The sequence below is a fragment of the Hyperolius riggenbachi genome, chromosome 4 (assembly GCF_040937935.1).
Source record: "Hyperolius riggenbachi isolate aHypRig1 chromosome 4, aHypRig1.pri, whole genome shotgun sequence".
NCBI lineage: Eukaryota > Metazoa > Chordata > Amphibia > Anura > Hyperoliidae > Hyperolius > Hyperolius riggenbachi.
The window spans coordinates 122,883,461-123,101,986 of NC_090649.1; the positions used below are offsets into that span (position 1 = coordinate 122,883,461).

The 218,526-nt window shown below is 46.8% G+C and overlaps 2 protein-coding genes and 1 non-coding gene across 4 annotated transcripts; 2 read left to right on the forward strand and 1 right to left on the reverse strand.

The window, feature by feature from the left end:
- The first annotated feature begins 32,023 nt into the window (after nucleotides 1–32,023).
- On the forward strand, nucleotides 32,024–32,095 carry TRNAI-UAU (transfer RNA isoleucine (anticodon UAU)). Its single transcript has one exon. It is a non-coding gene; the product is annotated as a tRNA-Ile (tRNA).
- Nucleotides 32,096–69,633: 37,538 nt separating this feature from the next.
- SLC19A3 (solute carrier family 19 member 3) lies at nucleotides 69,634–113,624 on the reverse strand. Of its 2 annotated transcripts, XM_068280526.1 has the most exons (6): nucleotides 113,364–113,624; nucleotides 100,291–100,509; nucleotides 95,050–95,845; nucleotides 78,667–78,859; nucleotides 73,740–73,881; nucleotides 69,634–70,840 (listed from the first exon to the last, which is right to left on the reverse strand). In XM_068280526.1, the coding sequence occupies exons 2-6, from the start codon at nucleotides 100,438–100,440 to the stop codon at nucleotides 70,703–70,705; spliced, it is 1,419 nt and encodes a 472-aa protein (XP_068136627.1). In that variant the 5' UTR covers nucleotides 100,441–100,509; nucleotides 113,364–113,624; the 3' UTR covers nucleotides 69,634–70,702. The 2 variants fall into 2 exon arrangements, with proteins under 2 accessions (XP_068136627.1, XP_068136628.1); XM_068280527.1 differs by lacking the exons at nucleotides 100,291–100,509; nucleotides 113,364–113,624 and adding an exon at nucleotides 105,576–105,662.
- Nucleotides 113,625–113,673: 49 nt separating this feature from the next.
- Nucleotides 113,674–217,311, forward strand: DAW1 (dynein assembly factor with WD repeats 1). The gene is made up of 13 exons (XM_068280528.1): nucleotides 113,674–113,770; nucleotides 121,699–121,771; nucleotides 124,912–125,056; nucleotides 141,597–141,655; nucleotides 146,344–146,466; nucleotides 148,200–148,299; nucleotides 158,820–158,927; nucleotides 164,332–164,438; nucleotides 165,489–165,591; nucleotides 198,155–198,269; nucleotides 202,017–202,093; nucleotides 216,276–216,438; nucleotides 217,024–217,311. The coding sequence occupies exons 1-13, from the start codon at nucleotides 113,731–113,733 to the stop codon at nucleotides 217,056–217,058; spliced, it is 1,248 nt and encodes a 415-aa protein (XP_068136629.1). The 5' UTR covers nucleotides 113,674–113,730; the 3' UTR covers nucleotides 217,059–217,311.
- Nucleotides 217,312–218,526: the final 1,215 nt, after the last annotated feature.

Here is a 218,526-nt window from a genome sequence, read left to right on the forward strand (position 1 = left end):
ACCCAACCGACCACTGGGTCCAACCCAGACGGGACTGAGCACCCTACACACAGGCAACCTCCATCACACTTACGACCCAACCGACCACTGGGTCCAACCCAGACGGGACTGAGCACCCTACACACAGGCAACCTCCATCACACTTACGACCCAACCGACCACTGGGTCCAACCCAGACGGGACTGAGCACCCTACACACAGGCAACCTCCATCACACTTACGACCCAACCGACCACTGGGTCCAACCCAGACGGGACTGAGCACCCTACACACAGGCAACCTCCATCACACTTACGACCCAACCGACCACTGGGTCCAACCCAGACGGGACTGAGCACCCTACACACAGGCAACCTCCATCACACTTACGACCCAACCGACCACTGGGTCCAACCCAGACGGGACTGAGCACCCTACACACAGGCAACCTCCATCACACTTACGACCCAACCGACCACTGGGTCCAACCCAGACGGGACTGAGCACCCTACACACAGGCAACCTCCATCACACTTACGACCCAACCGACCACTGGGTCCAACCCAGACGGGACTGAGCACCCTACACACAGGCAACCTCCATCACACTTACGACCCAACCGACCACTGGGTCCAACCCAGACGGGACTGAGCACCCTACACACAGGCAACCTCCATCACACTTACGACCCAACCGACCACTGGGTCCAACCCAGACGGGACTGAGCACCCTACACACAGGCAACCTCCATCACACTTACGACCCAACCGACCACTGGGTCCAACCCAGACGGGACTGAGCACCCTACACACAGGCAACCTCCATCACACTTACGACCCAACCGACCACTGGGTCCAACCCAGACGGGACTGAGCACCCTACACACAGGCAACCTCCATCACACTTACGACCCAACCGACCACTGGGTCCAACCCAGACGGGACTGAGCACCCTACACACAGGCAACCTCCATCACACTTACGACCCAACCGACCACTGGGTCCAACCCAGACGGGACTGAGCACCCTACACACAGGCAACCTCCATCACACTTACGACCCAACCGACCACTGGGTCCAACCCAGACGGGACTGAGCACCCTACACACAGGCAACCTCCATCACACTTACGACCCAACCGACCACTGGGTCCAACCCAGACGGGACTGAGCACCCTACACACAGGCAACCTCCATCACACTTACGACCCAACCGACCACTGGGTCCAACCCAGACGGGACTGAGCACCCTACACACAGGCAACCTCCATCACACTTACGACCCAACCGACCACTGGGTCCAACCCAGACGGGACTGAGCACCCTACACACAGGCAACCTCCATCACACTTACGACCCAACCGACCACTGGGTCCAACCCAGACGGGACTGAGCACCCTACACACAGGCAACCTCCATCACACTTACGACCCAACCGACCACTGGGTCCAACCCAGACGGGACTGAGCACCCTACACACAGGCAACCTCCATCACACTTACGACCCAACCGACCACTGGGTCCAACCCAGACGGGACTGAGCACCCTACACACAGGCAACCTCCATCACACTTACGACCCAACCGACCACTGGGTCCAACCCAGACGGGACTGAGCACCCTACACACAGGCAACCTCCATCACACTTACGACCCAACCGACCACTGGGTCCAACCCAGACGGGACTGAGCACCCTACACACAGGCAACCTCCATCACACTTACGACCCAACCGACCACTGGGTCCAACCCAGACGGGACTGAGCACCCTACACACAGGCAACCTCCATCACACTTACGACCCAACCGACCACTGGGTCCAACCCAGACGGGACTGAGCACCCTACACACAGGCAACCTCCATCACACTTACGACCCAACCGACCACTGGGTCCAACCCAGACGGGACTGAGCACCCTACACACAGGCAACCTCCATCACACTTACGACCCAACCGACCACTGGGTCCAACCCAGACGGGACTGAGCACCCTACACACAGGCAACCTCCATCACACTTACGACCCAACCGACCACTGGGTCCAACCCAGACGGGACTGAGCACCCTACACACAGGCAACCTCCATCACACTTACGACCCAACCGACCACTGGGTCCAACCCAGACGGGACTGAGCACCCTACACACAGGCAACCTCCATCACACTTACGACCCAACCGACCACTGGGTCCAACCCAGACGGGACTGAGCACCCTACACACAGGCAACCTCCATCACACTTACGACCCAACCGACCACTGGGTCCAACCCAGACGGGACTGAGCACCCTACACACAGGCAACCTCCATCACACTTACGACCCAACCGACCACTGGGTCCAACCCAGACGGGACTGAGCACCCTACACACAGGCAACCTCCATCACACTTACGACCCAACCGACCACTGGGTCCAACCCAGACGGGACTGAGCACCCTACACACAGGCAACCTCCATCACACTTACGACCCAACCGACCACTGGGTCCAACCCAGACGGGACTGAGCACCCTACACACAGGCAACCTCCATCACACTTACGACCCAACCGACCACTGGGTCCAACCCAGACGGGACTGAGCACCCTACACACAGGCAACCTCCATCACACTTACGACCCAACCGACCACTGGGTCCAACCCAGACGGGACTGAGCACCCTACACACAGGCAACCTCCATCACACTTACGACCCAACCGACCACTGGGTCCAACCCAGACGGGACTGAGCACCCTACACACAGGCAACCTCCATCACACTTACGACCCAACCGACCACTGGGTCCAACCCAGACGGGACTGAGCACCCTACACACAGGCAACCTCCATCACACTTACGACCCAACCGACCACTGGGTCCAACCCAGACGGGACTGAGCACCCTACACACAGGCAACCTCCATCACACTTACGACCCAACCGACCACTGGGTCCAACCCAGACGGGACTGAGCACCCTACACACAGGCAACCTCCATCACACTTACGACCCAACCGACCACTGGGTCCAACCCAGACGGGACTGAGCACCCTACACACAGGCAACCTCCATCACACTTACGACCCAACCGACCACTGGGTCCAACCCAGACGGGACTGAGCACCCTACACACAGGCAACCTCCATCACACTTACGACCCAACCGACCACTGGGTCCAACCCAGACGGGACTGAGCACCCTACACACAGGCAACCTCCATCACACTTACGACCCAACCGACCACTGGGTCCAACCCAGACGGGACTGAGCACCCTACACACAGGCAACCTCCATCACACTTACGACCCAACCGACCACTGGGTCCAACCCAGACGGGACTGAGCACCCTACACACAGGCAACCTCCATCACACTTACGACCCAACCGACCACTGGGTCCAACCCAGACGGGACTGAGCACCCTACACACAGGCAACCTCCATCACACTTACGACCCAACCGACCACTGGGTCCAACCCAGACGGGACTGAGCACCCTACACACAGGCAACCTCCATCACACTTACGACCCAACCGACCACTGGGTCCAACCCAGACGGGACTGAGCACCCTACACACAGGCAACCTCCATCACACTTACGACCCAACCGACCACTGGGTCCAACCCAGACGGGACTGAGCACCCTACACACAGGCAACCTCCATCACACTTACGACCCAACCGACCACTGGGTCCAACCCAGACGGGACTGAGCACCCTACACACAGGCAACCTCCATCACACTTACGACCCAACCGACCACTGGGTCCAACCCAGACGGGACTGAGCACCCTACACACAGGCAACCTCCATCACACTTACGACCCAACCGACCACTGGGTCCAACCCAGACGGGACTGAGCACCCTACACACAGGCAACCTCCATCACACTTACGACCCAACCGACCACTGGGTCCAACCCAGACGGGACTGAGCACCCTACACACAGGCAACCTCCATCACACTTACGACCCAACCGACCACTGGGTCCAACCCAGACGGGACTGAGCACCCTACACACAGGCAACCTCCATCACACTTACGACCCAACCGACCACTGGGTCCAACCCAGACGGGACTGAGCACCCTACACACAGGCAACCTCCATCACACTTACGACCCAACCGACCACTGGGTCCAACCCAGACGGGACTGAGCACCCTACACACAGGCAACCTCCATCACACTTACGACCCAACCGACCACTGGGTCCAACCCAGACGGGACTGAGCACCCTACACACAGGCAACCTCCATCACACTTACGACCCAACCGACCACTGGGTCCAACCCAGACGGGACTGAGCACCCTACACACAGGCAACCTCCATCACACTTACGACCCAACCGACCACTGGGTCCAACCCAGACGGGACTGAGCACCCTACACACAGGCAACCTCCATCACACTTACGACCCAACCGACCACTGGGTCCAACCCAGACGGGACTGAGCACCCTACACACAGGCAACCTCCATCACACTTACGACCCAACCGACCACTGGGTCCAACCCAGACGGGACTGAGCACCCTACACACAGGCAACCTCCATCACACTTACGACCCAACCGACCACTGGGTCCAACCCAGACGGGACTGAGCACCCTACACACAGGCAACCTCCATCACACTTACGACCCAACCGACCACTGGGTCCAACCCAGACGGGACTGAGCACCCTACACACAGGCAACCTCCATCACACTTACGACCCAACCGACCACTGGGTCCAACCCAGACGGGACTGAGCACCCTACACACAGGCAACCTCCATCACACTTACGACCCAACCGACCACTGGGTCCAACCCAGACGGGACTGAGCACCCTACACACAGGCAACCTCCATCACACTTACGACCCAACCGACCACTGGGTCCAACCCAGACGGGACTGAGCACCCTACACACAGGCAACCTCCATCACACTTACGACCCAACCGACCACTGGGTCCAACCCAGACGGGACTGAGCACCCTACACACAGGCAACCTCCATCACACTTACGACCCAACCGACCACTGGGTCCAACCCAGACGGGACTGAGCACCCTACACACAGGCAACCTCCATCACACTTACGACCCAACCGACCACTGGGTCCAACCCAGACGGGACTGAGCACCCTACACACAGGCAACCTCCATCACACTTACGACCCAACCGACCACTGGGTCCAACCCAGACGGGACTGAGCACCCTACACACAGGCAACCTCCATCACACTTACGACCCAACCGACCACTGGGTCCAACCCAGACGGGACTGAGCACCCTACACACAGGCAACCTCCATCACACTTACGACCCAACCGACCACTGGGTCCAACCCAGACGGGACTGAGCACCCTACACACAGGCAACCTCCATCACACTTACGACCCAACCGACCACTGGGTCCAACCCAGACGGGACTGAGCACCCTACACACAGGCAACCTCCATCACACTTACGACCCAACCGACCACTGGGTCCAACCCAGACGGGACTGAGCACCCTACACACAGGCAACCTCCATCACACTTACGACCCAACCGACCACTGGGTCCAACCCAGACGGGACTGAGCACCCTACACACAGGCAACCTCCATCACACTTACGACCCAACCGACCACTGGGTCCAACCCAGACGGGACTGAGCACCCTACACACAGGCAACCTCCATCACACTTACGACCCAACCGACCACTGGGTCCAACCCAGACGGGACTGAGCACCCTACACACAGGCAACCTCCATCACACTTACGACCCAACCGACCACTGGGTCCAACCCAGACGGGACTGAGCACCCTACACACAGGCAACCTCCATCACACTTACGACCCAACCGACCACTGGGTCCAACCCAGACGGGACTGAGCACCCTACACACAGGCAACCTCCATCACACTTACGACCCAACCGACCACTGGGTCCAACCCAGACGGGACTGAGCACCCTACACACAGGCAACCTCCATCACACTTACGACCCAACCGACCACTGGGTCCAACCCAGACGGGACTGAGCACCCTACACACAGGCAACCTCCATCACACTTACGACCCAACCGACCACTGGGTCCAACCCAGACGGGACTGAGCACCCTACACACAGGCAACCTCCATCACACTTACGACCCAACCGACCACTGGGTCCAACCCAGACGGGACTGAGCACCCTACACACAGGCAACCTCCATCACACTTACGACCCAACCGACCACTGGGTCCAACCCAGACGGGACTGAGCACCCTACACACAGGCAACCTCCATCACACTTACGACCCAACCGACCACTGGGTCCAACCCAGACGGGACTGAGCACCCTACACACAGGCAACCTCCATCACACTTACGACCCAACCGACCACTGGGTCCAACCCAGACGGGACTGAGCACCCTACACACAGGCAACCTCCATCACACTTACGACCCAACCGACCACTGGGTCCAACCCAGACGGGACTGAGCACCCTACACACAGGCAACCTCCATCACACTTACGACCCAACCGACCACTGGGTCCAACCCAGACGGGACTGAGCACCCTACACACAGGCAACCTCCATCACACTTACGACCCAACCGACCACTGGGTCCAACCCAGACGGGACTGAGCACCCTACACACAGGCAACCTCCATCACACTTACGACCCAACCGACCACTGGGTCCAACCCAGACGGGACTGAGCACCCTACACACAGGCAACCTCCATCACACTTACGACCCAACCGACCACTGGGTCCAACCCAGACGGGACTGAGCACCCTACACACAGGCAACCTCCATCACACTTACGACCCAACCGACCACTGGGTCCAACCCAGACGGGACTGAGCACCCTACACACAGGCAACCTCCATCACACTTACGACCCAACCGACCACTGGGTCCAACCCAGACGGGACTGAGCACCCTACACACAGGCAACCTCCATCACACTTACGACCCAACCGACCACTGGGTCCAACCCAGACGGGACTGAGCACCCTACACACAGGCAACCTCCATCACACTTACGACCCAACCGACCACTGGGTCCAACCCAGACGGGACTGAGCACCCTACACACAGGCAACCTCCATCACACTTACGACCCAACCGACCACTGGGTCCAACCCAGACGGGACTGAGCACCCTACACACAGGCAACCTCCATCACACTTACGACCCAACCGACCACTGGGTCCAACCCAGACGGGACTGAGCACCCTACACACAGGCAACCTCCATCACACTTACGACCCAACCGACCACTGGGTCCAACCCAGACGGGACTGAGCACCCTACACACAGGCAACCTCCATCACACTTACGACCCAACCGACCACTGGGTCCAACCCAGACGGGACTGAGCACCCTACACACAGGCAACCTCCATCACACTTACGACCCAACCGACCACTGGGTCCAACCCAGACGGGACTGAGCACCCTACACACAGGCAACCTCCATCACACTTACGACCCAACCGACCACTGGGTCCAACCCAGACGGGACTGAGCACCCTACACACAGGCAACCTCCATCACACTTACGACCCAACCGACCACTGGGTCCAACCCAGACGGGACTGAGCACCCTACACACAGGCAACCTCCATCACACTTACGACCCAACCGACCACTGGGTCCAACCCAGACGGGACTGAGCACCCTACACACAGGCAACCTCCATCACACTTACGACCCAACCGACCACTGGGTCCAACCCAGACGGGACTGAGCACCCTACACACAGGCAACCTCCATCACACTTACGACCCAACCGACCACTGGGTCCAACCCAGACGGGACTGAGCACCCTACACACAGGCAACCTCCATCACACTTACGACCCAACCGACCACTGGGTCCAACCCAGACGGGACTGAGCACCCTACACACAGGCAACCTCCATCACACTTACGACCCAACCGACCACTGGGTCCAACCCAGACGGGACTGAGCACCCTACACACAGGCAACCTCCATCACACTTACGACCCAACCGACCACTGGGTCCAACCCAGACGGGACTGAGCACCCTACACACAGGCAACCTCCATCACACTTACGACCCAACCGACCACTGGGTCCAACCCAGACGGGACTGAGCACCCTACACACAGGCAACCTCCATCACACTTACGACCCAACCGACCACTGGGTCCAACCCAGACGGGACTGAGCACCCTACACACAGGCAACCTCCATCACACTTACGACCCAACCGACCACTGGGTCCAACCCAGACGGGACTGAGCACCCTACACACAGGCAACCTCCATCACACTTACGACCCAACCGACCACTGGGTCCAACCCAGACGGGACTGAGCACCCTACACACAGGCAACCTCCATCACACTTACGACCCAACCGACCACTGGGTCCAACCCAGACGGGACTGAGCACCCTACACACAGGCAACCTCCATCACACTTACGACCCAACCGACCACTGGGTCCAACCCAGACGGGACTGAGCACCCTACACACAGGCAACCTCCATCACACTTACGACCCAACCGACCACTGGGTCCAACCCAGACGGGACTGAGCACCCTACACACAGGCAACCTCCATCACACTTACGACCCAACCGACCACTGGGTCCAACCCAGACGGGACTGAGCACCCTACACACAGGCAACCTCCATCACACTTACGACCCAACCGACCACTGGGTCCAACCCAGACGGGACTGAGCACCCTACACACAGGCAACCTCCATCACACTTACGACCCAACCGACCACTGGGTCCAACCCAGACGGGACTGAGCACCCTACACACAGGCAACCTCCATCACACTTACGACCCAACCGACCACTGGGTCCAACCCAGACGGGACTGAGCACCCTACACACAGGCAACCTCCATCACACTTACGACCCAACCGACCACTGGGTCCAACCCAGACGGGACTGAGCACCCTACACACAGGCAACCTCCATCACACTTACGACCCAACCGACCACTGGGTCCAACCCAGACGGGACTGAGCACCCTACACACAGGCAACCTCCATCACACTTACGACCCAACCGACCACTGGGTCCAACCCAGACGGGACTGAGCACCCTACACACAGGCAACCTCCATCACACTTACGACCCAACCGACCACTGGGTCCAACCCAGACGGGACTGAGCACCCTACACACAGGCAACCTCCATCACACTTACGACCCAACCGACCACTGGGTCCAACCCAGACGGGACTGAGCACCCTACACACAGGCAACCTCCATCACACTTACGACCCAACCGACCACTGGGTCCAACCCAGACGGGACTGAGCACCCTACACACAGGCAACCTCCATCACACTTACGACCCAACCGACCACTGGGTCCAACCCAGACGGGACTGAGCACCCTACACACAGGCAACCTCCATCACACTTACGACCCAACCGACCACTGGGTCCAACCCAGACGGGACTGAGCACCCTACACACAGGCAACCTCCATCACACTTACGACCCAACCGACCACTGGGTCCAACCCAGACGGGACTGAGCACCCTACACACAGGCAACCTCCATCACACTTACGACCCAACCGACCACTGGGTCCAACCCAGACGGGACTGAGCACCCTACACACAGGCAACCTCCATCACACTTACGACCCAACCGACCACTGGGTCCAACCCAGACGGGACTGAGCACCCTACACACAGGCAACCTCCATCACACTTACGACCCAACCGACCACTGGGTCCAACCCAGACGGGACTGAGCACCCTACACACAGGCAACCTCCATCACACTTACGACCCAACCGACCACTGGGTCCAACCCAGACGGGACTGAGCACCCTACACACAGGCAACCTCCATCACACTTACGACCCAACCGACCACTGGGTCCAACCCAGACGGGACTGAGCACCCTACACACAGGCAACCTCCATCACACTTACGACCCAACCGACCACTGGGTCCAACCCAGACGGGACTGAGCACCCTACACACAGGCAACCTCCATCACACTTACGACCCAACCGACCACTGGGTCCAACCCAGACGGGACTGAGCACCCTACACACAGGCAACCTCCATCACACTTACGACCCAACCGACCACTGGGTCCAACCCAGACGGGACTGAGCACCCTACACACAGGCAACCTCCATCACACTTACGACCCAACCGACCACTGGGTCCAACCCAGACGGGACTGAGCACCCTACACACAGGCAACCTCCATCACACTTACGACCCAACCGACCACTGGGTCCAACCCAGACGGGACTGAGCACCCTACACACAGGCAACCTCCATCACACTTACGACCCAACCGACCACTGGGTCCAACCCAGACGGGACTGAGCACCCTACACACAGGCAACCTCCATCACACTTACGACCCAACCGACCACTGGGTCCAACCCAGACGGGACTGAGCACCCTACACACAGGCAACCTCCATCACACTTACGACCCAACCGACCACTGGGTCCAACCCAGACGGGACTGAGCACCCTACACACAGGCAACCTCCATCACACTTACGACCCAACCGACCACTGGGTCCAACCCAGACGGGACTGAGCACCCTACACACAGGCAACCTCCATCACACTTACGACCCAACCGACCACTGGGTCCAACCCAGACGGGACTGAGCACCCTACACACAGGCAACCTCCATCACACTTACGACCCAACCGACCACTGGGTCCAACCCAGACGGGACTGAGCACCCTACACACAGGCAACCTCCATCACACTTACGACCCAACCGACCACTGGGTCCAACCCAGACGGGACTGAGCACCCTACACACAGGCAACCTCCATCACACTTACGACCCAACCGACCACTGGGTCCAACCCAGACGGGACTGAGCACCCTACACACAGGCAACCTCCATCACACTTACGACCCAACCGACCACTGGGTCCAACCCAGACGGGACTGAGCACCCTACACACAGGCAACCTCCATCACACTTACGACCCAACCGACCACTGGGTCCAACCCAGACGGGACTGAGCACCCTACACACAGGCAACCTCCATCACACTTACGACCCAACCGACCACTGGGTCCAACCCAGACGGGACTGAGCACCCTACACACAGGCAACCTCCATCACACTTACGACCCAACCGACCACTGGGTCCAACCCAGACGGGACTGAGCACCCTACACACAGGCAACCTCCATCACACTTACGACCCAACCGACCACTGGGTCCAACCCAGACGGGACTGAGCACCCTACACACAGGCAACCTCCATCACACTTACGACCCAACCGACCACTGGGTCCAACCCAGACGGGACTGAGCACCCTACACACAGGCAACCTCCATCACACTTACGACCCAACCGACCACTGGGTCCAACCCAGACGGGACTGAGCACCCTACACACAGGCAACCTCCATCACACTTACGACCCAACCGACCACTGGGTCCAACCCAGACGGGACTGAGCACCCTACACACAGGCAACCTCCATCACACTTACGACCCAACCGACCACTGGGTCCAACCCAGACGGGACTGAGCACCCTACACACAGGCAACCTCCATCACACTTACGACCCAACCGACCACTGGGTCCAACCCAGACGGGACTGAGCACCCTACACACAGGCAACCTCCATCACACTTACGACCCAACCGACCACTGGGTCCAACCCAGACGGGACTGAGCACCCTACACACAGGCAACCTCCATCACACTTACGACCCAACCGACCACTGGGTCCAACCCAGACGGGACTGAGCACCCTACACACAGGCAACCTCCATCACACTTACGACCCAACCGACCACTGGGTCCAACCCAGACGGGACTGAGCACCCTACACACAGGCAACCTCCATCACACTTACGACCCAACCGACCACTGGGTCCAACCCAGACGGGACTGAGCACCCTACACACAGGCAACCTCCATCACACTTACGACCCAACCGACCACTGGGTCCAACCCAGACGGGACTGAGCACCCTACACACAGGCAACCTCCATCACACTTACGACCCAACCGACCACTGGGTCCAACCCAGACGGGACTGAGCACCCTACACACAGGCAACCTCCATCACACTTACGACCCAACCGACCACTGGGTCCAACCCAGACGGGACTGAGCACCCTACACACAGGCAACCTCCATCACACTTACGACCCAACCGACCACTGGGTCCAACCCAGACGGGACTGAGCACCCTACACACAGGCAACCTCCATCACACTTACGACCCAACCGACCACTGGGTCCAACCCAGACGGGACTGAGCACCCTACACACAGGCAACCTCCATCACACTTACGACCCAACCGACCACTGGGTCCAACCCAGACGGGACTGAGCACCCTACACACAGGCAACCTCCATCACACTTACGACCCAACCGACCACTGGGTCCAACCCAGACGGGACTGAGCACCCTACACACAGGCAACCTCCATCACACTTACGACCCAACCGACCACTGGGTCCAACCCAGACGGGACTGAGCACCCTACACACAGGCAACCTCCATCACACTTACGACCCAACCGACCACTGGGTCCAACCCAGACGGGACTGAGCACCCTACACACAGGCAACCTCCATCACACTTACGACCCAACCGACCACTGGGTCCAACCCAGACGGGACTGAGCACCCTACACACAGGCAACCTCCATCACACTTACGACCCAACCGACCACTGGGTCCAACCCAGACGGGACTGAGCACCCTACACACAGGCAACCTCCATCACACTTACGACCCAACCGACCACTGGGTCCAACCCAGACGGGACTGAGCACCCTACACACAGGCAACCTCCATCACACTTACGACCCAACCGACCACTGGGTCCAACCCAGACGGGACTGAGCACCCTACACACAGGCAACCTCCATCACACTTACGACCCAACCGACCACTGGGTCCAACCCAGACGGGACTGAGCACCCTACACACAGGCAACCTCCATCACACTTACGACCCAACCGACCACTGGGTCCAACCCAGACGGGACTGAGCACCCTACACACAGGCAACCTCCATCACACTTACGACCCAACCGACCACTGGGTCCAACCCAGACGGGACTGAGCACCCTACACACAGGCAACCTCCATCACACTTACGACCCAACCGACCACTGGGTCCAACCCAGACGGGACTGAGCACCCTACACACAGGCAACCTCCATCACACTTACGACCCAACCGACCACTGGGTCCAACCCAGACGGGACTGAGCACCCTACACACAGGCAACCTCCATCACACTTACGACCCAACCGACCACTGGGTCCAACCCAGACGGGACTGAGCACCCTACACACAGGCAACCTCCATCACACTTACGACCCAACCGACCACTGGGTCCAACCCAGACGGGACTGAGCACCCTACACACAGGCAACCTCCATCACACTTACGACCCAACCGACCACTGGGTCCAACCCAGACGGGACTGAGCACCCTACACACAGGCAACCTCCATCACACTTACGACCCAACCGACCACTGGGTCCAACCCAGACGGGACTGAGCACCCTACACACAGGCAACCTCCATCACACTTACGACCCACAACCGACCACTGGGTCCAACCCAGACGGGACTGAGCACCCTACACACAGGCAACCTCCATCACACTTACGACCCAACCGACCACTGGGTCCAACCCAGACGGGACTGAGCACCCTACACACAGGCAACCTCCATCACACTTACGACCCAACCGACCACTGGGTCCAACCCAGACGGGACTGAGCACCCTACACACAGGCAACCTCCATCACACTTACGACCCAACCGACCACTGGGTCCAACCCAGACGGGACTGAGCACCCTACACACAGGCAACCTCCATCACACTTACGACCCAACCGACCACTGGGTCCAACCCAGACGGGACTGAGCACCCTACACACAGGCAACCTCCATCACACTTACGACCCAACCGACCACTGGGTCCAACCCAGACGGGACTGAGCACCCTACACACAGGCAACCTCCATCACACTTACGACCCAACCGACCACTGGGTCCAACCCAGACGGGACTGAGCACCCTACACACAGGCAACCTCCATCACACTTACGACCCAACCGACCACTGGGTCCAACCCAGACGGGACTGAGCACCCTACACACAGGCAACCTCCATCACACTTACGACCCAACCGACCACTGGGTCCAACCCAGACGGGACTGAGCACCCTACACACAGGCAACCTCCATCACACTTACGACCCAACCGACCACTGGGTCCAACCCAGACGGGACTGAGCACCCTACACACAGGCAACCTCCATCACACTTACGACCCAACCGACCACTGGGTCCAACCCAGACGGGACTGAGCACCCTACACACAGGCAACCTCCATCACACTTACGACCCAACCGACCACTGGGTCCAACCCAGACGGGACTGAGCACCCTACACACAGGCAACCTCCATCACACTTACGACCCAACCGACCACTGGGTCCAACCCAGACGGGACTGAGCACCCTACACACAGGCAACCTCCATCACACTTACGACCCAACCGACCACTGGGTCCAACCCAGACGGGACTGAGCACCCTACACACAGGCAACCTCCATCACACTTACGACCCAACCGACCACTGGGTCCAACCCAGACGGGACTGAGCACCCTACACACAGGCAACCTCCATCACACTTACGACCCAACCGACCACTGGGTCCAACCCAGACGGGACTGAGCACCCTACACACAGGCAACCTCCATCACACTTACGACCCAACCGACCACTGGGTCCAACCCAGACGGGACTGAGCACCCTACACACAGGCAACCTCCATCACACTTACGACCCAACCGACCACTGGGTCCAACCCAGACGGGACTGAGCACCCTACACACAGGCAACCTCCATCACACTTACGACCCAACCGACCACTGGGTCCAACCCAGACGGGACTGAGCACCCTACACACAGGCAACCTCCATCACACTTACGACCCAACCGACCACTGGGTCCAACCCAGACGGGACTGAGCACCCTACACACAGGCAACCTCCATCACACTTACGACCCAACCGACCACTGGGTCCAACCCAGACGGGACTGAGCACCCTACACACAGGCAACCTCCATCACACTTACGACCCAACCGACCACTGGGTCCAACCCAGACGGGACTGAGCACCCTACACACAGGCAACCTCCATCACACTTACGACCCAACCGACCACTGGGTCCAACCCAGACGGGACTGAGCACCCTACACACAGGCAACCTCCATCACACTTACGACCCAACCGACCACTGGGTCCAACCCAGACGGGACTGAGCACCCTACACACAGGCAACCTCCATCACACTTACGACCCAACCGACCACTGGGTCCAACCCAGACGGGACTGAGCACCCTACACACAGGCAACCTCCATCACACTTACGACCCAACCGACCACTGGGTCCAACCCAGACGGGACTGAGCACCCTACACACAGGCAACCTCCATCACACTTACGACCCAACCGACCACTGGGTCCAACCCAGACGGGACTGAGCACCCTACACACAGGCAACCTCCATCACACTTACGACCCAACCGACCACTGGGTCCAACCCAGACGGGACTGAGCACCCTACACACAGGCAACCTCCATCACACTTACGACCCAACCGACCACTGGGTCCAACCCAGACGGGACTGAGCACCCTACACACAGGCAACCTCCATCACACTTACGACCCAACCGACCACTGGGTCCAACCCAGACGGGACTGAGCACCCTACACACAGGCAACCTCCATCACACTTACGACCCAACCGACCACTGGGTCCAACCCAGACGGGACTGAGCACCCTACACACAGGCAACCTCCATCACACTTACGACCCAAGGACTGAGCACCCTACACACAGGCAACCTCCATCACACTTACGACCCAACCGACCACTGGGTCCAACCCAGACGGGACTGAGCACCCTACACACAGGCAACCTCCATCACACTTACGACCCAACCGACCACTGGGTCCAACCCAGACGGGACTGAGCACCCTACACACAGGCAACCTCCATCACACTTACGACCCAACCGACCACTGGGTCCAACCCAGACGGGACTGAGCACCCTACACACAGGCAACCTCCATCACACTTACGACCCAACCGACCACTGGGTCCAACCCAGACGGGACTGAGCACCCTACACACAGGCAACCTCCATCACACTTACGACCCAACCGACCACTGGGTCCAACCCAGACGGGACTGAGCACCCTACACACAGGCAACCTCCATCACACTTACGACCCAACCGACCACTGGGTCCAACCCAGACGGGACTGAGCACCCTACACACAGGCAACCTCCATCACACTTACGACCCAACCGACCACTGGGTCCAACCCAGACGGGACTGAGCACCCTACACACAGGCAACCTCCATCACACTTACGACCCAACCGACCACTGGGTCCAACCCAGACGGGACTGAGCACCCTACACACAGGCAACCTCCATCACACTTACGACCCAACCGACCACTGGGTCCAACCCAGACGGGACTGAGCACCCTACACACAGGCAACCTCCATCACACTTACGACCCAACCGACCACTGGGCGGGACTGAGCACCCTACACACAGGCAACCTCCATCACACTTACGACCCAACCGACCACTGGGTCCAACCCAGACGGGACTGAGCACCCTACACACAGGCAACCTCCATCACACTTACGACCCAACCGACCACTGGGTCCAACCCAGACGGGACTGAGCACCCTACACACAGGCAACCTCCATCACACTTACGACCCAACCGACCACTGGGTCCAACCCAGACGGGACTGAGCACCCTACACACAGGCAACCTCCATCACACTTACGACCCAACCGACCACTGGGTCCAACCCAGACGGGACTGAGCACCCTACACACAGGCAACCTCCATCACACTTACGACCCAACCGACCACTGGGTCCAACCCAGACGGGACTGAGCACCCTACACACAGGCAACCTCCATCACACTTACGACCCAACCGACCACTGGGTCCAACCCAGACGGGACTGAGCACCCTACACACAGGCAACCTCCATCACACTTACGACCCAACCGACCACTGGGTCCAACCCAGACGGGACTGAGCACCCTACACACAGGCAACCTCCATCACACTTACGACCCAACCGACCACTGGGTCCAACCCAGACGGGACTGAGCACCCTACACACAGGCAACCTCCATCACACTTACGACCCAACCGACCACTGGGTCCAACCCAGACGGGACTGAGCACCCTACACACAGGCAACCTCCATCACACTTACGACCCAACCGACCACTGGGTCCAACCCAGACGGGACTGAGCACCCTACACACAGGCAACCTCCATCACACTTACGACCCAACCGACCACTGGGTCCAACCCAGACGGGACTGAGCACCCTACACACAGGCAACCTCCATCACACTTACGACCCAACCGACCACTGGGTCCAACCCAGACGGGACTGAGCACCCTACACACAGGCAACCTCCATCACACTTACGACCCAACCGACCACTGGGTCCAACCCAGACGGGACTGAGCACCCTACACACAGGCAACCTCCATCACACTTACGACCCAACCGACCACTGGGTCCAACCCAGACGGGACTGAGCACCCTACACACAGGCAACCTCCATCACACTTACGACCCAACCGACCACTGGGTCCAACCCAGACGGGACTGAGCACCCTACACACAGGCAACCTCCATCACACTTACGACCCAACCGACCACTGGGTCCAACCCAGACGGGACTGAGCACCCTACACACAGGCAACCTCCATCACACTTACGACCCAACCGACCACTGGGTCCAACCCAGACGGGACTGAGCACCCTACACACAGGCAACCTCCATCACACTTACGACCCAACCGACCACTGGGTCCAACCCAGACGGGACTGAGCACCCTACACACAGGCAACCTCCATCACACTTACGACCCAACCGACCACTGGGTCCAACCCAGACGGGACTGAGCACCCTACACACAGGCAACCTCCATCACACTTACGACCCAACCGACCACTGGGTCCAACCCAGACGGGACTGAGCACCCTACACACAGGCAACCTCCATCACACTTACGACCCAACCGACCACTGGGTCCAACCCAGACGGGACTGAGCACCCTACACACAGGCAACCTCCATCACACTTACGACCCAACCGACCACTGGGTCCAACCCAGACGGGACTGAGCACCCTACACACAGGCAACCTCCATCACACTTACGACCCAACCGACCACTGGGTCCAACCCAGACGGGACTGAGCACCCTACACACAGGCAACCTCCATCACACTTACGACCCAACCGACCACTGGGTCCAACCCAGACGGGACTGAGCACCCTACACACAGGCAACCTCCATCACACTTACGACCCAACCGACCACTGGGTCCAACCCAGACGGGACTGAGCACCCTACACACAGGCAACCTCCATCACACTTACGACCCAACCGACCACTGGGTCCAACCCAGACGGGACTGAGCACCCTACACACAGGCAACCTCCATCACACTTACGACCCAACCGACCACTGGGTCCAACCCAGACGGGACTGAGCACCCTACACACAGGCAACCTCCATCACACTTACGACCCAACCGACCACTGGGTCCAACCCAGACGGGACTGAGCACCCTACACACAGGCAACCTCCATCACACTTACGACCCAACCGACCACTGGGTCCAACCCAGACGGGACTGAGCACCCTACACACAGGCAACCTCCATCACACTTACGACCCAACCGACCACTGGGTCCAACCCAGACGGGACTGAGCACCCTACACACAGGCAACCTCCATCACACTTACGACCCAACCGACCACTGGGTCCAACCCAGACGGGACTGAGCACCCTACACACAGGCAACCTCCATCACACTTACGACCCAACCGACCACTGGGTCCAACCCAGACGGGACTGAGCACCCTACACACAGGCAACCTCCATCACACTTACGACCCAACCGACCACTGGGTCCAACCCAGACGGGACTGAGCACCCTACACACAGGCAACCTCCATCACACTTACGACCCAACCGACCACTGGGTCCAACCCAGACGGGACTGAGCACCCTACACACAGGCAACCTCCATCACACTTACGACCCAACCGACCACTGGGTCCAACCCAGACGGGACTGAGCACCCTACACACAGGCAACCTCCATCACACTTACGACCCAACCGACCACTGGGTCCAACCCAGACGGGACTGAGCACCCTACACACAGGCAACCTCCATCACACTTACGACCCAACCGACCACTGGGTCCAACCCAGACGGGACTGAGCACCCTACACACAGGCAACCTCCATCACACTTACGACCCAACCGACCACTGGGTCCAACCCAGACGGGACTGAGCACCCTACACACAGGCAACCTCCATCACACTTACGACCCAACCGACCACTGGGTCCAACCCAGACGGGACTGAGCACCCTACACACAGGCAACCTCCATCACACTTACGACCCAACCGACCACTGGGTCCAACCCAGACGGGACTGAGCACCCTACACACAGGCAACCTCCATCACACTTACGACCCAACCGACCACTGGGTCCAACCCAGACGGGACTGAGCACCCTACACACAGGCAACCTCCATCACACTTACGACCCAACCGACCACTGGGTCCAACCCAGACGGGACTGAGCACCCTACACACAGGCAACCTCCATCACACTTACGACCCAACCGACCACTGGGTCCAACCCAGACGGGACTGAGCACCCTACACACAGGCAACCTCCATCACACTTACGACCCAACCGACCACTGGGTCCAACCCAGACGGGACTGAGCACCCTACACACAGGCAACCTCCATCACACTTACGACCCAACCGACCACTGGGTCCAACCCAGACGGGACTGAGCACCCTACACACAGGCAACCTCCATCACACTTACGACCCAACCGACCACTGGGTCCAACCCAGACGGGACTGAGCACCCTACACACAGGCAACCTCCATCACACTTACGACCCAACCGACCACTGGGTCCAACCCAGACGGGACTGAGCACCCTACACACAGGCAACCTCCATCACACTTACGACCCAACCGACCACTGGGTCCAACCCAGACGGGACTGAGCACCCTACACACAGGCAACCTCCATCACACTTACGACCCAACCGACCACTGGGTCCAACCCAGACGGGACTGAGCACCCTACACACAGGCAACCTCCATCACACTTACGACCCAACCGACCACTGGGTCCAACCCAGACGGGACTGAGCACCCTACACACAGGCAACCTCCATCACACTTACGACCCAACCGACCACTGGGTCCAACCCAGACGGGACTGAGCACCCTACACACAGGCAACCTCCATCACACTTACGACCCAACCGACCACTGGGTCCAACCCAGACGGGACTGAGCACCCTACACACAGGCAACCTCCATCACACTTACGACCCAACCGACCACTGGGTCCAACCCAGACGGGACTGAGCACCCTACACACAGGCAACCTCCATCACACTTACGACCCAACCGACCACTGGGTCCAACCCAGACGGGACTGAGCACCCTACACACAGGCAACCTCCATCACACTTACGACCCAACCGACCACTGGGTCCAACCCAGACGGGACTGAGCACCCTACACACAGGCAACCTCCATCACACTTACGACCCAACCGACCACTGGGTCCAACCCAGACGGGACTGAGCACCCTACACACAGGCAACCTCCATCACACTTACGACCCAACCGACCACTGGGTCCAACCCAGACGGGACTGAGCACCCTACACACAGGCAACCTCCATCACACTTACGACCCAACCGACCACTGGGTCCAACCCAGACGGGACTGAGCACCCTACACACAGGCAACCTCCATCACACTTACGACCCAACCGACCACTGGGTCCAACCCAGACGGGACTGAGCACCCTACACACAGGCAACCTCCATCACACTTACGACCCAACCGACCACTGGGTCCAACCCAGACGGGACTGAGCACCCTACACACAGGCAACCTCCATCACACTTACGACCCAACCGACCACTGGGTCCAACCCAGACGGGACTGAGCACCCTACACACAGGCAACCTCCATCACACTTACGACCCAACCGACCACTGGGTCCAACCCAGACGGGACTGAGCACCCTACACACAGGCAACCTCCATCACACTTACGACCCAACCGACCACTGGGTCCAACCCAGACGGGACTGAGCACCCTACACACAGGCAACCTCCATCACACTTACGACCCAACCGACCACTGGGTCCAACCCAGACGGGACTGAGCACCCTACACACAGGCAACCTCCATCACACTTACGACCCAACCGACCACTGGGTCCAACCCAGACGGGACTGAGCACCCTACACACAGGCAACCTCCATCACACTTACGACCCAACCGACCACTGGGTCCAACCCAGACGGGACTGAGCACCCTACACACAGGCAACCTCCATCACACTTACGACCCAACCGACCACTGGGTCCAACCCAGACGGGACTGAGCACCCTACACACAGGCAACCTCCATCACACTTACGACCCAACCGACCACTGGGTCCAACCCAGACGGGACTGAGCACCCTACACACAGGCAACCTCCATCACACTTACGACCCAACCGACCACTGGGTCCAACCCAGACGGGACTGAGCACCCTACACACAGGCAACCTCCATCACACTTACGACCCAACCGACCACTGGGTCCAACCCAGACGGGACTGAGCACCCTACACACAGGCAACCTCCATCACACTTACGACCCAACCGACCACTGGGTCCAACCCAGACGGGACTGAGCACCCTACACACAGGCAACCTCCATCACACTTACGACCCAACCGACCACTGGGTCCAACCCAGACGGGACTGAGCACCCTACACACAGGCAACCTCCATCACACTTACGACCCAACCGACCACTGGGTCCAACCCAGACGGGACTGAGCACCCTACACACAGGCAACCTCCATCACACTTACGACCCAACCGACCACTGGGTCCAACCCAGACGGGACTGAGCACCCTACACACAGGCAACCTCCATCACACTTACGACCCAACCGACCACTGGGTCCAACCCAGACGGGACTGAGCACCCTACACACAGGCAACCTCCATCACACTTACGACCCAACCGACCACTGGGTCCAACCCAGACGGGACTGAGCACCCTACACACAGGCAACCTCCATCACACTTACGACCCAACCGACCACTGGGTCCAACCCAGACGGGACTGAGCACCCTACACACAGGCAACCTCCATCACACTTACGACCCAACCGACCACTGGGTCCAACCCAGACGGGACTGAGCACCCTACACACAGGCAACCTCCATCACACTTACGACCCAACCGACCACTGGGTCCAACCCAGACGGGACTGAGCACCCTACACACAGGCAACCTCCATCACACTTACGACCCAACCGACCACTGGGTCCAACCCAGACGGGACTGAGCACCCTACACACAGGCAACCTCCATCACACTTACGACCCAACCGACCACTGGGTCCAACCCAGACGGGACTGAGCACCCTACACACAGGCAACCTCCATCACACTTACGACCCAACCGACCACTGGGTCCAACCCAGACGGGACTGAGCACCCTACACACAGGCAACCTCCATCACACTTACGACCCAACCGACCACTGGGTCCAACCCAGACGGGACTGAGCACCCTACACACAGGCAACCTCCATCACACTTACGACCCAACCGACCACTGGGTCCAACCCAGACGGGACTGAGCACCCTACACACAGGCAACCTCCATCACACTTACGACCCAACCGACCACTGGGTCCAACCCAGACGGGACTGAGCACCCTACACACAGGCAACCTCCATCACACTTACGACCCAACCGACCACTGGGTCCAACCCAGACGGGACTGAGCACCCTACACACAGGCAACCTCCATCACACTTACGACCCAACCGACCACTGGGTCCAACCCAGACGGGACTGAGCACCCTACACACAGGCAACCTCCATCACACTTACGACCCAACCGACCACTGGGTCCAACCCAGACGGGACTGAGCACCCTACACACAGGCAACCTCCATCACACTTACGACCCAACCGACCACTGGGTCCAACCCAGACGGGACTGAGCACCCTACACACAGGCAACCTCCATCACACTTACGACCCAACCGACCACTGGGTCCAACCCAGACGGGACTGAGCACCCTACACACAGGCAACCTCCATCACACTTACGACCCAACCGACCACTGGGTCCAACCCAGACGGGACTGAGCACCCTACACACAGGCAACCTCCATCACACTTACGACCCAACCGACCACTGGGTCCAACCCAGACGGGACTGAGCACCCTACACACAGGCAACCTCCATCACACTTACGACCCAACCGACCACTGGGTCCAACCCAGACGGGACTGAGCACCCTACACACAGGCAACCTCCATCACACTTACGACCCAACCGACCACTGGGTCCAACCCAGACGGGACTGAGCACCCTACACACAGGCAACCTCCATCACACTTACGACCCAACCGACCACTGGGTCCAACCCAGACGGGACTGAGCACCCTACACACAGGCAACCTCCATCACACTTACGACCCAACCGACCACTGGGTCCAACCCAGACGGGACTGAGCACCCTACACACAGGCAACCTCCATCACACTTACGACCCAACCGACCACTGGGTCCAACCCAGACGGGACTGAGCACCCTACACACAGGCAACCTCCATCACACTTACGACCCAACCGACCACTGGGTCCAACCCAGACGGGACTGAGCACCCTACACACAGGCAACCTCCATCACACTTACGACCCAACCGACCACTGGGTCCAACCCAGACGGGACTGAGCACCCTACACACAGGCAACCTCCATCACACTTACGACCCAACCGACCACTGGGTCCAACCCAGACGGGACTGAGCACCCTACACACAGGCAACCTCCATCACACTTACGACCCAACCGACCACTGGGTCCAACCCAGACGGGACTGAGCACCCTACACACAGGCAACCTCCATCACACTTACGACCCAACCGACCACTGGGTCCAACCCAGACGGGACTGAGCACCCTACACACAGGCAACCTCCATCACACTTACGACCCAACCGACCACTGGGTCCAACCCAGACGGGACTGAGCACCCTACACACAGGCAACCTCCATCACACTTACGACCCAACCGACCACTGGGTCCAACCCAGACGGGACTGAGCACCCTACACACAGGCAACCTCCATCACACTTACGACCCAACCGACCACTGGGTCCAACCCAGACGGGACTGAGCACCCTACACACAGGCAACCTCCATCACACTTACGACCCAACCGACCACTGGGTCCAACCCAGACGGGACTGAGCACCCTACACACAGGCAACCTCCATCACACTTACGACCCAACCGACCACTGGGTCCAACCCAGACGGGACTGAGCACCCTACACACAGGCAACCTCCATCACACTTACGACCCAACCGACCACTGGGTCCAACCCAGACGGGACTGAGCACCCTACACACAGGCAACCTCCATCACACTTACGACCCAACCGACCACTGGGTCCAACCCAGACGGGACTGAGCACCCTACACACAGGCAACCTCCATCACACTTACGACCCAACCGACCACTGGGTCCAACCCAGACGGGACTGAGCACCCTACACACAGGCAACCTCCATCACACTTACGACCCAACCGACCACTGGGTCCAACCCAGACGGGACTGAGCACCCTACACACAGGCAACCTCCATCACACTTACGACCCAACCGACCACTGGGTCCAACCCAGACGGGACTGAGCACCCTACACACAGGCAACCTCCATCACACTTACGACCCAACCGACCACTGGGTCCAACCCAGACGGGACTGAGCACCCTACACACAGGCAACCTCCATCACACTTACGACCCAACCGACCACTGGGTCCAACCCAGACGGGACTGAGCACCCTACACACAGGCAACCTCCATCACACTTACGACCCAACCGACCACTGGGTCCAACCCAGACGGGACTGAGCACCCTACACACAGGCAACCTCCATCACACTTACGACCCAACCGACCACTGGGTCCAACCCAGACGGGACTGAGCACCCTACACACAGGCAACCTCCATCACACTTACGACCCAACCGACCACTGGGTCCAACCCAGACGGGACTGAGCACCCTACACACAGGCAACCTCCATCACACTTACGACCCAACCGACCACTGGGTCCAACCCAGACGGGACTGAGCACCCTACACACAGGCAACCTCCATCACACTTACGACCCAACCGACCACTGGGTCCAACCCAGACGGGACTGAGCACCCTACACACAGGCAACCTCCATCACACTTACGACCCAACCGACCACTGGGTCCAACCCAGACGGGACTGAGCACCCTACACACAGGCAACCTCCATCACACTTACGACCCAACCGACCACTGGGTCCAACCCAGACGGGACTGAGCACCCTACACACAGGCAACCTCCATCACACTTACGACCCAACCGACCACTGGGTCCAACCCAGACGGGACTGAGCACCCTACACACAGGCAACCTCCATCACACTTACGACCCAACCGACCACTGGGTCCAACCCAGACGGGACTGAGCACCCTACACACAGGCAACCTCCATCACACTTACGACCCAACCGACCACTGGGTCCAACCCAGACGGGACTGAGCACCCTACACACAGGCAACCTCCATCACACTTACGACCCAACCGACCACTGGGTCCAACCCAGACGGGACTGAGCACCCTACACACAGGCAACCTCCATCACACTTACGACCCAACCGACCACTGGGTCCAACCCAGACGGGACTGAGCACCCTACACACAGGCAACCTCCATCACACTTACGACCCAACCGACCACTGGGTCCAACCCAGACGGGACTGAGCACCCTACACACAGGCAACCTCCATCACACTTACGACCCAACCGACCACTGGGTCCAACCCAGACGGGACTGAGCACCCTACACACAGGCAACCTCCATCACACTTACGACCCAACCGACCACTGGGTCCAACCCAGACGGGACTGAGCACCCTACACACAGGCAACCTCCATCACACTTACGACCCAACCGACCACTGGGTCCAACCCAGACGGGACTGAGCACCCTACACACAGGCAACCTCCATCACACTTACGACCCAACCGACCACTGGGTCCAACCCAGACGGGACTGAGCACCCTACACACAGGCAACCTCCATCACACTTACGACCCAACCGACCACTGGGTCCAACCCAGACGGGACTGAGCACCCTACACACAGGCAACCTCCATCACACTTACGACCCAACCGACCACTGGGTCCAACCCAGACGGGACTGAGCACCCTACACACAGGCAACCTCCATCACACTTACGACCCAACCGACCACTGGGTCCAACCCAGACGGGACTGAGCACCCTACACACAGGCAACCTCCATCACACTTACGACCCAACCGACCACTGGGTCCAACCCAGACGGGACTGAGCACCCTACACACAGGCAACCTCCATCACACTTACGACCCAACCGACCACTGGGTCCAACCCAGACGGGACTGAGCACCCTACACACAGGCAACCTCCATCACACTTACGACCCAACCGACCACTGGGTCCAACCCAGACGGGACTGAGCACCCTACACACAGGCAACCTCCATCACACTTACGACCCAACCGACCACTGGGTCCAACCCAGACGGGACTGAGCACCCTACACACAGGCAACCTCCATCACACTTACGACCCAACCGACCACTGGGTCCAACCCAGACGGGACTGAGCACCCTACACACAGGCAACCTCCATCACACTTACGACCCAACCGACCACTGGGTCCAACCCAGACGGGACTGAGCACCCTACACACAGGCAACCTCCATCACACTTACGACCCAACCGACCACTGGGTCCAACCCAGACGGGACTGAGCACCCTACACACAGGCAACCTCCATCACACTTACGACCCAACCGACCACTGGGTCCAACCCAGACGGGACTGAGCACCCTACACACAGGCAACCTCCATCACACTTACGACCCAACCGACCACTGGGTCCAACCCAGACGGGACTGAGCACCCTACACACAGGCAACCTCCATCACACTTACGACCCAACCGACCACTGGGTCCAACCCAGACGGGACTGAGCACCCTACACACAGGCAACCTCCATCACACTTACGACCCAACCGACCACTGGGTCCAACCCAGACGGGACTGAGCACCCTACACACAGGCAACCTCCATCACACTTACGACCCAACCGACCACTGGGTCCAACCCAGACGGGACTGAGCACCCTACACACAGGCAACCTCCATCACACTTACGACCCAACCGACCACTGGGTCCAACCCAGACGGGACTGAGCACCCTACACACAGGCAACCTCCATCACACTTACGACCCAACCGACCACTGGGTCCAACCCAGACGGGACTGAGCACCCTACACACAGGCAACCTCCATCACACTTACGACCCAACCGACCACTGGGTCCAACCCAGACGGGACTGAGCACCCTACACACAGGCAACCTCCATCACACTTACGACCCAACCGACCACTGGGTCCAACCCAGACGGGACTGAGCACCCTACACACAGGCAACCTCCATCACACTTACGACCCAACCGACCACTGGGTCCAACCCAGACGGGACTGAGCACCCTACACACAGGCAACCTCCATCACACTTACGACCCAACCGACCACTGGGTCCAACCCAGACGGGACTGAGCACCCTACACACAGGCAACCTCCATCACACTTACGACCCAACCGACCACTGGGTCCAACCCAGACGGGACTGAGCACCCTACACACAGGCAACCTCCATCACACTTACACTTACACTTACACTTACACTTACACTTACACTTACACTTACACTTACACTTACACTTACACTTACACTTACACTTACACTTACACTTACACTTACACTTACACTTACACTTACACTTACACTTACACTTACACTTACACTTACACTTACACTTACACTTACACTTACACTTACACTTACACTTACACTTACACTTACACTTACACTTACACTTACACTTACACTTACACTTACACTTACACTTACACTTACACTTACACTTACACTTACACTTACACTTACACTTACACTTACACTTACACTTACACTTACACTTACACTTACACTTACACTTACACTTACACTTACACTTACACTTACACTTACACTTACACTTACACTTACACTTACACTTACACTTACACTTACACTTACACTTACACTTACACTTACACTTACACTTACACTTACACTTACACTTACACTTACACTTACACTTACACTTACACTTACACTTACACTTACACTTACACTTACACTTACACTTACACTTACACTTACACTTACACTTACACTTACACTTACACTTACACTTACACTTACACTTACACTTACACTTACACTTACACTTACACTTACACTTACACTTACACTTACACTTACACTTACACTTACACTTACACTTACACTTACACTTACACTTACACTTACACTTACACTTACACTTACACTTACACTTACACTTACACTTACACTTACACTTACACTTACACTTACACTTACACTTACACTTACACTTACACTTACACTTACACTTACACTTACACTTACACTTACACTTACACTTACACTTACACTTACACTTACACTTACACTTACACTTACACTTACACTTACACTTACACTTACACTTACACTTACACTTACACTTACACTTACACTTACACTTACACTTACACTTACACTTACACTTACACTTACACTTACACTTACACTTACACTTACACTTACACTTACACTTACACTTACACTTACACTTACACTTACACTTACACTTACACTTACACTTACACTTACACTTACACTTACACTTACACTTACACTTACACTTACACTTACACTTACACTTACACTTACACTTACACTTACACTTACACTTACACTTACACTTACACTTACACTTACACTTACACTTACACTTACACTTACACTTACACTTACACTTACACTTACACTTACACTTACACTTACACTTACACTTACACTTACACTTTTTATATATGTGTATTTCTCAATTTATTATCTTTGAATTTCAGCTTAGAGGCTTGAGAATGGCACCCATGGCCTTGTGGGAACAAGGCCTACACATTGCACTATTTTAGAATTTTATCTTGCAGTCTTGGGATTCGAACCCATGGCCTTGTCATAACAAGACTTGCTCATTATCCCTTTGAGCCACAGACTGCTATGCAAACTGCAACAGAAAAAATAAAGAAGAATCATAGTCTATAGCTTGACCATGTCTTCTAAGTTTATCTACTTTGACATACTTTTTGGGGCAGTTGAAGTTAGGCTTGAGATTGGTTTAGCATGTAAGATCACAGATTCTCAAGCATAAGGTTCTGAGTTTGAACCCATTGCACATCAGCTATTAGGAATTAGGTAGGGAGTGTTAGAAATAGAGGGTAGGTAGCATGAAAACACATGGTTAACAATGGTTGGATTGGCAGGTTGCCCATAGACCATTCAAAATTAATCTATCATTACCAGCAATGGGCCATGCAAATGTCAAGATGACTCAGGAAGGCAGCATTACCTGGAAGGAGAGATATAAACCCAGGGCTCCATCTTCAAGCTACTTCATTACACCATTACCACCCTGTGGGTGACAACTCACAACTCTTTTATTTTAACACCAACAACAGTGGTGCTTAGATACCACTTTTCACTATCTGGAACTAAAGCTCAACACACACCATACAATCTTGGTTTTACAGATTTAACAAATCTATGTAGTACAAGGGCCAACAGATTGGAAATACCTTGAATGATTGATTGGATAAGCTCCTATACCACATGAAAGTGGTAAGATTGAACAACCACAATTGTATGGTGTGTGTTGAGCCTTCAGATCCAGATACCACCCTATCCAATCCAGGTCGGATATCTGGATCAACAATTTTTCAATCCAAAACTAGGTCAGATATCCAACCCTAGTATCCACCACTCTACTGCCACACAGTGAATGCTTCGTTGTAGGAAAATAAAGCAATAAAGCAAGGTGCAAAAATGAAATCATAACTAGAAGAGTGTTACCCGTGTGGCAGCACTGTGGTGCAGTGGAAGCGGACTGGGCCCATAACCCAGAGGTTGATGGTTCAAAACCATCCTCTGCTAGTTATGATTTCATTTTTGCACCTCGCTTTATCCCTTTATTTCCCTACAACGAAGCATTCCCTGTGTGGCAGCAGAGTGGTGCAGTGGAAGCAGGCTGGGCCCATAACCCAGAGGTTGATGGTTCAAAACCATCCTCTGCTAGTTATGATTTCATTTTTGAACCTCACTTTATCACTTTATTTCCCTACAACAAACCATTCCCTGTGTGGCAGCAGAGTGGTGCAGTGAAAGCGTGCTGGACCCATAACCCAGAGGTTGACAGTTCAAAACCATCCTCTGCTAGCTATGATTTCATTTTTGTACCCCGCTTTATCCCTTTATTTTCCTACAACAAAGCTTTCCCTGTGTGGCAGCAGAGTGGTGCAGTGGAAGCAGGCTGAGCCCATAACCCAGAGGTTGAGGGTTCAAAACCATCCTCTGCTAGTTATGATTTCATTTTTGCACCCCGCTTTATCACTTTATTTTCCTACAACAAAGCTACAACGAAGCATTCCCTATGTGGCATCAGAGTGGTGCAGTAAAAGCGTGCTGGGCCCATAACCCAGAGGTTGATGGTTCAAAACCATCCTCTGCTAGTTATGATTTCATTTTTGCACCTCGCTTTATCGCTTTATTTTCCTACAACAAAGCATTCCCTGTGTGGCAGCAGAGTGGTGCAGTGGAATCAGGCTGGGCCCATAACCCCGAGGTTGAGAGTTCAAAACCATCCTCTGCTAGTTATAATTTCATTTTTGCACCCCGCTTTATCACTTTATTTTCCTACAACAAAGCTACAACGAAGCATTCCCTATGTGGCATCAGAGTGGTGCAGTGAAAGCGTGCTGGGCCCATAACCCAGAGGTTGATGGTTCAAAACCATCCTCTGCTAGTTATGATTTCATTTTTGCACCTCGCTTTATCCCTTTATTTCCCTACAATGAAGCATTCTCTGTGTGGCAGCAGAGTGGTGCAGTGGAAGCAGGCTGGGCCCATAACCCAGAGGTTGATGGTTCAAAACCATCCTCTGCTAGTTATGATTTCATTTTTGAACCTCACTTTATCACTTTATTTCCCTACAACAAACCACTCCCTGTGTGGCAGCAGAGTGGTGCAGTGAAAGCGTGCTGGGCCCATAACACAGAGGTTGACGGTTCAAAACCATCCTCTGCTAGTTATGATTTCATTTTTGCACCCCGCTTTATCACTTTATTTTCCTAAAACGAAGCATTCCCTATGTGGCAGCAGAGTGGTGCAGTGGAACTGGGCCAGGCCCATAACCCAGAGGTTGAGGGTTTGAAACCATCCTCTGCTAGTTATGATTTCATTGTTGCACCCCGCTTTATCACTTTATTTTCCTACAACGAAGTTACAACAAAGCATTCCCTATGTGGCATCAGAGTGGTGCAGTGGAAGCGGACTGGGACCATAACCCAGTGGTTGATGGTTCAAAACCATCCTCTGCTAGTTATGATTTCATTTTTGTACCCCGCTTTATCCCTTTATTTCCCTACAACTAAGCATTCCCTATGTGGCAGCACAGTGGTGCAGTGGAAGCGTGCTGGGCCCATAACCCAGAGGTTGATGGTTCAAAACCATCCTCTGCTAGTTATGATTTCATTTTTTTATCCCTTTATTCCCCTACAATGAAGCATTCCATGTGTGGCAGCAGAGTGGTGCAGTGGAAGAGCGCTAGGCCCGTAATCCAGAGGTTGAGGGTTCAAAACCATCCTCTGCTAGTTATGATTTCATTTTTTCACCTCACGTTATCACTTTATTTTCCTACAACGAAGCATTCCCTATGTGGCAGCAGAGTGGTGCAGTGGAAGCGTGCTGGGCCTATAACCCAGAGGTTGATGGTTCAAAACCATCCTCTGCTAGTTATGATTTCATTTTTGCACCTCCCTTTATCGCTTTATTTTCCTATAACGAAGCATACCCTTTGCAGCAGCAGAGTTGTGCAGTGGAAGCGGGCTGGGCCTATAACCCAGACGTTGATGGATCGAAACCATCCTCTGCTAGTTATCATTTTTTTGCACCTCACTTTATCACATGGCCAAAATGGTTTCCATAGCCCTGTAAGAGAAAGTGTAATAAGGGCCCTGCCGTAACATAGATATTACGGTAGCTAACACTACTCCTGGGCCTTTCTTGTAGTTGAAGAGATGAGTGAACTGTGACACCACACTTACAAAAAAAACACTAGCAGCTAAGCTTCCCCATATTAAAGCATTACATTTGGTAAAGTCTTACACCAATGTGTTGTAACACACAAGTATGATTTAGGTTAGCAGGAATGGTTGCATGGCCTCCTAGCTTTTCATCCTTCCCACCCTTACCCTGGAATCTTCCAGACTTCAAATTGCTGTCCTTTGCTGTGTGTGTTACACCAGCATCATCCATAGGGGCACATGATCTTTCTGAAGTCATTTTTCTCTTGAGTATATCACAATAGTACATGCTAGGCCTCATGCTAGGCTTCATACTAGGCTTCATATTAGGCTGCATACTAGGTAGGCTTTGGTGGTATAATGGTGAGCACAGCTGCCTTCCAAACAGGTGACCTGGGTTCAATTCCTGGCTAATGTATGTGAGCTGGCAATTGATATCCTACAAATTCTAACAAGGGAGAGAGGGGGTTCCTTTTTGCCACTGAACTAGTAATCGGATTCAGATAATCCGCAGATATCCGGATCAGGGGTGAAAATGTCTGCAGATAGCTTTCCGGATTTAAAAAAAAAAAAAAAAAATCCCAGTCGGATAGCTGAAAAAAGTTCGGATATCCGGGTTACCCGGATATCCGAAATCCAAATGAGCATCCCTGCCCAACAGTTTTACCCTATGAGGCACTAAAGGCTGCAAGGCAACTTGTATAGTTTAAAAGGAAAAAATCACTGCCTCCATATACTTCACACTTCAGGTGTCCTGGCAGGAAGAATACTTGTCCCTATTTTGAAGCACATTTTCAGTACTCTACACTCACTTTACATTTGCATTCACACAGTCCACATATGAATTTCTGCATTTATTTGCACCTCAACAGATTGAAGCAAAACACATAGAAATCCCCAAAACACACTGTCATTTGGGGAAAAGCAGAAAGCTGTCCAATTTAACATCATCTCACAATAAACAACAAGATGCCATGTCCACCGCTGTGGCTGAATAGTGTAATGTTTAAGGGCTCTGCCTCTGACGTTGGAGAGCTGAGTTCAAATCTCAGCCCTTCCAAATTCAGTAAGCCAGCACCTATTCTGTAAGGTGAGTCTCCCTATCACTGCTATTTCCTACTGAGTAGATTTGAGTTCACCAGAACAAAAGCACTATGCAAACACTGGAATTCTTCTTACCTTTACAGTTATCTTTGGATACACAAGGCTTTAACTATGCAGTTTGGTAGCTCCAAATTAGAGTGGTGGAGTGGTGGATTGTGCTCCTTCATTGTGGTGCAAGCATGCCAAGCTTTAACCAGCTCTGAAACAAAATCCACAAATAATTTGACTTTTCTTCCTATGTTTCCAATATTTGACTCCCATATCTCACAAACATGCTAAATCATTTGTGGAAACAACCTGCTCACTTATGCTCTGAGCCGAACAATGATATAGAACCAAAGCTCGACTAAAAATAAAGATGCTTTTAAAGCCACACCAACATTTTCACTGACTCATGACTCCATACACTTTATACATGTGCCACCATTACATCAGTATCAAGCATGCTGTAGCACATCATATTAAGTAGTCAGCAGGATGTTGCAACGTGGGTTTCTGCTTTAAACCCTGCTCATGTCAACTACAGTGGTACCTTCATTTACAAGCATAATTCATTCCAGAAACATGCTTGCCATCCAAAGCACTCTTACATTAAAATTATTCTCATCTTCATACATGGACCACCAATTCATCAGTTATAAGCTGTATGAGCTTAGTGGTGCATTACACTGAAGCATCATGACATTGTCTTAGACATCACCAGTTCAAACCCTATTGTAGGTAAAACAATACTTTTTCTCATTTCACCTACTTTGGGTTTGATTTTGTGGCTGTGCATTTAATCAACACTTTAGTTCAGACTCTCAAGTATTATATCTTGAGTTTGCTGTACAGCGCTGCGTAATATGTCGGCGCTATATAAATACTAAATAATAATAATAATAATAATATTCAAAGTGTAATGTACAATAGTTTACATCATGCACTAAACCAACATTGAGAATTGACTATGATTTTCACACATTCAGTAATAATTCAGTATTTTAACCAAAACCTGGATGACAATTGAATAAAATTGTTACCTCATGTGCTATTTCATTTGGAATATAAAAGCACCATCTAGTATTTCATTTGCTATGTTATGGATTAGAGCACTGCATGCTAAACAGAACAAAAGAAGTGAGGCAGATAGCATTTTATTTATTATACTGGCAAATAAAATACCAGGAACAAGGTGGACAAATTAACATACAATTATCTGTTAGCACTCAGGAGCCACACATTATGGGTGCATCTGATGGGTTTTGAACCCATGACCTTACGGTAACAAGACCAGAGCTCTTGTCCTTCAGGCCAACTTTGCCTATGTAAAACACTGCTTGAAAAAAATCAAGAAGAATCAATGCTGCATTTACCTATGCATTTACTTGTGATGTCATACATGGACTACCAACACATCAACTAGAAGCTGTATGAGGCTTGTGGTGTATTAGATTGGGCCATGGGGATATTGCCCTGTGCATCACGGGTTCAAACCCTGCCATGGGCAAAGGAATACATTTCAAAATGTTTTCATGTTCTTTCATCTGCTTTAGAGTTTGCTTCAGAGGTGATGGCAACTAGTCTCCACATTGGTATAGTGTATAAGGTATCAGACTAGCCACCTTCACATTATGAGTTTGAATCCATAGCACATCAAGACTATTTTCAGAATTAGGGATAGCAAATTAAATGCTAATGATTTTGAGTTGATGCAACATTATCCAAATTTTGTATACAAATGTATGCATCTTGAACATGATCCAATCAAATCCTGCTGAGGAAAAATGTCATTAGTCCATTTTGAAGCTGTATAAAATTCCATACAAAATTTGCAGACTTCTTGCATCAACACAAAATTATTGCAATCGCATTGACTATTCAAAATTAAATAACTCATTGCATGCAGGCTTTGGCCTTCATTCACTAACCAGTGCTAACTCAGTTAACACATGTTAAGGCTTTGCATGTGCAAGCTAGGGTGCTAAGTAGTTTGCACAGGCAAAGCTGTTGCTATTCACGTGCTATTTTAGCGCACTACACTCCATTCACATGATAAGCCATGACTTTGCGTGCTAAGTTTCCTTAGCATATGAAGTCATTGCTATCATGCTACTTAGCACGCGAAGCAGCTGATTTTGCACACAAATCGCTGCGTGCATAGGGCTTGATTCACAAAGCGGTGCTAACCTAGTTAGCACGTCTAAAGACTTTTGGGCGTGATAAGCATTGCACTAAGTAGGTTAGCACCGTTTTGAGGGAAAAACTTTTGCACGCACAAAGTCCGGTGCGCGCAAAACTTCACATAGGGTTTAATGGCGTTGCACGTGAATTTATTTTATCACGCCTAAACTGAGTTTAGCCGTGATAATGGGCTTTTCACCAGCGTGCTAACAGTTAGCACGGCTTTGTGAATCAAGCCCATAAACTCTTACGCGCATATTAGCGCATCAAGAGCCAGTTTGTACGTGCTAAGCGGTTTTTCACTGGCATGCTAACACTTAGCACGCTTTTGTGAATCAAGCCCTTTCTATGAAAATATATGTGCAGTTCACACACATAGGGCTTGATTCAGTAAATGGTGCTAACCTACTTAGCACGCCTAAAGACTTTAGGCGTGTTAACCAGGGTGCTAAGTAGGTTAGCACTGTTTCTAAAATCAGATCGCTCGCAAAGACCCGTGCGCAAAACTTTGCGCGCGCACAGCGCGGTGCGCGCGGAACGTCGCATAGATGTGAATGGGCACTTTGCGTGCACTGAGCTGTGCACGTGCAAAACTTTGCGCGCGGGTCTTTGCGCCCGATCTGATTTTAACACGCCCAAACTGAGTTAAGGTGTGATAATGGCCTTTTCAGAAGCGTGCTAACAGTTAGCACTGCTTACTGAATCGAGCCCATAGGTCCACGGCTGTTTTCACAGCTGTATCTCGCAGTTTCACGTTTGCACGCGATCGCAAATTTGCATGCACAATTGCACATTTTTGTGCACAAAATTTCACATGCAAACAATATTGCTTTCGTGTGAAAAGTTGCTTTTGTGCACAAAACCACTATCGTTTGCGTGAAAAAGTTCTGCCCGCAAAAACGGCCTTGATATGAGTTATCACAGTTTAGTGAATCAAGCCCATTAGGCTTTCTTCACAAAACTTCTCATAAATAACTTGATAAATTGATAATTGATGACTAATTGATACAAATAACCTTTCAGCTCATTTACAAACAGAATCATCACTCAAAGTAAGTTGATCCTGATTAACTTTCCATATTACTTTTCTTACCTTAGTTATGTTATATTTTTGAACTTTGGAAGCTTACAAATGTAACATAGATCCGGTGAAAAAACTTTGCAAATCATGCCTATTATAATGCATTCAATATTCAACAAATCACTGTGAACTAAATCTTTCTGCATTGCGGGTGAGAACTCATGATTTTCCGCTCTCAAGAACTTCTGCTTTCAACACCTGCACTTTTGTCCAGTGAGCCACTGAAAAAACAGATCAGCAATCTTTCAAATAGCTCTAAAGAGCCACAAAAAGGGGCAATTAACCTCATTTGGTGAGGAAAGCTAGAAGTTCTACATGCAGTGGTAGTCTAGTGGATTGCCCTTTTACCTTGCAGTGCTAGCACTTCAAGTTCAAATCTAGTCTACAGCCTGGTACATGATACATCCAATTTTGATTGGCCAATTTTATCACTTCCGCTTACCAATACAATCAGTTCGTACTATTCTCAGTCATTTGGGCCTTCAGGCTGGGTTCACATATGACATAGCGCAAAAAAGTAGCATGTTTTATGTCAATGTCATTAAGGATTTTTATTGCATTTTTCGGTACTTATCCGTTAGCCGGGCGCATCCGGCAGGTGGCGCTAATTACTATTCCCCCTCCAGGCCGACATGGATAATAGGGAAAGATGCAACTCTGGTGGAGTTTTGTCACCACCTAGAGGATGCGCACAGCTAACGGATAAGTACCCATTTTTCATGCGTTTTTGCTGCATTTGCGTTTCTGTAACGCAGATGCCTTTTGTATGCATTTTTTATATTTAAATTTATGCAAATCACTAGGAAGACCACAGGAAGCATAAATACTTCAGAAATCTTTATTTTTTTTAAAACACATAAAAAAAAAAAAACACACAAAAAAAAAACAATCCAAACCAAGCATTTCCATTGACTTTCATTTTGTGCATTTTTCATGCGTTTTTGCTGCATTTGCGTTTTTGTAATGCAGATGCGTTTTCTAGGCATTTTTATATTTAAATTTATGCAAATCACTAGGAAGACCACAGGAAGCATAAATACTTCAGAAATCTTTATTTTTTTATTTTTAACACATAAAAAATAACCACAAAAAAAACAAAAAAAACCAAAAAAAAACAATCCAAACCAAGCATTCCCATTGAATTTCATTATGTGCATTTTGGCAGAGTTCCTGCATATTAGGCAACAAAAACAGCGTTTTCGGAACTCATACTCTAAATCACAGGTCTCTGCGTTTTTCTCTGCCTCCCATTGACTAACATTGCGCTTTTCTCCTGGCAAAATTAATGACTAACATTGCGCTTTTCTCCTGGCAGACTCAAAGCACCAGAGCTGCAGCCACTAGGACGTGCTCTATAGGCAGTAGCAGTATTAGGGAGACTTGCCTAAGGTGCTGCCTTACTGAACAGGCAGAGCTGAGATTCAAACCCTGGTCTCCTGTGTCAGAGGCAGAGCCCTTAACCATTACACCATCCAGCCACTTCATTTTTTAGCGCAACACTAGCATTTCAGCTATGTATACAACATCGAGATGGTAAAATTGGTCAGTGATTGGCCAATCAAAATGGGATGTGTGTTTGTACTCTTACACAACATCTGCAAGAATTATACACGTTTGTGTGTTCTCCCTATGTTTACATTGGTTTACTCATTCCCCCCCAAAAAAAACATTAGGATAAATTCACTTTGCCCAAAACCAAAAAAAATGACAAATTACAATGTAGTCAAGATTAAAGCCTGCTACACACTTTCAATTATGATTGCTCAATCACTTACCAATAATACTACTTCTATGTAGTATGAGGGTTCACCTACACAATCTGCTCATAGTATTCAATATGTGTTCACCCTCATACTACATGGAGGTGTTAAAATTGGTCAGTGCTTGGCCAATCATAATTGAAAGTGTGTACTAGGCTTTAACCACTTGCCGACCAGTGGATTTTACACTGATCGGTGCTGCGTGGGCTCTACAGCCCGCAGCACCGATCAGGAGTCCAGCAGGGCGATCAGACTACCCCCCTTTTTTCCCCACTAGGGGGATGTCCTGCTCTGCTAGGGGGGTCTGATCGCCGCCGGCCATCTGCGTTATGCGGGGGGGCTTCTCAAAGCCCCCCTCCGCAGCCATTTCTGCCCTCACGCTCCTTACCTCCCTCCCTCCCTCTCTCCGTAATGCGCAGGACGGAGTTCCGTCCTGCGCATTGAAGGATAGGCTTCAGCCTATCATATGCCGGCGATCCCCGGCCAATCAGAGGCCGGGGATCGCCGATCTGCCTTACGGCGCTGCTGCGCAGCAGCGCCGTATGATGTAAACAGCGGGGATTTCTTCCCCGCCTGTTTACATTTTGCCGGAGAGCTGCGATCGGCGGCTCTCCGGCTGTTCACGGAGACACCCTCCGTGAACTGACATGGAAAGGCCGCTGTTTCCATGGTAACCCGCAGACGACCAGTTTACGCCAATCGGCGTTAGCTGGTCGTCAAGAGGTTAATATGGCCAATGAGATGCAAATAATTCGGAATGTATGCAGTTTAGAGATAATTAAATAAAATCCCACAAAATTATAATTTGTATTATTACTATTATTATCACTATTATTATACATTTAAAATGATTTGGTCCATTTTCAAGCTGACATGCTAATAATTATAAGGAGCAAAATTTTATATACTAGCTGACCCACGGCGTAGCATATGCCGCATAAGGGGGTAGTGACCAGGAAGGGGGTCTGCTCCCCCTCCAGCTTAAGCTCAGCAGGACCCCCCTCCCTCACCTGGGTCCCCCATGTGCACTCCCCCTCCAGCTTAAGCTCAGCAGGACCCCCCCTCCCTCACCTGGGTCCCCCATGTGCGCTCCCCCTCCAGCTTAAGCTCAGCAGGACCCCCCTCCCTCACCTGGGTCCCCCATGTGCACTCCCCCTCCAGCTTAAGCTCAGCAGGACCCCCCCCTCCCTCACCTGGGTCCCCCATGTGCGCTCCCCCTCCAGCTTAAGCTCAGCAGGACCCCCCCCTCACCTGGGTCCCCCATGTGCACTCCCCCTCCAGCTTAAGCTCAGCAGGACCCCCCCCCCCCTCCCTCACCTGGGTCCCCCATGTGCGCTCCACCTCCAGCTTAAGCTCAGCAGGACCCCCCCCCTCCCTCACCTGGGTCCCCCATGTGTGCTCCCCCTCCAGCTTAAGCTCAGCAGGACCCCCCCCCCTCCCTCACCTGGGTCCCCCATGTGCGCTCCCCCTCCAGCTTAAGCTCAGCTGAACCCCCCTCCCTCACCTGGGTCCCCATGTGCGCTCCCCCTCCAGCTTAAGCTCAGCAGGACCCCCCCTCCCTCACCTGGGTCCCCCATGTGCACTCCCCCTCCAGCTTAAGCTCAGCAGGACCCCCCCCTCCCTCACCTGGGTCCCCCATGTGCGCTCCCCCTCCAGCTTAAGCTCAGCAGGACCCCCCCTCCCTCACCTGGGTCCCCCATGTGCGCTCCCCCTCCAGCTTAAGCTCAGCAGGACCCCCCCCTCCCTCACCTGGGTCCCCCATGTGCGCTCCCCCTCCAGCTTAAGCTCAGCAGGACCCCCCCCTCCCTCACCTGGGTCCCCCATGTGCACTCCCCCTCCAGCTTAAGCTCAGCAGGACCCCCCCTCACCTGGGTCCCCCATGTGCACTCCCCCTCCAGCTTAAGCTCAGCAGGACCCCCCCTCACCTGGGTCCCCCATGTGCACTCCCCCTCCAGCTTAAGCTCAGCAGCAGCCGCTGCTATTAGTAAGAAGCAGCGGGCGGGGATGACTCACCTCTTCCGCATTCCAGCGTGCGTTCCACTGTCATGATCATCACTTCATGCAATGCTGCCCACTGTATTGTAAGTGGACAGCATTGCAGAAAGTTACAACAGTGGAACGCACGCTGGAACGCGGAAGAGGTGAGTCATCCCCACCCGCTGCCTCTTATTAAGAGCAGCTGCTGCTGAATTTAAGCTAGAGGGGGAGCGCAGATGGGGGACCTAGGTGAGGGAGGGAGGGTCCGACCCCCCTCCCTGCCACTGCGCCCAATACCCCCTTCCTGCCCACTACCCCCTCCAGCTAGGCAGCAAGTCTAGGACCACCCCTGGGGTGCTACTCAATAATAATAAAAACCCAAACATTTATATAGCACTTTTTTCCTGCCAGACTCAAAGCGCTCAAGAGCTGCAGCCACTGGGACGCACTCAAGAGGCCACCCTGCAGTGTTAGGGAGTCTTGCCTTGAACTCCTTACTGAATAGGTACTGATCCTAACCAGGATTCGAACCCTGGCCTCCCATATCAAAGGCAGTGCTCTTAACCAGTACTCTAGTCAGCCACTGCTAATCTTCCTTTTGCTTGGACTGGCCCTGGTGGCAGGGCGCTACTTCTTCTTGCTTGGATCGTCCCCTTCTTCTTGCTTGGACCGGCCCTGGGGTCAGGGCGCTACTTCTTCTTTTTGCTTGAAGGTTGAGGCACTTACTCTATTATATATATAGATACTTTATTCAAATGAACTTACCTTACACTTGGACCAAACAAATGCAATAGCCAATGATTTTCAATGGCCTGGTTACAAATTGCACAAAGTCACATAAATTTAACATAAAATCACTATTCACTGTTCTCAACTGTTGTTCACTGTTGTCCACTGTCCACTGTCCACTGTCCACTGTCCACTGTCCACTGTCCACTGTCCACTGTCCACTGTCCACTGTCCACTGTCCACTGTCCACTGTCCACTGTCCACTGTCCACTGTCCACTGTCCACTGTCCACTGTCCACTGTCCAGCTGGATAGTGTACTGGTTAAGGGTTCTGCTTCTGACACAAGCAACCAGGGTTTGAGTCTTGCCTTCGTCAGTAAGCCTGCATCTATTAAGTGAGGCCACCTTAGACAAGACTTCCTAATGCTGCTGGAGCATGCCCTCGTGGCTGCAGCTTGGCCAGGGTAAAAGTGCACTATAAATATTTTGGCCGTGATTCGCTAAAGCGTGATAACGCAGTTATCACATGTTAAAGCTTTTCACGCACAAACCATCGTGCGCACATGTTGCACATGAAAAGTTTAGCGATCGCATGATCATTTTCATCCCACGTACGGCGTTGCGGTTTGCACTTTTCACGTGATAATTACGGCGCTTCACGTGTTAAGCAGTTTGGTACTGAAAGCAGCAATGATGCTGTGAAACATGTGAATCAATTCAATTACAGCACAATTCATTGCGCACGATATTCTTTACGTGCAGTGTTTAGTTTCCTGCTGTTTTCTATTGGACTAGTTAGTGTGTATATAAAAGTTTTTTTTTGAGGGGAGTTTGTTCTACGCTGATCATGCGCAAAGTTTCAAGCGGATCGCATGATGTGCTGTGTGCAGTTATAAGCATGATCTGCATTCCGTTCGCGTGATTGGCAGTGTTGCTCAGCTGTCCTGCAGATCAATGTGGCTGCAGTAGTGTCTGAATCACACCAGAAACATGCATGCAGCTAATCTTGTCAGATCTCAAAATTATGTCAGAAACACCTGATCTGCTGCATGCTTGTTACAGGTCTATGGCTAAAAGTATTAGAGGCAGAGGATTAGCAAGATAGCCAGGCATCTGGTATTGTTTCAAAGGAAATAAATATGACAGCCTCCATATTCTTCTCGCTACAGCTGTTCTTTAAAGGCCAACTGTATTGAGAGGTATATGGAGGCTGCCATATTTATTTCCTTTTAAGCAATACCAGTTCCCTGGCTATCTTGCTGATCCTCTACCATTAATACTTTTAGCCATAGACCCGGAACAAGCATGCCGCAGATCAGGTGTTTCTGATATTTGCGTCAGATTTCTGACAAGATTAGCTGCATGCTTGTTTCTGGTTTGATTCAAATACTACCACAGCCAAACAGACCAGCAGGGCTGCCAAGTAACTGGTTTTGTTTACAAAAAAAAAAATACATTTGGCAGCCTCCATTTCCCTCACTACAGTTGTCCTTTAAGCATGGTCGCTGTGTCCAAGCCGATGTTCCGATGTTTTTTTTTTATTTGTACACTGCCAGCTTCTCCTGACTTATGGGGGTGATGGTCACACAGACCAAGCCGCTGCGCTTATGGGGGTGATGGACACTTTGATCAAGCTGCTGCTCACCCCGCCACTGTCATTTTATGGGATGTGTACACAGCCTGCTTCTCCTGACTTATGGGGGTGATGGTCACTCTGACTGAGCCGCTGCTCCCCCATCACTGTCATTTTATGAGATATGTACATTACCTGCTTCTCCTGGACCTGACTTATGGGGATGATAGTCACTCTGACCGAGCCGCTGCTCCCCTGGCACTGTAATAATACTGACACGTGCACTTCATATAATCATTTTTTTTAATTCCAATCACTATGCTTATTGAGGCATTTAACAAAAAAAAACAAAAAAAAAAAACATAAATGTATACTTTTTTCCTATGGTAACTTTAAAATTGATTTTCTCCAAAACCATAAGGTCTTTTTTCCCCTTATACCCACTGTTCTCCTTAACATACTCTGTTAATTTGGTGATTCTAGATTGTAAGGGGGCTTTGCAATTTACCGCCAAAATCACAGACATTAGGCAAAAATAAACGCTAAAATATTCGGGCAATTTTTCGCTTGTCGAAGCAAAAATTGTACTTATTTCAGCAAAAATCATATTTGCATTTATGCTCATCACTGAAATTGACATACTGGCTTGAGCCAGGATTCAAACCCTTGTCAGAAGGGTCAAATCCTACAGTAAAGGCAACAGCCTTAACCAGTACACTATCAAGCTGAAGGTACAGTGAAGGCTCATTTTTCATGACTGTATGCTTCACTGTCTGATGCAATGCTGCTGTAATGTGTAGTATGACTTTTTCATTCTGTTGTACTGCATTTCTGTTATATAGGGTACTGCCCTACTGTGAACGTGGCCTCAGGGTCCTAGAGCCAGTGAGGTAAGGATTGAGTGGGTTCCCTATAGTGATTCAGGCTGTGAATCAGGACATGTCCAGGTTTTTCCTCCTGTGGATGATAAGACACAGGTGAGCTAATTAGGCCAGCAGGCCTGAGTGATGCAGAGTCCTCTGTTCAGGGTGTGACTGGAGGCTGAAAGGAAAGGCGCTCTGCATTTACTGCTGTTCTGAGTCCTGTAAGTTGTCCTGTTTTATTCCCAAATATATATATATAAAAAGACATAATTGATGAAATGAAAACAAACACAACAAAAATGTATAGAAAGGCTGTCTACAGTCACAGCGAGTGTGGATTTTGAAGAGAGGAGATAATTTGCTGAGATTATTGAAACACATATCATTCATGGGTACTTATCCGTTAGCCGGGCGCATCCGGCAGGTGGCGCTGTTGTAGCGAATTTCGATGCGCTGTTGTATCTAATTCCATTCATAGTTACTGAACGTAGTACTGTGTGAATGGAAGCGCCGCAGGTGGCGCTAATTTCATTGTTGATACGTAACGATACAGTGTGTTAATGTCAACGAATATACATTGTATTTGAAGTGGCCGGAATTAAAATGAAGGCGGCGGCAATGTAACACATGAAGCCGCCGCCTTCGTCTGTTCTTCTTCTTCTCCCCCTTTGCCCTCTCGCTTGTATACAATGCTGCCAGCCTGCGGGGACATGCGTGTCCCCCCAGAGTCGTTCGTCGCGGCAGGGAAGCCTGCTTGTTTCCTTGCGACGAACGACTGTGGGGGGACACGCGTGTCCCCCCCCCCCAGCTGGCAGTGTTGTATAGAAGCGAGAGGGCAAAGGGGAAGAAGAAGAAGAACAGACGAAGGCGGCGGCTTCATGTGTTACATTGCCGCCGCCTTCATTTTAATTCCGGCCACTTCAAATACAATGTATATTCGTTGCCATTAACACACTGTATCGTTACGTTGCGTATCAACAATGTAATTAGCGCCACCTGCGGCCACCTGTTACCATAGTAACTATGAATGGAATTAGATACAACTGCGCATCGAAATTCGCTACAACAGCGCCACCTGCCGGATGCGCCCGGCTAACGGATAAGTACCCATTCATGTATGAAGAGATTTGTTTGGCCTTCTTAATAATGCCAGGTACACACCATACAATTTTCTGGTAGATTTTCTGTTAAATTTCCCTGCCAGATAGATTTTTTTTTTTTTTTACCAACATGTTGGAAAAAATCAATCTGGCAGCTAAATCTAACAGAAAATTGTATGGTGTGTACCTAGCAGCCCTTGATAAATTGATGCCTCACCATACAATTTTCAGTTAGATTTCCCTGCCATGTTGGAAAAACATCTATCTGGCAGGGAAATCTAAAAGAAAATGTAACAGAAAATTGGTGTGTACCTAGCATAAGGTGGCCATACACTTATAGATATGCAGCAGTTTCGAACATCAGAATGCATAATACGTTTTTTGCATCACTGATATGAAGTGTAAAAAGCTATACCTGATCTGTGATTCTAGTCAGATGCCTGTCAGGTCGAATCTGACAGGAATGTATCTGATGTGTGCCACACACAAGGAACAGTTTTCCAATAGATTTCAGAATGAAATGTATTGAAAATTGATTGAAATGCTTTATTGCAACATTCAATCTAATGCAACTCTATGGGCCATCAATCTGCAGCCAGCATTCAATCAACCTGGATTTTCCATCCAGACCAATCAAACAAATCGATCTAAATCAGTCAAAAATTGATCGATCAGCCAATCGATCATACTTCTTGCTGCATTGATTTCTAGCCAATTCAGTCAGAGCGGTCACATCAACCATTGATCGATGGCAGAAATCAACCAGTGTATGGCCCCCTTTAGAATTGCCAGAAGAAGGGACTTGGTTCAGCTTCTCATGAAAAATACCTTGTATGCAGACCCAGGGCCAGATTTACCATAAGGCACTGTAGGCATGTGCCTACAGGCACCTGATGATAGAAAGGCAGCTCTCTCCCCTCCACAAGTGCCTCCCTCCTTCCCTATGCAGTGTCTTGATGAGGTAGTAAATAAGAGATTACTCACCCAGCTCTCGGCATTCAACTGACAATCTCCCTTCAGTCGGGAGCACCTCTAGCTACTTAATATTAAGGTTCCTTTAGCTACTTCATATTTGGGGGCAACTCTAGCTACTTAATGTTGAGGGTACGTCTGGCTACCTAATACTAGGGGTAGGCCTGAATTTACATCACCAGAGCCTATAGGCACAAATATCCTGACACCTTAGACTTCATCCTCCATGAACCTACAAACCCCCTCTGAACCACACTGCAAGTGTGCTGGCTGTCCCAGCTGTCACTTCTCCCTCACTTCCCTTACCCGTCATAGGTAGCTACAGCCAGGTGCCCATTAGTATTACGGTAGGTAGCCAGAGATGCCTTCAAGTATTAGGTAGCTAGAGGTGCCCCAACTGAAGGGAGATCTGGTTAGTGGAATGGAGAGAGCAGGGTGAGTAACCTCCTCATTTACACTGCACTTGGCACTCTGCATAGGGAAGGAGGGATAGAGGCACTCGGGAAGGGGAGTGAGCCACCTTTCCATCATCAGGCACCTGTAGGCACATGCCTGTGAGAAACCGCTGAAAAGCCGCCGCGAGTACTCAAAGTAAGGCGGCTGATTCCGCGTTCAACATGGCAGCTTGCGTGCATGGGCCTGCATCCACTAGCCTGACGGAGCGCGGAGAAACCGCCGCATGCCCAGAGAACAAGGCGGCGGATTCCGCATCTGACGTGGCGGTTTGCACGCATGGGCTTACCACTAGCAGTATGGCTGAACGCGGAGAAACCGCTGCATGCTCTGATAGCGGTGCGGCTGGCCCCGCGTTCAAACCAACGGATGCATTACAACACATGTCTGGTGTGGCTGGGACTGATAGTCCACACAGGTTCAGAAGGACGCGCGAGCGCGCTGAGAGGCAGAGCCTTTATGGCAGTCAGAAGGGTGTCAGCTGATCCAGCCGATCAGCTGACAATTCTATCAGGTTTCATTGGTCCAGCACTTAGGGGAGGCGCTGGAGAGCGCTTGTGTGTATATATACTGGGTGCTGGTCATTTCTCTGGTGTCTGGTGTTGCGATCACTACGTGGTAGTACTCAGATCTTGTCAGTATCTGTGATATTATCTGTGTTATTATCTAGACCAGTTCCTAGGTGTTGATGATCAAGGACCTCACACCTCAGTCTAGGGAAAACTATATTTGCTAGCTCTCAGACCTTAGCTAGATCCGACAGTGTGCCAGAACCGGCTGGAGCTGAGCTGGTAATCCACACTGAGTCAGATTCTTGATAGCTTAATGTACTAATTGCATTGTTTATCTGTTATGACCTTCTGCTTTCCTGACTACTCTTCTGATCTCTGATTAGGTACTTCGCTATATCTGATACTCTGTTGCCGTACTCTGCTTGTCTTAGGATTCCGCATCTGTCTCCTGTCTTTGTCTCTGATCTGTCTGTCTGTTGCCGACCTGGCTTGTCCGACCTCGAGAGCTATTTCCTCAGTCAAGAGATAGCTCACAGACCTGTGGGTGACACCCCTCCTGGTGTCACTCACACTTGTCTTTCCTACTCCTAGCCTGACCCCTCCCTCGGGAGAATCTCAGGCTTACGGAAGGAACGTGTTACTGTGCAGTACTCCTTACTGCTGTGCGCCTACTCCTCAGGTGCGGTCCTCAAAGTATTTCTGTTACACTAAACACTCTTATTACCCAGGTGTCCAGAGGTTAGAGATATATCTGATTATCGGTGATACTGCAGATCATCAATAATCGGGTATATATCTGTATTCTCGGGGTGATACTGCAGATCACTGGTAATCAGATCCTCTCTGTGTTACACCGATCGTTACAATGCCTTATGGTAAATCCGGCCCTGACTAGGAGGTACCTGTAGCTACCTATGATGGGCAAGGGAAGTAAGGGAGAAGTGACAGCTGGGGCAGCTAGGTACACTTGCGGTGCGGTTCAATGAGGGTTTGTAGATTCCTAGAGGGAAAAATCTAAGGTGCCAGGACATGCCTATAGGCTCTTCTGAGGTAAATCCAGGCCTGTGCAAACCTCAGAAGTCATCCTGAGAATTTTTTACAGGACACCACGATATCAATTGACAGGTAAGTTTGATTTTTAACTTAACCACTTGCCGACCGCCTACTGCAGATTGGCGGCGGCAAAGTGGCAGCCCCAGGACCACGTAACGCAGAATGGAGGGAATTGCGGGCGATCGCGCGTGCGTCGCCGGCATTAGGCTCTGCCCACATGTGACGTCAACCCGCCGGCCAATCAGCAGCGGCGGCGGGTTGCAACTTTTCAAATTAACCAATAGAAAGCGTATAATACGCTTTGTTAGGTAAACAAATCGTATTATACACGCTGCCTCCTCCCTGGTGGTCACAGCGCTCGATCGACCACCAGAGAGGAAGGCAGCACTGTGAGTCAGCAGCACACACAAGATCCTGCCCCCCCTGCACACTGATCGCCCACAGCACCCATCAGACCTGCCCACCCCCTGACAGCACTGTTTGCACCCAATCACCCCCCTAATCACCTATCAATCACCCCCTGTCACTATCTGTCAACGCTATCTTTTAGATCAGGTCCTAAACTGCCCCCTGGGGGCGCCTGATCACCCCCCCCCCCCCACCATCAGATTTTCCCCAGACCCCCCCCCCTGTCAATCACCCGTCAATCACCCATCGATCACCCCCTGTCACTGCCATCCATCAGATTAGACCCTAACCTGCCCCTTGCGGGCATCTGATCACCCACCCACACGCTCAGATCGCCCACAGACCCACCCTCAGAACACCTCCCAAGTGCATTGTTTACATCTGTTCTCTCCTCTAAACACCTACTGATCACCCATCAATCACCCATAACTCACCCCCTGTCACTACCTGTCACTGCTACCCATCAGATCAGTCCCTAATCTGCCCCTTTTGGGCACCCAATCACCCGCCCACCCCCTCAGATTGCCCTGAGACCCCCTCTGATCAACTTGCCAGTGCATTGCTTGCATCTATTCTACCCTGTAATTACCTTCTGATCACCTATCAATCACCCCGTCACCCCCTGTCACTGCTACCCATCAGATTAGACCCTAATCTGCCCCTTGCGGACTGCGGACACCCATTTACCCACCCGAACCCTCAGATCGCCCACAGACCCCCCCCCCCCCCCGTAATTACCTACTGATCACCTATCACCCCGTCACCACTTGTCACTGCGGGCTCCTAATCACCCTCCCCCCTGCCCTTAGATCTCCCTCTGATCACTCCACCCTGCCAGAGATTACCCCCCCTGCCATTGTGTACATCTAAACTCCTGTCTGTAACGCTTGATTGTGCTTTGATTGGCTCCAATTGTATCAATTGCCCTGTGACTGACTTAGATTGTCCCTCGAATGGTTTTTTGATTGTCCCGTGATTGGCTTCGATTGTCCCGTGATTGTCCCGTGATTGGTTTTGATTGTCCCGTGATTGCTTTTCGACTGTCTCGTGATTGGCTTTGATTGCCCTGTGATTGGCTTTGATTGCGCTAATTGGCTGCGATTGCCCTCTAATCACTCTTATTGGCTCTAATTGAGTTATAATTGCCTTGATTGCCCCCTGATCACCCCCCCCCCCCCCCCGGTCACTATCCTAGTGATCTAAAAACAGTGTTTTTAGTATCACTAGTGTTATCAGTTAGGCCAGTTAGCTAGGCCCCTGTGTTAGTGTCAGTTAGCGCTCAGCCCACCGCACCACAGTCACTAATTAGTCGCTGATTAGCGTCATCACTGTCGCTAATTAGCATTGGTACTATATAGTATCTGTAAGTGATCATTACTGATTGCACACAGACCTATATTGGGGTCACTAGGATCCACTAAAAACGCAGTGTTTGCCAATCAGGCCTGATCGTTCACCTGCACTTGCGTTCAGTCCGCCCCACCGCAGTGACAAAACATTTTTTTCTGATCACTGCAAAAAACGCTGTACAATAGCTGTGGCACTGTAAAGATCAGTTTTGATTTTTTTTTTTTTCTTTTCAAAACTCAGTGACCACAGCTTTGTGCTCCGCAAGTACTCCCTTTTGCTAGGTAGGTGCTCTTTTTCCTGGGTAGTCTCAGAGGAATACCCCCTAAATTTAGCAGCCCACCATGGCAAGAAAGGGGTATTCCGATGAGGAGGTGTACAGGTACATGGCCCAGTTGGATGAGGACAATTGGGACGTCTCATCCGACGAATCTTCTGGGTCAGAGTACGAACCTGTGGACAGCAGTGGCTCGCTGACCGATAACGAGGTTGAGGTCCCGGCTAGAGCCAGGCGTACCACACCCCATGTCACTGGACCACAGGTGGTGCAGGATCTGTCTCAAGGGCAGCAGAGTGGTGCTAGCGCTGGTCATGTGGTTTCATGGTGAGGCATACACCAGCAGCGCAGCATCTCCTGGACCTAGCACCAGTACTTCCGTAGACCCTGGTGAAGTGGTGAGCACCAGAATGGAAGCTGAAACTGGTTCGGTGGCACGTGCATTAAGACCAGAGTCGCAGCCACCAAGAAAACGGGCCCGTACTACCCATAGTCTTCCAGAGGTGCTGGCAAATCCCAATTGGCAATCCCCTGGTTCTGCCGCACCCGTACTGCCCCTTTTCACCGCCCAGTCTGGAGTCCAGGTGGAGACAGATAATATAGGAACGGCCCTAGACTTTTTTCATCTGTTCTTCACCGAAGATCTCTACGACTTAATTGTGGCTGAGACCAACCGTTATGCCACACAATACATCACCGATAACCTGGATAAGTACTATGCCCAGGTTTACCGGTGGAAACCACTCCAAGTTTCCGAACTTAAAACTTTTTTGGGCCTTCTCCTTAACATTGGTCTAGTCAAATTCAATGTATTGCGGTCTTATTGGTCTACGCACCCAATATATCACCTGCCCATGTTCTCTGCTGTCATGTCCAGGACACGATTTGAGATGATCCTGCGCTTCCTGCACTTCAATGACAACACAACCTGTCATCAAAGTGACTACCCTGCTTATGACCGGCTCCACAAAATTCGGCCCCTCACAGACCACATGTCATCAAAATTTGCAGATGCTTATACCCCTGAACAGCACATCTGTGTAGACGAGTCCCTCATACATTTTACCGGGCGCCTTGGCATCAAACAGGACATACCAAGCAAGCACGCCCGGTATGGGGTGAAACTGTAGAAGCTCTGTGAAAGGGCCACAGGTTATACTTATGGTTTTAGGGTCTATGAGGGAAAAGACTCAAAATTGGAGCCGGTCGGATGCCCCGACTACCTGGGGAGCAGTGGCAAGATTGTGTGGGACTTGGTGTCACCTTTGTTCCAGGAGGGGTACCATCTTTATGTGGACAACTTCTACACAAGTGTGGCCTCTATCAGCATTTGAAGATAGAAGGGACCCGCTGCTGTGGCACCGTGCGGCCTAGTCGCCGGGGCTTCCCCCAACGGCTCGTTAGTACCCGACTTGCACGGGGGGGGGGGGGGAGAGGGCTGCCTTGTGTACAGATGACCTGCTTGCGGTAAAATGGAAGGACAAGAGGGACGTTTACCTTCTGTCCACCATTCACACAGACACGACAGTCCAAATTTAACGGGCAACTGAGGTCACTGAAAAACCCCTCGCCGTCCACAACTATAATGCTTATATGGGAGGGGTGGACTTCAATGACCAGATGTTTGGGCCCTATTTAGTTTCCCGCAAAACCAGACGCTGGTATAAAAAAGTGTCTGTTTATCTAATTCAATTGGGTATTTACAACAGCTTTGTTCTCTACAGTAAGGCTGGGAGAACTGGAGCGTTCCTTAAATTGCAGGAAGACATCGTTATGGAACTCCTGTATCCAGGAGGTGCCGTAGCCCAACCCCAAAATGCAGTTAGCCGGCTGCATGAAAGGCACTATGCCTTTCCCATTCCGAGTGCCCCAAATCAACGCACCCCAAGAAAACATTGTCGTGTCTGCAGCAGGGCTGGAACAAGGCGTGACACCTCTGTTTACTGTCCCATGTGTCCTGACCAGCCTGGCCTATGCCTAGGGGAGTGTTTCCAGAGGTATCATGAGCAGAACACTTTTAGAGAGTAGGGAACGCCAGACATAGCAGTAGGCACACAAGGGTCTCTGTACTATTTCACACTGGCGTGATGCGTTAGGGAAAATTGCCTAGCGAAAGTCACACTTTGCGACCCCCCCCCCCCCCCCCTACGCTGGAAGTGCTTGACTTAACGCTAGTGCATGCCTACATTACTGCGTGGCTTCTGCGGCAATTTGGGTCGGCCCGGAAGTCATGTTAGTCTACGGCGACGCAGTTACTTACTAGGTCGAATGCGATTACTGTCGAATGCTACTCTAGCGGTATTCCCTGAAGGTCTGTTTGGGGAGATGCGGTGCGCACGACCCACCGGATATGCCAATATGCAGTGTGAACCTAGACATCAGGTTTCCAGAGACCCTAATACACAGTGCTGCCAGAAACCTCTCCTTTCACTTGGGACAAAGTGCATAATGTACTTCGCCACATCTCCGTGCGATTTGCACTTTGCACCAACCGACCTACCAACCAGCTGCAGCACTGAAGGTGCATCCTGACAGAAGCATTGTGTGTCTGTCAGATTACACACAAGTCGGTGCATGCAGTGCTGCAGGACGAGATTTCTCCTCCGCAGTAAAAAAGATACGTTTGCCGAGGCATATGAGCTGAGGGGCGGTGTTGGAGCTCCTATGCTTTGGTAAGCACTTTGTATCAAAAAAGAACTATGGCAATGATTTGTTCATCCACATCGATCGGTGTGAATGGATAAATCGGCTTTGCCAGGGCACACGAGCTGAGTGGGTGGACGTTTTTGGGTGGCAGCTTCTATGTCCTGGCAGACGCCTTCCCCTCTTTTTTTTCACATTTTTTTGGCAGATATTTTTTCATCCACATTGATTGATTGATTGTTTGACTGTCATTTTTCCTTTCAGCCCGGAGTGCATTACCCGTATGCCCAATATAAGGAGTATAGCAGAAACTCCTAATACTGGCCATACATGTAATGATTGCAGAGACCCTAAAATGCCAGGACAGACCCCACGAATGATGCCATTTTGGAAAGAGGACACCCCAAAGTATTCCGTGAGGTGCATGGTGAGTTCATAGAATATTTTATTTTTTGTCACAAGTTAGCAGAAATTGTTGTATGTTTTTTTCACAAAATGTCGTTTTCCGCTCACTTATGACAAAAAATAAAATTTTCTATGAACTCACCATGCCCCTAATGGAATACCTTGGGGTGTCTTCTTTCCAAAATGGGGTCATTTGTGGGGTTTGTTCACGGTCCTGGCATGTGGGGGGAGGGGGTGCTAAATTGTGAGCACCCCTGTAAAGCCAAAAGGTGCTCATTGGACTTTGGGCCCCTTTGCGCAACTAGGCTGCTAAAAAGTGTCACACATGCGGTATTGCCGTACTCAGGAGAAGTAGTATAATGTGTTTTGGGGTGTATTTTTACACATACCCATGCTGGGTGGGAGAAATAGCTCTGTAAGTGGACAATTGTGTGTAAAAAAAAATCAAAAAATTCTCATTTACAGAGATATTTCTCCCACCCAGCACGGGTATGTGTAAAAATACACCGCAAAACAAATTTTATTACTTCTCCTGAGTACGGCGATACCACATGTGTGGCACTTTTTTGCACCCTAACTGCGCTAAGGGGCCCAAAGTCCAATGAGTACCTTTAGGATTTCACAGGTCATTTTGCGACATTTGGTTTCAAGACTACTCCTCACGGTTTAGGGCCCCTAAAATCCCAGGGCAGTATAGGAACCCCACAAGTGACCCCATTTTAGAAAGAGACACCCCAAGGTATTCAGTTAGGAGTATGGTGAGTTCATAAAAGATTTTAGTTTTTGTCACAAGTTAGCGGAAAATGACACTTTGTGAAAAAAAAATTAAAATCAATTTCCGCTAACTTGTGACAAAAAAAAATCTTCTATGAACTCGCCATACTCCCAACGGAATACCTTGGGGTGTCTTCTTTCTAAAATGGGGTCATTTGTGGGGTTCCTATACTGCCCTGGCATTTTAGGGGCCCTAAACCGTGAGGAGTAGTCTTGAAACCAAATGTCGCAAAATGACCTGTGAAATCCTAAAGGTACTCATTGGACTTTGGGCCCCTTAGCGCAGTTAGGGTGCAAAAAAGTGCCACACGTGGTATCGCCGTACTCAGGAGAAGTAGCATAGTGTGTTTTGGGGTGTATTTTTACACATATCCATGCTGAGTGGGAGAAATCTCTTTGTAAATGGACAATTGTGTGTAAAAAAAAAATCAAACAATTGTCATTTACAGAGCTATTTCTCCCACCCAGCATGGGTATGTAAAAATACACCCCAAAACACATTATACTACTTCTCCGGAGTACGGCGGTACCACATGTGTGGCACTTTTTTGCAGCCTAACTGCGCTAAGGGGCCCTAAGTCCAACGAGCACCTTTAGGCTTTACAGGGGTGCTTACAATTTAGCACCCCCAAAATGCCAGGACAGTAAACACACCCCACAAATGACCCCATTTTGGAAAGTAGACACTTCAAGGTATTCAGAGAGGAGCAGGGATGCTCGGATACCCCTTTTTATTATTCAAGTTAGGTTGAATTCGAAAAGTAAATTATTCGAGCTAGGTCGAATATTTGAGTCGCATACTTTTTACTATTCGATTCGACCTCGATATTCGAGCTCACTATTCGAGTCGATTATTCGAGCTGACTATTTGAATTGGCCTTAAATAGCTTCCAACACTTGTTTTGGGGGTGAATGATGCAAGAAACATCCTTTTTTCCAAGTAACAGCAAGTGATTGAAAAAAAACTGTTTGAATGAGAAGGTGTCCAAAGCTCTGTTCAGTACTGTATATACTACTTCTTCTTCTTTTTCTTCTATATCTTCATCTTCTTCTTCTTTTTCTTCTTCTTTTTCTTCTATGTCGTCGTCTTCTTCTTTTTTTTTTCCTTTTTCTTCTATATCTTCTTCTTCTTTTTCTTCTATATCGTCTTCTTCTTTTTCTTCTATATCTTCTTCTTCTTTTTCTTCTATATCTTCTTCTTCTTTTTCTTCTATATCTTCTTCTTCTTCTTTTTCTTCTTTTTCTTCTTTTTCTTCTTCTTCTTCTTTTTCTTCTTCTTCTTCTTCATCTTCATCTACTTCTTCTTTTTCTTCTATATCTTCTTTTTCTTCTATATCTTCTTTTTCTTCTATATCTTCTTTTTCTTCTATATCTTCTTTTTCTTTATCTTCTTCTTCTTCTATATCTTCTTCTTCTTCTATATCTTCTTCTTCTATTTCTTCTATATCTTCTTTTTCCTTTTATTTTTCTTCCTATTATTATTATTATTATTATTATTAATTTTTTTTTTTTAAGAAATGCAGCTATTTTTGAGCATAATAAATAGCTGGTGACGCATGGTGGAAGCACCATTGTATGTGCTCCCTGGCAGTGGAAACACACAGACAGCAGGAGGTAAATTCAGCAGCAGGAGGAGGAGGAAGAGGATGAGTGTGTGGCAGCAGGCAGTCAATGAGGCAGGCAGCGAGACATAATAGGCTGTGGTACCTAGCGGTGGTACCAGGCCGTAAATACACAGCATGAGGTTCCAGACAGCGGTCGTGAAGCCCACATCGTGTCCAATACACAACTGGGACAACACAGTTTTCAAGCCGGGCACCAATTAAACCCCTTTTTTTTTTTTTTTTTTTTAAGCAAATTACACATATAGCTATTGTTGGACGTAATAGCTGGTGGCAGAGTGGCAGCAGATGGTAATTCTGTGTACCCTGGCAGTGGGAAACACAGACAGCAGCAGCAGGAGGAATGGAGGCGTAGTGTGAGCGTGACAGCAGGCAGGCAGCGTGACATAATAGCCCCTAGTACCTAGCGGTGATACCAGGGCTGTAAATAAACACAACAGGAGGTCCCAGACAGCGGTCGTGCAGCCCACATCGTGTCCAATACACAACTGGGACAACACAGTTTTCAACCTGGGCTCCTCAGAAAAATTAAAGAGAACCAGAGAGGATGAGATATACATACCTGGGGCTTCCTCCAGCCCCATACGCACGGATCGCTCCCACGTCGCACTCATCCGCTGCCTGCATCAGCCGCCACCGGGTCCCGTCATTGCCGCGAGTCGGCAAGTCGGCCGGCGGACGCGGCCAATTCTCCGCATCACAGGGTGCTCTCCCCATACAGATACGCATGTGGCTGCTTACTGCGCAGCCGCATGCGTACATGTATGGAGGGAACCCCTGTGATGCGGACAATTGGCCGCGTCCGCCGGAAGTGACGGGCCCGGTACCGGCGGATCCAGGAAGCTGAGGACGGCGGCGTGGGAGCGATTCAGGCTTATGGGGCTGGTAGAAAGCCCCAGGTATGTATAAAATCTTTTTCTTTTTCCACCCCCCGTTCCTCTCTGGTTCCCTTTAAACTTTTTTTTTTTTTATTTTAATAGCTGGTGGCAGAGTGGCAGCAGATGGTAATTCTGGGTACCCTGGTAGTGGGAAACACAGACAGACAGCAGAAGGGCAGTACACAGCAGCCCACTGTAGGTATAAAATGTGTGGCTACACAGGCGACGTAATAGTCAAACTGAACCAGGCTGGCTTAGTGAGCAGGAGCCAGGAGGTGGTAAAGGGTGGTAAGGCATATTAACGATGGTTCCGGCAGCCACTTCATGTCCCCCTCTCGCCGACAACAGGGGCCAGGAACTCCCCTTCCACCCACGCCTGGTTCATCTTGAGAAACGTCAGTCTGTCCACAGACTTGTGAGACAGACGTGAGCATTTCTCGGTGACCACGCCACCAGCTGCACTGAAGCAGCGCTCGGACAGCACGCTGGAAGGTGGACAGGACAGCACTTCCAGGGCGTACTGCGCCAGCTCGCTCCAGATATCCTGGCGCTTGACCCAATACTCCACGGGATCAACAGGGGCATCGCTGTCAAGCCCGCTGTAGGACCCCATGTAGTCAGCCACCATGCGGGTCAGGCGCTGGCTGTGACCGGAGGAGGATGCTGCTGCATGCACCTCCTCTCTAGTCACTGCTGGAGCCTCTACAGTCCTGTAGAGCTCGTTGCTGAGAGACAGCAGGTCTGTGGTGCACTTGCTGCTGGATACAGGCACCTGCTGCTGCCTCTGTGCTGGCTGGACAGGGGGGGGGTGGAAGGCTGGGGGAAGGCTTCCTCCAAGCGCTTAACAAGGGCCTGCTGCAAGCTCCTTATTTGTTGCGCTGGGTCTCCTCCTGCAGGAGGCAGGAACTGGCTCAACTTCCCCTTGAGGCGTGGGTCCAACATCATGCTGATCCAGATGTCCTACCTCTGCTTCATCTGGATCACCCTGGGGTCCCTGCGCAGGCACCTCAGCATGTGCGCTGCCATTGGGAAGAGGCGGGCCACGTGTGCTGGCACATCGATGGCAGTGCTGTCCTCATCCTCCTCCTCTGCCTCCTCAGCCTCATCCTCTCTCCACCCCGCACCAACTCAGCTGCGCTGTGCTGATCCCCCTCATCAGCAGCAAGGTCAGGGACCTCCACCAAGTCCTCCTCCTCCTCCCCCTCAGAGGTGGACTGTGCAGCTGCATGCCGCTCCTGCTGGGCCAAGGCTGCCGCTCCCTGTTCCAGCAAAGCATCGAGGGCCCTGTCCAGCAGACAAACCAGGGGCACCCACTCGCACACCATAGGATGGTCCCTGCTCACCATGTTGGTGGCCTGCAGAAAGGGAGCCAGCACTAAGCACACCTGCTGCGTGTGCCCCCAATCGTCATCGGGGACGATGGACGGAATGTTGCTGGTCTTGTCCCTTTTCTGAGCGGCGGACACAGTGGCCAGGGCAAGGTAGTGGTTGACAGTGTGCTTCTGTTCAACGCTCCAACATCGCCAGGGTGGAGTTCCAGCGAGTTGGAACGTCAAGGATCAGCCGATGGCGTGGAAGCTCCAGCTCCTTTTGCACATCTTCCAGGCTCGCAGAGGCTGCAGGCGAGCGCCGGAAGTGACGCACAACATTCCTTGCCGTTTCCAGCAGTTCGTCCATCCCCTGGTAGGTGCGCAAGAGTTTCTGCACCACCAGGTTCAGCACGTGGGCAAGACAGGGGATGTGGGTCAGGTTTCCCCTGCCGATTGCGGCAACCAGATTGGCCCCATTGTCGGCCACCACCTCTCCGACTCTGAGGCCTCTGGGGGTCAGCCAACTCCTCTCCTGCTCCTGGAGTTTGTCCAGCACATGGGTTGCCGTCAGTTTGGTCTTCCCAAGGCTGACCAACTGCAGCAGCGCTTGGCAGTTCCGTGGCTTCACGCTGCTGCTGAGGCGGGGGGTTTGGCCAGGTGTGCCGGAGGATGGCAGAGGATCGGAGGAACCTGCTGCAGTTCCCCTGACCCTGCGGGGTGGCACCACCCACTGTGTTGCTGCTGCTGCTGTGCCCGCTGCTGCTCTCCCATCCTCACCCCCTTCCACCAAGCTGACCCAGTGGACAGTGAAGGACCGGTAGCGGCCTGTCCCGAAGCGGCTGCTCCAGGAGTCCATGGTGACATGGACCCTTTCTTTAACCGCGTGCTCCAGCCCTCGCTCCACATTGGCCATCACAAAGCGGTGCAGTGTAGGCATGACCTTGCGGGCGAAGAAGTGTCTGCTGGGGAGCTGCCAGTCTGGGGCTGCACAAGCAAGCAGCGCACGCATGTCGCTCCCCTCCTGCACGAGCGTGTACGGCAGGAGTTGGAAGCACATGGCCCGTGCCAGCAAGCCGTTCAGCTGCCGCACGCGACGGCTGCTGGGAGGCAGAGCCCTAACCACCCCCTGGAAGGACTCGCTCAAAAGGCTCTGGCGTCGCCTTTTGCTAGCACGGGAATCAGCGGAGACAGCAGAGGAGGCCACTGAGGACTGGCTGCCAGAACAGGCCTCAGTGTCGGTGGCAGGAGTTGCAGAGGGGGGAGGAGCAGTGCGTTTCCGCACTCCTGCTGGTGGTGCTGGAGGAGCAGGAGGGCGGGTGGCTGCTGTTGCTGCTGCTGAAGGCTGTGCAGTGGTGGGTGTGGTGCCACTGCCAGCGCCAGATGCCTTCAGCCTCTTGAACTCCTCATGCTGGTGGTAATGTTTAGCAGCAAGATGGTTCAGAAGAGAGGTGGTGCTGTACTTTAAGGGGTCTGCACCTCTGCTCAGCTTCTGCTGACAGTGGTTGCAAGTGGCGTACTTGCTGCCAACTGTGGGCATGGTGAAAAATTGCCAGATTGGTGACGTGAAAGCCCCCCTACGGACTGGAGCCGCTGCTGCCTGTCTCCCTGTGGTGGTTGGGGGAGGGGGGGGGGGGGGGGCTTGGGTGCGGCTGGTGGTGGTACTGGCAGATGCTGCTGCTGCTGCTGAGCCTAACACAAGCAGGCTGTGGGACCTGCCTACTGCTGCCAATGCTTGCAATGATGCACCTCCTTGCAAGGCCCACAAGCGCATCCTCCTCCTCCTCCTCAGAGCTGCTGATGATGACATCCCCAGGAGCTGGTGGCACCCAGTCTTTGTCCGTCACCCTGTCATCATCATCATCCTCCCCCTCCTGAAACATGTCCTGCTGGGATGATGACCCCCCAAACTCCTCTCCTGATGCATGGATGGGCTGCTTGACTGTCGCCACAGTCTTGCTGTCCAATCCCTCCTCCCCCAAAGTGCCCATCAGCATCTCCTCCTCAAAATCGCCAACAACAGCAGACAATTCACTGATGATGCCTGGGGTAAAAAAAACTGCTGAGTGACAGGTCGCCAACTTGTGACGGTGAACTGGCCTCCTCCTCCTCCCCAGGCCCTGCTGGGTGGCTGCTGCGAACAGGGGTGGTGGTGGTGAGGGTGGAGGCCTCGGATGCAGAGCTGATGGTGGGCTGCTCATCCTCCGTCATCAGTTGCATCACAGTGGCTGCATCCTTTTCCTCAATGGGACGTTTCCGACCCGGCTGGAGGAAAATAGAAGCACGTACTACACGCTGCTGCTGCTGTGTCTTTGCAGCGTGAGTTGCAGACGGTCCTGCTGGGCGCCCAAGGAGTCCACGGCCAGTGGCTATAGGCGGAATGTTAGCCACTGACGCAGCTGCTGCTGCTGCGGAACTGTGCATGGTGGCGCGGCTTGCCCCAATGCTGCTCCCTCTCCTCCTGATTCCCTTGTTGCCCTTCCCCTTGCCCAAACCGCGCTGGCTGCCACTTCCAGACATCTTAGATGTTTTTGGCGTAAACAAAAACATTTTTTAAAAGGGCGGGTGAAAAAGTGGGGTACTTTAATGTAGGCTGACCAGGCGTCCTCTTTTGCCCGGACAGGTCCACTTTTTACGACCTGTCCGGGCCGTCCTCCCGGATTTTTTACATGTCCGGCAGACTTAACACAGAGGGAGCTGAGCTGCTTTGTTCAGTGTGTGAGTCAGGCACAGACTGGCCAGGGGAGAAGGGGGGCAATCTCCCCCCAGGCAGCCTTTCATTCAGTGATTTAGGGCAGGTCTGGTGTATTCAGGTTTGTTGTGGTAAGGTAATGTGAATCACAAGGCTAGCTGATAAAAGTGCAATTAGAGGGCAGGCAAGCTTGTAAATATACACAGCATGATGCAGAGCTTGCCTGGAGGGTCCCTGGGCAAATATCTGTCTAGTCTCTCCCCATTGTTATAATGACTGCATGTGTAGATAAGGCGTTAAAAAAGTTGAAAAGTTTTTGACAGTCCCTAGACTCCAGTAGGGCTGCTTTCTGACTTGTGTGAGAGACTGGCAGAACCTCCTGTATTCCTGCACTTCATCATAAACGCCTTTGTTAGCTTGAATTAACCCCAAAGTGTTCAGTTAAATCACTGAGATATCCAGCTTGCAGTATGGGCAAATGAATGGCAAAACGTTCAGTACAGCATGTTTAACTTGTCTTTTCTCAGCAGTTACAGTTTTAGGTTGAACAGAAGACCTACAGCCATCCAGTTCAGCCAGAACACTAAATCATTGTGCTTAACTAGCATGGTTTTTAAAGTCTTCTCTGGAGTTCTCACCATGATTGTCATTTGTCACCTGCCTGTGTGATTTTATTGCATTTTGTGGGGAAATCTTCTGCGAATCTGATTGCATTTTGTGGTCGGTCGGTCGGTCGGCCGGCCCTTCACCACCATGTGGTCTGGGGAAAAAAAAACGGCCCTCCATGCCCGCGAAGTTCGACAGCACACTGCTAAGGTCTTGTATATTTGGCCCCACCCATGACCACACCCACATGCTGTTGTGATCGTCCTCTGTTTTTGGAAATCAAAATATGGTCACCCTACTTTAATGGAGTGGGTGAGGTGACACTAATCACTAAGTGATTAGATCGCTAAGTGATTACTAGTACAGTACAAATACAAAATACAATAATCAGTAATCAGTGAGTGTGAACAGTGAGTGTGTCCCCTAGTACACTAGTACAACTAGAAAATACAATAATCAGTAGTAAAGGACAAGACAGAATACACAGCACAAACACAGGTATAGATGCGAAATAAACAGAGGACAGGAGGACAGCTGCCCACACAGGCAAGGCCCTGAGGCCTAAAGCTGTAAGCTTGCCTGCAGCAGCAGCTGTCTCTATGTAACACACAAGCTACTAACTAAAATACAATCTCTATCTAGCTAACAACAATATAGGTGTGTATAGGAGGTGTATGTGAGAAAAAACGCTAGGTGATTGACCACAATAGAACACTTGCTAAGCCAAAGCACAAAGGAGCAGATCTCTCTCTGTACAAGTCAAGCAAGGACGGAAAAACCTAACATGGCGGCCGCTATTTATAGGGTAGGGGCTGGCCAGGGTCCCCCTCTGTGATTGGCTGCCGTCAGAGGGCCTGGGAGCCCTCTGATTGGCTCTAAGGACATCAATCTGGGCTATGACGCTATTCTAGCTCGGTATTCGAGCTCGAATACCGCTGTTTGCTCGAATAGCGCGAATAGTGAATGGGCTATTCGAGTTCACTCGAATAGCCCCTTTGAAAAGCTGCAGCTATTCGAGCTCGAATACCGAGCTCGAATAGCTGAAAAAGAGCTCGAATATTCGAGCTACTCAAATATTCGAGCTCTGCTGAGCACCACTGGAGAGGAGCATAGTGAGTCCGTGGCAGATTTCATTTTTTTTTGTCGCAAGTTAGAAGAAATGGAAACTTTTTTTTTTTTTTACTTTTTTTTTGTCACAAAGTGTCATTTTCCGCTAACTTGTGACAAAAAATAAAATCTTCTATGAACTCACCATGCCTCTCAGTGAATACTTTGGGATGTCTTCTTTCCAAAATGGGGTCATTTGGGGGGTATTTATACTATCCTGGAATTTTAGCACCTCATGAAACATGACAGGTGCTCAGAAAAGTCGGAGATGCTTCAAAATGGGAAAATTCACTTTTTGCACCATAGTTTGTAAACACTATAACTTTTACCCAAACCAATAAATATACACTGAATAGTTTTTTGTTTTTTTTTATCAAAGACATGTAGCAGAATAACTTTCGCGCTCAAATGTATAGGAAATTTTACTTTATTTGAAAAATGTCAGCACAGAGTTAAAAAAGTCATTTTTTTGACAAAATTCATGTCTTTTTTGATGAATATAATAAAAACTAAAACTCGCAGCAGCAATCAAATGGCACCAAAAGAAAGCTGTATTAGTGACAAGAAAAGGAGGTAAAATTCATTTAGGTGGTAGCTTGTATGACCGAGCAATAAACCGTTAAAGCTGCAGTGGTCTGAATGGAAAAAAAGGCTCTGGTCCTTAAGGGGTTTTATGACTGCAGTCCTTAAAGCGGAATATAACCCTGCATTTCAGCTTTGCTCTAAAACATTATTTACAGCATATTATATGCAAAAAGCATTTTTTTTTTTTTACTAGACCAGCATTGGAAGGGTTGAACACAGAGGTTTCAAGTTCCGTGGAGAGATATGCAGAAGTTCAGATTGTTACATTCTATTTAGTTAAATGTATCTATTGAGAAATGTTACACACTCTTTGGCTGTCCTCCAGCTCCTTCTCAGTCAGAGAGAGTGAGTCACATTCAACACTTAGATACATTTATGTAAACAAAATGTATCTATGTCAGCTTCGGATGCGTCTGCACAAATCTCCAGGAACTTTAAAGCTCTGTGTAATCCTTCCAATGCTGGTCTAGTAAAAAAAAAATGCTGGTTGCATACAATATACTGTAAATAATGTTTTAGAGCAAAGTTGAAATGCAGGGTTATATTCCGCTTTAAGTGGTTAAAGAGAATCTGTACTCTAAAATTTTTACAGCAAAAAGCATACCATTCTATTCATTATGTTCTCCTGGGCCCCTCTGTGCTGTTTCTGCCACTCTCTGCTGCAATCCTGGCTTGTAATTAACAGTTTTAGGCAGTGTTTACAAACAAACTAACCAGCTTGTGATAGGCTCACATAAGCAGAGTGTGTGAGTCATACAGAGCCTGCAGGGGGCCTTCAGAGGGTGTTTATCGCTTCTATCCAATCACAAGTAGCCCTGCACATTCCACACATTCAAGCCTTAGCCAGACAGAAGGAAACAGATTAGATCATATAACAGAGATAACACAGCCACTGTGCAATTAGGAAAGGCTGCAGGAAGCCAGAGCACATTAGAACAGGCAAAGGAACTTATAGGATAGAAGAACTAAGGCTGAAAATGTTGTTACAGAGTTTCTTTAAAGTGAACCTTAACTGTCCTAAAAAAAAAACAATACTTACCTGGGCTTCCCCAAGACCCCTGCAGCCACCCTGTACCCTTGCAGGTCCTTTACAATCCTACGTTCCCCCACTGCGGGTTAGTTTAATTTTCCGCCGACTGAGAGTTGGCCCCTGTCCACGTCTCTCCTTGTACACGTTCCTGTTGTCAAGTGCGTCTTGCGCAGGCACAGTAAGAGAAACCTTGTACTTCACCTGCGCAGGACGCGCTTGACGATGGGAACGCGTACAAGGAGATGCGTGGACAGGGGCCAATTCTCAGTCAGTCAAAAATGAAACTAACCCGCGGAGGGGGAACAGACAATTGTAGAGGACCGTCGAGGGCACAGGACGGATGCAGGGGGCTTGGAGAAGCCCTAGGTAAGTGAAAGTTATTTATTTCTAGAAGACAGTTAAGGTTCACTTTAAGGTTAAAGAGGAACTTCAGCCTAAACAAACATACTGTCATTAATTTACATTAGTTATGTTAATTAAAATAGACAGTTAATATAATCTCTTACCCACCCTGTTTTAAAAGAACAGGCAAATGTTTGTGATTTCATTGGACAGCCATCTTTTTCATGGGGGCAGCCATCTTTTTGGTTGAAAGGAGGTGACGGAGCATGAGACACAACTGTCCTGTCTCCTGATCACCCCTCCCAACTGCACGCGCTAGGCTTCAAATCTCAAATTCAAAATAAAAAAAAATAAAAAAAATTGCACCAAAACAGAAGGAAAACAACAACATTAGAAATCCCATCATGCTTTGCACAGCATCAGGGGAAAAATGAGTTCTGATGCTGTGAAACTGTTAAAAAAACAAACACCAAGCCTTTTCAGTGCTGCTGAGTAGATTTTTAGTCTGGAGGTTCACTTTAAGCCAGAAGAAAAAAACAAAAAACCTTATGGGGGATACTTACCTTGGGAAGGGAAAGCCTCTGGATCCTAATGAGGCTTCCCCCATCCTCCTCAGTTCTAGCTATCCAGCACTGGAAGCCCCCCAATCCACAGCCAAAAAAGATATTGGCTGTGACACCGGTGCAGTAGCACCTGCAATATTTACCTTTCTTGTGGGAGAGCTGGCAGGCACTCGGGGGGAGCTGTCGTAGACCGGCCAAAAACACCCGGTGAACCATGTGCTCAAGACAGAGGCAAAAATATGTGCAGGCAAACAAAAGAAGAAGAAAAGTCTGGCACTATGGTTTATTCAATGCAGCAAAAAACAGATGAGTGATATATAGTGCTTTCAACTTGCAAAAAGTATGGCTTGAACAGACATCGAGAAAGAACATCACACAGTGTTGGGCTGTACCTGGGTGTAGGAGAGGTAGCAGGTGTGGGCGCCAAAAAGGTGCACGGTCCTTACGACCGTTTCCCTAGGCGGTTGCCGAGCTTCATCTGAGGTGTGCACAAGTGACTGGAACGCCGGTGGGGCTTTAAATGCGCGCTTGTTACAAGACGCGCTTCCGTGTCTCTGGGAAGACCCACCCACCATCAATGATTGGTCCAGTGTAATACTCTAATAGCTAGCGAGTGGGAGGTGTTAAGTTACGTCAAGAAGGTCGCGTGCATGCGTCATACATGACGCAGCAGCCAGCGGCCAATAAAAAAGCAACTAGGAGACGTCCAGCTACAAAAGAGAGGTCGCGTATATGCGTCATCTATGACGCTACAGACGGTGACCAAAAGCTGGACGAATCCCGCCCACAAAAAATGTATGTAAACAAAGGCTGCGATAATAAAACACTCAGGCTGGTCGTTGCTATGGCAACCCGAGTGGCTACATCCACATAAACACAGTGGTTGGGCACAAACGAAGAGCCACAGCAAACACAAACCTGATGGGGAGGAGGACTAAACTGTCGCCGCAGCAAACGAAGCGTGGCGCGGCGACCTTTATTGGTTACTCAAAGTGTGGAATCATTTCATACACTGGAGTGGGGCCGAACCTCCGATTTTAGGTTCGCGAACCGGGTTCGCGAACTTCCGTGTAAGGTTCGGTTCGCGTAAAAGTTCGCGAACCGCCATAGACTTCAATGGGGATGCAAACTTTGAAAAAAAAAATTATGCAGGCCACAAAAGTGATGGAAAAGATGTTTCAAGGGGTCTAACACCTGGACCCCCAGGTGGAGGAGTGGGATACACGCCAAAAGTCCCCGGGAAAAATCTGGATTTGACGCAAAGCAGCGTTTTAAGGGCAGAAATCACATTGAATGCTAAATGACAGGCCTAAAGTGCTTTAAAACATCTTGCATGTGTATACATCAATCAGGTAGTGTAATTAAGGTACTGCTTCACACTGACACACCAAACTCTCCGTGTAACGCACCGCAAACAGCTGTTTGTGTAGTGACGACCGTGCTGGACTGGTGCGCACCATGGCGAGAACAGGTATGCAGTGGCGGGTTCACTGAACAGAACAGGTATGCAGTGGCGGGTTCACTGAACAGAACAGGTATGCAGTGGCGGGTTCACTGAACAGAACAGGTATGCAGTGGCGGGTTCACTGAACAGAACAGGTATACAGTGGCGGGTTCACAGAACAGGTATGCAGTGGCAGGTTCACTGAACAGGTATGCAGTGGTGGGTTCACTGAACAGGTATGCAGTGGTGGGTTCACTGAACAGGTATGCAGTGGTGGGTTCACTGAACAGGTATGCAGTGGTGGGTTCACAGTACAGGTATGCAGTGGTGGGTTCACTGAACAGGTATGCAGTGGCGGGTTCACTGAACAGGTATGCAGTGGCAGGTTCACTGAACAGGTATGCAGTGGCAGGTTCACTGAACAGGTATGCAGTGGCAGGTTCACTGAACAGGTATGCAGTGGTGGGTTCACTGAACAGGTATGCAGTGGTGGGTTCACAGAACAGGTATGCAGTGGCAGGTTCACTGAACAGGTTCACTGAACAGGTATGCAGGTACTGAACAGAACAGGTATGCAGCCAGGAACAAGCTAAGCCTAACTAATCTTTCCCTATGAGACAGTCTGCAGCAGCTCGCCCTACTCTCACTAACGCAGGCACACGAGTGAGCGTAAAGGCCGCCGCTGCCTGCCTTGTATTAGGGGGGGGGGGGGGAGTGGCTCCAGGGGCTAGTGCAGCCTAATTGGCTACACTGGGCCTGCTGACTGTGATGTAGAGGGTCAAAGTTGACCCTCATGGTGCATTATGGGGCGAACCGAACTTCCGCAAAAGTTCACCTGCGGGACGCGAACGCGAACCACTGAAGTTCGCATGGAACCGTTCGCAGGCGAACCGTTCGGCCCAACTCTACACTGGGGCTTATTAGCTTGAATGCAGCGAAGAAGGAGAGTAAGACAAAGTACTGGATCGCCATGATGGCAGGGTGGGAGGTGGATCCACGTGACCTAGAAGTGAAAAGTATGCAGAGTGAAACGTGAGAAAATGGAAAAAACAGAAAAGAAGAGAAAAGAAAACGTGAATGGGACACCTAGAAGGCAAATAGAGAGAGAGGTCAGAGCCAATCACCTGGCAGTGTTAAGCATATTAGGAGGAGTCGAGTTGCATCATGGTAATTGTATGAAGATGCATACATTTTATTAGTTTTATTAAATAGAGTAGAAAAAAACCCCAAAGGGGTAATTAAAACCTAAAAAAATATATATAAAAAACCATGATGCAAACTATATTAAAAGTATCAGGGCAACAAGAGGCGGCCAGGAGGAAATGGAGATAAAGAGAAGGGACCTATGGGTCCAAGAAACATGCAAGGTCGACATAATTATTTAGGCCAAACGCACCCATAGCGTTAGTACGCAAAATCCAATGCGCTTCTTGCCTGAGCAAGAGCTTTTTCCTATCACCCCCCCTGCGGGGGGTGTTGCAAACATCAATGCATGCAAAGGATAAAAGATTGGGATTGTTTTGGTGGACAGCCGACATGTGCTCGACTATCCTTGGACAACCTTTGTCCTTAGGCAATAAGCGTACATGTTCCAGGATGCGTTCTGCACACCTCAGATGAAGCTCGGCAACCGCCTAGCGAAACGGTCGTAAGGACCGTGCACCTTTTTGGCGCCCACACCTGCTACCTCTCCTACACCCAGGTACAGCCCAACACTGTGTGATGTTCTTTCTCGATGTCTGTTCAAGCCATACTTGTTGCAAGTTGAACGCACTATATATCACTCATCTGTTTTTTGCTGCATTGAATAAACCATAGTGCCAGACTTTTCTTGTTCTTTTGTTTGCCTGCAATATTTACCTTCCCCGCCTCGAGCGCAGTAGCGACTTTCCACTCTCTCCAATCCCGATTAGGCTCGGCTGTATCCGCCAGAGCCCAAGCAGAGCGCTGCCACAGCAAATACGCTGGATCGCAGTAGGTAAACATTTACCAATACTCTCCGTTGTTCAGTGGCTGGATCAACAGGACAGAGGAGGATGGGGGAAACCTCATCAGGATCCAGAGGCTTCCCCCTCCCAAGGTAAGTATCCATCACAGGGTTTTCTTTTCTTACAGATTTTATTTAACCCAATTAAATGGGTGTAGTTTTACATGCATATAGGCCTCAGAACGTAATCCCTTGTATGTGAATATTTGCCCCTGATTGCCTTCCAGAATTGCTGTGTTGACCACGGTCACCACTAGGTTCTGCAAGCCCATCTCTCCTGCTGAAAGCTTGATCACACTGAGGTGAGTATGGTATAGAGTGTCATGTCAATGTCTACTGTAACCAGATTAGGAATCTGCTTTAAAAAAATGCAAAGTAGATGTCAGTGTTCTATAAATACATAACCATTATAATACTAGCTTAAAACTACACATGCCTGGATAGTCCACAAAAACTTGTTTGGCACTCGATTTGTTTTGGATACCATACATGTTTGTGTGCATTCTGCCACAGCAGCTAATGATGTCAATGAAAAAAGACGTGTGAAATTATGTTGCACTGAGTTTTTTCCATGCATGTGAAATCAACATTTCAATGTGAACAATTAATTGGCCTTGAGTCACAAAAGGGTGCTAACTTAGTTAGCACGCCTAAAAGCCCCTTAGCATGCCTAAAGCCCTTTAGGGCACGCAAAATTCAGAAACGTTGCATCGGGTGCGATGAAAACGTTGCACCAGGTGCACCTGAAACGTCGCAGGGGTGCACCCGAAACGTTGCACAGTGTGATGTGTTCGTCGCACAGTGTGACTTTTTGGGCACACCCAGGGCGACGTTTTGGGCGCATCCGGTGCAACATTTTGCGTGCTACGGCCAGCACTAAACTTTTCGCCTGATCAATAAAAGCTTTAGGCGTGCTGAGTTAGCACCCTTTAGTGAATCGAGGCCAAAGTCTTCTAGGGGCTGGAAGAAGCCCAGGTAAGTAAAGCTGCATATACTTTTTTGATTTTGCAACTCCTTTAAATACAAATACGAATTTTCATGCAGGAAAAGGCATGATATTTTGAAAGAATGTATATGCAAACTATAGCCGATTATGCTTTCTGACAGAAGTCTAAACCCCAAAACTTGGCTGAATGTGTTAGCTATATATGTTACGGCCAGAACCCGAAGTGTGGCCACTTCGCGTTCTGGCCAGCCACTTCGGGTTCTGGCCGGCCAATTTGCGAAGTGGCCGCAGCGCAGCGGCCAATGTTAGAAATGCAAAGCTACACTTATTTTACGGCCGTCTCGCTGCGGCCAAATGTATTAAAAGTTGCTTAAATTTAATGAAATATAGCCGGCGGCGATGTGATAGATGAAGCCGCCGGCTTTCGCACTGCCTCCCCCGATTCTCTCCCCCCCCCCCGCCTCTCTCCTTGTCCCCGCCTTCCATACAATACGGAGCCGCCGGGAGAGTCGTTCGTTGCGGCAGGGGAAGCAGAGCGGGGAGGCTGCAGACATTGTTTCTGCCAGCACCCGCTCTGCAGGAACGGCAGGATTCCCCTGCCGCGACGAACGACTCTCGGGGACACGCGGGTCCCCGCCCGGCTGCTCCGTATGTCGTATAGGAGGCAGGGAGAGGAGAGAGGCGGGGGGAGGAGGAGAGGAGGAGGAGGCAGTGCAAAAGCCGGCGGCTTCATCTATCACATTGCCGCCGGCTATATTTAATTAAATTAAACAACTTTTAATACAATTTGGCCGCAGCGAGACGGCTGTAAAATAAATGTAAACTTTCCATTTCTAACATTGGCCGCTGCGCTGCGGCCACTTCGCACATTGGCCGGCCAGAACCCGAAGTGGCCGGCCAGAACTAGAAGTGGCCACACTTCGGGTTCTGGCCGTAACATATACATTTTATGTATTCATACTACTTGCCACCATCGTCCAATATTACATGTAAGTACATTTTAAAATACTGTTAGCATGAGGATTCACCATCAACATTTCGCTATCAACCAACATTTCCACACAGTGGTGCATATTCAATATTAACCAGTGCTAAAATTGCCAGCGCAAAACAATTTTACCGGTGCTTTCGCTGCCAACCCAGCACGTTTCACAATTAGCACAACACACATTACCTAGGTAACGACCATACTGCTTGTGTAACGCATGCTACGCAAATAGCGTTACATGCTTTAGCAATATGGGCATTACCTAAGTAACACAGATCAAGCCTATATATCTTGATCTGTGTATCTATATCGTATACGAGGCCAATATGACAGTGGCTTACATACTGGTCAATTTCCAATGTGCTGCTTGTGCTTGACAATTTTGACATTGGTTAGTAAATGTCCCAATGTTCTAGCTGAGTTTAAAGGGCCCCTGTAACTTAAAGAAAAATTGAATACTTACTCGTGTAAAAGAAAGGGTCTGTAGGGCCCAACAAGACCATTTTGGATATGTTCTCGTGCCCATGCTCCCCTCCGTATATAAGCAAAGCTGTGCTTGCGCGTATGCAGTACAGCCGTGCTTGTACATGGATAAGAATGCAGCCTAAAACTTGTCCTGGCTGAAGCAACTGAGGGTACATGGGGAAACTCCTGGACCATCTAGAGGCTTCCCTCTAAGTGAGTGAGAATATAATTTTTGGGGGTTACAGATTTACTTTAAAGCCTAAGTAAACTCCAATCAAAACCTAATTCCATCTCCCTTCCAAACCACTGCAACCTTGAAGATTGCAGTTTATAAACAAAAGGTTGCAGGATAACTCTTTAGGTCCTTGAGATAGTAGCCACATGACCTCTTGGCTACCACCTCCCTCTGTGCCAGAAGTTGGTCATTGTATGCTTGTCTTTGAGGGGTGGAGTGTTAATATGGACAGCAAGTTTATCCATCCATCCATGGTGCCAGAATATACTTTATATTTATATATTAAAAGACCAGAAATGGCAGTTAACTTCAAAAATTCAGGTCACTACAGCTGATTTTCCTCTACGATGTTTGTACTCTCCTCCTTCTTGTGCCTCTTGCAGCACATCGTTACTATAACATACAGGCTCCTTGCAAAGAAGATTCCCGCAATGACTGCAAAATAGCTTCCATAAACCAGAAACTGAGGAGAAAGAAGGGGGGGGGAGAGAGAGATTAAAATAGTACTCCTCTATATCATATGATGTAGACATATATCATATCAACTTGTCAAAGCAAATCCATTGTGGTATATTTTTAGATGTAAAAAGGTAAGTCCCATACTCAAACAGACCTAAATATTCATTTTTATATAATTTACAGCTTAAAGGACACATCCGAGGAAAAAAAAAACTTACCTGGGGCTTCCTCCAGCCCCTGGCAGCTCCACAACTTCCGGGGTCCTCTCCATTGCAAATGCTGACCTTGCCAGGTCAGCATCTTCTGCATGTGTAGCCATGCCGCTTGCGGTTGCACTCCCGTAGCCGGGAGTGTTATGCACAGGTGCAGTAGTTCTGTGCTTGCACAGAACACTCCAGGCCATGTGATCGCAAGCGCAGAAGGTGCCAACCTGGCGAGGTCAGCATCTGCAACGGAGGAGACACCAAAGCTGTGGTGAGTGATTGATAGGCTGCTGGAGAAGGCCCCAGATAAGTAGGTTTCTTTAAAGAGAAACTCCGACCAAGAATTGAACTTTATCCTAATCAGTAGCTGATACCCCCCCCCCCCCCCTTTTACATAAGAAATCTAGCCCTTTTCACAAACAAACCATCAGGGGGCGCTGTATGACTTTGTGGTGAAACCCCTCCCACAAGAAGCTCTGAGTACCGAGGTACTTCTGGCAGTTTCCTGTCTGTGAACCCTGTTACATTGTGGTAAATAGCTGTTTACAGCTGTCTCCAACTGCCAAAACAGCAAGCAGCAGCTACATCACTTGCCAGCAGTAAAAATGTCACCATGTAATAAATGTCAGAATATAAATCAGGGATTTAAAATATTTTACAATGGGCAAACACTGACTAAATCATTTATACATAATTATTGTAAAAATGAAGCACTTTTTTATTACATTATTTTCACTGGAGTTCCTCTTTAACCACTTAAGCCTAACTGGACGAGATTTCTCGTCCAGTTAGGCTGCGCGCACACCCGCGGGCCCCCCCGTGAGCGCTCCCACTACCTGCCGTTAGCCTAACGAACAGTGAAAGGGATTATAGATCCCTTTCACCGATCGCATCCCCACGGAGAAAAGCCGGCAGCGTCTCTCCAGACGCTGCAGCTTTTCTGCGTGCCAAAAAGTTCCGGGTCGTCTTTCTTCTTCCTGGGAGCGAGCTCGATCGCTCCCAGGACAATTTGACTGTGGCCATCTTGTGGCCAAATAGTAAAACTACACCCACATACATTTCACATTAGACATATACACTTTTTTACATTCAAAATAAACTGTTTACCTCCCACACCAAAATTACCCACATACAATTTTTAATTAAAAAAAATAAAAAATTTTACAATAATAAAAAAAAAAAAAAACACATAAATAGTTACCTAAGGGTCTGAACTTTATAAATATGCATGTCAAAGAAGTATATTAATATATTTTTAAAAAATTATGGGCTTGTAAATAGTGATGGACGCAAATTTAAAAATTGCACCTTTACTTCCAAATAAAATATCGGCGCCATACATTGTGATAGGGACATAATTTAAATGGTGTAATAAGCAGGACAAATTGGCAAATAAAGTACATGGGCTTTAATTATGGAGGCATGTATGAATTTTAAACTATAATGGCCAAAAACTGAGAAATAATAATTTTTTTCCATTTCTTTCTTATTCTTCCTGTTAAAATGCATTTACAGTAAAGTGGCTCTTAGCAAAATGTATCACCCACAGAAAGCCTAATTGGTGGCGGATAAAAACAAGATATAGATCCATTCATTGCGATGAGTAGTGATAAAGTTATTGGCAAATGAATGGGAGGTGAAAGTTTCTCAGATGCAAAAAAATGTCAACCCTGTGGGCTTAAGTGGTTAAAGAACAGGTTGCGAAGCATTTATAAACAATTATGGAGTACTGTTAATGAATTCCTATGTGTTAAGAGATACTTGAGGTGTTGTTACTCACAACTGGAAGGACTTGGCCAGTATGATCTTTAATAAAGAGGGTATAGCGTCATATAATGTTTAAGAAACTCTGTTCAATATTACTCCCACACGCTACCTGGCATGCAACATCTTTTGGTTAAACAGGAGTATACAAGGGGTGAGTCTGATGTACCTAAAATGGGCAACTCAGACCAAAGCCTGAAGAAAGTCAAACTTGTTACAGACTATAAAGCCTTGTATGCATGCTAGACTGACCTTAGTTAAGTTAGCTGTTAGCTATTAAGGGCTTGATTCTCTAAACAGCGGTAACTGTTAGCACGGGCGTGTAGTGCCGCTCATGGACTTTTGTACGCGCAAAGTCCCGCGATCGCAGACATTTGCGCACCATAACGTAGACTTTTGCATGCGATCGGGCACCATAACGCGGGACTTTGCGCACACAAAAGTCAGTGAGCGGCACTTCGCGTGGTAACTGCTTAGCACGCCCATGCTAACAGTTACTGCTGTTTAGAGAATCAAAGCCCTAAGTGTGTCTTGGCCAGGTATCTAATGTGTCACCCTGCCTTGTTTGATTAACAAACTCACTAAAGCACCATCTCAGCCAAGTTCTAGCAAGTAGCACCACCCCCTTTCAGAAAAAGGCTCCGGACCTTCTCTATACCTCTTACTTATTTTAATGTCACCGGAGGTGCGCTTTAAAATACAATCAAGTTATCAAACCAAGTGATAAAAAAAAATGCATCCGATTTTTCGACATAATCGATCATTTTATCTATAAAAAGTTGATTTGTTTGAATTGTGTTTTGCCGCTTTTACTACCAAAAACCAGTCTGCAAACCTTGCTTCGAAAAGAGACTGGGGAACAACTGACCCAAACAGCAAGGCAGCATGATTTGTGCTGAGGAACAGTATAGACATGCATTGAAAATAGTGCATTACCTGCGTGACAATGTCTAGGCCCAGGCCTCTGTTGTCAACTACAATAATGGTCAGGATGGTCTGAAGAACCAGAGCAACAAACGTATTCATCCCAAACATCAGTGCGTAGCGCTCCATGCTCAGGTTTACAGCAATCTGAAATCTACATGTGAACAAGTCATGTTAAAATGATGTGCACATAAACAGAGTGAAATGATCTTGAATTATGTTGCTTAGCAGCAGTGATAAACCTTCATTATTCATCTACTTTCACATGGACAGTTGAAAGAGGTTTGTTCATAGGCTGTCAGCTTCTCCTGTGTTTAGGCAGCTGCAAGTGCTCAGAATGGACAGTAGGAGGGCACCAGTCACCTTGCATGTACATCCAAGTGGGCAGTAGCTAGCCGATGGACCTCACGTGGCCAATTTCCTGCTGCACAGTACTGCATGTCAAGCACTGACACACATGTGAGTTACATAGCAACTGGATGGCACTCGGTGACCGGCAGATCACAGGCTAGTCTATGTACCAAGCTCTCCGTTCAGCTGTCCATTTGAAAGATACCTAACTCAAAATTCTGGGAATAAATAAGCGTAACCTCTAAGAGTAGCCTCTACTAAATTCACACACAATTGGAAATGCAATACAATGTCATTCAAATACATTACAGGGGCCCCAGCTCTGCCAACGGCCGGGACTCCCAAATCCCCATGAAACACCAATAGGGGGAGTGCAGGTGAGCCCCAGTGCTCCCACTACCAAGGGATTCACCCACACTGCCTCTATATAAATGCTGATGAAGCAAATGCTCACTCCCAGCCAGCAATTTGCCATTTTATATGGTCCACAAACAGCCTGTCAGCCAATCCCCTGGCAGTGGCAGCACTGGGGCTCACCTGCACTCCCTCTATTGATGTTTCATGGGGATTTGGGGGTCCTGGCCGGTGGCAGAGCCTGGGGCCCCTGCTATGTGCACCAGTGTGTGTGCTTTTAAATTTCTTTTGCAGCTTCCAGCATGTGGTATCAGGTAAGTGGTTAGGGAGAAGTGCAATGGGCTTAATTCACAAAGCTAGCGCTATAACGCGTGTAAATTTGGTGGCTGTTTTCGCGCAAAAAGGGCGCAATTTCGCACGCAAATTAGTGTTTGCGCGTGAAAACCGTTACGCAGAAACGCTAGTGCGACCGTGATAAGAGTGATCACGGCTTTGTGATTCACCAAAGTGTGATAACTGCTATCACAGCAGTTATCACCCAAGCTGCCGCGCACAAAGGTTTGCGCATGAACAGCGTTACTTCGTGTGATAAGCGAAGATTTGAGCGTGGTCACGTGCACTTCTCACGTAAAAAGCGCACCTGATCACGTGCAAACCTTCGCTTATCACACAAAGTAACTCTTTTCGCTCGCAAACCTTTGTGCGCGGCAGCTTGGGTGATAACTGCTGTGATAGCGGTTATCACACTTTAGTGAATCAAGCCTGTTGTTAGCATAATGTGCAGTAATTGCACAAGGGGCTTGATTCACTAAACCGTGATAACTCATATCATGGCCGTTTTTGCGCGCATTTTTGCACAATGGCGCATCATTGCGTTTGCGCACAATCGCAAATTTTTCACTCACAATTGTGAATTTTCGCACGCAAATTCGCAAAAATGCACACAAACGCCGGTGATGTGAGTTATCACGGTTTAGTTAATCGAGCCCTTTGTGCGCTGCGTACCTGGCATAAGATTTGGTGAAGCTGCAAGCGCACAGCAACTATACTAAACTTTAGTGACTCAACCTCAATATGGGGGGCTTGATTCACAAAGCGGTGCTAACTGTTAGCACGCCTGTGAAAACCCCCTTAGCACATCTAAATGAGCTTTTCGCGTGCAAAACTTTACGCGCACACTGCACAGAGCGCATGGCGCTCCGCGCGAAGTGCCCATTAAAGCCAATGGGACTAAGCGCGCGCATAGGACTTTGCGCGCGCAAAAGTTTGCGCGCGGTACTTTGCGCGCGATCTGATTGAGAAAACCATTGCTAACCTACTTAGCACCCTGGTTAGCGCGCCTAAAGACTTTAGACGTGCTAAGTAGGTTAGCACCGCTTTGTGAATCAAGCCCCGAGGTGTGTATGTATCTAGTAGTAGTGAGTTAGTTTCTCTTTATGCTGAGCTACAGTTCTGATAATATTTAAACCTAAAATTGACTGCTTCGCACAGTAAACTGTGGTGATATTGCACGGGAAACAAATTATGCTTTAATATATCACAGGTGATAAATGTAGCACCTCATTATCTCACCCGTGAATTGTTTCCCTTAGAGAATCAGTGCTACTTTCTACCTATTTATCAGTGGGCTATTTATGAAAGTGATAAACACAAAACCATTAATTCAGGGAAATGTCCATAGATTTGAACACTTAGAGCTTGATTCTCTAAACAGCAGTAAGGCCCAGTGCACACCAAGGGCTTGATTCACAATACAGTGCTAACTGTTAGCACGCCTGTGAAAAGCCCCTTAGCACGCCTAAAAGATCTTTTCGTGCGCTAATTTGCGTGCGAACCGCAACGCGCGCAAAGTTATGCGTGCAAAACTTTACACGTGTAAACCGTTATGCGCACAGTAAAACTTTATGCACGCATAAAGGTTTACGCGTGTAAAGTTTTGCGCGCATAACTTTACGCGCGATTTCTTAAAGCTTTGTGCGTGCTAACTACTTAGCACTCTAGTTAGCACGCCCAAAGCCTTTAGGCGTGCTAACTAGGTTAGCACCAATTTGTGAATCGAGCCCCAAAACTGCTAGCAGATCCTCAAAACGCTAGAGGTTTTTGGAGCAGATTTCAGAGCGTTTCTAGGCATGTTTAGAGGTTTTCTAAACATGCCTAGCGTTTTTTAAAGCGTTTTTGTGTAGAAGATTACAAATATTGTTACAGTGAAGCTGTTACTAAACAGCTTCTGTAACAAAAACGCCTGGAAAACCGCTCTGATCTAGCGTTTTCTAGAGCGGTTTGAGCTTTTCCTATACTTTACATTGAGGCAGAAACGCTTCTGCAAACCGCAAAAGTGCTGCAGGACCCACATTTGCGGTTTGCTAAAAACCTCAAACCGCTGGTGTGCACTATCCCATTGAAATACATTAGCCAAGCGTTTTCACAGGCGGAAGCGGTTTGGAAAACACTACAAAAACTGTTTGGTGTGCACCAGGCCTAACTGTTAGCATGGGCATGCTAAGCAGTTACCACGCAAAGTGCCGCTCACAGACATTTGCGCGCGCACAGACACTTTAGGCATGCCGAGGGGCTTTTCACAGGCGTGCTAACAATTAGCACCGCTTTGTGAATCAAGTCCTTGATCGGCATTACTACCCAATTCAATACTTCATGTTTCAGACCTGCGTGTAACAAGAATTCTGAAACACTTCTGGTATACCAGTACCAATTCTATTACCAATGCCTAGGAATAAAGATACAAGATAACAAATCAGCACATTACCCATGAAACAGTAAAAAAGGGAGCATGCAGCAAGTGGACTATTTGGGTGCCGCCAATGCTAAACATCGGTATTTTGGCCCACGGTAAATAGTGGGTGCTGGTACAGTGCACTGCGGATGCCCAAATGCCAATATTTTTAGGCGCCTATAGCGGGGCCCGAGAATTTTTCTTGTCCCAGGGATGCACCGATCGTATCCCGCCGCACACCGTACCGACGCTTCTGGAGATGGGCCCTTAGATAGCTAGTGGGGGATTTAGGCAGGTTGTGTGTCTGTGGAGGTGTTAGGCGTTAGGTAGTGTATGTGTGGGGGGAGTTTAGGCTTAGGCATTAAAGTGGACCCAAATTAAAAATACAAGATTTCAGAAATAAAATCTATTTTCTAAATTATAATAATAAATAGCAGCCTTTTTTTCAGCTGCATGATGACAAATATAAAATATTTTACATTTATTGGAGGAACCCCTCCCCTTCCGTTCAAATTGCCGGGATTTTTCTGGCAAACTGGTGGAGTAGATGGTGTCCGGCAATGGAGGAATTGCTAATGGCTGCCCCCAGTATAACCCTAGCTATGAAAAGAGAAGGGTGAAAAGCATGCACTCAAATGATCATAGGTTTGAAGGAGTGTTTATTTATCTTTGTACGTGTCAGAGTGGTGCAACTAAATATTTTTAATTAAAAAAATGTTTGGTTTGGGTCCGCTTTAAGGTAGCGTGTGCGGAGAGGAGGGAGTGAGTTTTGATTTAGGCAGTAGGTAGGTAGTGTGTGCGGGGGGAGAGGGGGGGGGGTGGTTCTGTGGGAAAGTAGGATTAGGTTTGGCCATAGTAAAGTATCAGTACCACTAGTGCAGGAACATTAACACATACATTTTTACGCATTACTGGTTCAATGCGTAAACATGTACGCATTGAACCAGTAACGCGTAAAAATGTATGTGTTAATGTTCTTGCACTAGCGGGAATGCGTAAAAACGTACGCAATGCGGCCCCCCGACCTCCGAGGTCGGAAAGCTGCCAGCGGGGGACTGGAGCAGCAGTGAGTGACTACGAGGGCACAGGATGGCTGCATGGGGCTGGTAGAAGCCCCAGGTAAGTGAAACTCATTTTTTTATTTTGCTTGGACCTTCCCTTTAATACAGATATTTTACACTTTTACAGTAAAATATCGCTATTTCATACCAATATTTTACTATCGGCCTTTAGTGAGCGCCCAAATTTCGAGGCAATTTGACAGATGCCATTAACCATGGGGGCAAAGACCCTGATTACCCCACCCCCCCTTTAGCATTCAACAAACAAGTGTTTCTACTGCTGTTGAAGCTGTGCATTTTCCATGGTACTCAAAGAAAGGAAAATTACAGCAACTGCAGCACAGTATGACTGACTCGACAGAGGTGACATCCCTTCACCATGCTGGACCAAGCAATATAGACTAGCCTAAAATGTGCCAGAAAGGCAGGCAGCAATACTCACGTTGCTATGGTGATAAGGAGCATATAGGAGGCCTTGAAGACCAGGTAGCCAGCATAGCACATCCAGATATTGAAGCTGTAATCCATGAGGAAGAGGGCTCCGGCATTGACAGCTGAGAAAATGGCCAGCGCCAATTCTCCAGACATCTCCCAATTCACTTTCACATAGCCCACCGATAGGGAGGACAGAGCACCTGTCACAAGGTCACAATATTAACAGTCAATTAGTGGAAGTCATCATAATTATATATTTCTATGCACATTGCTATAACTAAGTGTGGTCATTTATCAGTATTACTATCTGTTTAGCCACTTCCCTACCACAGGTTATTTCACCATAAAAACCACAGCAATTTTCACACATCACACTCCTCCCATTCATTAGCCAAAAACTTTATTGCCTCTTATCACACCAAAATAATCTATATACTGTATTTTTCAGAATATAAGACACACTTTTTCTCCTCAAAACATGGGAAGAAAAAGTCCCTGGGTCTTATATTCCAAAGACAGGGAATCCCCGACTTAAAAACGCCCGCCTATATGAACTGCCTGACCTGAAGTAACAATTACAGCAGAGTGACTCACCTCCCTATTGATTCCAGTGCTGGGTGGTCCTCTCCGCCTCCAGCATGTCAGCACTACACCTGTAAAAGGATAGTTAGCGGGCAGAGTGACTCACCTATCCAGCGGCGGCGATCTGCAGACATCACGCGTACCTCGCGGCTTCCCCTAGTGATGGCTCTTGTTAATGACTCATTTGACTCATTAACAGGAGCCGATGAGTCATTAGCAAGAGCCGTCACTAGGAGAAGCCGCGCGGTACGCGAGATGTCTGCAGAACACCGCCACTGGAAAGGTGAGCCTCTCTGCCTGCTAACTATTCTTTTACAGGTGTAGCGCTGACATGCTGAAGGCAGAGAGGACCACCCAGTGCTGGAATCAATAGGGAGGTGAGTTGCTCTGCCGTAATTGTTACTCGGGGGAGCAGAGACATGGGGGGGGGGGGGGGAGAAGGGACAGGAGGGGACAAAGAGGAGGACAGGAAGGGACAGGGGACTGGAGGACAACATGGGGCTGAAGGGGGCACGGACACACACACATAGGGGGGCAGGAGGGGACACAGACACACACAGGAGGGGACACGGACTGGAGGACCACACAGATGGGCTGAAGGGGAAACTGACACACACAGGGGCAAGAGGGGACACAGACACACAAACAGTAGGACAGTGACTGGAGGACCACACAGGGGGCCAGAAGGGGACACACACACAGGACAGGAGGGGAAACATGGGGTCAGGAGGACCACAGAGGAGGGGACACATAGTGAACATAGGAGGACAATGGGGGAGAACATGTACAAGACGTTCCTAGAACATGGACGCACCAGGTTTAGTATATATTTTTTTCCCCTGATTTTTGCCCTCTATACCTAGGTGCATCTTATATCCTGAAAAATACGGTTTGGTTTTTTGCTGGACAAACTAGGCTTTCTTTGGGTGGTACTTTTTACTAAGAATTATTTTATTTCCAATGCATTTTAAAGGGAATAAGAAACATCTTCAAAAAAGTCATTATTTCTCAGTTTTCACCCATTAAAGTTTAAAAATAAAAAGTGGTACTGTAGATAAAAACCACTCATTTTATTAGCTCAGTTGTTCTAGTTATTGTCCCTAGTACACTGTATGGTGACATTTTATTTGGAAATACAAATGTATTTTTTCCATTTTGTGTTTCTTTCTAATTATAAGCCCTTATTTGCAAAAGTAACATTAATATACCCTCATAACATACATCCCTTTGTTTTTTTTGTTTTTTTTTAACAGCCAATCATTACACTTACCACATAGAGGAACACAGGCAGGCGACATGGGAACAGCCAATCATTATACTGACCACATAGGGGAACACAGGCAGGCAACATGGGAACAGCCAATCATAACACTGACCACATAGAAAGAAACAGGCAGGCGACATGAGAACAGCCAGTCATTACACTGACCACATAGGGGGACACAGGAAGGCGACATGGGAGCAGCCAACCATTACACTGACCACATAGAAGGACATAGGCAGGCAACATTTAAACAGCCAATCATTACACTGACTACATAGAGGAACACAGGCAGGCGACATGTAAACAGCCAAACATTACACTGACCACATAGGGGGACACAGGCAGGCAACATGTAAACAGCCAATCATTACACTGACCACATAGAGGAACACAGGCAGGCGACATGGGAACAGCCAACCATAACACTAACCACATAGGGGGACATAGGCAGGCAACATAGGAATGGCCAATCATTGCACTGACCACATAGGGGGACACAGGCAGGCGACATGGGACCAGCCAACCATTACACTGACCACATAGGGGGACATAGGCAGGCAACATGGGAATGGCCAATCATTGCACTGACCACATAGGGGGACACAGGCAGGCGACATGGGACCAGCCAACCATTACACTGACCACATAGGGGGACATAGGCAGGCAACATGGGAATGGCCAACCACTGCACTGACCACATAGGGGGACACAGGCAGGCAACATGTAAACAGCCAATCATTACACTGACCACATAGGGGGACACAGGCAGGCAACATGTAAACAGCCAATCATTACACTGACCACACAGGGGGACACAGGCAGGCAACATGTAAACAGCCAATCATTACATTGACCACATTGGGGGACACAGGCAGGCGACATGGGAATGGCCAATCATTACACTGATCACACAGGGGGACACAGGCAGGCAACATAGGAACAGCCAATCATTACACTGACCACATTGGGGGGGGGCACAGGAACAGCCAATTACTACACTGACCACATAGGGGGACACAGGCAGGCAACGTGGGAACAGCCAATCACTACACTGACCACATAGGGGGACACAGGCAGGCAACATGTAAACAGCCAATCATTACACTGACCACATAGGGGGACACAGGCAGGCAACATGTAAACAGCCAACCATTACACTGACCACATTGGGGGGGCACAGGAACAGCCAATTACTACAACAACAACAACAAATAACATTTGTAAAGCGCTTTTCTCCCGTGGGACTCAAAGCGCATAAGCATGGCTCCGACCATCGTGGTACAGAGGAAGAATTTTATAAATCTGGAAATGCCAGGCTAAACAGGTGGCTTTTCAGTCTGGATTTGAATAGCTCCAGGGATGGTGCTGTCTTTACTGGGTGTGGTAGGGAGTTCCAAAGAGTAGGGGCAGCATGACAGAAGGCTCTGTCTCCAGATTTTTTGAGGTGCACTCTGGGAGTGACCAAGTTTATAGAACTTGCTGATCTGAGGTTGTGAGAGGTGTGGTGCAGCTTCAGCAAGTCCTTCATGTATCCAGGGCCCAGATTGTGCAGGGATTTGAATGTCAGCAGTCCAATCTTGAAGAGTATTCTCCATTCTACTGGTAGCCAGTGCAGTGAGCGAAGGATCGGTGTAATGTGACAGTGGCGAGGCTGGTTTGTTAGCAATCTGGCAGCAGCATTCTGCACTAATTGCAAGCGACGCAGGTCTTTTTTGGGGAGGCCAGCATAAAGGGCATTGCAGTAGTCCAGCCGTGATGTGATGAAGGCGTGGACTAGGGTTTGAAGATCCTCTGGGGGAATCAGATGTTTAATCTTTGCAATGTTCTTCAGATGAAAAAAGGAAGATTTAACTACAGATGAAATTTGGTTTCTGAAACTCAATTCCCCATCGATTAGTACGCCAAGGCTGCGCACAAGGTTGGAGCTGTTTATGTCTGAATTCCCAATCCTGATTGGTGTTGCTTTAGGATAGAGCTGTTTTGATGGCGGGCACTGGCTTTGGACAAACAGGACCTCAGTTTTGTCAGCATTCAGTTTCAACCAGTTATCATTCATCCATGCCTGAAGCTCAGCTAAGCAAGAGTTTATTTTTGGGGTAGGGTCTGTTCCACCAGGTTTGAAGGACAGGTATAGCTGTGTGTCATCGGCGTAGCAGTGGTACGTCAGGCCATGTCGTTGGATAAGTGTACCGAGTGGCAACATGTAGATTGCAAACAGCAGAGGGGATAGGATTGATCCTTGTGGCACTCCGAATTGTAGAGGTGCAGGTTTGGACATTATAGGTCCTAGGCATACTCTCTGTGTTCTGTCAGTCAGGAATGATCTGAACCACTGGAGGACTGATCCACTGATGCCACAGTACTCCTGCAGTCTGTTAAGCAGGATTTCATGGTCAACTGTATCAAAAGCAGCTGAGAGATCCAGCAGGATTAGGATGGAGCATTCCCCTCTGTCCCTTGCCATGAGCAGATCATTGCAGACTTGAATGAGGGCTGTTTCACAGCTGTGGTGTTTCTTAAAGCCAGATTGTAGATTACTACACTGACTACATAGGGGGACACAGGCAGGCAACGTGGGAACAGCCAATTAGTACACTGACCACATAGGGGGACACAGGCAGGCAACTTGGGAACAGCCAATCATTACACTGAAATCACAAACACTGGTCCACATGCCAGCCCAGGGGCCCCAGGTCTCTCTCACTCGCTGGGGCCCCCAAACCACCATGCGACACCTAGAGGGAAGTGTGGGCAAGCCCTGGACCTCTCACCTCCAGGGAACTCACCCACCACCTCTAAACTGAATGCCAACTGCACAAAAACACAATTGCTAACTTCCAGCTAGAGCAATATCATTACACTGAACACATTGGGGGACACAGGAACAGCCAATTACTACACTGACCACATAGGGGGGCACAGGCAAATGACATTGGAACAACCAATCATTACAGTGACCACAGGGGGACACAGGAATAGCCAAGGGGCTTGATTCACAAAGCGGTGCTAACCTACTTAGCACGTCTAAAGTCTTTAGACGTGCTAACCAGGGTGCTAAGTAGGTTAGCACCGGATTTCTCAATCAGATCGCGTGCAAAGTTATGCGCAAAGTCCTATGCGCGCGCTAAGTCCCATAGGTTTTAATGGGCTCTTCGCGCGGAGTGCCCTGCGCTCTGTGCAGTGCGAGCGTAAAGTTTTGTGCGCATAAAGTTTTGAGCGCGAAAAGCTCGTTTAGACGTGCTAAGGGGGTTTTCACAGGCGTGCTAACAGTTAGCACCACTTTGTGAATCAAGCCCAATGTCTGTTTCTGTCTCCCTCTATGGGGTCAGTGTAAATAAGGCTGATTTTTGATTCTGGTTAAAAACCTAAGCAAGGAAACGTATATTTAAATAAGTCAGACGACAACCAATCTGCACCTTCCCATGCAAGACATTGTTTTACTGAGGATAATAGAAGAGTAGTACTGCTGTTTTTTTTACACTATAATAATATTAGTTCTCGAAACAGTCAAGGCAGATTTCATTTTATCCCACTGGTAACAGCAATAGTGATATGTTTACCTATTTCCAGTCTTTGTGGTATCTGGCAGACACGTTATCTCTGCAGACTGCCATATGACACTTTCAGAGTCTTGTAATCTGTTATATTAAGCCATGTTCAAATAAATGATGTCCAGATTATGCAAGAAAGCAGACTATGATATAAACACTTAAACATAGCTAATATATAAATCAGAGAACCAAACCTGAAAAGCATAACTTCCCAGTACTAATGTCAGTCTTTACACTATACTTGTAAATTTGGGGTCACTGAAGCACAGTACATAAGGTTATTAGAAGGTAAAATTGTGAGTTATAATGGACTTAAAGAGGAACTCCAGTGAAAATAATGTAATACAAAATTGCTTCATTTTTACAATAATTATGTATAAATGATTTAGTCAGTGTTTGCCCATTGTAAAATATTTTAAATCCCTGAATTATATTCTGACATTTATCACATGGTGACATTTTCACTGCTGGCAAGTGATGTAGCTGCTGCTTGCTGTTTTGGTAGTTGGAAACAGCTTTAAACGGCTATTTCCCACAATGCAACAGGATTCACAGACAGGAAACTGCCAAGAGTACGTACTCAGAATTTTTTTGTGGGAGAGGTTTTACCACAATATCAGCCATACAGCGCCCCCTGATGGTCTGTTTGTGAAAAGGAATAGATTTCTCACGTAAAAGGGGGTATCAGCTACTGATTGGGATAAAGTTCAATACTTGGTCGGAGTTTCTCTTTAAATCAATTTTTCGAGAATTATTCCGTGCTCACAATGAATCAGATGTTAAGATAGCCATACATCTAGCGATTCTGATGCGATCGACTTTATTAAGGAATCAACTTCAGTATGGTTGATCAAAAGTCGATCGAGTGACCCACACACTACAAACGATATCCTATGCGATTCACCTGCAATTTCCCTTCACATTTGATATGACCAATGTTGTGTCTCCATGCTCTGAATGCAAAATCGATTCAGAGTCGATCGAATGACATGTGAACAGTAGCGGATTCCTGTGCGATCGACCGTTATCTTGCATCCTGCTCGATCGAGTAAGCTGGTCGATTCGACATGAAATCAGCCACTTTTCATTGATTGGCAATTCTGGAACATACTCGATTCTCTCTAGATTCTATAAAATGATCAAATCGAGTGGTCAATCATACAGCCAAATCGCTAGATGTATGGCCACCTTAACACTACATAAATCTATATGAACCACAAATTGAAAGCTGCACACAAAAAATCCCCATGGATCAGATATGTATAGATAGACAGAGATAGATGGCTACAACCCCCTGGCCTTACCAGTGGTGCCTGGCAAGCCCTCCACAGGGCAACATACAAAGAAGCCCACAGCACACCATGGCAAAATAAAATCCAAGGAACTTTTATTAGGTACATCCAAATGCAGCTGACGCGTTTCAGACACGCAGGTCTTTAGTCATTTGGTGGATGCAGGTCCTTAGTCATTTGACTAAGGACCTGCATGTCTGAGACACGTCAGATGCCTTTTCTGTTTGTTTGGATGTGCCTAATAAAAGTTCCTTGGATTTCATTTCTCAATGGTGTGCTGCATGCTTCTTTGTTGAACCTCAATCATGTATAGATGAGGTAGGCAGGCCAGATGCGAACACGTCCAATACAGCGCAGGAGACTTGGGCGCAGCCGGCGCCACCACAGACCGTAATAGGGATTACGGCTAAAGCAGCGCACAGTGAGTAACTACGGCGCCATCAGAAGACTGAGCTGAAGTTACTTTTATAACGCTGTAATTTGACTGCCAGCAACAGCAGGTAGGGGATAAGGAGGTGGATGGACATCAGGCAGGTGATGGGATGAGGTGGATGGACAATAGGCAGGTGAAGGATAAGAAGGTGGATGGACATCAGGCAGGTGAGGGGATAAGGAGGTGGATGGACATCAGGCAGGTGAGGGGATAAGGAGGTGGATGGACATCAGGCAGGTGAAGGGATAAGGAGGTGGGTGGACATCAGGCAAGTGAGGGGATCAGGAGGTGGATGGACATCAGGCAGGTGAGGGCATCAGGAGGTGGATAAAGATCAAGCAGGTGAGGGATAAGGAGGTGGATAAATATCAAGCAGGTGAGGGGATAAGGTGGATGGACATCAGGCAAGTGAGGGGATCAGGAGGTGGATGGACATCAGGCAAGTGAGGGGATAAGGAGGTGGATGGACATCAGGCAAGTGAGGGGATCAGGAGGTGGATGGACATAAGGCAGGTGAGGGCATCAGGAGGTGGATGAACATCAAGCAGGTGAGGGGATAAGGTGGATGGACATCAGGCAAGTGAGGGGATCAGGAGGTGAATGGACATCAGGCAGGAGAGTGGATAAGGTGGATGGATGGACATCAGGCAGGTGAGTGGATAAGGTGGATGGATGGACATCAGGCAGGTGAGTTGATAAGGTGGATGGACATCAGGCAGGTGAGGGATAAGGAGGTGGATGGACATCAGGCAGGTGAGGGGATAAGATGGATGGACATCAGGCAGGTGAGGGGATAAGGAGGTGGATGGACATCAGGCAGGTGAGGGGATAAGGAGGTGGATGGACATCAGGCAGGTGAGGGCATAAGGAGGTGGATGGACGGCAGGCAGGCGAGGGATAAGGAGGTGGATGGATGGCAGATGAGGGATAAGGAGTTGGATGGACATCAGGCAGGTGATGGGATCAGGAGGTTGATGAACATCAGGCAGGAATGCATATTAGGAGGTAAAAGGACATCAAGCAAGTGAGCAGATTAGGCGGTGCATGGACATTTAGGCTGTGTTCCCATTTGTTCTGGACCACATGTGGCCAGCGGGAGCCGATGGTCAGCCATTGTCCAGCTGCAGCCCGGGGCAGATGTGCTCCCCCATATGCAGAAATGCATCCGCCTCTATGGAATTATCGAGGACAGCACAGAAGTGCAGTCTGCTTAAGGCATCGGATCCCACGGATCTGTTGCAGCATGAGAGGTGTGAACGGCTCCTATTTATAAATTAGGAGGCATTCACTGTGAAGCGGAAACCGGACAAAAAATGTCCGCTCCGCCTCTTAAGTGGTAACATAGCCTAAGGCAGGTGAGATGATTTGCAGGTGGATGGACATCTGGGGCTTGATTCACAAAACGGTGCTAACTGTTAGCACGCTGTGAAAAGTGCTTTGTGCGAAATTCCACGTGATAACGGTCATGGCACGCAAAAATTCGCGTTTGTGCATTACAGCAAAGTTTTCCCGTGTTAACGGTCACATTTGCGCAATAAATTTGCGTTATTGTGCTAACGCGAACATTAACGTGTAAAAAATTCGCATTTGCACGCGAAACCCGGTTTTCACGTGAAAACGCGCAAAAAGCCGTGCTGACAGTTGACACAGTTTTGTGAATCAAGCCCCTGATAGGTAAGAGGATCAGAAGGTGGATGACATAAGGCTTCAGTCCTCCGCTGTTCTCTAGCTCTAGTAGGTTAACCTCCTCTATGTAGCAAGGAGAACGCCAGCGCATACCATTAAGGCTGCATCTGAAATGACCACCAGCTCAGTGTGTAGCACCTATATAGACTTTCTGCACACTTCGCATTCAATTCAGATGCAAATCATATGCAAATCTGCTACTACTTATCATGGAAACAGGAAACTCAGGAGGAGGGGCTGGGAGCAGCTGACCTGACAGTTACATAGTTACAAAGTTAAGGAAAGGTGGGGGGGAAAGGCTGCGCATCCCTAAACACATGTTGCAATTGAATGGTTAACCGCACAGGCATACACCGCCTCTGCCAGACTTTGACAGAGTAACTATCAGGTTAGCTGCTCCCAGCCCCTCCTCCTGAGTTTCCTGTTTGCATGATAAGTAGTAGCAGATTTGCATATGATTTGCATCTGAATTGAATGCGAAGTGTGCAGAAAGTCTATACAGGTGCTACACACTGAGCTGGTGGTCATTTCAGATGCAGCCTTAGTGGTATGCGCTGGCGTTCTCCTTGCTGCTCTACCAAATGTAAGTTACACATTTTTTTTGCATAGCTGCTCCCGAAGTTTTAAATTTAGGTTAGGTCACTTGCCCGGAGGTTTGCCTCACCGTGGCGCAAGTGTCTAGTATAATATACTTTGCATGCAAACCATATTGGAAGCTAAAGTACCTCCTAATTTAATAAATGTTAGCACTTGTCTTGGATGCAGGGCATGCATTTTTCAGTCTGGCAGAGGCGGTGTATGCCTGTGCGATTAACCATTCAATTGCAACATGTGTTTAGGGATGCGCAGCCTTCCCCCCCCCCCACCTTTCCTTAACCTCCTCTATGTGTCTGTGTTTATTTCTGGTATATATTGTTGACTGATGGTTTAGCTCAGAAGAGCAGTTTTATCCATAATTGTGCAATACAGCTGGCTCAGGTACTATGGCATGTGGAAAAATTGTCACAAACCATGTAAACCTGTGCACATTGCAAGAGGAATACTCTACATGAAATCACTAAAAACACAGTGGGCTTGATTCACAAAGCCGTGATAACTATTATCACAGGTGTGAAAAAGCGGTTTAGCACGTTTTCACGTGAAAACCGGTTATCATTCACAAAAATTTGCGGTCGTGCGATAATGTGAATTTAGCGCGTGAATGCGGAACGTTAATCGCGCATTATTGCGCAAACACGAATTTTTGCACACGATAACCTTTTTCACGCTGAATTTCACGCAAAGCACTTTTCACAGCGTGATAAGTTATCACTGCTCTGTGAATCAAGCCTAGTGCATTTAGCCTTCAGTCACTAAGTGTAACATGAACATACTACCCTGAGGGAGAAGCATATGACTGAGAACAGAGTTCCATGAGGAGACAATATTGATGCACTTTGTGCAACTGATGATATGGGGTACGTGCATCTCTAAACAATCTGTATTTTGTGTGACTGAATCACATGGCTGCCATTGTTCAGACTCTGAAGTACTGTATTGCTAACAAGAATAGACCAGGCTTCCATGGTTATAAAGCAGAAATCCAAAGAAACCATGTGATATTAAATTAGGCAAATTCCCTGAGGGGCACCAATCAAGCTGACAGATCATGAGCAGGTTACATGCAATGTCAGATGCCATTAGGGTTCACAGATCGGTCCTGATTGGTTTCTGAGACCTACAGTTTCTATTAGATGATATACATACATTCTTTTTGCCACGTAAGCTCTGTAAGTTGCCCTCTCAGCCACACCCTGCATATACAGTAGATCTTACTGCACTCTGGACAGTATCTTGGCAGCAGTGTGGGCAATGTTAAAGGAATACTATCAATTTAAATGAGTTTTTTTTTAATACTCTATATTAGGGTACACATTACCATTAGTGCTAGGGGCACTTTATTCACGCAAGTCTCGCTCCCTTTCTCCCTGCTTTAAAAGCATCCTTCATTCCTCACACAGCTCACAAATACACTTGACTGTGTCACAGCATGCAGGAGAGTCTGAGGAGAATGCTGATGTAACAAGGTAACAAGTAGCCTGTTGCTATAATATAACTAGCAGTCAGGGAGATAGGTATATACTACTCCTAACTGACTGGCTGCTTCTGATGCTATACTATTGGCTGAATTTACTTCCAAGGCTGCTGTTTGCTGTCCATGCTGGGAGGGAGAGACATACTGATACATACCCTGATAATGCAGAAGTGAAGACAAACACACATTGCTAAAATCTTAAAGTGGACCCAAATTAAAAATACAAGATTTCAGAAATAAAATGTTTTCTAAATTATAATAATAAATAGCAGCATTTTTTCAGCTGCATGATGACAAATTTTAAATATTTTACATTTATTGGAGGAACCCCTCCCTTCCTTTCATATTGCCGGGACAGAATATGGCAAACTGGTGTGGAGTAGGGCAGGTGGTGTCCGGCAAAAGAGGAATTGCTAATGGCTGCCACCTGTATAACCCTAGTTATGAAAAAAGAAGGGTGGAAAGCATGCACTGAAATGCTCATAGACTTGAAGGAGTGTATATTTATCTTTGTATGTGTCAGAGTGGTGCAACTAAATATTTTGAATTAAAAAAATGTTTGGTTTGGGTCCGCTTTAACCCTTTACCACCATCTGAATAAGATTCTTTCAGGAAGGTGAATAATTTATTTTTAAGTATTTATATAGCGCCAACATTTTACACAGCCCTGTGTCTTGTCACTAACACAATTTAATCCCTACCATAGTCATATGTCTATATCATGTAGCACATGTATCATAGTCTAGGGCCAATTTAAGGGAGAAGCCAATTAACTTATCTGTATGTTTTTGGGATGTGGGAGGAAACATGAGTGCCTGGAGGAAACCCACACAGACACAGGGAGAACATACAAACTCCTTTGCAGATGTTGACCTGGCTGGGATTCAAACTGGGGACCCAGCGCTGCAAGGCGAGAGTGCTAGCCGCTACGCCACCGTGTTGCCCATAATAATAAATCTAATAAATAATAATAATAAACTATACACTGAAGAGTTGATAGCAACCACCTTGTGCAGGAACATGGTCTAGTCCTGTAGAACCCGACAATTTTTGTACTGTATCTGGAACTGATGGGATAATTTTACAGCAGAGAGGCAGAGCTGCATGAAGAAAGAAATTGTTTGTAGTACTTGTGGTAATGTGTGCCCTAACCAGGGGTGTTGCTAGGATCCTAAGAGATCTGGGGCACTTTTTGGCACTCCAGCTAAAAATGGGTGTGGCCATGCAACAGAATGTGGGTGTGGTCATGGGTGGAGCCACATTTACATGAACTTAACAACGGTCTAAATAGACTTGCCCAGCAGAATGTTGGATGAAGCCCCCCTCTCCACCAATACAAAAACAAAATGCATGCTGGGTGCTGTGTGGCACCATGCTGGGTGCTGTGGTGACATGCTGGGTGCTGTGGTGCCTCTATGGGGCATACTGGGGGCAGTGCTGCCTGACTCTGCCTGGGCGACATCCGGGGCACCCAAGAATAGATCCAGGGCATATGCCACTGATCTTTGGGGCTAGGAGCACCCCCTGGCCCTAACACAGCGTTTCTCAACATTTTATGTTTGTAAATTGTTTAGAACCAATTATGTACTACGATTACCTATATATTTGTCAAGGGGTACTTGTGATAATGTTTACTATGCTAGGCAGTACTTGGTGAGTACAAGGTTTTAAAAGGGGTATGTACCCCTTTTAAAACCTTGTACTCACCAAGTACTCCCTAGCATAGTAAACATTATCACAAGTACCCCTTGACAAATATATAGGTAATCGTAGTACATAATTGGTTCTAAACAATTTACAAACATTTACTATTGCTTTTAATTAGCTAAAACACTAATTTGGTGTTGTTTAAATAAGATTTATTATTTTCTAAAACTCTAAATGTAGTATTCTTGGTTAAGTATATCAAGCCGGAGTATCCCCTGGAACCATCAGAAGTACCCCCTGGGGTACGCAAACCACACATTACATAGTTACATAGTTATTTTGGTTGAAAAAAGACATACGTCCATCGAGTTCAACCTAGGCCCTAACATACAGCATTTAAAAAAATGATTTTAATCGATAGTGTTCCTTTAAGAAAAACATAAACCCTACCCTACACAAAAAGGCAGGTAATTTGGGCACCACCATAGACCACAATATCAATTGCTGCTGTAGCGGCACCCTGTTGTATACTTTACATATAGCCAATACAAGATAACGTGCAGGAGGGGGCAGTTAGTGTGTTAGGAGTCAGGGTTAGTGTGTTAGTGCATAATAGCCAATATTCTACTAGCTTCTTCCTATGCCCAAATTACCCAGTGCTCTTTTTGATTGTATACCCCACACAGATAGCAAGTACAAATACAACCTTATTCTGAGCATGCACAGTGCGCTCTCTCCGACAGAGAATAGTACTGCGCAGGTAAAGTACTATTCTCCACCGATGAGACGGAGGGAATGCACTGCACTTGCTCAGAATGGCCGAACTTACGGAACACGGAGAAAACTGAGGTCAGTGGTGTGGGAGTGAGCCGTGCGAATGAGGCTGGAGGAAGCCCTAGGTATGTATAGAACTTTGAATATAGTTCTTCTCTGGTACATTTTAAGGCTAGTTAAACATTAGGAGTTGCACTGCATTATGTTATACAACTGGAATTTTTAAAGTGCTGATTTGCAAATTAACCACTTAAGGACCGTGCTATTTTGGAAAGATCTGTGCTGGGTGGGCTATTCAGCCCACAGCACAGATCCTGTTGCAGGCAGGGCGATCAGACTTCCCCCCCCCTTTTTTTCCCCACTAGGGGGATGTCCTGCAGGGGGGGGGGTCTGATCGCCGCCGGCTGCTTGCGTGTTGCGGGGGGGCTCCTCAAAGCCCCCCTCCGCAGCGATTCACAGCCTCGCTCCCTTGCCCTCCCTCCTTTCCTCTTTCTGGGTGGCACAGGATGGCGATCCATCCTGCGCCGCCTCTGACAGGCTTCAGCCTATCAGATGCCGGCGATCCCCGGCCAATCAGAGGCCGGGGATCGCCGATCTCCTTTACGGCGCTGCTGCGCAGCAGTGCCGTATGATGTAAACAGCAGGGATTTCTTCCCCGCGTGTTTACAATTAGCCTGCGAGCCGCGATCGGCGGCTCACAGGCTGTTCATGGAGACACCCTCTGTGAACTGACATGAAAAGGTTTCCATGTAATTCCACTTACGACCTGCCGCCGCCTATCGGCATTAGGCGGTCGTTAAGTGGTTAAATTACGTCTTTAAACATGGCTACACATGAGGGGCCTCTTGTATAATTATGGTCACGCTCACACCTCACCCTTAGGGCTTGATTCACAAAGCCGTGCCAATTCATAGCACGGACGCGCTAGCGTTTTGCGCACGTTATAAGGTGCATAACTGTTTTCGCACACAATCGCGAATTTTACATGCCAAACGCACATTTTTGTGCAAAAAATGTTGTCAAAATTCACATTAGTGCGTGCAAAATTTGTGATTGTGCACAAAAACCGCTACACCCGTTATAACGCGCACAAAACACTAGTATGACTTTGTGAAACAAGCCCTTAGATTGTAATACAATATTCCATTCAGTTCTACCTGGTACACTCCATAAGTCCAATTCCTCCATCTTGTTGGGGTTCCAGATCTCACTAATGCATTATTATTACAGCTTACAAGATAACCATCACCACAACTTTTACTTTATAACACAGGATTATTACCTTTTTAGATGCCATTGACTCTGTTATTATGGTGTAGCTGAATGGATGATGATCTCACCTGATGGACATTCACACTTGTTCAACCTATTGCCTTGCGCATCTCGGCAACGGGTATAGTGTGTGACATGCAGGAACTTCAGAATTGCATACACTCTACTTCCTGATGTTTAGACTACATTCGCACCACTCCACACATTTTTCAGCAAAGCACAGTACTGACCCATTCACTGTAGTGAATAGGATCAGCAGAGCAATGTACAGCAGCGCAGATGGTGTGCGATCCTGGGCGTTGTGTGAACAAGGCCTTAGATCCCTTTTACACTTAACCAGTTGCTCTCAGTTAAAACTGAAAGAAAACTGATTTTCAAAGTAATGCCCATGTATTCCTATGGCTCAGTTCCCACTATATGCGTTTTAACTGAAATTTTCTTCACAATGCACTGCTATGGAAAACACGCATACTAACGCATTAAGTGTAAAAGGGCCCCTACTGTGCGCCTTTTCATAACTGCCTATTTGTAGCAGGACTACTAAAATCAGAGCTTGTCCTCTGTTGTGGCTGCCTCTTACAACCATTTCTAATATACTGTATTTTTGATTGTCTTTGGAGAGTACAGTTTATTCCTGCTTCATAGGAAATTGACACCTGTACAGTCCGTTAAGGTGTGCCATCTCATTACACTCTGGAACAGGGGTGCCAATTCTTGTTCTACCAGTAGATTGCAAAGGACTTCTGTGTAGATCCTGCGCCGCCCGCCTGAGTGACATACATGTCATACTCATACTCTGTCTCTATGACTTGGGGCAGCTTAGTGCGATATGCTGTACTGAAGTTTTGCACAGCAGTGTAGAGGATTATGTTGTTGCAAGGTGGGGAGCCATTCATATAGAAGCATTATGTGCTACTGCTGCTAACAATTTTGCCAGACTCTAAGTATGAAATTATGGGCTTGATTCACATACAGTGATAACTGTTATCACGCTGTGAAAAGTGCTTTGCGCGAATTTAGCGTGAAAACGGTTAACGCGTGCAAAAAATTTTTTTGCGCAATAACGTGAATTTATTACGCGTTAAAGTTAATTTTTGCGCGATAAAGTTGTGTTATCACGTGAACATGACCGTTAATGCGCAAACGCAAATTTTTGCATGCGATAACAGTTTTTCACGCGGAAAAGCGCTAAAACAACCGTGATAACAGTTATCACTGCTTTATGACTTTATTTGGTCAAGCGCAGTTCTATTTGACTGAGAAGGACTATGATATGCATCTTGCATCAATGCAATTGACTGGTGGCTTGTAGTATTCACTGATAGACTGTTGCTGTGCATGTGCTGCAGTTGTGGCTTGCATCTGTAGGCAGATTCTACCTTGCAGATCAATTTCATAATTATCAATGTAGCTCTCAAGCTGAAAAAGTATGGGCACCTCTGCTCTGGAGGTACTAGAACTGAAACCACTTGTAGTCACATTTCTCTGCACAGCAACATTTCTTATAGTGGTTAGTGGCAGGACTGTTAACAGTTAATAATTGTATCTGCTTAATAAGCTGGAAGAGCTGCTAGTATGCAAATGAGCTGAGTTCCAAAACCAGATGATCCACCTGTCCGAACAGGAAAGTGGAGTTATGACACAACCTGGGCAGTGAAGCAAGATAAATTGGGAAATGGTGCCCTGAAAAGAACAATACCTAAATGTTTATATGGGTGGATAGGTCTTTACTGAATAATAATGGAACACTACAGGAAATATAAAATAATAAATACTTTGTGTGTAGTAAGAACCGAATGTAATATACTTACTAACCCAAAAAGGTAGACACTGCCTCTACTCCTCCGTTATATATAGTGGAATTCTGAGCAGGCTCTACATGTTCCCACAAGACCTGAACGTAATTGATCACTTGGTTGTATCCAGCTGTGGCCAGTGCCCACCACAGAGACCAGTAAATGAGCTGAGATGAAGAATAACATTCTTTTATATCTTTGCACAGTAGCCACAACACCTTGCAAAAGTTTTTTTCAATATCCATGTTATCAGCATCCGGGTCTATTGAGGTATTCTCTAGTTCTGTACTCCTTGCATCCTCATTTTCCCTTGTAGCTTTTGGGTCTTCAGATGTCCTCCCAGTTGGATCTTCTGTTGCCCTCCGGTGGAAAAACATGCTCTTTTTTGGCATTGGAAGCCACAAAGAGGATAGAAAGGCTATTGAAACTGACACCAAGCTAATAGCATTGAGGTAAAAATAAGAAAGTCCAGCTAATGAAACCAGAAGTTGGCCCAACACTGAGGCAACTGTAAAACCCACCAATGTAATACTCCGACAGTAGCTGGTGACTTTCTGGTAGTGTTCTGTGTCCACAACACTGTAGATGTAGGAAAAGTAAGCCACCTCTGTTGCAGTCACCATACCATACATAAACTCCAGGCCTTGCATGGCTGGGACTCCTCGAGCAAAGAGCAACAAAACCCAACAAATTATGTAACTTAAGCCCTGTAGGATTATTACAGGTTTGTATCTTAAATAGTCTGTAAGTATAAATACTGGGAACAGTATTACTAAGTAGCTGTATGTCCATACTGGAAACACAAAGTTGGTCACCTGTCAGAGGAAAACAAAGAGCGTTATCAGAAGGAAATTTTGTCTAATAGGCTTTTGTTCTAATAGTGATGGTCATGTCTAGGGGAGCTCATGGAGAAGCTTGCGATGTGTTTCATCAGCTGATAGATTTGCAAAGCTCTGATTTGCTGTAATCAAACCAAGTTTTAGCGCATGATCATGACTAGCATATCAGGGACTTGCATATCTATCACCTGACCAAAGTGATCACATGTTTATCCATTTCTCCTAGACATGACCATCACTAGGTGTTAATCTAAACATATAAACAAAATACAGTTTTGAATAAATTTCAAATGAATAGATTAAGAGCTGTTACAGTCTGACTACCCGATTTGTTTAGTTTTATATTTTAATGCACAGATTTAAATCTTTTACTGCAGCATTAAAGTGAGTCTGAAGTGAAAAAACACTGGGTCCTATTGTAATGCTTGGGGGGTATACTTTGAGTCAGCATGTGTGCTCAAGACTATGTAGCTGGGTAATGGAAGAGGCTACACAGACGGACACAGGAGCAAGGGAGCAAGATTGCCCAGAGCAACTGCAGCTCTGGCCCGCCTATCACACTAGATGCTATGTGATACAATACACAACAGACATAGTCAGTAACAGGCTTGGGTCATACACGATAGATCAGATGGCAGTGGTACAGTGGACTAGACAGAATCAGTCGGTAACAGGCTAAGGTCATACACGTTAGATCAGATGGTTGCGGTACAAAGGACTAGGCGATAGAATGGTCAGTAAAGCTAAGGTCGTATCAAAGTCAGTCTGGCAGTCGCATTAAAAAACATTGAGTAATGAAAGTCGCATTAATATACAATGGCTGATTAGTGCGACGCCGCACTAATCCTCAGGCTGAGTAACAAGACAAACAGTCAGACAGACGGAATGTTTTATCAATCTAGTCGCTGCCCCAGCGACGGCAAACATTCACACTGACATAGACAAGACAAACAGGTAGGAGCGTAACTAATGGCAACTGCTGCTTTAATTACGTCCTCAGGAACAAGGCAAGAAGGATAACTACCAGTCACCAGCGTGGTGAAGGCAGTCTCCAATTAGCAGTCTCCAATTAGGCCTAGGTGGCCTTGGCCTAAGTCTGGCCCTGGTGGCTTGGCATTGGTGTATAGGTCTTGTCTTTTCATTCACTTACGTAAATATCCTATGGTTGTACTGTATGCATTTTCTTTTTCAGTACTCTACTAATAATTTCAATCGATTTGATGTATCTGACAGGGTGGAAAATCTAGTTGGCAGCAGATTGATGGCCCATAGAGTTGCATTGGTTCTAATAGTGCAATAATGCACTTAGATCGATTTTCAATAGATTTCCAATAGATTTCAGTCTGAAATCTATTGGAAATCTGTTCCTAGTATGTGGCGCACACCAGATAAATTCCTGTCAGATTCGACTTGACAGGCATCTGACAGAAATCTATCTGATGGTCGAATCTGCTGGAAATCTATAAGCGTATGGCCACCTTAACAATACACTGTATATATTTGTGTTTTACTAATGTAAAGTGCTAACATTTTAATATACCGGTACTTTACAGGGACAATCAACCCATTAACACAATGTTCCTCTGATAAGCTTGTAAAATAATGCCTTTAACATGGTCATACATCCAGACAGTAGGATCAGTCCGATAACCAAGCATAGTATAGCTGACTAATCATAATGACCTCAGAGTTTCTGTTTGCCTTTTTATCATACCTTTTTATCATAAGTATGATATACATTGCACTGATAAACTCTGACAAAGTACTGAACAGAGGATTCCCCACAATAATACTGTAAAAGCTTATGACCGCTTTTAATAACTTCCACTTTTTTCTTCCATAGCAAGCAAGAAACTCACTTGAGTTAAAACGTTGTATAGGTAAATAAGAGAAAGTTTATGTATTAGGACCAATAACAGATATTATAGCAACAGTTGACTATGCAGGGAATAGAGATGGCCCAAACAGTTCGCGGGTTCGCGTCGAATCACAAACTTTATGCGAGTTTGACCCGCCCCCTATACTACATCATTGGGCTAAACTTTGACCCTCTACAGCAGTCAGCAGACACATGGCAGCCAATCAGGCTACACTCCCTCCTGGAGCCCCCCCCCCCCCCCCATATAAGGCAACAGCGTCGGCCATTTTCTCACTCTGTGTGCTGCTGTGTTAGTGAGAGAAGGGAGAGAGGTTGCTGCAGAGATAGGGAAAGCTTAGTTAGGGTCTTGTTAGGCTTGTTAACTTGCTCCTTGCTGATATTTATTACTGAAAAGCACCCCAAAACAGGTCTTTTGAGAGCTAATGTTCTTGTGATGTTTTATTTTTTTGGGTGTGGCCCACTGACACTGTATATACAGCCCTGTCTGTCGCAGCTGGCCCTTGCTAATTGCTATACTGTGCCAGACCCAACACACTCAGTGCCTACCTTTTCACTGCACCTGTGTGACTGCTGCACATTGTATTATAATACCAGCCACTACATACCTTTCACTGCATCTGTGTGACCGCACGCTGTTTTATATACCAGCAGTCACTGCAACCTTTTCACTGCACCTGTGTGACTGCAAATTGTTATACCAGCAGTCACTGTATACCTTTTACTGCACCTGTGTGGCTGCAAACTGTTTTATATACCAGTCAGCACCTACCTTTCACTGCATCTGTGACTGCACATTGTATTATACCAGCAGTCAGCCAGGCCGCAATTTTTTTTCTAAAAAGGCAATACCCAAACTGTACCGTGATGTTGAAAGGCAAGTGGTGACATCTCTGGCACACAGTGTTGGGTCAAGGGTCCATCTGACCACAGATACCTGGTCTACAAAGCACGGTCAGGGCAGGTACATTACTTATACAGCACATTGGGTCCTTCCTTGGATGTGTGGTGGTAGCCGTTTCTCAGGCTCCCACTCTGGACCGGAATCGAACCCTGATTCCCCGGGTTCCCCATGGTACTGAGGAAGTAATATGGAAAGTTTATCACACAGTTGAATGAATGGCAGACTTGCCCTCCATAACAGATTCTCGTTGAGGGAACTGAACAGACAGCAGAAAAAGTAATTTAAAAAAATAGATATAAGCTTTAACAATGGTAGAGAAAGAACCATCGAAAGTTGATAAGACAGTCAGACATTACCTGACATCACTGAGGAAGAGTACTCTTGCCATGGTGCGCACCAGTCCAGCACGGCCATCACTACACAAACAGCTGTTTGCGGTGCGTTACACAGTGAGTTCGGTCTGTCAGTGTGAAGCAGTACACTAATTACAATACCTGATTAATGTATACACATGCAAGATGTTTTAAAGCACTTTATGCCTGCAGTTTAGCAATAGAATGTGATTTCTGCCCTTAAAACCTTGCTGTGCGTCAAATCCGTAATTTTCCCCAGGACTTTCGGCGTGTATCCCACTCTGCCATGCCCCCTACAGGTGTTAGACCCCTTGAAACATCTTTTCCATCACTTTTGTGCCCAGAATTAGTGTTTGTAGTTTTGAAAGTTCACCTGCTCATTGAAGTCTATTGCAGTTCGCAGGTTCGCGAACTTTTGCGGAAGTTCGCGTTCGAGGTTCGCGAACCTAAAATCAGAGGTTCAAGCCATCTCTAACAGGGAATAACGGTGGCCATATATGGGGCAGATATGATTACTATACTTGAATCTTCCAGTCTGTTCCCTGCCGATCGATAAACGTCTGATCAGTTTTAAGAAGAGCTGATAAATTGAAAATGTGTTTGGCAATGATGATATACTGTCACCTGGACAGTGGGTCCATCCTATTGTTTAGCATTAAACTATACAAAACTAGCAGTACAATGATGAGATTGATCTCTGATGAAATCTGATCAAGATCAAATATAACTATGAAATGCTTCATCTGCCTCCCTGATTGATTTTCAGTAGAGGAATAATCATCTAATTGGGCAACAATCAATTGCTGAGACGCTCACTATCCTAAAGCTGGATACTGACATTGGATAACAATTAGGCCATGCAAATCGAGATATGGGGCCATATGCAATTCACTTTTTCACCTGAGTTTTCTCCTAGGAGATAATTTTTCATCTTCGATTTAAAATAACTTTAAAGCAATTTTCAACTAAAAAAGTAGGTGAAAAAGTACTATCAAAATTATTTTGAGTATTTTCTTCCTTTCTGGTGGTGTGAAGGCATTTTATTGACAAGTTTAAAAATATCACCTAGGAGAAACACATGTGAAAAAGTGAATTGCATATGGGCCCTGGTTATTAAAACTACACACAGGAATCAAATAATATTCAGGCGTGACCTGAGTACTGTATTATCTTTAGACCCCATAACAAGCTCTACAGAAGTAAACATCCATGCTTGTATGAGGCAGCATGTAGGAGATTGTTAATCTGGCTGATGCTTTCAACCAACCAATTAGGTTTGTGGTTTTACCTGTTCAATTGTCAGGTTGTGCACTGGTCCTGTCAGGTAAGGAGTCAGGAAAGGTTCAGATGGCCGCATGTAAGTGAAAAATCCATATATGCAGAGGAGGGCAGTGGGGTATATCCAGCCAGAGAGATCTTTTCTGCTGCACAAATCCATGGCAGAGTCCTGACAGTAAACTGACTTGCTTCATATGTCTGCATGCTCTGGAGTGAGCAATGTTCTCTCCTGGAGGAGTTAGAAGAGGAGGTTAAAGTACATTGTCATTCATCTGGTGGGAGGAGCAGGGATATACAATAAGTTATTGAGTGTCACAAAGTGTGAATGAGAGCCTCTGGTGGAAAAAAAAGTTAATCGTTGTTGTGTGCAAATAGCCTGGAAGGCCACATGCAGCATTCACTTCCACAGCAACATTTTGTTCCCCCAAAAAAACAATGGAGCTCATTCAGATGTGTGTTGACTTTAAGTAAAGCTATTTGTGTAGCCATGCTTATTCTGACACCTACATTCCTAATGTTTACCAGTGTTGACCTTTCATCATAGACAATGCTGTGCAAGTTAACTGACCTTCCTTATCGAAGGGGAACTGTGTAACCCAGGATTGAACCTCATCCTAATCAGTAGCTGATACCCCCTTTCCAGAAATCTTTAACTTTTCTCCAATAGATCCATAGGGGGGGGGGGGGGGGGGGGGAACAACATTATGATTTCTATCCATGCCTCTGACTGGAACTTTCAATTGAAAATACATCAGAATAAACCAAGATTTCAGCAAGAGGTATTTCAGTTCACTAAAAGAAACAAAAACAACGTTTTGCAGACCTTGAGGCCTAGAAACCACCAGTAGCGCTTTCCAAGCGCCAGTGATTTGTAAAGCTCTTGCTAATGCAATGCTATGGGAGATTTTTGAAAAATCACATACCTCAAGTGGGATCACACCCATAGCATTACATTAGCAAGAGTATTTTAAATAACAAGCGCTCAAAAAAGGCTTAGAAAAGCGCTGCTAGTGGGTGTGAGAACGCGGAAAAGCCGCCACGGGTGCTCAGAGCAAGGCGGCTAATTCCGCGTCCAACGGAATTGCGTGCGTGGGCCTACATCTGTTAGCATCACTGAACGCGAAGAAACCGCCGCATGTCCTGAGAACAAGGCGGCGGATTCCGCGTCCGATGCGGCGGTTTGCAGGCATAGGGCAACATCTGTCGGTATGGCTGAACGCAGCGAAACCGCCGCATGCTCTGATAGCGGTGTGGCTGGTTCCGCGTCCAGCACAGCGGATGGGTTACTACACATGTCTGGTGTGGCTGGGACTGATAGTCCACACAGGTTCAGAAGGACGCACGCGCGCGCTGAGAGGCAGAGCTTTTATGACAGCCAGAAGGGAGTCAGCTGACCAAGCCGGTCAGCTGACAATTCTATCAGTTCTCATTGGTCCAGCACTTAGGGGAGGCGCTGGAGAGCGCTATAGTATGTATACTGGGTGCTGGTCATTTCTCTGGTGTCTGTCGTTGCGATCACTACGTGGAAGCACTCAGACCTTGTTGTCAGTATCTGTGTTATTCTCTAGACCAGTTCCAGGGTGTTGATGACTACGGAACTCACACCCAAGACTAGGAATACTGTATATTATCTGTGTTATTCTCTAGACCAGTTCCAGGGTGTTGATGACTACAGAACTCACACCCAAGACTAGGAATACTGTATATTATCTGTGTTATTCTCTAGACTAGTTCCATGGTGTCGATGATTACGGAACTCACACTCAAGACTAGGAATTAGCTTTACCATCTTGTCATATTTCAGACTAGTTCCGGGGTGTTGATGACCAAGGAGCTCACACCTAAGACTAGGCATTGTTTGATTATCTGTTATGACTTTCTGCTTTCCCTGACCACTCTTCTGATCACTGATTCGGTACCTCGCTATATCTGTTACTCTGTTGCCAAACCCTGCGTGTTTTAGGATTACCGAATCAGTCTCCTGTCTGTGTACCTTATCTGTTTGTGTGTTGACGACCTGGCTTGCCTGACCTTGAGAGCTATCTCCCCAGTTAGAGATAGTTCACAGATCTGTCAGTGACACTCCTCCATTGGTGTCACTCACACTCTGGTCCTTCCCACTCTCAGACTGACTCCTCCCCTTGGGGAACCTCAGGCCATTGAAGGGAGCCTGTTCTTTGGGCAGTATCTCTTACTGTCTTGCACCCTCTATCCGGGTGCTCTCCTCAAAGTATTACTGTTGCACCAAACACTCATATTACTCAGGTGTCCAGAGGTTAGAGATATATCTGATTATCGGTGATACTGCAGATCATCAATAATCAGGTATATATCTGTATTCTCGGTGATACTGCAGATCACCGATAATCGGATCCTCTCTTTTACACTGATCATTACAATGGGCCTGAATGTTTGTTAAAAGCATTTCAGCTATACTTGCATTCATGATTAATAGAAATGTGTTTAGTGAAGCAGTGAAAGGAACACTAAGTATAAGGTGTAAAGTGCAGTAATCCATAGTAACTAGAGATGTAGCGAACGGTTCCAGGCGAACTTTGGGGGTTCGCGTTCGCCTGGACCAAGCGAACTTTTGCGGAAGTTCGATTCGCCCCATAATGCACTATGAGGGTCAACTTTGACCCTCTGCATCACAGTCAACAGGCACACTGTAGCCATTCAGGCTACGCTAAGCCCTGGAGGCCCCCCCCCCTTATATAAGGCAGGTTTGCCGGCCATTACACCCACTCGTGTGCCTGCTAGAGACAGACTAGGGACAGCTGCTGCAGACTTGTTCTCCTAGGGAAAGATTAGTTAGGCTCTTGGCTTGCTCCTGGCTGATTGTTATTGCTAAAATAGCACCCCTCAATAGCTCTTTTGAGAGCTAATGTTTTCCTGATGTGTTTTTTTTTGTGTGTTGCTCACTGAATTATACAGCCCTATCTGTTGCGGCTGGACCTTGGTAATTGTTATTACTGTGCCAGCCAGGCCCTGCCTAACTATCTATACTGGGACACCTACCTATGCCTACCTAACTACTGGGGCACCTACTTACCTATACAGGGACACCTACCTACCTATACTAGGGGACCTACCTATGCCTACCTACCTATACTGGGACTCCTACCTATGCCTACCTACCTATACTGGGTCTCCTACCTATACCTAGCTAACTACTGGGTCTCCTACCTATGTCTAGTTAACTACTGAGGCACCTACCTATGCCTACCTACCTATACTGGGACTTCTACCTATGCCTACCTACCTATACTGGGACTCCTACCTATGCCTAGCTAACTACTAGGACGCCTACCTATGCCTAGCTAACTACTGGGACACCTACCTATGCCTACCTACCTATACTGGGTCTCCTACCTATGCCTAGCTAACTACTGGGACACTTACCTATGCCTACCTACCTATACTGGGTCTCCTACCTATGTCTAGCTAATTACTGGGACACCTACCTATGCCTACCTACCTATACTGGGTCTCCTACCTATGCCTAGCTAACTACTGGGACGGACACCTACCTATGCCTACCTACCTATACTGGGTCTAATACCTATGCCTAGCTAACTACTGAATACAAATTGGGGTGGTGGATCAGCCCCAGGTGCGATCAGGTCGTCAGTTGTAAAACTCGGCCGCTCCCCAACAAGCCACTAGAAGTAGAAAGAGAAGAAGAGAGGGCGCGCACTGTGCGATATATACAATAAGGAGGGGTGATATCCCAGGACAGGTCTCACCTCATACGAAATTGGCTTAGCACAGCGTGCTTTGCCACGATCAGCCTGCGTCCCTCTATGCCGAGCCGGGGACTGGGCTCTCCTGTGGGGGTTGCTATGGAGACTAGGATGCACTCGCTGCTTCTATCGTAAAGCCGCAGCGAGCAGCGTACAGTTGGGTTTTCAAGTAAAAAAGCGGAGGTAGAGCTTCCGCGAAACGCGTTGTCATTAAATCATAATTATCCAGCTGAGTTGTCCTTATTAATTGCGGATAACCCAACTGTACGCTGCTCGCTGCGGCTTTACGATAGAAGCAGCGAGTGCGTCCTAGTCTCCATAGCAACCCCCACAGGAAGTGCCTCGGAGAGTGACGTCACGTCCGCCCTACCAGGAGAGCTCAGTCCCCGGCTCGGCATAGAGGGATGCAGGCTGATCGTGGCAAAGCACGCTGTGCTAAGCCAATTTCGTATGAGGTGATACCTGTCCTGGGATATCACCCCTCCTTATTATATATATCGCTCAGTGCGCCCCCTCTCTTCTTCTCTAGCTAACTACTGGGACACCTACCTATGCCTACCAACCTATACTGGGACTCCTACCTATGCCTACCTACCTATACTGGGACTCCTACCTATGCCTAGCTAACTACTGGGACACCTACCTATGCCTACCTACATACAAGAAGATAATAAGGTCGTTGCTTCATTGTGGACAGACCAAATTTGATCAGCTGGACAGTCACTGTTGTTCTATCATTGAGCTACCACAGCCTGGCCACCATATGGGCTTGCAACCGCCACTGCCTACACTCTCGCCACAGTGCGCACCAGTCCAGCATGGCCGTCACAATGCAAACAGCTGTTTGCGGTGCGTTACACAGTGAGTTTGGTGTGTCAGTGTGAAGCAGAACTCTAATTACACTCCCTGATTGATGTATACACATGCAAGATGTTTGAAAGCACTTTAGGCCTGCAATTTAGCATTCAATGTGATTTCTGCCCTTAAAACGCTGCTTTGCGTCAAATCCAGATTTTTCCCCGGGACTTTGGGCATGTATCCCACTCCGCTATGCCCCCCTCCAGGTGTTAGACCCCTTGAAACATCTTTTCCATCACTTTTGTGGCCATCCCCGTTCGCATCCCCATTGAAGTCTATTGCGGTTCGAGGACTTTTCGGCGAACTGAACCTTCCGCAAAGGTCGGAGGTTTGCGACATCTCTAATAGTAACCAATTAGATCAGTAAAATATGACCTTTGATTGGATGCTATAGGTAACTGCTCTCTAAAATTTTGCTCGTCGAGTCAGCATTTTCTTTTATATACGGTACTAGTGGACCTAAGCCTGTTTAAAAACGGGCTAGATCTGTCACTGGGCATACGCCCACCGCGCATGCCCATTTCCGCTGCGCGTGCACGCCCATCCGCCCCTTCACCCGTCATCCCTTGCCGCGCGTCACTCTCCCTCAGTGTCTCTGCGTCCCTGCACATGCGCAGAGCGCAAATGGGACACACACAGGGACATGGGACGCAGGGACATTAGGGTTTTATTATAGAGGATGTCTGTTCCTTACCATGTATATATGTGATCATAGTGTCATTACAACCTGTGGTACACTTGATGAGCCTTCCTGGCTGACCTGGTTGAATGCTTGAAAGATTTGCTGTACTAAGTGCTGTTTCCATATGCCTCCATGGCAGCATACATATGGGTTAAGCCCCACCCCTACCAATTAACAGGACCTTAGCTATAAAAGAAAGTGACCCCTAGCGAGCAGCATTCTCATTTTTGTCCTCACCTCCAAACAGGTTCCTTAGTGTTTCAGCGCTATTTATTTTTATTTTACTCTTACCTCGCCGACATTCCTGCGGCGTTCCGGCCAGGTTCAGCCTCTCCTGGTCGCAGCCCTGTTGTCATGACTAAATGTCGAATTATTCAGGGACCTTATATCTGGGGTGATGGTGGGAGCTTGATCTAAATGATCTTTTCCCCCCTTTATGGCTGCTCTGCATGACTTAAATACGATTGCAGAGCACAGTGTGATCCTTCTCACCTTTTTTTTTCCCCTTGCTGTCTGCAGTTGCACAGGTTAGTGGTGCATAGTTCAGCTTCTCCTGCTGGGTGTTTGGTGCTGCTGAGTGTTCAGTGTGATCCCTCTCACCTGTATCTCTTGCTCTGTCTGCTGACTGCTCAGGCTCCATTATGTGAGGCATAGTTCAGCTTCTCCTGCTGGGTGTTTGGTGCTGCTGAGTGCTCAGTGTGATCCCTCTCACCTGTATCTCTTGCTCTGCCTGCTGACTGCTCAGGCTCCATTATGTGAGGCATAGTTCAGCCTCTCCTGCTGGGTATTCAGTGCTGCTGAGTGTTCAGTGTGATCCCTCTCACCTGTCTCACAGTGAAAGACTCTGAAGCACATGGCTTAGAGTGCATTCCAGCTTGGAACGCACAGCCATCAGACCAGGAAGTGTTTGCAGTAACTGCTCTCCAATCCCTGCTCTGGACACAGCAGAGATCTCCTCACAGCTGAGCTCTCCTCACCTCCTCTCACAAGGCTGGATACACACAGGACTGTGCTGGCTGCAACACTACCTCCCTCTATGTCTGGCTTAAAGGTAAAGGCACTATTATTTGCTGTCCCTCTGATGTAATGCTTCTCAAGCTGCAGGAGGAGGTAAGTTATTCCAAGTATCTTGGTAGCACTATGTACTATATTTTATCGTCTGCCATTCTCATTATAAACAGTTATATGAACAGTATTGTGTACTATGTGCAATATAGATGACATAGCATTCCTTGCATGAAAGTATTATCTGATTTCTTATTTTTCTGCTACGTTTCATGTACTTCTTATCTTACTCATTTCATCTCTTGCGGTCCGTTGGACTGCATTCTGGATCACACTGTGCCAGAAACAGATAATTCTAAGGTCAATAGGTAAGAGTCATACAGGTAAGTGACCCCGCTTTTCTACAAAAAAGAGAGCACACCTTCCATAAATGGGCTGTACTTTTTTATATACAAGCCCAGGAAGAAGAGAACAATGGAGGGCAAGTTCCCACCACTGTTCTAGGACATTAGTTCTTTGTCATCATTTAAGATCCTGCTTTAGATCTTTATATCATCACTCAGGATCCTGCTCAAGGAGCAGGTAAATAACCTGCCTGGGAACTGGAGGATCAGGTCCCAGTTAAAGGCACCATAGCCCCCCAGATTGCTGGGTTTGTGGCGACAGAACCATGCCAGGGGAATCAGTAAAGTAGATCTGTTTCCACCAGATGGGAAAAGAGCCAGAGTTCCACCAGATGCACACATCCAAGATGATAAAGCAGGCTGTCCAGGAATCAGTGGACTACTATGAAGGCTCTTTGGTCCCCAAGCATCCTCCCAGCAAATCAATGAAGATACTGAATATCCTCAATTATCTATGGTTTAGCATGAATCCAATGAGAGTGAGCATACAGATATCTGGTTTCTATTTCTCCTTTATCCAAGCCATCTCTGAAGCCATTCACTGGGAAGAGGAAACCCTTCTCCAGGATAAGAAACGTCTGAAATAATTATCATTCTCCTTTCCTGTCTTGAAAGAGATCAAATAAAGATGAATGGGAAAAGGTAAGGAGAAAGTCCTTCCAGAAAAAGCAGACTTTCCAAACATCATCCTTTCTTCAAGAAAATTCTCCAGTCCTAGTGTTCACTTCCATGGTGGACATGTCAGTCATGTGTCTTGCATGCCATGTAAGGTTAAAAGTCTTGATTACTTTTTAAGATGTCCTAGACCATAAACGTGATATAGATTTAACGATGGTGTATATGACGACTGGAGGGGCATGTAAACCAGCCCTGGCTCTATCTTCAGTTGCCACGGAAGTGGACAAGGATTCTGATTCTATCCTGGCAGCTTAGAGAACGTTCATATTGTCTCTAAGTTTATTAGGGAAGCGGCTATAGATTTTGTCCAGTCCACTTAATATGCCAGGCTTTTTGCCATGACAGTGAATTGGTCTGTTAAAAAAAAAACAAAACTAGTCTGCTGATCCCAGCTTCCAACAAAATGTGTTTAAAATTCTGTTTGGTGGAAGAAATCTTTTTAGTAACAAGTTGGATCTGGCAACCAACAATCATCAAGGCTGGTATTATACCAAAGGAGAGAAGACATTGAGGAAGGAAAGACCAGACCATAGGAATTGGCAAACTTCACATGCTAATCTCCATAAGCTCACAAAGCAGTCAGCGCAGAGTCCTATTGACAATTCTGAAGTCCAGATAGTAGCTGCAAGACTTCAGCAGTTCCATATTATCTGGACAAAAAACAATAAAGGACGAGTGGGCCACAGATACAGAGTGGTTCGGTTTTTCTTGGATGTGCAAGTTCACTCCACCACGTAGTCACTTTGTCTTTACAGAGACCTGCTCTTTTACATTCATGACTCATTGCAGAAAACGGCTGTTATGTTGGTTCCAGAAGAGGAGCGCTTTCAGGAAGTCTACTCTCCTCTCTTCATTGTAAAGAAGTCAGGTGATCTGCGTTCAGTACTGGATCTGAAATTCCTAAATCTTCATCTTTCTGAAAACATTCAAGATGGAGTTACAACAAATGACTTGGCAGATACATTAATTATTTCAAACTTCTTTCCACCATGCAGTTGGTAACATTCTTCTCCAGTAACCATCCTCCTTCTCGACATTATCACAGCCATGACAACCTTTTTTGGTACTAGTGTGTCTGGTGGCTCAGTTGAGAAAGCAAAGTTAGGACTTTATCACTATTTAGACAATCTGTTGTTGCTAGCCTCAGATCCCAAGGCTCTACTGTGTTAGCAACAGATTCTTCTTCAAAGTCTGTCTTTGGCTGGTTAACAAACAAGGAGGAAAGCCACCTCACTCCTTCTGAGGACCTAATCTTTCCAGGAGCAAGATTCCAATCTATATCCAGTGCAGTAACCAGATGAGAAAATTGCTGCCAAAAGTTTGCGAGTGCTGATTATCATACTATATTCATTAATCAAGGTGTTGTATACACCTCCTGGGCACTTCGTCATCTACAATCCAGATGGTCAAATGGGTTCACTGGCACATCTGCCCATTCCAACTAGGGTTTCTCCATCAATGAAACCACCAGAGTTACTCTCAGACCATCCTTCTCACTCCCACGATGAGACTGTCTGCGGTGGTGGCTAAACACAAGCTCAACAACTATTAACCAATCGTTCACCCATAACTCGTAAACATGCAAGCATGGTTTGACATGTTTACAGGTCGTATTAGCTTAGGTAAAATAGTCAAAACAAAGCTGATTGATCCCTGCAAATATACTCAAACACAGGGTGGCTTATATGGTGCTTCAGACCTTCAGCCATCACTGGGATGAGACGTCAGTCTTTGATATCAGGTAGCAGAGGGACAAAAGGAGTCTGTTCCTCATGTTAGAGGTCAGCAATATTATCTCCAGTGCAGAGAGCAATCTCTGCAGCATCATGGCAGTTTATCTCATAGGGCCTCAGAACTCTGCGGCAGATTTTCTCAATCAAGGGGACTGAGGCAATAGCTTGTGGCCACTCAATAAAATATATCCAGAGTGATCTGTGACCATTGGGTAGGTGGACCTGATGGCAACCTACATCAACTAAATGCCAGCTCGAGGAGATTCGCCCCCACATTCAAGGGCTCAGGGTGCTCTGGCAACACCTGAAATTTCTGAATAGTCTCTGTTTTTTTCCTCCAACTCCACTTATCTTCAAAATTCTGAGACTCCTCCTAGAACAAGTGGTACTCCTGGAGGTGGGTCCATTTTGGCCATGCCAGCCATGAGTCCCTCTAATTTGGAGCCTGAAGTTGGAACCTCCTATTCCTCTTCCAGTCAGACCAAACCCCCTGTCCCAGGACTCAATTTATCATCTGTCTCCCCAATCCCTTGATTTAATGGCTTAAGGATTGTGGGAGGAAGCTTAGAGACCTGGTAAACTCAGAATCATTGATAAACACACTGCTAAAAGCAGGGAAAACTACCACAAACTGGAAAATATTTTTTCTCAATTGCTCTGGTAAATAATTTAGACCCAATGGGTCCACCAGCACAACATATTCTTAGCTTCCTCCAGATTGGCCTATAAAAACAACTGGCTTGCACTCTCAAAGTGCAGATTTCTGCCATCTCTGCTTTGACGGATCACTGCTGGGTCTCTCACCCTCTAATAGTTCAATTTATGAAGGCTGCCACCAAGAACAAGCATCCTAATTGCAACCTTTTTCCAAAGTGGGAACTGCGCAGGTTCTCAGTTACCTAGCAAAACCTCTTTTTGACCCAGTGGAAGACTGCAGTAGATGAGACTTAACAACCTTAAGAACTATGCCTCTAGTCGCTATCTCTTTGGACAGAAGAGTTTCCGAGCTCCAGGATCTAGGGGCTCATTCTTGACATTCTACTCAGTAGTTTTGAGACCACTACAGCACTTCACTTCCGGGCTTCCCTTTAATCAGGATCGGACAGTGCCATCTTTTATGGATACAAATTCCTCTGATCTGCATGTTCTAGATGTTGCAAGAACACTTAGAGCCTATGTGAATGTAACAATGGAGCTTCAGGAAATCAGAACAGCTCTTCATAATTCCATCAGGTCTGAGAAAGAGCCAGCTAACATCAAACTCAAAAGATCTCTTCATGGCTCAAATGAATCAAGAAAGCCTTTTATTAAGGCTAGCCTATTATCAGGGTTTTTGACCTTGTCCCTCTGGGTGGCATCACAGTGCACTCTTCTCAGCTGTCCCCTGTGCCACCTTCGCTATCCGGGCAAAGATTCACCAGGCTGCCAACTGGTCCTCTGTCCATACTTTCATTGCCTATTTCAGAGTCAATCCAGCAGCCTCCGCTTCAGTTTAATTTAGAAAGAAAGTTATTTCTGAATCTGTTAAAGCCTTAATTTAAATTTTTGGTCAGCAAGTCTTGTCCCACCCTTACTTTTTTTCTGCTAGTTAGATCCCATATGTATGCTGCCATGGAGGCATATGGAAAACGGAAAATTGTATACTCACCTAACGGTAATTTTCCTTTCCATGTGCATCCATGGCAGCATAGGGATTTCCCTCCCTTTCCTTTTGTTGACTTTTTGCTGTTCTCCGGTTCGGCTAGTCAATGAGAATGCTGCTCGCTAGGGGTCACTTTCTTTTATAGCTAAGGTCCTGTTAATTGGTAGGGGTGGGGCTCAACCCATATGTATGCTGCCATGGATGCACATGGAAAGGAAAATTACCGTTAGGTGAGTATACAATTTTCCGTTATATTGTGTGACAGTTTGCTACAGCCAGTCAGTAGTGACAGTTTGACAGGCATCAGTTTGTGCTCATTGAGGTGCCTGTATTGCAGAATCTTGGGGCCAGGCTGGCATGGTAATGATGTGCCATAAGCATAAGAAATACGGGCAGTACTGTTTATACAGTATAATCTCATTATAGTAAACTCTGATATAGTAAACATTCTGGAATAATAAGCTAAATGTTCAGGTCCCGGCCAAGCCCCATTATAAGTTATATTGGAGTAACGCCTGGTATAGTAAACCAGGATATAATAGAACTTCTATTATACTGCAGTAAGCCTGTTTTTTGGCCTCTGCTGTGTTTTGTAATTGGCTTAGGCCCGGTTCACATTAGCGTTCGCTATCCGGATTTTCCGGATCTGATCCGGACTGCATACTGTACAAATGGAACGTACGTTCCGCATAGCAATGTAAAGGCTATGCGGACGTTCACACGTGTCCGTTCCGTACAGTACGGAGCCGGATCGGATCCGGACTCTTTTCCAACATGCGCTATTTTTTGGGTCCGGCTCTCCGGCCCACGCACCCGGACCGGAGCCGGACCTGAGCCTGACAGCACCATCAGGAACACAGAAACCAATGGGGAACGGAAGGCACAGAACACACTGCCTACAAAAACCTGACGTTCTACCCCACTTCCTATGCGTATCCAAGCGGCCATTTCGGATGGGGACACATGGGCCAAGCATGTCTGGAGTGGAGCAGCAGTGACAGACATGCTGGAGCTGTTTGGCAGCATGTCGGAGGTGGAGGTGAGGCCTACAGCGGAGGAACCTACAGGTGCACCAGATGCACCTTCTGCTGACCCCAACATTTTTTTTTTTAAATTTCGCTATTTTTTGCCCACGGATCCGGATGGCAGCCTGATGCATGCCTGATACAAACGGACCGGATCCGCATCGGAACTGTACGGTTCTGATCAGGATCAGGTCAGGATCCGATCAGGATCCGGTCCGTTTACTTGCCAAAACGCAAGTGTGAACGGGCCTTAGTTGGAGGACGCATGCTTCATACGTCAGAGACCCATGAGCCCTGGTTGGTGGCCTTGCAGCCACTTGAAGCCTGCTATCTGCACACTACTCTGGGCCTGCATGGATTACCTCAAAAACACCAGCCAGTGAGACCTATGCTTCCTGTGTAAGCTGCTGCCTGATTACTGAAGGAATTGCTTGTCAATCTGTGTCATCTGCTTGTGCATGGCTGCAACATTACAGTATCATCCAGCCTGCACAGAAATGTGAACAGAGGAGCACACTAGAAGTACACTATAAGTACTGTATCTGCATTGCATTCATGCAAAAATGGCACCAGGAAATTTGGGCACAGGGTGAAGCCAAAAACTGCTCACCCCGCTCCTGCAAAAGTACCAGCGGTGTTAATTAATATTCCCCCTCCAGGCTGCCATGGACTCAGGGGGTAAGACGTAATTCAGCTGCCAGTATTTGCTGGCGGCCAGATTACGCTGTTTTTAGAGTAATTTGGGTTCCATCTTTTGACGGCAGCCAAATCACTGAGCTGTAATTCGCATTACATCACACTATAACATTACATCACATTATGGGCTTGATTCACTAAACCGTAATAACTCATATCACGTCTGTTTTCGCGTGCGTTTTTGCATTTGCGCGTGATCTCGAATTTGCACGCAATTGCGAATTATTGTGCATGCAAATTTGCGATTGTGCGTGCAAATTCCCGATCTTGTGCAAACGGCTGTGATATGAGTTATCATGGTTTAGTGAATCAAGCCCTATAATACTGTAATGCAGCTGTATGGGCCCTAGAGGGCTTGGGGCCCCTGTGCAACTACACAATCTGCACGGGCCTATTTCCGCCTCTGGTATAATGCCTGAAGAAGAAACGTTTTGAAAGCTTGCAATAAACCATGTACAGTTAGTCATTAAAGGTAACACTGGAATCATCGTTTGATGTCTGCATTTGTGCTCCTCGACTAACACTGGACCACACTTCACTTGCCATACAAAGGAACAAAAACTAGCAGGGAGAGTGTTGCAATATACTGTTTTCCAGTCGAAATTGCGTTACAATACCATAGATGAGTGGTCAATGGTGGTACCCTCCTGATTACAATCAGGGAAATAAGCTTTGCACAATGTGTAAAGTCCAGAACAATAATTCTTGACATAATATGAAACAGCTAGCCCAGAATAAGGCGCCAAACATTTCCTTCCAATTCCCGCCGCAGCTCGAGAGTCTTTTTACAGACTATAAAATGGTACCGGTATCTATGACTACACAAAACTTTATTCAATCTCCCTATTCATCCGCTGAGCTGCAGCTCGCCAATAGTCTCCCTCATGAATGAACTGGAGAAAACAATGGGAAGAAGCCGCGCATGCGTGATAGCAATGTTTTCTGTATCCATGGTAATCACAGACCTTTCAGGCGTAGAGCAAAATGCGACTCAAGCGGTTCCTGCTCCGGTACTTTCCGCCAGGTAAGCGCAGCACAGGACGCCGGTGTCGGGAGGGAACAGAGCGGGGTGTAATATGAATGCAGTCTGCGCGCCAGTGATGGGTTTAGGCTGCCTTGCAGGACTCCAGCTCTGCAACTGCAGGAGACCCGGGCAGAAGTTACGTTCTGGCTATAGGCAGCCCTGAGCATTGATTGTCTCTTGTGGCCTATATGGGAGACATGGACAGCCGGCAGGTAACACTGCAGAATCAGCCTCATTTTGCTGTGTTACCTGCTTTCATGTTTATGTCTTTCATGAAAACCACTGAAGACGGTCAATGCCAATTAATTCCTGGCATTAATACAATTGGATTGTATGCAGTTTGACCCAATCAAATCAACTTCCTGTAGGTTTTAATTAATACCAAGCTGCATACAAGTTGGAATTATTTGCATCTTCAATGGCCGCACATACATACATGCAAAAAGGGGGGCTGGGGAAATTTGGGCATCCAGGATACCTGATGGTAGAATATTGGTAAATTTATAGATATCCTACTATTACAGTGGAAATGATGGTAGTAAAATATCGGTAATACATACCAATAATTTACTAAAGCTAAACATAACCCTTTTCTCACACTGAACACTCCCACTATCGCTGCCTAACCTTAATTACTCCCCTCCATAGCTAACCTTAACCCCCCCCCCCCCACAGCAGTGGTGTAACTACCAACGGGGGCCCCCTGCGTAACTTTGATGGGGCCCTCTTAATGTTTACGCCCCTTCCCTTTTCTCCCCTTGGTGCCCTTCACAGCCTGGGAGTCCATTTCACAAGGGTCATAAAACAAGTGTGGTCATCATGACCTTCGCACCCATAACAACTGTAGCCAGCACCCCGGGGTGCCCATAAGACGGCGTGAGCCAGTTCCTAAGGCGCCAAAGTTGGGGGGGAGGGAAGGAGGCGTTACCCGCCTGGCTCTGGGTGGGGGGGTCACCGAGCTGGAGGGGGTAGCAGGCAGGAAGGGGGTATTAGGCACAATGGCGGGGAGGGGGGTAGGAACCCCCTCTCTCACCTGGATCCCCCGATCTGCGCTCCCCCTCCAGCTATTAAGTGCAGTATGATCAGGCAGCGGGTGGGGATAACTCAGCTCTTCTACGTTCCATCATGTGTTCTACTCTCGTCACTTCCTGCATTGCCGCCCACTGTACTGTAAGTGGACGGCATTGTAGGAAGTGACGAGAGTGGAACGCACGCTGGAACATGGAAGAGGTGAGTCATCCCCGCCGCTACCTGATCATATTACGGTGCTTTTCTTAATAGCTGGAGGGGGAGCACAGATCGGGGGACCCAGGTGAGGGGGGCGGGGGTTTCCGACCCCTGCCACTATGCCTTCTGCCACCCTTCCTGCCTGCTACCCCCTCCAGGCTACCTATTCGGAAAGGGAGGTTTATTAACATGGGGAGGCTGGGGCGGCATCTCACAAGTTTGCCTCAGGCGGCAAAAAGTCTGGAACCGGCCCTGACTGTAGCCACAAAAACACCTGATCTGAAGTACAGTTCTCTGTACCAAAGGAAAGGATGGTTGGTAGTTAGTGCCCCCCTTGGCTGCTCACCTCTAGTTATGCCCCTCCCCCCGGCTCCGATCAAAGGACAAAACTGGGCAATAGGCTTCCATTGAAATATTGGCTGCGGGTGCCCAAATTTACCCTCAATGTTTACTTTTAACTTGGCGCCTATGGCGGCGTCCAAACTTCCCATCTCCCTACACACAGGGCGAGTTTAGAATTAAGTAATAGCCAATTTCTTTTGAAAGCAAATCTTTTTTGAAGTACTGTGAATGCTTCTTTAAGATTTTTGTCAGCCATACACAGATGCATAACGGTCTGACCAGGAATGTGATCAAGTACTCCGATTGAAAATCAATTTAGTGTTATGCTGGGTACACAAAATATAACTTCCCATCCGATCGACAGGATCGAACCGATTCTTTCCCACATGTCTGATCGGCTCCCGATCGATAACAGGGTTGCTTTTAGAAAGGTATCATCTGAAAATTCATCCTGTGATCGGTTGGGAGCAGCTTTGACGGGTACACACGATTGAACTTACTGTCAGACTACTCATCGATCTGACAGGAAATTGCATCCTTTGTACCCAGCATTAGTATTCAATATTCCCTCTTTGTGTACTCTGTCTTAATTATATTTATATATGTATATGTGTGTGTGTGTGTGTGTGTGTGTGTATATATATATATATATATATCTCAGGATCTTCTCAAAAAATTAGCATGTTGTGATAAAGTTCATTATTTTCTGTAATGTACTGTAATTTCTGTAATGTACTGATAAGCATTAGACTTTCATATATTTTAGATTCAAATACACACAACTGAAGTAGTTTTATTGTTTTAGTAATGATGATTTTGGCATACAGCTCATGAAAACCCAAAATTCCTATCCCAAAAAATTAGCATATTTCATTCCCCTCCCCGCCGCTAGGCCCAATACCCCCTTCCTGCCCGCTATCCCCTCCAGCTCGGGCGGCCCCCCACACACACGGACGGGCGAGTGCCGCCCCCCCAGAAGTGCCGCCTGAGGCAAAAGTGCCTCAGAAGTGCCGCCTGAGGCGGGCCGGCCCTGGTCCTTGATAAAACACAGTGGACCAACACCAGCAGCTGACATGGCACCCCAGACCATCACTGACTGTGGGTACTTGACACTGGACTTCAGGCATTTTGGCATTTCCCTCTTCCCAGTCTTCCTCCAGACTCTGGCACCTTGATTTCCGAATGACATATAAAAGCTGCTTTCATCCGAAAAAAGTACTTTGGACCACTGAGCAACAGTCCAGTGCTGCTTCTCTGTAGCCCAGGTCAGGCGCTTCTGCCGCTGTTTCTGGTTCAAAAGTGGGTTCATGCTTCCATCTGCTGAAAAGCTTTATGGAGATGAAGATTTCATTTTTCAGCACGACTTGGCACCTGCTCACAGTGCCAAAACCACTGGTAAATGGTTTACTGACCATGGTATTACTGTGCTCAATTGGTCTGCCAACTCTCCTGACCTGAACCCCATAGAGAATCTGTGGGATATTGTGAAGAGAAAGTTGAGAGACGCAAGAACCAACACTCTGGATGAGCTTAAGGCCGCTATCGAAGCATCCTGGGCCTCCATAACACCTGATCAGTGCCACAGGCTGATTGCCTCCATGCCACACCGCATTGAAGCGGTCATTTCTGCAAAAGGATTCCCGACCAAGTATTGAGTGCATAACTGAACATAATTATTTGAAGGTTGACTTTTTTTGTTTTAAAAACACTTTTTTTTTTATTGGTCGGATGAAATATGCTAATTTTTTGAGATATGAATTTTGGATTTTCATGAGCTTTATGCCAAAATCATCAATATTAAAACAATAAAAGACTTGAACTACTTCGGTTGTGTGTATTTGAATCTAAAATATATGAAAGTCTAATGTTTATCAGTACATTACAGAAAATAATGAACTTTATCACAATATGCAAATTTTTTGAGAAGATTATATATATATATATATATATATAATTTTCTCTCTTGCGTTACCTAGGTGCTTTGGGTTGCACTGATTGTGCAACGTGCACGGCGTAGTTGCCATGAGTGAACGTGCCCATACATTTAGCGATTTTTGGCGGCTAAGAAAGAGAACTCTGGCTGCCATAAATCGCAGGCCAATTCATGATCGATTTCAGGATAAAATCTTTTGGGAATTGGCTTAGTGATGTCGCCCCGTCACCCTATCCCCCAAATGAAGATTTACACCCCCCGATCCATGACACCATCCCTCTCCGGTAGTGATGTGGTCCAGAGAGGAAGAAAACCTCAGTGATCATGTGACTACAATTTCTAATGTAATGAAGTATTTACTAGCTAGAAGACAAGCCTCTTTGTTTACTTGTGACCCACAGGTGGTGGTTACAGCAACCATCAGGGGACATGCTCTCTGCAATGCTCATAATTAATCACGCAAGATTATCACTTGATGAGTCGGTTCCTCGTAAGCATTAAATACAAAGAACAAAATGTGAATACCAAACAAATCACAATGGGCTTGATTCACTAAACCGTGGTAACTCGTATCACAGCCGTTTTCACGCGCATTTTCACGTTTGCGCATGATCGTGAATTTCCACACGCAATTGCGCATTTTTGCACCAAACGCGAATTTTCACCTGAAAATATCATTTTCACTTAAATTTGCCATCGCGCGCAAATGCGAAAATGTGTGCGAAAACGGCCGTGATATGAGTTATCACAGTTTAGTGAATAACTCCAATGGGTAGTAAAATGGCTAGAAAGACAAAACTTATGCTGCATACACACTTGAGACAAAAGTCTTTGGAAAAGGTAAGAACACAGACCAATTTTACCCCTTTCCATGTAGTATGAGAGCCATACTCTACAGTCTACACAGTCTATTCTATGGAGCTGCACTCCCCATCAGACAAATCTTTGCAAGATGCTGCACACAAAGATGCCCGTACACACTTAAAAGATCATTATCTGCAAAAGATCCGTTCCTGCAAAATGCATTCATAGTCTATGATATCTGCAGATCCTCATACACACCTTGTTTAACAGACTTCGGGCTCGATTCACAAAGCGGTGCTAACTCAGTTAGAGACTTTAGGCGTGATAACCATTGCACCAAGCTGGTGAAAAGCCAGTTTAGGCGTGATAAGTTTAGGCATGATAAGTTTAGGCATGCTAAGTTTAGATAAGTTTAGATCGCACGCAAAGTCTCGCATGCAAAGCAGCGCCATTAAACTCTATGCAAAGTGCACCAGACTTTGCAAGCGCAAAACTTTTGATCAGCTGTGCACTTCGGTACTAACCCAGTTGGTGCTTAAACTTATCATGCCTAAACTTATCACACCTAAACTTAACATGCCTAAACTGAGTTTAGGCATGATAAAGGGCTTTTCACCAGTGTGCTAACTGTTAGCACCGCTTTGTGAATCAGGGCCTTCATCTGCATATCTGGCAATCATCTGCAGATCTAAAAATCCATCCTGTTGGATCTGATCTGCAGATGATTGTCTGTTAAACAATGTGTGTATGATGATCTGCAGATATCACACACTATGAATGCATTTTGCAGGAATGGATCTTTTGCAGATAATGATCTTTTGAATGTGTACAGCATTTTTGTGTGCAGCATCTTGCAAAGATTTCTATCTCATGGGGAGTTCAGCTCAATAGAATAGACTGTGTAGAGTATGGCTCTCATACTACATGGAATGGGGTAAAATTGGTCTGTGATCTTGCCTTTTCCAAAGACTTTTATCTCAAGTGTGTATGTAGCATAAGTCTGGGGCTTATTTGAAGCAAACCTGTCATAAATGTAATTAAGGCACTCCGAGCATCTCTCATGGGCATGCCTTTAAGCCAGACAACTTCCAACAAAGTCGTGCTGATATAAGGTGAAACTCCGCTCACAAGCTCCGTCCGCCGACAGTGCAGGAAATTCACCTTCTACAAAGCTATGACCCCTCTGGAGGAGCCTCTTGCAATGGCCATGCGTGTCACTTCCTCTTCCTGCTTCATTCAGTGATGCACTTCTCTAACAGAGAAGACATGGGTGACCTGGAAGTTATAACATAGCCAAGATTGCAGCTGCGATTTTTAAATTGAACGAAAACTGTTTGGTGTAGAATGGCGATTCAGACATCAAATGAAAGAGTAGAGCACAAGCTATAGAAAGGTATGCATCTTTAAGTACTTTGCAGTACTGGTCGGAGTCTTAAAGCCAATGGGTACCGTTTAAAAAAAGAAAAAGTCAGATACTCACCTAAGGAGAGGGAAGGCTCAGTCCTAATGAGCCTTCCCTCTCCTCTCCCGGTGCCCTCGGTGCTGCGCTGGCTCCCCCGTTCGCGTCCGCCGCCGCAGGGACTTCGGAGGTCTTCGGGAGCACTCGGGCTTCCGAAGACGGGCCGCTCCATACTACGTATGCGCGAGCGCATCATAGAGGGCGCTCGCGCATGCGTAGTGTGGAGCGGCCGCGTCATCGGGAGCCCGAGTGCTCCCGAAGGCTTCCGAAAGCTCCCTTCGGCATGCGGAAGTTGCAGTATTTGACCGAACTGGTCGAATACTGCCACGGGGGATCCTGCGCGGGACCGGGCACCGGAAGAGGAGAGGGAAGGCTCATTAGGACCGAGCCTTCCCTCTCCTTAGGTGAGTATCTGACTTTTTCTTTTTTTAAACGGTAAACATTCACTTTAAAGGCATGCCCATGAGAGGTGCTCGGAGTCCCTTTAAGTCTGTGCATATGAATAAAATATACATAATTAGAGGATGCCTTCAGTGGAAATGGATTGCCACACAGTCAGTGGTTGCAAAAAATGGAGAAGGATGAAATATTTACATTTCACTTTTATCCCCTAGGGTAGTTTGTCTCTGCCAGTCTGCCTACCTATATAATGAAAACCTCCACCCAGTGTACCTTCAATGCTGATTATGCCGGCAGGTATAGGTAATGGGGGAGGGCAAATTGGGCATGGATAATGCTAGGTTAGGCTGGGACGTAAGGGTAAGGAGAATTCAGGCAGGGGAAGCTGAATTCTAGACCTTGGAGTAAAACTTGCTTAACCTCCCTGGCGGTAAGTCCGTGCTGAGCACGGGCTATGCTGCCGGAAGGCACCGCTCAGGCCCCGCTGGGCCGATTTGCATAATTTTATTTTTTGCTACACGCAGCTAGCACTTTGCTAGCTGTGTGTGCAATGCGATCGCCGCCGCTACCCGCCGATCCGCCGCTATTCATCATGCCGCGGCCGCCCCCCCCCAGACCCCGTGCGCTGCCTGGCCAATCAGTGCCAGGCAGCGCTGTGGGGTGGATCGGAGTCCCCTTTGACGTCATGACGTCGGTGGCGTCATCGTGAATAAGCCTTGGGGGGGCTGCATTCGACCCGCAGGCCTTAGTTTGAAGACCACTGTTTTAAGCCTTCCAGTAACCTTTTATATTAACCTCCCTGGCGTTACGCAGTTGTCTGCGTCCGCGGGAGGATTTTGGCCTATAAAATGTTATTTATAGTGTTCAGCTAGCACTTCACTAGCTAAGTGTGCCCACCAAGTGCCTCCGGTCCCCTCTGACTCCCCCCCCCCCCCCCCCCCCCCCGGATTGCTGCCGGTAATATTTACCAGTCCGCGATCCCACGAGAGCCGCAGCTTCTCCATGCAGCTTCACTGTTGCTATGGTGACGATCGGACATGACATCATGACGTCATTGATGTCATGAGCAGTTGCAATCCTCCCCATAGCGAAGCCGGGAGTTGATTGGCAGGCTGTGCCATCGCGGGATCCCTGGGGGGTACGTATACCGGTGGCGATCAGAGGGGACCGGAGGCACTTGGGGGGCACACTTAGCTAATAAAGTGCTAGCTGAACACTATAAATAACATTTTATACGCAAAAATCCTCCCGGGGCGGATTCCCTGCGGCATACCGCCAGGGAGGTTAATAAACTGGTGAAATGAGGCACCCAGAAAACATAAAATAACTGGGAAAGAAAAGGTAAGATTTAGCGCACATCTAAGATGATAACCAGACTTCCTTGGAAATGTAAATTTATTAGCATGAAGAGTTACAATACATTTCACAACACCACCTGCTTCTCAAGGTCAATAAAAGATCAGTGCCGAGTGGCTGGGGCAATTGGATATGGGCTCCTCTTTCTCTTTTTATGTAATGACTTTTCACTGACAAGTAAAAAAAACCTCAGCCCAACTCACTATATTTGATCTGCTTTGAAAAGCAGTTTTCACTGGAATGACCTCTGACTTTATTTATTCATTATGTGTTACATTACTGGCGCTCAGCTTCCTTACAGATTTGTTTTAAAACATGCTGTTTGGTTTTGTATGCTATACATGTTTACTGTAAGTTTCTTTTCTATATATATATATATATATATATATAAAATTGCAATTTTTGTAGGAATCATCTTGGAGTACGAGAAAGGTGGTGAGCTGAAGACCAAGTCCATTGACTTACTAGAGCTTTCTCCCACGTAAGTCATCCATTTACCTGAGGATCAGCAGGACTGACAGGCAACTGGAATTGTTTATTGTTTAAAATTAAATAAACCTGTCAGCCTCTATATCCCTCTCACTTTAGGTTCTAATTCTCAATGTAACATCAAGCCATTAAAACCATGCTATAGTACGCTACTGCCATCTTGTGGTTAAAACAACATTCTACCAGTAGATCGCGATCTACCTAATGGGCATCCCTGTTCTAAAGCAAAATAATACAGCAAAAAGCTAAAATAACAAAATGAAAACTCTATGACTCATCACTAAAATATTTAGGGATGAATTTTAAGACCTTTAGTAGATAAGGGCTCATATGCAATTCAATTTTTCTCCTGAGTTATCTCCGAGCAGATCATTTTCATATTCTTTCTCAGAGTGTTGGGCAGCACGGTGACGTAGTAGTTAGCACTCTCACCTAGCAGCACTAGGTCCCCTTTTGGTATCCCAGCCAGGGCACTATCTGCATGGAGTTTGCATGTTCACACCCACTAGGCCCCAAGCACCTGCCTAGGTTGCCTGGTGGATGATCCTGCTCTGGTGAGAGTCACTGGGTATCAGTGTGCTGGTCTGTGTGAGAGTCACTGGGTATCAGTGTGCTGGCCTGTGTGAGAGTCACTGGGTATCAGTGTGCTGGCCTGTGTGAGAGGCACTGGGTATCAGTGTGCTTGCCTGTGTGAGAGGCACTGGGTATCGGTATGCTGGCCTGTGTGAGAGGCACTGGGTATCGGTATGCTGGCCTCTGTGAGAGGCACTGGGTATCGGTGTGCTGGCCTGTGTGAGAGTCACTGGGTATCGGTATGCTGGCCTGTGTGAGAGTCACTGGGTATCAGTGTGCTGGCCTGTGTGAGAGGCACTAGGTATCAGTGTGCTGGTCTGTGTCAGAGGCACTGGGTATCAGTATGCTGGCCTGTGTGAGTCACTGGGTATCAGTGTGCTGGCCTGTGTGAGAGTCACTGGGTATCAGTGTGCTGGCCTGTGTGAGAGGCACTGGGTATCAGTGTGCTTGCCTGTGTGAGAGGCACTGGGTATCGGTATGCTGGCCTGTGTGAGAGGCACTGGGTATCGGTATGCTGGCCTCTGTGAGAGGCACTGGGTATCGGTGTGCTGGCCTGTGTGAGAGTCACTGGGTATCGGTATGCTGGCCTGTGTGAGAGTCACTGGGTATCAGTGTGCTGGCCTGTGTGAGAGGCACTAGGTATCAGTGTGCTGGTCTGTGTCAGAGGCACTGGGTATCAGTATGCTGGCCTGTGTGAGTCACTGGGTATCAGTGTGCTGGTCTGTGTGAGAGTCACTGGGTATCAGTGTGCTGGTCTGTGCGAGAGGCACTGGGTATCAGTGTGCTGGCCTGTGTGAGAGTCACTGGGTATCAGTGTGCTGGTCTGTGCGAGAGGCACTGGGTATCAGTGTGCTGGCCTGTGTGAGAGGCACTGGGTATCAGTGTGCTGGCCTGTGTGAGAGGCACTGGGTATCAGTGTACTGGCCTGTGTGAGAGTCACTGGGTTTCAGTGTACTGGCCTGTGTGAGAGGCACTGGGTATCAGTGTGCTGGCCTGTGTGAGAGTCACTGGGTTTCAGTGTACTGGCCTGTGTGAGAGTCACTGGGTTTCAGTGTACTGGCCTGTGTGAGAGGCACTGGGTATCAGTGTGCTGGCCTGTGTGAGAGTCACTGGGTTTCAGTGTACTGGCCTGTGTGAGAGGCACTGGGTATCAGTGTGCTGGCCTGTGTGAGAGGCACTGGGTTTCAGTGTACTGGCCTGTGTGAGAGGCACTGGGTATCAGTTTGCTGGCCTGTGTAAGTCACTGGGTATCGGTGTGCTGGTCAGTGAAATATCCCTATTTTTGTGCCCATGGTTAATACATTTTGCAGAGCCACATCAATCCAACATACATACAACATGCATAAAGTCTGAAACAGGATATATGTATGTTGGATTGTTGTGGCTCAGCAGCTAGAAACCAGTGGTTCTGGATGTGCAGCCTTTCTTCCTGGGGCATTAAGAGATGATTTGCATGTTCAGGAGTGGTGCATCAAGATAACCACAGTTGCTCAATTAAAGTGTACATGTACGGCAAAAAATTGCCCCTGGGGCTACTTTTGGTATTAGTATTGCTCTACGACAGTACAGTGGGCCTGATTGTGCTCGGCATTTTCCACTGTAGTTTGATCGGGAAGCCGCTAGTACATCTGGCACCGGGCGTGCAATGCACTTGCGCAGCGTCCAATGATGTGGGCAGGTTTGCGTGCGGGTGTGCCTGCGCAGAAGCACCGACTCGCTGATGGGTCGGCAATACTTACAGGTGGCCAGCGGGACACCGGGGAGGACCGGAGCTGCTGCGAAGGACCCAAAGGACTTCTAGGGGCTGGAAGAAGCCCCAGGTAAGTAAAGAGAGCTTTTATTGCTTCGCCTCAGTAGTCCTTTAAAGCTGAATTATCGCAAATAGCTTCTTTTTTAAGAAGGCAATAGTTTTTCTCAGAGGGACTAGATGGCGGTTTCGCTGTCTAACAGTCCCTAGCAGCGATCGCCGCTGGGAGGCTGATGACAGAGCGGAGCATCGGCGCGTGCGATCCCCTGCAATCTCCGCCCCCAGCACTTCACGCCAATTGGCGTGGCGTGATCCTGGGGCTGCTGCGCTGCTCATGCCAATCGTCGAGGAGCAGTCGTTATGCAGTTAAAGGGAGCTACTGAGATCTAACAGCACTAAATGCTATCAGAGGGGATTAAAACCCTGAGCTGATGCCAAGTTTGCCTATGCCCCAAAACAGCTCTGCAGATAGGACAGCCCTTTGTGTGTGTTTTATGAGAAGACACTCCTAGCAGATTAGTAATGGGGTGTAATTGCTTATTTTTTCAGTCCGCAGGTGATATAGCACCAGTGGGATCTCTGCCTTGCTCCCGCCTTCTCCCTCCATAGCATAAACCTGCATTTCTTGGGCAGGTGGATTGTTTATGTAATGTGTGCATTTTCTTTGATAGACCCTTTTGAAGTTATACGTTCATACCTGGTCATCACCTCGACATACAGTCATTTTGACTGTAGTATCACCCACTGTACCATGTATACCAAGTATGGAAATCTAGTGGAAGATGGCTTATTCTATAGTTTGCTGTTTTAAGGACTGATGTGGACCAGCTGGTAGAAGAAATACAGAAGGCTGAGCCGCTTATCACTGCCTCCCGCACCCAGCAAGTCAAGCAACTCATTCTAAGGCTGCAAGAGAAAATCGGACAGCAAGACCACCATAAATTTTATCTCTTCAAGGTAAGAGTCAGCAGCAGTTTCATTCTGACATCTGGGTTAATGTTATCATAAAGAGTTTGCAAGGTAGCACTATCCACATAAAGGATAAGTGAAGTTAATATGCTACTTCAGCCACAGATTAAATGGTTATTAATCACTTTTAATGCATTACTGATTTTTTTCAAAATTATCCCTAAGGGCCTGAGCCCACTAACGCAGTTGTGCGCAGTTGTGTCCGCTTTTCAGCATCTGTAACATTGATGTGCTGCTGAAAAGCGGACACAACTGCGTACAACTGCATTAGTGGACTCAGGCCCTAAGAAATCCTTCAACTTTCTGGCTGCAAATTGTTTGCAGGTGCTTCTCTTTTCCAGCAGTCAGTACATGTGCACCACAGCTGCTGTATGCACTGTCCTGTTTCACAGGTCCCTCTGCCCACCGCCCTTCCCTGTAAAGCCCCCATTTCTGCCTATTAATATTATTACTTTATAATGCACTAACATATTCCATGTCCCTGTACAGAGTAAAGGTGGCCACTAATGATCAAATCTTTTTCATCCAATCTTACCAAATCTATGTAGTATAAGGGTAAATTGAGTGAATATACTGAATGGATACTTCAGGCAGTTACCTTATATTACATAGAAATGGTAAGATTGGATGAAAAAGATTGGATCATTAGTGGCCACCATAAGAGACAAATATGGGGTACATAATAATACAGAAAATGGTATACTTAAAATAAAAACTCGGGTACACACTGTAATACAGAATTGGTAGACATAGTTATTACCATGACAAATGTAACATGGTGAACAAAATGTATAGCAAATTCCAAGACACAAAAGGGTGAGAGAGCCCTGCCCTTGCGAGCTTACAGTCTAATTGGCTGTGTTTAACAGCATTAGAGGTTTGTGATCTGTTATCTGAACATTTTAACCTCATATACATTGGAGGAATTTGTCACAGGCAGAAACAGAATGGATTGCATGGCGTGCTGATCAATTTTACATTTTTTGGGCTATTCAAAGGCAATGGAAATGTTTAATGTGCCTATTAGTTGACACAGACAGCAATACAATGGATTGCATGGGGTGCTGATCAATTTAGAATGATTTTCTTTACATATATCTACAGCTGACCTTTAAAAATCAACCTTTCATTGGAGAGTAAAGCGCATTGCTACAGCTGACCATTTAATGAAGCATTTACTAGGCTGTCATCCTTATTGTAAGACTTATTATCATGCAATGTTATAGGGACACTGAACAAAAATCCCATACTCATATATAGTAACCAGTAATACAGCCTTAAAGTGAACCCAAGGTGAAAGTGATGTGGAGGCTGCCATATGTATTTCCTTTTAAACAATACCAGTTGCCTGGCAGCCCAGCTGACCCATTTGGCTGCAGTAGTGTCTGAATAACACCAGAAACAAGTGTACAGCTAATCTTGTCAGATCTGACAATATTGTCAGAAACACCTGATCTGCTGCATGCTTGTTTAGGGTCTGTGGCTGAAAGTATTAGAGGCAGAGGATCACCAGGATAGCCAGGCAACTGGTATTGCTTAAAAGGAAATAAATATGACAGGCCCAATATCACTCTCACCCGGGGTTCACTTTAAGCTGGAGTTGGAGGGACAAATTAGCAAAAAAGCTTCTTAACTTGACAATAATTGCTCCTCTCTATTCATTGTTTGCTTAAATGTCTGTCTCTCCCACTCCCTCTCCTAACTGTTTGATAGTGTCTCGGGCCTCACAGTTCACATACAGTCTTGCTCGTTGTACCCTGATGGCTGTATGAAATAGTTTGCCTCAGCTATTACATTCGTGGATAAATGGTAGGCGAGTTGTTTTTTTTTTGTTTTTTTTAGATTATCCATTTGTGTTTTCCTGCTATACAGCTACTCTCTTACAGCAAGTTTGTGTCATTATTACTTGTATTGGCATCACTCACCCAGAACAAGCATGCAGCCATTGGAGACAGGCATCCTACTCAACAAAGGCAGCTCCCCATTTTAAGCTATAGGTCACCATTCTGTTATATACATTATGGTCCCAGCTGGAAGGGTCTCCTCAGAAGATGCTTGACATGTTGCAGATGCAATAACATTTTAGAGGTTCTATATTGGTCTGTTGCACCATGGATCAGCAACCTTCAGCCCCAAAAATTTGAGGTGTTTGTTTTTTTTGGCACACTGTATTCCTTGACAGATGTCAGCTCTCAATCCTCTCTGTACATGGTGTATCTACAGTCCTGCCGGTGGTACTGGATTTCCTCCATGTCAAAAATGTAACCACAGTAAATAAAAACAGATTCCATGCTTGTCCTATTAATTCAGAAATAGAATGCCATTAAGTGAGTTCTGGATAATCAGGGATTCACTGTAAAATGCTGTGCCTGATCCTTAGCTTTGTGGATTGGGTTTGGGTGTTAATTTGAGGTTAAGGATTATGGACCAGGTTGAGGTTAAGGCGTGATGATTTTTTGTCTGTCTGGTATGAAAATGACTTGGGGTTGAATGTGGTTGACCTAAGTTGCCAACACCAGTTTTTATAAAGCTTTCACCCAATTGCAGCAGGTAATGTTTGTCCAGCTGTATTAGCTGCCAAAATAATGTTTTAAATGTGCTGTGCCTTATGACTTCTTACACAATATGACTATATACTGCTGTAGTAATCTAGTGTCACCTTATTTTTGAACATTGGAGAAGTGGCCACAAGGGGGGGCTGTTGCTCTATTCATAGCCTCCCACTGCACTTCAAATTAGGTATGGACTTTGATGGCAAGGCAGACAAACATTTTTGTATTGTAAGAAGTTAAATTTGTCTAAATCCTTACAGTATATAAGTACCGGTAACCTGACCGCAATGAAGATTTTGAGAAAAACAATGCATCATTACTTTTGTTTGCATTTTAATGATAAATACAGTAGATTTATTTTTAATGCACTGTAAATAATTGTTACCCATGTTTTCCTGTCGAGTCCAGTCAATCTAATGATTTCCTATGGTGACAAGCAAATTGTCAATTCTTCCAGCATACACTAAATTAGTGGTTGGAATCAAATTAGTCTGTCAATGTTGCATTCTTAACTTAGTTTTTTTTTTTCTTGGGGGGGGACTTTTTTTATTGAGCTGCTTCTTTAAAGAGAATCTGTACTGTCCGATTTGTAAAAAAAAAAACATACCAATCAAGTCACTGTGATCTCCTGGGTCCCTCTTTGCCGCTTCCACTGCTCCTCGCCGCGATCCTGGCTTTTAATCACCAGTTTTAGGCTGGGTTTATATACAAAAAACATGGTCACTAACCAGGAAGTGGTTTGTTTGTAAAAAAAATAATAATAAAAAAATGTATGTATGTATATATATGTATGTATGTATATATATATATATATATGTATGTATGTGTATAAATATATATAATATATATATATATATATATATATATATATATATATATATATATATATATATATATATATATATATATATATATATATATATATATATATATATTGAATTATCTGCACTCCAGTCAGGGATTAGTCACAGTTTCTGAGCTTGTGACAGGCATGAAATCAAATGAGCACTGGCTGACCTATACTGTGGCACCTATACACTGGCTGACCTATACTGTGGCACCTATACACTGGCTGACCTATACTGTGGCACCTATATACTGGCTAACCTATACTGTGGCACCTATACACTGGCTAACCCGTCCTTTGACAACTATACACTGGCTAAACCATACTGTGGCACCTATACACTGGCTAACCTATACTATGGCACCTATATACTGGCTAACCTGTCCTGTGGCAACTATAGCTGGCCAAACTATACTGGGGCACCTATATGTGGCTACCTATGCTGGGGGAACTCCTACTGTGCTGATCCATCGTTGTGTATTAAAAATCATGAATCGAAATCACAATTTCTGACACAAATCGTGCACTTCAATCTTTTCCTAAAATTGTTCAGGCCTACGTGCGCAGGGGATTATAATACTCTCTGCTGTCATTGGTGAATCAGCCTCATAGTGTGCAGCGATTGTCACTGTGGATTCCTCTTCTCCTCCTAGTAGAATGTACATTTTTCTCACATCCTTCTATTGTGTAAAAGTCTAAAAATAGATCCATCATTTTCTTTAAAGGCTACCCGAAATGACATGTGACACAATGAGATAGACGTATATGTACAGTGCCTAGCACACAAATAACTATGCTGTGTTCCTTTCTTTCTCTGCCTGAAAGAGTTAAATATCAGTCCTCACTGATAAGAAATTCCCCTTTTTTATCTCTTTCTTGCTCTCAGAAGCCATTTTCTGCTTGGAAAGTGTTTGTTATTTGGAATTTTTTATCAGCGAGGGTCACACTGTAGTCACTTCCTGTCTGAGTCAGGACCGAGTCAGCCACTTACATACCTGATATTTAACTTTCAGGCAGAGAAAGGAAAAAAAGGAACACAGCATAGTTATTTGTGTGCTAGGCACTGTACATACACATGTCTATCTCATCATGTCACATGTCACTTCGGGTATCCTTTAAGAAGGTATCCCTGGTCGCTGTATGTATATTTGGGGCAGTGCAGCAAGAAGTGATTCTCATCCTTGAAGGTCTTCTGCTTAGTGTTGGCATTGTCTATTCTCCCTGGGTTTGCACGTCTGTCTGTTCTTCCCAGATTTGATTTTGAGGTTTTGAGCACTCAGTCAGAAGACACTCGGGTTTTGCCTCTTTTGAGAGTTTTGGAGATTTTCCAGGTATTTTATATTCTCTCTGTAGGGATTGGTATATGGTTAGCTGATAATATGATGACTGCTACTACTATTGACTATTCAATTAGTCGCAAGGCATCAGGTTGGTGACCAGGCTGTGCTGCTTAAAGTGAAGAAATTGAGGTCAACAAGTCTGATTACTCTGTGTTAACTGATTTCTGATATCTGTAGAGGCTCATTTATAGCAGCTTAAGATCAATATTTTGCCATTTCTCGCATGGTAATATTGATTTCCTTTATGTAAGAAGTGAGTTCCCTCCATGGTTGTTGCATTGGAAAAGAACTCCAGATAGACAAATAGGAAAATAACAGTAATAAACAATGCTAACTGTATTCAGTATTCTTCACACTTTGGATAAGTTTATACTTTTTCTGCACTGATGGTCATCTTTTGGGTAGCTCTCCTTTCTCCAGCCCTTTCTTGTGCTATAAGATCATCTATCTGTGGGCCTGGGCTTGTGAAAGAACAAAATAAAGCTGAGCAACCAAATAAAATAAACACAAACTATAGTCCCGCATAGATAGATAAATGCCTTCCTCTGCATCAAAAGCCACACTGTGAATAACGCGTTCTCTTCTTGCACATCCATTATGAAGTGAGGTGGGTATGGAGGCTGACCTATTTATTTCATTTTAAACAATACCAGTTGCCTGGCAGTCCTACTAGTCGTCTGCTTCTAATACTTTTAGCCATAGACCAGTGCTGGGCAAACTTTAAGTGGCCTGAGATGCACTCCTGAAATCCCCCCCCCCCCCAAAGCAGGCAGTAAGGTGGAACTTGAAACTCACCTGATTGCTGAATCCAGCATAACGTCTTCATGGCAACAAGGCATCACGTGACGCAATGTCTGGACGTGACGCAATGTCTGGACGTGCCAGAGTATTACAAGCACGTTCCGATCTTGTGTCGTGACGCCCTGTTGCCATGGAGATGCCACACTGGATTCGGCGATTAGGGGAGTTTCAAATTCCTACCTTACCGCCTCCTCGTGACTGCAGGAAGGGAGGGGGGAAAGGAGAGGAATATGGCCAGATACGGCCCGTGGGCTGTAGTTTGCCCAGCGCTGCTATAGATCATGAACAAGCATGCAGATTAGATGTTTCTGACAAAATCTGACAAAATTAGCTGCATGCTTGTTTGAGGTGTGTGATTCAGACACTAGTGATGCGACAATGAACGGCAGGATAGCCTGGCAACTGGTATTATTTAACAGGGAGTAAATATGGCAGCCTCCATATCCCTCTTACTTAGGGTGCCTTTTAAAATTCTTTTTGTGCCTGCATACTCACTCTGCACGTATCCTGTGGTCTTCCTGCATAGTGAAGCACCTCTTAACCCTTTATGTGAATAGTCAAGCATTGTATTCACATTTTCATAATATAGATATCCCCATCTCTGCCTACACATTCACCCAACATCAGTCATGCTTCACTTTATTTTTAGTGCTTGGACTGCTAACCATCAATTAAAGGGAACTTGAAGTGAGAGGGATATGGAGGCTGCCATATCTATTTCCTTTTAAGAAAGAACAGTTGCCTGACAGCCCCGCTGATCCTCTGCCTCTAATACTTTTAGCCATAGACCTTGAACAAGCATGGAGATTAGATGTTTGTGATTAGATTAGCTGCATAATTGTTTCAGCTGTGTGATCCAGACACTTCTGCAGCCAAAGTGGTCAGCAGGCATGTATGCATTATCCAGGCGGTGGTCACCTGGGCGTGGGGAGAAGCTGATAGATGGCTCTTCCCACGCTAGGCAAAGTAGGGGAATACAACAAATACATTCACCTACTGACTACCTAGCCTTTCCTCTGGTGGTGTAATTCAAGGTCTGGGTATTCCCGGTCCCTGTATTATGGAGATTTCATTAAACACCCCCCCCCAGTGCAGTGCAGGCGCCAAAAAGACCTAACTTGTGCAGGACTGCCAGGCAACTGGTATTGGTTTAAAAGGGAATAACTATAGCAGCCTTCATACACCTCTTGCTTTATGTTCCCTCTATGCCTTTTTCTATCTGCACAGTGGGGCTGATAAACCCCTCTCTACAAACAGACAACCAGCATATAGCCTTTGTTATGCCTACATCTATTCTGCACTTACAGTAGATACTGTTCTGTCTTCACAACCACCCAGCAATGCCCCTATGCCTATACAACCATCATTTATTTAATCCTACCTCAAGATAGCCAAGACTAAAGGCTGGTTCACACGGACGTCTGCCGAGCTTTTGCTCAGCGCCGCGTTTAGATGCTAGCTTTTAAAGGCTTTTGGGAAGCCTTCAAGGCTAGCGGTTACGATCCCTACACTGGTTTTAACGTTTCTGAAAGCAACAAGCTGCTTTTGAGACAAGATACAATGCCAGGATCTACCGCCAGGCTTTCATGAAAGCCTGCAAAAGCAGTTTCTGAATGCTCCCATTCACTTGACTTGGACAGCGCTCGATCTCAATAACGTTGTGGCCAAAATGTTGCGTTAAACGCCGGCAAACCACCTGTCTGAACCAGCCCTTAAAGAGACACTGAAGCGAAAAAAAATATATGATATAATGAATTGGTTGTGTACTATGAATAAACAACAAGTGTCAGCGCCAAGGCAGAAGGCGACCGCAGCCGAGAAGGACAATGTCCAAAAGTCCACACAAGCAATGAATATATAAAGTCAGCGCAGGTCTATAGTAATACAGCTTTCATCATTTTTTGGTATACAGGATCTTCGAACAAAAGGGTAAAGAAGCAAGGCTTACCAGATTCCAACAACCCACATTATAAGGTTGTAAACGAGTTTGATAGGTGGTCCGCAGAACTTTCAAATGCTGTCGTTTCACCAGCGATGTTGCACACTACAGATTCCTCCGGAATATAGTAGATATCCTGAGATCGCAGAGACTCACCAAAGGGGAGTCCAGTAGGATAGTGACATGAAAGAGATGTACGGCACATCTAAGTGTAAACCGTCTTTATTACATAACAAGTAAAACAATTAAAAACAAGGATAAAGGAAAACTCACATACGGGGCCCGTGCACTGGGAACCCCGAAAAAGTAGCGCGCATAAAATGGTCAATAGAAGACCTCAAATAAAATGGTGTCGCCTTCCCGACCGGTTTCGCAATCTTGCGTCATCAGGGGAGCGCGCTACTTTTTCGGGGTTCCCAGTGCACGGGCCCCGTATGTGAGTTTTCCTTTATCCTTGTTTTTAATTGTTTTACTTGTTATGTAATAAAGACGGTTTACACTTAGATGTGCCGTACATCTCTTTCATGTCACTATCCTACTGGACTCCCCTTTGGTGAGTCTCTGCGATCTCAGGATATCTACTATATTCCGGCGGAATCTGTAGTGTGCAACATCGCTGGTGAAACGACAGCATTTGAAAGTTCTGCGGACCACCTATCAAACTCGTTTACAACCTTATAATGTGGGTTGTTAGAATCTGGTAAGCCTTGCTTCTTTACCCTTTTGTTCGAAGATCCTGTATACCAAAAAATGATGAAAGCTGTATTACTATAGACCTGCGCTGACTTTGTGTACTATGAATAATTACTAGAAGATTAGCAGCAAAGAAAATATTCTCATATTTTTATTTTCAGGTATATAGTGTTTTTTCTAACATTGCATCACTCTATAATATGTGCAGATTACACAACACTCAGCATTCAAAATGATTCTTTCAGAGCAGTCTGTGGACTAATGACCTCTCCTCTGCCAGAGAAAAAGTAAACAGTTCAATTACAGTTGAGATAATAAAAGTCAGATAACAGCCCTCTCCACGACTAACTTAGTCGGAGAGCTTAATAGCTTTTTTGCATAGAGATAACAACTGGAGTTTCTCAACTCTTCCTGTACTGGAAACAATTAGACTGATGTTTCTGATCTTAATGGTTTTTTTCTTAGCTGTACTACACATACAAATCATAATATCATCATTTTTTTTTCGCTTCAGTGTCTCTTTAAGGTGCCTACAAATGATACAATCTTGATTTTACAATTTTACTTTTCTCTTTCTCTCTCTCAAATCCTTTGTCTCTTTCTCTTTTCTTTTACTCTTTTTCTCCTCTCTGTTATTGCAGGATAGCTGAAGGCGAGAGCTATATGGAGGCTGTCATTTCTTTCCTTTTAAACAATACCAGTTGCCAGGCAGCCCCGCTGACCATTCTGAAATCGGTAGTGCCTGAATTACACAACTGAAACAAGCATGTATCTAATCTTGTCACATTTCTGTCAGAAACCTCTGATCTGCATGCTTGTTCAGGGTCTATGGCTAATATCATTTGTGACAGAGGCTCAATAGGACAGCCAGACAACTGGTATTAATGAAATAAATATGGCAGCCTCCATATCCCTCTCACTTCAGGTTCCTTTTAAATTTGGCATTTCCAGCATGGTCACATGGCCACCACTATGAGGTTGTCCTGCTCAAATGACTTGCAGGATCTTCTTCCTAGACACCACGCCCCCTTTCCCAGGCAAACCACCTCCCTCGAGAATGGGAGGGTGATAGAAGGGAACATCCCAGCAAGCCTGCCCCTTTCTGTTGGAATATGTGGCTTCATTCAAAAGTCTTATTTTTCAAGGAGTGATTATAGGGATCAGGAGGAACAAGGAGAGGAACAGAAAATTGCCAGTGGTATGTAGATCCAACATGAACAGACCTCTCTGCTTATCTTGGGTAGTTTTGCCTCTGGTTGGTATCCTTTAAAATACCAATTTAGTTGAGCCAATCAAAGAATGTCCTGGTTAATTAACCCGCTGCCAGATAAGCAATTCATAGCTGCTGGCTTTATTTGGCTCATTTTAATTAGCTTCCTGGGTCAGTGGAAGTTTGCCTGTTAGGATATTTTTTGCTTAGTTCTAGCCATTTAAACTGTGACATTTTATTCAGACTTAGTGGAGCGTTTCTTTGTCTGATTTGTCCAAGGCTGATATCTTCAAGTTTAATTTAAAGTAAATTCTACAGTGTGTATGGTGGAAGTTTGGGAAATGCCCATGATTCACCTGAAATGTCTTGTTAATGAGTAGTTGATAGTCACCTGACCTAATCTACATGCTCTGTAGCTGCTGTAGATTGGCATTTGGTGAATGAGACATACAGTAGATTGAAGGAATGTAGTTTGATAGAAATAGCACAGAAGACTAAGAATAGCTGAGGACAAATACAATAGGTGAGGACAGTTTGTGCAGCTGTTAATATCACGGTGCTATGCCTTTTGTTTTGTTTATATTAATATAGAGAATTGCTTCTGCTTAATTGTGCCTGAACTGTCTCTATAGGGGGGTGCTGCACAACGATTGGAGGACATTTGTGACACATTTGAGATAATGAGACCAAAGAGATAAATCTTATTACACAAAAAATACAGAAAAAGTGAAGAGAAAGAGGAATGTAGTGTCTCCCTAAGAGGGACAATATACACACGTTTACAGAGGGATCTGGACAGAATAATGCCAGCTAATGAGAAAGGGAAAGGGAGTAAAAGGCAGAAAGCCATGGGCAAAGGAAAGGAAAACGAGAACTCCAGATAAAACTTAATAAGCTAAAGAATAGCTGCTTTCCTGGGTCAGAATTTCATTCTTGGATTTGGTAGAAATAAATTGCATGGCTTTCATTGGAAACCTTTTAGAAAAGGTTTTTGCTGGACATTTTTAAAGCTGTAAACCTTTTGGCTGAGTCATATCAGAACTTAGTAAAGCTTCTGCTTTTTCTTCACTTGTACCAGAACTTCTGGAGACACATATGAACAATGTTGCTGGTAAAAGATTTGTAAGGCTGTGATTTGCTGTGATCATTATTTGCTTCAGCACATGATCATGACCAACAAATCAAAGCCTTCGAAATCTATTGCCTACTTCTCCATGAATTCTCATATGCACTAGCAATACTGCCGGGGAGCCAGGTGAGTGAGGAGACCAGTGTGAAGGAAATCCCCATTGTATGGCCTGGACAGCTAGAATCCTTATTGACAGATGAGAAAGGCCTACAAATCAGTGTGGGGGAAGCATGAAGAGGAATCCTGGTGGCAAGTGATGAGGGAAGGAGGGTTGAGAATTAGGGATGATCAAGTAAGATGCCAGTATTTCAGAGTTGATGCACAATTATGTAAAATTTTATGCAAATATATGCAGCTTGAAAATGAACCAATCAATTTAAACCTGGGTGGGACTTGATTGGTCCATGTTCAAGCTGCATATATTTGCATAAAATGTACATACGTTTGCATAAGCTCAGAAATATTTTCATCGTATTGACCATCCCTAGTTTTTGAAGGAACACTCATTTAATTACTGTGTAGAGGAGAGGGACACCATATAGTGGAGGAGACAGGAAACAGAAACCACATGAGAAGTGAGAACAAGAAGTAGTGACTAAGCTCTGGCCTAAGTAATTCCAATTCAGTATATTTAATAAAAAGGCTCTCAGTCTCCATAGATATTGACAAGATTCCACAAACTGCAGATTACAGAATGCAAGGCCAAGAAGAAGCGATAAAAGGATCTGGCTGGTTATTTAACTCAATGTCCGTTTTGGATCAGAGCAACCTACGTACATTGTCATTTGTTCAAAGCATGTAATCTATGAATATGCCCTTGTAGTACATAAGTGCAGCTTGCCATCATCTCCATTATAAGGAAAAACATGTTTTGCAGTTATTAGATCCAGAGTGTATGAAATGCTATACCTCTTCCTTCCACAGGATAATATAGCAAGTCTTTTGTTTTGCCTTGTCCTCACGTCTCAATGTAACCAAGGGGGGGATGCTGAGGGGAGGATTCATCTCTAGAGGGCAGCATTGCTGATACTTGCATGTGTCCTGCATCTCTTGATTTTCTATTTCTAAATAGACATGCCTAAGTTGGGTCACAAGCTAGCTCTACAAAAGGGCATGCTTATAGTTGAGATCATTGAACATCAGATGGAAGTGCTTTAAGCGGTCCTCCTACCTACCTACCTACCTACCTACACATACAAAGATGTCAGTAAAAAGTAAGGGAGTGCTGAGGCAGCTGGCAGCAGCTACAGCACTTCTGTACTGCAAATGTGCAAAATGCTGCTATAGGACTCATAGATGAGACTCATTTCCCTTTTTTAAAGTATACTTGTAACAAAAAAGAGCCCCTAGGAGTACTTACCTTGGGAGGGGGAAGCCTTTAGATCTTAATGAGGCTTTCCCCGTCCTCTCAATCCTGTGCCGGACCCACCAACCGTCCAGGACCATAATAATCCTGAAAGAACCTCACACAGGCGCACTTGCGGCTTTTGTTTGGGCTCAGGCGGAATTAGCCGAGCCTGATCTGACCTGCTCTATTGCGTACGTGCAAGGTGTCTGTGCCTACGCAGTAGAGCGGATACGATCAGGCTCGGCTATTTCAGCCTGAGCCCAAATGAAAGCCGCAAGTTGGCCTGCGCGAGGCTCTCACAGCATTGTTATGGTCCTGGAGCTCGCACCACTGACAAGCTTGTCAACAGATTTTCGGGGGCTGCTAGTGCTAGATCGGGGCTGCAGGAGAAGACGCGGGAATCCTCATTAGAATCCAGAGGCTTCCCCTTCCCGAGGTAAGTACTCCCCCGTGGCTCTTTTTTTGTTACAGGTACACTTTAAGTATATTTTTCTTAATGAACTTTAACAAATCCATAAGGATTGTGCATACAGTTGCACATAGTCAAGAATATGCATACTGTGGCATCACAATGGAAAGAGCCGCCCTGCTATGGCCATGGGTCTAGCAGACTGGCGTGTACTAGGAGGCGGAGCCTTGGCATACTCTTATCTGTACAGAAATTTGAACACCTTTTTCATACAGGTGTGCTTCAAGTAACTTTACCAGAAATCTTGTCCTAATTGTACTTAACCTTCCTGGCGGTAACCCCGAACGTAGTTCGGGGTAAGCCGCGCAGGAGGTTTTCTCAGGCCCTGCTGGGCCGATTTGAATAATTTTTTTTTTTGCTGAACGCAGCTAGCACTTTGCTAGCTGCGTCAGCACTTCGATCGCCGCCGCCCCGCGCTCGATCGCCGCTATCCGCGTCGCAACACAGCCCCCCTTCCCTAGACCCCTGCGCTGCCTGGCCTATCAGCGCCAGGCAGCGGCAAGGGGTGGATCGGGACTCCCTTAGACGTCACGACGTCCATGACGTCGGTGACGTCATCCCGCCCCGTCGCCATGGCGACGGGGGAAGCCCTCCAGGAAATCCCGTTCTTTGAACGGGTTTTCCTGATCGCCTATCGCCGGAGGCGATCGGCGGGGCTGGTGGGATGCCGCTGAGCAGCAGCTATCATGTAGCGAGCCCTCGGTTCGCTACATGATATAAAAAAAAAAAAAAAAAAAACGGCTGCGCTGCCCCCTGGCGGTTTTTAATATACCGCCAGGAGGGTTAATCTTGCGGGCAAACAATGGTGATCTTTCACACAAAACAAGATTGAACACATCTATATTGCAGCAGAGTGAGAAGGGCCTACAAATCAGGGTGTGGGAAGCTGTTTCCCAGAGAAAGCTAGTCTGAAGTTGTCTGCCTCCTATATCTTTACAAGTGTGGTTTGACCCAGTAGTTGTAGACATCGACTAATGAGCGTCTGTTTCCTTCACTTTATTAGGAAACTATTATTGCCACTGAAACGTGTTTGCTTGCTGTGAGCAATCCCTCTCCTTTTTTATTTCCATGTTCAGATGAACTTATTGAAAGAGACTCTTGATTATAAAATGCTGACGGAATAAACACAATGAAGTTAAGTCAATGGGCTCGATTCACAAAGCGGTGATAACTCAGTTATCACGCCTAAAAGACTTTAGGCGTGATAACCTTTGCACTAGCAAAGTTATCACCGCTTTGTGCTCTAACTCGCGCGAAGCTACCGCGCGTATGCGCAAAGTCCCATAGGGCTTAATGGGAGCTCCGCGCGAAGTGCCGGGTGCTGCGCGCGCGCGCAAAACTTTGCGTGCGGAAAATTTGCGCGAGTTTCTTCTTATCATGCCTAAACTGAGTTTAGGCTTGATAAAGGGGTTTTCACTCGCGTGCAAACACTTTGCACCGCTTTGTGAATCAGGCCCCATGAATCAGTCCCGATGCGCACTTTGCTCATAAAACATCTCATCTGCCTTTTGGTATTGTATTCTCTGTACTTAATGGTTTATTTTAAATTCTTGGCGAGGCGCTAAATTGTGTGTGTGTGTCTGCTGCAGCGGAATGCTTCCAGAGCAGCTTGGTCTTCTGGGAAATTAGACTGCTTACATATGGCTATTCTAATAACTTCTGACTCTCTGTCAGCTTCCTTATTGACCCATAAGAGGAGGATAGCAGAGGAAAAGACGTATCTCTGTGAAAAGAGGCAATGTCTACATACAGAAATGTCTTTATTAAATTATGTACATCTTTAGCACAGGCTTCCAGCCATGGATGTCCTCAGGGAACCCCTAACACCACTAGATCTTATTGATTACACACAGTCCAGTCTGTCACACTGTTGCTGGTTGAATCACTAATACCCAATAAAGTGAGAGTTTTTATATGATGCTCCTTAGTATTTCAATGATAACTTAAAGTGAACCAGTCACCAGTAGGGTTTGTATGTTTCCAGGGAAAAATTGCCAGTAGGCATGGTTTAGGGCTGTTACCTTAAAGAGGAACTCTAGTGAAAACAACATAATGATTACAATTTGCTTATTGAGCTGATTATTTAGTCACTGTTTGCCCATTGTAAAATCTTTCTGCTTTACATTCTGACATTTGTCAATGGAGGTGAGTGACATCTTTAGTGTTGCCAGGTGACCTGACAGAATGTTGGTTACTGAGAATTCTATGCACAGAGGGAGATCTTGCTTGCCTGGCTGTTGGAAAAACCTGTTACTTCCCACAATGCAACAAGGTTCACAGACAGCAAACTGTCAGGACCTTGGTCATGACATTACAGTGTGGGAGGGGTTTCAACACAATATCACGGATCAGTGAATAATGGCGCACAGTGCCTATGCATAAAAATGGCGCCGCATTCAAAAGATAAGCTTATCGCTAATTATCGTTAGTACTGCATAATAATGGCACACAGGGAAAAAAGAAGAAAACCGCACACAGCAACGTTATTTATCAATAGTGCAATTCATATGCCAAACAGCAGGCGTTATTGTGCACAGTAACGTTATTTATCAATAGCGCCCTACATAAGCCAAACTGCAGAAGTTATTTAACTGCAAAACAGTGAATTAATTTAATGTAACACTGTCAAGGTTAGGGTTAGGCACCACCAGGGGGGTGGTTAGGGTTAGGCACCACCAGGGGGGTGGTTAGGGTTAGGCACCACCAGGGAGGTGCTTAGGGTTAGGCACCACCAGAGGGGGGGTTAGGGTTAGGCACCACCAGGGGGATGGTTAGGGCTAGGCACCACCAGGGGGGTGGTTAGGGCTAGGCACTACCAGGGGGGAGGTTAGGGTTAGGCACCACCAGGGGAGTGGTTAGGGCTAGGCACCACCAGGGGAGTGGTTAGGGCTAGGCACCACCAGGGGAGTGGTTAGGGCTAGGCACCACCAGGGGAGTGGTTAGGGCTAGGCACCACCAGGGGAGTGGTTAGGGCTAGGCACCACCAGGGGGGAGGTTAGGGTTAGGCACCACCAGGGGGGTCTTAGGGTTAGGGATAGGTACAGAGAGGGTTCTGTGTGTTAGCGCTAAATAACAATTAGGCTTTAATGTTAAATAGCGATAAGGCTTTAACGTTAAATAGCGATAAGCGTCAAATGCATTAGCGGCAACACCGTGCGCCATTATTCGCAGGCGCCATTTTCAGATGTACCCCAATATCAGCCATACATTATGGCCAGAATAGTGATGCTTCTTCAGGTGGTTTGCCTAAAAAATGAGTCGTCTTTTCCAAGAGCTGCTTGTGACATTTTGTAAAACTGTAGAAGGCATCCCCAGCATCACTTTAGATCTGCATGCTTACCACTAATGAGTCCTCACTGCATCAGTCTTTCTCTGTGTACTTCTATGGGATACAAGGAAACCTCTAACAATGTGGTCTGCTCCTGTATCCTCATGTGTGGTGGTGTTGTTTTTTTTTCCTTTCTTTGATGTCCCACCCGGTAGTCCATCAGGACCAATGGAATGAGGTGCCTCCTCCTATTGGCTGTCTCCTTTCCTTGTACATTATACCGAATGGCTGATAGTTTGTCCGTTTCTGCATTTCTGAATGCAGTACTGCACATTGAATTGAGGCCTTTTGTCTGCACTGTATGTATGGAATTCTGTGTATGAACACAAGCTGCCATACATACAGGTGCCTACATACCAGGTGATGAGTTCCTTCTGCAGAATTTGGCTTATTGCCAGCCTAAATGAGCTCCTATTCATAATTCCTGTCTTTTAGGATAAAGGCTTTCTGAATAAGAAATCCGATTCCTGTATATAGAGTGTCAACAGCATCAATTCAACACTGACAGTGATGACATCAAAATCACTCAGAGACTGTTTTTTAGGATAATAAATCAATCAATCGCTTGAATGTAGGTTGCCATTATCTTTACCTTCTGTTGGAGGAAGGGAGCAGGATAGATGCATTTTCCTGGGGTGAAGGATGACTTTGTGGTTACAATTATAGAGCAAAGGCAGTGGAATATGCAATCATTTGTTACATCCCAGTCTCTCACTCATTTGCATAGTTGAAGCTTGTGGTCTCTACATGAGGCAACTGCGGAAAAAAAACTAACTAGGATCTCCTGCTGTTTGTGTATTTCACTGTCTCTTCTCCAGCTTATGTGAAGAGTTCCAGTATTGGCTTAACAAGCTGTTTTTATTCCTTTTCAGGTCCTTCGAGCTCACATATTACCTCTTACCAATGTGGCGTTTAATAAATCTGGCTCCAGGTAAGATCCATTGATTTTTGTCTAAAGCTGTAAATTGTTTGAATGTTACAACAGACTGGACAATGCTTTCTAGTTATATGTTCTAAGTAAATGTGTAAGTCTGAAAGTATTGTTGGAACAAAGGCGCAGAGGCGTAGCTAGGGCTCTCAGCGCCCGGGGACAAAGACAGTTTATGCGTGCCCCCCCCCCCCCCCCCCCCATGGTAGCCAAACGCAAAAATGGGGCGTGGCCCCGCATCAGCATGTGAGCATGGTCATCAGTGCTGCTATACAAATACATAATAATAATATGGTAGGACATTAGACTATGACTATGGTAGGATTAGAGTGTGAGCTCCTCTGAGGACAGTCAGTGACATGACTGTATTCTGTAAAGTGCTGCAGAAGATGTCAGTGCTATAAATACATCGTAATAATAAATATGGTAGGATATTAGACTATGACAGGACTAGACTGTGAGCTCCTCTGAGGACAATGTACTCTGTAAAGTGCTGCTGCAGAAACTGTCAGTGCTATATACAGTGTCGAATTTACAGCTCAGGAGTCAGGAGTCTATAGATAAAAAAAGTTTTGGTACCCTAAGCCCCGCCTTCCCCAGCACAGACCACTTCCACAAATCATGCCCCATTTTTCTTATGAAAAAAGAAACATGAAAGGTAATATAGACACACAGACAATACCAGTAATATGCAGACATTACCAACGCCATACAGAATTAACCTAATATTACCAACAAGCAGATAATTCAAATCACAAGATTTACTTATTAAACAAAAATTGTGAATAGTGATCAGGAAGGTTAAAGAGAACCCGAGGTGGGATTTAATTATGTTACTGGAGCACAGAGGCTGGTTGTGCACACTAAGACCAGCCTCCGTTGCCCCATGGTGTGCCTCCATGTCGCCAGCACTGCGGGGGCTATAGCGGCGTGCAGGGGGGACATGGAGGCACACCATGGGGCAACGGAGGCTGGTCTTAGTGTGCACAACCAGCCTCTGTGCCCCAGTAACATAATTAAATCCCACCTCGGGTTCTCTTTAAATCATGGTTAGGCAACGATTTGGCGTTAGATTTGTCTGGTTTTCTACAAGGATGTTTATTAATAGCTCCAATATACGTGGAACCACAAGCCTCAGCGTGGCATGTCTGTGAGATCTAGGGATGCGTGTTCTGCATCAAACGTTGTTCCGAACAACTCGGAACAGAACACGATTTTGAAGCTTAGTGGACCCCGGCATGGGAGGTTAACTCACCCCTTGACACTGCCTTCAGTGGTGCGTTCCAGCTCACCAGCTGCTTCCACCTTAGTATTGTATTCCACCTTAGCAATATTGTGAGCTGGAACACACCATGGAGGCAGTCTCAAAGTGTCAAGGGTTACTTAAAAGCCCCCCATGCCGCAGCCCGCCCGTGCGCCAAATTCATTCTGTTCCAGGTTATTGGGAACAGTGTTTGGAATGCAGAACGCTCATCCCAAGTGTGAGATCAAATTTAAAAGCTGCATTATTTTACTGTACAGTAAATGTGAACAGCTTTTTTGTAATGGTCTGAGTGGACATATGCTGTCTCTTGTGACTCCATAGGTTTTGTATCCTCCAGTCCTTCACAAGGGTTAAAAAGAAATGAAGGGGGAGGAAAAAAGAAAGCACCGAACAGCTTGATGGAAACTGACCTTAAAGGTGCCCATATACTCGTCAGATTGGCAGCATATAGATAAGAAATGCATCTGATGATCTATCTGATGCGTTTTTAGAACATTTTTTACCAGGATAGAATTCCAATAGATTTCAGTTTGAAATCTATTGAAATTCGATCTGATGGCATTTTTTTACCATCAGATTTCCATTAAGGCCAATGCAAACTGATAAGCAATCTCATCAGATCGACCTACATTTTCCACCCAGCCAGTTCGATGGAAATCCATGGAAATCGATCGAAATCGGCCATCGATCGGTCGATTGGCCAACCGATTTTCGATCGATCGATCGGGATCGATCGGTCGGCCAGAAAATCGGCTGAGTGTATGGGCCCCTTAAGGCTTAGGTCACAGCTTCTGTGCCAGGCTATCTGTATGTCCATGTCTGACCTCAGATCAGACGGCTCCCTGCATTCAATGCTCCTGCCTGTGTGCCTTCCTGCCGCCAATACTTCCCTGTTCTCTGTGTGCAGAGCAGCTGGCTGACGTCTTTCTGCTGAGACGCACGGACAGCCAGCTAAAGCCAGGAGGAAGTGAGTGACCTGACTGGTCACCCTTCACTCCTCGTGTTGCAGCCTGACAGGAGTGATAGAAACGGCAAGTAAAATGGTGCTTGCCTGCTTCACTGAGGAGAGAGCGCTTCAGCTGTGCGGATTGGGTCATCGCAGTGCCCAGCCAGCTACAAAGGGAGAGTGTGGAATGCTTCTCTTCCGCACGCAGGAAGGGTCTATGGCTAAATGTATTAGAGGCAGAGGATCAGCAGGGCTGCCAGGCAATTGGTAATGCTTATAAGGAAATAAATATTGCAGCCATATACCTCTCACTACAGTTGTCCTTTTAAAATGGACCTAAACCAAAAACAAGCATTTAAAGTGACACTGAAGCGAAAAAAAGAATGCTGTAGTGAATTGTACGTGTAGTACAGATAGTTCATAGAACATTTTCAATGTAGCGAAGAACAGAGTCTCATGTTTATTTTCAGTTATATAGCTTTTTCGCTAGCAAAACAAAGTCCTTAACAAATCATGTATATACATTGCAAGTTAACCGTGTACCCCTCACTTGATTCACTTGGCTGCACATCAGTTGTCCATTGGGTTCCAAATGATATCAACTGAGTTGGTGTAACCCAGCCCTTAGGAACCCTGAACCAAAACCGCTACCATAGGATTCTGTAGCACCATGCAGTGCAAAATATGGACAAACAGGGGTGTACACTTAAACATGGGTACGCACTGGGTATACAGAGCATGCAGCCATCCAGTCCCTGGTTCTCAGCAAGTGCATCGACCCCCTTAAGATATCTCAGACTTGTACAAGTGTGTCTGTGTCTGACAATGAAGGGGGTTTAGTTTGTTGGTTGCATGACCACCTACCGTGGCATTAGTAAAACAAACCCACTTTGTCAAATTTTAGGTTTGCCTTTTAAGTAGAACATTAAAGGTGGTTATACAATTTATTTATTTTTTTTACCTGTCGATAATCGCCTGATTAGTTCATTCGATTGAATCTGCTAAAAATCGATGTTTCAGTATGCAATTGTCTGATTTTTCGGTTGATTGTACCGGAGGGAAGGGTTGGAAAGGCAGCGGTGAGTCAGGTCTTTTCAGCACCTGCTGACTGCGCTGCCATAGACCATAATATTAATTATGGCTTTAGTGGCGCAGGTGGAGTTCCTACAAAATCACTATAATTCGGGTGCTGGCAATAGCCGAACCCTGAATAACGTGGCCAAAAGGACAAATTAGATATGGTAATCAGTAAGGGAAAATATTAGGTTTCCCCCCCCCCCCCCCCCCTAGATTACCTAGCTCATGGAGAGCCATCTCTCTGCTTTTCCCAGTGTGGGCAGCGGGTTGGGCAGATCAATGGCCCATAGCATTGTGCCTTGGAAAGTTCAACGTTGATCGATTCATTAATTCATGCTGAAATCTATTAACCCGTTAGCAGCTTCAATACAGTTATCTCGTTTGAGATAGGTGCACTGTTTTTGACCTCAGTTGGCAGAACTGTTCGTGCTGTAAATTCTTGGAATGCTTTGATCTCTCTCTACTAGCATAAAATATAGAAACTGAAAGCAGAAGTCCTCTTTTATTGTCTGATACTGCTGTCTAGTGACAATTGGCCATACATTTTACTGCATTACTAATTAGAAGCACGGAAATGTAACAAAGAAGAAATATAAAAATGTGATAAATTTAAATTGGCCTGGACACTAGCAAGCCTCTAAATAAATTGGTTTCAAAAAGGTTAAAAATCTTTGGCCATTGTGTGGAAGGATTCAATCAGATTGATCGCTTTCTGATCAGATGATAATCTGCGAGGGATCTATGTTTTGGACAAATGTATGGCCATCTTTAGTTTGCTTGAAAAAGTGCACTTCAGAGTGTCAGGAAGATGAGTTTTATGTTCTGAAAGTTCTCGAAGATAAAATTTGATGTAATTGTGGTGATCAGTCTTGTAACATTTCCCCTTCACTGAAGATCTCTCAGCTGGCAGGCACTCCTGCCGTTACAGAAAGAGTAGAGAGGGAGTGCTGGAGCAGCAATTGCTGCAATTAGAGTATATTTTTATTTCTAAGCACTTTGAGAATGTAAAACACAGCTAACCTTCTATCAAGCTCACTTTATAAAGCAAAACTAAAATTACACTTGGACAGACTTTTGGGTAATCTTTTAAAAAGCTTTAGTATTATAAGAAATACTTTTTTGCATTAACAAAAATGTTATTGGATTAGCTTCTGGCAGCGCCTCAATTTGCCCTGATTCAATGATCTGATGAACAGAATGACTCCCTAATCCCATAGCTAATTTATATCCTGGTAATTTTAGCTCTATACATTTGTGTACTTTAAATAAAAAATAGGTGCAGCTACGGTAGGTGTGATTGTTCGAGCATCTTTGCTAGAACTGGATGTCCAAGTGTCTTAATTAAGTCTTTTTTTTATTCTATTTTTTTTTTATTTTGATTACATTTCTTGCATTTTTTTCTAGCTTCATTACTGGAAGTTATGACCGCACCTGTAAAGTTTGGGACACAGCATCCGGAGAAGAGCTTCACACTCTAGAGGGACATCGAAATGTGGTCTATGCCATTCAGTTTAATAATCCTTATGGGTAAGAGAAGGCAGAAAATGCTTCATAAGACGTAGCAAGAAAATGAGAATGATAATCGTTGGATAGAACCTTGGAATAGTGTAACAAATCAGGGAGTGTATTCAACGGCATTTGCTAATCAGTTTGCTGTTGAAATGCAAGCCTGAAATAAGATTGCCAAAGTGAGGCTGATTTCCTGGTCCAAAGAAAGAATGAGAGATTACAGTTCCTTGGCTTAGTGCTTCCATATCACAATAGCGGATTACTTATGGTGTATCCCACCCACCAGGAGAGTGACTGTGTTGTACAATAATTGGAACGCCTTCTCCTTAAAAGCCCCTCTAGTTACACCTCTTGGTGGTCACTTTTGTGTTGCACTTTATTTTTCTTTAATATATGAACTTAGTATTGTTTAACACTATCATTGTAAATCGGGCTACCTATGTTGGTTGAATTTATTTAAAGTGTACTTGAAGTAACATGATCAGATAAACATGTACATATGGTCTGTGTTCAATTTTTTTTTTTTTATTCATTGCTATTGCAAAAGCTAATAAATCAGCGCTTTACTTATGCAGCTGAAGCTGTCAGAATGTATCAGCAGCTCTCCTGAACTCTAATTAGGCGGGCATACTATAGCACACTATGCTATTTAATCTGGCCTGCCTATGCAGTGCCGGATTGTGCCCCCCCAACAGGCGAACTGGCTTGCGGCGTCCAACAGACACGCTAGGTCACTGGTCACAGCTCACCTGTTCTAGGCTGCAGGAGTCTGTATTCTGGCAGAAAGGTTACTGTCTCTAGTGCTAAGCTCCTGCCACCATTTTCTTGTAGCCCTGCTCTGCCTTGACAGGGCGGGAGATTTGCAGCTGAACTTTCTGCAATGAAGATCAGGGAGCGATGCTAGAAGCCGAGAGAGGAGTCACCGGCTAGGTGAGTACATTTCTTTTCAGGTGCTACTGCTAACATCAGATGGGAGTGAGTGTGTCGGCTACCTGCACTGATCCAGCCCTTCTGTCACATTTAAGATTTCTATGTGGCTCACAGGTCAACAAGTTTTCCCACCCCTGTTATAGAAGGGCTGTGAGACTGTGAAATTTTAGCAAGATGTCTGTTCTCCATCCTCAGTTCGGAGTGTGTTTTAAAAGACTCTTGTAGCTTTAAGTAGTGTGACTCTGTCTTGGTTTGTATATATATTTTTTTTAAAGTATTATCAGACAGAGTTACGGTCAATCAGGAGTAAGATTCCGGTCAATCGCTACCAAAACCTCTAGACACAGGAACAGTTTTTTTCCTCAAGCGGTAGCCATACTTAATGCTGAACCACGTTAGAGCTGCTAGGACTGATAGTAATCAACACAGAACTGTAAATGAACAATCCTCACATTGCTTACTGCCACTATACTTATAATGTCCTTAACTTGTAATATTCACACTGTCTGTCCTTGTATTGTTTTTTTTTGTGTTTGTTAAGCAACTGCCAAGACAAATTCCTTGTAGGTGCAAACTTACTTGGCGAAAATAAATTGATTCTGATATATACAGTAGTTCCAGGTCCTAGGAATAAGGTAAAGAAAAATAAAGTTCTGTAAATCTAGCTATTTTGTCATTGCTCATGGCAAAAGAGGTCTTCCTCTTATTTCACTATCTACAATCAAAACTTTTTGTTAAAATATTTGTATTGATAATCAAAAAGTTATTCTTAAAGCTACTGTAAATGCAAGACTGAGAAATCAATCTCACTCTATCAACAGAGATAAAATAGCGACGGGATCTTTTGATAAAACCTGCAAGCTGTGGAGTTCAGAGACAGGAAAATGTTACCACACCTTCAAGGGACACACTGCAGAAATCGTAAGTAAACTTCTGTTATTACTGATAAATGACTACCTTATCCAAATCTCTCTTTTCCTCGTCCCGCACAGTTGGCTTTTTCTTTAAAGCCTAAGCCAGCACCTATGTAATATACTGGTTTTATTTTGTGGCTGAAGAGTTGACTCACTTGATAACTTACTACTCATATATGTTAACATGGCCATAGACAGGATGTTTTTTTTCTGCTGGACTCTATCCAATATGTAGTGGTGGTAGGTTGTTGCTGAAGTTGAAGGGATGGGGAGTCAGCCTGCTAACAAATAGTTCATTGAAGACAAGCAGACTAAGGGCATGGATTACTGGAACCATGTCCTGAAGTCTGATGAGACCAAGATAATCTTATTTGGTTTAGATTGTGTCAAGCATGTGTGGTGGCAATCACGGGAGGAGTACAAACACGAGTGTGTCTTGCCTACCGTCAAGCATGGTGGTGGGAGTGTCATTGTTCGAGGTTGCATGAAGGCTGCCAGCATTGGGGAGCAACAGTTCATTGAGGGAACCATGAATGCCAACATGTACTGTGACTTACTGAAGCAGAGAATGATCCCCTCCCTTTGGAAACTGGGCAGCAGGGCAATATTCCAACATACTGGCCCCAAACACACCTCCAAGACGACCACTGCCCTGCTAAAGAAACTGACCATAGACTGGCCGAGCATGCCTCCAGACCTAAACCCTATTCAGCATCTATGGGGCATCTTCAAACGAAGGTGGAGGAGCACAAGGTCTCTAACATCCACCAGCTTTGTCATGGATGATTGGAAGTGAATTCCATGCCCAGGAGAGTTAAGGTAGTGCTGGAAAATAATGGTTGACATACAAAATATTAACACTTTGGTCACAATTCTGACATTCTTCACTTAAGGGTTTACGCACTTTTGTTGCCAGCTGTTTAGACAACTTTTTAAGTCAACTGAACATTTTTGAAATGCAGATGTAAAATTTCTTTTGAAATGCAGATTTAAAATGTTTTATTTATCTGCCATATCTTCTTCAGTATGAGATGCTACTGATACAAGTAGAGCTGAAAGTTATTTGTCAGTATCTTAAAAACATCAGGTACCGCTGATGGTAATTCTTCAATGGAGGCTCAGTGTACATAGGACAGTAGCTGAATGAGAATTGGTAATCTTTCTTGCTTAGTAACAGAAGTCTTATGTCCAGTTTATGAGTTGTGCTATATGCTATAAATTCCAGGAGAGGTTTTTACTGGTAAGGTATCCATACATCTAGTGACTTGGCGGCCGAGTGACCACCGGATTCAAATCAGTGCTGCCAAGTGCATGCCCGATTGACGATACAACCAATTTCAGGCCGAGTGTGTCAATTGGACATGCTGCCAGATGTTGGGCCATCGTGGTCTATTGGGTGCGCAACAGTAACGGTGAGAGATATTGGGATGAACGTGACGAAACCCCAGGCACTGTTCCCCCAGTGAATAAGCATACATGTATGTGTGCGATCATACATTACCTGACTTGTGTCACGGTGCCTGTCTGTCTTAAGAATCTGCCCCTCTTCCATTGCCCAATAAATGCAGCCGACACATAGCATGTGGTGAGTGTGTGACGTCACATGGCCGTTAATGTTCAATATTGTCATAATAAATGTTTAAATCTTGATTTATATCATAGTTATTTCCCCTTTCCAGCTATTTAATGGCAGTTCATACATGAGATTTGGTATGAGCTGTACACAGGAAAATCCATCCATTGTAGATCTTTTATTGTGAGCTGTTTTAATTGAACAGTGTGATTGTTTAGTTTAATGGCTTTGATATCTGCTAAAGATCCTTTTGTATTTCACAAGAAGGCCACAGCTGGGTTATTCTTTATTACTGGATGTATATTATGATCCCTTTGTACTCCTGTTGCCATGTACATTTATGCAGTATCCCCTATTCTCATTTCATATATTTCCACAGTATTGATTGCAATATGCTAGTATAGAGTAATTCCTAAATACCGAGACATATGGTGTTAGAGTTACTTGGATAACTTTACACTACAACTTCTGAGAGAGCTAGTCAGAAATGATACATTTGTAATGGTCTGAAGCTGATCTGACAGGAAACTTACCAACCGGAAACAGTGCAGTGTTTGTCTTAGTTATTTGTTCTGTTTTAAAGTACTTGGCGTATCCCAGGCTGGAAGGACCCCAGCAAGATGTTCTGCCATTTCAAAATTCATGTGACCCATCCACTTTTTCTCGCACGGGTTGTATTCAAAAGGGCCTGTTCAGACTATGTGCGTTCCCAGCCGTTTTTCCAGAACGCGTACAGGCAGACTTTCCGCATAGAAACGGCTATTAATGTTTTCGAATGGCCTCGTTCACATGTATGCGTATGAGACGCATACGTTTATCATCCGCATTGCTGCACGCAGTTCTGTGCATCACGCATAGAAACGGACGCAATGAAAGTCTATGGACGCGTATTAAAAACGCGTACTATTGCGTTTTTAGTGTACGCTTCCCTCTGTGGTTCCCATAATACTTTTTTTTTTTCCTGGGTCACGTTGCGTTCGAAAATGCATTCGAAAGCAAGAAAAATGCATGCATTTTTCAACTTGCATTTCTTTGAATTTATACGCGTTCTACAAACGTTGACAGTCTCAACAGGCAGGGATGATTTCCAAAAGATTTTATGCTGAAATCTATTGAAAATCTGTCTGCAGTGTGTGGGCAGGCAATAGATCTTTCTATGATCAGATTAGATCAGTGAGGGATCTGCTGGTCGATAGTGGCAGATCACATGATGTATGGTCACCTTAACCAACTACACTATCTCTTCCTCTCACTAAGAGACTTTAGTCCACATAAAAATGCTGACGTGTTAACAGTGGCGCTATAGGCCACCTGTAGGCCTCCTTGAGTCCCCAGGAAAGGGAAGAAGTACAAGCAGTGCCCCAAGCACACTCATTGCCTGGAATGTGCCACCTGCAGCTGCACCCCGGGTGGGGAGAGAGGGCAAAGCAGACAGTCTCCCTACCACCTGGGAAAGCCATCCACAGTTGCCTCCCAAAGGAAAGAAATCCTACCTCTTGCAAGCATCATCCCACCTGCAGAGACGCGTTTGCTGGGGCTGCCGTGAAAGGGCCCCTAGGGTGTGTCCAGAAGGTCCCTTTCCCCCTCTGGGCCACAGCTTTTTATGCTAGCTCATGCAATAGTGTCTCATCGCTGTATTTGCATTGTTTGTATCAAGTGAAAAGAAGTGACATCCCTTCTAAAATGCTACATTAGGTGGGCGGAGCTGTGATAGACTGAGATTTCACTTGATTACCTGAGAGATAGATTAGGAGCTCTATGAGGAACAGATGTGAATGCTTCTGTGTGAAGTGTTGTGTAATGTGCTGGCACTGTATTCTGTATAAATACTGGAGATTAATAAATAAGGTATAAGAAGCTGTTTCAGGCCTCCAAAGCAGGTGGTCTGAATTTATAATGGTAATCCTTTGATATTTCATGTCTGGGATGATGTAAGAAATGTTTGTCAGGCACACATTAATCTGCTGCCTCTGTAGACAAGCCCTGTAATAGAGTCCTGTGTAGAGACTGCTCTCTGAGTCTCTTGTGTCTGCTGTCTGTGGGACGATGCATTATTTGACAGATAATATGCTCTGTGCTTTGTGAAATCCGCTGCTCACGCCACCTGCAGAAAGACTGCTGCTGTAAGCGGCACAGAGTGATTATCGCCACTAGCCCCTGTGACAGCTCTCCATTTCTTTCCTATTCATTATGCAGATGTGGAAAATGTTTTATGTAGGCGTAATCTAAATCAGTGCAGCGGCTCCTCTGTTAGCATGACATATATGATTCAAAACTACAGTAGATGAATACAAAATTGTTCAGCTTTGTGTGTTCTATTTGTGGCAAATTCCAAAAACAAATAGACTGAGACCAGACTGCATCACTTGCTGAGTTGCCAAAGACATGTAATGGTATTTGGAAGATGGTTACAGGAGAGGTTCAGCAGTACCGCCTTCTGAACACCTTTAAGGCTAGTGTTTTATTTTGTTTCTGACATTTTAATGGACAACTGTATCATATTTATTTCCTTTTAAACAATACCAGTTGCCTGGCTATCCTGCCCTGGCTATCCACGTTTCTGCTTCACAGAAACGTGACTTCACAACGGCATCCCTGATGGCGCCCTTCAGCTCTCAGGATTCAACCTCATCTGAGCAGACCACGACAGCACCCTCTTGGGAAAAATGGAAGAGGGCGGCATCTGTTTTTACGTCAGCTCCACCTGGTGCTCAAATACCTCCATACTTGCCAAGAGTTGCTCCCAAGAACTTGAGATTCTTCTTGTAAACTGCAGACCACAATACTCACCCAGAGAGTTCTCCTCCTACGTCCTTGTTGGCGTATACATTCCTCCGGATGCCGAGGTCAAAGCCACCCCGCACATTCTCAGCGACACCATCACGCAGTGGGAGACGTCCCTCCCAGACTCACTGTTCATTATATTGGGGCACTTTAACAGGGCCAACCTCCACCAAGAGTTACCACGCTTCCATCAGCACATTACATGCCCCACTAGGAGCGCTAACACCCTCGACCACTGCTAAACGGTCCTGAAAGATGCATACAAGGCCGTTCCGTGGGCAGCACTAGGCTCATCTGATCACTGCCTCATCCACCTGATACCCACCTATAAGAGGCACCTGGAAACTGCAAAACCGCCAAAGTATGGTCAAGTGAGGCCAAGCTACAACTTCAATCCTGCTTCAAATGTACAGACGGGGAGGCCCTGAAAGCACCAAACCTGGATGAGTGGGCGGACAACGTTTCATCATATATCGGCTTCTGTGAGGACCTGTGTATACCAACAAAATCCTTTAAACTTTACCCAAACAACAAACCATGGTTCACCAAGAAACTACAACATCTGCGGAGATGCAAAGAAGCTGCGCACAAGGCTGGTAACCAGGAGCACTATAGAAGGGCAAAAAAACAACCTGAACAGGGAACTGAGATCTGCCAAAAAGACTTCTGCAGGAAAGCTGAAGCAGAACCTCTCCTCTGACTCGCAAGCTGTCTGGGAAGGGCTCAAGGCCGCCACCAACTATAAGCCTTCCCCTCAACATGCAACTCCCAGTTCTGAGCTCGCTGAGAACCTCAGTGACTTTTACTGCAGATTTGAGAACCAAGCAGCATCTGCAGGGCTCTTGGAGGGGACTGCTCCCTCCTCCACCCTATCTGTTCCCTGTCCAAGCTCACCCTCTCTGGCTGTGAACGTGGGTGACACTGCGGCACCTGTCAAAGCTAAATGCTAGGAAAGCCTCAGGCCCAGACAGAGTGTCGCCAGCATGCCTTTAGACCTGTGCACATCAACTAGCTTCTATTCTCTCCTCCGTCTTCACCAGATCCCTTCAGGAAGGCAAAGTCCCTGCATGCTTTAAGAGGTCGACCATCATCCCTGTCCCCAAAAAGCAGGGAGTCACCGACCTCAACTTCAGACCTGTGGCTCTCACATCTGTCATCATGAAAACTTTTGAAAGCATGGTTATGCCCCTCCTAAAAGTCTCCACAGAGCCCCTGCTGGACCCGCTCCAGTTTGTGTACAGAGCCAACCGGTCCACTGATGACGCCATTAACTCTGCCTGGAGTCAGTCCATGAGCACCTGGATAGACCAAACTCATACACCAGGATCCTCCTCCTCGCCTTCAGCTCGGCGTTTAACACCATTGGCCCACAAATACTTTAGGCGAACCTTGCTGCGCTCAAAATCCACCCCACCCTGCACCTATGGATCACTGAGTTCCTCACAAACAGATCCCAGGTCGTCAAGCTAGGTGCTATCCTCTCTCAACCAAGGACCACCAACACAGGGGCCCCTCAAGGCTGTGTCCTGTTACCGATCCTGTTCTCTCTGTTTAAAAACAACTGCAGATCCACGGATAGCTCTGCCAGAATTATCAAATTTGCCGACGACACCACCATTGTTGGCCTCATCGCCAATAACGATAAGGAGGCATACCTCCATCAGATTGGAAGAATTTGCAACTGGTGCAGAGAGAATGGGCTGGTCCTCAACACCGCAAAAATTGTTGAGATGATCATTGACTATAGAAAGCGTGCCCCCACTCCACCCCCAATCTACATAGAAGGCACAGAGGTTGCACGAGTCCCCTGCTCTCGTCTCCTGGGCACAACCATCTCCAACGACCTGAGGTGGAAGGCCAACACCACCTCCACCCAGAGGAAAGCCCAGCAGAGACTATTGTTCCTCTGCCAACTGAGGAAGTTCGGTATGGACCAGAAACTTCTGACAAGCTTCTACTCGGCCACAATCGAATCTGTCCTCTGTTCCTCTATCCTGGTCTGGCACGCTGGCTCCTCCGCCAGTGACAGACACAAACTACAGAGTCATCAGATCAGCAGAGAAATCGGTAAACCACTGCACTCTCTGGATCTCCTCTATGACAGCCGACTGTGCTCCAAAGCTTTGCGTATTGCAAATTATCCCTCTCACCCGAGCTCCCGCTTCTTCAGTTGCCTCCATTCAGTCCTGAGATATCGGTCCATCTATACCAGGACCTCAAGGCACAGGAACAGCTTCTTCCCCTCAGCGGTCACATCAATGAACTCTCTTGACTCGCTCCCATCCCCCACCTCCACTACCCCCCCACACCCCCCCCCCCCCCCCCCTCCTTAGCTCATTCTCCCTCTACCTGCTGGAATGGTCTTAAGGATGTATACATCACAGAACTCCATATTTCTTTCTTTGTGTAAATGTTTTTGTTATGAAATTGCTGTATTGTATTTGTTGGTTGCATACTACCATGTTATCTTCTGTTATCTCCATTGTGTTCCCTTACTGTTCCTTTAGGCCCCGTTCACATCACAAACGCGGATGGCCACGCATGCGGAACGCAACGCATGCAACCGCACGTCATCCGCGTTTGTGTGCGTTGCGTGGCTGATCCCATCACTGAAAAGTGAATGGGACAGCCACGCGTTTTTACAAAAAATGCGTGCAGCATGCGTTCCCGGACCGCACAAGTCCGGAATGCATGCAGTGTGAACATCAGACATTGCACTATATGCAATGTCTGATATCGTGCGTGTCGGCCACCTGCACGCGTTTCCAAAACGCGGCTGGAAACGCGTGCAGTGTGAACGGGGCCTTAGCCCTGCTCTCTGCCAGACCCAATTCCGAGCATGGCCCAGTCGTGCTTGGCAATAATAAAAATGATTCTGATTCTGATGATTCTGATCTGCAGCCTCTAATACTTTTAGCCATAGACCCTGAACAAGCATGCAGCAGATCAGGTGTTTCTGACATTATTGTCCAATCTGACAAGGTTATATGCATACTTGTTTCTTGTGTACTTCAGATACTACTGCAGCCACATAGACCAACAGGGCTGACAGGCAACTGGTATTGTTTAAAAGAAAATAAATATGGCAGCCTCCATATTCTTCTTAGTATATCAGAGCTGCGGAAAAAAGATTTCATACTCACCAGCAGCTTCCTCCTGCAGCATAAACACGTCCCACGCTATCTTCCCGCAGTCTGCCGTTCACCCCCGGTAGCCAGACATGGGCTTTCGAGTAGAGTACTACTCGAATTCGGAATTCAAGTGAAGTCTAATGACTTCACGTGTGACCGCGGTATTAGGGGGGTTAACTTACCCAGAAGTCTTCGGGACATCTGTGTTTCATTACGTGTCATAGGTGTAATGAAAGCCACATTCCAAGACTCACTACCGCGCTTCCTCCTCCTCCCTTGAAAGAGGAAGCGCGGTAGTGTCTTGGAACGCGGCTTTCATTACGCCTATGACGCGTAATGAAACACAGATGTCCCGAATACTTCTGGGTAAGTTAACCCCCTTATCCTACGGTCACACATGAAGTCATTAGACTTAATTTGAATCCCGAATTCGAGTAGTACTCTACTTGAAAGCCCATTCCTGCCGGTAACTTGTTCAGTCGGATCCAGTCTCTGTCTTCTGCACATGAGCAGACCTCCCGTGCACGTGCAGTAGACCCAGACTGACGCAACTGAGCCTGTTACCGGGGCTGATCGCAGCTGAACAGCAGACCGTGGGAGGACGGCGTGGGACTTAGACGTGTTTATGCTGCAGGAGGAAGCATTGGGTGAGTATCAAATCTTCTTTTTTCTCCCACTCTGGTTTACTTTAAGAGATAGGATGTACCTTAAAAAATAAACTCAGAAACAACAGGAGCCCGGATAGTGTAGCATGTATTGAAAATGGAGCTAGAGTAGGTAAATAGTACTCACAAAAGTAGGTTGCTTTGGTAGGCAACCAACCAATAAGGCATGTGGAGAATAAAACAAAGAAATATTTATAAAAAAAAACAAAAAACCATTGGGGGAGCAATCAGACCCCACCAACAGAGAGCTCTGTTGCTGGGGAGAAAGGGGGGATCACTTGTGTGCTGTGTTAAAGCCGCAGTGGCCCTTTTTGAGAAAAATGGTCTGGTCTTTAGGGGGGTTTAACACTGCGGTCCTCAAGTGGTAAAATCATTTCAGGCATATCTCTGAGAAATGGTGATTTATGTTGAGTCATAGACTGTATTTGGAGCAAATAACCATCATTTCAGGGAGGAGAAAGGAGAGTAGGGAGGTGAAGGAGAAAGAAAGAAGAAAAGAGAAAGGAAGAAGGAAGAGAGAATGAAGTAAAATGGAAAGGGAGAGGGGGTAAGGGAAGAAAGAAAAGGCAAGCATCCTCATCATAAGAATACATAGTAAACTCTTTAGCCATTTAGTAGCAGAAGCCTCAGGCGTTCAGTTTTGTACTCTTCAGAATATTTAAACAATTCCCAGTTTGCCCATGTATATGTAAACTGGTCTGTCCTGTGAGAGGAGCATCATTTCCTCCATTTGGGCCGTTTTGTGCACTCTGTGCAGCCACTCATGCATTTGACATTTACCTTAATCCACACAAATTAAATAACCCTGATTTTGCATAAATTGCCTTACCGGGCACATGGGTATTGCACATATAACGCAATTTAGGCAAATTATAGGGTGCAAAAACTTAAGTAGATTTAAATATAAAATAAAACTGTGGAATATCTTAAAAAGTCAATTTTAGGAGGAGGATAAATACAGTTGTTCATCTTCAACAGTAAATTCGGGCGCCTGAGGCTAGTGGACAAATCGGGCGCCGCCATTCACTTCTATAATAAATATCGTTTAATGGGTGCCCGGTAGGAAAAAAGGGCGCCGGAGAAAACTAACGTTTTAAAAGCGGCGCCCGGAGACTTAATGTTTTATTACTGTTTCTCATGATTACACATTATTTAATGATTTATACATGTTTAAATATTATTTTTAAACGAAAACCAGTACAATATTTTTCCCAAACATTATTTTTAAACGAAAAACATTACTTTTTTTTTTACATTATTTTTAAACGAAAAAAATTACAGGGGGGGTCTTAGGTTTAGGCACCAACAGGGGGGTCTTAGGTTTAGGCACCAACAGGGGGTCTTAGGTTTAGGCACCAACAGGGGGGTCTTAGGTTTAGGCACTAACAGGGGGGTCTTAGGTTTAGGCACCAACAGGGGGTCTTAGGTTTAGGCACCAACAGGGGGGTCTTAGGTTTAGGCACCAACAGGGGGGTCTTAGGTTTAGGCACTAACAGGGGGGTCTTAGGTTTAGGCACCAACAGGGGAGTCTTAGGTTTAGGCACTAACAGGGGGGTCTAGGGGTTAGGGGTAGGTACAGGGAGGGTTACTTAGTAATTTTTTTTTAAATGTTATTATGCGTTTCATTATTTAAACGAAAGATTAACGTTTTTACAATTGCCGATTTAATACACATTATTTAATGATTTATAACGTTTAAAAACATTACTTTTAAACGAAATACATTTTTAAACGTAATCCATGTTTATCGTTAAAAACCCGGCGCCCTTTTTTCCCATCGCCCCTTTTTAACGTACGCGTCCTTTAGGGTTTCAGCTATACTAACAGAAACGCATACGATTGAGAGATCTTAAATACACATGCATGGTTGCAGGGAAATGCAGCCTCGCAAGGGATTTTTGAACTTTAAAAGTTTTTAGTTCCAAAGGTAATACTTATAATTTACACAAATCAGCATGGCTGCTTTTAAAATATACATTGCGCTTAATTTTGGTTTTAGTTGGGCTTTTACATTGGTTTTATTGCAGATTGGTTACAGTTTGAATGGAGTATTACTGTAATTTTTGTAGGTGTACGTGGACCTTTTTTTTCACCTTAAGCTCAGGTTGTAGTCAAAGATCCATATACACATAGTTCTATTGTTTTTACCATCTGGTTGTTTTTAATATCAGTTAAATACCATAAAAATATTCTTTCCCCTTAATTACCGTGCATCTGCATTTACATATGTACATACATAATGCTCTTCATGGCATTGAATGTTTTTGCTTTTGACTTTCTTCATTACTAAACAAGCATTGTTAATATCTGGAAAGAAGTTTGAGGGCAAGTGGCATTTATTCACATTGTTATCTGTAATACTTTATATTTTCAGGTTTGCTTAGCATTCAACCCTCAGAGCACCCTTGTGGCCACTGGAAGTATGGATACCACAGCAAAGCTATGGGACATAAAGAGTGGAGAAGAGGCCCTCACCTTGAGTGTGAGTTGTTATGGAATGAAACTTCTTCCTGACTATTCATAATGGGATACCTGTATGCTAGGAATACAGTTTTTTCGCCAGATTTACTGTCCGATTGTTCTTCCGATCGATATCCATTCACTTCTATGAGAGAATTGATCAGTAAAACGATCAAAAAAACAGATCTGACCTGTCGGAAATGATCTTTCGAGACATCTATCTGCCAAAAAAACTCAGTGTATTCCCAGCATTACTCAGTGGAATGATTGCTACCACCAATGGTAAAGGTGAAGACCTTCTTATGTCCACATGATAAGAAAATGGGATTTGTCTGGAAAAAGCATTCCATGAGATGTCATTTAGGCCATGATGGGGTATGAGAAGTCTTGAATTCTTGCCTGTTATCATTAGCCTGGCACACAGCCCGCGTCTTCGCATAAGAAGAGACCTGGACATTTCCTAGAATCCCACAGAACTGAGACATGCGTTTTTGGTTTTTTTCCTGTACTATGTTCACTCATTTCCAATGAAGACTCTCACAAGCAACCATATTAGCATGGTAGTCTTATGGCAACCTTCTTTTGCACAATGTGTATAGTACACCTGTCCAAACAAAGGGTCTCCGTGCAGTGGTCCAGTCCATAACACACAGCCAGACTTGTTACTTGTAGACCATTCCACGATCAGCACAGGAGTTGCAATTTATTAAAAACACATCAGTGAATAACACAGCCAATTCAGTCCCTTGGTCTAAAATGGACTGAATTGGCTGTATATTCACCAATGTTTTGTTAATTAAAAAAACATTGTATTGAAACTCCTGTGCTGGTCGTGGAACTGCCTACAGGCATCAGAACCATTACAGATGTACGGGACATGGACACAGTATGGGGCTTGGTCAAGCTAACTCCTGAGATTCATGGCAGCCCCATTTGATTGGGCACCATCATTAATGGTCACCTGAAGCATTCAGGATGTTTGCCTTCTGTAGGCGTGCAGCTTTATTTCTCTAAAGTAAGTTCAGAAACAGATACCCATGTGGCTCTGTTGTAAAAATTAAGCGTTTGTTTAAACCTGTGTGTGCGCTGTTCCTGGCAGAGATCTGACACTGGGGTTGGATTTTTAGATGCTGAGACCGATGTTGAGAGACTTGCAATATCTGTTTATTGCAAAGGTCAAGTCTAGACCTAAAAATGTGATCTAATTCACAGTACAATGCCTTAAATAATGACATTATGTTTGCCGGCAGTTTTTATTATCTCGGGCACCAGAATGTGTTTTGTTATTTACAACTTCCATTAGATCAGCTTAATAATTGCTTGCTCTATTCTGTCTTGGAGTGATACTTGGATGGAGGTTTATAGCTATACTGCACCCACTGTTCACCTCTATCAGAGAGGAGAGATGGATGTGTCAGAGCCATCCCTGCCAGGTCACCTTGCTCCCTGCTGACCCAGGATTTAAAAGCACAATTATACCGGCTATCTCTGTACTGTCTCATAAAACACTCTGCACAGTCCCACCTGGCGCAGTGCGCTGCTTTACACAGTCACTCATGCTTTAATAAATTGCTGCATTTTTCACACACATTTTCCATAGTGAAAACCTGAAAGAGATACATGTTTGAACTTGAAAATGCAGAGAAATGTATTAAAGAGGAACTGTAATGACATACTGTATATACCGGTAGTGGAATGCATTAAAGAGAAACTCTGACCAAGAATTGAACTTTATCCCATTCAGTAGCTGATACCCCTTTTACATGAGAAATCTATTCCTTTTCACAAACGGATCATCAGGGGGCGCTGTATGGCTGATATTGTGGTGAAACCCCTCCCACAAAGAAATACTGAGTACGTACTGAGTACGTTTCCTGTCTGTGAACCTTGCTACATTGTGGGAAATAGCTGTCTACAGCTATTTTCAACTGCCAAAAAAGCATGCAGCAGCTACATCACCTGCCAACAGTAAAAATGTCACCATGTAATAAATGTCAGAATGTAAATTAGGGATTTAAAAGGTTTTAAAATGGGCAAACACTGACTAAATCATTTATACATAATTATTGTAAAAATTAAGCACTATTTTATTACATTATTTTCACTGGAGTTGCTCTTTAAATTATTCAGATACAGATTGCCCAGCAAGCTCATGGTGAACCAGAACTCCTAGGAGTGTGAAAGGGGGCTGAAAATGACCAAAAAGCCTTCTTACTAAAATACTTGCTTTTGAATTAAATTATTCAAGATGGCAACTATTTTTTTTCTTTTTGGTGACATTTAGCAGTCTGGAGTATAGGAATCTGTGAAAGATTAATAGCAGCAGGGACTATAGAGAATGCAAGGGAAGGTAAGCAATGTCTGTTCACTTATACAGACATCTGCTGGAGGAAAGTAACAACCATTTATATGGTCATTCATAATCATAAGCAGATATACTTCAGTACATTAGGTATTATAATATCAGGCATCCCAAGTTTTTCAAAAAAGAAAGAGGGACACTTAAGCCATGCCCCTCTAATCACGATCCCAGCACACCCCTAATCACACATACCATAAACCTTTCTTAAGTAAAATACGTTGTTTTAAAATTCAAACCACACTGGTCCCCTTTCTGTTTTGGTTTGTTTTCCTTCATATTAACACTTGAAAATAAGAAATATATCAATGTAAAGCGTGGGAATATAGTTTAGAGTCAATTAAACACATATTTTAGTAGAAAAATGCATAAATGTACATAGATCTGTACATCAGTCATGAAAGAGGGACAAATGAGGAACAAAGGGGGACAGAGGGACTGTCCCTCCAAAAGAAGGACAGTTGGGAGCTAAGTAATATGTAAAGAAACAGGGGCCTAACTATAGGGGAGCAACCCCTGCAGGGGGTCCTAGAGTTGTAATGGGCCCCAACTACTAACCCTCCCTTCCTCTGATACTGAGGACCATCATGAAGATCAGGTGCTTTTGTAAGCTAGACTTGTTAGGAGTGTGAAGATCATGATGGCCACACTTATTTTATGGCCCTATTAAGATGGCCCCCAGGCCTTAAAGGGCAGCAGGGAGAGGCAAGGGATGGGCTGTGAACATTGGGGGGCCTATCAAACTTTTTTCTGGAAGGCCCCATGAATTGTTGTTATGCCACTGAAAGAAAGTGTCAGATTGTGGAAAAATGTGCAGATCTGTTACTTTCTGTAGCAATCTTGTGGCTTGATCTTTATATCTCTTTTTTTATGGCTTTAGTTTAGTTTTATGTGCCCTTATTATGCATAAAAATCTATTGAAAAATCTGAACTGATTCCATTGTTTCCAAGTATTCTCTCTGGTCCCCAATGGCCTACTGCTGCCAGTGTTCTCTGTTTAGAAAAGCTGAGCCAGTTCTTTGAGCTAATTGTGGGTTCAGATGAGTACAGAGAGATTGTGTCCTTCACTGTAACAGTGATGCTGCCTTAGGGCCTGAACACACTAGCATGCTTCTGTCCACTTTTCAGCAATGTGTATCAACCTGTTACATTGCTGTGTTTATGAGAAGCGGACAGAGGTGTTCTAGTGTTTCCATCACCTTACTGTACGCTTTTGTACCATCTAAAGCATGAGCAGTGTCCTAACTAAAGAGCTTGGAGCCCCAGTGCGAGTTGTACATGAGACCCCAAGCACTGTATTGATATGGAACCCCAAAACCTACCAAGGACAGTTGCAGTGTCCAAGAGGTGTACTAGAGTAAGGAAACAGTTGATTAAGGACTACCACTATTCAATGCACATATAGAGGTTTCCATTACCAGCATTGCACCAATAAAAAGCTAATAAGATAAATGAAGGAGGGCCCCTAGTGGGCTCCTCTTGTCCCGGGGTCCCAGTGCGTTCAAACCTTCTGCATCCCCTATTGCTTTGCAACTGAGCATGATCAGTATGAACTGGACTTTGATTATATGTGCAGTATCCTTTTACAGAATACTTGCACTTTGTAGTTCTAGCAAGTTAGATTCACAGTTATGTTTCTGTTACCTTTGTACATCACCCATCACTTCGCTCCATCTTTCATGCATATCACCACGACCACTGGCATCACTTCATGCCTTCACATCACATTATATGCATCGCTGGAGCCAATCATGTTCCATAGCACTAAAACCATTGGACATACATTTTGTCAAATGGTTCCTCTACGCTAGAGCCTAGATCAGTTTCTGTAGAATAGAGGACCAGCACCGATCTGTAGCACCTGGCCTCCTTGTTGACACTTCCCTTAGACCTCATATATACCTCAGTGCTGTTGGAGACACCTGAACAAGCAGTATGTCCATCCAGGTTAGATAACGACTCATGCTTTTCCTTGCATGTAACGTAGAAATCATCACCTTTCCACCTTATTGTGACACTTGGAAAGTCTACATTCATGTGAATACAGTAGATCAGTCACAATTTTCTATTCAGTGCACAGTTTCGAGCAGATGGTGCTGTAGTTAGATGGATGATCTGTCTCCAGGTTCCTCTATGCTCAGCTGAGTCTATACTGTAGACATCTGGATGGGCAAAGGAGTGGAGATTGCATTTAAATAGTTCTGTAAAATAAATCTCCTCTTAACAATGCTGACATAGGAGTATAACTGGTCATATAGCAATTTGTCCTTCCTGCCCAGGTCCATTCCTGATCTCCTCTGCCGCTCGGCACACAGTGCACACAGCCTGGCAGCTTGTCCTTTCTGCAGTGACACAGTCCTGATCTCCTCTGCCCCTCGGCACACAGTGCACCCAGCCTGGCAGCTTGTCGTTCCTGCTCAGGCCCTGTCGTGATCTCATTATAGCTGAGTCGTTATAGCAGAGCCAGAAGGGGGCAGGCTTGGGCTTGAAAAGACATCAGAAAAGACAGTCTCAGCTATAATGATTCCTGAGCAAAGCCAGACTGAATGCTCAGTCAGGGATTTTATCAAGGCTGTTAACAAGCAGGCTGAGCAGTAAAGAATGAAACCGAAAGCCGGGTAGGTGTTTTCTCTAATGTTCCCACTGATATATGTATGGTAAAATACATCACGGTGCTTCGTCTCTGGTTCTCTTTAAGACTCCCCCTCGGTTGGTGCCTAGGCACCTAGTAAAAGATCAGCTAACCGTGTAAAATTGGGGGCAGGACCCACCTGGTAAAATATCAGGCACCGGGGCCACTCAGCTGATTTATCGCACGCACATATTTTATCGGGCGAATCCTACGGCCAAATTTCCAGTGATAGCCGATCTTTAAATGTGTGCCTATGGTGGCACCCAAATGTAACAGACTTAATTGCACCCAATATTGAGGGAAAGACGTGTTTGAACACAACATTTTTAAGGCCTGTAACAAAAAATAACTGTAAAGCTGGCTGCATTGCTTTAGACTGATACATGATTTTTCTTTAGAGCTCATTTGATTCATGATTCTGTTTTTATTCATCAGGGACACTCAGCAGAAATCATTTCATTGTCATTTAACACGACTGGAGAGCGACTGATCACAGGCTCCTTTGATCATACAGTATCTGTATGGGACATCCCTTCTGGCAGGTAAGCTGTTATGTGCCTGGCATCATAATTACACCCTGTGCTTTTTAACTTAATAGAAGTGCTTAGAGACAGACCGAGCTTCAGAGATAGAAAGCAGAAGCGCCTAACCTTTGCTCCATGATCAAAATGATGTCCGCAGAGTAGCTTTACAACCTGCTCCTCTTTTAATTACTTCTGTATTTGAATTATTGATTACTTTTTGTTATCTGCAGATTAATTATATGAGAGATGATTCATGACTATAGCAATATGCACCAATATTATGAGGAGCTGAGGTTTAAGGGTGAACATGGACAATCTGTGGCGGTGATAATTAACATTAGAAGCAAAGAAAAGAGTCTCATATTTTTATTTTCAGTTATATGGCATTTTTTTTATAACATTGCATCATTCTGTCATATTTGCATTTAAGGCATATCCGTATTTTAAACTATGAAACAGAGCAGAGCTAATGATCTTTTAAACGCCTCTGCAGTAAAAGCTTATCTGAAGTTGTCTTTCACGGTTTCTTTGATGTACAAGTTCTTCAGAAACTAGGACTGTCTCCGACCTAAGTTGGGTCAGAGAGCTCAGATTTACGTAAAGATTTACGTGTGCACGAAGGTTGTTGTGCACACTTTGCCGCGTTAGCGCGCACATGTAAATCTTTACGCGTGCAAACCTTCACACACCTTACATTGCGCGCTAAACGCATAGCACGGTCTATGCTTTAGCACGCTTTTGTGAATCAAGCCCAATATTTGTTGACTGTTGCAAGTACTTGCACTTTGGCAGTATTGTTAGTTCAGTCAATTGTTGTGACCTGAAAGACTTGCTTTAAGCATTTGGCCTAAAGTCTCTGCCTCATTAGCTTTACCCTTGAACCAGCGCAACTGAATTACTCAGAGATCAGTGAACTCTGTAATGTGCTCTTCCATCTTTAGGATATATACTGTATGCAGCCTAGCCGTGTTGAAAGCAAAGCACCTGTGCACACAATCGCTTAATTAACTCATACACTTCTGCACTGTTATCATAGGCCCTCATTTTTTCTGTTTTTCTTCTGCACAGGAAGGTTCACACCCTAATAGGCCATCGAGGAGAGATCAGCAGTGCACAATTCAATTGGGACTGCTCCCTAATCGCCACTGCGTCAATGGATAAAACCTGCAGGGTATGGATATTACATCCTTATATTGTCTATTCCGCCTCCTAACATACAACACTGCTCTGGGATTATAGTAATATTCAAATATGTATTAGAATAGAAATGGAAAGGTTGCTGGATGTGGCAGATGTTTTGTACAGGAATTGGATAATCCTTTGCAGAAGTACTTTTGACATTGATTTGCAATTTGTAATATTTTCAGTCCAGTCTTAGCTTTTGGTAGGAATCATTAACTTTCAACCTACTTATGGGATTACCATTCAGTTCATCTCTGTGTGTTTGTTGTTTGGAGAACCCAGAGCACCTTTCCTGGTAAGATGTGTTATTAATAAATAATCCACAACATTTTAGGAATATCAGATTTGTTCGCTCATAAACTCCTGAATGTTACATCCGTGTGCTGAGGAGGCCTCCGTTGGTAAAACAACACCAGTTTACTTACTTTTAAATATAGAACATATTTCTATGAACTCAATAGTAATGGATAAAATGTCCATATTTGGACAGGTCTACGTATTTTGTTTTCCAGTTTCACACCTGCAAAATACTTCCATTCATTTAGTCATTATGATGGAACAGTTACACAGCATACCTTTACAGGTACATCCACATGTCTTTGAACATTCAGTAATGGTAGTAACCTATACCTACAATTTATTTGTAATATTCCACCTGGAGGACAGAGGTGCTGCTTGGCCCAGGCAAACCAAGCAGCCACTTGAGGCTTCACCCACAGCACAGATCTCCCATGCTGCCAGGGCCACCATGTCTAAGACTTGTATGGCCACCGCTGCCTCCCCGTCACTCACACACAGACCTCAGATCAGGGGCAGCATGAACAAGGGGGAGAGTGGTGTAGTGGCCACGGAGTACACTGCAGATGTGGAAGTGATGTCGTTGCTCCTGTTCGGCATTTGGAGAGTGTCTCCTGATTACAGTGCATTGCTCTCTTCTAGTTGCTGCTGATTTGCAGGTCTGTTATTGTTGGGGATGAGGCAGCAGCAGGAAGCTACTTACCACTCGACACCAATGTCCTACGTGGGGCGGGGGAGGTAGGGCACCTTTGGCTACTTATACTAGGGGGCACTTTTGGCTGGCTGCTTGCCTATACTGGAGGGCTACCTGTTTTTTTTTTTTTTTTTTTTTGATGGGACACCTGGGGGAGGGGGGACCATGTTAGAGCAACAGCCAGTGCAATCATTTAGTGATGTACTATAGTTTGTAGCTGAATCTGACTACAGTGAGATGATGTCATGCTGGTGTAATAAGGGTTTGCAGTTTATTAAACAACCACAGCAAGGCAGTGTTTGAGAAAATGCAGTCCAGTTTACTGCTTGCGAAGAGTTTGAAGGAATATATGATCTGCAAACTACATATTTCCTAATGAACAGGACAGGCACCCACCAACATCTGCTGTGTTAAAGCGGCAGCCATTCAAATGCGCTGCTGAAGAGTGTGAGCTCACTGTCACTTGCAAGTACCACCAATTATTTCCAGGAAGCAGATGTCTTCCTATATATACTAGAATTGAGATGATAAAAATAGCAAAATTAATTTGTAAAACTGAAATTGGAGAAAATAACACAGAACAATTTATCAACCAAGAAGCAATTGCACTGAAAGAAATCTATTCTGTAGTAGGTCATTTTTTGGAGTTGGGCAAATCTATTACAAATTCAGCTTATCTCTTTCTCTACCTTTCGTCTTCGTTTTTGAATAGAAAGAACAAAAATGTCAACACTGTCATAGAAGAACAGTAATGCTATTGCTGACCAAAATATGTGTATTAAGGTGTCCATACACTAAATAAATCACCTAGAAATTGATGCACTAACCTGCTGCCCCATTATTGATAATTATATCAATTTTTGGTTGAGATCGATCACACTGACAAGACATCAATGGGCGGCAGGTCAGGAGCGTTGATAGATTTGACGACTGTATAGCATTGCACTACATCAAACAGTGCAACACTGAGGTTCGATAGATTTATTTTTTTTAACATAGATTTCATGCTCAAATCTATTCAAAAATCTATGTGCAATGTGTAGAAGGATTTGGTCAGATAGATGCCCTTCTGATCAGATTATGATCTGAGAGGGATCTATTTTTTTGCTCCATTGAATAATGCATGGATAACCTTAACAGAATGTAAGAACTTGAAGGGTAGACCTGGAAACATCTTATAGATAAGATAGGTTTCTTGTTATATTCTGACTGTACCCAGTGATTAAATATTGCTTAGGGTCAGCTAATTTAGTGAGATTGTATCTACTGATGAGTCCCCAAAAAGTTTGCTCACCCCTGGTTTAAACTCACAAAGTAGGCAATGGGAGACGGGCATCTTGCTGCCACGCCACAGCCCTGTACAACTGGTATAGTTGATTAATTTATTTAAATCCTGTACAGCGGCAAAAATAAGTATTGAACACATCAATCATTTTCTCAATAAATCTACCAGTATTTGTAATAGGGTTATTGGCATGAAATGTGCCCCAGATGTCAGTAACAACCCTCACAAGTAAAGAAGTTAAAACTAATAAGTCCGTAATCGAAGTTCTGCGTAGTAAAAAGGAATGACACAGTGAACAAGTATTGAGCATATGAAGAAAAGGAGGTGCAAACGTGTGGAAAGCCAGTAAACCAGCTGAAATCTGTCAATATTGAGAAAACAACTCTGCCCTCTATCTGTGCAAATTAATATCTGCTGGCTTAGACCTGATTCATCCTATATAATAATCCTCAAGTGTCTCTGCGTCCCCTGTCGCTGTGTCCGTGCATTTGTGCTACAACGCATGTGCAGCATGGACAGCCATTGGGACAGGTGGAGGACGGGGCCAGGGGGCCGGGCAGGCTTGTGCGCGGGCGGGCGTGTGCGCAGGTGGATGTGTGCGTGGACACGCACGGGTGTGCATGCACGCTGACATGCGGCGGTCAAGGGGCGGGAAAGGAGTGGGGTTGTGAGACAGACCTAGAGCCCATTATATTAACAGGCCTAGGTCTACTAGTGATCTATAAAAAGGTTCCTCATTACCAAGGTATCACACAAAAAAGCAATCATGATGGGTAAAAAGCAAAGAGTTGTCCCGAGAGCTTCACAACCTTATTGTTGATAAACATACTGATGGCCTCGGTAACAGACATATTTCTAAGCTTCTGAATGCTCCAATCCGCACCACTGGGGCCATAATCTGGAAGTGAAAAGAACATCATTTCACTATAAACAGGCCACAAACAGGTGCTTCTCTGATTATTTTTGACTACCTGTCAGAAATCTTCAAATTATCGCAGAGAGCTTTAGAAAGACCTGAAATTAGCAGGTACAGTTGTTTCAAAGTAAACAATAAGTAATGCACTCAAATTGTTGCACAGATGTCGTGTTTCTTTCTTTTTTTTTTTTATAAAACGATATAACTAGGACATGGTCTCTATGCACGGTCACTGCGCAACCCTCACTGCTGAAGGAAAAGCATATGGAAGATGGTTTAACATTTGCTGCACAACATTTGGACAAGCCAATGAAATACTTGCAAAATATAGTCTGGTCAGATGAAACCAAATAAGACTCTTTGATTGTCATTGCACATACCTTATTTGGAGGAGAAATGGCACAGCACATCACTACAAAAACATCATACCAACAGTGAAGTATGGTGGTGGGAACATCATGGTATGAAGCTGTTTTTCGGCATATAGCACAGGCAGACTTTTTTTTGTCATACTTTTTTTTTTTATTGATTTTCAATAAAACATAACAAGATGCATTATGCTACAAGTAAGAACCATATAGTAATATAAAGCAAGAGTATTTGGACTTAGATGATATTGTACAAAAAGTTCTATGGTTTACAATTATAGTTTGACCATCAGATAACAACATAGTAATGAAGAGCTAGTACAACTTTTTTATCTTTACTATATATGCTTAGTTTTCCATCCATGGGAATTGAGTGGTTCAAAACTCTTGTGAAGTTGAAGTCCAATGAAACTTATGGATTCTTTATTAGAAAGGTATAACTATAACTAGACAGAGAAGAAAAAGGATAGTGGTTAATCTGTGAAGATATGAGATATAAAAGAGGAAGGTGATCGTTCTAGGAAGAGATTGAAGGTTAGCCATTGCTACAGTCATCGTACATCATATATTAGACATTAGAGAGCTGTTCAAGTCAGGGCCTTATGCTGGATAGACATAAAAGTGTCTTGTTGGAGTCACGGTATCCATCTTTGGTTCAGCTTATAACATGGTGAGGAGGGTGTGGAATTATTGAGTTAAGGGGGGTGGTAGATGGGAGATGAGTAGGGCCATGAGTCCCAAATTTTGTGGAAGTTGTTTTTTGTGTCCCTTAAGGATGCTGTTAATTCTTCCATGGACCTGGTCCAATTAACCTTAAGAATAACTTCAGAGATATCTGGGGGGGCTATATTTTTCCAAGAGGAAGCAATAGTTAATCTGGTTGCCGTTAGTATATGATTGATCAGGCGATTTGTATATCTGTTCACCTTTGGGAGAGGTTTGCCCAGAATCGTGTATAGGGGATCAAGTGGTACTGTGACGCCCGTAATTGAGGTAATGATTTCTTGGACCTTGGACCACAGGGGGGTCAACAAGGGACACAGCCAGAAGATATGCTCTAGCGATCCCACGTCATTACAGCCCCTCCAACATAAATCCGAAGTACCAGGGTATACTTTAGACAGTATTTCTGGGGTGAGATACCAGCGAAACAAAATTTTGTAAATATTTTCTCTAATTTGTATGCATAATGAGGAGTGTTTGGCGTTTTCCCAAATCTTTCCCCAATCTTCTATAGTTATAGGAGTGGACAATGAGGAAGACCATTTTGACATATATGGGTGGTCTGGGGTCCAGGTTCCCGATTTGGTCATTAAGATTATATAAATTTGCGAAATTAAGCCCTTTTGATGTCCATTACGGTTACATAGTCTCTCAAAGGGGGAGAAAAAAGGGGTAGTTAAGGGTTTGCGGACAATTGAGTTTATAAAGTGAATAATTTGATTATATTCCATGGTCCGCTGCATATTAAAGTTAATTTTATCTTCGAGCTGCGGTCTAGTGTACACTTTCCCTGTGAGGGGATGGATCCAGTTGCTGAGATTAAAATAGCCTAGTGTGAACCAGGTGTTCATGAAGGACTTGGAGAGGCCTGGAGTAAAGTTGGGGTTACCCAGTATTGGTAGTAAAGGTGAGGGGGAGGACTTCAGCCTACCCATCGGGGCCACAATTCGCCAGATGTGTAAAGTAAATTTGATGGTGGGGAGTAGATACTGTTGTGGAATTTTTGGGGTGGTATGAGACCAGAGTAAAGAAGCTAGGGAGATGGGTAGCATGCTAGTCGCTTCAATAAGACCCCATTTTGTATGTACTCTGAGGTTGGACCATTCTGACAACTGACGCAGATGAGCAGCGTAATAGTAGTAGCGTAGGAGTGGTAGTCCCAGGCCACCTTGCTCCCTGGGAGAGGTAAGAATGTTTTTATGGACTCTTGGTCGTCTGTGATTCCAGACAAATTTGTGGAATGCCGTTTGAAGAGATGTCAGCTGAGAGGATGGGACAAGGACTGGTAAGGTTTCGAATAAGTACAGTATTCTGGGTAGAATATTCATTTTTAGAGCATAGATCCGGCCTAGCCAGGAGATTTTATATGCCGTCCATTTATGTAGGTCCTGAAGAATCCGTTGAATAAGGGGAGAGAAGTTGCATTTATATAGGGTATTATAATTGGGGGTGAGATGAATTCCTAAGTATTTAATAGAGTGCGTCTGCCACTTATAAGGGAAATATGTCTGTAAGGAAGTGAGAAGGCTTGGAGGTTCTTTTATAGGTAGAGCCTCTGTTTTGTCTTGGTTTAATTTAAAGCCTGATAAGGATTCATATACGTTTAGAGTGTCATGTAAGGCCGGTAGTGAGGTTAATGGGTTTATTATGGACAATAAGATGTCGTCTGCAAATAGGGAGATTTTATATTCATGTTTACCATGTATAATGCCTCTAATATTGGCGTTCTGTCTGATAGCCTCAGCAAGAGGTTCTATGCTGAGCGCAAAGAGGAGTGGGGAAAGAGGACAGCCCTGCCTTGTCCCATTGTGTATTTGGAGTGGTTTAGAGGGAGCGAAAGGAAGCTTTATTAGGGCCGTTGGGGATGAATAGAGAAATTTAACTAGGTGGAGGAAGGGTCCTGGGAAACCCTGGTGTTCGAGGACTTTAAATAGGAAGGACCAGTGGAGTCTATCAAAGGCCTTCTCTGCATCTAAACTTAGAAGCAGAGAAGGTTTGTCTAATTTGTTCATCAAAGATATAAGGTTAATGGCTTTGTGAGTATTATCTCCCGCTTGGCGACCTAAAATAAAACCGACTTGGTCGTTGTTTATGAGTCTGACCAGGATAGGGTTTAGACGATTGGCTATGGTTTTTGTAATTATTTTTAGGTCAGAGTTTAGGAGGGAAATGGGACGATAGTTTTGTGGGAGTTGAGGGTCCTTACCGTCTTTGGGTAAAACTGTGATGAGAGAGTTAAGTATGGACGTGGGTGGGCTTTCACCTGTCATAATTTTGTTGGCTACAGTTGTTAAGTGTGGGATGAGGATCGATTGGAACAATTTATAGTAGGAGTATGGAAGGCCATCTGGGCCCGGGGATTTGGAAGAGGGCAGTTTTTTAAGGACCTCTAACATTTCAGCTGTAGTTATGGGGGAGTTGAGTACCCTACAGTCCTCCTCTGTTAATTTGGGGAGATTGAGCTGTTCTAAAAAAGAAGATACTTTTTCTGTATATTGTGGGTTAGCTGAGGGGTCAGGTAGCTTGTACAGCTGTTCATAAAAGGAGGCAAATACGCTGGCTATCTTAGCGGGGTCGTAGTGGGTAACCCCTTGGGTGTCTTTCATAGCGTATATTGTTCGTTGAACACTCTGTGGGTTAAGTTTTCGGGCTAATATGGTGTGCGGTTTATTGCCTCTTTCGAAGAACAGCTGCCTATTCCATTTCAGGCTCTTCTCAAGTTGTGAGGACTGTAGGGAACGGATGTCAAGTTTGAGTTGTTGTATGGTAGAGAAGTGATCTTGTGTCGGTTGGTGCTTGTAAGCATTAATTGCCCTTGTAAGTGAAGCATTTAATTCGCTCAGTTTTTTTGATGTGTTGTGTTTTTTCCGGGAACCCCTTGCTATAAAGAAGCCTCTAATAAAAGCTTTATGTGATTCCCATACTAGGCCAAATGAGGTTACTGAGTCAGTGTTTATTTTGAAGAATGTCTGTAGTTCCTCTAGGCAGTCCGCGGTGAGTGTATTGTCCTTTAATAAGGATTCATTTAATCTCCAGTGCAGAGGTTTGTGTGGATTGGATAACCAGTCAAGATCTATAGTGACTGCTTGATGGTCAGTCCAGGCTGAGGGGGTTATTGTTGAGTCAACTAGGGTAGGTAGGAGATGGGCTTTTGCAAAAAAATAATCTATGCGTGAGTGCGATGCACTACTCGGAATTTACGAGAGTTGCGGTCATGTAGAGCAGAAGTGGATGGGGTAGTAGTTTTACTTCTGTCTTTGGTAGAGGAAAAAGCCAAGTTGAAGTCCCCTCCCAGAATAACGGTTCCCTTGGTATGTTTCTGGAGTTTAGTAAGAAAGGCAGATAAAAAATCAATTTGCTGTGTATTTGGGACGTAGACATTCGCTAAAGTGATTGGTTTACCTGCGAGTGAGCCTATAAGTATTAGGTAGTGCCCTTTAACATCACTTATAGTTTTGTCTATCTTTAAAGGTAAATCTTTTTTACACAATATTGCAACTCCTGCACGTTTTTTAGGACCAGAGGCTAAGTATACTTCAGAGTAGTATCTATTATGGAGGCGTGTGGAGTCTTTAGGAGTCAAGTGCGTCTCCTGGAGGAAAGCTAAATCTATATCAAGTCTCCGCAGGTCTCTCATAAGGGACATTCTCTTTTGAGGCGCATTAAGGCCCTTGACATTTAGTGTATATAGCTTAACCATTATCTAAGATATATTCTTTATCACTAACCAGTATGGCTACCTTCTGGTATAAAAGGAAAGTATAGTAGAGATATGAGAAGAGAAAGAAAAAAACATAAGAACAAGTATATAATCTAAGTGCACAAAACCATATTAACCAAATAGTATCATATGTACGGTGGCCACTGTGCAAGTAGTGGCAATAAGTGAAGACAACTAAAAGTAGTTGTAAAAGGTGAAGGTACTGGAGGGTACATGATCCCCGAGGGGGCCATGTAGTCTCACGAGTTACCTTCTGGAGGTACATGGAGAAGTCCGAGAAAAAACCTCTCAGAGTCCGACATCCAGTCCTGGGTCAGGTACGGTAGTGAGAGAACAGGATCACTTCCATTTTTTTTTTTTTAGCAGATCCAATGAAGTGGTTACGGGAATAAATGTGAACTCTGCTTGTTTTAGCGTTCAAGTAAGTGGAGCCTCCTCAGGTGTAGTGAAAGTCATGCCAGGGGAGCGAGCCCCCCTGTGGGTAGGGGTTCAGCTCGGAAGTGCTTCCATCTCTTCTGAGTTATCAGGATAAGTAAGGCTGCGAATTGAAGTTTTGGACCATTCAGAGACGTGGCGTATCTTACGTGGTGGGGATCTGGTGGAGGGGGATGAGGGGTGCTGGACTGATAGTGTTTGAGGAGGGCGGAGGCCCATCTGTTTCAGGAAGAGGGGGGCGTCGTCCAAGTCGGATAGAGTAAAATGAGCACCATGTCTGGTGACCATAAGGCGAAAGGGAAATCCCCATTTGTAGGGTATTTTGGCATCAGATAAAAGTTGCGTAACTGGTTTAAAGGCCCTTCTTTTGGCTAGCGTAATTAAGGACAAGTCATTGTAAATAGATAAATCATCCCCTTTAAATGACACTTTGGGGGTATTACGCAGGGCACGCATTATAGCATCTTTCGCCTCATAGTAATGTAGTTTGATTATGACATCTTTAGGGCGTCTTGCTGACGCTTGTCTCTCCCCCAGGGATCTGTGGGCACGGTCCATTCGCCAGAACTCATCTGGCTGGTCTGGCACTATTGATTTATATAATTCAGTGAGATGTGGTAACAGTAGTTCCGGCGTAACTGACATAGACATGCCTTTAATCCTAATATTCTGCCTCCTATCCCTGTTTTCACTGTCCTCCTGCGCAGTTCTTATAGCTTTTAAGTCATTTTGTATAATGCGCTGCTCATCTTCTATCTCCAGCTGCTTAATATTTAGGGCATCTACTTTCTCCTCTAGAGTATTGGTGCGTTCCCCTATTGATGTGATTTCCCCTTTAAGATCCTTAAGAGCAGAAAGGATAACTTGCTGAAGGGAATCGTGGAGGGAACGGTAATGCTTATCTAAGGTTACCTCCAGCATTGCAGCTGTTAGCGGTGGGTCCTCTGTGGCTTGGGAAGCTAAGCCAGGCTGTAGTTGCTGGGGTAGTGGAGAGGAGGCAGGAGCGGAGGTCTCGGCGTGGTCGGCGCCATCTTGGATCTGCGGCTGGCGGACATAACGGTCCATAGAGCCGGCTTGTGTGGAGGCTTTGGGGCCTGATTTGGCTGCCATCTGCTCGGGTGGATGTTCGCCTGCTGTTCTCTGCCGGAGCCGCGCTTCGGTAGCGGAGGGGAAGCTTTATGGCGGCGGAATCAGAGTGGGACCCGGACGGAGCTCTCTCTCTAAGCGGCCATCTCGGAGCTGCCGCGCATGCGCCTCCCTAGCACAGGCAGACTTTTTAGTATTGAAGGATGGATGGAGAAATGTGCTGCAACATCATTGATAAGAATCTGTTGCCATCTACCAGAATGTTGAATGGGTGTTCCAGCAAGACAATGATCCAAAACACACAGCTAACGAAATGCTCAGTTTAAAAAAATAAAGCTGCTAGAATGATCCAATCATCCGACTTAAGTCTATGGAAAGAACCAAAAATCAGGGTTTATAGAAGATATTCGAGATCTGAAGACAATTTGTGTGGGAGAATGTGCCCAAATCACACCTGGGCAATGCGTGCGACTAGTTTCTCCACATTGGAGGCGTCTTGAAATGGTCATTGCCAACAAAGGCTTTCTAGTAATTATTTAATAAATTTAAGTAGGCCTGTTCAATACTCATTTCCTGTGTCATTCCTCTTCATTACTGTACATGTAAATTATGGACTTCTTTGTTTCGATCTCTTTGTGAGGATTACTTGGATTGTTACCCACATCTTTACTAGATGTCAGTAACAAACCAAACCAAATATATTTACGGAGAAAAACGTAGACTTGTTCAATACTACTTTTTCCCCACAGTATTTATTATTTCTCTTCTAATGATTCCCTGCATGGATTCCGTACTGACCTCATGGAAAAATTCAGGACCAAATAAGAGTATTCAAATTTCAGTTTACACAAGACTTTAAAGCTAAATTTGCGGTGAAATGTAATAAACCGACTGAGCAGTAATTAAAACTGCCTTGCTTGAAGCTCTAAGCAAAGCTGTCTGCTTATATTGTATGGTCTGCTGCAATCTCTTTCCCTGCAGCAACATCATTTCAATTGAATACAGTATTCTTCTGTTTTCATCTACCAAATCCTGAGAGTAAGCTGCTATGCTTACAACAAAACTAAGGCCGGGATTGACTTGCGCACCAGAATGCATTGTATTTCTGCAAAACCCATGTGGTTTCTTTAAAACCAAATTTCTAGTTTGTTTTGTTTTTTTAATAAAGAGGAATGAGAAATCATACAGAAGGAAATTTCATTTCTAGCAGTCCTACAAAGAACATGTGTAAATCACTCCATCTACCCAATAAAAACGCAGCAGAGGCTATAAACATGTTTTCAGGTTCTCTCAACAATGGGGTAACTGCCTCTTTCTGCATATATTCATTGTACACAAACAAGTCATAAGTAGACATTGTTTCGTGGACTGTTTACTAATTTTTTTGCTCAGGCCTTCCTTTTGCACTTACACTCACACAGCCACCACAGTGTGATCCTAAAGCCCCATTTACACTTAAAGAGAACCCGTAACCAAGAATTTAACTTCATCCCAATCAGTAGCTGATACCCCCTTTCCCATGAGAAATCTTTTTCTTTTCTCAAATGGATCATCAGGGGGCGCTGTATGGCTGATTTTGTGGTGAAACCCCTCCCACAGTGTGATGTCAGCACCTTACAGCTCTGAGGTCCTGACTTCACACAGTGGGAGCCTTGTTGCATTGTGGGAAATAACAGCTAGTTCCAACTGCCAAAAAAGCAGGCAGCACCTCCTTCCAGTGGCATCACCTGCCAGCAGTATAAATGTCACTATGTGATAAATGTCTGAATCTAAATCAGGGAGAGGAAAGATTTTACAATGAGCAAACACTGACTAAATCATTTACTGGTATACATAATTATTGTAAAATTTAAGCACTTTTTAAATTACATTATTTTCACTGGAGTTCCTCTTTAATCAGTTGCTCTGAGTTCTAACTGAAAGGACAACTGATTTTCAAAGTAATGCCCATGTTTCCCAATATCTCAGTTCACACTATACGTGTTTTAACTGAAAGATTTTTCATAATGCACTGCTATGGAGAAGAAGAAAAAAAACACGTATCAACTGATTAAGTGTAAATGGGGCCTAACTGTCAGATTGAGAGTGGCAAATTTACTGGCAGTTTCTTGGTCAGTGTAAGTGTGAGAAATAACTGTGGTGACTGTGCAGCTAATAACTTATGCAGGAAGAGGAATATACCCCAGGTAGTAGTTTGTACAGCATACTACAGATTCCAGGCCTGAAAAGAGGTGCAGATTGTGTGTACAGTCATTCTGGGAAATTCCTAGCTGATGACAAACTGAAGTGAAAATAGGACCTTTAGTAATGTTCACTTATAAAAAGATGTGTGCAGCCCTTTTACACATTTACAGCATTTATTTTAATTGAAAGTGGGATTTTACTGTAACCCAGTACAGTATAGGGAATTGGAGATTAATGGGATGATGGTATCTGCAGGAGACACGGATTTCTTTTAATAATGTAACATTTCGGTCACTACCATTGTTGCCTTTTTTTTCGTGCATAAAATAGTTACCTTCAGACTCTTAATATAAGTAAATGGCAGCTTTTCCACTGTGCAATATCTGACAATTAAATGTTAGCGTTTTTACACCTCGCCTATACCACTATACCCCACACTTGCCTTGCTTATTTGCCGTCATTGATGTTCTGCCAACTTCACTGCTGATTTCCTGTGGACTGCTCCTTCCCAGATTGATTATTGCTGCAACTTTGCTGAACCCCTTCAGCAGGGCCGGGCCGAGGCATAGGTTGGAGAGGCTCCAGCCTCAGGGCGCAGAGTAGGAGGGGGCGCACAATTCATTCAGCTGTCATTCGTAATTGTGTTTGAAGCAGAAATAAATAAGAAAAGGAGATGCATAGCAGTGACTGCAAGCCAGATAACTAGATATTAAGGTGTTGGGGAGATTGTGGGCCCTGTGGCCCTCTTAGTCTAATAGCAATCAGTGTGTGACAGCTGGAGTGGGAGGGATGGAGAGGCGCACTTTGGTGTCTCAGCCTTCGGTGCCGGAGGACCTTGTCCCAGCTCTGCCCTTCAGCCACATCATTGGTGACATTTATCTCATCTTGGTCTAACTGCTGCCCCCCATGTCTATGCTTTCACCCTTCACACCCCATCCTACCTTATCCCTTCAGTACAAAATACACCCCTTCCCTCCAATTCACTCCCTGACCCCTCCGCCATTTCCCAGCCATCTCCCTCCCCATCTCGCTCTCCCCCATCACTACCACCACATGCTCATTCTCCACTTCCTTCTACACCTTGTCTCCCTTCTGTTTCCCCGCACCCTCTCCCCTTCTGTCCTTAGACTCCCATTCGGCCCTCAACCCCCATGCACCTCCCTTCTCTCCTCCCCACACTCTTCCCGCACACCCTCTCGGCATAACCTTATTCCTATCCATCCTACCCCTAGGCATTCGCTCCCTGCTTCCTGTGGCCTCTGGAATGCCAGGTCCACCCGCAGTAAGCTCCCAGCTATTCACAAGCTCTTCATAGCCAAATTCCTCACCTTCCTCGTCCTCACGGAAACATGGCTCACACCCTCTGACTGTACTGCTGCTGCAGCCCTCTCCTATGGGGGCCTAAACCTCAGTCACACCCCCAGACCTGACAAAAGGACTAGAGGAGGGGTGAGCTTGCTCCTCTCCCCATTATGCACCTTCCGGGTGCTTTCACCTCCCCCCTCTCTGCACTCTCTTGCGTTTTGCCATGCAAACGGACCGGATCCTGATCGGATCAGGACCTGATCCGGATCGGAACCGTGTGGTTCCGATCCTGATCCGATCCGGATCCGGTCCGTTTGCATCAGGCATGCATCAGGCTGCCATCCGGATCCGTGGGCAAAATATAGCGAAATTTTAAGAAAAAAATGTTGGGGTCAGCAGAAGGTGCACCTGGTGCACCTGTAGAATCAGGTTCCTCCGCTGTAGGCCTCACCTCCAGCACGTCTGTCACTGCTGCTCCACTCCAGATATGCTGGGCCCATGTTTCCCCATCCGAAATGGCCGCTTGGATACACATAGGAAGTGGGGTAGAACATCAGGTTTTTGTAGGCAGTGTGTTCTGTGCCTTCCGTTCCCCATTGGTTTCTGTGTTCCGGATGGTGCTGTCAGGCTCAGGTCCGGCTCCGGTCCGGGTGCGTGGGGCGGAGATCCGGACCCAAAAAATAGCGCATGTTGGAAAAGAGTCCGGATCTGATCCGGCTCCGGTACGTACGGAACGGACGCGTGTGAACGTCCGCATAGACTTTACATCGCTATGCGGAACGTACGTTTCGTTTCAGTATGCGGTCCGGATCAGATCCGGAAAATCCGGATAGCGAACGCTAATGTGAACCGGGCCTAATTCTTTGAGGCCCATGCAATCCGCCGCTACCATCCCTTTCCAGCCATCATTGCAGTCCTATACCGCCCCTCATCTAGCTCAACATCTGTCTTCCTTGACAACCTAGCCTCCTGGCTATCCTACATTCTGTCATCGAACCTCCCTACCATCATCCTCGGGTACTTAAATATTCCTATTGATGCGCCCAGCACACCTGCCACTACTAAGCTACTTTCCCTCACCAACTCCCTTGGCCTCTCCCAGCACGCAAACTCCCTCACCCACTCTGCTGGTCATACCCTCGACCTCATATCCTCCATCACCAACCTGGACATTGCACCATTCCCTCTCTCTGACCATCACCTCCTCACCTTCACCCTCTCCCAATCCTCCTCCTCCGCCCCCCCCCCCCCAACCAGCCTGGTCGATGGCAAAGGGATCTGCGCAATCTGAACCCAACCATCTCCTAGCTGGCCCCCTCCTCTCCCTCTTCTCCACCCCCACCCTGTCATGCCCCAATCAAGCAACAGCACAATATAACAAGGCCCTCTCATCAGCCTTAGATTAAGCCTTAGATTAAGCTGTCCCCTAACCTTCCACCCCAACAACCCCCAACAATCCCCAACCCTGGCACCCTCCCACACACGCAACCTCAAGAAAGGGACACGAGCCGCTGAGCGGAAATGTAGGAAATCGCGCATTAATTCCGATTTCCTGGACCTCCTCCCCCCTCGACCCCAACCCTTCTGACACCCTCCGCCCCCACTTCCCTGACCTGGCCCGTGTCCTCACCTCCTTGTTAAACCTCTCCCTCTACACCAGCACCTTCCCCTCAGCTTTTAAAGAGGCCACTGTACTCTCCCTGCTGAAAAAACCCTCACTCAACCCCTCCCTACCCTTCAACTACCGCCCAATCTCTCTCCTCCCCTCTGCCTCAAAGCTCCTTGAACGCCTGGTCCACAGATGCATCATGCACTACCTCAGCACCAACTCCCTACTCAACCCCCTACAATCTGGTTTCTGTCCTGCCCACTCAACATAAACCGCTCTCGTCAAGGTAGTAAATTGCCTTACCCTTGCCAAAGCTGAAGAAAACGACTCCATCCTGGTACTGCTTGACCTTTCCTCAGCATTTGATACAGTTGACCATCCCCTCCTCCTTCAATCCCTACAGTTCTTAGGGATTTATGACAGCGCCCTTGCCTGTATGTATCCCTATTTATTGTCCAGCGCTGCATAATATGTTGGCACTTTATAAATGCAATTAATAATAATAAGGCACTATTTGCACAGTGTTTGTATGTTTTCCCCATATGCGTTGGTTTCCTCCGGCCACTCTGATTTCTTCTAGATTGACTCTGGACTATGATGGACATATGGCTGTGATCCTCATTGATATTGCGCTTTTCTCCTAGCGGACTCAAAGCACTTGAGCTGCAGTCACTAGGGAGCACTCAGTAGGCAGAAGCAGTCTTAGGGAGTCCAACCCAAGGACTCCTTACTGAATAGGTGCTGGCTTACTGAACAGGAAGAACCAACATTTAAACCCAGGTCACCTGTGTCAGAGGCAGAGCCCTTAACCAGCACACTATGTAGTCACAGCCATACTAAATAATAATCATAATACTTCTGAGTCATCCTGTTCTGTGTGATTTACAAATGGTGAGTCTAACTAGCAGCATTGAAGCCTTAAGGCCGGTACACTATTTCGTTGACACAGCTGAGATCTCAAATTACAGATGAGATTAGTCACTGATGAGGGGGAATTAGACAGGCTGAACTCTAACTACATACAGGGTGCATTTCTCTGTTTTCCTTCTGTCCTGTGCAAGAGTTCAGGCCCACTTTAGAGCTTTATTAGCAGAGATAAATAGAAAATCCGACAAAAGTTCCAAGCTTAACGAATCTCTTGAGACTGCCGTGCCTAATGTTATCCTTCTCTGTAAATACACAGTGAGATTGCTGTATGACTGCGTTGAAAGCATTCACACACCACCTTCTCTCGATCTGTAGTCAAAGGTAGAGGAAGTCTATTTGTTTGATCTGGCTGTGAAGAAAACAAATGCCTCTTTGATTTAATGAGCTGTTTAAAGCACATAACTCAAATTTATGTGAAAGATAACAGACACTGCAAAGCTGCAGCCACAAGTTCACTTCATTATTTCTGCAATGCATTCTGAGCTCGTGCCCAAGAGAAGAGACTGGGAATGTGTACTGAGCCTCTGATCAATACTAATAATAATTGTATTGACTAAAGTCCAGGTGATGGCTGTGACTGATGTATAGTCAGAGTAGGGCTAGTTTTTCCAGGCATACATCAAGCAGTTATACTGAACAATCACAATAGGCATTCCCCTTGTGTTAAGCACTGTGCTTATTTCTCTGCCATAAAAAAATATTCCCCAGCTGTTAAGTTCAAGGCCAGGCAGAAAAAGAAAACAATGTGAAACGTACATCTGTTTTTGCTGACATTGGGCTTGATTCATTAAGCTGTGCTGCTCCTTTGTGTGTACCAGCTGCTTCATTAATCCCGCCCTGAGCCCCGTCGGGACTTGTAGCTTTTTAGGACGTGATCCACTTCACAGGCAGCCTATTGGGCCAATCAAACTGCGGGGATCCCATCCTAAAAAGCTACAGGACCCGACGCAGCCAAAAGCAGGCCTTCAGGTAATAACGTGTTACTATGCGGTATTCCCCTTCTGGCATCCAGCCAAACAGGAAGTGATGCTTGTGGTCACTTCCTGTTTTAGCAATACGGAAGTGCGTTGTAAAAATGTGCTTCCGCCCCGGTAGCTCGTATAAATCTACTCGGTCGCTCGTATAAATCTACTAAAAATTGTCACTATGCCTCAAATGCTCTATCTTTTGCATAATGCTCCAGTGTGGCTCTGCTTAAAGCTGTTTAAAACCATCAATAAAATATTTAGGGATTTTATCTGGGGACAAGGTAGAGTGAAAATTAAGCTACAATATTTACAATATTCCAAAGAAAAGGGAGGGTTGGCTGTTCCAAACCCGTGGGTATATTATCTCGCCTCACAAATGCAACACCTGGTAGGTTGGGAGGATGGTGACTTAATGGATTCTAGTAGGTTGCTACTTAATAAGGTCTTGGGGTTTAATTCAATTTATGCTGCCTTAGAAGCTGGGATTTGCGGGTCAAAAAAAAAAATAGAAAGGAATATACTCTTCTGCTTATGCAAAAAAATCTGGGATAGGGTCTGTACAATGCAAGATATACAGGGAATTACTACTTATACCCCGTTATATGCCCGATCCCGTTTACAGGAATTGGCCAACTTAGATTTTTTGAAAAACTGGTCCAGAGAGGGAATCCTAACATTAAATCAGGTGTTGACTGCAAACGAGCTCGTGAAACCATTAGCTGATATTCTTGGTATTTTGAATAGACCCCATACAATGTTACTGAATTTTCAATATATGCAACTAAAACATGCAGTTGATGGACAGCGTGTGGTGCATTCTCTACGTTTGCAGCCGGCGCCGCTTTTTAATCTACTGAGCCAGTATAAGGGGCGCAGGGGGTTTATCTCAGTATCATACTCTATGATACTGGGGTTATTTTTGAAAAAGTTCCCTCTCAAATGCTTTAATAATTGGCTTGAAGATGTGGGTGAACTATCGGAGGAGGAATGGGTTAACATTCTTCAAAATGTTCCTTTGGTATCTACCAATGCCTCTCAAAAGATGTCCCAACTAAATATCCTGTACAGGAATTTACTAACCCCTAAGAGACTCTACTCTATGAAGTGTGGAGATGACCCAATTTGTCCCAGGTGCCGCAGAGAACACGGAGATTTGGTACACATGCTATGGCGATGCCCAAAGTTGCATAGATACTGGGGGGAAGTTATGGATATTATAGACACTGTCGCTAAACAAAAAATAACTAGATCTGTAGCTAAATGTATTTTGGGATCTTCCCTGGATCTAAAAGTACAGGAAAAAGTACAAATAATGATCCTGCGCTTATTATTTCAGGCTAGAAAGCTAATCCTAATGCAATGGAAAAGCTCGAATACCCCAAAAGTAGAAGGCTGGATAAAACAAGTAAACTCTTACTTAAAACTGGAGAAAGTTATCTATCAACACAGAAAAGCATCTGGGAAGTTTGACTCAATTTGGGCTGGGTGGTTAGATACTCCGGGTCTTCCGGATATTTCATTAATTCAAGACAGGTTATTTTCTGGTGGTTCCTAAGGCCCCGTTCACACTTGCGGTTTTGCGAAAACCGCACCGGATGTCCGGACCGCACCGGAGCCGGATCGGACCTGAACCGTACGGTTCCTGTCCGGATCCGGTCCGGATCCGGTCCGGTTGCATACGGTTTCCGTGCGGTATGAACACGGTTGCGGTCCGGATCCGGATTCTTAAAGAGATAACAACCTGTATAAATACCTGGGGTTCTGGGAGGTCAGCAGAAGCTCTGGGGTCATTGTTGGAGACAGCTGGACGTGTGGAGACCATCCTTGGATACAGAGACAGCAGTTGGGACCATGGATCCAGTCATTTTTTACGCTTATTACCTGGGAATTCTCTCCTTCCTGTTGTTTACCTACTACTATGTGGGGAGAAGGCGTGCTCCTCGCAGGAGATGGTGGGTGCACCCTCTACTAGCCAGGAGGCAGAGGAAGGGAGAGTTCCAGGCCCTCTACCGGGACCTCAGACGACACCCACAGAAGTTCTACAGCTACACTCGGATGTCTATTCCCCTGTAAGTATCTAGGCCTAAATACACCAACCCCCACCATCCCTAAACACCCCACCCTCACCCCCACAACACCTCATCCCTGTATACCTAGCTAAACACACCACCCTGACCCCCACACCCCTGTATACCTAGCTATACACTACACCCCCACCCTCCACAACACTCCCAAACCTCTGTAAACACACCTCCCCCATCCTCCACCCAACACCTTGTCCCACAACATACTTTACAGCTTCTTCCTTTACATCTCCTGACAGGTTTGATACCCTTTTGGAGATGGTGAAGGATGACCTTAGGAAGAAGGATACCACGTTCAGGAGAGCAGTCACACCACAAGAACAACTACTCATCACACTGAGGTATGTAAAAACAAATTTTTTTATTGCAAAAACAACCACTTTCCAACATGGAAACATTCTTCCAACATGGAAGACAAAAAAATAACATATCAATGGTATAGCCCGGTCAGTTTTAAGGAACACCAACCACCAACTTTGTGCTGGAAGAGTTGCAGGGCATAGCTGCCCAAGTGTCTTTCGGGGACACCAGTACCTAATATTAAAGTGCTTCAAAAACCTAACCACTGGCACAGGACCCTCTGAGCCATGGATGAAGGACACAGGGCAGTGAAAAGGCTAGGCCTCTCACCGACCAGTCAAGGTGTCCTTCATCCATGGCTCCAAGGGTCTTGTGCAAGTGGTTAGGAACAAGAACAAAGTGAGGAGCAAGAGGAACCGATGGCAGAGGTGCATGACTACAGGTGCAGTGCAACAGGCACAAGGTTGTGACCCAGGTAGTGTCTTTCGGGGACACCAGGCCCTAATAAATTGAAGTGCTTTAAAAACCTAACCACTGGCACATGACCCTCTGAGCCATGGATGAAGGACACAGGGCAGTGAAAAGGCTAGGCCTCTCACCGACCAGTCAAGGTGTCCTTCATCCATGGCTCCAAGGGTCTTGTGCAAGTGGTTAGGAACAAGAACAAAGTGAGGAGCAAGAGGAACCGATGGCAGAGGTGCATGACTACAGGTGCAGTGCAACAGGCACAAGGTTGTGACCCAGGTAGTGTCTTTCGGGGACACCAGGCCCTAATAAATTGAAGTGCTTTAAAAACCTAACCACTGGCACATGACCCTCTGAGCCATGGATGAAGGACACAGGGCAGTGAAAAGGCTAGGCCTCTCACCGACCAGTCAAGGTGTCCTTCATCCATGGCTCCAAGGGTCTTGTGCAAGTGGTTAGGAACAAGAACAAAGTGAGGAGCAAGAGGAACCGATGGCAGAGGTGCATGACTACAGGTGCAGTGCAACAGGCACAAGGTTGTGACCCAGGTAGTGTCTTTCGGGGACACCAGGCCCTAATAAATTGAAGTGCTTTAAAAACCTAACCACTGGCACATGACCCTCTGAGCCATGGATGAAGGACACAGGGCAGTGAAAAGGCTAGGCCTCTCACCGACCAGTCAAGGTGTCCTTCATCCATGGCTCCAAGGGTCTTGTGCAAGTGGTTAGGAACAAGAACAAAGTGAGGAGCAAGAGGAACCGATGGCAGAGGTGCATGACTACAGGTGCAGTGCAACAGGCACAAGGTTGTGACCCAGGTAGTGTCTTTCGGGGACACCAGGCCCTAATAAATTGAAGTGCTTTAAAAACCTAACCACTGGCACATGACCCTCTGAGCCATGGATGAAGGACACAGGGCAGTGAAAAGGCTAGGCCTCTCACCGACCAGTCAAGGTGTCCTTCATCCATGGCTCCAAGGGTCTTGTGCAAGTGGTTAGGAACAAGAACAAAGTGAGGAGCAAGAGGAACCGATGGCAGAGGTGCATGACTACAGGTGCAGTGCAACAGGCACAAGGTTGTGACCCAGGTAGTGTCTTTCGGGGACACCAGGCCCTAATAAATTGAAGTGCTTTAAAAACCTAACCACTGGCACATGACCCTCTGAGCCATGGATGAAGGACACAGGGCAGTGAAAAGGCTAGGCCTCTCACCGACCAGTCAAGGTGTCCTTCATCCATGGCTCCAAGGGTCTTGTGCAAGTGATTAGGATCAACAAAGTAAGGAACAAGAGGAATCAAAGGCACAGGTGCAGGACTACAGGTGCAGTGCAACAGGCACAAGGTTGTGACCCAGGTAGTGTCTTTTGGGGACACCAGGCCCTAAATTATTAGTGCTTCTAAAACCTAACGATTGGCACAGGACCCTCTGAGCCATGGATGAAGGACACAGGTCAGTGAAAAGGCTAGGCCTCTCACCGACCAGTGAAGGTGTCCTTCACCCATGGCTCCAAGGGTCTTGTGCAAGTGATTAGGATCAACAAAGTAAGGAACAAGAGGAATCAAAGGCACAGGTGCAGGACTACAGGTGCAGTGCAACAGGCACAAGGTTGTGACCCAGGTAGTGTCTTTTGGGGACACCAGGCCCTAAAGTTCAAGTCCAGCAAAACCAAAAGTTAAAAAGCCCTGTGATGGTATCCTTCCTCCGAGGATCGGAGGTATTCAGAGGAGCATGTCCAGGAACAATTTGACTTTTTTTTTCAAATTGTATCGGCACCACTACTAGAAAAGGTGGGAGTTGCTGCCTGGAAATCTGGACTCTCTTGGGTGCTGGTCGTGGATGAGCTGGACCCTGACAGCGGTGGCCCATATTGACTGCCTCTGTAGCCGGTGTACATCTGTGATGATTGCCAGGTGGGCACCGCTGTTGGTTGTGGGGGTCTAAAAATTGGTGGTTGCAATAATGGCGTGTCCATGTGCTGTTTAATCACCTCCAGCAAATTGGAATGGCACGCCATCAGGTTTTGTGAAGGCACCTTTTCAAGATATGGTATTAGAGACATCACAGTGTGAAAACACGGGTGTGCCTGCAATTTCAGTAGTTCCTTGCTTTGTTGATGCATTTGCTGCATCATGTTCTGCAGCTGGCCCACCGACTGATGATGCTGCGCACGCAGTTGGTCGATTTCTCCTCTGTGCATCTCATGCATCATTTTAAGCTCGTCCCTGTAGTGCCCATGTACAGCGTCGAGCTCACATTGCAGTGAAGTGATGTGGGACTTGTACTGCTCCATGATATGGCCCCTGTCCTCATCTTGCAACTGCCGGGTTATGAGAGTTTGGTGGCTCTGAAGAATCCCGAGAAGTCCGGAGACAGCCCCGGACATCTCGGACTCTGTCTCTCTCCTTGTTGGGGGGAGGGTACCTCGACGCCTCACTGGTGTGGTGGTCCTCACTGGTGGTGTGGCAGCATCTTCCCGTCCTCTGGCCTGTGTCGGGGTTGCCCTGCGCGCTGGTTGTGCTGCAGTCTCTCGGTGCTCCTCACTTTGTTCTTGTTCCCCTGGAGCTTCCATAGCGGTCGATTGTGGAGGTTCAGCTTCTTCCACACTCGGTCCTGCAACCTCAACATCCAAGCTCTCTTCTGCCAAGTCATCATCAAAGGACGGAGTTGTGATGAAGGACTCCCTCCTCCTACTCCTCGCCTCGGGGCAATAGGTTACATCGGCGACGTCATCATCCACCAAGCTCTCCTCACTGCTGAACCGTGCCTCCTGGGTCGGTTCCTCTTGCTCCAAATTGTCTTCAGTCCTGTAGATAAAAAAAATATTTATTGGTGTGCCAAACAGCATGTGGCGTCAATTCACAGAGCTAGCAAACACTAGCAATCACTTTATCACCCGTTTCTACCCAACATTTGATAAAGCTTGTGAGAAAAGTTCGCTAGCCATGGGAATTGAGGCCATAGCAATACATGGCCGAAGTCATGGTAAATGAGCTCTCAGTTCCTGCCCACAGTAGTGGTACTTACAGTCTAGGTTCCAGGCTTGCATTGATGAAAGACAATTGCTTGGCAAATTGGTAGTCTTTTTGTCGCCTTCCCCCGCCACTGCCACTTCGTTCGGCAAGTTTTTTCTTCCGTAGCCATTTCACATATGCATCCCGTATATTGCGCCACCTTGTCTTGTACCTTTCTCCTGTAACGACATGAAAAATTGATTTTGATTATTTCTCTTGTAGGTACATCGCAACTGGACAAACATATACATCGCTACATGTCACATTTCGTATTGGGAAGAGCACGGTGGCAGGCATCGTCGTGAGGACTTCGAGGATCCTTTGGACGCGACTGAGGGCCAGATACATGCCTGTGCCGGACACCACGAAATGGGAGGAGATCGCCCAGGGCTTCTGGACCGAGTGCAAGTTTCCTAATTGTGTTGGCGCACTGGATGGGAAACACATCCGGATTCAGAAACCCGTGGGGAGTGGCAGCCATTATTTCAACTATAAAAAATACTTCAGCATTGTTCTAATGGCAGTGGCAGATGCGGACTACAAGTTTGTGTACGTGGATGTGGGGTCGTACGGTAGTTCCAATGACTCTGGAATTTTCCAGCGTACGACCCTTTGCCGGCTGATGGAGGAAGGCAGACTGCGTCTCCCCCGTGACAGACCCTGGCCTGGGACAAGGGCACCGGCCTACCCCTATGTGTTTGTGGGGGACGAGGCCTTCGCCCTGTCCGACCATGTAATGCGTCCGTACCCAGACAGGGGACTTGATGCCAGCCAGCTACACTTCAATGCTCGGTTGAGCCGTGCAAGGAGAATGGTGGAGTGCACATTTGGGATCCTGGTGTCAAAGTGGAGGGTGTTCCACACGCCCATGCTGCTGAAACCGGGCAACGCAGTTGTCGTGGTGAAGGCAGCATGCATCCTCCACAACTTTGTGCGGCAGGAGGAAAGAGAGACTCCGGAACCCCCGAATGTGCTTCCACTAATGCCCCTGCGGAGGTATGCAACCAGGCCAAGGGTAGTGTCACTGCGGAACAGGGACCAACTGAGACTTTATTTTACCACACCACCTGGACGAGGGTGAATGTTTGGTTTTTAATATGTTTTGTTGAAATGTGTTTATTTTGGAGTTTCAAGTTTGAGTGATTTTAAATGTATTAATTTTTTACAATAAATTGATGTATAATAATTGGTCATTGTGTATGTTTTATGTGCACAGGTGGGGTACATCGCAGGTGGGTGGGATACATCACAGGTGGGTGGGATACATCACAGGTGGGTGGGATACAACACAGGTGGGGTACAGGTGGGTGGGATACAACACAGGTGGGTGGGATACATCACAGGTGGGTGGGATACAACACAGGTGGGTGGGATACATCACAGGTGGGGTAGAGGTGGGTGGGATACAACACAGGTGGGGTACATCGCAGGTGGGTGGGATACATCACAGGTGGGTGGGATACCACACAGGTGGGTGGGATACAACACAGGTGGGGTACAGGTGGGTGGGATACATCACAGGTGGGGTAGAGGTGGGTGGGATACAACACAGGTGGGGTACAGGTGGGTGGGATACATCACAGGTGGGGTACAGGTGGGTGGGATACATCACAGGTGGGGTACAGGTGGGTGGGATACATCACAGGTGGGGTACAGGTGGGTGGGATACATCACAGGTGGGGTACAGGTGGGTGGGATACATCACAGGTGGGGTACAGGTGGGTGGGATACATCACAGGTGGGGTACAGGTGGGTGGGATACAACACAGGTGGGTGGGATACATCACAGGTGGGGTAGAGGTGGGTGGGATACAACACAGGTGGGGTACATCGCAGGTGGGTGTGATACATCACAGGTGGGTGGGATACAACACAGGTGGGGTACAGGTGGGTGGGATACATCACAGGTGGGGTACAGGTGGGTGGGATACATCACAGGTGGGGTACAGGTGGGTGGGATACATCACAGGTGGGGTACAGGTGGGTGGGATACATCACAGGTGGGGTACAGGTGGGTGGGATACAACACAGGTGGGTGGGATACATCACAGGTGGGGTAGAGGTGGGTGGGATACAACACAGGTGGGGTACATCGCAGGTGGGTGGGATACATCACAGGTGGGTGGGATACATCACAGGTGGGTGGGATACAACACAGGTGGGGTACAGGTGGGTGGGATACATCACAGGTGGGGTACAGGTGGGTGGGATACAACACAGGTGGGTGGGATACATCACAGGTGGGGTAGAGGTGGGTGGGATACAACACAGGTGGGGTACAGGTGGGTGGGATACAACACAGGTGGGGTACAGGTGGGTGGGATACAACACAGGTGGGGTACATCGCAGGTGGGTGGGATACATCACAGGTGGGTGGGATACATCACAGGTGGGTGGGATACAACACAGGTGGGGTACAGGTGGGTGGGATACATCACAGGTGGGGTACAGGTGGGTGGGATACAACACAGGTGGGTGGGATACATCACAGGTGGGGTAGAGGTGGGTGGGATACAACACAGGTGGGGTACAGGTGGGTGGGATACATCACAGGTGGGGTACAGGTGGGTGGGATACATCACAGGTGGGGTACAGGTGGGTGGGATACATCACAGGTGGGGTACAGGTGGGTGGGATACATCACAGGTGGGGTACAGGTGGGTGGGATACATCACAGGTGGGGTACAGGTGGGTGGGATACATCACAGGTGGGGTACAGGTGGGTGGGATACAACACAGGTGGGTGGGATACATCACAGGTGGGGTAGAGGTGGGTGGGATACAACACAGGTGGGGTACATCGCAGGTGGGTGTGATACATCACAGGTGGGTGGGATACAACACAGGTGGGGTACAGGTGGGTGGGATACATCACAGGTGGGGTACAGGTGGGTGGGATACATCACAGGTGGGGTACAGGTGGGTGGGATACATCACAGGTGGGGTACAGGTGGGTGGGATACATCACAGGTGGGGTACAGGTGGGTGGGATACATCACAGGTGGGGTACAGGTGGGTGGGGAACAGGTGGGTGGGCCACGGGTGGGTGGGCAACACGTGGGTGACACAAATCCATAGCAAAAGTTGAATACATCACATGCTTAAACCACAAGCCCCCCCCCCCCCCCCCAAAAAAAAACTTCTAGTCAACATACCCTCTGTGCCTTGCTGTCTCTTGCTCAAGTTCTCAAAGTCCTCCACATACAGCTTGGCAATTTTTTTCCACAGGCCTCTGCATTTTTTGATGTTGCTGTGGTCCGCATCCCCCTTGTCCCACAGGGCTGGTACCTGCTGCACCTGTAGGATGAGGTCTTCTGATGTGTAGGGCCTCACCCCCTCGCTATCAGACAGATCCTGCTCCATATTGCTGCCAAAGAGCTCCAGCATGAAGTCACTGCTGCTCCACTCTGTGAACGCTGGTGCCATGTGGTCCCCATCCAAAATGGCCACCATACCATAGAGTCTGCATAGGAAGTGTGGTACATCATCCGGTTTTTATAGCCAGTGTGTTGTGCGCTCTCCGGTTCTCATTGGTTTCCATTGGCCGGATGCAACATTCCGGCTCCGGTCCGGATACGTCAGCCGGACCAGCCGGACCAAAAAATAGCGCATGTTGGAACGGACGCCGGAGTCCGGATCCGGTCCGGCTCCGGTCCGGACGAAACGGACGCATGTGAACGGTCGCATAGACTTTCATTGCTATGCCGTGCGTCCGTTTCGTCCGGTCCGCATGCGGTCCGGCTCCGGCACGGCTCCGGCACGGCGATTCCGGATAGCAACCGCTAATGTGAACCGGGCCTAAGGGGCAAGGTCTATGCTGCTATATTGTTATGATTATTTTTATTGTAATTCATCTATGGTGTATAGTACTGCTGCACTGTCTGTATACTAATATAGGTATGTTTGATATGTATACTTTATATGGTTTAATAAAGGCTGTTTAAAAAAAAATGTGCTTCCGTGCATGCGCGTTGTCGCACCGTCCCGCCAACATTTTTTAAAACCCTGCATCGCCATAGACTTGCATGACTTCTGGTCTGCCGCACGTCGACGCAGGTGAGCGCGGTAATGTAGTTTTGAAAGTGCATAAAATTGAGCACTTCTGGTGCACCACAGGTAATATGAAAGCACCCATAGTCTTTTATTGCCCTGCAGTAAATTGCTGTGAGGCACCGTGCCAGTGTGAAAGTGTCTTCAAGAATCACTATCTGCATGCAGTTTGCATGTTCTTCTATCAATGTTTGTTTCTGTTCCCTTTGAAAAACATACTAGTAAGTTCATTTGCTTACCCCAGAATTGGCTATAGACGGTAGAAGGAACATTAGACTGTGGTAGGAACATGTGAGCTGTCTCTAAAGTGTGCATTGTAAAAGTGCTATGAAAAGATGCGTCAGTGCTGTATACATTATATATGATCATTATTGATTTATATAGTGCCAACATATTCCAGGTGCTGTACAAATTAAGAAAAAAAAGGAGGTACATAATAATACAGACAATGGTGTACACCAGTATTATACAAAATACAGAATTGGTGCAAAATATGGAATTGGTAATTACAGTGACAAAAGTAACATTGTAAATAAAATGTGTAACAAATTCCAAGACACAAAAGGGTGAGAGCTCTGCCCTTTGCCCCACTGTGTACCCAGATGTCTGTTCACCGTTGATTAAAAGGTATTCTGTTTTTGCATAGAAAGTGCCTCCACCCTCTCTTCTGTTCGCGTGCGTTGACTACCCTCTGAGAGCACGTTGTGGCATGGAATACAGAATCCGGTGCAGCCGGTAATCGCCAGTCTTTTTCTAATTGTTGTTGTTCCCTGCAAGCTTAACGTCTAGAAGAAAGGGTCGGGAAACAAGAGGTGTGGTAGTATCCAATTTTCATACCTAGAGACGGTGTGTTTTTGGTTATCTAGTAAGGAGTACTTGGTCGGAGGTCAAAAGAGGAAATGCCTAAGGTAGATCGTATGCTTGTCGGAAAAAGTGAGTTTTTGTGATGTAGTGTATAAAAATATCAAAGGTTGGAGAGTGACTGATGTGTTGTGGAGGGGATTCCAGTGGAGAGGTTGAGCATGTGAGAATTATTATATATGTGAATGCGAGGAGGACAAAAGAAGGTCATGTGTAGATCTGAGATTGCAGTTGGGTTGGTATCTGGCAACTAGTGAGGAGATGGACAGAGATTATGAAGAGCTTTGTAGGTTAGGGTTAAAAGATTCAAATGGATCCTCTGGTTAATTGGCAGCCAATGAATACCTTGACCGAGATGAACAGCAGGCCTGCTTTGTCATTGTAAAACTTGCTGGATATTTTATGAGGAAATAATTGTTCTGAACAGAATAGGAATTCTCAGAAGCCATTTATAAGTTCCCTGCTTTGGCAGCTGAGCGAAGCAGCGCACATCACATGAATGCATTCAGACTGCTGCTGAATTCCTTATTACGTTTGTAAATTGATTGTTTAGTCATCCGTATAACTGGCAGTGTGCAGAATTTTTGCAGAGTATTTATAACAATAAGCAGTTGATTTCCCTCCTGTTGACGCTGTTAAACAAGGCAATTATCACTGTATTAAGCCATTTTAGAGCTAAAACTATTGTGATGATCTTGCTGTATATGTGGTGTAAAGGAATCCCATTGCCACATATTGTAGTAATTAAACTGCAATAGCTGCCCAATAAATGGACAACATGAAAAGTATGGTTGTCCTTATCTTCTGGCACCTTGAATGGCTGAAGCATGTAGTGGGCCCATAGGTGGGGGGTGTGGGAGGGCTACTGCTCCCAGAGATGTTTTTGCATGCTACCATGTCTCTAATTCCTAAACCAGGTACCGATCACACTGTGACAATTATAGGCACATTTAGGTCCTCAATAACAATTTGAAAGTTGTTGGAAGTTTTTTGTTTTTCTTTTTAAATCCTGTCCTTTTTGGCTGTTAAATATATTAGCTTTCCAGGTGGGCATTAACTTGCTTCACCAAGCATTTTTTTCTTACTGAAATTAGATTTAACAAGGGTACTTCATACTGTCTCACTGCATTACAATATTATGGGCTTGAATCACAAAAGCATGATAACTCCGTTATCACTTGTAAAGGCTTTGCACGTTCTAAGTATCATTTTTCACGCACTAAGTATCATTATCACGTGCTAAGTATAATTTTCACGTGAAGTCACTGCAGATCACGCGAACAGAATGTAGATCATGAATTATTACTGTATACAGTACATAAAGCGACGCACGTTAAACTTTGCGCGCGCCGTATTACATTAACTCACATGTTAATGTAAGCACATGTATACAGTAATAATTCATGATCTACATTCCATTCGTGTGATCTGCAGTGACTTCACGTGATAATGATACTTAGCACGTGATAATGATACTTAGCGTGTGAAAATGATACTTAGCACGTGATAATGATACTTAGCACATGATATCACGTGCAAAGCGGCTTATCACTGTCGCGCTAAGTGTTAGCATGCTTTAGTGAATCGAGCCCTATGTGTTAATTGAATCCAATGAAGTTTCTGGCCACCTTCTTTATTCATGCCACTGTAGGAACTTGGATCCCACCCAACAGGGATGCCCTCTATCCCACCAATATTTGCTCATATGATTAAGCCCCTAGTTTAGGAACAACCTCAGTATTAAAAGGAAAGGCACCACTGAATACAAGTTCAAGTTGTATGCAAATATGTCAATGTACTGAATGTGGCTGTTAAGTGGATTTGAACTCTTGCACATGACTGAAGAAATACATAGAGAAATGCACCCTGTCTAATTCCCTCTCATTTGTGTCTTATCACAAGTTGTAATCTGATCTCTCCCTTGGGTCACATGACTGCCTATGGCAGATATGGGCGATAAGGCCACTTGAAATTACAGGATGTTTATATGTCTGCTTTCATGAATTAGGAAGTAGAAACAAAGCAGTTTTATTTTAGGACTTGTATCAGGTGTAACAAAGAAATGTTTTTGCTTAAAGGTTATTATGCTGTTGCTTATCTTTTAGAGCAGAGAGGATGTTCTGAGTTCAGGTCCACTTTAATATCTCATCTTCTGTTATTTTCTGTTTAGAGCCCCTCTGTTACATACCCAGGATAGTAGCTTTGGATGGGGAGGTCACACCTCTGGTGCCTTTAAAACACCTTTGTATACCAACAGATGTGGGAAGGATTAGACTTCCACATTTTGTGGAGAAATCACCCATTTCTCTTAGACATATTTATGGTTTACGGATGGGAACATTACTGTATGGGAATATTTTAAGATGGAATCAGCTGCCATGAACTATTAGGGCACTGACATATAGTATACAATCTGCACACAGTCTCATTGATAACCCTAGATAAACGGACAATGCAGATACTGGCTGAGTTGAAGGTCACTCAAAGTTAAATGTGCTCTTCTCTCTGATTCACCCCATTATAGAGAAATACCAGGTATTGCAGAATCTCCCACGTCCCAGAAAAGTATCTCTCCTTGCTGGTGGGAGGAAATTAGCTTGGGTACCCCTCTAGAAATGCTCATGAAGGGAAGGATTTCAACAACTGCGGTTAAATCCCTATCTTAGATCGTTGGGAAGCCCCTTTTAAGTTACAACACACACCCACACCTACACACCTACCTTCCTTTACCTTTTGAATTTTTAGAATGCAATCTCTAGGGGAAAGCGCACAATTCTACATAATGTCACTGAGGCATGAAGAATTATCTTCACTAGAGACAGGAGTCCTAGACGAAACATGAACAAACGTCACAGAAACTAAAGCAAGGAGTATATGGAGGCTGCCATATTTATTTCCTTTTAATCAATACCAGTTGCTTGGCTATCCTGCTGATCTCTTTGGCTGCAGTGGTGTCTGAATCACACGCCTGAAACAAGTATGCAGCTAATCTTATTACATTTTTGTCAGAAACATATGATCTGCTGCATTTTGTTCAGGGTCTATGTAAATTATTCGAGACAGTGGATCATCAGGACTGCCAGGCAACTGGTATTGTTTAACTACCTAACAACGTGACCGTGGCAACAGCCCCAGGACAGCCTAACTCCGATTGGCGTCAAGTCCTGGAGCTGCGGTTTAGCAGGGAACGCGTGCGTGCATGCGTGATCGTTGCCTGCCGGTCTGCTAGCGGCGATTGCCGCTAGCAGACTGTTTAGTGCCGAAAGTGGAAAGTACTCTCCTTTGCTTATGTTTGTACAGTGCTGCAATCTCCTGCAGCACTGTACAGCAGATACTCTGCTGTCCCCCGGATTGGGTAAAGAATGACGTCCTCTCATAGGCTGATATAAGTGCCGATCGCCATTCTATGGTGGTTAGGACGACACAGGGGAAAATCCTCCCCTTTCTCAATTACAAAAAAAAAAAAAAAAAGTCACAGCAGCGATCAGAAACCGCCGGCAGAGTGTCCTATTAAGGACACTTAAAGGAGGGAAACTTCAGTTATGTGCTAAGCTGCAGGGCTGTGCAGCAACCTGACCAAGCTGCACAGCCCTGTATTGCGAAAAATGGCCTGGTCACTAGGGGGGTGTAAGCCTGAGGTCCTGAAGTGGTTAAATGGAAAGAAATATGGCAGCCTCTCACATCATGCTCCCTTTAAGGAGTTTGTGTGATCTCTCTGACTAGAAATTAGATTGTGAGCTCTTTGAGGGACAGTTGGTCCCCTTGAGGGAACATGTCAGTGTTAATAGATCCATAATAGTAATCATAACAATATGCTTGATATAATCAAATCTATCAACTAAAAAGGATGTTCACATAGTGCAGTTTAGTTAGCATTTCTACAGCTGCCGTCATGCACTGATTCTAAAGTAGTAAGAATGGGCGCTTCCAGTGATACCATCCGATGGAGACCCTTTCAGTGGTACAGCACATATGACAAAATGGGTGCAGTACCACTCTGACATATTGTGAATGCAGCATAGAAAAGATGGCAGATGTAGGCCTGCTTTCACATTGCAAAGAAACTAAGAAAAGGTTTGATCATTTTATTAAAGCAGTAGGATTAGCCATACTATGCCATGGGGAAAAAAACACATACCGTATATACTCGCATATAAGGTGACCCGTGTATAAGCCGAGGCACCCACTTTTCCCTCAGAAACCAGGGAAAATGATTGACTCACATATAAGTCCCCTCTCCAGTATAGCCCCCACCACAGTAGCCAGATGTGCCCCCAGTACAAGTCATCCACTCTCCCAATAGCCAGATGTGCCCCAGGATCATACAGCTGTGTCTCAAGATGCCACTAGATGGCGTCACAGATATAAGACACAGCAATTGCCACACAGGAAGAATCCCTGATCATTGCACCGCTGACAAGTTGCTTGCACGCCCCACTCCACAAGCCAGGGGACACAGGTAGTCTTGAGCAGCGCACTCTACACAGCATGTTGCAGGGGATGGGGGGGCACAGACAAAGCAGGTAGCCAGCTGGCAAGAGCTGGATTACTAGTGCACGATCCTTATGCTCCTCTATCAGTAACAAAACCTGCTCCACCACCCGTTCTGCTCCACTGACTCGCATATAAGCCGAGGGGGTAACTTTTCAGCACATTTTTTGCACTGAAAAATTAGACTTGTACGCGAGTATATAAATAGATAAATACTTATTCTACTTACATAACACATGTATTGTACTATCCACGTTTTGATTTCAGTGAATTTTATATAGTAAATGAAGATAATTCTGTTCCTTGTGGGGGCCATGTATTTTGCCCACAGTTTGAGGCTAAATACTGATGTCATTTCTGCCCTTAACTTTTTTCCTTTTCTCCTCCAATTGCTGAGTCACCTCAGCCTTGCTTGTAAACACAAGTGAGCAGAGGATCATGTTTCAGATAGGCAGGGAAATAAATGGAAGAGGAGGAATATACATATTATAGATAAAAAGAACCCCCAGCATGCAACTGTTTGGCACGGACTATTAAAGGGCCACTGCTCTTAAAGTATGTGATAACTCCAAACCATAACAGCAGAAAAGGTTTTGAATGCAAGATTAGCCTCTTTATCACTTAATACACTCAGACCAGTTGCTGTTGAAATTGACTTTTATGGTGACAATCCCGCTTTAAGCGATTTTTAATATTTCCTTGTTTTAAATCAATATTCTGTAAGGATTGGAAAAAAACGCTTTGATATTATTTCTCCCTATATTTCTCCACAGCTCTGGGATACTCTGAGTGGGAAATGTGTAGCTACCCTGACTGGACATGAAGATGAGGTTCTGGATGTTGCATTTGATTCCACTGGCCAGTTGATTGCAACAGCCTCTGCTGATGGTGAGTCTGCTACGCACTTCACTCTGATTACTTTGCTGCACATCTGCCCTTTTTGCTGCAAATATAGCAAATATATGAAAATTTCCTGTCTGGCTGGTTAATGTAGTACCATTTCCCATCCAGATACCAGTACAATTTTTTACCGGATAAGATAGATTTCAAAACACCACCCCCTAACCCATCCTCAGTTCGGAGTTGCCAGGCCCCTCTCTGCAGTTGCTGCCTCCTGGGTGTTACCCGTCCACTACTGTCATTTCCCTGTCGACAGATCACTAAAGCCTTACTTCTTTTTTTTTTTGCCAATATGTATATCTCTGCCAGGGGCGTAACTAGAAATCACTGGCCTCCCCTGCAAAACTTTGGATGCCCCCTCTTCCCCCCCCCCCAAAAAAAAAATACTTAAAACAAAAACAAAAAAACAGCTAGGCAGAATATTAAAAAAAGGGAACTACTTGGTGCCCCCAGTATAGCCCTAAGCCCCACCACCTCTATCTCCATTTTTAGTGCTCCCCCCTCCAGCAATGACAGCCGCGGGTAGGGAACACAGACTCGCCTCTTGCATGCATGCGACGTCCGTTCTATTCTGCTGAGCCTCACTCTACTTTCTGAGCTAATCGGGAAGTAAAGTGAAATGCTGCAAAGAAAAGGGGACATTGCAAGGAACGCAGAAGACGTGAGTCCCTGCTGAAGGGGGGAGCCTGAGGTGAAAGAAGGGGGAGTGGGGGAGTCGGGCTCCCATCCCTGCCGCTGCTACACCTTCCTGCTCTGCGCCCCCTCCTACCCAAAACGGCCCTGGTCGAGACCCAGAGCAGTGGGGCCCCCTCTCAGGCTTCTTCCCCTAAGGGCCCAACAGCAGCTGCATCCCATGCAGGGATGATTGTTACGCCCCTGTGCTCTAATGCTCAGTTTATGCAGCAAAGGAAAAACTGAAGATTTGATAATCAAAAGATGTCGTTTTATGATACAAACCACACTGGTCCTTTCCATCATTATTAGTTTTTCTTCATTTTTAACATTTGAAAATAAGGAATATATACATTTTATTGATGGGCATTAAGTTTAGAGTCAGTTAAACACATTTTTCAGAAGAAAGATGCATATATTTACATGGATCTGTACATGAGTCCTGAAAGAAGGACGAATAAGGAAGAAAGAGGGACAGAGGGGTTTGGCTTCCAGAAAGGGACTGTCCCTCCAAAAGAGAGACCGGAGCTATGGTGACACTAGTGCAGTGGGTGGGGAAGATGGGTGGTGACTAAGAAAATGCTCTGCCTTATTCTTTGCATTTACACAGTGGCAGCACACAGTGGAGGAAGGGGAAACTCTCTGCAGTGCTCTCTAAATATAAATTGAGATTTGACTTATGTGCCCCAAATACTGCTGCCCCATGATATACTTACCCGGGGCTTCCACCAGCCTCTTGCAGCAGACATGTCCCTCGCAGCATCTCCACTCGCAGCCGCCAGCCCAGGGCCCCCGCTGATGCAGAGCCGACCTTGAGGGACATGTCTGCTGCAAGGGGCTGGAGGAAGCCCCAGGTCTAGAGCCTGCTGCTAATGAAAAGGTTAAACAACCTCTGCAGGCACCTGAATACACGTGATTCTTGGCCAAAATCGCCCCGACTTAAGGGGCCCATACACTGAGCCGATTAGCAGCCGAACCGATCGATCGATTTGCGATTGATTTTGATCCATTTCAATCGATCTGACAGGCTGGAAAATCTAGGTCGATCTGTTCAGATTGCTTATCATTTTGAATTGGACCTAATGGAAATCTGATGGCAAAAAAATGCCATCAGATCGATTTTCAATTATTGGAGATCTGTTCCTAGGAAAATTAAAAACAATGGTGCATGAGCCAGCCTGGGGCCCCGGGAACTCTCACTGCCCGGGGCCCCAGAACCAGCATCTAACACCATATGTGAGCGCAGCCAAACCACTGGAGCTGCCACCCCCAAGGCCTGTCTCCTGCTGCTCTAAAACTTACCAAACACACAAATGGAGAAACTCACTCCCAAACAGTTCTCTGCTGCTTTATAAAGCCTGCAGGCTGCTTATAAGCCAATGAGAAGTGAACACATATATTACACCTAGCTTGCAGTGATTAATCAAGCAGAAGCTGAGCAAGTCAGCCAGTCAGTTGGAGAGGGCTTCAGTTGCATATAGACAATGGCTATATGACCAGCAGGGGGCACCAGCGTGCAGGATATTCCCTCTCATCTGCCCCCCTCCTAACTAAACTGCATGGGATACTACAATAAAATTAAAAACAATGGTGCATGAGCCAGCCTGGGGCCCCGGGAACTCTCACTGCCCGGGGCCCCAGAACCAGCATCTAACACCATATGTGAGCGCAGCCAAACCACTGGAGCTGCCACCCCCAAGGCCTGTCTCCTGCTGCTCTAAAACTTACCAAACACACAAATGGAGAAACTCACTCCCAAACAGTTCTCTGCTGCTTTATAAAGCCTGCAGGCTGCTTATAAGCCAATGAGAAGTGAACACATATATTACACCTAGCTTGCAGTGATTAATCAAGCAGAAGCTGAGCAAGTCAGCCAGTCAGTTGGAGAGGGCTTCAGTTGCATATAGACAATGGCTATATGACCAGCAGGGGGCACCAGCGTGCAGGATATTCCCTCTCATCTGCCCCCCTCCTAACTAAACTGCATGGGATACTACAATAAAATTAAAAACAATGGTGCATGAGCCAGCCGACCTTGAGGGACATGTCTGCTGCAAGGGGCTGGAGGAAGCCCCAGGTCTAGAGCCTGCTGCTAATGAAAAGGTTAAACAACCTCTGCAGGCACCTGAATACACGTGATTCTTGGCCAAAATCGCCCCGACTTAAGGGGCCCATACACTGAGCCGATTAGCAGCCGAACCGATCGATCGATTTGCGATTGATTTTGATCCATTTCAATCGATCTGACAGGCTGGAAAATCTAGGTCGATCTGTTCAGATTGCTTATCATTTTGAATTGGACCTAATGGAAATCTGATGGCAAAAAAATGCCATCAGATCGATTTTCAATTATTGGAGATCTGTTCCTAGGAAAAAACATTTCTAAACACATCAGATAGATCAGAAATCTATCTGATGATCTATCTGCTGCTAATCTAACTAGTGTATGGCCACCTTTATGTAAAAGTCTGCTTTAATTCTCACACAGCCTTCCTTTCTGCCCGCTTGCCTGCATACAATGGCTTACCATTACAGGGAACCTAAACCATGCCAGAGGGCATTATGTTCACTGCATACTATCTGTTCGTGCTTTGCTGCAGTTGGGTTACTCATTGACCGTTTGCATATTTGTGTTCTTTAATTTATTAAGTTACCCCAAGAAGTCTAGTTTTCCATATCGTCCTATAATTTCCTGTAAAGGGCTGAATTTTATACAGCATGAATAGCCTATTTCATGCTCACTTCTCAGCATTTACCTGCCCCATCTCATTCAAGTGCTTCTTGATGTTTATATGGTGATTACAGACAATTCCCAGCACTTTGCCGATAGTGGGACCAGGAAAGCTTTCCTAGGGATTAATTTGTTCCATTAATCTGTAGCTAAAGGCTCGGATTATTTCATACAGTCAGTGGGCATTGAAAAGGGTTATATTTTTATTTCTTGCAGCTGGAATTGTAACTCTGTGAAGAGGCTTCTGGCTGTTAGTCTTACTAAACCGCACTTTGATCTGCAGGTATTGCTTTTCTACATAGCATTTAAACCTGTAATCTGATTCTTAACAGGCACATCCAGAGTGTATAATGCAACCAGCAGGAAGTGTCTAGCCAAGTTAGAAGGACATGATGGGGAGATTTCAAAGGTAAGTTTAAGTTTCATAATGTATAAAAAAACTGGATTCAGTGCAACTGTTATGGGCTGTGATCGCTTTTAGGATTAAGCTAAGCTGGAAATAGAAATGTCACATGATCATGACCAGCAAATAAAACTTGCAAATTGTTTCACCTGTCAAATGGACCACATGTATCTAAGAGAGCAACCAAAATTGCCTCTGACCCCTCTCACCAAGCTCACTCCATCTTCCAGCTCTTGCCTTCAGGAGTAAGATTCCGGTCAATCGCTACCAAAACCTCTAGACACAGGAACAGCTTTTTTCCTCAAGCGGTAGCCATACTAAATTCAGAACCCCGCTAGGGCTGCTAGGACTTGAAAGTAATCAGCACAGAACTGTAAATGAACAATTCTCACATTGCTTACTGCCACTATACTTGCATAATGTCCTTAACTTGTAATATCCACACTGGCTGTCCTTTGTTTTGTTTATGTTTGTTAAGCTACTGCCAAGACAAATTCCTTGTAGGTGCAAACTTACTTGGCGGAATAAAATTGATTCTGATAACGTTGTGTACACACCCACAGTGCTGGTCAGCTGAAGGAATCAAAACTTGATCCCTCAGGCAACAGTTTGGGAGCCAAGCGCAACTTGTGGGGAGGGGAGGGACAACAGAGAAACTTCCATCAGGGTTAAAGTGAACCTGAGATGAGAATGATATGGAGGCTGTCATGTTTATTTCCTTTTAAACAATACCAGTTGCCTGGCAGTCAAAATCAGAACCATGTTTATTCGCCAAGTGTGACAGCTGCCACACCCGGAATTATTTTTGGTAAACACTGCAAATTCCTTAGTGCAAAAAAAACAACATCTGTCATAACAGCATGCCACACAGTGCAACCGGTGGTAGACTAACACAAGGGCTCATACAATGGAAGACACAGGTGTAGTACGGTAGCACCCCGAAAATACTGGTATTTAAGAGACAGGGAGTTTACATTCAAGAGGGGACTTGAGTTCAAGAGGAGGACTGCTTGGGGGGGAAAGAAGGTTTTCTGCACCTAGAGGTTTTGGTAGGGATGCCAGCGGCCCGGGGGAAGTAGTGTAAAGAAACAACTGTCTGGGTGTGGGTCAAGTGTTAGCCTGTTGGCCCTGAACCTAATTCTGGATGCGTGGATGAGGTTCTGTGGTGGCAGGGGTGGGTGACTCAGTAATCTTTTCAGCGGTGGCGATTACTCTCTGGTCCTCAAACAAGCATGCAACTAATCTTGTCAGATTTGTATTAGACTAGACATCTGATAATCTGCAAGTTTGTTCATAGTCTATAGGTGCGTACACACGCACTACCAGCGGCAACAACCGGTCCGACTGACCCTCCCGCTGGGTGGTCTTTTAGCCGACAGTAATGCGTGTGTACGCGCTGTCGGTGGACTGATAAGGCTGTTTCTGAACGATCCGCTGGTAGTGCGTGTGTACGCACCTTATGGCTTAAAGTATTAGAGGCAGCGGATCAGCAGGATCACCAGGCAATGTGCATTATTTAAAAGGAAATAAACATGTCAGCATCCATATCCCTCTCACCTCAGGTTGGCATGTTAGATTATTAAGCGACCTCGTCAGACCTCTGAGTTCACCTGTACACATGCTACATTTTTCCCGCCAAGGCGGCCCAACCAGCACCCTTGCCTGAGAATAGTATATTAGGTGTACAAGGCAATATCCATCTTTCAGGTGGTGAAGGCTATACATGTCTGTGGGCCCAAAGAGGAGCTTACAACTATTTACGAACACAAGCCCTCAGGGCTGGTTCACACTGCAAGAGCGTTTTACGTGCTAGTGATTTGAGAATCTCTTGCTCGCGCACGGCTGTGGTTGATTTTTATAAAATCACATCGCTCCAGTGAGAACACACACAAAGGGCTTGATTCACAAAGCAGTGATAACTGTTATCACGCTGTGAAAAAGTGCTTCGCATGAAATTTAGCACGAAAACGGTTATCACGTGCAAAAAATCGTGTTCATGCGATAACGCAAATTTTTCACGTGTTGACGTTTTGCATTCACGCGATAAATTTGCGTTATCGCATGAACGTTAACTCACGAAAATTTGCGTTATCGCGCGAATGCAGTGATATCTCTTGGCCCAGACCACCACAATGCATGCTGAGAGATGTAGTCCTTCAGTGTGACTACTTCTCCTGACTTCACCATTATGAACCTTGTTAGGGGGAGATTCACTTGATATATATTTTTACACATACACCAGGGGCCATATGCAATTAACTTTTTCTCCTGAGTTTTCTCCTAGGAGATAATTTTTCATCTTCTATTTAGAATAACTTTTTAGCACTTTGCAATTAAAAAAGTACCAATAAGCAGGTGGAAAAGTACTATTAAAACTATTTTAAGTATTTTCTTGCTTTCTGGTGATTTAAATCACATTTTATTAAGAAGTTTGAAAATATCACTTAGGAGAAAAGTCAAGTGAAAAAATGAATTGCATATGGCCCCATGTATCTGAGTCAGCATGGGCAATTCATTGCATGACATGCACAGGGCAAGTAGGGTAGGAGTGGGATAGGGATAGGAAAGAGATGAAAGATTAACCTGATTACTGGGCTTGGATCAATCCCAACTAGCAAACAGTGTTGATCAGCCCAATGCCAATTTACTGCAAGCTTTTCTGAACTGAGAGCTCCCATGTTGAGCAATATTAGGACTTTTATTTCTGTATGTGAAAAAGTCATTGTGCGTATGAATCTCAGTACCCGAAGCATGAATGAAAATATATTCTTTTATACGCCTCCCTCCCTCAGTTCAGTCTATGTAATGACCCTGCAGTTCTGTTTGTTACAACTAAATAAAGTTCATACAAAAACAACTGGTAACTTGTTACAGGACCCAGGACGTCAGCCTCAGGCCCCTAGTATAATTAGTGTTGTACGTGGCTTTGCCAAAATAAAGGCTGCATTCCATTGTAGAAGTACTGACAGCACACATTGCGGCGTGTTGCGGTGTTTCCCACAAGAGCTGCAGTGCGTCCTGCACGGTTACAGTGGAAGTGGTATACTTTCAGTGGAAAGTATGTCTCGCTGATTTGGTAGCACCAGAGCAATACCGTGCGGTGAAACTTGTCATGGCCATTGCGGTCGATCATATATTAATTGCACCACAACAGTGTAAAAGGAGCCTAATTTCTATTCTTCAATTTTTTTTCATAGGAGACAAATTGAAAACACACACACACACACACACACACACACACACACACACACACACACACACACACACATTTTGATGGCTCGTCTATAAATATATCATACAGCTAACACCACAGCTTGTTTCCTGGTAACACTAATAATTCATTTATGTTTCACAGATGAAAATGATATGACAGGAGGGTGAATGGTTCTACATACAGAAAAGGGTTATATTGTCAGAGGTTTTTTTTTTGTTTGTTTTGCTTTAACTGTGGCCATTTTAACTGGCTGTAGCATTGATCACGACTTACATTTCCACAGATTGTATAGAAGACTTTTGCAGTGGAAATGCCTTCAAGTATTTACAGATGTTTTCCATAATTCCAGTATTTTTATAAACTCCAGGCTCCTGACCCTGTGATCAGTGTGAGCCAATGAGATTGGCTCACAGTGATCACGGGGTCAGGAGCCAATGAAATCGGCTCCTGACCGGCTCACAGAGCTCTGCTGTCATACCAACGGTAGGGCGAGTGGGCTGCGGTGAGATAGAGAGCAGCGTGATCAGTTAAAGTGAGGGCGGCGGTGAGTGAAATCTACACCCTGGCAGGGATAATAGCTGCCAAACAGGGCGTAGATTTCAATCAGCGTCATCAAAAAGTGCTAAAAAAAAATTCCTTTCTTATTTATTTTTATATATATTATGGTTTAGGTCTGTGTCTCCTCCTCGATTCTTCTGTGTACTGTAATCTTCCCCGGATATTGTCTAATTTATACTACTTTCTGCTTAAGTCTGTCATTATTTCATCATCTTCTGTTTTCAAATTTTTTTTAATCTTTACTGTCAGCCTACAACCTGCCATCTGTTCCTGCGACATCTTCTTCCCGCAATATGGATCAGGATACTCGTTGATGGTATATTACAATTGTTCACTAGGACTTCCTGTTGTCCATTTACATAAACCAATGGGAAATTGGCCCTGGCTGGAAATTCAAACATTCCTGTTGGTGCATATGAGAAGACACACGGGAACTGATATAATGTTCACTACATGGTTGAGTCACATTATTATGACCACTGTCAGGAATGCACGTGTCACACCAATACTTTATGGGTATATAAGGCAAGTCATGGTAAAAAAGTGTGATTTATCAGACACTGAAAAAGGTGTAAGCATTAGCAAATGGGCCTAGAGAAGAAGAATTTCATGAATGGTGAAGCCTGAGAGCTGTTCACGGGTTGCTGTGGTTAAATCACACCGTAAGTGGACAAATTAAATCTGTTTCTTTACCCTGTGTGGTAACCGTGGGACTGTGGGAGCCATCAGCGTGAAGGGCTAACGTCAACCATGCAGGTTGGTCCTTGCTGATTGTTGTGCTAGCATGGAGAAGCTTTCTGTCCAGGTGAACCAGGGGGCTTCCAGATGTGTGTCAAAAACCAACAGTGCAGGAAACGCTTTTGCGAATGGAGCTCCAGAGTAGACGGCTGGTGAACCCACTCACTCTCACAAAGGTTTATCACACAAATAAAAATGGTTGTTATGTGCACAGGAGTATTGACATTGGATAGCACCTTATGACATTGGGGTTCCTTTTCCAGTGAGGAATGTTCTGAGCTCTGTTCACTGACCTCAGAATTCCCCATGCCCTAATCCAGTCAAGCTCATTTGGGACCACCTCCAGAACCGGCGCTACCATAGAGTCAAAGGGAGCAATTGCCGCAGGACCCCAGAGCCTGTAGGGGAACCCAAGGTGTTGCTCCCCGAGGCCTAAGCAGTCTTTGGCAGAGTAGCATCTCACCTGTGCTGGTGGGCAGGTGAGACATTATACTACCAAAGACGCTGCAGGGGCCCCAGAGAGCACAGTTAAGTTGGGAGATGATTGGGAAGTAGGGTCAGCAGTCGGTTCAGGGGCCACGGAGGGAAATTTGGCTGCAACAAAGGGCCCCTAGTGCCATTTTTTGGGTGGGGGGGTGTCTGTTGGGCCCTGTTGGGTTAGTTTTGCCCTGGGGCCTCATTGTTACTAGAACCGGTCCTGACCACTTCAGTAGACATGTTTGATGACTGCATTCAACACCAGGTACCCATCATCAACTGCTGGACACCCTGCAGTCTACATTGCTCCTGATACTTCTAACAACTATCCAGCTTCTTATTGAGTCATTGCCATGGCGTCTGGCTGCCACCCGTGCTGCCAAAGATGGTTATTCTGATTATTGGTAGTTGGTTACAATAATGTTTATTGCCCATGTAATATGAACTGAGTGCATGTTTTTTCTTCTCTCAACAAATGTGATATTTCACTTTAAGCATGGCCATATTTCGCACTTTATTCCACGTTTATTTCTCATGAATTCTGCTTCCAAACTGTCTTCCACCTGTTATGTAAACTGGCAGTAATAAATGACTCACTGCTGGAATCGCAGTTGGTTGCTGATTTGTTTGCTGGTTTAGCCTGTGAGTGGCAGTAAGTGAGAACTGATGATGAAATCTATATTGCAGAGTTGCTGGTGAGCGCTGTCTTGCCGGTTGTGTGAAGTGTGTTGTAGGATGCGTTTAGAACGCTCACTGATGGAGGAACACAACTATCAATAATTCACAGTGCGCGCCTGCTTCCTCTCCTGATTGTCATACAGCACACGTGTTCTAGAAGGATATTCTGTTTTCAGACGGATGGAAAGCTAATGCTAGGAGGAAACAGAACCTAGTGTGATTGCTATTCCTCCTCTTTGCATGTGCCAGGAGGGGAGGTACGTGTGCACACAGCTTCATCCACCTCTATAGCATAATTGTGCTTAAAGAGGAACTGGAACTAAGGATTGAACTTCATCCCAATCAGTACCTGATACCCCCTTTCCCACGAGAAATATTTACCTTTTCTTGAATACATCATCAGGAGGGTTTGTGTGGCTGATATTGTGGTGAAACCTCACCTACAGTGTGATGTCATGACATGCAGGCTGATTACATGGTGAATATCATTCATTTCTTGATCTCGCTTCTATTTTTTATCTTCTCACTTTGCAGTGTATTGATTTATTTTTTCTCCCTTTTCATTACAGTTCCTCTTTAAGAGGCGGCTAAAAATGTCATATATATGCTGCAAGCTTACGCTTAGGTTCAGGGCCAGGCAGAGGCAAGAGAGGCTCCAGCCTCAGGGCGCAGTGTAAGAGGGGGTGTAAGCAGAGAGAAATAAGAAAGGGGATACATGGCAGTGACTGCAAGTCAGATAACTGAAGATTAAAGGGGGGGGGGGGGGCTGGGACACCTCGTAGTCTAATAGCAATCGGTGTGTGACTGGGGGGCAGGGATGGAGGGCCGATCTCTTTGGTGTCTCAGCCTTGGGTGCTGGAGGACCTTATCCCGGCTCTGCTCAGGTTGTGTCTACACTGCTCTTATGCCAATTAACAATCTTACAATAACGGTGGCAGCATCCCATAGGCAGGTCTGGACACAGTCACCAGTGGCACCTGAACAGCTTTCTGGGAAAAACTATTAAAAATACTCACATAAACACTGGCTTTATAGCTTTCTGCTGTGCAAAGCTAGACATGGTGGCTTTTTACTTAATCCTCAGTCAGGGTAACATTGATCATTTGCTACAGCTACTGAAAATCTATCAGTGTATAGTCACACACAACTCTTTATTTGTATACCTATCTGTGTTTCTATTAAGCCCCCTTTGCATGGGTAGCTGCGGGTGGTGCGCTTACTGTCAGCTGCTGCTGTGCACCCACTTAAAAGTAGCGTCTGACACATGGAGGCACATCTACAGCCATGACATGAGGTAGGTCTTTGCTGCCTGGTAACCACTCTGCGCGTCAATCGCTGCCACGTGTGTGGCTTATAAACGCTGTTATTTGAGTGTATTAAGTTGCAGCTGGAAGGCATTTGGTGATCTGCACTCAGATCGAAGGGTAAGCTGCATGTCAGCTCCCCATGTGAAAGAGCGAACACACCGAATCCAGCGCAGGAGACTTGGGCGCAGCCGGGGCCACCATAGACCTTAATAGGAATTACGGCTATAGCGGCGCACAGGGAGTAACTTCGGTGCAGTCAGAAGACGGAGCAGAAGTTACATTTTAAAAACACTATAAATCGGCCTCCAGCAATTGCTGGAAGCCAAATTATTTCATTCCCCACCATCCATGGCGACCTGGAGGGGGAATAGTATTTAACGGGGCCTGCATTAGCAGGATCAGCCATACCGGCTGTATCCTGCGCCCAAGTCTCCTGTGCTGATTCCTCTCCTGCGCCCAAGTCTCCCGCGCCTATTCCTCTCCTGCACCGATTCCTCTTGTACGCGTGAAAGAGGCCTTACTGTTACTGGATTACATGTCTGCAAAGTGGGTAGGGGCTGTAAATGTATTAAAGTAGAAGAATTCCATCGCAAATGAGGTGCTACATAACACGCTGTGAATGTACAAGAAATAAAACTGCACGCACCCTCTGTGTTGATTAGTGTCCCCAAGTATCTGATTCATGGAAGCTGGCAGCATAAACAGACAATGTGATTACTAGGATTAGTTTGGGCTGGTTTACACTAGAGTGGATGCAGAACTGGCACGGTGAGCACATCTGCTAAGCAAATGCGTTCTGTCCGTTTTGCATCCGCACCACGTCTGCCTGTCGACTTCGACCATGTGTCCCAGGTCGATCAAGTTTGCCCTTCCGCATCACCACTCACGTATCCAGCCGCCGGTGGGCCCCTCGGTATGCAGCCCGGAAGTAGGGGTTCCTCATACACCATAGGGAGAATTTTCACTGGTAAACCGTAAACCAATGAGAATCCTCCCTGTTGCTGAGAATTACCATTGGTCTTTTGCAACCCTATGAGGATCCCCATGCTTCTGCCGGACCCTGATCTTTGTCCCGGGACCGAGTGGAGGAGTCAGCAGCATACGTAAATATTTATGTCACGGTGGTAGTCGAATCGAGCAAAGCAGACACGGCAACTAGCCTTCTGAGAATGGACACTATGCGTTCTCGTAGGCTTTCAATGCATATCATTTCCTGGATTGTCCGGGAAAATGTGCAAAGGTTAGATTCTGCATTCCGCTTACTGTAATGCTGCAAGTGAATCTGTTTTTAATATAAAAAAAAACACTTCCTGTGCTAAGCGGAACATAGCCACTTCCCAACTGAGGGGTTTTACCCCCTGACCACCAGAGCAATTTTCACCTTTCAGCGCTCCTTCCATTCATTCGTCTATAACTTTATCATTACTTATCGCAATGAAATGAACTATATCTTGTTTTTTCCGCCACCAATTAGGCTTTCTTTAGGTGGGACATTATGCCAAGAATTATTTTATTCTAAATGTGTTTTAATGGGAAAATAGGAAAAAACGTGGGAAAAAAATTGTTTTTCAGTTTTTGGCCTTTATAGTTTTTAAATAATGCATGCTACTGTAATTAAAACCCATGAAATGTATTTGCCCTTTTGTCCCGGTTATAAAACCATTTAAATTATGTCCCTATCACAATGTTTGGCGCCAATATTTTAATTGGAAATAAAGGTGCATTTTTTTTCAGTTTTGCGTCCATCCCTAATTACAAGCCCATAGTTTATAAAGTAACAGTGTTATACCCTCTTGACATAAATATTTAAAAAGTTCAGTCCCTAAGGTAACTATTTATGTTTTTTTTTTTTAATTGTACATTTTTTTTTTTTTTAAATTACAAGAAAAAAAAATTTGGGCAGTGTGGGAGGTAAAGGGTTATTTTTGTGTGTTAAACTAATTTATTTCTATGTGAAAAATGCTTTGGATGTAGTTTTACTATTTGGCCACAAGATGGCCACAGTAACATTTTGTTTATGCGACCTGCAAGCGTCCTGAAGGACGCTTGCAGGAAGTAGAAAGAGGCTGAGAACTTTTTTTTTTTTTTCCCACAATGGTCGCGCTGCTCAGCCGAGCGGCAGCGGATCATTGCGGGGCTGAGATCAACGAACGGGAATGGATTTTCCCGTTCATTGATCTCCGGGCGAGCGGGCGGCGGCGTGTTTACTAGCGGCGGGCGGCGTGTTTACGAGCGGGAGCGCGGACAGCGGCGGGAGCGCGGACAGCGGCGGGAGCGCGGAAAGTACGTATTTCTCCGTTCCTGGGGGTTAAAGGATGGAAAAAGGGACGGAGAAATACGTACGCGCGGGGGTAAAGTGGTTAAAATATGTACTGAACGGGTACTTTTTTTTTTTAGGTAAGTGGGAACCAGCCCTTTGTCCTGTTTTGCTAATTTTGTGTGTGTGGTGAAGCTAGTTCTGTGATTGGGGCCATCATCCATAATTCTAATTAAATTGTATGTAGAACAGAGGCACCAGCAGGATAAAAGTCAATACAATTTTTAAAAATTGCTTAGAGGAAGTGGTGGGCTTGCCTCCCAAAAGCAGACACGAGATCCTGTCTTCATATAAATCAATACATTTATTATACTGGACCCCAAAAACAGTGCAATGCGTTTCGCAGGCCCAGCCCGCATCATCAGGCAATAAAAGTGGGGACAAAACAGAATTTTGTCAATAGCAGGTGTAGCACTACACCTGCTATTGACGAAATTCTGTTTTGTCCCCACTTTTATTGCCTGATGATGCGGGCTTGGCCTGCGAAATGCGTTGCACTGTTTTTGGGGTACAGTATAATAAATGTATTGATTTATATGAAGACAGGATCTCGTGTCTGCTTTTGGGAGGCAAGCCCACCACTTCTTCTAAGCAATTTTTAAACATTTTGACTTTTATCCTGCTGGCGCCTCTGTTCTACATACAAATACTCTGTGTCCACTCCTGGTGGATGGGAGTGCTACCCCCTTTCTTGTTTCTTTACTACAGAGAGCGACTTTTTAATCCTGAGTGAGGACAGGTCTAATCTCCTCACCTGCCTATTGAGTGGTTGCCTGAATGGTAACCCATGTTTGTGAGTATAAATTCTCTCACTAAACCACTTACTAATTGTCTTTAACATACTACACCATATTGGGCTCTCGGTTTTTTCTATTTTATAATTCTAATTAAGACTTGCTGACTAGCGTATTTACTGTTCGTTTTTCTTCTTCTTCTTGTTGACGGCTTCAGATAACTTTTTTGAATGAAATATTTATGCTGAGTTGTGGCTCCTGGATCTGGCAATGCATACCTGATAATCACAACTACTGCAAGGTTATTTCCTTCTCTTATAAATGAAGCTAGCTTACAGACACAAGGCCACTGCGGCATTGTCTATGCATGTAGCAAGGCATGCTGAAGCTCTACCTATAGAGATTTCCTGTATATCCATAGATTCAGGGCCATTTTGGGCCATTGTGGCGCCGGAGGGAAGGCAGCTGTTACCCCCCCCCCCAACTTATTAATAGTAAGTCTGCAGCCTACATTAATTGGCTTTGCAGGCAACAGTGGCAAATTGATAGGTTAGATACAGAGATATTGTTTCTGAAAACAAGTCTATAAAGGATACTGTATATGTCTTACATGCATTATTACCAGGCCATATGCAACTCACTGGCTCAGACTCGCTTAACCCACATAACAAATCCTTCCTATAAATGATGTGGGTGTAGCCACTGTTTGCGTGAAGTCCAAGTCTTTACAGGTTGGAATATTGTCCTGGAAATTAAAGAGTTGCAACAATCAATATAATTAAAATAATTAAAAAGCGTTGCAACAATCAATATAGACAAAATAAAAAAAATTACAGCTTAATTAGCGTATGAAAAGTATCTGCCATTGTTATGCTATTCAGGCAACCTTTGTTCTGTTAATCAGCCGTGCCCATTTAGGTGTTAAAATTACTGTTCATCCATCTCTTAATGGAACTAGCAGTTGTGCATAAGAATTTCATAAAGCACAGTCTGCTAAAAATATCTCCTTGGTGCCCCTTCAAGTAGCTGTCACTCCAAGCATCTGCCTGGTTTATTTATGCCTAACAATGGCCCTGGCTAGTTATGCCTGTGGGCAGCTACAAACGAAGCAATGTGTATTCTTCACACCTGTTGAAGAATCAGACTTGCCATACACATATTGTTTTCTAAAGAAAGAGATTGTGTGCTTTGCCATGGGGAAAATTAATATTAATCATAGTCAGAAATTCTTCACTTTCATCACTGAGGCCCCTTTTACACTTGCATTGCAAGGGTGCATTGTGTTACCTTGTTTTGCCGCAGGGTGACACAACTGCAATGGAAGTGTCTGGGGCCTTGCACACTTACCCTGTTGGGTTGCGTAGCACTGGAAGCTTCCCAATTGCCGCTAAACTGACACAAAGTCTGTAGCGCATTACCGTATGACTTCTGCTGTGACTGAAGCCATTGGAGTCCATGAGCGATGCAGCAATTTAATAGATGGAAGCACTGTGCATTATGGCGTGCATGCGCGGACTGATGAAAATTCCAGTGACTTTACTTCCTGCCCAGCAGGGTGTGTGTGTGTTGGGGGGGGGGGGGGGGGGGGGCGAGATTGCGCAAAGCGTAAGACCCTGTCAGCGCTATGTGCCGCGGGATCATAGGTTTGTCCTTTTTTGGCGTTGCGGTGGGGATGTGACGCTCCTGCCGCAACGCAAACATACGTCTAAAACGGGCATTATTCTCTATGCTTTGTAATATGCAGATTACTTGCATCCCCAATTAAGGCCCGGTTCACATTAGCGTTCGCTATCCGGATTTTCCGGATCTGATCCGGACCGCATACTGTACAAACGGAACGTACGTTCCGCATAGCAATGTAAAGTCTATGCGGACGTTCACACGCGTCCGTTCCGTACAGTACAGAGCCGGATCGGATCCGGACTACGGACTCTTTTCCAACATGCGCTATTTTTTGGGTCCGGATCTCCGGCCCACGCACCCGGACTGGAGCCGGACCTGAGCCTGACAGCACCATCAGGATCAGGTCAGGATCCGATCAGGATCCGGTGCGTTTATTTGCCAAAACGCAAGTGTGAACGGGGCCTAATACTGACTCTTGTATTGGCAAGTAAGTAACAAAATTGACTTTGACTTTTGAGGTCAGATAGGGAGGCAAGAAGTTAATGAGCTGACAGATTTATTGAATGCTTTTCCTATACAGCATAATGTATTAATTTATTCTAACCGAGGAAGTAGTTGTTGAGTATTCCTATTATATGCAGTACATTCCGAGACTTTCCACATATGTGTTTAAGGCTGTAGTGTTGTCATACTCACCGGGTCCGTGACCCTCAACACTTCCAGGCAGGGGTCTCTACGCGTGCGGGCGGAGGGACGCTGAGTCTTGTAGTCCCTTTCAAGTCAAGATGGCGCACGATGTTGCGCGCGCAGCGCGCTTGCGCTGGGCACGCGTGCGCGGAGCTGTGTGTGCGCGCTCGCGACGCTGCGCACTGCGTTAATTCTGGCGCCAGATTCAATTGCCACCAGTATTTAAGCAGCACTGCCCTTCACTGCAGTGCTGCTTGTTCTGGCAGTTTGGCTAGTGTTCCTAGTGTGATACCCTGATATATTTATCTCTGATCTCCTGTTGTGACCCGGCCTGTGTACTCGACTATCCTTGAACTCCGCCTGCCCCGACCTTCGGCTTGTGACATCGATCATCCTTGAACTCAGCCTGCCCTGACCCTTGGCTTGTGACCCCAACCATTCTTGAACTCTGCCTGCCCTGACCCTTGGCTTGTACTGTGGAATACGTCTCTTCACCCCAGTCCTTCACTCAGTAGTATCCTCCTGTTCTCCGAACCACTGTGGAGCTTCCTCTGGCGCAACCTGGTGGGCACTAGGCAGCGAAGCGCGGCATCCCCATTAGGGGGGTGTTCCGGCATCTCCATTAGGGGGGTGTCGGTGAAGACCCGTGGTCACTTAGACTCTGCGCTGGAGTGGTTCTATATCAGTGGTGATGTCAACAGTCTCCTGATCATAACAAGTGTAATGCTGCAGTGGCAGTACCTGACTGCTCATCATGCTTCTAACACACACATTATTATGTATGCTAAAAAGTTTCTATGTGTAAAGCTGTGTATATACTATCAAGTATATTATATATAAGTAGGTTTTCTCCTGATGCAGGGGCGCCTGATCCTGACTATAAGCAGTAGCGGTAATTTGCATATTTTTCTCCTGGGTGTAGCTTGTGAACAAAAATGTATTTTGGCATGTAGTTTTCAGTGAAAATGTATGCTCCTCATTATGTGCTACATTTATATGACTTGGGTTGTGCCAATACCCTGTTCATCTCCACCTAGAACTGGTTTGCTTGCAGTCAGCCAAGACCACCTTTTGTTGAAAAACAAGTAATCCCTTCAGTTAATAATGTACTGTAAGGATTAATGCCATTCTAGCCCTGCTTACTTTGTGCATTTGATTCAGATGCTCAGCCACTCTACACAGACTAGAACAAACTATGGCAAGATTGGGAGTGCCAGCGCTTCCTGTCACCCACTCAGACTGTGCAGGTGTGCAAATTAAGCTACATTTCTTGGTTTGTGCAGCTAACTACTAGGGATGATCAATGAGATGCAAAGTATTCTGAAATTATGCAAATGTTTGGGTTAAATTGATTGGTCCATTTTTAAGCGGCATAAATTAGCATCAATTCGGAACAATTTGCATATCTGTGATCATCCCTACTACCTGCAGGAAGGGGGTGATACTTGGACTACATCTGCAATGAAAACTAGCAGCACAGAGTAATGATTGTAGACTGGAATATAATTACTTGGTCTTTGTTAGTTTTGGAAATCCATAGCTGGCTGCAATGATAGGGTTTAGCAACATTAAATGTCAAAAACATAATAAATATTTTAAGGCAATTTTTTTAACTGAGAATATAATTTCACATATATACAGTATATATAAATTCATGAGTACTTATAGCAGAGCCGGGATAAGGTCCTCCAGCACCCAAGTGCGCCCCTCCATCCCTCCCACCCTAGCCATCACACACTGATTGCTACCGGTATTAGACTAAGGGCCCTGATAGATAAAGAATTGAGGCCGGTTTATTTTATGTATAAAAGTATATACACTTGTCCTCAGCTGCTGTTCTGCTTTCTGCTCCTAGATCTGTTTCAATGCCCAGGGGACACGCATATTAACAGCCAGCTCAGATAAGAGTGCCCGTTTATGGGATCCGCACACAGGCCAGTGTGTCCAAGTGCTGGAAGGACACATGGATGAGATATTCTCCTGTGCTTTCAACTACGAAGGAAACACCATTATTACAGGTAAGTCTGTTGTCACCACTGGACACACTATAACTGATAGAAAGATTGAGTATCTTTTATATACAGCAGCAGTTCTGGAAGAAAGCCTGGCTTCAGGGGCATGAAGAGATAATTTGCATATTCAGTAGTGATGCATTGTGGTAGACCAGTCACTCACTTAAAGTGGACCTGAACTCTTGCACAGGACTGAAGAAATACATAGAGAAATGCACCCTGTATGTATTTAGAGAGTTTAGCCTGTTTAATTCCCCCTCAGTTGTGTCTAATCACAAGTTGTAATGTGATCTCTCCCCTTCTTCTTCATTTTATGTGACTCCAGGTTCAATTCAAGAATTACAATCAATAACAAAAAATTTGATAAACGAGACTCTAACTTTGTTTATCTTTGGCAGATTATATAAAATGTATTCTGGCAACATAAATGATTACCCATATTGTGCTCAGTCAGGATTTGCTTGTTGTTCAGCTGTGATTTATATGTTGTGAAATAAATGCATGAACTATCTCAAGTTCAACCCCTTTAATCATTATTTTTTCTCTCTTTTATTAATACCTTTATTTTTTTTTTATTTTTTTGTTCAACAGGGAGTAAAGACAACACCTGCAGGATATGGCGTTAGTTACTCTTCCTTTATCTCCCATCTAATCAGTGGAGAAGCCAAAATCTGACAATAGTTGTGTCCCGATTCCTTGCAACCAATCACAAGCAGCATCCTCTCCATGAGTGGTATTACTGACTACAGCAGAGTGTTCCGGATGTGTCTGGATTGTTTATGTTGAGTTCTTTTTGTGTTATTGTGTATTGATCTCACTTTGTGTAGTTGACTTTTTTTTATTAGCATTTTTAAACCATTTTTCATTAAATTATCTTGACTTACATAATGTGTGTGTATTCTGTTCATTTGCGTGCGGTCCGGTATTAGTCATGGAGAGAATCCAAAGGCATAACAACAAAAGTTGTTTAGGTGATAACTTAAAGCGGTAGGATCAGCCATACTATGCCAGGGAAAAAAAACACATATATAAGTAGATAAATACTTGATCTACTTACATAACACATGTATTGTGCTGTCCACGTTTTGGTTTCAGTGAATTTTATATAGTAAATGAAGAGAATTCTGTTCCTGTTGGGGGCCATGTCTTTTGCCCACAGTTAAGACTAATGCTGGGAATACACGATGCGTTTTTGCGTTCGTTTTCGCTTTCGATCGATTCTACTCTCGATTCACTGCTCGATTCCCCTCTCGATTCCTTATCTTTTCTTATCAATTACATTCACTTGAATGAGGAGAATCGAAACGAAAGTAGAATCGACCAGATCCAACAGGTTGGAATTTATCTATCGAACCCATCTATCTAAAGTAAAAACTTAACGTGTATTCCCAGCATAACTCGTGATGTCATTTCTGCCCTTTACTTTTTTTTCTTGTATCCTCCAATCGCTGAGTCGCGATTGGAGGATTGTAAACACAAGTGATTAGGGGATCAGGTTTCAGATAAGCAACAGACAGGGAAATAAAGGGAAGAGGAGGAATAGATTATAGATAAAAAGAATCCCCAGCATGCAATTCTTTGGCACGACTACTAAAGGGCCAGTGCTCCTTAAGTATGTGATAACTCCAAATCTTAACAGCAGAAAAAGTTTTGAAAGTTTTGATTGCAGGCTTAGCATCTTTATCACTTAATACACTTTTTTTGGTGACGATACCGCTTTAACTGTACAAGATTTCTTTGCAAGCTTTCGAAACTAAAGGTGGCCATACACTGGTCGATTTGCCATCAGATTCGCCCAACAGACAGATCCCTATCTGATCGAATCTGATCAGAGAGGGATCGTATGGCTACCTTTACTGCAAACAGATTGTGAACCGATTTCAGCCTGAAACCGATCACAATCTGTTGTGGTGGTGGTGCTGCTGTCGCCGCTCCCATTCCCCCCCCCCCCCCCGCCGCATACATTACCTGCTCCGCCGGCGCGACTCCCGGGACTCTCTCCGCTCTTCTTCTCCGCGCTGGTCTCCGGCTCCAGCATGCTTCACTTCTTCCTGCCCGGCAGGAAGTTTAAACAGTACAGCGCCCTCTACTGTT

Coding starts and splice junctions, on each gene's coding strand:
- SLC19A3 (XM_068280526.1), bottom strand. CDS start 100,440: ATGGATTTGTGCAGCAGAAAAGATCTCTCTGGCTGGATATACCCCACT. Junction 95,846..100,290: donor ACAACCTGACAATTGAACAG/GTAAAACCACAA, acceptor TTCCTCTGACAG/GTGACCAACTTTGTGTTTCC. Junction 70,841..73,739: donor GCCTAGACATTGTCACGCAG/GTAATGCACTAT, acceptor CTTTCTCCTCAG/TTTCTGGTTTATGGAAGCTA.
- DAW1 (XM_068280528.1), top strand. CDS start 113,731: ATGCGACTCAAGCGGTTCCTGCTCCGGTACTTTCCGCCAG. Junction 158,928..164,331: donor AAGAGGCCCTCACCTTGAGT/GTGAGTTGTTAT, acceptor TTTATTCATCAG/GGACACTCAGCAGAAATCAT. Junction 164,439..165,488: donor TGGGACATCCCTTCTGGCAG/GTAAGCTGTTAT, acceptor TCTTCTGCACAG/GAAGGTTCACACCCTAATAG.